The 204,189-nt window shown below is 39.6% G+C and overlaps 6 protein-coding genes across 17 annotated transcripts; 1 reads left to right on the forward strand and 5 right to left on the reverse strand.

Moving 5' to 3' along the window:
* Positions 1 to 13,035: 13,035 nt before the first annotated feature.
* TC2N (tandem C2 domains, nuclear) lies at positions 13,036 to 46,497 on the reverse strand. Of its 6 annotated transcripts, none has more exons than XM_038138948.1 (13): positions 46,120 to 46,497; positions 33,447 to 33,543; positions 31,987 to 32,113; positions 31,103 to 31,336; positions 27,702 to 27,866; positions 25,845 to 25,936; positions 25,168 to 25,243; positions 23,929 to 24,029; positions 23,119 to 23,235; positions 22,080 to 22,271; positions 20,137 to 20,251; positions 19,464 to 19,663; positions 13,037 to 17,180 (listed from the first exon to the last, which is right to left on the reverse strand). In XM_038138948.1, the coding sequence occupies exons 3-13, from the start codon at positions 32,051 to 32,053 to the stop codon at positions 17,070 to 17,072; spliced, it is 1,470 nt and encodes a 489-aa protein (XP_037994876.1). In that variant the 5' UTR covers positions 32,054 to 32,113; positions 33,447 to 33,543; positions 46,120 to 46,497; the 3' UTR covers positions 13,037 to 17,069. The 6 variants fall into 6 exon arrangements, with proteins under 6 accessions (XP_037994880.1, XP_037994876.1, XP_037994879.1 ...); XM_038138951.1 differs by lacking the exon at positions 33,447 to 33,543 and adding an exon at positions 37,061 to 37,287; XM_038138949.1 differs by lacking the exon at positions 46,120 to 46,497 and adding an exon at positions 45,879 to 46,097.
* An 11,398-nt stretch (positions 46,498 to 57,895) lies between these two features.
* Positions 57,896 to 119,790, reverse strand: FBLN5 (fibulin 5). 3 transcript variants are annotated; one of them, XM_038139887.1, is made up of 12 exons: positions 116,959 to 119,790; positions 107,877 to 108,068; positions 105,699 to 105,753; positions 103,211 to 103,259; positions 101,809 to 102,051; positions 76,691 to 76,813; positions 73,775 to 73,891; positions 72,712 to 72,831; positions 69,837 to 69,959; positions 69,175 to 69,301; positions 66,144 to 66,339; positions 57,896 to 64,265 (listed from the first exon to the last, which is right to left on the reverse strand). In XM_038139887.1, the coding sequence occupies exons 2-12, from the start codon at positions 107,966 to 107,968 to the stop codon at positions 64,104 to 64,106; spliced, it is 1,407 nt and encodes a 468-aa protein (XP_037995815.1). In that variant the 5' UTR covers positions 107,969 to 108,068; positions 116,959 to 119,790; the 3' UTR covers positions 57,896 to 64,103. The 3 variants fall into 3 exon arrangements, with proteins under 3 accessions (XP_037995815.1, XP_037995813.1, XP_037995816.1); XM_038139885.1 differs by having other exon boundaries at positions 103,211 to 103,262; XM_038139888.1 differs by lacking the exon at positions 116,959 to 119,790 and having other exon boundaries at positions 103,211 to 103,262; positions 107,877 to 108,680.
* A 154-nt stretch (positions 119,791 to 119,944) lies between these two features.
* TRIP11 (thyroid hormone receptor interactor 11) lies at positions 119,945 to 147,891 on the reverse strand. Of its 2 annotated transcripts, none has more exons than XM_038139884.1 (20): positions 147,468 to 147,891; positions 144,988 to 145,064; positions 143,915 to 144,025; positions 142,599 to 142,874; positions 141,717 to 141,785; positions 140,862 to 141,027; positions 138,604 to 138,966; positions 137,902 to 137,942; positions 136,821 to 137,012; positions 132,782 to 135,811; positions 132,432 to 132,572; positions 132,018 to 132,211; positions 130,911 to 131,074; positions 130,491 to 130,594; positions 130,153 to 130,252; positions 126,410 to 126,491; positions 125,503 to 125,617; positions 124,781 to 124,903; positions 123,377 to 123,524; positions 119,945 to 122,032 (listed from the first exon to the last, which is right to left on the reverse strand). In XM_038139884.1, the coding sequence occupies exons 1-20, from the start codon at positions 147,604 to 147,606 to the stop codon at positions 121,824 to 121,826; spliced, it is 5,844 nt and encodes a 1,947-aa protein (XP_037995812.1). In that variant the 5' UTR covers positions 147,607 to 147,891; the 3' UTR covers positions 119,945 to 121,823. The 2 variants fall into 2 exon arrangements, with proteins under 2 accessions (XP_037995812.1, XP_037995811.1); XM_038139883.1 differs by having other exon boundaries at positions 136,821 to 137,024.
* Positions 147,892 to 150,093: 2,202 nt separating this feature from the next.
* ATXN3 (ataxin 3) lies at positions 150,094 to 166,569 on the reverse strand. 3 transcript variants are annotated; one of them, XM_038139890.1, is made up of 11 exons: positions 165,026 to 166,498; positions 163,648 to 163,812; positions 163,078 to 163,122; positions 161,705 to 161,790; positions 161,245 to 161,311; positions 158,792 to 158,879; positions 158,414 to 158,546; positions 157,192 to 157,367; positions 156,669 to 156,792; positions 155,817 to 155,905; positions 150,094 to 155,265 (listed from the first exon to the last, which is right to left on the reverse strand). In XM_038139890.1, exons 2-11 carry the CDS (start codon positions 163,699 to 163,701, stop codon positions 155,171 to 155,173), a joined length of 957 nt encoding a protein of 318 aa, XP_037995818.1. In that variant the 5' UTR covers positions 163,702 to 163,812; positions 165,026 to 166,498; the 3' UTR covers positions 150,094 to 155,170. The 3 variants fall into 3 exon arrangements, with proteins under 3 accessions (XP_037995818.1, XP_037995819.1, XP_037995817.1); XM_038139889.1 differs by lacking the exon at positions 165,026 to 166,498 and adding an exon at positions 166,511 to 166,569 and having other exon boundaries at positions 154,979 to 155,265; XM_038139891.1 differs by lacking the exons at positions 156,669 to 156,792; positions 165,026 to 166,498 and adding an exon at positions 166,511 to 166,569.
* Positions 166,570 to 167,176: 607 nt separating this feature from the next.
* NDUFB1 (NADH:ubiquinone oxidoreductase subunit B1) lies at positions 167,177 to 170,145 on the reverse strand. Of its 2 annotated transcripts, none has more exons than XM_038138633.1 (3): positions 170,016 to 170,145; positions 168,645 to 168,789; positions 167,177 to 167,493 (listed from the first exon to the last, which is right to left on the reverse strand). In XM_038138633.1, the coding sequence occupies exons 2-3, from the start codon at positions 168,782 to 168,784 to the stop codon at positions 167,457 to 167,459; spliced, it is 177 nt and encodes a 58-aa protein (XP_037994561.1). In that variant the 5' UTR covers positions 168,785 to 168,789; positions 170,016 to 170,145; the 3' UTR covers positions 167,177 to 167,456. The 2 variants fall into 2 exon arrangements, with proteins under 2 accessions (XP_037994561.1, XP_037994562.1); XM_038138634.1 differs by having other exon boundaries at positions 168,645 to 168,786; positions 170,016 to 170,138.
* On the forward strand, positions 170,135 to 193,758 carry CPSF2 (cleavage and polyadenylation specific factor 2). Its single transcript, XM_038138632.1, has 15 exons — positions 170,135 to 170,240; positions 170,782 to 170,967; positions 172,435 to 172,594; positions 172,679 to 172,784; positions 174,253 to 174,382; positions 174,711 to 174,826; positions 175,395 to 175,582; positions 175,995 to 176,285; positions 177,367 to 177,467; positions 177,804 to 178,004; positions 178,602 to 178,754; positions 179,310 to 179,535; positions 181,234 to 181,533; positions 182,483 to 182,617; positions 182,766 to 193,758. The coding sequence occupies exons 2-15, from the start codon at positions 170,819 to 170,821 to the stop codon at positions 182,856 to 182,858; spliced, it is 2,349 nt and encodes a 782-aa protein (XP_037994560.1). The 5' UTR covers positions 170,135 to 170,240; positions 170,782 to 170,818; the 3' UTR covers positions 182,859 to 193,758.
* Positions 193,759 to 204,189: the final 10,431 nt, after the last annotated feature.

The raw sequence follows: 204,189 nt of genomic DNA on the forward strand, positions 1-204,189 counted from the left end.
ACAAAACTATAGTTGTGAAGCAACATTTCCATTTAAAAGTTGATTTTTCAGGTGATGCATAAAAAGAAATAAAAATAAACTCTTTTGTTTTGGGTTGACTAAGATGTTTTCCGTTCTACCCAAACCAGAACTATTTTCCATTTGTTTAGTTTGGCCACTGAAGTGAGAGCTAGTATGTCATTATCCCCACACAACAGCAGGAAAGACATCTGAAGGACAGACAGGGTTTTAATTAGCTGCACTTCAGCATTTAAGATTGACGCTGAAAGGTATTACAGTCACAATATATATGTTGTTAAGTGAAAAATACTTTTTTTCCCCATGTTAATTTTGAATTAGATACTAAAAGCTTCAGGAGTGAGTCAGTGCCTCTTTGAATTAATGACACACATATAGAGGAAAGATGGCACCTGCTCAGTGTGCTTGTAGACGACAGATGTAAACATTGAGTTGGGTAATACAAAATAAAAGAGAAATATGATTGTTTATGATGTAGTGTGTGTGTAATAAGCCACAGTCTCAGCCATTTGCTTAAGTATTGACATACTAAAAGACAAAACCATACCAAAACAACACAAACCTACATCACTTAAAAGAAGTCATTGTGCCAAAACACACTTGAGGCAATACCAGACTGTGTTTAGACAACGGTGTTGAACATTACCATGGGAACAATTGATGTTGAAATCCAAGACTACAAAAAAGCAAAAGCACAAAAACACCCATATGGATTTGCAAAAGTTTCAAGAAACATGATCCAAATTTTAAGCAATTGGTTTTTATATAAACCCATGGAAATAAAAAAGAAAAAAAAGAGAAGGGATTAAAATACAATTATTTGCTCCTTATTTGCTTGTGTGGGAAATGTTTAGAAATTCTGTAATGGATCTGTGCCTTGTACCTTGTTTGAGAGGAACTATGTCTTGCAAACCAGTGCACCATTTCAATAGCCAAAATGTTTGTCTCCCATTTCTCCTGGCAGAGAACTACCAGAACTATGATATTAGTTCTGAAAGGCAATATGCAGATAGCCTGGCTTTTATAAAACATGTAGAATGTACATCCATGAACGTGGGCATTAATCTCAGTGGAGCTGTTTCCTAAAAACTTTGAGCGGACCTGCGTAAGACTCTTAAGTCCCTCACTTCTACAAGCAACACCTTTGCACTTTGCACAGGCTAAACAGGTTTGCAACTAAACAGGAAAGAACTGTGAGAAAGTTTAATGTTGGTCAACTGAAGACACTGTTGCTGCAAGAAATTACTATGACAAGACTGATCCTACTTCTAGTACACCTGATTCTCTGGCTAAACTTGAAGTGTACTTGGAATGAGGAAGCAAAATCTGTGTCAGAAATGGCCAAATGGAACAAACAGAAGATCCTAGAATAAGGAAAGAAACCCAAAGTGATTCAAATTTACTGAATTCACAATGAGCTGTTCATTCACGTAATCTTTATACATAGGCCTCTTAAATTGGTAGTCTTTTGAGACTGGTTTTCATTGTGCATTGCAAAGTGAAAAGCAGAGAAGTGCTTAATAAACAGGCATTAGTCTGTATCCAATTTCCACTCATTTGTTCAGTTATAGGCTGATTTTGAAACAGTAGAATTTGAAGTGAATCTAGATTTTTCCAGGTGCCCTGCCTTCCCAAGCTTATGTGGCAGTTTGTCAGTCTAAAGCATGATACCAGCTTGGAATACTTTTGTCAAGAAGATGAAGAAGAAACTGGATGTCCAAATGTCTCTAGTATTAGCTGGTAAAGCTTTGATTTGGGGACATAGAAGAAAAAGCCTTTCAGTGCTCTTACGGTCCCATGCCAAAAAATGTGCAAGAATAAAAATTGCATGGGGAATTGTTTCTTTCCCAAGAGGCTGGAACACCCCCAGATGTAAATTCTTTGGCATGTCCCTTCAGAATCAGCATTGGTATTGTGACCTCATTCACCTGAGGGTGTTACAAAATGTATCTTAGCGTTATTATAGTCATTATGTATTTATTATATATCATATGTATCATATCATGTATCATATTATGCTATATTATCTTATAGTTATTATATTTACTGTATTTATTATAGTATACTTATTATATTTGGTGTATATTTATTTTTTATATTATCTTAGTGTTATTATATTTAATAAAGTGATATGATCGATGAAAAGCTTGGTTAGGGTTTGGCTCTTTCATTTGCCAAATGATCCAGGACTTGCTATCCTGAGACATATGTTTGCATCCAACAGCAGAGGTGCTCTGATGATTTCTGCTAGACTTGGAATCTTGTGCTACTTGCGGAAGGGATGCCTGCTTTTCTGGTCGCATCATGTCCTGCCTTGCCTCTGTTTCATGTTTAGAATCTGTCTTTGCCAGCTGCTCTGTGTGAGCAGAACCTGGAAATTTCTGGCTCCAGGCACTCCTGGTGGCTTCTTTGTATGTTTTTCTGATGAGCGCAAGTTTGCATTTTAAACAGGATGATTGACTTAGTCATAAACCTCCCACGTCAGCATGTTGATAGAACCTTAATCCTTTTCCATGTTTACAGGTCATGGCAGTACATCACCAGGCAGACTCCAAGCCCTACGATGTGCTCAGTCTTCAAACCACTCTATATATGACTTACCTGAGGACTTTTCTGGGAGCATTTCTTTGCAGACTCATGGCTATAAGAAAAAAAACAACAAACAACTGAGCATAGACCTTTACTAGCCTTGTTATTTTAAAGATATATGTGGTTTGTCGCTTTTGGGAGCTGTGTAGATACATCCATAATTACCACAGAAAAATAGTCTCACTGTAGTGACCTATTTCAGTGCCTAGACAAAAGGCATTGATGGTTCAAGGGGAAACTGCATGTATTCTGGTGATGTCACAAAAAGAGGAAAGTCACAAGGAACTTCAGAAACCTCAAGGATCTCTGTCACCTCTGCACCTCATCTGATCTCCAAGCAAAATGTTTCATACAGGCAGGCGCAAGTCTTCATCTGGGCCAGTAGGTTTTCAGGAACCTTGCAGCACCCAGTGTAGGACCTGGTGATTCCACTACATTTGCACTGTGAAATGTAAACTCCACTATTCACAACTTTTGATGTGCCACATTACAAGAGCAGCAAACCCAGGGCTGTTGAGGTAGCGTTAAGATTGCAGCTGTCTCTTAAGTGCAAAGGATCTTGAGGTTAGCATCTCTGTTAAGTATCAAACCAAACACCAGCATGTACATGTAAAATGAAAAACTGAAATTGTTGGAGAGATGGGCAAGAACCATAATTTCTTTTCCTATATACAGTACTCAGTGCCTAAACATATAGCAAAAGTGAATATTTTAGAAAGCAATTAAGCATTGACTAGGCATGGGAAATCTTCCTCAAACAGATGTCATGTTACGAATTACAGCATTTATCAGCCTACTGATGATACCATTTATTGTAAGTCTGCTCTTTCAAAGTGAAACCATATGTTGAATGGAAAAGAGTGGAAGCCTAAGGTAAGATAATACTGTTTATTAGGCTGTGCTGATGGATGAACTTTCTTCACAATATAGTTTAGAGTTATATAAATTCTAATTGGTATAAGCAAACAAATGTGCAGACACCAGGTATAACATGATTTAAGTTAGCTGTCAGATGACACTTCTGGAAGATAGTGAGACCAGTACTACTGGTGCCAAACTCCCACAATATCAGAACCTTGTGTAGTTCCCATGTTCCAGTGTGTGAATAATGCTAGTTTCAAAGGAGCAAGGAGAAAGACAAGTTGGTAGTAATTGTTATTCCATTGCTCTTGGAAATTTTATGTTGCAGGAAAAGGTGTAGAATCTTGGAATACAAGAGGAAGCCACATTTCCAGCTATTCCCTAAGAGTTCCAAAAGCTAGAGTCTAACAAACGTCACCCTGTTGGTTCTTTGGAGCTGTACCCAAGGTGTCAGGTTTGGCTTGTGACTGTCTGTCAGTCTCCTGTCATGTCCCTTCCCTGCAGTGCTTCCTTGGAGCTGCAGTCTCCCTACAGAGAGCAACTCCTAGCAGAGGACAATGAATCATTTGAGCTACAGCTCCCATAAGAAGATAGGGGAGTATTTCCAAAGTCTGGCTTTTCAGTTTTTGGCTAAGAGACTATTTCTGAGTATTTAATTAGTTAATTTAAAAGAAAACAAGATTTTCCCCAGAAATCAGTCTTTTTGTTTAAAAATGTGTATCTAATTTTCTGCAAAAGCTGTTTCAACCAATGCTTGGAATTAGTCACTGACAAAACTACTTGAAAATGGATTTCATAATGTAGAGTTAAAATCCAGACAATTTTTTCCAGATGACTTTAGAGTGATGTTGTTGTTACTCCTAAACTAAAAATGATAAACCAAGAAAACTTGTAATTAAGGTCAAGGAAAAAGTAGCACATTAAAGATACAAAAAATACATCATTTGAGCATGAAAATTACTTCAGTCTCTGCTTTCTCATGTTTTAACTTGATAGCTATGAAAAAGACTTACTTGGTTTGATTTACTCCTGAGCATTTTAAAGCAGCCAGTGCACACTGAATAATTAAATAGTCTTCAGAAATAGTTGGTATTGCCGAGTAGCAAAGTGTCTAGCCAAGCTCAGCTCTATTGCTCGTGTGTCAGCTGCCTGCTACCTTTTGGGCTTCTCTGTTCTTCTGGGGGGCTTTATCTGCACACAACTATCTTGTGGTCCTTCTGCCAGTTTCTTCTACAGCTCCTTCTGCAGGTTCCTCTGTATATACACACAAACCTGATGCATGAACTCACACAGAGAAGCCCACATCATTTTTCTACTACCCCATAGTCATTTGGGCATGGCTTGTTCTTAAGTCTTCTGCTTCTTTCTCATTCCGTCTTTGTGGAATATACCTGAGGCAATGAATAGTCTATCAAGAAAATAAAATTAATGATGATTCTGTCATTTCTTATTAACAGACCTATTCTCCTTAGGAAAAGAACAGCATTAGAAATTACTTTTCAAAAGTAACTCCACTGGTTTCTATGGGCCTAAGACCTTACCTTGAGACCTAAACTTTTTACAAAAAATTAGCAGTGGAGCTAAATAATAATAATATTTTATTTTGTCTGTCCCACAAGATAGCATCTTATGAAGAGAAATGACAATAAGTACTCAAGTCACCTAATTCTGTTCCATTTTTCATGCAGAGCTTTTCATATAAATCTTGGAACCACTTATGGCCATTGTTTTTTTAATTTAAATTAATACCCATTCCAAGGAAGAAGGTCTAAGTAATTGGAAAATAAGCTAGATATCTGCATATTCATTTTCATCTGTAAAAATATATATTAATGATTTCTGTTGTGATGTTTTTATTGCTGTCATACAACCTATGCATTTTGAAAGCTTTCTGTGCCCAGAGGAAAACTCACAAAATCAGCTGAGCAGAGGTTTTATCACAGGTGCTCTAAGAGCACCTAGCAACGCTGCATAACAAATGGAAATGGGAAATTGATAACCACATTAAACAGCTTTGGAAATTAATTTGACACTTATTAAGGGCAAGTATGGTTATCATAGTTGGCCTTTGTCCAGAGCATACATTTATAGTAGTTAGGTATTTGGTATGAGCTAAAATTTGTTTATGAACAAGAACAAAACTTTTACTTAAGCTAGAAACTAAAGACAGAAAGGATTTTATAGCAGAATTCTCGCTGAAATTGATTACAAAAAAATACATTCTGCTTTGTATCTCTGAGAGTATCTGGAGTTGTGCATGAGTCAGGTACTCAAATGATGTCACAGCTAATGCTTAGCATCATTTTCTCATAGACCAAATCCTTTCACACCCTTTTTAAACAAAAAGTTGGCATTAGACCACACGATACTACAAAAGGAGTCAATACTATATGCCATTCACACAGTGGCACATTGCCAACAGGAAGCTCTGTAGGAAAAAAAAAAGAAATGGTTTCAATGCATAAATGAAGTGTAATAAAATATCATAATCAGAAAATCAACATGAGACATGGTAGGCCCGGTCCTGTTATACCTGAACTTGTTCGGGAATCAGCAAAGCTGCTTGTGCGTCAAACTCTTAACAAATATGACTGGATACAGAAGGGCTTTGAAATTCAGGATGTGCTTATTCAATTTCATCTGCATTATGACACAGACTATACTGTAAATGTGGATAGGTTGGGACTGAAATGCAAATAAATTATTTTAAAAGTCTCTGGTGGTGCTGCTCGGGTTTCCAACTGTGCATTACAGATATGTAAGCAAAAGCTACCTTCTTAAACTTTTCCCTATGCATGTGTCCCATTAATACAGAATGTGGGAATTTTTAAATTACCTTTTACTTGTTACCAAGTCAAAACATATTCAAGTACAAAGCAGCCAACAGTTCACTAAGTTAAGGCAAATTCAGCTTAGAACCAAGAACAGACTATATTTTCTTGCTGCCTGTGTTCTGTTCCCAAATTATTAGCATAGCTGTTCTCTCTGACAAAATCCTTGCCATCCCCATAGACAGAAACATCAGATTCCAGATTCTAAGTGAGAAAGAAACTGATGGTACCATGAGATGACACTTAAAAAGAAAAAAAACCCTCAAATTTAAAGCATTTTTACTGATTTCAGTATGATCCCGTTTGTTTCATGAGAGGTAACTGGAACAAATTCCACGCTGGTCATATGCCACCATGATTTTATTGCAAACATCTTCATCTTGTTTCATTCAAAGTCACTATTAATAACTACACTGATGAAAGTGGGCTTGGGCAGTGAAAATCACTGGAAGAGCTTACAAAATGAGATCAGGAAACAGCACTTACTACACTTTTTCAACAGTACTTTATAAACTCATATTTCTGGCTGATGGCCCAACAAGGAACCCCGTGTGTACTTGACACACCCCTTGCAATGAAAGGTGCCCAAGGAAGGTGTGATGAGGCCCCTGGCTGAGGAAGTCAATGAACCTTTGTTTTAGCTTTTTGTTCATACCTGATGTAATGGAAAGCTTTTACAGAGCAATGTTTGTGGGACAGAACAGACAGTAGGGAATTACTGGATTAAACAAAAGGGGAGAAGCTGTGTTTGCTGAAAGTTGTGCTTTATGGTAATACTGCCATTATATTTACCATGTGGACCATTACTGTATCAGAAATAAATATCTACCCAATGGGTGAATTGCATAAGGCTATTTCCTCATCAATAGTGACATGAGTGCATCACACTCCCTTTGCAAAATTAACTTTTGGTCAGTCTTATTTCTGAATACTGCCATGGAAGGATTAAAAAGTCAGTCAAAAAGAGATATAATTTTGATGTCACTAAAACTTCCCATATATAATTTTTGAACTGCTGGGAAAAAACTGTTTTTTAAAGATTCTTCTGCAGGACAGCAGACCAAAGAAGTAAAGAAAACCACCTTCTCATTCATGTTCAGTAATAATCAAACTTTTCCGAGGTTGTATCTGAGAACATTCTTTTTGCTTCACTATTTTATAGAGATGGTAAAATATTGCTTGGCCATTTAAAAAATCAAAGCATATATTTTCTAGCTGAAACTTCCTTGTAATCTGTGATGACATGAGTATTCAGTTCATCCCTAGTAACATGGAGAACAGTCAATCTTTGTCTTCCTTTTCCACAAATATGTGCATATTAGAATATTAGTATTTTATCTCAATGCTTTTTCTTTTCCATGTTCAACCACCCAGTACCTTACTCCTTACTCAAAGGGTAGATTTTCTTGTTCTTGAAATCATAATTTCCCTTAAACTCCCTCTGTTTTGTTCTGTATCTGTCTTGAAAGATGATGACTACAGCTCAACACTGTTCTGCAGCTGGGGCTTTCCCAGTAGAAAGTGAAGCAATGCATAACTGTGTCATCTGTGCAAAACTCTTCACTATGGTCTCAGGATGGTACTTAGTTTTTTGGGTTTTTTTTTAACATTAAGATATTGCCATTTCAAGAATCTTCATTCTGAAGCACAAAGTACCAGTTTCACCCTCTGAAATGTGTGCTGTGCCCATTTGTGCTTTCAGTATCAACCTCCAGAAATAACTGTGCTGTCGTTTTGTCCTTACTGTCTCCTTCCTGTAAATTACAACAGCAGGCTAATTTATTACAGCTGTCAGATGTTTCAATATTTTAAGGTTGTATGTAATTTGGGAGGTCTGCAATCACCTTGGATAAACACAAATTAAGCAATTAAACCTCAGCACACTGGAATATTATCCCTGACATGATTGCATACTCAAAATTGAATGGACTACAAAGAATCAGTGCAATCATATGATACCGCATGGGCTGTGTGGTACCAAAATGGGCCTTTCTTTCTGTCTGGTAGTTGGCTGAATCTGTAGTGTCTCCATACAAGTGTAATACTGTACTCCCTCTGCACTTCAGATTGTTTTGCTCCTTCTGCCCACACTTTCCAAAAAGGCCTGCTGTCAAAGTGCTAAACAGCCTTTTCCTGTGGAAATACTCCACATAAGCTTGTGAGGACTACATATCTGGGAGTAAATGACTGCCTGGTTGATAGCTGTAGAAAAAGATGCTAACTTCACTGGGGCAAATCATAGAAATTCTCTCTCCCTAAGCAAAATGTGCTCTTCGGTGGTGTGGCATTTGAAGAAAGTTGGATTTTTTTTTTTTTTTTTGGGGGGGGGGGGGGTGGTTTACTTCTATTCACAGTAAAAAACTCACTCAACAGCAGGACCGTGTCCTGTGAGGCTGCTGCCTAAAGCATTTGTCCCCCAGTCTATGGGTGTGTGTGTGTGCTTGTGTGTGTGTGTGTGTGTGTGAATGATGCCAAGTAACTGACAGGTCCCAGAAGTCCAGAATATCAGGATTTTTTTCTTTGTCATCTCTGGCTCTAACCAAGGCAGTTGGATGCCAGTTTCCAACATAAACACAGTCCCATTAATTTCTTAGCTTGCACTCTGTGACCCTGTCTAATAGCAGTCAATAGCTTATGTGCTTTCATGAGAACTGTGTGCTTTACCAGTCACAGCATGGTCCCCTGACCCTTCCACCATGAAGAATTCCTTTGGTGTAGCAGTGTCACTGCTTCATCTCTGCCCAGGTTACTGGCATGAGCAATCTCCTAAGTGGTTGTCCAGTCTACTGCAGGTTTTGCATCTTTACCAAAATGCTGGACATTGTCTTAGGTTGTGCCATTTGCTGCTGCATGGAGAAGCAGTGTGGGCTTTTCTCCTATAACCTCTTCATTAGTGTTACCTGCCTTTGTTCTGCCTTTGTTCTTTAATCTTCTTCTAATATTTTGGTTCACCTATGTAATCATAGCCATAGTAAACCTATGGGAGCTGGATTCCAGTGCTTTGCGCAGTCCAGTGGTATTATCACAAATTTATTTTATGGTTTCCAGTGTCACAGTCTCTTATCTCAGTTTCCAGGTGTGTTCTGGTCTCCTCTTGGGGCCTCAATGAACTTCTCCAAATTCAAAGATTATAACACACTTCACTCTGTCTTTCTAAAAATGTGAATGTAGTAATTTTCCTGTTTTCATGTACTGCAGTCCATGTATTTCAGTAAGACAGTTTCACACATGGTATAAGTGAATCTCAATAACTAGAAAATAGATCTCTGTTCAGAAGTGATAAAAGCCACACCACCACATTGTCAGGTGTGCTCTCAGGAGACCAGACTCAAATGCCAACCCTTCCCCTTTCCTATTTCTCTAGGCATGCTTTGAAATTACTGAGATCTTTATGGGTTGCAGATTCAGAACATTTCAGATTCTTGTTAGTGAAATATTTTTAATGCCCCCAATTCTCTAATTTTATCCTTAGAACTAAGATTTGCTGCATAGCTCTACTTGGCTTTGGCCAGTAAGACATTAGTTACCTGTGAGACTGAGCACCACAGAACTCAGACCCTAGGGTGAGGATTGCTGGGCTAATGGTTTAGCAGATGGCATTCTCCAGGATGTGTGTTGGCTCCCCTGTAAAAAACTGAGTCACAGGAATGAGAAATCTGTGCACAAGCACTTCACTAGAACATTTCTGGTCTTTCCCGTTGTTTTGTAACAACTGCAGACACCTTCTGAGAGGAGATATCCTTGGTGTGAAAGCATTGCATTATTTTGCAGACTGTTGAACAGCCTTAAGCACTACTTCCAGGGATAATCAGCTAGAGTCTTATTTGCACTTGTTGGAATTATAAGTTAGTAGTCAGTTCTGCTTCCCTCATGACCTACCCTGCCTGTAGATGCTTTGCCATCCTTGCTTCCAACAGCCTTCATAATTTTTATTTCACATACTGCATACTAATAAACAGGTAATGTAATATAAAAATTAAACCAAAATTCAGATTTTAGATCCAATTCATTAAAATTAGTTATTAAATATTCTCTACAGACAGACAGTTATTGAATGAGTACTGCATGAGAGAAGTTCAGTCTTACTCAGAGGTAATATGGCCAATTTATTTGCATTGTTCAAAGTCAGAAATGCAGGAGTTCCAATTAAGAAAAAGCAAATGTCTGAAAAAATCATTGCTGGTTTAATTCTCTGAGTTATTTAGTAACATAGGTCTGAATATATAATACTATGTTTTAATGAATACGCAAAATATTTGATGTTACTATATTCTAATTAATAAGCACTACATTTTATGTAATTATTGATTTAGGTCTCTTCTGTAAGGCAAGAAAGAATTGTCTTTGTTGCATCACATGAAGAAACCGATTTGGTACTAGTGTCAAAGAATTAGTTTGTTGTTTTTGTGGGTGTTTTTTTGTTCAGTATCTTAATATTTTCTGTTAAAGTGGCTTCCCACTTTCAGCTTAGAAAACTAGTGCAGAGAAATATTCAAGCAGATTATAGGAGTTTCTCCACCTTCTTCTTCCTTACCATATCAAGAAATTCTGTTGAGTAAGACAGATACAAATGGACAATGTTGACCATGAAGCTGTATTTCAATCAGGAAGCACTAAAACTGACAACATAAATCATGGATCTCTAGAGTAACTCTGCATCAGTCCACAGTATAGGTGAGGGTTCTTTTTCCCATTTTCATGTGAGCTGCTGAAAATGTATTTCGAGCCCTGAACACTTACTTCTGAGACCTTGATACACCCCACTGAAGCTTTCCAAGAGATGAACAGAACAGTCACGATCTTCTTACTTTTTCAGTGGAAGATTGTAGTTTCTGTGGCTTGCATATCCAGATGCCCAGATAAGATGAGCTGGCTCAGATCTACCAATGCACAGTCCAGTTTACATTGCACCAGCTGAGGATCTACACCTGAATACTGGATTCATGGCTTGTACTGCCAGAATTCCTGCTGAAGTGTTGATGCAGTTGGCATGGCTCATGTACTCGTACTAGTGCTTTGCTCTGTTCATACAGAGGGACATGTTTCAAGAAGATGTCCATGCTTTGAGAAATGTATCTTTAGAGAGACTGCTCGAACTGCCTTGAGAAGTAGTATTGCTGGAATCATGATCAGCACTGATTGGAAAAGCTTCTCTGGCCTGTGGCAGAACAGAGGAAAACACAGCTAAGCCCCAGGGTCCTGAAGCAGCAGAGCTTGCTTTCACTCATTTCTCTTCCAAGGTCCACAATAATTTTTGAGCCCATTACTTATTACAGCCAAATTTGACTGATGGCAGGGATGTCACAGGTAATTCTGTCTTCAAAGGATTTAAGAAAAAAACAAGAACATTCACGTAGAGAAGGGAGAGCCACTTCCCAGTTTCCCAGGTGAAAGAATAACTGCCATAGGCTCATCTCTTATTAGAAATGAGAGAATCCATCAGAGACAGAAACTCTGTAATTTTGTGATGTGCTGCAAAAAGATGGCAGAAGTCTACCCCTTTTTGCACACCAAAATCAATCAGCCACGAGGGACGGATTCATAGGAAATCGGGCATAATTAGGTGTAGTGCTCAAAGGTCAGTGAACACAGCAGAATGAAGCCTTATATAAATAGAGAGGATGAATCCAGTCTCATGCCAGGAAGTATTGGTAGAGCCTGAGCAAATACCTAAATGCGTAAGCATCTACCTTTAGCAATGTCAAATAAAAGCTTTGTCAATAGTTACAGGCATGTTACATTGCTTTGAAAAGCAATGTTTTTCAAAACAAAAGCACTGCTTTTATTTTACCTCCTTCACTACCTCTCTTTCAACAATTCCCAACCCAACTTGCTCTTACTGCAGGAAAAGACAGCTAAGCATATGTAGTTCCACCTCTGTGTTGAAAGGACTAATGATACCAATGCAGAGGAAAGCCAGCCCTGTTTTGGGGTGTACGTGCCCTTTTCTTCTGCTGTGTTCCACAAAGTAAGAATCCACTCCTCTCCTACAACAAGTGACAAAGCTTGGCTATATTCAAACTAAGTACATTCCTACGACTGTTTTTTTCAAAGACCCCCAAGATCTTTTAGTCAGTTCTCTACTTCATAGAAATATGTAAACCACATCATTCCTCCTATGGAAAATGTCTCAATTTAGCTACTCCATAGCTCCAGAAAGTTTTGCAAGATAAGGATAAAAAATACAATGTGCATCTGACAAGGGATTCCAGTCTCCAGGCTAATGAGGGTTTCCCAGATCATGCATGAAGGGTGTACAGGCTTCCCTCCACCTGGAGGTGCAGGTTTTTATGACTCTTCCTTGAGCCTTCCTCTGTCTCAAAGCACTGCAGTGGCAATCAAACAACACTACTGTCCTCAAAGGTCAGAAGCACAGTTTGCTCCTTCTCATCACACAAAATTATTTCCTGAGGTAATTTTTGGAGGAGGAAAAAGGCAAATGAAGATACCCAGGTACACATGAAAAATTACAACTAATTTGTCCTGTTGTTGTATTCAACGGAGGTAGACAGCACAGAAATTTGGGGAGCACCAAAAGAGCCATAACATTGAAGCTGTGAACAAAGGTAGCTCAGACATGAAGAGCATCAGACAGAAGCCAAGCCCTAGGATGAAAGCCTTCTGCTTATAGCTAGTTCTTTAAACAGCAAATTACACATGTATAATGCTGGTCCCAGTACTAGGTAAAGAAGGGGGAAATATTACTAGAAATGCAGAAAGTTAATTGCAAAAAGCAGACTTGTTTACAGACTTGTTTATGCTGAGGGAGAAGAGCAGCCTACAGTCAAATCAAAAGAAGTAAAAAACTGCACACTCAAATATGGGGGAAGAATAAGCACAGAGGATTTATTTTAAAAACTCTGAAATCTATGGGAAGAATTGTTTTACATTAAGATATATAGATCTGCTTTTGTGAAATACATTTTCTACAGAAACATCAGTGTGAAGAGATTTTAATTGATTTTAAAAACAGATTTAAAAAAAAGCTGTGGGTAACCTTTTGTTAGATAAATCATACCATCACTAAACAGCTTTGAAGACTGGTTGCTTCTGCTGAACACAGTGGGAGTTCTGCCATGGACTGAGAGCCAACGGCCCGTTCCTCAGTGCAAGCTGCAGAAAAGAATGTACATGTGCTGGAGCAGTGCTTGTGAAACATGGTGCTGATTTTAGTGATGGCTTTTTCCATGCACCAAGCATGAGATCATTTTCGGGGCTGTATTTACATGGTGATGTAATTTTGCAGCAGAAGCTGGAAAAATAAGGAGGGTATATTCCACAACTATGCAGCCATGTCATATACATGTTGGCAAGATGAAAATAAGATGTGGGACAACCATGCCCCAAACTTCTAGACAAGCTTATGTTTTGGCTGCAAAATCAGCTCATAACTCTAAAGGGAACTTTCATCAGGCAAACAATTTTGGAGTCAAACAGCATATGTACTTAATTGAATACTTACAAAATCACCTTTTGTTTTATACAGATGTTCTGCCAACAAAAGGAAAAAGCAGAGATGCCTAATGGATTTAACAACATGGCTCTATTTATGTTGTGATCACATAAGATCAGATGCTCAAATACAATTATTTTCCACATAATGTTGTATGATAATGTGGTTTACAAACTGTTACACCCACTCATCTTCTGTGGTAGAACCTCACATTTTTTTCCTTAAAAAGGATGCCATGGTGTGTCGCTGAGACATAAAAACTTGAAAAATAAATTGGTTAACCTTATTTACATACAGAATGCTATTACTTATAAATAAATAAAACAGGATTGTTTGATTAACCAGTGAAATTATACACACAGTTTTTGGAAAATCTGATCAAGTTTAGTCTACGGTTGGTTTCTAACTATGCAGGCACAGATTTCTGTATGAATAATATTTAATATAAGATCATAATTCTTCTTCCAGTTCATCCACATCCATTTGGGAGCTGACCAAAGTAAAACTGGTGTATCTCTGAACCTCTGCTGCTTTAGTAAGAATTGCTTTAGGTTAGGAAACTGGGTGAGTCACTGACTAGAAGCAAGAGCAAATCCAACTATAAACCACGTGTGCCTTTTATCTACAAATAAAGTGAACTGACAAAATAGCTTTAACAGTATTTTCAATGACAGTAAACGTGGATGTAACAATCAAAATAGTGGCTGAGGATGCTTTAGAGGGACAACATACAGCTGTGACCAATAGAAGAGTGTCCCAAGACACCTCTTTTTTCCTTCTTCTTGCATGTCAGCTGTTAACTCATTGAATCCTTAGATGAACGCACACAAATGCAGAACGTGCCAAAGCCTGGGAATGAGCACAGGATGAGGCAGTGCCTCAGAGCAGCTCTTCAGGGTGCTGCAGTACCTGGGTGCATCGTGCATGCAGAAGCTTTATGGATCTCTGTGTGTCAGCAGTTAACTCCCCTACAGACAGCACTACACTGAACAGTGTTTGTTACCTGGCATGTTCTCCGAGAAAAAAGTAGGAATTGAACTCCACTTTGAGATGCTGCTAAACATTAGTATAAAAAATTGGGGGAAAAGGAATATTTGCTGTTCATAGATTTTATTATAAACATATACATTAAATATTAGCATAGAAAAAAAAAAAAAGAAAGAGACTAGTTAGGCCTTTAGAAGGATAAGTGTCCTAAAACAGTCCCAGAAATCCATTTTATACAGCATCCACTGAGTTGGCAAACTCTGTAGAACCACTGCTGTGGTAATTGAAGTCTACAAAACACTGGGATATTCCCTGTCCTCCCTTTTAAACACAACACCATTCTGCATCAGGAAACAGTTAGTCTGCACTTTTGTTTATTGCCACAATGAATAAAATGTTCAGCTACAATGAATAAAAAAGATCCTTGTATTCAAATAAAGATACTCCAAAAATATCAGTTCAGCCCACTTCCTTTTTTCATTTTTCCCAGCAGGCCAGGCTCCTCCCAACTGTTTTAACTGGCTGGAAATTATCAGTGTCAGTCAAGATCCTCTGGGCCTACTGGGAGCTTTGCAAAGAGAAAGAGCTAGAACCAATGTTTGTTCTCCAGAAGTAACATGCATAACCTTTTTTCAGTTCTTTTATAATGACTGGTTGAAAAGCAGAGTATGTATGAGTCTGTAAAAATCCTTCTGTTTTCAAAATATTAAATTTCAACTACAACAAACTGGATGGTTGAAGTTTCCAACATTGCAATTATCAACTGATGAAAAAAAAAATTTAAGTGAGTCCATTTTTTCCTGACACTCAAAGACAAAAAACTTGAAGTAAAGATGCTCTGAGCTGCGTGCTTGAAGAGGATGTGCTTTCTTGTTACAGCATTTTTTCTGCTCCCCATGTTCCTGTGCCTTCTAGCAGCAAGTGCTGTCACTGTCACTCTAGTTCCTGTCAGATGGTGGAATTAGATCCAAGGTATGAAGAAAGGTAGATTTATTCAGCATCTATAAAAACATACATATTTGTACAGTCCAGACAGCCAAAAGAACATATGTAAGCAGTGGAGTTAATGAAATATGTATGTATTTTTTAATCAGGTAGTTGAAGTAGTGCTAAGAGGTCTGTACTTTTAAATTTATACATTATCAATTATATACTTGGTATTTTCCCCCCTTAAAAATAACTGTGAATAAACACCTGAAAATATGGCAACTAACAGAAAATATAATCTTAGGATTTTGTTGGAAAAATACAATTTGCAATAAAAATGTTTATTTCCTCTTACTAGAAACATGTAATAAAAATATACTCCCACATATAATTTTTTAGCATCCTAGACATGTAAAAAATACTTCCACAGTAGCAGCCCATCCTTCAAAAAAATCCCTTACACTGCTGCATTTTAATTAATATCAAAAAGCACATAAGCCAGTAAATTTTTGCTCACTCCTTTGTACATGTTAGCCTGTGTTTTGGCAATGTAAGCAAATGCTAGAGCATGTTGACTAGATAGAAAGTGGTTTACATATAAGTATTCTATATAAGAAAGTAATCTACAAATCCTGGCTCTGATCCTAGGCAGGGTCATTGCCTCTTTGTACTATTCCATTGATTCCAGCCAGAATTTACCCAAACAGAGCAAGTCTGGAGGGCCCCTCTTGTAAAGATCACTAAGTCAAAGGAACTTTTATCTTTGCATCTCTCTGTTTTGAGAAAAGGATGGGGGCAAGCTCAAGCTACAGCCTTCTGAACAACCCTTCATCCAAAATGGATATTAGAAAAGCCTATGGGTACTGCCTTACTGTGTGGCACTACTTCCCTTTATGCCTTCTCCTGCTGCCATAGCTTCCCCACTTGCTCAGGCACATGTTATCCTGATCAAATGGTGTCAACAACCCCAGATGTTCACAGGTACCCAGAATCAAGCCACTGACACGACCCATTCATTCCCTGGACTTTGGAGTCTGCCAAAGACAACGATGCAGATGAGCGTGATGTCAGTGGCTAGTGAACCAGAGTTGGTTTAAGCTGCTTCTCTCCAAAAGTGAATTTCTGTGCTTTTATGAAATCCAGAAGGGGCAAATATCTTTTTTTTCAAGATAGATTTTGTGAAATCAAATGAGCACTTTTTCCAGTTCCCAAGTCTTCTTTATAGTAGTATTTAGCCAGTATTTCTCTTGCTGAAACTGAATTTTCCATTTCCACAGAGGCATGATGCAGTGGAGAACTCCCAAAGAACTTGCATAGACAATATCTTTATTTTTAATTTATAATATTTTAGATACCATATGAATTTCTGTAGAAAAATCAGTTCTGAATTCCATCTCCAGTCTTCAAGATGGGCCAATGCTGTACCATTTAACAACAACTTTTTCAGGGTTTGCAATGGTATCTTTCCACTGCTCTACTGCTTCACTGTTGCTGCTATCAGAACTTAACCAGATCTGCATTAAGAAAAAAAAAAAATTAGTTTACCTGGTATAAAAACCCTAGCATTTACTAGTTCCAAATAAATACCAGGGAAGTGTTGGACAAGATACAATGTATAGACTGTGACCAAAGGATAACAGCAACAAATATAGTTCTGCTAGTACTAACTATTTGGCTTTCAGCTGGAGTCTGTGTTTAAATTTAGCCTCTAAAATAGTTTAGAGAACTCACTACATAATAATGTTTCAGTACTTAAGAAGATGCTTTAAGTGAAGCATTCCTTGCTGTATTCAAATGCACATGCTGGGGTCAGGGGCTCCCCAGGCCAGTGGTGGCTCTGTGTGTTCGGACGCAGCTGGCTCCAAGCCACGCAGCATCCGGCACGAGCTGTCCAGCACTTTCATGAGCATTTAAAATTGCACACTCCCACAGCCAGGGCCAAACCTGCATTCCACAGGGGTTACTAACATGCCCATACCACACATAGTCACGTAGTAAGAGTCCGTTTCTTCTCAGTATTCAGTTAGTGGATAGTGGCCATTAAATGAGGAAATGAAGTACATGTAGGAAAATTTCCCCCTTAACATTATCACCAGCCTCCATTGCCAAAAGAATTCTGCTTATATAAGTAGGTAACGTTATTTACAGGACTCTATTTCCTCAAGTCTTCCAAGAATGAGTCCTTTTAAGACTTCTGAGAAACCTTGACCATGAAGTACATTTAGCCTATACTGCTGGGGCATGAGTCTTCAAGAAGTGAGAATAATATCTTCCAGAATACCATAGACAGCTGATGTTTCATCCACAGAGATTCAATGTACATCTTGCTCATGATTAAAGACATGCCTGTAAAAGCAGCCTAATCTAAGTATTGTCTGCTTAGAGCAGCATCCAATTAAACACTATTCTCTGAAGAACAAAGTTAATAGATCCAGCTATATTCATTTTTTTCCAGCTACCCAGCCAATTGCTCAAAGTACATTTTCCCCTGAGCCATATTTTATGTCTTCATGTGTTATGTGGCAATGTCTGCCTTCATGAGCTGAAACAACCTTTTCCAAAAAACCTCTGGAGGAGCACAAGTTTTCCTCCTCCTAAAAATACGATCCACAGTGAAATGTAACTCATCAGATTGAGATTACCTCACATATTGCTAGATGATTGCAAAGTCATACTCAGTTATTTCCCCCCCCCTCCAGGGCAGTACAGCTAAAAAACCAATTTTTTTCTTTACCTATTTCAAATCTAATTCCACCAACAGGAATATGGGACATGTGCAACATGAGGCTACAAAAAATGGAGGAAATTCACATAACTCTTGCTGGCACATCATTTCTGTTTTTTATAGCACATGAGCATCTCCTGTAGCTGCATGTCTTCAGCAGGCACAAAAAAACGTCACCAGAATGGGACAGTACCATTTTCTGTACCCAAGGACAGCACAGTCCTCCATCTGACATGGGACGTTACATTTGGGGTCTCACAATCAAGTCTACATTATTAATTTATGCATTTATTAAAATTCTGCTACTGCATCTAACTGGGTCAGAAAAGCACAGAGCATTAAGAACAGCTATGGCTCACTATATCAAGAAGAAGAGAGACAGAAAGGACAGGATGATGGTAAATTAGAACAAGCAGGGGAAGAGGACAGAAAGAATAATGAGACCGGACTACTAAGTTTTATGGTGGTTAAATAAGTATGATCACACAAGTGCTTTCAAAGAGATAATACTGAAATCATGTCTGCTAGCTAAAAAAGCAAGCTAAAAATATTTTGGGTTTGGACACTTATACTATTACTTGATCATACACAGACTATAGTACTGCTTTCAGCATTGTTTTATCCAGGAAAGGAATCTCATTGTAGCTGTTGACAGCTCCTTTTACACACCCCTGTTGTGAGAGTAATGGTACAGTAAGCCAACACCCCTTTGCTGTACAGGACCTTGTAGTTTATGGAGCTCCTGTGGATGCTTTGTTTTTCTTTAGTAAGGTAAAGGCAACCAGGAGATCCTATATCTCTTGGAAGGAATCTGTCACATAGTAATACTCCACACAAAACTGATTTTAGGACTTCTTTTTGAAAGAAAAATCAAGTGTCAACTCCCATTCTCATGCTAGAGCACATTTAAGAGCTCAGTACCATTTTTGCTTGGATTACATACAGAAGAGTTTAGTAGAATTTACTATTTTGTTGTATGTCACCTCATTTAAAGTATTTTAAAATTCATACCAAGAAACCTGTGGAACTGAATTTTAAGTAAAGGGTATTGGGCTGTTTAGCAGAAACCAACCTGTCCTAGGAAGTGTTTTCTTCTCACTGAGCTTTTGCTGTAGAGCTTGATGAGAAAGCTAATTCCTTGTTCTGCCTGGCTAACTGGAAAAACCATCATTTCTCCCCACTTCACTTGGCCGTTAGTGGACTTCAGAAGGCGAGTCTTCTTTTTATAGATGATCCCTTCTGTACTAAACATTCCAACTTTCACAAAGAAATCTAGCACAAAAGGGAAGGAAAAAGGCATAACACACAAAGGGTTACTCAAAACACATGCAAAAAGGAACCAACAAGATCCATATGTATGCTTCAAATTGCATCAATTTCTCAAAAGTCTGGCCAAAAGAACTCTACAATAGCTTTCCTGACCAGTTGCATAAACAGAATACGTTCGGTAATATTGGACTGATTAACACAGTATCCAAACAGCAAGTGCAAGCTAATGCTCTTGTTTGTCAGGATTAATACTGGGATAAAAATCTTCCAAAATACATAAACACACATCTTCAAACCAAACAAAATGTAATCAAGTAAGACATCTGGGGAAACGAGCCTCGGCAATGGAAATCTACCACACAATGTGTTAGTCTGAGGTTCATAAAGAATGTTATGAATTGCCAACCCATTTGAGCAGCAATTTACCTGTGACAAATGCTTTCAGAGAGGAGGCATGAACAGCTGATGTAACTTACTTGAAGACAGTGGTGTAGAAGAAACAGGAAGGTTTTGTGCTTCAAGAATCTGTAACTGTATCCTCCTGTTTATTGCCTGAAAACAAGTTCCTATTTGAAGTTCTGCACGGCACACCTACAAGCAGAAGAATGTTGCCATAACATCTGGATTAAGTTGCTTATAAACTCAGGAAACACAGGAATTTTGTCATATGTTGGGCTCCCACATTTCTATCTGGGATTTCCTGGACAGAAATATAAGCATGTGTTGTATACAGAACCTGCAGATGCACAGTAAGTGCATCTTGCACTTGTCATAGCTGTGGTACATGTGCTCCACTGATGAGCTGCTTATGTGTGGTGCACATATGGCCCTCGTGGGCTGCAGCCAGGGATACTGGCCAAATCACTAGTCCTCAGTTTTTACCTGGTACAGATTCTGCAGTGGTAAGAGCAGACACATACAGGGAAAATGCCTTTGCAACTTGACTAAATCTGGGTGTGGAAGTGAGAGAGCATGTAAGCTCCCCTGACACAAAAACCTTCAGAGCTGCCCTCCTACACTTTTGAATTTTGCAATATGGCGATATAAGCAATGGTTTCCATTGATATAAGGCCCTGTCACTTAATGTCATGAGTGCTTAGGGTGACTGTATACTGTGTAGTTTCCTGTGCTGTGAAAGTACTCGTGTTTTACATGCCTACACACAGACACCACTGCCACACACACAGTGTATGTGTCAAGATCTCCAGTCTGATTCTTGGGGTTTTTTTAGAATTTGTGCCAGTGGCAAAGTTGCACTGAGTCATCCTCTTTGATCTCCTGTCACACTGTAATGTCCTCAGAACACTGTAAGAGCAGCAGGAAAAGGCCAACGGAGACCCACCTCTCCTGACAGCCTTCATTTAAATGGACTCTGCTAGTCTTTGATGCCTTCAACTTATAATGCACTTCAATGAACCGAAATGCACTAAGCAAGAGAGCAACATGTTAGATAAAGAAAGTCAAGCCCTAGTTCATCAAAGACACACAAATTCTCTTTGTAGCTCAGCCACAAATTTTTGTGCAGCCCTGTGAGGAAGCCACTTTGTCAACTCTGAGCTTTGGCTTTCAGTTGGCAGAGAGGTTAGGGTTTGCTGCCTCTCAGGGTACTACAGGCATGAATCCCAGAGTGTCTGGAGAGCTCTTGGATACCAGCTTCCTCTGTCACTTTATCTTACTGCTTTTGAAGCAGTATGGTTATTCACATTAGAACAAAAAAATGTCAAGTGTAACTTATGTTAGAAATCAAGAGTATCATTCATATTACTCAGACATACTTAAATAAAATTTGCTTTTGAATTGCTAATTCAAGTTTAATTTGTTGAAAATACAAATGTCTAGACACAATCTATAAAAGAAACAAACAAAATGAGGGTAGGGGGAAAGGAAATCCCACTGCGAAAACCACCTGCTTCTTATTACACTAATGGAAATGAACTGTCTGAATTATTACTTCACAGCATGCAATCTGAACATTAAATATATGGCTGTCTCTGCAATTTCAGGCCACTGAAGATCTTAGCACTTTTCTTCCATAACAAAAGCAGATTCCATTTGCTCTGAGCTCTTGCTGTGAGTCCTAAGGATCTTCTGATGCTTTTTTGGTCAGAAAAGACAATTACCCGGTGTTCTTTGCTGAACATTTCCCCAGAATGTCCCTCCCTCAAGCTGTGAGCCATGGTGTGGAAGAGCTTGCTCTAGCTCTTTTCCTAGAAACATCTGCAGTTTATGACCAGAACAGCTATGTGCAGAGTTCAAAAGTCTGCATTTTTTCCCCATCAAAATGCCTTTCTCCAAGGAAGTAGGGTAAAGGGGAAAAAAAAGAACCCCTCTAGTTTTTACTACTGAATTATTTTACTTTCATATCCAGCAACCCCTTCTAGGAGAGATAAGAACATTCTTTCACAGTATTGGCACTTACAGGTGCTTTGGAAGGAGGAGATATATCCAGCCAATGATTTGACTCCTGTGAGCTCAGCTCCCGCAGTGCCAAGGAACATTCTCCAATTGTTTTTTTCCTGGGAGTCTGTGTCTGGATTTTAAATACCAATCTGACAGCCTGCAGGCTTTGCAGTTTAATGGCAAAAACAAAAGTTTCCATAAATTCAATGTCCTAGAAAGAAAAACAGATGAGTAGCATTATCATTTTAAGAGAATCCCACTGAGCCCAAAACCTAGAAACCAAGGCATCCGGGCTCTATAGCCACTGCTCCTGACTACCACTTTAGATTGCCATGGAAAAGCGTGCTTTTATAGTGCAATGTCCACAGACATTCACCCCTGCGTTGTCACACCCTGGCAGGGCTGAAGTTCTGGATTATTTTTCACTACCATAACAAGTTGTGGCCATCTCTTCTGGAGCTTTACAAGAGCACACACACCTTGTGATAACAGATTCTCTAACCTTTTGCTACAGTCTCTCCAGCTAATTTTATTTTCTTTCACCTTTGGCTCACATTATGGGAGATTTATACTGCTTTACTTTGCACGCCCTTAATATTCCTTTACTGCCACAATCAGGAATCTTGTCCCACGTGACCAATTTTTATTTCTGTAGAGATGAAGTGTGAAAATTGTCTCCTGCCAAATGAGAGGCAGTACCTCAGCAACCTTCCCTGGGATGAGTGTGCAGTGTGCACCTACAGGTATGCCCAGGCTTCCTCTGGTCCCCCACCACGGAGGTGCCACGGCCAGCAGCTCATCTGAGCATATCTGTCCTGCCAGCTTGTGAGAGAAGGATGGCAAGAGTACAATGCAAGGCAGGATATAGGGGGAGGAAGTGGAATAAGGCTTTTGATAGTATTTTGAGAAGCTGGGAGAAGTAAAACATATCTGGGTAGTTACCACAGCAAATATGGCACAGGAGTGGATGTTTGGTCTATTTAAAAAATCCATTTATCTGTCACATTTATTTTTTGTGGGGAAAAATATTTCTCAGTATTTTGCATGCCTCTACTTACATTGCAGCCCTCCTTGGCAGAAGATTTGAAATGCACTGGCTTGGGCAGTGTGAGAATTCCCTTGACACAGATACGAGGATTTTCCCCACAGCTAGAAGGCCAGCTCAGGTCTTTGCACTGCAACATTGAAAAAAGTCAGTTTAGACAATGCAAGACTTACCATTTGATGTCCTTACAAGGTTTCTTTCTATTTAAAGTTCCCTTGCCTGAAAATTATTCACAGTTCTGGAAGTACATACAACCACCATAACAGTATCACATTTACTGACAAAAAAGCCTCAAGAAGCTATGTGTCCTCAAAGTTCTGTTAGGGTTCTACCCTGAAGGAACTGCTAGATTTAAAGTCATAGAATCACAGAAGTCACTTAAATGGTGCCTCCACAGCTGCTCCCATTTACTGCCTTCATATTTTCACAGGCAAATGTCCATAGCAAGACCAGCCAATGACCAGCTCGGCTTTCGAATATGTGCCGAGTATTTCCTCACTTCACAGATTGAACATATGTTAACATATGTGTAGTAACATAAGGAGATATATACTATTTCTCCTTATTGACCGCAGCAGAACAGAGATTGCAACAGAAAAAAAAAATTAAAGGGGAGGAAGATGCTTTGAAGCGTAGTATTACATTTGACTGAACTTTGTTTATATTAACACTTACAAATAATTTAATTTTTTTCCTAAAAGTATTTATTGAAGTAACATAAAGACAAATTTTATGACAATTACCACTAAGCATAGTAGAATAATCATTGGTTATTGAATAGCCATTATTTGAATAAATAACCAACTTATTTGTATTTGCTTACATGTAAAACTGTGATCCAAATCTGTTCTACAGAAGAAACGTAACACAATTTCACATTCAGTCTTCCAAAGTCTCGTTCATCACCTGATAATGTAATAGTATCTACAGAAAAAAGCAAATTAATATTTTTAGAAGTAATGCAGTTACTTAAAAGTTCACTCCAGAAATAAGGGAACTCATTAGTAAGTGAACTGCTTATCTTCACAAACTTCTCTCAAAAAAGTTTGAAATATTTTAACACCTACATTTCAAGGACAAAATATCCACCAAGTCCAGTAACCTGATCTTCTGCATGGCTAAAGGCCTTCACATTTCATGGAAGAGAATAATGTAATCATAGAATATCCTGAGTTGGAAGGGACCTTTAAGGATCACATAAGTCCAGCTTCTGGCCCTGCACAGGAGACCCCGCCAAGAATCACACCATGTGCCTGGGTTATCTCTACTGAATTTAGTAACTTGTGTTATACTCAAACAACTTTAAGAAGGGAAAAAAAGCATGTTCCTGAGACACCCAGAACACATTTATATCCTGTCACTTCCCTTCTTTCACTGTTGAGTTTATAAATTGGTCTCTTCTTTCTCAAATTTCAATTCCAGTCTAGTAAACATTTTACTATTATGCTGTCTCCAAGTCAAAAGAGCCATTTAATATCCAGCATTTCTCTGTCATGACTGGAACCAGGTCATTGCCTCAGTCTTCTTTTAGAAGGAGACTGGGTCAAACTTTGCCTTATAGCAGGGTGACTTTTGTGGGGACTTGATTAGTTTCTGAAGGTTTATTTTGCTGTACCTCCACTTCTTAAGCTTTCTTCATAAATAAGGATACAGGGTTTGCATGCAATATTCTTGTCTAATTACCAGTGTAATATGGATATTGGATTTCAGGCACCTCACACAGAAAAATACTGATACATGAAAAAGGACTGGGTGCTGCATTCTGTCCTAACACGGTGTCTGTGATCTCACAGCTCACTTGGGTAGTAAATCCAAGTATGAATTTCTCAAAAGCATGAGAACTTCTCAAAGTCTCATCTGTTGAATCTCCAAACAACAGGACAGTGCAAGTTCAAAACTCTTAAATTCAAATTGCCAAGTCATCTCCAGCTGATCTGCTAGTCAGATTAATCTCAAAAAAACCCCAAGCCAAACAAAAACATCAACAGCAGAGTAGAAACAGCTTGATGTTTCATGTGCAAAGGGAAATATTTCATTACAAGGTAAACAAAGAAAACATTACCCAGACTCCTGTTACTGCCTTGTGAATCCTTCCTGGAAGAAGAACTGCTAGGTACACTGGAGACTGAATCATATCTCTGGGGACAGAAAAAAAGGAATCGATTCAGAGCAACAGATGCAAAACCCAGATATTATACCATCAGACAAGACATAATGAAAACTAATACTCCATTTCAAATAACTGCCTCATTCCTTACTAGTTTCTTGATCCAGCAGCATGTAATTACTATTTTGATGCAACAAGCTAATAGAGGACTCATTTGGCCAGCAGACTTTTTTTTTTTTGCTTATGAATATATACACAACTTCATTGCTATTTAAGACATGAATATTATACAAGAAATAAATAAACACAGTGTTTTGTGTCAATGGAAGTTTCCACTGTTCCCCTGATGGGAGAAGCCACAAGATGATGAACCATGACATGCCGTCTGTCCTGTCCTGCCTAACAGCTTACTTGGGTTTCTCAACAGCCCCGCTGGGCCAGAACAGCAAATGTCAGAGGAGACACCAGGAAAAAGCCTCTTGAAGTTGGTCAAGATGTTGAAATTTTCCCTCCAGTCCTCCCAGTGTACAGTGCAATGCCCTCCAGTGTTTGCTTTGGAAACAATGCAGCAGGGACAGATACACTGAGTAAGCTGAGTTTGCAGGGTAACCTTGGCTCCAAGGGGAACTCACCTTCATGAATCGGTGAGGTGGGCTCCTGAGATCAAACATCGACCGACTTACATCGAGGGACCCAGGCAAAGCACTGGGTCTTAAATCACTGACTAATAAGACAAAGAGAACAATAAAAATCACGTTAGCACCATTGCTAGGGAGAAAACCTAACTAAGAATAGCTTTCACAAACTGCTGGAAATTATCTGTTCAATCCTATAGATTACAAATGACCAAAATGGTTTAAAGACAGAATGATCTGCTGTTATCTAGTAATGTTTTTCAGGAACATGGGGATGGGGCAGGGGTGAAAAGATAGAGTCTTTTTCAAAAAATCAAATTTTTAATGAAAAAAATGTCAATTTTTATACAGAAAGCTGTCTGTAAAATATAAAAAAGCAGGAAGATTTTAATAATAAAAATATGTTGTTTACCAATAATAAGTAGAATTTTAGAAAATCATTAATCAGTTCACTTTTCAGTTTGTTTGTGTGGAGTTGTTTTTTTTAAGATGAAGAGAAGGGTCTTCACATTAAAATTCAAGATTTTTATTTTGTACCTTCCAAATAAATACATTCTGTAGTTCTAAACCCGCACACATGAAAAATATCACAGCACTCACTGCGACAAACTAGGTTTAGAGTTTTGTTTTAACAGAACTTCATACATCTATAAACTAAGTTCTGAAACAGCTGTCAAAAAACTCTGGAGAAAAAATTTAGAACTGTACTCTAGACACACTAGAAAAACCTTTACTGTGTTTAAACTTACTAAGACAAAACTAGTAAAGTGTTCTCTTTGCTTGAGGAAAAATGGAAAAAGAGATGATGGACTGAAGGGAAGATGTTCAAGACAGTTTAATAAAATCCATTTGGCTCCCACCACAGGTGCCTACAAAGCCTGGTAAAACCATATGTGTTAAAGGCTGCTAAAATTCTACATGCGTTCTGTTCTCTTAAAAAAATATATATGGAATAGTCTTTTTATGTAGTCTCTATGGTGAATCAGAATTCTTTTAAAACAGAACACAGACTGAGACATTTTCCCCCAGCTGAAAATAAGAATGCTATACCATTCTAAATAAAATATCTTTAAAAATGCCAGCTGTTGCCAGCTTCTGATTTCATGGAGAGCGTGTACCTTTCCTGGAGTGTTGGGAGTTTTCTGAATGCATTTGCCTTAGCAATCACAAGCAAGAGCTAGTCATTTATTTCAGTCTGAGCAGCATTCACTACAGGACACATACACCAATGAACAGCAGAAGACAATTTTTACCAAGGTAGCCAAACACTTTCTATCTAAACTTTTACTGTCTCGCAGCCCTCCCTCATTCGCACACACTGAGAAGTGGGGACACTGCTGTAGCTTCAAAAGCAAATGACAAAAAAAGTCAGCATATAGCATCATGCCCCATTTTGCACCTGTTCTTATCATCTGCTCCTGAATGCTTTTTGGTGCTTGCTCCTCTCCCCATGTATGTACTCCTCAGGCACTCCTCCTACTCAACATACTGCCTGGCTTCCTTTTTCCATCTCCCTCACTCCTCTTACTGGTAGCTGCAATCTCCGGTACTGCATCCTGGTCTGGATCAGAGGCAGCTACAGTATCTCACTTTGCCAATTTCTCTAGCTTTGTGTGATGCATACAAGCCTTGTTCAGCCCCTAAAAGACAAAAAAGTAACGGTGTGGCTGAAAATTAAGCAGAGCTGGCTCTGCAGATTGATTCACCAACCAAGGAGTGTCTGTAGCACAGCGACCAGCTTGAGAACTGCTATAACCAAACAAGTCTGCTGTAGACTAATGGCTTTTATTCCTCTTACCTATAAACCCTGAAAAGGGGAGGAAGACAGAGAAGCAAGGGTGTGGTCCTTCTCACCTGATCCATACAATTTCCTGCTATCTGCTTTTGCTTGGAAGCGCCTGATGAGATCTGGCGAGACCCGATGCTCCAGATAGAAGGGGTTGTACACGTCACAGGCGGGCCACTGGTACACGGCGTGCAGCTCTGCCTTCCGCTCACCAAACGAGGCTCTGGCCGACTCTGTGGAGCACGAGTAAACATCAAATGCAAGAGTTCCAGACATAACACATGCTGCCTGGCTTCATAAGGCAGGCAGAGTGCCTTCAGGGCAAAGGACAAAATATTTCAGCATTATCTACTCTGGGTAAAGGGGGAAAAAAAAAAGAAAAAGAAAACACACATTCACATTATGTCAGGTTTCCACAGTGTGTGAGAAAACACTGGAATTAAATTGGCCATAAAAAAACTATGCATATTCTCTCTTGGGGTTTTGCAGTAAATGCCTAAGTAGTTAAATACAGAAGGTTCCAAAGACAGACAGCAAGACAGAAGTTAACAGGAAAAGGAAGATCTTGGAGGGAAAGATAATGCAGCTTGTGACTGCAGTCTCCTTATCTACTTTCCATGGCAAGTCTGTCCATGGTAAAATCACTGGTTCAGAATTACTTAAATTGTGGGCTGAGGCATAAGTAGACATATATGAGACTGCATGAATCCCACCCCTTTACTCAGCTCACAATAATTTCAGAAAAAACATGTATGCCTCGGTCATTAAAACAGTGAAGTACACTGTTCTTTACTGTCTGGACTGAAAAGAAGCCATATGTAACAGCACATTAGAGAACGGGATGACCTGGATTCTGCCAAACTCTGATATTTGCTTCCTTCACTTCACCTCCCTGGACTTCAACCTATCTCTTAAAAAGTTCTTTACCCTGCAATAAAGTACCTTCAGTTCTGCAGGCATCTTGCACCATAAGAGGCAAACTACCACTGCTCAAGAGTCCTCTCCTGCATGTGTTAGTAAAGTGAAAAACTTGAACACTGAGATGGAACATGGGCAGTGATAAAGCAAGAGCTCAAGCAAAATGGGCTTGAGCATGATGTAAATCAGGAGGAACACTAAAAGAGAGGCCATGAAGAATTTCTACACAGCAGATGATGGAAAATCCAGTGTTCCAGACCAGGAGTACTTCTTCCTGCTAGCTTACTTCTGTGAGAGCATGAGACACACTGCAGTGAGCACTGAAGAGAAAGGCTGCCAGAACTTAATTGCTTTCAGAAGGGTTGCCAAGAGCTAACACTGAGCATGTCCTGTTTCACTAAAGGAAAATGGCCAGACATGCACAGAAAATGGGGAGGAACTGAGAGCAGGACTTGGACTTCTACAGATATTTAACAACAGTCTAAGAAAAATGTACTCTGAATACATTTTTTGAGTATGCCGGTGCTTTGGCTAATGTGAAAAAAGAACGACAGCACACTTCACTCTATTTAGTAAATCTCCCTAAAAAGTAAACACTGCATTTTTAAACACAACTTTATGTAGCTTAAAGCTGTACTTAAAAAAATTAGTATTTATATTTAGAAAGAGAAATGAAAGTTGCCTACTTGACATAAGAGTCACTTTTCAAATATTTGTTCAAAAATTTAAAATATTTGCTCAAGACTCAATTACGGAGAGTCAGGTCATCCTGCCAGGAGATCTAACAGCTTGCAGCCTAAAGGACCACTCTGTACTTCAGGTCCCTCAGAAATTATCAGGAAGCAGAATTCTCAATGTAGACAAGTCACTGACAGTTAAGATCGTGTAAGAACAGCATGAACAAGGAAAACATTCATCTAAAGGCTGTTAGACACATCTTCCTTCTCTCTGGAGAACATCCATGCCTCAGAGTCCTCGATGAACTTCTCTGTACTGTATCTTGAAGATGAGATTAGACTAAGCAAGGCAGAGCCTAAACCTAGACCCAGTAACAAAGGGGATAATCCAGGAGCATGTCCTGCTTTTCCATGGCATATCCAACTACAGACTTACAAGAACTAGCTACTGAAAAAGCAGGCAGGTGGGGAGATCAGGCTCAGAGATGAGGGGGCCTCACATGTTCTACCTCCAACTCTTCAGCTGCCTGTTAATGGCTGCTGACATGCCAAATGAAGCCCACTAGAAGCTGGGGCACAGAATGGTCAGTGTGCACTGAACAGCTCTGCTAGGCTGCTTAGCTTGGCTACGGTACCAGTGGTACCTGCAGCAGTGGGTGGGGAAGAATTTTGGTAATAGCCCTGCAGGAGCAGGAAAGAAGCAACAGCAGGGACCTAGGGAGAAGAAGAGGGAAGGGTGGGAATAGAACCCCACAAACACAAAGAAGTTAGGTAGTACTGCATTAGTTGTTATGTAACATATGATTGACTTCTTTCAGTTATTAGGCTTTTCACCTTCAGAAAGGAAATAAAGTCACATGGGACTAAGAACATACTACCAGCTTATCACGTCCTTGAGGCAAAGCAATCCTAGAGAAAACAACTGTTCAGGTATGTCTCTGTGCCAAAATTTTCCCTTACCTAATTCTCTGCGTCTCCTGGCAGGACTAAAAGCCTAACAGCAGCATATGCTCATGTTAGTGGGACAGAATCCTATTTTTTTTAAATGCCACTGTGTCTAAATTGCACGTACCTCATTTTGGTAGTTTGAGTATGGGAGTAACAAAGGATGAAGTACGAGATTGTTGTGATGCAGAAAAGAAATAGTATCATATGAAACCTCATAACAGGGGATCTGTGCCCCCTGGCCTCCCAAAAAAAAAAAAAAAACAGCAAAAGGAGCAGGAAATAACAGGGACAAAAGTTCTGTCAAATAGTAGCACCTGCCATCTGTTGGCAAAATTTGAAAAGGAAGATGTGTTAGTATGTTGAAACATACCAGAATATTAACCATGAAAGCCAGAATACCCTCCTCCTTTTACTTGAGGGTATGGATACTGGGGATGTGTTAGGTCTTTCCTTGTCTCCACTAAATAAAATAAATTCTGTCTAAAGATTCCATTTCCTTTAAGCATCTTCCATTACTTTTGAGATGAGCTCTGGTGTGCAATCATCCCATTCAGTTTTATTCATACAACATCACAGAGATTCATAGTTGGATGACATACTTCCCAAAACCTCTCTGGCTGTCCAGAGAGAAAAGAAAGAAGCTGCCCATTCTCCCCAGGGACATGGTCATAGCAGCAGCCTGACAGAGTTCAAGTGTTTGGACAATGCTCTCAGGCACCTAGTGTGACTCATGGGGTGTCTGTGCAAGGCCAGGAGTTGGACTTGATGGCCCTTGTGTGTCCCTTCCAATTCAGCATAATCTGATTCTTTGAAACAAGCCCAGGCTTCTAGCAAAGTTCTGCAAACATGTTTTCACTAGGAATACTTAACATTCAAGGATCAGCAGAAGCTAAACAACAATTTCAGCAATACTGTCTGTATTTTACCTTTAATCCCTCCAGCACGTGAGATACTAGGAAGGTTCTTTGGCTGTACATAAGCCAGTTTGAATGGAGGGACCACAAATGGTACCTCCTGACCATCCAGGGGCAGTTTAGAAAGCAAATAATCCTCAGAACAGCCAACTTGACGCTTCACTGACACAGAAGACAATGGAGGCTGCTCTACAATAGTTGGCTTGCTTGCAGCTACTGCTTCAGATTCCTGCACCATGGAAACTGCTAAAAATAAAGAGCAAGACAGACAGAACACATGTGCATTAATTTTTGAACAATACTATGAACAGATCTCTTTTATTTAATAGTATTTCTGCTTGATACTTTACTTAACAGCTGCTGGTATTCAGTTTTACACCATTCAGGACTAGCACCAGGAAAAGATATTCATCCTCCTCACACCTGCACTGATCCAAACTCTTTGTTCCCCAAACTTTTATATTTACAACTACCTTCTTCTTAAGTAAATTTGCACAAGAGCTACACTTGTATCATAGACGAGTTCTTCAAACAAACAAGACACCAAAGAAAATCCTAACAGAGTTAAAAATACCCACAGAGTTAAAAAAAAAAGCATTCAAATTCTGAGAGTTTGAAAGATACAAGACCTTTACACAACCTTGGGTAAAAAAGCTGGCTTTTTTGGACAGTATTCTAGACTGCAAAGAGCAGACTTCAGACAACTGTTATTTCTCAGTTCTAATTCATAATACTAACAAGCATGGGCTCAATCTCCAAGTGGAGGTATGGAAAGAATTTTGGATGTTGTAAGAGAAATCAAGTTTATCAGGGGTAACACAGTCATTCTATTAATGGGAAATCTCACCACTAAAGCAGCAAAACTTTTATTAAACCCTCATTATGTCAGAACTCACAATCATTTTTTTCCTTGTCCATGCAGAAACACAATTTACAGCAGGTTTTTATATATTCTGTTGCCATTGTTTTCAGTGTTCTAATTTAGAGGGGACCTCAATCAGTGATCCAGTGCAGCTATCAGACCTGAAAAACACAATAAAACAAACCATAGTAGATGGGAGTAAGTCAAATCAGAATGCAGTATTATCAGCTATTGTACAAAAAGCAACTGCATATTAAAAGTCCCAGGATCAATCAGAAAGTTTCTTCAGTCATAAAAGAATCAGAGCCATCACACACATTTCTCTCACTGAGGAAAAATCCCTTTTATATAAAAGCACAAGGATGGAGATAATTTTAACATATGGCATTCAAATACTTTCAGTGATCCACCCAGACAGGTCCCTGTGTTTTGGGAACACTTAAATTCTGCTCATATTTGTGTGTGCCACTGGGCTTTTGGAGTTTACTCAGCTTTACAACTGTTTTGACATGGTATTGTCAAGCCATTTGCAAGATGTGTTTTTAATTCTGTTTCTCTTGTTCATGTTTCTCCTGTCCTCTTTCACTCCCCTACTATTTTCACATACATCTATACATGTTTACATTTTCACTCGACATACTCCATACTTTTAACTTGAAAACAGGCTTTATGATGCCAAAATTGCCTTCTTTGAGAAGCTACTGCTTTCTCATAATTGTATACACATGAAACTGAAGACCTGGCTTATTATATAATTGTTTGCTGTGCACACAGAAATAAAGCACGCTGACTTTCAGCAAAATAAGAGGCATGTAATCTACAAAAGAATGAGAACAAGTCTCTAACAGCTGGTTAACATTATAAGAACTTTATGACAATGCTAACTGGCCTCATTTAAATGTCTTTATTCATATCCTTATGTTCTCTTTTCAGAGAGACACAGACAGCTGTGCTGCCTCCTGTCCAAAACTTTAGCTGCCTAAGCCTGGTCCTCTTACATCCACCTCAAGCACACAAGGTTCTTAGGAGAACATACCCAAGATACAATTCTAACTCAATGAAAATTAGAGGACATCAAACAGAACATGAACATAGGCTGAACGGATGAGGAAGACAGCAAGTAAGATAGAGGGGGGAAAGCACAGAGAAAATATGCAGTTTTACCAAAAAAAGAAAAATGGACATGTTTGCTTAGTTATTTCAATTGCAAGAAATTTTGAAAGCATCTGTGCACCAACACAGAAACTGTTCATTCCCACTTGTGGGATTGTTCAATGTTCAATGGCTTGAACAGTGCCATAATATTCTTTGTATCATCAAAGACAGCTAGAGAATCACACAAAGACTATGGAAACAACTGTAATATCCCCCAAATTTTTCTTGCATTAAAAGCCTCTCAAATTCTGTAGATGTCGAGTGGAGATGCTAAGGTATGGACACTTCCTCTGACTCAAACACCATTACTTTGCACAGAATCCCTCTCTCAGTACTTGCCTTCATCTTAAAATTGCCCATGAGTGTGAGTACAGCGAGAGATCTGCATCAAAAATCTTCAGAAGCAATGCCACCAGCTCCAGAATCTGCTCTGCATCTTTACAGAAGCATGAAAAGAGGCATGAGAATTTCTCATTAAATTTTCCATGGTTCTAATGATCAGACTTTCACTGCTGCTCCTCCCTTGGAGGCATACTCATGATAGCCAAGACTGCTAATTTACTTTGGGTTCCCTTGCAGGGATTTTCCTTCCCAGCTGTTATCAGTATACAGCTGGAGTTAATATGCTTCACTCTTGTTCACCATGTTTAAACTGGACTGAAACAGCTGCTCTGTTTGCTCTAAGCTTTGCAACAATGGTATCTAAGCCTCAGTGGCAGTTTGCACAGGCAAAACAGACTTTTATCTCAAAATGTCCAGATAGAATTTATTTGCAACTGCCGGTGAAGAAACCAAAATGTTAGTACTGCCCTACTTTCTAGCTACATAAAGTAGAAAAATTCATTTTTCTGCATCAGAGAAAATTCAATTCATGGTAGGGAATTGTTTAGCTGGAACGATTAATGTGAGCAAATAAACAAATGGAAATTATCTGTCACAAGCAGCTGCCTTTCCTTCACAGGGGTGAGTGCCTTACCTAGAAAGAAAGGGCTTCCTATGAGTATTGAGAATTTAACAGCCATAATGCACTCCCACGCCTCCTGTTCTTCTGTCATTAAAAAAGACCATGTCTTTCACAGTAATGCCAAGTCAGCTGTGATAGTCTTTAACCATTACATTTCCCCCCAATTATCAATATGCAAATGTTCACACATTTTTCTTCTATCTAAAAACAAATATAAAGCAACTCATTACTGCCTACTGTAAAGAAGAGTTAGGATTACAGATTGCTCTTTAGCAATAGGCAAGGCAATATCAATAGTGAATGCCAAAGTATATAGACACACATTCTTACAGCCTCCATTTCAGTTTTAGCTTAATTACAGGAGTTTGACAAGAAAGTTCCCTGACTAAGATACTAGAACACTGTTTACACTTCTTTAAGCTTACAAATGTAATGGTTTCAGTGACAAAGCTTGCACTTGGGTCCCCAGACTTACACCACAGCCACATTACAAAGAAAAGACTGCATTTGCTGAGGGACAGGCCATTTAGACACAGCTCTCCCTCGTTCTGCTTAGAGCACTTTACAGAATCAATAACATGGATGGTCTCAATTACTTTTAAAAGTTTTAATTCACTTAATTAAACTACCATGATAAATATTGTTGGTTTTTTTTTTGTTTGAGCAATCCTGGCAGTAAATTAGATGGCTTGGCTCCCACTTAATATATTTTCTTGTATCTATATTTTCCAAGCTGCCTACAATTATTTACACAACTTTCACTGCATGCAAAAGTTTTCTCTTGATCATGTGGGAGAGAAAGAAATTTAGCAGGTTCTGTTGCACATTTTATCAACAGAAAATAAAAAAAAAACATTGTAGAAGACTAAACAAGTATTTCATGATCTTGACAGAAGTTGACATTGCTATCAAAGGTTAAACTTATCCTACATGCCAGACCCTTTTGCTGGTGTTTGCTACCCAAAAATCCTCAATATATAATTTAACAGTTGTTAAAAGTTTGTACTAACATGAATTTATCTGGGAATATATTTATGAAATAAACCAGAACCGTACAGACATTCGTTAGGTGCACCACCAAATCCCAAAGAAGTACTGACTTCCCAGCAATGTCATCCATCTTAACAAGAAGACTCGTTGATACTATTTCTACTTTTTGGGGTCAATTTTTCTTAGGCAATATGCACATAACAAGCACATCCTCAATTTTTGAGATTCTAGACTGACAAAAGGCTGGGGAAAAAGAGAATTTGCCCTAATTTTCAGGCAAATAGAGAGAAATCAGTTTGCAGAAGAGGGAACTGAACCCACATATTGTCACTTGTGTGTCAAATTCTCTCTTTCTTGGTGTTTTTCACCAAATTCAGGAAGCCATTTCATTCTCTCTCCCCAGTATCAAGCCAAAGTCAGATAAGCAAATGAAACTCAGCAAGAGTACTTCCACACTAAGGCAAAAAGAGAGCCAACCTTATTAGAACATCCTGGAAACAGCAGTTTAAAACCTAACCACACACATACACTGAGCCTAGAGAATTATAATAACTATTATTTTAATGGGTTTAGATGGAAAACATAAATTATCTTAATGATTTCCAGATTCCTCTGATAGAAATTTTGACTGAGCTAAAATCAGATAAACAGAGTATCAAAGACTTTAGTTCCAAATGCCTCCAGAACGATTACAGGACAGAGATGTTTGGAGAAGAAAGTAAATATTTTCAACAACTCATTAAATAAAAAGAACATGATAGAAAACGGATGATCGCAATATTAAATATTAAAAGCCGAAAGCAGTCTGAAAAGAAATGTCAGGTCTTTACTGCCTTATGAGGAAAGGATGTTTTGCTACAAGACTGCAGCTTGCCAATGAATTTTACTGCGTTTAGTCACAGCTCTGCTCCATAGGAGTTGAACAGGTAACACGTTTATGACTACACAATAGAAACAAAGGTGAAATAGCTGTTCTCAAACAGGGAAAGCTGGCTAAGCCAGTGGTTTCAAACATTTTGAGATTTATTGCCAGTCATAAATGTATATAGTGCATTCTCAGATCTGCATTTTAGAAACACACCACAGCAAAATTCTAGTAGCAGTACGTTCTCACACTGCAGGATGTGTAAAACAAAATACCCGGGAAAAAGGGATTATCAGTTGTTATAAAGCATTTGGGACAGATCTTCAAATGATGCAAGCGTCTACAGCTCCAGGAGCCCCAGAGGAGCCAAGACACTTTGCAATATATGAGGATCTGCCCTCTGGAGAAAGTGAGCTCAAGCTTGCTAGTTCACACCTCAGCCAAACTCCTGTTTCTGACACCTCTTCTGCTACCTGTTTATGCTGCTCTACGACTTTCTGCCTTTTGGATCCAGAAGATGCAGGCAATCCCAGGCGTATAAATCCTTCAGAGAGCATAACAGCACCAGCTCAGGTTTCCAGATGTTTTACAGAAGCACAGCACGGCAAAAGCTGCTTCTGATGGAGGTCAGATGGATTATCTTTTGATGGTGCAGATGCTGCTCAAGGCTTAACTTCCACAGCCAGCTGTTTTGTGGTTTTGCTTTGGGGGGAGAGCGTCTGGGAGCTGTGCACCCTTCTCAGCACAGCTCTTCAGCTGAAGAGGGGTGGCTGATGGCCACCACATCTCAAAACCAGCCAACCCTGGTAAAAGAGCCTAAATGGTTTTGAGACATTTGCCTCCAGGTGCTTTGCTACTACAGCAGCAAGGACAGCACATGTACTCACACACTTACCAAAAACGTAACGCCCACAGTTAAAAAAAAAAAAAATACTGGTTCTATGGGGACTGTAGGCAGGTCTGACCTGTACTGTCCACAAAGGAGAGATAGGTGCTTCAAGTGGGCCTGAGCGTGTGCAAAGAGAGGACACAGCTTTCACTCCTATTCATTATAAACTTCAGCAGTAGCAGGATGTCTGCAGGAATTACAAAAAAAAAGGAAACAAAAAAAATGTCATGCCACAACACACCTACCAGGTGCATGATAAGAAGCTCCTTTCTATTTCTGGAAGAAGCCCACAACAGTGATATATGCAGTAACTAGTGGGTGGGTGTATGCATACATACACCCTCCCTCTCTGCTTGCAGCCACAACTCTTGGAAGAGCACGAAAGCTCTGGAAATTTGCATGCAGACATTATTCCTCTTCTTCTGCCTTCCAAGGAAATTAAGATAATGGGAGGCTTTCTCTTTTTTTGTGACTGGAAAAAAAAAAAAAGGGATTTAAAGGGATTTCGCCCGGAAAGCAGTGGATCACAAAGAAGATGCTGAAATCACACAACAGAAAAAGAGAAGTTACAAGGCTTTTGAAGGACACAACCAGAAAGACATTCTTGTGAGAGACATGTTACAAACAGTTCAACAGAAACATAATGAAGAGATGCAAAACTCTCCCAGGCCAGCAAATTAAAAAAAAGAGTATAATTGCATATTTTAAACTGAAGAGAAGACCATGCATCATTAACCTAGTTTAGCTGATGGAGATTTTATGACAGACATAAAAGGCACAGGCTGCCTTGGGCAAAGAGGCTCCCAGTGTTGTTTGAGCAGTTATGCAGTGGAATCAGGTAACAGAAATAGATGGTAAAGTCACACTCCATGATGCAAACAAACCACCAACTGCCCGGGCTCAGGAAGCATCTTCCCACACTGGTAAATGATGACACAGCGGCGCATCAGGGGAAGTTTTACATGTTCCTCTCACTGATCACAAAAACAGGAAACTGAGTGGAACAGATCACGGGTCTGAACGGTCATGGTCCTGTGCCACAACCTCCTCCCATTCACTTACAGTTTGCTAAAGCAGAATTTTTCTTTCTTGAAGACAAGAAGGCCCATTATGAGCCCATGTCCCACTCCCCTCAGCTTCTGACACCAGTGGATTTCAACGAATTATGCCTGCACTACACTCAGCAACTTCAGCAGAAAGACATGTTTTTGTATCAGAAAATATTACAATAACTAATTTCCTTCACTACTAATATTTTAACTATCTCCAGGAACTACCCACCCCAGCCTCAACAATATCAAAAGATAATCTAAGGTGAGAAAATATTTCATTTAATAACACTTGTAAAGACAAGCTTGCTCTCGCTCTCATTGCACTGTGTTGACATTCCAAACTACCAGTCCACTATTGGCTCTGCATCCTTCTGAATGTATTTTGAGCAAGTGAAAGAGATGAGGAAGGTGGGAGCCTGCAGAGAGCATCTCCACACTCCCTTTGGTGACTGCCACAGCATTCAGGTAAGATGTTCTTTGCTGGGTTCTCCTATAGGTAAGAGTCGCAGGCAAAGTTTAAAACTCTTGTAATCAGCAGGAGTGCTTAATATGTTACTGCTATCAGTCAGGATGTGACTGATATTTTTGTAAACAAAAATATTATTTCACTTCAGCAAGCTTCTTTCGAGGGAAAGAAAACCACCTCAGATATCAGTTCTTAGCTTAGGTGTTGTCATAGCAGTAAAAGCAGAGCTCACTGTGAGCCCACGAGCTGCTCTGCATCTCTTGCCAACGAGGTCTAGCTCTAATTGTGCCAGGGCAGAAACTTCTCCTGGAGCAGCCACATCTTCCCACACAAACTTTTTAGGGAACATACCATGTCCCACTCCAGCTTTGCCTTCTCTTTCCAGCTTCTCTGCCCAGACAAAGATGATCTAATGTACGTCTCTCTTCATGCAGGCCCTGAGCTGAACCCTAAAGATCACTTGTGCAATCTAGCTGTGGTCTCATTCAGCTCAGCAGCTGCTTCTTCCCAGGGCTCCAGCCTGGAGGAAGCCAAATGGCTTTCAGCACATCTGCACACGCAGCCCAGGCACAGAACACCAGAGTACATCACAAAGAAGGACTAATCGCTCCTGCCTACTTCCCCTAAGAAAAATAAAGCTGAGCAGGTGTGTGTGCTTGAGCTATTGTGCTACAGGAACAACTGCTTCTGCTTTTCAGGCACCCCTTGGAGAAGGCGAACAAACCCTGGCACGAGTACAGGGTCCAAAGCTGTCCTTCTGACAGGGGCCCAGGGACACCCTGCCTCTGGTTTAGCACTACAGCCTTGCACCTGCAGCCCTCAAATGTAGATCTAATCCAATCCTACCCCAGTATGCAAAACATTAATAACATAATTTACAAGTGCCAAAAGAAAATGTTCCGTAAATCTGAACCATTTTTTTTTTTTTTTGGTGTGAGATTTATATTTGAGTTGAGAAGGAAACATTATAAATCTATCCCATGACAAAGCTTAAAACTTGGGATTTTAATATGCTGAATCCCCTCTGCTCTGGGCTGTAAAAGTTGATATAATGTTTCTTCCTAATGTTGCATTAGGCAAGTAACCAATTCATCCAATTACTGACCTGACAACACTGTTCCTGTGAACTGAAGATAAATTCACTGACTTGGACAAGAATGTACAATATTGTATGTATTGGGGCAGTAAACAAAAGAATAAATCCATTATGTTGGACTGCAGACCCTTCTGGATTCAGATGGAAAACGGCAAAGCAAGAGTTGAAGTCAGGACACCAGAAAAGAAAGCTGAGGAGACTAAAATATCTGTAAAAAAAGAACTTGGCTTTTGATGAGAACATGGAAAGAATTCAACATAAGATAAGTCCTTTGCTCTAAGCAGATTAGGAACAAATCACAACAATCACCAATTGTTACTTTATAATCTAACTTAAAACATAAGACTTTCTTTATGTATTCTGTGTCAGGTTTTAATCCATTTTTTTCTCTTTCTGTCATTAATGCCAAGAAGCCATGAAAATAGAACTGTAGCAGTCCTTCTATAGCTCTGATACCAAACAAAACTGGAAACATCTGGATTCATTTTTCAACAAGACAGCCAAGAAGAAGGTATTTTGGGCAATAGCATCTGCCTGTGGAGTTCCCTAACATGGCTAAATGTGTCTAGTTTTGAAAAGATGGCCCTTGGAAACCAACTCAATACAACACTGAAAAAGAGCATGAAATGGCATTCAGGATTCCTCAGCTGCTGCCATGACCACAGAGCCATACAGAAAACACATGGATACACATATACCATCCAGACAGCTAATGCAAACAGCTCTTCTGTATATTTGGGAAAGAAAAGAAAAGAAAAGAAAAGAAAAGAAAAGAAAAGAAAAGAAAAGAAAAGAAAAGAAAAGAAAAGAAAAGAAAAGAAAAGAAAAGAAAAGAAAAGAAAAGAAAAGAAAAGAAAAGAAAAGAAAAGAAAAGAAAAGAAAAGAAAAGAAAAGAAAAGAAAAGAAAAGAAACCCAAGCAGTTTTGCATGGAAAAATAGTTTCATTACCTTTAAATAAGAATGAAGATGGACAATTTCTTTACATATACCTGGGCACACACTGGTTCGTTTTAGGTGAAGCAGTTTTTTAATAGTTATTTTACACATAATTGTTATGTCGTTTCATGATGAAGACAAAAAATCCGTTAATTATGGAGTTTCCAATAGGTGAGGATTCCCTGTTCAGCAGTTCTGCCCCACACTGTCATTGCAGAACCAGTGACACAGTGGGGAGAGGAAGCAAACATGTAGATTGTAGAGATGAAAGCTGAAAGACTGTGTCTGAGATTAAGAAAGGAAAGGTGACTCAAGTACATTTCATATATGAAAACAGGTTAAATGAATGAATCAAGAACAGGAAATGGGAGCTGATCTTAAATAATTCAAATCCAAACCAGATTGGGAGTATGGCTCTGCGGGGCATGTGTACTGAGCTCAGGAAGCTGCCTAAACACACACTGAAATAAAAGTCCAGAAGGATACTGTCCTTATAAAGTACAACTATTTATTACTTTTTTCATGAAATCTACCCAGACCAGGAACCCAGAGCCACTACAACAGCCCCAGCAGTGCCTCTCAGAGAGCTGTACTGGCTGGAGCTGTTGGCAGCTGCCCAGCAGATGAGTGGTAAGCAGGCATTGTGTAACAGAGGCGTTTTTCAAGGACTTTGCACAGACACGGGGAGAAACAGCAGAAATCAGAACTGGCTCAATTTAATGGCAGTATCTAAGATCCCAACCATTACTGGCCAAATGCTGCTACAACTCTGGGACATGGTGGTGGGGCTCTGCTCCCTTCTGAGGAGACAGAGGTCCTGAGAGCAGGAGTTGGCAGCATGAAGCTATCGTTCCCTGTTTTCCCTCAGGACAGAACTGTTTAACAACACAGTGAACAATAGCTGCACCATAAATGTATGGGTTTTGAAGAAAATCCTATTGAGTTTAAATCAACATTCTTCCTAAGAGACTTTAGATCCATGATTTCACACACTGGTGAAAAACTAGATCTGGAAGTACATACACCACTGAACGGAATGAAAGCCAGTGTAATTTAGGCAGATGTTCTATGTTTTATTAAGGCTTCATGGAAGAAAATTTTTTAAACTCTGGTCATGGCTGAGAAGATGGAGAACCTGAATGGGAAAGTCAGAGAAAGTTCCCAATCTAGAGGCCAACAACTCCCCTTTGCAAAAGTAAATCATGGAGAAAGAAAACCCAACAAAACCAACATAGAATTAAAAGTTCTAGAATTTCCCCTTACTGCAAAATTAAACTGGACTTGAGAATGTTTTGTTGTCACTTAGGAGTGGTAAACAACAGAATTTCTCTCAAAAACAGGATACAACTTGCTTTTGTATCAATTCATCACTAACCACAAAGGCAGTGCTCAAGTGACTTTTACACCTTCTCCTGACTAACCCTCCTCTCCGCATGGCAGGTGCTTTCCTTACTGGAAGATGTACAAACACAGTGGACTGACTGCAGGCCTGAACTTTTTATAACGAGAATTCTGCCACAGCCTCACATTTCTCTGCCCTCTCCAGCTCCTGTCAAGTCCTGGTCAAGGGCTGTGCCACCTCTGGCCACATGAACCACCGGACCCAGCTTCAACAAGCAGGGTGGGCAAAGCCACCTCCAGCCCCCTCTGCCCAGAGGCATGAGAACTCTGTGGAGAGGGGTTGCATTCCTTCAGGGAGAAGGGCCCCCCTCCAGCTCTGATGATGAGGCTGTGCCACCAAAGGCAGGCAGCCTTAGGCTCTCCATGCTTCAGCCAGAGCTGAGGCACTCCAGGAGTGCATTCATGCACCAGAGGCACTCCAGGAGTGCATTCATGCACCAGAGCTGAGGCACTCCAGGAGTGCATTCAGGCACCAGAGGCACTCCAGGAGTGCATTCAGGCACCAGAGGCACTCCAGGAGTGCATTCAGGCACCAGAGGCACTCCAGGAGTGCATTCAGGCACCAGAGGCACTCCAGGAGTGCATTCAGGCACCAGAGGCACTCCAGGAGTGCATTCAGGCACCAGAGGCACTCCAGGAGTGCATTCAGGCACCAGAGCTGAGGCACTCCAGGAGTGCATTCATGCACCAGAGGCACTCCAGGAGTGCATTCAGGCACCAGAGGCACTCCAGGAGTGCATTCAGGCACCAGAGGCACTCCAGGAGTGCATTCAGGCACCAGAGGCACTCCAGGAGTGCATTCAGGCACCAGAGGCACTCCAGGAGTGCACTCATGCAGCCCCAGCTGTGCCGATGAGGCTGCAGGGGCTCCGGGGCCCAGAGCCAGCCCAGCCACCCCTGCCCAGGTTGAAGCACCCTGCACCAGCTCAAATCCAGGTTCCAGGCTCCAAAGCATAGGTGCTAAATTAATGGAGTGCCATGGAGGTTTCAGTCATTGGGCCATGGCCCTTCTAGACTGCTTTTTTTCAAAGCTGGTTTAATTGCCAAAGGAGTATCTCCAAAACTCACTCTTCAGGCCACTGCAGTGACCACAAGGACCCCCGAAACATCAACACCCTTCATTTGGGACCTAATTATCTGTTCTCTCCAGTTTAAGTCTGGCTATTAGATCACTGAAAAACAAAGATTCAAAACAAAATCACCAGGGTACAATTTACAGGAAAGATAAGCACCAGATTGACGACATAATTTATTTTTGGCACTGAATTAATGCAAACTTCAGCTGCAATGACAGGAAAACAAATACTCATACTAAGCTTAAGACAAGCATCCTCAGCAATTCCACATAGTTTGATGTATTAAGATCATTAAAAATTAAAATGGAACACCAAGAAGCCCAAGCAAACCCATGTTCTGAACCTCTTCCCACAAGAGGCTTCTCAGTTAGGATGTGAAGATCCATCCTGGCTGCAAAAGGCTACCAGCCTAACTTCTCCCTGCACAAGCAATCCTCCTGATGGAGCCTGAGCAGCATTACTAACCAGAACGACGACATGGCTTAACTCAGAGACTGCTCTACTTCAAGTCAGAGCTTGCTCTGCCTTTCACTTTAAAGAGATGAGATCTCCAGTTCTCTGCTGACAGAGATTGGGTGTTGTCCTACTTAGATTAGAGAGAATATTTACCAGATTTAAGGTATCTGGGGAGATAGCAATTCAGAGTAAACAAAGCCATTCTTCTATAAAAAGAGTCAAAAAGAGGAGAAATACACCAGGTATGCATCACATAAAATTCACTAAATGAAGTAAATAGCACCTTAATCAAGCAAAAAAGTTCAATAAATGTTTCACCAAAGTCAAAGTGTACTTCTGGTATAAGCCACAGCAGATAGGAGAGACACGACAGGAGGCCTAAGCTAGCCAGAGTCTGGTTTCCTAGCAGAGGCTGTCCTGCTAAGGCAGGTCCTCTGGCTCTGCTCATCACACATGGGGGCTGCATCTGCCTGTCCCAAACTTGCTGAAAGGGCTGGCTGCTACTGGGGGGCTGTTCAGCTCTGCCTTGCCAACAGCCACTCCTGCAGGACCCAGTAAACATGCAGCTGCACAGGGAGCTGGCCCAGCTCACCGATTAGATACAAAATCAAATGACCAAAATAAACAACTTTTTTTTTTTTTTTCTTTAAAAAAATAAGTAGTTTTTCAACTCTCTCTGTGGTTGACAGCACAAGGTGGGGTCAGAATGCAGTGGGGAAAATGGGGGGCCAGAGCAGGACTGCCTGTTTCCCAGCCAAGCCACAGCCCTGGGGAGTGCATTTAGAGTAACCTGGAACTGAAATGAAACCACCTACCAGTAGGATGAACGGAGGCTGAGTGAAAAGCAAACTAGCAGATACCAAACAAGTGACTGAACAAACAAGGAGAACAACTAAGCCTGAGGTTTAGGACAAAGAAAAAGAGACCAGTGCCTAAACTTTTTCTCCAGCATTGTAAATTAATGGCCTACACACACATGACTGAACAATCCCGCCCACATTCATTCTTTCCACAGCACAAGAAGAAAGAGGAATTAATCACCTGGGGATCCATCATCTAAATTAAATGCAGGGGAGGCAGCAGAATTCATGTGACATCTGTGAAGTCCAACCTACCCTCTGGGTGCAAGGTTTTTAGTAGGTGTCATTTTTATAGGTATTGGCAAGAATCAAGGGACACTTCAGTAATAAATGTATTCTCCCGAATTTAAGTATTGCTTAACCACATGTATTCTGCAAATATATATTTTAATATTTAGCATACAGTTGGAAAAAGGATGAAAAATTAAACTTCCCACTCCTGGATTTATGCCCTAGCCACCGAGTTGTAAGATCACAGCTCACCTAATGAATATTTGTGTACTGAAAGCAAGGTGAAACAGTTTAATAAGTAAGAAGCCAGAGACCACCAGCCCAGAACAGCACAAAGGTTTATGGGTCTAGCACTCTCTTGAGAAATGAAAGATTCAAAATCAAAACTTGATTCTTCACATGTGTCTAACAGCTATAGAAACAACCTAGAAAGAATAGGAAAGGGGGGGAAAAGGCATGGCAATGTATTTCCTTGCATGGTTTTGAAGAGTCCTGATTCCCTGATATGGACTTGGACTCTCCAAGAAGAACTTATCAAGGCACACCTCGCTTCTGAACGCCTGGACAGCTTGGACACCCAGCTAAACACCACTGTAAAAACTAAAGGCACATAAAGCAGCAAACCTCAGTGCATTCAGCAGGTATCACTGGGAAAAACCTGAGCCTGCACAGATCAGAGACTGAGGGTTGGGACTGCAAGGGTCCAGCTCCAAGTTGTGAGTGCTCACAGGATCTTTTAGATGGGAAGGCACTGGACAGCTGTGGCCCCGTGACATCCCGAGATCCTGTTATTTTCCTGCACAATTACAGCAGGCTGACTGGAAGCGTGCATTGTAGGAACAGTCACCATACCAACCTTCTAGTTCTTATCTAAAGAAATCAAATCCACATCAAAGGAGAGTTACAAGACCAGCTTAATTAATGATGGTATTTATTTCAGATTGCTGTTTAACAACCAGAGTGATCCAAACCAGCCAGGAATCCAGCTTCATGGTATGGATTCAACAGCTGTGAACAGGACAACTTGAAACAGCTTATAATTATACCTGCTGCTTCAGGAGTGCTCTTGGATACAGCAGGACATAACTTCAGTAAATATGTGTTTTCTGATACTAATTTCATCCCAAGCAGAGGGAAAGTGTCCAGCTATATTCACAACTTCCTTTGGAGTTCTGGCTAAACCACATCTCTAATTACTTGAAGTGTAGATGAAGATGATCTAATTAGCTATTGCTGGCCTGTGACAACACTCAGCTGCTAATTCACACAGAATATTTGGATTTTAGAGGGCCATTTTCACACAGCAATACCACGTCGAAACTGTTCTAAGTACAACTGAACCTCGGACCTCATTTGTATGAAGATTCGATTCCCCAGTACTTCAATATAGTTGCAACTTTCCCACCTGCCTACATCTCCCAAAGTCTCTAGGGATCACAGGCACTCGGCCGCCTCCGCACCTGCCCTGCCCCGCTGCCCGGCCCGGTACCTGCTGGGATGGCGCTGCCGGGCCCTCTGCCCGCCGGGGCTGCCGCAGCACGGCGACGGGGACGAAGCCGAAGCCGAATGCGAGCGCGGAGCCGCCGCCGCCGTTCCCTGCGCGCCGCCCGGCCCCGCCTGCGCTGCGCAGCCGGGCCCCGCCGCCCGCCAGGTGCGCTGCCCCGCGCCGCCTCAGCGATCGCTATCGCGCACGGCGAGCTCCCCGGCCGCTCGGGACTCTCCCGCCTCACCTGCGCTACTCGCTGGGGCAAACTTGCCTCCAAATGGCTGCCAGGAACTCTTCTTTGGCTCTTGCAGGACGGTGACACCTGCGAAGTCGGTCCGGAGCTGCCCCCTCGCTTTGCTAGAAGCGCAACCAAACTTCTGTTTTAGAGAGAAAAAACATTTTTTCATGTTTTACAATATTCTTAGAAAACGGCATGTCCAGTCGGAATGTGGATCCGCGTTAGGCTTCACATGGACACGTGGGAAAGCCCCTGCCACTAGAGTGCATAGTCTGTAGGGTAATTTAGGGATCACACAACAGTTGATTGGTTTAGAATTTTCAGCCGGAAGTTCTGGTTTGCAAATTTCTTTGCAGGAAGGAAAAGTTCTATAAGTCTCAAGGTGGTTTCTCCTTGATTCCCGTTTTTGGTAACTGGAAGTGCTACAATACCCCAAGAGGCAAATATGAGGAAAAGGTGGGGCTGGATTAGTAGGGAAAAGTGTGTATTTCGCAAAAGAAATGTTGTTTACGCTCTGAGAGCATTTAACTTTCCAGTCATTGAAATTTTGCACAGTTGTACTAACAGATCTTGATTTGCAGTCTTTAGTCTCTCTCCCCATTCACCAAGATTGTATTTTTTCCTGTTACAATATTTTTCATTTTAAATTTAATAACACCACAGATCTGCTGCTAACTAAGAATTTCATGCCTGTCATCATGCAGTGTAACACAGCTACTTCAAGCTCCAGAGCCACTGTAAGGGGAGAGAGACCCTCTGCCAAAAGCACAGACTTATAAATTTTGAGCTAACAAAGCATCTCTGTTCATCTGTGCACAGAGCCCGTTGCAAGTGCTGGTATCACATAGCAGAGAGGCTCTGCCTCCTGTTAATGGAACTCATGAGATTATGCATGGTCACTGTTTTAAAGAATATACCAGTAACCTGGTATGCTTCCAGAATTATCTGAGTCCTCCTGAGGTGCACATTAGTCACACATTTCAAGGCATCTCACTGGATTAATTTACACGACCAAACAGCTTTATTTTCACTGTTCACAGAAGTGTGTTGTTTAACTACTGATAAGGCCCCTGTATGCAGCTTGCCGCTATCGAGTTACCTCGGCATTGTCATGCTCCAGGGTTTTTGGGGCTCTTAACGATTTCCAGTCTTGCCTGAACGGCTCTCCAGCTGCTGGAGTCGCAGGGCAGCAGCAGCCGTCCATTGGGACTGCAGGTTGCCTCTCTGATGAAAGAAAAGACATTAAAACCAGTATTTTTGACAAGGCAGTTAGAGGAAAAAAAACCCAGTTTGCAATATGACCTTCCTTCTTCATTCAGGCAAGACTGTGCCCTGTAATTTGAGAGGGCCTATTAACACATCTCCATGGCTCTCTTGATGGTTTGGGACACCTTTCAGTCTTTTCAGCTGTTTGAAAATTGGGAAGATTGTTTCAATAAGCACAGAATTCAGCTGTGCATGGTAAGGGATGTGGACAACCTGATCTTGTGTGCATAGGGAGAGCATTACTGTCCTGTGATGTTTTCAGCTGGGATGGTAGACAAACCTCCCTCCTTCCTTGAAAGATTTGTGTTCCAAACATCCTAGCCTGAAGATCAGCAGTGAAACCAATTTACCTCTTTTCTTGTCAGCTGCAAATATGATCTTCCTTCCCTGCCAGCCTCCTGGCAGCACCCAGAGTGCTCCACGCTCTGCTGGATCTTTCTGTAAATAAACCTTGCTTCACAATGCTGGTGATGTTCCCCTGCCTCACTGACTCCTGCTGTCGGCTCCCCTCTCCTCTGTGACCATTCCAGGCTGTCACTGCAGCCACTCATCCTCACTCATTCCTGGTTCTCTGCAGCTGCTCTTGTTCCTTGTGCTGCCTCCACTCCAGGCACCCCCGGTACTCAGAGCAAGCTAATAAACTGGGCTGCTTTTGGCTGCCTCTGCCAAACCACAGCACTCTCAGCTCCAGAAATGCTGGGCTGAAATACTTGAGCAGACCCATGCAGGGCCAATAGAAGAGAATTTATTAGTCTGGGCTATGCTTCACCTCTCATATTCCCCAGTGAGGCCTGTCTCATCTGTTTTGAACCTCTGCGCCGCAGACTTTTTCACTTGCTGCTGAGCCTGTTTATGCTATTGGATTACAACTTCCCATTGTTTTTCTTGTTGAAAGAGAAGTAGCCAGAAGACTATAGAAAGTAGATACAAGCAGGAGTCTATATTGTCATCTCTGGGCCTCAAACCTTTAGGAACTGAACCTGAAATAATAAAAAACCCCATGTATAAATACTGACGCAAATCTTGACTAATTATTTACATCTGCAAACATTTTCAAACAGATTAAGACCCTTTTTCTTCACTCTCTGCAAATGCTCCAGTGAACAAAGTTTTCAGCAGGAATGCTGATGGAGGTTGCAGCTTTAAATAAATTCGGACTGAATTCTCCCGTGTGATCCTTTGCATCAGAAACCTGATCCCACCACCTGTGCACACTTACTGACATGCCAACTTCCATGTTAGAAATCAAGAAGTTCAGAGGTTGGATCAATGTTTGCACAGAGCACACTGAAATCTTTTAAGCGCAAAAGTGGAAGACATAAGTGCTTAGAAGTTCTTGCCTAGTTTATGAAGAATGACACAAAATTAAGCAGCTGATGATTCCAAATAGCTTTCCCAGCTGAGAATCCTTCAGAGCAAGCAAGCATTTAACACTCCTACTTATGAAATATTTCATTTGTCGAAACTAACATCAAGCGATGTACTTATGATCAGAGTTGAATTCCAGTGTATATTGCAACAGCCAAGTGATGAGCTCAGCCATCAGGACCCAAAAGCAGGGCGTTATCGGGACAAGTCCAGCACACAGCCTACAACATCTCACAGCCAAACTCTTGTGTGTAACCACTAAATTGGGTTTTCTGAGGCAGAGACTTTTTGAGAGAAAGAAAGGATTTCGCAACTTAGATTTCAGTGAAATAGCAGAGTATTTTTCAGCTAAAGTCTCAAAGAAGTTAGCGCACCTTCATTACAAACAACTTCTGCAGCCAGAGGATTTTACTACCGTTAAAGTTTTTGCAGCAGTAATCTTTGTCCCCTGAGGGTTTTTTGGGAGCAACATGAAACTGTTTCCTCATCCTCCTTGTCCTGCTCTCAGCTGGAGCCTGTTTTTTTTCCATTCCCATCATAACCTTTGGGTTTAGCTGACACCTTCCTTCCTCTGCCACAGATGCTGGGTGTGGTCCACACACTTCATTAGAGAAAGCTGCTATAATTCAGTCCGTGACTATTATTTTTTATTTTCTCCTTTTATCAAATGCATGTTTAACATCACACTGTCTTGACATTACCTGTTGTAATTCTGTCCACCATCTGAGACTGCAGCCAGTTGCCTTCTCCCACAGAGCTGCAGAAGGCCAGCTTTATTGCACAATGCCCAGTACCATTTGAAAATGTTGCTACAATGCCTAGACAAGCAATTACATGGAGATACTCTGCTGTTCAAATTAGACACTCTCTTTATCTCATTCAGTTTTGCTGTACTGTGAATTTTAAAATGGATTTTCTGGCTTGTTATGTTTTGCCTTATGCTTTAAGGCAGATTTTCTTTGCACACACACATATCATTAATGCATTCTGATAATAAATCCAAGGAGGGCTCATCCTTTGTGCACCAGAACACTTTGGTCCTGTCTCTCCACAGCCATTCCCATCTCTGTGTGAGCTGCAGCAGTCGTTCAGTGGCCTTTAACATCTTCAGTGGCTGCCAGCCCCAAGCTGTCCAAAGGTGAGGAGAGGTTCCAGGGTGGATAATCACTGAGGCACAAGGGTGCTGCTCTGGACAGGCCATCAGCTTCAGCCCAGAGTGATGAGCAGGAGTAACTGAGGGTGCAGGAGCTAATGGCTGTTTCCTCCTCAGGAGACATTTGTTGCTGCTGCTACTGTCTGGGAATCCAAGATGATAAATCCAATAAACTCAGGAGGTGTTGTAAACCTTTATGTGTAGTTGAGAAAAGGATGTAACAGAGCCAAAGCATGCTCCTTGCAGTGTTTTCTAATCTTATCCTTTTCTTGCCTGACTACATTAAGAGCCTGATGCTCTTAATCTGGCACAGGTTTGGGAGGACATTGTCGCATCTACTGGAAAAAGTTAAGACTAAATGTTGTCAACATATTGACACCTTCAGGTATTTTTTATAGGTCTTATACCTGGAAGATTGTGGGCAGGTGGTTCTAGCCCAGCATTAAAAGGAGCTTGCTACATCAAAAATCAGTTGGCATATCAAATGTATCACTTAGATCCAAACAATTCCAGTAGTTTCCTCTTTGATTTGATGCTGTAAGACAATATACAGTCTGCAGTTTAAAAATTAAATTTTTCAGGGTTCAAGATAAAAAAGAAAGTTAGAACCTTATCTGCTGCTGATTTCAGGAAAGATATGAAAGATGAATTATCCTAAAAGTTCCTGTCTACCTTTCAGTGTAGTTGGACTTGGTTCAACAACAGGGTTTCAAACTGCTCCCAAACCTTCATTGTTAGTGGAAAAAAACCCCCTTCAACAAAACAGGAAAGACCTGTTTCAGGAAAGGCTGTTGTATCACTGAAAAAGGGCCCATGGAACACCTGACTCTGAAATATGCTTATTTATTATAAATAATTTCCATGGCGTCACATTAACAAACATAAAAGGTCACGAACTCCTGTATTTGAAGAAAATGTGTTTGACATCTGGGATCTGGCAGAAGTTCCTCCTGTGGGATAGATTGTTTGCGCAGAGCTTTATTGAAGAATAATATTAAGAATGAATTACGAAATATTAGTGTAACCTAGTAAGAAATGATTGTATTTTTCAAGCCAGAGACATAAGAGACCTTACAGAACTATTTCAGTTCATCTGATGTAAAAGCACATCAAGGAATGTGGCCAGTTAGCAGTGACAATCTGTGGGGCTTAAATGCTGCAGTTAGAAATGGACTGACGGGAGAAGCCCGAATGCAGGCAGTGGCTTAAGAGTTTGTCTGTTTTGCTACGCCCCTGCTCTGTGAAGGGAGCGAGGAGGGAATGGGCAGGGAGCCTCGGTAGCTGGGGAAGCTGAGGGCTGAGTGGGAAGCCAGGCCAGCCCTGTGCACCCCCAGGCAGTGAGCTGGGCAGCATCCCCAGCCCAAGGCATCAGACGCCTTCCTGGGGCTGGGCTGGGGGGACATCAGGGCTGTGGGGAGCTGGAGACTGTCACTCCTACACTTCATCCTCTCTCCCCTGTCTTACCCGTGCCAGTGAAAATCTCCCAGGCACAGCCCTTTCCCTGCCTGGGGAGTGCTCCCTGGGCTGTTTGTGAATCCCAAGAATAGGCTTTCCCACTGGGCTGGGATCATGCCGCCTCGTGGGGTACTTCTGGCATGTCTTCCCAAACACTGTCACAGTCCCACTTGCTTGTGGTACTGCCCAGAAATGCCTCTTTCAGTGTGGAAGAGGGGATAGGAGGCAGCTTGCCCTGTCCCAGCCTGCTCAGGGCCTGTGTCCCTGCCTGTCCAAGGAAAATGCAAACACCTGCCTGGGCCCTTTCCTCCCATCTCTCTTTTTGGGACCTTGGGGCCAGGTGCAGCTGCCCTGTCCTGTGTTTTCACACCACCATCTCTCTAGAGCCTGCTCCGAGCCTCAGGGTTGGCCTGTCTCCCAAAAGCAGACACAGGGCTGCCCCAGGAGGAGCAGATGTTCCCATCCCCAGGAAGAAGAGGCCAGCCAGGTGTCACCCGTGCACAGAGCAAGGGCAGCACACAAAAGATCCTTTCTGTAAGGGACCAAGTTAAGAAAAAGGCCCAAAAGAACAAAAATAATTTACTGTTTCCAGATCTAAAAAACTTTTTTTTTTTCTCTCCTATTTTCAGATGAAAGCAAACTTCATTTACCTTGCTGAGAGGGGGTGATGACAAAAAGCCATTACAGAAATCACTGCAGTTTAAAGCCTCCTGGCCCCATTGAAGTGAGAGAGCTCAGAAGAGGATCCATGGAGGCCAGTGACTGGTTGCTCACAGAAGCTGGAATGCTGTTCTTCCATCACAAATTGCTTGGTTCAAAAGGAGGACACACACTGACCTCTGAACTGGAGCTTTGGGCACATCCCCCTGGGAAAGGCAAGGTGCTTAAAGCCATTCAAGAAATGACATAACTAGAAACAGAAGTTACCAGCCCACTCTACCCTAATTTTAATGCTTTAACCTAGCTGCAGGTTGTTCTGCTCCTTTCCCAGGCAAACACTCCACAATGGAGCACTTTTAAGGTACAGAAAATAAGGGAAAACCAACCTGCTGCCCACATTCCCAGCCTTCCCTTCCCTGTGCTGCAGCACTGGCTGCTCCTCAGCCTTGCACCCAGAATCACTGGGAGGTAAATGTGCCACAGCCCTTGCTGATATCACTAGGGGCTGTAAGGCAGGAATAAGGATGGACTCTCACTCCAAAGGCAAGTATTTGCATGTTTAACCTCTGTTTGATTACATACAAAAATATTCAGAGAGGAGAGAACATACAGCCCTTGAGGGACTGCTCTGCCAAACAGACTGAAATGGGTTAGCCCTTGGTACAACTCAATGATACACCTGAGTGGAGGGGTGCAGCTGTCACAAATCAGTGTTTTACCAGGAAGTTTACCAGCTGAAAACTGCAGGTTATCTATTCTTGTCATTATTTTCTTCAGCGATTCTTTTCAAGAATCCTGAGTCAGCACCAGTAACTGTAGGTACAAATATTTGTTTGTGGGACACAGTATCTTTGCTATGCTATTTACCTGTACTCCCCAAGCCCAACAGTTTCTATATGTATGACTAAGGCTGGCTTTCCATGGTGACCAAATACCCACTTGCCTCAAGTATTTTCAGTTGTCACTATTGCTTTAACTCAGCTCTATAAAAACTAGATTGTGTGGTAGCAAGGAAGTCAAGGGTGAAGGGTTAATTATTTCACTGCAGCTCAAGGATTTAACTTCCCATTAAAACCATGTGCATTTGTATCCAAGTGACATAATGAAAAGCATGGTAGAAGATGGAAGTCATACAAGGATTTGTATGACAAGGAAGTCATAAGCAAGGATTTATTAAATTAGTTCCTTCAAGATCTTAGAAAACCTGACCAAACAGTTCTCAGCCAAAGCTGAGGCTGTTCCTTTGCTTAAACTGACATGGTGATCCCATGAGTGACAAGGATTTTCATTAGCAGGCAGGTGGAGGACTGCGGTGGTGGTGTTTCAGTACTGGATTTTAGGAGGCCTTGATGATGATTTTGGAATGGTATGGTGACTGAACTGTGCCAGAGCCCAAGAAAGGAGGAATAAAACAGGCTAGAAGGAGTAAAAATGGGAGTGCAGAAGTGCTGTTAAAGATCAGCAGCCAGCTGCCATTCAGAACAGCCCTTACAAACAGTGGCACAGACCATAAACATCATTGTGAAAGAGCTGAGATCACACTTGCTGTCCTAATGAGTAACTGGCGTGAGAAAGTGTTCACCTGTATGGGACATGGAACTGCTGTCTGACTTCCTGGAAAAAAACACGTAGGCTCATTTTTTCCATCACTGATTTGGTTATGTGCAGGCTGACACCCAGGACAGGTTAACAACATTCAGCAGTACTTGCAGGCCTGAGGAGGAACTGGTGCCACCAAAAACAGAGAGGGAGGAGAAAGCAGGAGTTCTGGTACACAGAATACAGCCCATGGGACTTCTCAAGGAAATACAATTCAGAGCTTGCCCTTAAGGAAGTGCAACAGGAGGTTAAAGCCCTGCAGGGTGTCAGTTTTATAGCCCAGCAAAACCCCATCTCTCCAGCAGTTCAGTGTCCTTCACCAGCTGGCTGGATAGCACTGACAGAAGATTAAGTACAACTTATTTCAGGTTTGTCCACATTTGTGAGTCAGCTTTGGAGAGACAATTTCCCTATCCACAGAGCTCTACTCCCTTGGCTGGGAGGACACTGTCAGAACAGATTGGTCTTGCGTAGTGAAAAGAGCAACAAAGGGGAGGGCATCACACTATTCAGTCCCTGTGCAACCCCATGTCAGACAGACATGGTAGCGTGTTTAATAACAACCTAAAATGCAAATTCTAAACAACTAGAGAAAGAAGGATAAAGTAACTCGGGTGTGGAAAACCTGTATTGGGCTACTTCAGCTGTATGTCAACAGCAAAGTCAGAGCAGCTGTGTTTTGTGAAGTGTCCATTCTCTACCACATTCAGTGGAAAACCAGCCCCTTGTTACCTTCACTCATCAGGCCACTTCAACCAGAGTGGACTGTAGAACCGTAAGTGTTTGATCAAGGGTCACACCTACTTTCTCATTTTCTTTGAGTAGTTCTAGAGAGTTGTTTTCTTCTCTTGAAGGAAATCTTGTAGCTTAGCATTCCTGCACTTGCCCTCTCCTCTTTGAGTTTGCATGTGTGCTCATTGCAGTGTAGTTTCTCTCGAGCATGTGATTCAGAGTTAATGTGCTTGCAGGGTAGCGAAGGGAAATGACGCTCTCGTGATGCTGGAAATGAGCGGCGGCGCTTCCTTTGAGTGCGTATCAGCTTCCAGAGCACCCTGTAAATCATCACAAGCCCAGTCGATGGCGTATTACCTACCTCACTTTGCACCGGGTTATTCGAGTGATAAGAATGTGAGAGAGCAACTGTGTGACATAAGTTCCTTCACTTTCCACAGTGCAAACCAGAGCCAGTTTTGGCTGTCCTTGCAAATTGCTGAAATAAGAACATTTCACCTGCAAAGCACAAACCCAAGCAACAAAGTCAAACCTCATTAGGCATGGGTCATTGAGTATCATGTGGGTGGAAAAGCCTTTGTTGTGCTGGAGTCATAAGAAATGTAGTGCAGGCGGGAGTGAGAGCTAGCCGCTGGTTAATGATTTATATACGAGGAAACCAGTTCAGTCTAAATTACATTAACACTACTTGTAAGCCAAATTCTGGCCGTAGCTTCACAGTCACTGTACAAACCCCTGCCTTCAATGGCTCCAAAGACCCAGGACAGCTGGGAGAGGGGTATGGCACCATGTCATACCCCTGGGTATGGAGGAGAGCTCATCTCCTGAGATTCTCTGGGAATACTTCCAAGGCATGCAGCCTGTACACCCTCCCATACACCCTCCAAATGAGGTGGATAAAGCATGGCTGGTGCTTGAGGGGGAACTGAGCACGGGAGCCATCCCTACCCTCAGAAGCAGTGACCTTCTCCATCCTTCAGTGAAATTGCAGGGGGAAGAAATGCCTCAGATACGTCAAGCTCCTAGTACAGATAAAGTAGTATTACACAAAATGTTAATTTGAGCCTTATCACGCATAAACCCACCAGGAAATGAAGGTAAAATAAACACAAGTACCTCCAGTTATGGACAAGTGTACAAAATAAATAGTGTGAAAAAAAATTAGCCCCTAGAAAATTCGTTGTATTTTGCTTTGGAGTTTTCTCTACTATTGCCTGTATGATACTAGTGTTTATGACCAGTAGGTGTACCAGTATCACTGGTCCTCATTCACCTTGCTTTCCAAACAGGCTACATAATTCTGCCATGCATACTTGCAGAGATCTTGTATGAACAGTACTAAACTAGTTAATGATCAAAATAAACTAGAATTCAATTATAATTTTTGTTAACAACATATTTATTTTAAAAAACCCTTTAAAATAGTCCCTACTGTTGTATTCGATGCAAATTGTTCATGAGCTGTAGAACAATACAAGCCTAAAAAACTCATTTTCTTCTAGAAATGAAGTAATGGTTATAGGCTAAAGGGACAGGGTGAGGGACATTGAAGCTATACTTTTAAAATTACAGTACAAAATTATTCTTAAAAAAAAAAGAAAGAAAAGAAGACTTCAAACTATAACAAGCTTATTGATCCAGACAGGCTGCAAGTAAGAGTTAGGGAAATGGCTGTTTCAGCAGCAAAATTAAGGAGCATCCTTTGAGCTGGGCAGTGAGTTCTCCTCCTTCCATCTCTACTGGCTGCAGGAGAAACTCTTGGGATAAGCTGATATGAAATGTGCTATACCTAGAATTGTACTTAGAGGTTTCTGGTATTCAGTGCATCTCATTAGGTGGCAGATTGGCCAGGGCATCATTTTTTTGTCAACTGATTCTGCATTCAAACACATGAATGCTACCATCCTCCCCCACGCCCTGCCACCCCTTTTTATTGAAGTGATTGTTCGTATTTCCCAAGCAGAGCTAAAATGCTTCATACAGCAAGAGAGATCTGTCTCAGAGATCCTGCACACCAGAGCATTCTGTAGGACTTTTACATTATCTTAGTGTGGCTCCCCCTTGCCTCTGCCGTGCCTGCCTCTTTCTTGGCTCCACCATCAAACAGCCATTGTGTCTGTATCCTGATATGGATCAACTATGCTTAATCCTGCTGTGGGAGACAAGGTCAAGGAGTGAATTCTTCCTTTTACAGATGTTGTCTGGGATGTCTTAATTTCAGAGCTATTTATAGGCTACATGGGTACTTATGTTTCTAAGGAGATAATCTCCCTTTTAATATTTTGTGTTTCTAGCTGAATATTTTTGTCCATGTCAATGACATCATAACCAAAGGACTAAAGGTTAACTAATCAGCAAGCTCTTTTTTATTAACTTTCTGGTTCAATTGAAATTTTATCCCTCTGTAATTCTCTTGCATCCATGGGTATGACTACACTGCTGTGAACCAAATGCTGTCACTCACACCACTTGCACCAAATCAGGCTTGGTAATTACAAGAGAGCACAACCCTGAGGAAAGGCACAGGGATACACTAAAGCTTCCTGCATGTATTATGTGTGTGGTAGGTAACAGCTCAGTCCTTTTAATTTTGGTAATTTTAAATTTTGCATTAATACAGATGTATAAATGCACTGAGAAATTGTGTAGACATTATGATGTAAATCTGCACTCGATATCATTCAGAAGTCAGTGAAATTACCTCTCTTCACCTCTGTGTCTCTATGAGCTTTGTTTGTGCCTCACTGACCTGGTGTGTAGACTTGGGCTAGCAGGTGTTTCTGGTCACTGTAGGAGCCCAGGGATCTCTGTTGAGCAGCTGCTGTTGTTTTGGAAGCAGTCAGTTTTTCTGTCCCCCTGCTCTACTTGAATGGCATCAGATGTCAGGGTCCAAAGGAATATTTTTAAATGATTAATTATATTCCTGTATACTTGGGGATACCGATTTTAATAACAAATCTGTGTCAGCTTGGCAGGCCTTCTTCCTTTTTGTTTGCATTTCACATAATCTACAAAGCAAGTTTACTGACCAAAATGTTTCTGGAAACCAGGAGTTTCTCATGAAGACTGGGCAACTCTGGTCCTGGATTTTTGAATTGTGTTTGCATTATGTGTAGGCAGCCAAGAAACACCATGCTTTGAAGATTTTTGTCAAAAGCTAACCTTTGCAGCTATGGTTTCACATGTTGGTTGGAGAACATGTGCAGAAAGTTGCTGATGAACAATCTCCAGACTAAGGTCCCAGTCTGGACAAACACATGCACAGAGCACTGCAGGATCTCAAGGAAGTCAACATAATCCCTCATAGGTTACAGAGAGGAACAATTCCTATCAATGGTGTGGCTATGCAGAGGCTTGGGTGTAGCTTCATGTTTGAACAAAACAGAATCTAATGCCTGGGCTGGCCTTTGAAGAGCAGGAGTGAGGAATCATTCATGGAAATGGATCAATGAATGTCTTGAAATACCAGAAGAAATTTTGAAGGTTAAAGGTTATCTCAGGAAATCGCAAAGAACCCAAAGATAGTGCCCACAAAGAAAGACATACTGCAATCATGCTATTATTTATTTACAGGAAAGAAGCTTTCAGCTCTAAAAATAATACATATCTACATTTATACCACTGACACTGAGATTTGAGACTTAAATTAAAACCGGGCTAAATCCAGACCTGAGGTGAGGTGTTTAGTGATCACTGACTTCAGCACAGTGATGATCACATTGAACTCTCTCTGACTTGGGCCACATGCTCTGTTTGCAAATTGCAAAAAAATCATCCAAGGTTTGCAAAGCCTAAGGGTGTATTGAATAAGCATGTCCTTATCAGACTTCTTAAAAAGCCTTGAGTCTATCAAGCCAATGCAATAACAGATGCTATTTCCAAAGAAAATCCATACTTAGAAGAGCATCTTTCACCTTCAAAACTGAGGAGTTGTGGGGTTTTTAAAATCCTCTTCATAAAGGCAGGCTCTACCAGCAGGCTGGGCAATCCCGTCAGCCATTCCCAGCTACTACTTTGCTGTAAGAGTATTGTAAATGCAAGCAACCGCCGACGAAGGGAGAAAAGATGCATCTGACTCCATTGATATCAGAAGGCTAATTAATTACTTTATTATACTATATTATTCTATACTATATTACACTACATCTAAACTCAATCTGCACAAGCACTCAACTCCACTCAGCTAACCAGAATCTCGTGACTGTTTACTGACCAACAGTCTGCACACGCGCTCGGCCCTGATGGGCCAAGGAAACAAACCACCATCACTTTTGGTAAACAATCTCCATCTTGCATTCTACTTTTGCCCAAACACAGGTGCAGCAAATGAGATAAGAATTGTTTCTTCTTTCTCTGAGGTTCCTCACTGCTATTCCCAGAAAATATCCTTGGGAAGTTGTGCCCTGCTTTTCTGTGTGAAGAGAAATGCGGCCACATAAGAATGCTTAGAGCACGGCAGTGCCTGCATCTCCAGTGAAACACATGAAAAGCTTGAACAGGTGGTGGCTGCAGAATAACATGGTGGGAAAATAATGGATCTTCCCTGGATATGAGAAGAGTAATTGAGGTCAGTCAGGCCCTAGAAAAGACAAATATCCTACAACTGATCTCCAAAAAGCAAGTGTTAAATGCCAGAGAAGAAGTGGAGTTCACTCAGCATGTGCTTGCAGTGCATGAGCATAATGAGATCATTTGTCCAGGACAAACCAGAAAGGGAAAAAGAGTGACCTCAGGAATATGGGAAAGGGAATTGGAAGAGATTAAATATTTCAGGAGTGATTAATTGCTGTAGTATTTTCTACAGATCCCTCCACTATTCAGATGCATTCCTTGATTCTTACAATGAGGTTACTGCATCGTTATTTACTTCCTGGTGTAAAAGCTGTACCCAAACTCTCCCTCGTGTGGCTTCACCAGTATTTGTTGAATTACCCAGGGGGATCAGTTTGCAAACCACTAGAGGGATCTCAGAAGTTTGAGCTAAGAATGGGAATAGGTGAGATTTCCACAGCTGATGTGCACAGTTAAAAACTTCAATTACACTCTGCACTGACACAGGAGAGGAAAGGGGCAGGTGCAGGGAGCAGTCAGCTGTCACTGACATCCCCATACAAATGCCTTTGGACCATTACACTCCCTGTGGCACTGACCCTTTGGCACGTGGTCATGTTTCTGAGGCAGACTTTCTGCAGAGTCTCCAAAAGTCTAGTTATGGCCATCATGCTCAGTCTTCATACATGGCACCTGCTTTGGGGTTGAGCTATTCAAAATTGGTTCAAAGCCTTACAACAACAAAATGTAATGGGTGTAAAACACTTGTCTGGACTTGTGTCGGATGAGGAAACAGAATTTGCTTGTGCCATGTTGCTTTACAGCTCTTTGACTTCCAAATGCAGAGCGACACCACCACTTCTGCAGCTGCTGTAAATGCTCCTGTATACAGATACATGTGCAGTGCTTTACACGAACACAGGGAAGAGTCTAAGGATGCTTGTTGTCTTTTCATTGAAAAGCATCAGTCATGCAGATTAACACCATCTGAGGGGTTTGTCCATAGAGGATAGAGATGTATTTTGACAATAATGCCTGTCAGGATTGAATAAAATTAGAGCATACTTTTATTCCTTTTTTTAAAACATCTTTACATTATGTTATTTCCCTTGTGCTATAATACAGCTACATGCTGTGAAGATTTCAGTAGCATATTCTGTGAATAAGCCAGACTGGAGAACTTGCATGACCACAAATTCTACTGATTGTACTGTTCTGCCAGCTCTAGACAGAGAAAAATTATTATAAAAGTTCTGCTGATGCTGATACCATGTTTGTGAGACAATAAATGTTGGCTCTTCTGAAGACTAAGTCAAAAAAAAAAAAAAGTAAATATGAATACAGGACTTCAGCTGAAGAGGAGAGAGCTTGTATGAATGGCCCTGGACACTATACTCAGTGATGGTGGGTGACCAGGTTCTCAAAAGAAGTTGAATTTTTTAAACAAGTTTATTGTAGTCAGTGAAAATCACCAGTTGAAAGGTGATTCTGTGGGATTCAGGAAACTCATGGGTGAAATAACATTTTGTTGTCTAAAAGTCAAAAAGGTCAATTCCCTAAAAACATCTCAAAGTCAAATAAGCAGATGATAGGATTCATTCTACTCCCTCTGGCACCTAACCCAACTAGCATGAACCAATTTTTTCATTTATCAATATAACTTCTCCTTCTCAATTATTGTGATCTATATCAAAGATTACTGCCATATCTGCTTTCTTTTACCTTTATTCCAGTTATTGCATTGGCAATAGGTGCTGTACAAACACACAGTGGAGGGCAGTTTTTCTGCTGAGAACCTATGTTCAAACAGACATGACAGCTGACAGGCAGGAGGGGCAAAGAGCTGTCCCTTCCCTGCTTGACAAGGGAACAGCTCTGCCAGCCTGAGCAAGCAGAGCCAGAGGGAAGCCCCACACACCCAGATCAGAGTCTGTGCTCTCCCTTGGTGCTGGTCACAATACTGGCCATTAACCATATGGCAAAACTCTTCATGTTAGAAAATCATCAGCAGTGGATTAAAGAATCATTTTCTGAGCAGACCTGGAATTCTGTCTGCTTTTGAGGAGTCCTGGCCTCAAAGAACAACATGAATATATGAAACAGTTGCATGTTTACATTTTTAGCTTTCATGCTGTAAAAACCTGACATGCGTAGTCTGCTTTTTTTATTTGGTGAGAATTGCTGTAATATTTGAGTCTGCAATGGTCTATTGAAAACAGACCCCTGACTAGGAAATGGAGAGTTTAGATGTTATAAACTGCTAGTAATTTATTATTTTGAGATTGGCATATATTTTGGCAAAGTTTAAGTTGGCTGGAGTGATAGTGAGTGATGAAAGATGTTATGGCGGTTGAGAAGTGGCTGAATTCCTTTGTTTCCAGACTTTTCACTTTTTTTTTAAGGCGCAGAATGTTTATATAGAAAGTGTAATATTGTTTTATGAGTATTTGCTGGACCCTGCTAAAACCAAGCACTCAAGCTTTACTCTTTTAACAAGGTGTTTTGTTATGGAATTCCTCTGGGTTTTGATGTTTCTAAATTAGGGTTAAATCAGGTTGGTATGTGGGGGCCATGGGAGAACAGGCCAGAAGTGACAAACTGTCTGATGTCCTACTGGGTGTGCTTCCACTCCAGGAGGTGATGTGGTGGCAGGAAAAGAGGACTTCTCAACTGGACATGAAGAAGCCATACAAGGTCCCAAAAAAGGGGGAAGAGGGGATTTTAAGCACTGGGAAAGCTGTCAGCATTTTAAGGGTTGGACATTTTCAGTGCAAGACCCTGCCTGCCCCACGGCTGCTATCCGGTCCACCAGAGCCTGCATGCTTCCCATGTTTTATTTCCATCATCTGGAGCAGGAGCACTTTTAGTCCCATAGTTATAAATTATCATTCTTCCTTCCCAATCATCTCTATTTTTCCCTCCAAGACTGTGGTACTTGATGAGCCATGATACACTCAGGAAACAAATTCTTGGTTTTGATATTTCTCTGCCCATTTCCTCTGCATTTATCTCCTCCAAGTCAGCTGCTCATAAAACTCATTGGCTTTCTGCCTTCAGCTTGGCTCACTAAACCCTGGAGTCAGTCTCCAGCCTTTTTGTTTTTACAATAAAGGACAGAGCTCTGAGCCACAGCATCCTGGGATGTTGTAGCAGCAGAGAGAAAACCTTTAAACCATTAAGCAACGGAAGCTGCTAAACTCAGTGTTTCATTGCTGAGAGCATCAGGGCTTCCTTCAAGCTGAGTACAAGGAAAAAGAGCAGAGTTTCTACTAATTCACAAATCTTACTAGGAACAAGAGGCAGGTTTCTGATTGTATCATGCAGTCTGTGTTGTAATAACTTTCCAAGTCTGTATTCTCCCATTTAATACTCCACTTTAATGAAGACCTCACATTGCTACTCTGCTCCTAGTTGCTCACATTATAATCTTTGTAAACCTCTCCCAAGTAGCACTGAGCACTTCCAGTTCTCAAAAGACAAGCAAAGGTTATCCTTCCTGTCCTAGTAATGCTAGAGAGCCAAAAAGCCAGTAAGGAAAAACAAAGTAAAAGAGCTTGTTTCAAACAGATTTAAGAACAAGGCATATAAACCCTCATCCCTATTAAAATAAAAGACCAAAGTGCCAGTGGCTTCAACAAGCATTATACCTTCCAACTATACAATTTTCAATTTTTTTTCAAACTATTAAACATATGTATAGATTTAGCTTAGCACTGAAAGGCCTTAGCTGGAATACTTTTCACAGTTTTGGGCGCTGTGCTTCAAAAAAGATGTGAACCAACTGGAGAGAATCCAGATGAGAGCAACAAGAATGATCAAAGGTCCAGAAAATGTGATGTATGAGGAAAGACCAAAAGAATTGGGTTTGTTTAGACTAGAGAAGAACAGTCTGAGGGGGGACATGACAACAGTCTTCAGACACGTTAGACTGCTGCAAAGGGGAAGATAAACTGTTCTCAATTTCTACTGGAAGTAGGCTAAAAAGCAACAGATTACAATGGAGATTCAGATTAGATTTTAGAAGAATCTTTTTTTTTGGTTACAGCAGTTATACCTGAGAAGACAATGCCCATGAAAACTGTGGGATCCCACTATTTGAGATTGGGGTACTGGTATAGGCTGGACTGCTTTGTGGTAGAAGCATAAGTAGGACTGCTCCTAGTCCTTTTCAGCTATTTCCCCCCATGTCAGAAGTGTAGGAGAGAGATTGCAAGTGGAAAAAAACCCAACCCAATTAATATTTTCTGAATATTTTCAGGTCTGACCTGAGTGGTCGTTGAACAGGAGATTAATTACATCCATACCTACAGAGTTAGTATTACTACCTTGTAGCCATTACACACTGTTTGCAACTATCACACTGAGGAAAACAGGGAAAAATAAAATTCTGGTTCTTATCTGCTCTAAAGTCCCTACTTATGCTGGACACTATTCTGGCAGTGGAAGCCTGTGTCAAAGATCTTGAGTGTAAATAAGCATAAAATCCTAAATGTTGTAAAACACACCATCCAGTGATAGGTTTCTATGAACTCTGTTATATAGAAAGATTTAATACAGAAAGGAACCCAAACATGTGACACTTTGTCAGAAAGCAAAAGATTACATAGTACAACACGTTTTTTTGGAATGAATTTACAATTAATTTTAACTATAAAATAGAATGAAAAAGACCAGGTGAAACTAAGACAAATGCAGGGTGAATTGAAACAAAGTGCCTGACTGATAATTCCAGAGATAATTGAGAATGCAAATTGGGACTCCTGAGGTCCCTTGTTTCAATAGGTGGGTTTTTTGTTTCTGTTTCTGCTTGTTTGCCTGCTTTTCATTTATAATGAAGAAAAATTTTAAAAAGGCAAGATTGCAAAAGCCAGCTTTTTCCTCAGTTTTTTGGTGCTTTCTGCTAAGCAGCCTTGGAGCTACAAAGGTTCACAGTCTTTCACATAGACTCATGCCCTAGACGTGTTTACAGTGAGAAGAAGAGTCCTTAAAATACATGACCACACAGATAATCATATGGGATCTTCAGATGTTTGCATCCTGGCTGGGACTGTGCATGAAGAGGCCTCTAGACAGGCATAGGTCAGCGGCTCTGTGGAAATGGTGATTTGGTCTGGAGCTGCTATAGGTACTGGCTTTTGAGGAGAGAGCTCTGCAGAGGAGGAACTGTCTCTTCTGGCTTAATGTTTCCAGGGCACAAACTGGCGGTTTAGAAGGAGTACTGTGATACAAATATCCTCAGCCGGATGACAGAGCTCCCTCTGAAGTTGATGACGGTGTTAACAGTGATCATTTCCAAGTCCAGCTCGATGGTGCGGGGCCCTTTCACGGGCCGGGTCATCACCAGAGTAGCACTGATTGGTCCCGTTTGCTGTGCATGAAACAAGAGAAAGCAGGTGAGATTGCCAAAACTAGTTCTTCAAAACTACTGTCTCACTAGTCTTCAAGCAGCCAAAAACAGGTGTTTTCTGTTTCATTGTTTGAAACCACTGCAACTGATGGGACAGAGTTTCATTTCAGCATTTGGCTTCTTTCCAGTGTGAACTATCACCTTCTACAGTTTGTAAAGCCTTTGGGAGCCCCGCACATTAAAGGAGCTATTGAACATAGACACTTGCTATTGCCCAAAGAAGAAAAAAGGTGAAAACATGGATTTAGGGTATAAACAAGTAATGGCACATTTTTGCTTGTTTGTTTGTTTGTTTGAAGTACTCTTTAGTTTGACGTAAAGTTATCATGAAGCAGCAGAGACCCAGAAGGGCTTGTGTTAAAGAACCTTGAGAACAGGTGTTCCCATGTGAATGGGGTCTGGGTTTGTGGTACATTGTGTATGTTAATGGTACAAACCTTGCGCTCTAAAGAGAGCTTTGAATATGCAATGGCACGTCAGAAAACAAGTCCTTTATTAAATGGAAGCAGACCTTTGCAATATCTGACCAGAACAGTGGATTATGTGCATTTAAAAATAAATCAGAGCTGCTGATACTAAAACCAACAGCAGTTTGTTTTCCATCAGGAGCTTACATAGGCACAGTGGGTCCTGCTTTACCTGTCCAGGTCTACCTCAAAACTAGGTGTTTGTTGCCTTTGATCAGAGAAGGCTGACACAGCCATGAGAAGGTGCTAAGCATGTTGCCTGGTCCATGCCAGACTGGGTCCTGGTGCCTCAGCAAGGGCACAGTGTCCCTCCCAGCTGGCCAGGCCCTCCCACTGCCCAGGGAATGGCTGCGTGGTGAATCACTGGAACAGCAGGCTTGGGCAATGGGGGTGGGTGCTGGGGCCTCAGCACCGGCTAGATTGGCCCAGATGGGGGGAAAAGGTCAGTGGGATCAGTGGTGACTTTGCAACAGGAAAGCTCTTGTGAGATGTTAATGATTGTAACGGGACTGCTTGTCAATTCAGGATTTTAAAACATTTTCATTTTCTTACGTGGCAATCTGAGGTTCTTTTGAGAAATATGTCCTGAAATCTATCCCGCTACCCATGTCCATGAGGGATGGGAACCTTCAGTAGGCACAGAACAGGACTTAATGTGATGTCAGAGCCAGTTTTTGCCTGGGGCTGAAAAATCAATCTCCCGAGAATCACTGTCCCTTGTGGATGTGCCCCATTCTCTGCAGACACCCCTGCAATCTCTGCATGTTGGTGGTGTGGCAAAGATGACTGGGGAACACAGACATCTTCTGAGAAAAACAAATGAAAAAACCTCAGGTAATTACATTTTCTCTAACAGTGTCTACAAAAAATGTGTGTTCTCAGTGGAAAAAAATCATAACAAATAAAAGCAAAGAACCCGTAAAGTAAATTGTTGGCATGAAGGGGTAGGTTTTTTGCTTACTTTTTTGGTTTTCACATTTTTCAATTTCCAATGAAAAGGTTTAATAAAACAGACAAGAAACATTGAGTCTTTTAGTGACAGTTATTCATTGCCCATCAAATAAAAAACAGTTTGGCACAATAGTTTCTCTTGAGCATGGGAAACCTGAGCTGTTCTTAGACATGGGTACAGCTCTGGGCTTTCCTAAACCTCCTGTCTTACAGGAGAGGCATGTTTGCTTTGGGTAGGTTACTCTCCTGAGAGATCCAGCAGTTCCTCAGATCAGCCCACTGCTCTGCACATCTGTGTGTAAAAAAAAATGCCTCATGCTGAAGGTTTAAGTGATAGTCACGAGAAGCTCAGTTGTGCCATCAGGACATTCAGCTAATGACAAGATGCTCCATGTTTTCCCCCAGGGAGCGCTGGACTTACCCGCATGTAGAATTCCCTGCCCTCGTTCCCTGATTTGATTTGGAAGATGTAATAGGCTCCAGGGTAGCGAGTTGTTGCTTGCATCTGAAAAATATCCGAAGGCACAGACCTCCCAGACACCATGTCCATCACTCTGTACAGGATGGTGAACGGCTGATCTCTGCACCCAGGGTTTTCAGCTGGACACATGCAGCGGCTGGTTGTCAGAGATAGGATTGTCAGAGATAGAATTGTCAGCAGGGGTTACAAATTGCTGTAATATTTGATTCTTTATAGAAATAAATAAACAAATAATGTTGTTGACCAGCTAAAAGAATCAATGAAACTTTAATGCATTTTCTCACTTTTAGCATTTCCTGTGTTGCTGTTCTGGCTTGTATCCTGCCTCCTTTTTCTTGTCTTCTTGGCCAAAATACCTTGGCATTCTGCTGAGATCACTCAAAAATATGAACTTTTTTTGAAGCAGCCCTGCAGGTGTAGAATACTCTGTACATGTTTGTTCTGATAGTAATTTAAACTGAACTGTCCCCAGAATAATTTCACTGATAGTACTACGTTAACAGTAGTGATTTTTGTTTCATTATATTTTGTACACTACATGAAAACATACAGTAGACATCCTGGATCAAACCAAAGCTCTAACATCAAATGCAGAGCCTTAAGGAAGAAGAGGATACAACAAGCATACGACACTTCCACCAACAGTCTCCAATTGCTTGTGACTCAGGGAATCCTTGAAACAGAAATATTTTCTTTCTGTTTGTCAGCTATTAATGCATTTCTTATCCATCAGCTTTTCCAGCTTCCCACATGAATGTTTGGCATCCACAGGCCCCACAGGAGCCCCACAGAAGCCTGGCCAGGAGCCCCATAGCCTCCTTCATCTCTCTTTGCATGGCCTCTTTCTGACTTTATCAAGTGCTCCCAGCTGTTCACCTGAAAGGAGAGCAGCCTGTCAATCCCTGCTCATCCTCCTCACCTATCTCAGGGCTTCATATTTGACCCTGTTCATGGATGAACTGCTCTAATTTGGCTGTTATTCCCAAGGAAGCTATTCCATACTTTTGATCATCCTCATTGCTTCTTATGAACCTTCATCCAGTTATATTTCTCCAGACAGGAGAGGAAGGAAGGAACTGCAGAGTCTAAAAGATGTGGTACACAGTAGCATGTGCTCCAAGGACATTCTCTATCTATTAACATTTGGAATTCAGATTGCTTTTCTGACCTCCAGTAAGTACTGCAGATCATGGAACAGGAACCCTCAAATCTCAGTTTGTATGGATTATGATCAGATCAGTGGTCCTTATTTAATTTGTGAATTTGGGATTTTCTTTTTACTTTAAAATCATCTACACTGAATTTCATCTGCCATTTTTATTGCACAGTCATTGAGGCTTATTCTGTAGTATTTTTCTGCCCACTCTTTTATCTGCTGTCTTCAGGCATTGTTGCAGACTTTGCCCATCTCACGGTTTATTCTTTTCCCCAGGTTGTTTATGATGGACCACGTACGTCCAGCTCAGGCCTCTGCAGAAATCCAGCATGAAAGTTGACAATTTAATACTCTCCTCTGTTTAATTTTTATCTTTCAGCTTCTTATTCTTCTGTTCCAGGGACTTTTCTCTTTACTTATGACTGCTTAATTTCCATAATAACTATGTGAGGGTCTTTTCAGAAGCCTTTGGAAATGCAAACAGACTGCATCAGTCCCTGTGCCCTAACCACCTGCTGCTGATTTCTTTAGAGAACTCTAAGGAGGTTGTAAAGCAGGATATTCCTTTATAAAAGCCATGTTGGGGGAATTCGTTGGGCAAGGGTCTTTTTGACTATTTTTTCTATAACCTCCACTGCTGACATAAATTTCATGTCCCCCATCAAGAGGCTCCTGGCATTATGAACACCCAGTTCCTTCCACAGAAAACACAGATGCAAGGAATTCACTTGGCTTTTATACTGACCACTTCTAGACATCTGTCACTAATTAAGTGCAGTCCCATCTAGACATGAGCCAAAGCCACCAAACACAAAGCTCAGAGACCGTGTTCTGATGCAAGTTGCTCTGCAAAGACTCTGTAGCTGGGCTCTGGGGAATTTAGATACAGAGGATTCAGTTATTTCAAATTCCAGTCTAGACTCTATCAACAAGGTAGGAAAACTCAGAACTAGACAGACACTATGTGTCCACTCTTCAGCTGCCTTAGTTCAGAAAACAATGCAAATACACTCATAAATTCTAAAGGAAAGAAGTGAATTACTAATCTCTTGACTTTCTATAAAATATATTAGGCTACTAGGCAAATCCAGGTTATTGGGTTTAATGCAAACACTGTGGATGAAATAATGTGGATGGCAGTATATTGAGATCTGTCTGGAACTGAAATATTTTGAGCCCCAGCAAATACATACAAATGTAGAAGAAACAGGCTATTTTAAGAAATGTAGGGTTTATTGTTTACTTGCTCAAATGATTCCCAGCTGAGACAGTAATAGTACTAACAGCCCCATCCAGACATACCCAATTTCAGGGCAAGGTGGATCAGTCTGTGAACTATTCAGAACTTTTAACCTTTAAGTAATAAGAAACTATTTGTATCCTGCTCTAACTAATATTTCAAAGTACTTTCCAGGTATAGTTACCATTTACAGGAAATATTCCTACTAATAAACAGGCTGCATTTGAGCATAGATGAAGTCAGTAATGTAAGTAAATGTGTCTTATTACATCACAAGCCTTGCTGTTTTGTCAACTGATAGCTTTTTTTCCCAGTCTAACTTCACATACATCTGTGTATGATATATCATATCATATCATATCATACCATATCATATCATGCCTGGTGACCTGGTAAGCAATTGCAATTTATTATTTTTATAAAGCTTATCAGTGGTAAATTTAGCAACAGTATGTATGTATAGCTGTTTAGACAGACTTCATGGCTGTAGTGTAAAATTGCAGCTTCTTTGGTTTATCTTAGATACAACTTTCACAGACAGAATTTGCTTTTGTGGCTGTGGGCATGTTACTCACTTCTCATTAATCTGGAGATAAGGCTCCTCGCATCGTACTGGGTCTAAACATTTATATTCTCCTGGGATATTGAAACATGTTTGCTGTGAAGTGCAGGTGAAGTTTCTGATTTCACATTCATTGATATCTAAAACACAAGGAATGAGAGAATGGCTGAAGTGGGGAAATATGTACAAGATACCACTCCTATAAACTGGTTTCCATCTTAAAGAATTACCCCAAAAATCATAAAACTCTTGCACTGTGAGAGGTAGCCTTTTTATAATTGTCTCCTCTTTTAAGATCAGTTTTAACTCCATTCACTTCTGCTAATTAGAGTGCTCCCACACACTAAATGCTGAAAAAAAAAAAAAGGAAAGGAATTGGCTGCTCAAACTATCCGACCTTAGAGAATGGGAAAAGTAGAGATGTACAGCAGAGGGGAGAGCATTTGAGGTCTTTCCTGTGTAGCTGTTTCGTAGCCAATAAAGTCTTACTTAAAACAACACACCAATTCACCTCAGCAGGAATATTCACGTGCTGACATCTTACCAGAATTACATAATTGGCCCCTTTGAATATTTCACCGCGCAATGCCAAGACCAAGCATCTCAATTCTTGAAAACCTCTTTCTAGACACAAGATCTACTTTCCATGGGTTTTAATCAGTGCAGAAATGTTACCTTGGCAGCTCCTACTGTCGTCAAGCAAATTATAGCCCGAAGGACAGGTACAGTAGTAAGAACCAGGCCCGTTCACACATTCGTGCTGGCAGAGGAACTCTGAGAAGCTGCATTCGTCCATGTCTGCAGTGGTAAAAGAAAAACCAAAGTTTAGTGTCTTTGGCTCTACTGCCAAAAGAGCAATCCTGCAGGCAGGTGGCCACCCAGACTACCTGCCCATTACCTCTGGCACTCTCCAGCTGGCACTCTCCAGCTCCCTAGAGCTCTCTAGCAACCTGACAAAATGCTATACAACAAGTTCTTCATTAAACACTTTCTTCCTAAGGAAACCAAAGCTGCTGCTGAACACAATGTATGGCTTTTAATTATTTATTTTTCTTTTCTAATACCTGTCACCAGTTGGCCATGTTTTCATTTCTGTTTTACGTCAGAGATATTCTGACAACAAAGCTGCAACTGTAATTTAAAAGGAAAGACTTGGCAGTAGTTTTATTTATTTTTTTTTTTCCTCTTTTGGAGAACAAGCTTCACGTTCCCAGGGCCACATGGGTTCCAGCAGAACTCCTGCAGCCAGCCCTGTCTGTTTCATGTTTTTTAGCCTCTAGTCAGTTACTTCCAAGTCATTCCAGCAAGACTACAAGAGCACATCCCAGCCTGGGTCAGACACACTGGAAGGCCCAGCCCTCTCCCAGATACACGGGAAGCCAGGCAGTCTGTCAAATACTGGTTGAAAGCAGAAATTGTGATTGTGTACTTTCCCCCTTGCTCTCGTGAATTGACCAGTCACTGTGTTCTGCAGAGCTGTGCTCAAGTGAGAAAGACGAACTTCAGAGCTGCACATGGAGGCATGGCTGACTGAGGGGAACACACATGCAAAGGCACTAGGCCGAGGGAGGCTGCCACTAATCATTTCCTTATTTCCCCAGTCAGGGGAAGAAAGAAACAAAGGCCAGAGCCCCAGCCAGGAACTCCCAAGTTCTCATTCCCAGCTCTGACATGTTGACTCTCCCAGGCAAATCACTTTTACTCTTCAGACTGAATTTCCCTTTCTTCTAAATTGGGCTCAGTCCATTTATTCACTTCTGGTGTTTTGTGCAAATGGATTGGAAAGTATTTGAAGTCCAAATATATCCAAGTGGCTTTAGGGCTGAAATCAGATTTTCAAAAGGGAGATGAAAGGAACTCTACACCTACATAGTCCTGTTACTGTGTGAGTTTCCCCCATGAGTTCACTGAAACAAACACCTTCCTGAAGCTACATGGACTGAGGGCTGACTCCATAAAGTGGCTGAGATATCAGCCACCCTCTGGCATCCTAGCCCAGACCTCCAGCATATTGGATTTGTATATCTGGTGCTTGGCTGCTGTCAGGTGCTGAGGGACTAAGAGCCCCGAGGGCCCTACATTCCTTCTGTTGGGCCCACAGTGTTCCCAAACACTCCTGGCATTCTCCTGGCTGACTGTGTGCAGACAACAGGGTGGTTGTCATTTCAGAGCACATCTAATGCACTTGGAAGACCTCTGTGATTAGAAAATAATGATGATGTTGGGAATGCCAGGTTGAAATCTCTGCCTCTCTCTTTGAATTGAGGCAAGAATGCCTTCCAGCGTCAAGGTAAGGTGGCTGCTAGGCCATGGACTAACCTGACTCCTGTTGAAGTAAATCTGAATCCCGGGTGTCTCTTAAGAGTGTCCTCCTAACCAGGCATTCCCTTAGTGAGCCTCAGATGTCTAGTGATTGCTGTGGAGTGGAAGAAGCTCATCCAGAGAAACTTGACCTGCTTTGTCAAACATCTCTTGAACAAGATTGTTCGGAAAAGATTTTCTGCTCTGTGTCTGGATGGTGGAAAGACCCTTTTGCTGGCTTAGCTCTCAGACATGGATAAGGCTCAAGCACTACCTTATTGGGCATTGCAATGAACTTCTCTGGTTCAGACCCCCAGGTAGCTCAGGAGGTGAACACATTCAGGAGTCTAACTTAAAAGAAGAAAATCCATCAGGACGCAGAACACTAAGTTAGGTGTTTAATTCTGAAGACCCTTTAGATATTTAATATTTGTTCTTCCTCTTATAACAAGGAGATTTGCAGGGAAAATATCTTGGGAAACACTAATCATATACACTGCATCTCACATGTTTTCTCTCTCAGAAACAGCACATTACATCTGTTTACTGTAAATTAAAACTCAAGTATTTTCCAGTGGGTTTTTCCAAGACATATTGGCTGAATTTTCTAATTTTATCAGGCTGATGGTACAATAAGCAAAGAAATAAGTTTTGCCTTCAATTAAAATAAAATAATAAAATAAAAACAAAATCCAGAAAGGAAAATTTACAGTGAAATAAGCACAATTTATTCTGCTGTGTGCTGAACAGGTCAGCAATAACAGTACTAAGAAATCATATATTGTTTTTAAAGTGAAGCCAGATCCACACAGGAGAAACTGGGGAAAGTTTCAGGCAGAAGTGAGCAGTCGTTAAGAGCAAGGGAAATACATGCATTCAACAGACAAATGGAAAAGTGCTTTCTATAAAATATTTCTTTAATCATAGAAGAATGTCCTTAGACTATCTCTACTTGCTCTAATAAAGCTTCCTGTTCAGCATTACAGAGTGCTTTCTTATGTTTTGCTGTTACCTTGGAGCTTTTGAATATTTAGCTTATTTCTTTACAACTATTTGTGGCCCTCCTCCACGGAGTTTTCCTGGGTATTTGCTGAGTGCTTTAGCTGGAAAGAAGATCATGAGCTGCAGCTATCCTGATGCTACCATGGACCAAGGCAAAAAACTTTTAAGAAAATTTGTAAAAACAATGCCTTTGAAAAAGTAAATGTAATAGAATTAAAGAAACCAAAACAGTAAATAAGACAGTTACCACTGCAGTTAACTCCGTCAGCTTCCAGTTCATAGCCAGGTTCACAGCGGCAGAGAAAAGAGCCATAGGTGTTGACACAGGTCTGAGTGCAAGGGTTTTCACTTGTACATTCATTCACATCTATGGGAAACCAATGCCAAATTCATCAGTGACTTCTCTCCAAACTCCATTTTCATTTTTTTTTTCTGCAGAGCATTTCAAAGAGATTAGCTGTACCGTCAGAACGTTTCGTTCTGAAAAAATACAACCAAGTCAATGTTGTTTATTCGGATTCAAGTTGATGCCTGGGAATAACATATTGGAAACACAACATGTGTGGAAGTGAAGCATTTGGGGAATGACTTCAATAAAAAAATAACATGGAAGATGGAGATGAAATTTTTATTATAAATGTTTCTGTCTTTATCCTGCAATTTATAAACCATTGAATCAATATTGTCCTAACAGATCTGAGAAAAATGCAGCAGGATTTTCCTGAGAAAGATAATGCAATGATGAGGGGTCCTCATGGAAACCTTGGGCTAAGGCAAAAGCAATATTTTTTTCCATGTAGGACATTAACAACTTCTGGTCATCATGAGCACAGACCTTCTCCTGCAGCATGTGGGAAGATGCTCTCTACTTTGCTAGGGATACTGTGAAGAGTGTTGACTTTGAGGTAGCACATCACAGCAAAAGGTGGTGTAAAGGTGGTGGCCTAGGACTCCAGTCTGGATCTTGGGAGACTCCAATTTACTGATCTGACAAAGATTTCCTGTCTCAGTTGGGTCACACAACCTCACATTTTAATAATAAATTCAGTGCCTGAGCACTTGGTAATTCCACTGAATTGAGTGAATTGAGGTTTGGGCCTCTGTGCATATTTCTCCTGATACACCAGTCATGTTGCACCTAAACCTCTTCGAGGTACTGTGAAACTCCAGAAAGATCTGCCTGAGAAACCTGTGAACATTTTCAAAAGCAAGGCTGGGAAGGTTACTTGTGCTCTAAAAACCAAGCAATTCTTAAGGGTGTGGCTAAGGGGGGGACCAAAAATTTCAGGCAGGGTTCACTATACTCATACCTTGGCACGATCTCCCATCGTCATTGAGGGTGAAGCCTGGGTTGCACGTGCAGGAGTAGGAACCGGGCACGTTGGCACACAGCTGCTGGCAGTAGCCGTAGCGACATTCATCTATGTCTGCAGTGGGAAGGATGAAAGTGGAGTGGTCTGCATTTTCTCATGAGATACGAAGCAGCCAGCACACTGAGCCAACAGTACTGATAGCACAGAAATACCCCAGCACACCGGTCACGGGTGTCACAGCCAAACTTCCAGGCATTCAGACATGGAGTTAGAGTTAAAAGACACCTCTCCCCAGTAGAATGTGGTAATATGGTTTTATCCACATCTGGCAACTATCAGTGTGTCTGATGAATTGATTGGCACTGCTGTAACCTTCAGTTTAAATCAGGCAGTCCAGTTTGTTCCTTTAAGCAGCTCTCTCAAAGGATACCTGACAGCTGACACAGGCTGCCAGCACAACCACAGCCAACTTTGCAGCAAAATTTTGGCAGAATCAAAATAGAAACCTTCTTTGCCTCCACATATACCAAAGCTGCTCACTGGAACAGCAGTGTTTGCTACTACAGGCTTCTTTTTTGAGTGAGGATATTTTTGAAATATTTTTTCCAAATAGTCACATTCTCTTTTTATAAGAATTTTTAACTGATAAATTACAGACTGTATAAACAGTTAGTTTAATGCCAAAATAGCTGTTTGGGCTGAATTGCAGCATTGGCAATGCATGCAACTGAGTGCTATGAGCACAAGAAAATGCTCTAAGATATGTAAGATGGTAGGTGCTAGAAGATTTTTGCCTCGGAACTAAAAACTAAAAATGAAACACCTGGAATAGCTGTCTTTTCAAAGCATTAACATTTCCTTTGGTATCAACCAGCTTTTGATTTATGGAGTTTTTTTTTAAATGGCTGTGTTAAAGCTTTGAAGCTAAATTTATGCAATTGAAAACCCAGTATATTATATGCAGTCAGCAAGATAACATGAAGACCAGGTCAGTGGTGACGTGTACACCAGCAGCAGGCTTCACCAAATCCTGCAAAAATAACACGGGTTTTAAGTAAATTAATACCTCTTTCACTGACACAATGCATTACATTAAGTACATGCTTTGTCTTTTCAGGGCTGTTATCTCAAGAGTGCTGTATTTTGAGGATAAGGACTTCTACAGGACTGCTTCTTGTGGGTGGGTCATGTGGATACTGCTCCACTGGCTTCTCTGTGTAAACTTTACAGGATAATTGCAACAGATAGAAGTGTAGGTTTTTGTAATGGTGATTTACTAACAGTAATTGGTAATTCCACTGAATTCCACTGAATTTTGGTGCACTGCTAACAGTGCACCAAAAATATTTGTCTCTAAACCCCAACTTGGCCCTCTGATTACAGTAAGTATTACTTTACTGCTTTATGGCAGCAAAAATCACTTCTCCAAAGCCAGTATAAAGTATGGAAAACTGAGACTTCTTTGAAATTTAGGGGGAAATATGGCAATTTTAAACACAATTTGCTTTTTCTTTTTCATATTGCCTCGCAATAATCCACCCCATGATTACTTAAATAGGGCAATGCTGGGATGTTATTCCCTATTTTAGATAGCATAAGCAGGTACTCAAATCAATTCATCAGTGCAGCCATTTCAGTTCTCTGCTATAGTCATCAAGCAGCAGAGTATTTTAGATCAGTGCTCAAATCCTGAATGCAGCACACAACCCTTTCATTTGGCCTGTGACTGGGAGAAGTAAATGGGCAACAGAATAGGTGATGCAGAGCAGAATCTGCCTTCCTTCCCTCCCTCATCCCCACCCTACCACATATGCGTTTACGTTCCCCAGCACAAACTTTGAGAAGTTGATTTATCATAGATTAAGGAGCAGGGGCCTTGGAGACTTCTTATCCCAGGGGAACTGTAAGACAGTGACTCCCTGAAGTGGCTATGACTGCACAGACGCCAGCTTGGCCAGGGCTCAGCCTGGTGCCTGCCAGGTGAATTACACAGCAGCTGTCAGCAGTAGTTAGGAAAGCAGCCATGAATTCATGGAATTGGTACTTGGGAGGAGAAAGCTGGAAAATAACTGGAGATGCTCCAGTGACAAATGGGCAGGAAAAGCCCATTCTCCTCCCAGTGGAGATGTGACAGGATGGTCCAGCTCTGCAGAGCTGGCACCAAACAGCCTACACTGCATGGAAAAAACTAATAATGGGTAAATTTTCTTAAAAAAAAAAGTTGTATGCTGATTTCTAGATCCTATCTATGTACCTAAAATTAACACCTACATCTTGTGTGTGTCAATTGAAGGGAGAGGGCTGGAGGAGAGGAGAGATAGAAGGTTTGTTTTCCTGTGCTGTTTGTTGAGCGATGTTTTTTCAACCGGACTGAACTGAAAGGATGAACAGAACATTGCTGCAAGGAAAATAATAAAATTGAAATAAATCTGCAGGGAAGATCGTGAAAAGGTACCCAGTTCAGAGGCAGTTTTTTTCTCACCCCCAAACAAAAGGATTGGTTGACTTAGGATTTACTGTCATTCCCATTTCTTGGTATCAAATACAGATCCCTTCAGGTCCACACTGTCACAGTAACGAAAGCACAAGTCTGTTTGGGCAAAAATCTTTATGCACACATGCTTGCAATTGATCTCACATGAAAGGGAATCCTTCAGACTGGGAGTATGAAAAGCCCAGTTATTACGCTATTATGATGCTAGTCATATGGCATTTACAGCTACAGTTTTGTTCCGTGAGGGAGTCTCTCTGCCAAACGCCTCATTGGCACTTACAGAGATAAAAGACAGTCTCCACATAGCTGAAGGTTTAACCGTGTCCTTGGCAAAAGTGCTTAGTGACTTTAACTCAGGGAGTCACAGGTACACATACACAGCACACATACTCAGATACTGTAGCAATTGAGGATTTTACCTAAACACTGGCCTTCTAACAGCCAGTAGCCTTCAGTGCATGAACAGGTATAGCCCCCTTCAGTATTTATGCAGATCTGGGTGGGGTTACACTGGTGAGAATCTGAAGCACATTCATCCACATCTGCAACACAAAAGTACAGAAGGAAAATGTTAGAAATAGCAACAACAAAAGATTTTTCATGTTGTACAGTGTGTACACTGCCTCTGTGCAAGAAATCAGAGTTTGGAGGAGTAGAGAGAATGACCATTACCTGGAGGAAAATCACAATAATAAATGTCTGAGGGCAGTGGGAACTGAGGATGCACACCAAATCTCTCAGTTTTGCAGGTGACCCAGTGTTTCAGTTTTTCTGCTCAAGGAAAGTGTCTCATTATCTTGAACTTTTTGTAACTTCCACATTTGCTGTGTCACTGAGCTGCTATAGAACAGTGTTCAGTCCTAGGGAGAGGTTGCTGAAAGGTGCAACCCCATGGAAAAGTAAGAGATGAAGAGGAGTTTGAGAGATGTAAAACACAGCTCACAGACATAAAAAGACATACTTCCTACCCCCCACCAATGCAGACCATCTCACTGTAATTTTTCAGACAGAAAGTTCAATCAAAAATCAACCTTTACCTGACCAAAAAATGTATACTTCCCTGGAATCAATTTCCTGACAATAATAGTATTTTCTTTTAATTTCCACCCCCCCACCTCACCATCTTTACTGGGTTTAATGTATTTGGGTTTTTATTGCAATCCCTTAGGGTGTTTTTGTTGTGGTCCCTTTTTTTTTTTTTTTTTTTTTTTTTTTTTTTTTTGCAAAGGAGGTGAATAACATTCTTACATTTATGTAAGCCAGGACCCTGGAACCTAACTGATTAAAAATGCCTTTCAGAGTCAGAAATTCATTTTGAATCACGCCTTGCTCAATATCTTTCCTGATGTTTCAGGCATCAGGTTTGCCTCTAGATGTCAGAAATGGAAATGCCAAAAGATAAATTGTGTCATTTTCCCAGCCAACCTAAATTTTTATGTTTTATTTATTGATACCTAAACTATTTTTCATTCCAGCATACTGTGCGCTGGCCTTTGCTGAAGCACTATGTCATCCTAGCAATGCTACTCCCTTGATCCTCCCCTGATTCTTATTAACCCAGACTTTGTTAGGTCGTGACTGAAAGTGTCTCACCAATGCCCTGGGCTGGAGCAGGCAGCAGAGGGCAGGAATTCCATCTCTGTACGTGCCCCCAAGGCAGCAAGCACAGCCAGTCAGCTGTACAATCCTAGCAGCTGGGAAACAACTGATCCAGTCTACCACAGCAGCATATCTAACATGTTCAGATATATAAATAAATACAGACATATTATACATATGGAGGGAGTCTAGGGTTCTTATCTTGCCAACATCTGTACCGGAGCAATTTATGGTGAGGCAAAGCTCGTAAGATAACAAGAGGGGCACAATTAGAGGTAAATAACTCTGTCAGAATTTGGTTCCCATGTATTTATTGGCCAGATGAAGATTGGCAAAATGGTGGGGGAAGTGGGAAAAGGGTAAGATAACAAGTCTAGACTATATAGGTCCATAAATATGTTGTTCAGTTCAGCTATTGCTTCTGTGATTGAGCTAAAAAATTTGGATCCTCCCTTCATAGCATATCACACATAATTGGTAGTATCTGAACAGAGATTTTATCTGACCATAAATTTAATAACAATAATGTTTTCTAAATGAAAAAGCTTTCTATTTGTCATGCTTGCTTATTGTTTTAGGAGTGGTACCTTGGGATCTGGCCAATTCTGTTTTTTCTAATCTGCACTAAGCTTAAAAAGGAGATTTTCATTTTCCATGTTCCCTGCGTCCAGTAATACTATTAGATGAAGCAAAGTGAAAACAAAATGAGGGTCGTGGTCTCACCACATATGGTAGCAAGACAGTTTGAAGACAACATATCCTCCACTCTTTTGTGGGACATTTTTCTTGCAGGGATACAATGTCTTTCACTTAAAGCAACAGGTGGTTATGGGATTGGTTTTGTTCCCAAATCATCCTTGTAGCAGCGGCTTGATCTCCACTCCAGAGAAGTAAAATGTTGATCCTCTTCCATTTGCTTTATAACAAGCAGATTTATTTGCTTACTCCCAGTCTTCACCTTTTGTGGTAGTATTTGGAAGCATATTTGCATTTGAATGCAACATTTTTTACAATGGAAGCCTCCTGTGGAGTTTCTGCCAGAAAGCTTGGTGATCCTGAAGTCATCTGAGCAGAACACCTTGACTCCTCGCATTTTGCACTGAATAGTACCTTAGTGACTTCACTAAAGAAGTTTTATGCAACCAACAGGTGTAAACAGCTTTACTGGTAGCAGCAAATCTTTTTGGTTGGCCTGAGTGAGCACACCCAATTCTGTATTTCATGTCTGGCATTCTCTAAGATTGCCCCTTACCATGAGGTGCCATTAAACTCTTACTGGCACAGCCAATACAATCAAATTTTGTCAATCATATTTTTGGCAAGCAGCCTTCACAGTTGAAACAGGTAGTATAATCCCAGGCTGTCTGCCTTGGATTAATCCACATTCTATGGGCTCACTGAGAGCAGATATTTGTGCACTGAAAACTATTGGTACAATAATTGGCCAGACATTAGGTATCTTTTTGAAGGATATCAGACCTGGGAGACACAGGGTGTCTTGCCCATTTGCACAGGGCAGCATACAGTAAGAGCAGATGTGGTTGGTAAAGTCAAAACTAGACATTTGGCAGGGAAAACAAAACAAAACAACACAAAAAAAACAAACCCCAGCAATCCCAGATTATTTCCACCAGGGAGAAAACTAACCATAGGACTTCAAGAGATTGCTTCTAATGGATAGACGTAGAAGTTACATCAAAACACTTCCAGGGCATTTTTGTTTGAATGGAAAATTGCAAGAGGTTGCCAGTGGAACATGACAATCCATCAATAAGGTGTGAATAATTTCTTTGTCTGGTTGCGCAGCTTATTTCTGTCCCATCCAAGCATAAATCTTGAGTATTTTCTGCTCTTCAAAATGGACTTCATTCCGTGATGGATCATACACAATACCTGAGCAAGCTAATTGCACATGATAGTAGATTTTCAATAGTTTTGTAGGTTCAAAGCAGATAAGACAAATTCAGAGAATAAAAAACTGTAAGGCCTACTCAATACAAAGATAGCACATGTGGCTAAGAAATCCCTGGGGTGCATTTTTCTGAAGCTTGGAATAGTGTGTCTGACACAGCACAACTTATGTCACAGTCTTCACTATTGACAGAAATACTGCAGTGAGTTGTCATCTGAGCCCCAAAGTAAAGTCTAATCAGATGGAGAGCAGAAGAGTTATTAAAGGGGAGCACGAAACCCTAGAAACCCCAAGGCCCTCCATTCAAGATGTTAACAAATTGTGATATTTGATGATCTCAGCATCAGTGCCATGAAAGCATCAGATGCTGTCACCCATCACTGATGATCCAAGGATGGTTTTCATTATACAAAACCTGCTTTTAGTATCTTTCATCACCAAGATCCTAAGAAAATCTTACCTGTGTCCAAACAACAAGTCTAGTCTTTAATAATAGCTACTGTTAAGGGATACCTCCTTTGATTTTGGCTAGATGACGCAGCATACATTAGTAATTAGCACACATAGAAAGAAGGGGCAGAGTGGCAACAAAGAAGAATTGCCGTGAGGTGGACAGGGAAAAAAATACAAATTAGATCTGTCCTTGGAGAAGATAGACTAAAGTACCCGGTGGTTACTGTGCAGGACAAGGAGCCAGCACAGATACACTGACCATACTTTTGGGAACTCTTCCTTGCTTTTCATCTTCCATCAGCCCACTTCCTATTTGAAAAGTGGGGATTACAAAATCCATAAAAATCCATTATCTCTGCTGTAGTCCAGTTTCCCTCACTGTTTAGCACCTAAAACTCTTCAGGACAGGACTTGCCCTCTTATGTACAAAACAAAACCTGTTCACAGTGAGTCTGTTTTTATTTGATGCCTTCCAATCCTAATACAAATCAAACTGGACTACAAAACCCTGCAATATCCCACTTGGTGATAAATACCAGTTCACCTGGATTTTAATGAGGAAATTCAAGATTAAGGAATTAAAGGACAAACCTGTGACCATTTAACAAAACAGAAACAGGAGCAGGTGACAGACCTTTCTGTCTTCTAGTCTCTCGTGTACAACCTGGCCCTATTACATGAACATTTCAAGATACCACTTTTTCAGAAATTTTGTGCAGACTCTACGTTGGCTAGTGAGATCTAAAATAAAAGATTAACCATCATTCTGAAAGCATTATGTTCTACTAGAGGACCTCAGAAGCATCAAAGTTTCTTTCAGCTAAATTCTATGGTACTCAGAATGTTGCTGTTCTACCCTTATGTTGCACGGAACCTCAAAGATTCCAGTAGTTACTGAAGCAGGAAGAGAATTATTGATGTAGTCTATGGCAAGTTAAAAGAGTAATCTGGCTTTCATACCTCTTCTTACCCTGACAGACAGGACTGTGAGTGTTGCTGTGAAATTACATATGAAAAAGTGAGGATGTTTGAACAAATTCAGATTTTTCCAAATGACTAGTGGCCCTGGGTGACTCCTTTGAGAGAGCAGTTGTTCAGCACTTCATAAGCACACTAGAGAACCAAGGCAGGATAGATGGATCACTGTTCAAAACTTCTCTTGCCAAGGAATGCTTGGCCAAAGCTGGTTCTAGTTGTTTCAGCTCTTGAGTATCCTGCTGTGTGGTATTAAATTAGTGGTCATCTATATTCTCTCACCCATCCTTCCAGTTGTTGTATTCACTTCTCTTATCCATCTTTCCAGTTGCTGGCTTCACGTTACTGCTCCCACAGCTAATTCCGAAGGCAGAAGTTTGGGCAGGACTCCAGACAAATTAAAATCTGACTTGAAGTGGGAACGATTTACTTGGTTACTTCCCAGATGAATACTGAAAGCAACCACATGGCCTGTCCAGACCACTGCTCTCTGCCTCCTAAGAAATACCACCTACAATGAACAGAGCCTCATGGCTCCAAGCCATGAGATTTAAAGATCTCTGGGTTATGACAGGAGGAGAGAATAGGTAGATGGCACCTCCATATCCCTTTGTAAGGAAACATGGGCTGAAAGAGCCGAAGCCTGAACACTCCACAATTAACCACATCCCTCTCTCTTAGATCAGTGTGTCTGCCTTAAAAAATTATGGCTGTGGTGGTTTGGTTTAGCAGCTCTGGGGTGTGATGTTGTCTTTACTTGACATTTTGACAAGAGGTGAGGTGGCTGGGGCAATGGGATTTCATTTGGGGATTGCAAGGGTGGAGAAAGTTTTTTTTTTTTAAATTTCTGGCTGGCTGCCTGCCTTTTGTAGGATGTGATGTGCTGATGCTTTGTTTTTATTGGTACAGATTGTATTTTTAATGGATGGCAGGATGCCTGGTGACTGGATAGATATCATTTACAATGTCAAAATAAATATGTGAACTAATGGTGTTTAGCATGCAAATTACTGGCTTAGTATTTTATTATCTGTAAAAGCTAATATTAATAGATATTAGTGGATTCTTTAGAATTTAGTCACATCATAGAACAATGAATGAATTTTTTAATTCAGGGCTCATAAACTAAAGAAAAAAGAAATAATCTAAAAGCCATCCATGCACAAAAATGGGGCAACATATTAATATAGAAAGGAAACCTAGATGTCAAACTGCAGCACAACACTATATCTCACCAGGGAGGCTAATTCTTATCAGGAGGTCTTTTTATGGTACTGACTCATGTTCACCAAGAATGCCGGACTGAGACCACTCTTATTTGTATTAACAATACTGCAAGAAATCATAGCATAAAAAGAAAACCAACACTAACCCTTTGAATTAAGACCAGATATATTCAGTACTTTTCAAACCAAAGACTAGGAGTTCAATAATCTCAAGAGAGAATCATAAATGTGGAATTCTGAGGATCTGGTTTTGGCCCACTGTTTTCCCCATTTGTGATAAAATGCAGAGGATCACAAGCTGGTGCAGTAAAGAGCTTAAATGTGAAATACTTTCTTATATGAAAGTATTTTGCTAGGTGTGGTGGGCACATTTGAAAGTGCTTTTCAAGACAGAAAAATGCAAGGTCAAGAGTAAAAATCAAGAGTAAAAAATGTAGGTCAAACAAATAACTCTGGGGTTGTTACAGGTAATCACTTGAACATGAACTTTTCCTGACATCATGTTGCTGAAAAGACAAGCATTACCATGAGAACACTGAGTAGACACAGGAAATTGTTCTTACCACTGTACATTGCATTACTGCAATAATTACTTTTTTGGCTTTGATTTGTAGTTTAATCAATAAAAATGATTTTTAGTGAGAGAAATTGTACCTATAATGCTTTTAGTAACTTCACAAATATGTGGAAAACATAGAAAATGTTAATAACATTTTTTGTGGTTGAAGATGTTAAGTCATCAGCCTAAATATGTTGGGCATGCCAACCACCTTCCTTTCAGTACACACAGAGTGATTACTTCTTTGTGAAGGATGAACCAATTAAAAGAGGAAGAATCCAAGTTATTACCACAGATAATTCATTGAATCAAAGAGCCTCAAGAGGACTAAACTGCAGGTTAGAGGACGTGGTCATGCAGGAAGTAGATTTTTCAGCAATCTAAATAACTTTACGAGGTGGACAGCCAGGGAAAGAAGCCAGCAGACAACAGGAGAAGGAGCAGAGGTATTTAGGAACTGGGAGCACCTGCCCTCTGGAAGGTGTGGTTCAAAAACTGTAAGCAAAGACACTGCCTTTCTTCTGCTCAGAAAAAAAGAGGATTGTGCATAAACAGGACTTCATGCACTAAAGAATACAGAAGGAAACAAAGTCCTTAAGATCAACTCATCAGTTCAGAGGCTTTTCAGAGCCCTTCAGGTAAGGAAAGATTTTCTTGACAAAAAGCTACTTTTAAATGATAAAAAAAAATCTTGGTACTTCTGGGCATGTGGTTAAATACCACATGAGAGAGTAAATGCACACAGTGGAAAGTTTACCACAGGAGTTCCATCCCAAGGAGATGATTTGCACCTGCCCCAACAGGAACACGGGAGACTATTGTCCTTCAGTGCATCCAGGAGTGTTGAGTGGTGGGATCTGTGACTGCACTCATCCCTCCACAGGCACGGTCTGTGCTCAGGGCACTGTGAGCATCCCACTCCCCATGACAGCTCCTTTCCCAGCTGGCTGACAGCGGAATAACAGCACTAGCAGAGAGCTGTCATGGAAGGATGTGGGCTTATCATCTCTGAGCTAGAACCACGCTCTTGGAGACCATGACAATTAGAAGTGAAACTTTGCTTGGACTCTGTGATGAAGGGGGAAGCCAACGTGGACAGCAGATTTCCAAGACAATATGCTTTTGGCAATGTGTGCTGTTTCGCAGATGGACTGTTACATTTTGTTCTCTTTGGAACATATTTAGCATGCATGACTTCCTTTCTTAAGTAATGAATTCTGATAATCATGCTATGAATTTCTGTGGGTCACAGTAGTAGCTGAGGCTGCTTTTCCTTCTTTTGGTCAGCCATTGATAAAAGTGGGTATGCTTTTGCCATCATGATTATTTGAGAGCCCCTAGCACCATGGGGTTCAACACAGTAATATTGGAGATTAATTTGACAGTTGTGAGAGCACAGGTCTTGCAGACTGGAAAACGTTTACCATGGAAAATCTTCTTTCCACTTTTACAAGGAGGTGTGGGGGGTTTTGGGGCCCTATATCTTTATTTTATTCTGTCTGTCTTCTAGTCCCACTGTTTTACTGTCACAACCCAAGGAGCTAACCCGGCTCTTAAGATGCAATGATCTGGAAGAGAGGCTCAAAGCTGACAGCTTGTTCCAGAATCTCTGTCTGCTCAAACACTAAATCTCATTCAGTCATTTATAACCCTCAGGGCTCCATTTTAAAATAATACAAGGATTGGATGTCTGTTTTTTATAGGCATAATTGCAGGCCAGGACTAAACATCCGAGCTCAGTAACATGGGTATCAGGTCCAAGATTACTTGGAACAGAGCACTTTCCCCAAACTTCTCCCCCACTCCTTATTTGGACACTAAAAAATAATTTCCTCAGTAGTAGATTTTTACTCAGTGAAATCACATGTTTTCTCAAAACTTTTTTTTTTCTCAAGATAATTACATTTGATAAGAAAAGGGAAGAAACAACAATGCTACATTCCTAAAGTGCAGACTGAAGCCAAATTCAAACTGCTGCTGTGTGGGGTCAGTGTTTTTTCCAAGGACAACTGACCCCCCTGAGCTTGGACACAATCCAAGATCAACTCCCTAAACACCTGTTTAATTGCATATTTCACTGTCTGAGGACTGGCCATTGATTGCTGAATTAATTTTCTATCTGCATCCCATATGCATTAAGTTATTGGCTGATGGCTAAAGAAGGATTAAAGTGAGTTTTTTCACACAGAGGGTCAGTCTGGAAATGGATACTAAATAAGTGTGAGACATGAATCTGTAATTCTGCTCCCTCTGCCTGGTATGAAAATTGCTCAACATGTGTCACAGGTTCTAGGTCTCCTGCCAGCCATCTGAGCCTTAGTGAGCACACTTTTCACATTACTCAAAGATGATAAACAACAGCTAAACTGTGAAGGACTTTGCTCTTTGGACACTGTTCGAGTCCTGCTTTTGTGGCTGAGATTTACAGGACAGCCATGCAAAGGAGTGCATAGCAAGGGGACTAAAGGGCCAGCACCCTCTCCCCTCTCTGCTCAGAACAGGCCTGTGCACGGTTCATACACTTGGCATCACCTGCATGTCCACAGATCCTCACTACCACCAATTCCCAGGACTCTCTGTTGGGACAAGGTCACAGCCAATTGTATGGACTGTTCCTGGTGTCCCATGAGAGCTTTTGCACAAATGCACAGTCAGTATGCTGACTCTGGGATCAAAAAAAGGACAAGCTACTAATTTCAACCAAGAGCTTTGCCTAAAGGTGGAAACTCCAGGGGCTGGAACATAACTGTATTCTCTTGATTCATGATTTCCTGCTGCAGATTCTGCACATGCATGATCAGTGCATGTGATTTGGGAATCTCAGCTATTTCCCTGCTACACTTATTCTATGTCAAATAGCTGCAGTAGAGCAGAACAAGAGTGACCCAGTACCCTGCACAAGTGAGGCAGACACATTACCATTCCACTGAGGACACTGAATCTGCTGAATTAGGAGATACAAAGAAGTTTTTGCTCAACATGATTTTATCTTCATCATCAGGAAATATATTTTTCAGCTGAATAAATGAAGTGTTATTGTGGTTTCTCAAAATTACCTATTTTGTATGACCATATGCTGCACTGTGATCTGCTGGTAGAGTGGTAACAGGAGCCAGTGAGCTCTTATTAAGAATGCTCCCAGCTGCTGGGAGGTTATCTAAGTACCACTTTCTATTGCAATGAAAACAAAAAATGTGCAGTCAGAGCCAGGAAATGCACACTCAGAAATAAGAGAAAAGATTCATACAATCATCAGTTTGCTGCAAGAAATGAAATAGTCTCATGCAAGAATCTCTATAAAAGGCTTATAAAACTTTACAGAAGAGGTATAGAACTATTAATAGTGAAGAAATAAGTTTTCTATGCCTGAATTGTATATTTTCTCTGCATTACTATGCGTTAGTTAAAAAAGACCTTGAAAGAAAGAATATATCAAAACTAGAGGTGTTTAAAGCATTATTTATAAAGCTTTTAAACATGCTGGTCAAATGCTATTGGCTTCTCCTCCAACAAATTTTTCAAAGACTTTTCTGTTAGGGTACAGAACATGAGAGAACTAAAAGCAGAGAACTGCTATTCCTACTTTTGTTCCCTGGGGAGCTTTGAGAAATCTCAAGCACAAATAGTCCAGCCAGCTGGTTTAGCCAATTGGTGGTCAGTTTACATTTCCTCTAATAAGTGAACTTCTTGACCGTACATTTTAACTGAGTCATTAAGAGCTCCTTTTCCAAGTGTTTTGGCAGGCTAGAGAGGTCTGGGACTGTGAATAAACCACAATAACTAGTAAAGAAGAGAACAGTCTGACTTTTAATATGGCAGAAGAAATTGATCCAAATGGATCCAGAAATTAAAACCACAGTGAAAACAATGGGATACAAATATCCACCTGCAGGTTACAACAGAAACTTTTATTGGAAGTGCTGCTTCTTCCACTAAAATGCAGCCACTTTGGATGTGCAACATCAAGTGTGTTGTGCAAACAACTGAAAAAACAACTGAGATTCTGGGTGAGCAATATGTACATACCCATAGAGAAAATTCAGTATGAATGCTGTAGTCACTCTGACAGGATAACTTGAAATCTTCAATATATATGAAACGAAGACAAGAAGGTATCTCTCATGGGATATCATGATACAGGTCCCTTGTATGGGATTTGTCACTAACTGATCTCTCACAAAAACTTCAGCAATAATCACCAGCATCTCATTCAGTAAAGGACTGGATTCAAAACCGCTGGGCTTGAGCACGCAAGGAGGCACCACCTGGAGGTGGCATGGCTGTAGATTGCCTCATGTCACTTGAAGCTACATGAGTCAAATACATATAATGGGCACTTTGACTTTCTCCAAGAGGCTAACACCTTACTCCTTTACCATAGCTATTAAACCAGGGAAAAGAGCCTGGCTTGCAGAATATGTGTCGCAAAGTTCCTACAGTGAAGTAGAAACAGTTACCAGAAATGTAGGGATTTTTCCCTCAGTTTTTCAGTGAAATGAATCTTCAATTTCATGGAGAGAAAATTCGGTCAAAACCATCCAGATCAAGGCTTCTGTTTTATGCCAGGATCAATACAGATGAAGAAGATCTGCCCTTATCTCAATTGATTTATTGATTGACAGGTGGGCGACAGGACTCTTGCAAATGTTGGGTAGCTTTTATTAGAAATTTTCTTTGTTGCAGTTTCAGCCTCACATCTTGTCCTGCTTGGAAGTTTTGCAACCATCTAGAACCTGGTCATGGTCCTGCTCAAAACTGGCAGTTCTTGGGGCAAAACAAAACACAACTTTCTGCCTCTAAAGGCCTAAAGGCTCAGCACATCTTCTGTGAGATCTTGCTATATCAGAATTTCCGAAATCTAGAAATGTTCTGTCTTAATTTAGGCCCTACAGGTAAGTTAAAGGGGCTACTGAGAGAGAGAGAGAGAGAGAGAGAGAGAGAGAGAGATTGAAAAAGCCCTCTGAGATGAAACACCTCTTTTTCCAGGGAGCCATGAACTGAGAGTAAGGAGAGCAGGAAAACTGCCAGTAGACATCCACATCACACACTAATTGGAACAAAGTAAACCTCCCATATCCACACAGTTTTCATTTATCCAGGACAGTTTGCAACTCAGTTGGCTGGCGGTAATTTTTGGAACATTGCAAGAAAATGTGGTTCAAGCATTATAAAGCAGTGAATGTCAAATCTGAGTTAAAGCCAGTTATTTGAGCAGGGCTTATAGGCATTTTCCAATGATCACCACCACTGAAATAAATAAATAGATGGCTTGCTATGTATACACTAAGGGGGGAATGTTGCCCAACATTCATAGCTCTCTGCTATTAGGAGTAATGAGGACACAGCTGCCTGAGTCTGGAAGCCAGTATTTGCAGAGATTTTTCTTCTCCATTGGCTTTGTTCCACTACCCATTCTTTGCTTATAAAAGAGCCTAAAAGGTCCTAACATTTATACAAGAATTACCTTAGCTTTGTGGCGCTTTTGAGATTGTTACAAAACATGCTGACACATGGACAGATTTGAAACTCAGATGAAATATGAAAAACAATCTTCTCCCCTGATAAGGCCCCCAATACCCTTAATGCCAAGCATAATACTCTCTTTAGTCAATCATGACAGCTTCTGGAGCAGTTGGCAGGAGTTGCTGCCATGGGCAGAGATCTGAAGGTCTCCCTTCTTAAAAAGGACCTTTAATTCTCACTGTAGACCCTGAGGTTGTGATCTAAATTTTGAGTCACACTTAGCTGGTCGGCTCTACAGAGCCTCCAAAGCAAGTATAAAAACAATCCCTCTCCATTCAAAGATCTGACACACTTTAAAATCAGTGCTAAAACTCATAGTCCATGTGACAAAGACAGTATCACTTTCATTTTATGGGAGCCTTCAATATATTAAAGGCTCAAATGAGTATCAAACACAGGCTGCTGCACTTCAGGCACTGCAGTTTTAGAGCCATGGCACAAGGTGTGTTGAAGTTGGCTTCTGTAAGTCATCTGGTCTCAGCCTCCACTCAAAGCAGGGACAATTCAGTCAGGCTGTTCAGGGCCTTTTCCAGTTGAGGTTTGAATTTCTCCAAGGGTACAACCTTTAGCTACAAGGTTTTCGAACCCCTGTTCCACTGTTTGACCACCATCACTGTGATAACATTTCTCCTGATAGCTAATAAGAATTTCCCACATTGCAACTTTTGCCCATTCCTGCTCACATGCTGCATCCCTGAGATGGATCTGGCTTCATCTTCTCTACACACCCACATTAGACAGTGAAGGCAGCAAGCAGTACAACTCCCTCATAAGCCTTATGTTCTTAAGGCAGGTTAAATCCAGTTCTCTCAGCCTCTCCTTGTATGACACGTGCTGCCACCCTCTAACCAGCAGAGTGGTCCTTTGATGCATATCTTCAGTGTGCCCAGGTCTTTTTTATGCTGGGAAATCAGAATGCTTGGGAGAATTGGGTGCCCGTGAAGGCAACAGAAATTGACTGCACTTTGAATTCTCCCCTGGAGGTAGTTAAGAGAAAATAACTAAAATGTGAATCTCTGCTTAATTTAATAGCAACTGTTGAGGTTGGTGAACCGTTTCATTGGATGCTGAACAAACACAGAACCAGACTGCACTACTCACACATTCAGACTGCACACATTTGTCCCCAGATCTCCAAGGTAAGCCTACCTTCCTTATACCACAACTCAGAAATTCCTGACTAGTGCTACAAGCTGATTGGACTGGCTACATGACCAGAGTCACAGGCAGTCCCACCAGCTCTCACATTATGCATGAAAGCTCAGAAAGACACATGTTCACACTGAGCATTCCCAAGGCAAACAGTTCATTTTCAAGTGGCCTGGCCTGAAAAAAAACCCTATGTTCTCTTTGGGTAATTTAAAAAATGAAAAGTAAATAAATAAACAAACAGAAGAGATGATGTTCCCAACCAGCAGGAACATTTAATCTCTGTGATTATTCCTGGAGCAAACTCCCGCTTTTACTCTCTAGAAGGTACATCCCAGTCAATTTTCCATCATGTGGGCCTGATGTAGTGGAAAGTTAATTTACATTTTTTTCTTTATCATAGTTCATTCTTTTATTAACCCTTATTGCCACAAGGTCTCAGGTCATACTGAGTCACGCAAGGGAGCAGTTCCATTTTAGAAGGCACAGTCTCCAGGACAGAAGAGGGCCTAGCAAATTCTTAGCATGATTAGCATTCTACAATTAATAGTTTTTCTAATCATCTCCAATTAGATACTGCAGATAAAGCTTAGTTTGGCATTTCATGTCCCTCCCCAGGTCAAAGGGAATGAACCATGGATGGACCATGTATTTCTGAAAGAGTTTCACGTCCCAAGCTTCTAGATGTCAGCTTGTGTTTTTTGTGGAGCAGAATATGATAGTATTTTGTATCTTTAGATGATGAACATCACTTACCAGCTCCAGAATGCATGTGACTTGCTGGGCCATTAATGGATATACTGCAAATTGTCAGCCACTCATTATCTTTAGAGGCATTCTCTAGTCTGTGTAGGACACACCTATGCCATAGTTCTCTGGACTCAAATCTATATGTGGGCTTATTGCTGGAGAAACATGGAGACAACCTTTTTATTTATTTTGATTAAATTCATGGGTAGTGTTTGAAGTCTTATGTGCAACCCTGTAAAGTTCTCTTATACCACTTTTCATCTATGACTAGTTAAAACTCTTGAAAATGTTAACGAGAAAAAAATGTTGTCCCAAAATGCAATGTATCCCCTGAAAAACACAATAAAGGTTTTACAGAACTGTATCTTCATACAGCACTGATTTAGTGGAGAAAAACACCTCCTTTCTAAAGTTGGCATGCTACAGTCTTTTGGGATGAGTGCATGAAATCAATTGATAGCTGTCAATGCACAGGTCTGGACTAATCCATCACAAAGTCAGTCCTGCTTTTAATTAAAATAATTTCAATCTGCTTCTGAAATAAAGCTCCACATGCAGTGCTTAGTGAATTGCTGGCAATGAGTGTTGTATATATTGCTGCAGTCTACCTCTGAAAAACAGGAGCATGATCCAAGGCTGCTCCAGCCTATGCTGGGTTTGGGATTCCCCACAGGGTTTGCAATAGCAGGAAATTAGCAGCATGCTATGGCTTTGGGATCACATCTCCTCTCCCTGGCCTGGTTCCTGCTCCAGGATTAAGGAGTGGCAGTCTGGCAAACAGACTCTGCACTGCTCCAAGATTCCTCCTTTGGAAAGGGGATGTCAGGCTGCCCATTCAAGCTATTGCAGCTTTGCATTGCTCAGCCACAGTGACAATAAATGTTTAATGGGTGGAGGCTCTAACCCATGCTATAAGCTTTTCTCTGCAGAGTTAGGTGCAGAGGATTTTTTTGTGCCTCCGTGCACACTGGAAGCTGGAAATATATCAAAGGACTCAAAAGTACAGCAAACCACACCTGACAATATCTCTTGCACCTCCAACTTGTGTGAGACTCTTTCTTGCTAAAAATTGTTCCAGACAGCTTTTAAATGATTCTAGTGTTATATTTTGTACTATTCCTCCACTACAACATACCTAGTGTGTTCTCGTATAACCTGATACACTGCAGTGACATTAAGGGCTTTATTATGTTCAGTCTAAAAGTAATTTTCCTTCCTTTCAGCAAATTTTACCCTATTCAGTAATAATCATTCTTTTGTACCACCCACCATACAAACTTCTACTTCTGTCATTTACAGTTCCAATTACTGTCATCTTACCCTAAGTTTTACAGTGCACTTTACTAGTTCAATCAAAGTCAGCCTCAGTAATGGCCCCAACTTGCTGCTGCTCTATACTGAGATTTCCATAAACTTGTCTACATTTATCTGGTAGTAAAGTACTTACGCCTAATGTCAGTAGATTGGAGCCATTCTCAACAGAACATTCTGAAGTACTATTTGCTCTCTGTTCTGGAATGAGAAGTCTTAGTAACACTGCCAGCAACTGCCTCGTGCTACACTGCTCTTGATATCGCGGCCTTCTGTTGATCATCTTCCACCAGATGATGCTGTGTTAGGCTATCTTTTCACCTACTGCTGGGTTTCAGTCCCTTAATTTCCTGATCACAACTGTAACTTTCCTGGAATTCTGTGTATTACTGTTTATACAATCTTCCCACTCAGTGTTACCTGCAGATATGTTGGTTGTACCACAAAGCCAAGTAATGCCTTTAATCCAACCAGCAATTTACTGACTCACAAGTTAATGCTTCATTTACTTAGGGAGCTGAATGGAAAACAAGAATTTTACTTTTAAAAAAATTAGAAAATAAAAGCAAGCTCAAAATATTATAAAAAAGCAGATGTTAAAATTATTTTGTGGAAAAAAACCAAAAGGAAACCCAAAACAAACAACACTGTCTCAGACCAAGCAGTAGATTGTGGATTCTTTCAGACCCTGCAAGTTTATGGTGCATTCCTCTCCCTCTCCTCCTAGACTCTCCCTGTTTAGCTGAAGCACTTCTTTTATTTTCAGTATCTGAATGCTTCATGAATACAAACAGATTTATTCTCACTGTAGTAGTATGTTACTGACATGGAGCTAATGCATAGAAAAAAACAAGAAAATTTTCCAGACAGACTTATGAGTTTGTATGTTCAAACTTGCAGATGCCCAAAAGAAGACACCATTCACACTCCAACTATCAGTAAATGCTATAGATCTCTTCCTGAAAACCCAGACCCCTCAAGGGTTTCCAGATGATTGCTTGGATATTGAGATTCCTCAGAGAAGTAGTGAGTTCTGAAATCAATATTGAGTGAGGAGATCTGAGGTTGCTCTGTCAGCCCATGACAAAGGCTGCAGACAAGACCAATGGGCATTCACACACTAAACTCCCATGGAAAATGTAGATCAGTGACAGCAGGGGACTTAACCAAGCTTCAGGGACCTGGGCCTGCATTTCAGCTGTCCTCACACCTATACTACTGCCTATCCTCTGCACCATCCTTCTCCTCACACTGCAGTGTGGTCTTATACCACAGAGCACCTGCAACCATGAGTTACAGTTGAAAGAAGAGAAGTTTTGCTAATGATAAAAAATGAAGATGGATTTCAGCACATCTTGTCTGCCCAAGGGGCAGAATATCCCAGAAAAGAGGCAGGATGCTTAAAAAACTGTTCTGAACCGGGCTGGTTGTAACTCACATTTATCTTCTAGCAGCTTTATTTTCTTTGAAAAATTCTCTCATGTCATTGAAGTAGTAAAATGGGAAGGCAGAGAACTGGTGGATTAAGGGGTCGGAGCACGTTAAACTCCATGCAACGTCTTACTTCAGGCAGCTCTTCTATTTCTGTGCGGCAGCTCTGTCATGGGTCTGGTGTTTTAAGGACAGGACAAAGGAACAGTGCCAGCACATTATCACTTTCTATAAGGTCTGGCAAAACATATGGTCCATTTGGCTGATTTATACTGGCAAAGAAGAGAATTCATATTTTCTATATATTTTGGCTTAACATCTATATTGTGACATATAACCATGGCCAATTTCAAGCTGGAACCAAATGAAAAGAAATAAGACTGACCCAAAACATATAAGGGAAAGGCCAAGAAAAACAGTGACTTTTAAGTCATTGAGAACACTGCCATCTCTAGGCATTGTGGGTGATGCAAATATATGCAAAAAATGACGTAGGCCTGAATAGAGTGCTGGTGATATGAAGGGCACTGAAAAAAATCAGCCTTCTAGGTGAAGAGAGACTATCACATACTGAACTCTGCACATTAGCCACAGGAAGGTAGAGAAAGTGTCACTCATAGGAAAATGAGAGAAAAACAAGCCAAAGAACTGACAGACTAGGGCAGGGTACTCATGACACCTGTCAGTTTCCCAGCACTATTAAGTGACTTGATTTCTTTTAAGCCCTAAATGGTCTAGTTGGTGGGACTCTCTTGCATGACAGCTATTCTATAAAGGAAAGCTCATGAAATCTACCCCAGAGCAGACAGAGCTAATCGGCACATAGTGGCCTTAACTGATTTGGCACTGCTGAAATCCCTGGAAGTAAGACATAATAAAGGCAAGGCAGCAACAAAGCCCCACGTATCAAAGCACTGCTGGCAGTGAGTCTAAGGAATCACTCCGAGATTAATGGCAGGGGTGAGAGCCCTGCCCTGGCCAGCACATGCCATAGGATATGGCAGGCTGGGCGTGATTACTGCTCCTCTGAATTGAGTCAGACGTAACCTCCTGCCAGCCCACTCTGGGTGACAGCTGAAGTCTGTGTATTGTTTGGCTCAGAGCCCAGTGACCAATAACCCTCATTTCAGAGACCAAGCATAACGGAGGCCATTAACCCAGAGTATCTGTTGAACTTCTTTTCCTCACATACCCTTTCCCTCTGTAGTCTACAGATCTCAAGGGAGATGAGATTCCTGGGTTCTTGCCGCTTTGTATACCAAAGTATCATACAGTTCCAAGAAAGAGAGAAAATTGAAACACATCATGAGATAGAGAGGTCACAGTCTAGAAAAATTTCAACCTTCCTGTGTCTGGACTGTAGCCTGCACATCTAACAAGACATGGACAGTGTTCCTTCTGTGCTTATGCCCCTTCTCTGCACACAAACGCATTATGTTATAACATGACCCGTTCTCATTGAGCTGTTCCCCTCAGTATGCCACTGTGCTTCCCTCCTGACTCACAGCTCAGTAAAAAAGAAACTAGAAAATTTTCATTCACTCCCAAATAGCAGATGCACACTTCCACAGATAGAATCAGTTTAGCTCAAGGTAAAGTTGAAACCAAATTCAAACTCTCCCTGTGGTCACAATTTTTAATCATAAGATAATGATCTGTCTATCCTGACCTTGAAATGTCAAGGAATGCCACAAAATCTAGGAAATCCTTATTGTGGTATCAGTATTTAGCAGGAGAAAAATATGGTACCTGACTGCCTGACCATAAGATACTTAAGGTTAGGTCCAAGACAGCTTAACTTAAACCTAATAAATTCACTACAAGAACTTCTGCTTTAAGAGCTTCACCAAAGTCAATAGGGACTGTAATCATGGGTCTCGGTGATTTTGTCCCCAGTTGTTTTCCAGCTACCTACCCAGTATGACTGTAGTTCATTCAAGTTCAGTTGTGGCTACACTGTAGTTGTATTTATTCTGTTTTCACTTTTCACATCATCACACATAAACACAGTCAGTGAGTGGTGCTTGAAAGGCACTGACATGCAGAATGATGGGCTTGCTCATACTGTTACCCTTTGGATACTCAGGAGCCTGCTAGTTTTCATTCCAGTGAAGAGTGCCCATTTGCTTAATAACCTGCCAGCATTTTTGGCTTGCATGTTATATTTCTTGGTTCAATTCTACTCATTCCTTTGTTAGTAGTAGAAGTTTCACGAATAAATGAAGCACTTGCCTGTGCTTTAACCACCAGACTGTGTTCCTCCCACACTGCACTTAGGGAGGAATGAAAGCAGGAGCAAGCCAAGCCACAGAAGGTTCAGTTTACCATGCTACAGATCAATATGTACAGCAGCTTTTTCTATCAAGCTGACTTCTCTACTACAAATGGATTAAATTCAGTGAAAAACAGCATTTCGACCCTCATTTCCCATGGTAAGCTGGACAGGATACCTTTACTGATGGTCATATTTCTGTAGGAATGACTCTACTGATGGACCCTTCTGTAGTGGCTGGATGAGTCTTGCCTTTCCTCAGCCCCTGCCCATTCTCTGTGCTGGTGCAATGGTTTCCTGAGGGAGGAAGGAGCTCTGACTGTTTTCAGATGTACCTTTTAACCCGTGATTATTTTATAGTTAACTCATGATAACCTTTATGAAGATTATTTGGATTGTGAATAGATCAGGCCATCAGATCAGAAGCATAGAAGCTGGATCTAAAAGATTTAGAGTTATGTTTGTCTGGAGCTGTATAATGTGGGTTTATCCAATGGGACAGGATTATGTTAAGTTTATCTGTACTCCAGGATGTGAATGATCCTTCTTTCATTACTCTCCTGGCATATAGTCTTGAACCTTAATGTACATATTTTACATTTTCCACATGTTTATTTTACCTGGCTTGTCTAGTCTAATTAGATTAAATAATTAAGGGGAAACCATCTTGAGTTGTGCTAAAACATGAAACAAATACAGCATAAGTAGAAGACGACTGAAAAACTCCAGGATCAAATGGCTGCTGAAAGCTTTTGGAACTCAGATATTCCTTGAAGCAAATAGGAGATACAGGTAAAGGGCTTGGACTTCCCCTCTTCTCTGATCTATGCAGAAACATAGACAAAAGTGGCCACTGAATTCCAGCCAGGTTAGTTCACTGGTGTTGTGGCTTAGAAATGGTACTTTCCAATTTAGTACTCCCACCACAAAAAACACAAACTGCTCTTCCTGCCCACTTCTACTGGAGGCACAAAAGGCATCATAGGTTGAGACAAGAACAGTATACTGGAAACAGCAATAAGATAAGAAAATTAACAATAACAGCAACAATATTAATGACAAAAGTGTACAGAAGAGAGTGATTCACATGGCAAAAATGCTCTTTGCAGCCTGGACAATAAACAACCCTGGATGAATTTTCTCAGCTGGAAGGAACCCCTTCTTCCTGGAAGACACAGTCCCTTTGCCTGCCTGCAGCAATGACATGAGGGGGTACAGAATAACCTCTGGGTCCTGACCATGCCCCCTCCAGCTGCTGCAAAAAATGAACCCTGTCCTGGCTGGAACCAGGACAACTGGGGAAGTAACTGAGTGCCACATGTCTCACATTGAGCTTCACTGCTGTAGAATTATTAAACTGGACCTTTTTCTCCTGTCTGTGTATCTTTACATGATACTTGCCTGGAAGTCACCTGCACACCTGTCATCCCCTTGTGAAATTAATCTTGGTATTATCCTGAAAATGAATTTTATTTCCCTTTAGCCCTAAAATATCCAGCACAGAATCACAGAATCATTCGGGCTGGAAGGGATCTCTGAGACCATCAAGTCCAACTTTTGACTATGTTGTCCCCTAGACCATGGTACTGAGTGTCACGTCCAGGTGTTTCTTGAACACTTCCAGGGGTGGTGACTCCAGGAATGGCATGCTTTATGGCAAAGCCGGGAGCTGAACACAAACTCCTCCAACCCAAGCCTTAGCCAGCAGCTATGAACACTTGAGATGCTTGAGAGTAAACTTTTCTGTTGCTATGGCAGCATGAGGTCTCAATTCACGTTTCCTCCTACAAAGCCCATCAGGAAAACCATACTACAAGTAAAAGCTACATATTATGGCCCTTAATTTAATCAGGAACTGTCAACATACTTTCAGAAGTCTGAGTTCAGCCTCTCACAGAATCTGTTCTCATGCAATTATTCCTTCTTTTTCTGGTTAATTTGGACATGATGGCAGTCATTCCCTAACAGGGATCATAGATAACCTGCAGGACCTGGCCCTCTGGAGCAGCAAAAGAGATTGTCTCACAGACCAAGAGGAAAAGGGAAAGACACAGAGCTGAACCAAATAGGGTTAAAAAAGGAAACACAGGAGTGGATTCTGTTGTTGTTTACTTTATACAAACCCTTGCAAGGCATAATCTCTTTGCTGCATTTCCCTGCTTTTATTCCTCCTGTTTCTATATGCCCAGAGAGGTCACTAGGAAAGTCATTAGGAGGAGGCAGCCTGGCTTGATGGATAAGCCACTGGATAAGGAACTCTGGGCTCTATCCCAGCACAGCCATGTGCCTGATGCAAGACCTGGGCACCTCCTTTCAGCTCTCTGTCTCTTAATTTCCTTCCCCTTTCCCCACACAGGAACATCTGGTTCCTTCATTTTGCTTGAAAACTCATCTAGACATAGGCTGCTTTTAATGAGGTTGGGCACAAGACAGGGCAGTACAATTGCAGGCTAGGATGTGGGGTTTAGGTATGCTTGCAATATAAATGATAATGATCTAAACCCCATCTGTGCAAAGGTAATCTTTTGAAGGAAGCAGTTTCACTCCACAAATGTAGGACTGGGGACCCATAGATGGGGAATGTAGGAGGTCCTGCCCATCTCTGAGAAACAAGAAAAGCTGAAGCAATGACTCCTGCACAAATGGGGCATGAAAAACAATTCCCTCTTGCACTTGGAGACAGCATCCTTCCATTTCCTTCTTCCTTTTACCTTTTGCTTTAAAATAATGATTATGTTTTGTTCTTTTTTTATTTTTTTTATTTTTTGATTACCTCCTCTGCCCACCTCCTTTCCCTCTGTATCTAGGTCATACTCATTTCACCTTACACTTGTAATTTTCCTAGCATTTACCTCTCTGTCTTTGAGGTCTGTTTTCTCTAAACTCTCTATTCAACCCTCTCTAACTCCATCATCTCCTCACATTGTGAGTTTTGTAGTAATTTGAGAGAAAGCAATAATAAGAGCCCACCCAGTTCAGTTCTTTCCACAATGCCCAGAAAGATCTGTGTTTGAGGCATGTTTTGAAGATCATTGTAAATCAGGAAACAGCAAGGTGGAGTGAAAGGAAACTGGAAAGAGCTCTCAGCTTACGAATGTATAAAGCAAGAACACAGGCCCTCACTCCAGTAATCTGGAGCCAACAGTTACTAGACCAAGTTCCTTGTGCAAAAAGTCATTATTATGACTAACCCATTCTGTATTTATAGAGAAGTAATGTTAGAAGACAAACAGTTCAAACAGTGCTCTTGCACTAGATGTTCTTTGCTTTTTTTCTGTATGTGGTCTTTTATTCCAACATTAATTGTGGTTATAAATCATTCCTAACCTGCTTTGGAATGATTTACAAAAACTCTGTGCTGTCGAAAACACAGACCACTTACATATACAAAATATAAAGCACTCAGCAACTCCAGGGGTAAAAAATACCACGTATTAGTAATCAAACCCACAGAAGACTTAAGTAATTAACATTAAAACATTTCTCTATCTGCTACCACAAATGGCTACAGGTACTTCTGCAGAACACAGAAGACACTGGACTGGGCAAAGCCATCACTGGCAGGTGTCTTTGAGACACATTTGAGCCAGGAAAAGTTTTGTTCTCATAAAGGACAAGATCTGGAGATGAAAGAATCTTGGCAAGACTGAGTGGTGACCAGGATAGGGAAGGATTGTGGACACTTAACCATTGTCTATGACCATCCAGGCCAGACAGGATGAGGCCAAAAAGCTTGAAAGGGAGAAGAATGGATAATATCTCTTCTTTTGCTGCATTGAAACATATCAGCCCCACGAGGGGGAATGTTATGTGAGCAACCAGGGGTGCACATTCCCTTGAAAGCCAAGGAATGTGGGGCCTTGGCAGGCAGGCCAGGTGCCAGACTGTGACAGAGCAACGTTCTTGCAGCCTCCCTACATTTTGTGGAGTGGTAGGAAAAAAAAATAGAAAGAGCTTGTTAAAACTCACACAACTTTCAGATCAAATTTTTTGTCCTGTTTCACTTTGGAAGTCTCTTGAACAACCTCAGTACTTCAAAGCTGAGGCTGCAAATCTCCCAGTTCCCAGAAAATGCTCCTGTATTTAATAAGCTGTTTTGACTGAAATTCAAAGTGAAAGTAAATATTTCTGTTGTCCTAGCAGTAGAAAATGTGACTCTGATCTGTAATTCCATATCTGACCAGACAAAAATTTGTACTCTGTTAAAATCTGCAGATTGCTCAAACACATTGGCACAAGAATAACTCTGGTTCCCCTGCAGTCAAAAGCAGAAAATCTCATTATCTCTAATGGAAATACCTTTGACTAATTTTATTGGAAAGAAGGTGCTAGAGGGTTGTGTCTGAACACCAACACAAAAAACCTGTTATATAGTGGCCCAGCTACTGGGTAAAATTACTTCTAGTTCATTCTTTTCCACCCTTCCACCACACAATTAGCCCTTGAAGCACTTTGTATCCTAAGAACACGCTGAATATGGACAAGGAGGTAAGCAAAGAGCAACTGAAATACCATTAACATGAGTGATGCTTATAATTGGCTTATGGATGCTGTGATCCTGTGAGTCAGACTTTATGGAATGACCTGGGTAAAATTTTGGTTGCTCTGGAGGATCCTGTCAAGGTTCCCTGATGTCTTGCCTCCAAGGACTTCAAGCATGGCACTACACATAACCTTGTTAACTGCTCCAGGAATCCTGGAAACAGGGGATCAGGCCTGTCCACCATCACCACAGTGAGACATGGACCAAATCACTCCCTTTGGTGACCACACTTTCCATCCTGGGGCACACAGATATAAAATGCACACAGATACAACAATAAATACTGCATCAACGTGGTGAATATTTCCAGAGAATTTCACTAAATAAAAAATGAAATCTAACCCAGCAGAGACCCCTGACAGGTCTTGTTTTCTTTTAGTTTTGTTTTTCTTCCATTGTCACATCATCTACCCAAATTCAAATCTGACGTAGACTTACAAAAACTGCCCCCAGCTTGCTGTGGTACTCAAAAGGCAGCCTGTCCTTTCCCATGCACTCACATTAATGTCTCTCATCACCAAATTTTCTTTACAATTAAATCCCAAATATTTGAAAGTTAGGATGACTGAAGTGAACAGCCCTGACTGAAAAAAGTGTAAGTTCTCCCATTTCTGCCAGCATAAATAGGAACATATGTGCCATTTGGAGGCTGGAAAGTTCACTGTAAAAGTTCCCTAAATCTTTCTGGTTTGATTATTCTGGTTTGTATGGAGCAGACCAGACAGTATAATTCAGAGGTTTCATTTCCACTTTCATTTCAGCACTTCTTTTCTACTAACTACCCCATTTCCTGAATCATCTAAAGCAAAGTGAGCAAAATGAAAACAAGGAAAGCACTCCTAGAAATCTACAAATCAGTAGATAAAAAACCTGATTGATCAATTTCCTGAGATGAAATGGACAAGAGGCCATTTTCAAAGACTCAGGTAGTAAAAACGCTTATTTTTCCATGATTCCAGGATTTAAGACCTCTTCAAAAAAACCCAGGGTTTATGATTTTCCTTTTCTTTTTTTTTTTTTTTTTAATTTTTAATTTTCCAGTCAATATTACTCTGAGTGCTGGTTAGAAAATATGTTTTTCCCACCTTGGAAAGGACAATGATTCAAATAAAAAAAATGTATCCCAATGTTAGCTGAATTTAACTTATAGACTATTTAATTATAGACTTTCAAAGCTCCTGTGAAGCTCTTGTGGTCTCCTCAGTAGGAAAACAAAGAAAATGCATCAGCTGCAACCAAGTCCCGCCAGAAATTTGAGACAATAGGGCAGAATAAGCCCAAAAGACAAGTCAGTTTTAGCTCTTGTGTTTTTCTGCAGGAGTTTTGAAGTAAGAGCTGTTCCTTAGTCTAAAGAGAGGCAAAATTCTCTGTTGAAAGCTCATGGCTTCTCTGGTTTAGGCTTTTTTTTCTTGTCAAAGACCAGCTCACATACAGCCAAGAGATGAATGAAGTTTCCCCAGGCTCCACCTAACACTTCAAATGAAGTGCCACCTTCTCTCTTATGGACAGAATCAAAAGCATAAAAGGCATGCTTTTGATGCACTGACAAATCAGCTGCCATCAGATGGCTGTTTATCTCATAAAAACATTTCTTCTTTCATGAAAATGCCTTTCCTGCTTAAATAACAGTACTGAGTCATATGTTAGCTTGCATTGAATAATGATGATATGAAACATACAGCTCGTATCCTTAAAAAAATTTTGACTATTGACTTCAAAATACTGGGCTTGACTGCTGCATTAACTGAAGGACAACTGCAGGACAATTGTTTCTGCAATGTCAGACAAGCTTTAATATAAATGGAAATCTAGAAGAACGATTTCTACTACTTACCAGCACACTGATTGTTTTCATCCAGCTGGAACCCAAACCGGCAGATCAGAGGCCGGGTGGCAGTGGGGTAGTTGGGAACAGGGCCTGGAGCTGGGGGCGGTGGGTACACGTTGGAGTAGGGGCTCAGGTACGGCGAGCGGTACACCGGGTTTGTTCGGGGCACGCACAAATAGCCACCGTTCTGGTTGACACACACCATGTCTCCTCTGCAGGCCTCAGGAATAGTCCGACACTCGTCAATATCTAGAATGAAATTGCAAAGGTTTAAAGAGAGATTGCTCCTTAATGGGACCTATCAAAAAATAGTTCACATGTTTTTTGCAAAACTTTGCAAAAAAAAAATTATATTCTCCATCAAATGGCTAATCCTTCCTTGTGGAGCCTCACTTTGAAGTTAGATTGTACTAAAACAGGAAACATCCCTTATATTCAACATATCCTGGGATCTACTTGTTTTACATCACTACAAGAGGATAGAGGGAAAGGACAAGGCCTGCTTTGCTGTTCCATAGAAGTTTAGTTCAAACACTGATTTACACATGGCTGCAGCGTGTTACTGCCTGATCCTGCTGGAGGGTCTGTCCAAACCACAACATGCAGATCAGGATTTCAGAAACTGATGGTTTGGTCTGCCCAGCTGTGAAATTTGGATCCTGCTCTGGAAGTCTCGAGTTCCATCCCTCCAAGTTAGGGATGCTCGAATCTGGGAACACAGTTCAGGCCTCTTTCTTGCTTTGACTAAGATTGTGGCTGAATTAAATTTAGAAAGATGTAACTGGTTTAGCCAAGTTGAGCATTTCTCTGGTTCTTGGGCCATAGAAACAGCAGGCTACGGCAGGATAAAAAATCTGCTGCAGGTTTTCCCCTTCTGTTTGGGTGATTTTATGGCATGTAGAAGATGCTGTCCTGGAGACTGAATGCCATTGACAAAAAGATGCTACTGGGCAAAGTACAGATTTCCTTACAATACCTCAGCTCAGTTTACTTGGAGTTTCAGTTTCTGAGAATGGAAGACTTTATTTGAGCCTGCAGGTGGAGACAGGCAACAAAGACATTAAAATCCTGAGTTTGAAGGAGAAAGAGAAGGAGGGTGAACAGCCCTCGTCCTTTGGCAGCTACACTGAGCTCCTATCAAAATGCATCATTGTTATTTGAGTAGCCCTGACAGCCTGTTAGTATCTCAACAATGTCAAAGATCAGTGCTATGTAAGGACACACACACATACACAGACATATTTATATATACACATATTTTTTGTATATACATGTCTACAAACACACATATTTGTCACACAGTAAGAACTTTTCATCTAAAACATAGTAAGAGCACGACAATATTAACTCAATAAATTCAGGATTTCTGAACCCAAATTTAAATATACTGATTTAATTAAAGTCCTACCTAAGCATTGCCCAGAGGCACGGTCCAGGTCAAACCCATTAGTGCATTGCTGCTAAAATGAGAGAAAAAAGGACACTCAGTGATGGTGAATGAGAGATTTGCAGAATCAAATGCTCATCTGGATTCTTATGATTAGTACAATTGTTCAGCATGATACATCAAAATAAAGCTCCTTTCCCAGAGGACAGTCAGCAAGCCATGAACCTGAGGCCTCAGCACATGTCCCTGCCCCTTAGCTCAGGAGCGGCACCCTCAGGTGATGGCAGTGTCAGGCTGTTCCTCTGCCCAGGGGTCACCAATGTGTTATGAGTACAGGGGTACAGTGTGTTATGAGTTGTTAGCACAGAATTACAGTCTTCTAGTTTGGGGTCTTGTTTTTGCCAGAACAGGGGGGTTCATCTCAAAGGTACTTGTTACATCTCCCACAGGCTCTGAAGCTCCCCAGACAGCCCATTCAGCACACAAAACGTCAGGCATTGACTGATCCGGAGCCACAGTTGAAACATAACAAGCTTAAAGAAATAAGGCTCTTCCTTTCCACCAAACCTGGTAATTTTTAGAGGATAGATCTTTACACAACACGTTATAGGCATTCAAGGTTACTGGAAGCCTTGTTCCTTCCTATTCTGCTGGTCATTATCAGGGCTGCAGTCCTGAGTCTTCAGTACCTCCTCAGTGACCTCAGCATCTCTAGAATGGTGAAGATCCTGGTGATAATGGTTTCAAAGCCTGTTAAAATGATTTTCTGCTCTTCCTGGTTTTTGACTGGGCCTCCAGCTATTTAGCAAGGGACCAAGCAATTGACACAAGCACAGGATCTTCCAGTAAATAGGTTGTACTAGGCAATGTAAGCAAGAGATATCCAGGAAACAGGAACCACTGAAGCCACCAGAGGGCAGAGGGATGGAGTGTGTTCAAGATTCTTCCTTTTTTTTTGTTGTTTCTTAATGATAAAGACACTTATTTTTGGACTTTATGGAAGAAAAGAGTGGAGGAGTAAAGTACTTAATTGATGTTTGGAAAAGTAGTAAGTTGTAGTTGGGAGACAAAGGGTTAGAGGGGTGAGTCAGTGGAAGTGGGTCATTGCAGAAACCCATATTGCAGAGACAGGACATGAAGTGAAACACATGGCATTGTTTGGACTGCACCTGCCACTTGCACATATGAATATACAAAACCACTGCTAGAAGTGTCAGACAAGTATGGAGGGATTCTGCCTTCATTTGTTTTAGCATTCCATGATGTTTTGGTATCATGTTGTGGAAAGCCAAGATATTCTAATGGGAGAATGTATAACCACCCTCATGTTTTAAGGAATGGATGTACCCTACCTTTTGTTCTCCTTTTTGTGTACATACACTACACCTAGGACAGCTGGAACAGCTCAAATAATTGTTAATTTTTTTTTTTGGTCAAAAAATGATGATTCAGAAACATTGAAACTACTGTAGGACTGGTTTTAACAACTTTCTAGCACTTTAGTCTAGAAAAGATTCCAATATTGTCAAAATTATCAGTTTCAGTATCTTCAGAAAGAACTCATTGCTGTCATTTCAGCTTAAAGTTGCTTTTTCAGAGCAACTTCAAAAATCAATTTATGTTACAAGATGTTTTTATAAAAATTCTAATGTAAGCAATATTTTTTAAATTATAAAAACAAACCCTTAAAGACATCTCAAAAATTCTCCAGGGGCATGAAAAGCATTTCCCATACAGATACAATAATCACAAAAATATCAATAAGCATGACCTGTGCAGGAAATTTTCAATGTAATAGAAGAAAAACAACTACATTTCAGAGGCTTTTGGCAAAGGTATTTAGAAACACAGCTCTGGACACAGAATATATGTGGACTATCAACTAGAAATCCAAAAAACATGCCTTTAGGAACAGTTTTTCCTGATTTACAATCACTTGGAGCCCGAGCATACAAAGAACTAGTGATTCTGCTATTTCAAGAACTGGACTGCTTTACTTCCATCCACCCTTTTGAACAGAAAGGGGTTTGGGCATAAGTGAAAATGAAAACTGGAATACAGTCATTCAGGATCACAGTCAAAAATTAAACAGTCTGAAGACTTGATCCTGCTATACACAGAAAAGATGTATTTCTATGAATGAATTCTCCAAATATGGATGTTTCTCACAATAGAACCAAGTGGTCTCTGGTTTCATGGGATAGTTTTTCTTATTTCCTGTTCCAGGAGTGCTCAGTTTAGAGGCAGAATCAGATTTTCAGTGAGGTCCAGGTTTCTACAGGGATATTTTGCTGAGCTGGCAAGGATGAGTCAATAAGCTCAATCCATGTTCAACTCCAGAATCCTGCTGGCTCCAAGTTCTCCCCTCTAAACCCTTAGACCACACAACTTCCTTTCCATGTAAACCCCAGACCACAGAGCTTCCTATCCACCTGCTAGCCAGTTAAGTTTCATGCCATATAGCACTTCAGTACAAACCAGTACACACATCTCTGCATGCACCTCTCACCTGTGCTTTTCCCGGGCTTGAAAGGCAGACAGCCAGTGTGAAAGCAGTCAGTATCCTGTAATGCGCATAGAAAATAGGCTGAAAACCTTCTTATATCCAGGCTTGTTACATAGAATTAAATATACATGGACAAATTAATTTCTAGTGACACTTCAGTGTATTCCACAGTTTTGCTAACATGAATTTGGCCTTTGGAGAAGGAGCGAAATAACTGTGGGCCAGATTCAGGTCTCAGACCATTGGCTCTGATGGTACTATGGTTTTATGCAACTGGGATTGAAACCAGACTGTACATGTCTATGGACTAATCTAATTTTTATGACGCCCCATGCAGCAGCTGTTAAATGAACAAGTGTGCAATATACAATAAAGCGGTTTTTCCCCACTCTGACACCTTTCTTTTGCAAAAATGAAAGCTTCTCTTGCACACCGTGCAGGTTTTACAGATGGGTAAACCCAAGCAAGGCCCTGCCTAAGCTCACAGCGTGAAGTGTTGGCAGGGCTGCAGACATGTCACGCAGGAGGTCCTGAATCCAAGCCAGCTGCTCCAACCGCTAAACCGCATTTCATCCCCAGGAGGCTCTATCTGAGATGAATCCATTTTCTTGGGGCCAGATCCTGTCCCTTTACTCAGTCTTGAAGGAGACACACTGTGCCAGGTCACCAGCTACCAGAAACTGTTATCTTCAATGGAGCCTTCCCCAGCTACATAATTTTCACATCTAGTGCTTCCTACTGGGTCTCTCTCCACTGCAACTGAAAGACGAGGCTCGCTCGCTAAAAGAGCCCTACGTCTATTTTTGGAACTCCTTACCTGGAGCATAAAAATTATGGTCAAGTAACCTCCCTCCTCCAAATATTTACTAACAGATAGAAAACCATGAAAGCACAGTCAGAAACTACTTTTTTTTTAAAGTCCTGTGGATTTCAGTGTTTTCTGCTGATTTATATAAAACTTCCTAGTACCATTAGACCCACACCTTGCTTATCTTGGATTCTAATTCTAAATGGCACTTGGATACAATACATTCCCACAAAACCAGTACAGGAAGCAGGGGATATTTTAGGTAGTCTTAGTTCTGCTACCCATGTGAGCTGCCAACTTTCTCTCTCAGAGCTGTCCCTGATTTCCAGAGTGCAGACGCGGATTCTTACACAAACTGAGCTGCTGAGCAAGACCTACAAATGCATCAGACAAAACCACACACAATGACCGACACATTACAACAAATTTGACAAGCTCTGAAAAGTAAACATAAAACCCTAAAATGGTTGTTCATAGTGCTGTGGAGACAGATTGTGCTCGTTGGCAACTTTTGAGTGACAAGAAAAGGCAAATTCTGCACAGAGTTTTCCTTAGAGTACATTACATTGGACTAGCATTCGAACTACAATTCTGTCCATTTAGGCTTGCACTTAATTTATTGATTCCTCACATCTTTTTGAAGAGATTTTAAAGTGTACATTTCTATAAAGACTGCAAACTCACTTTGCATAGAGTGAGAAAAGCATTGGGAGGGAATACAACAGGTTATAGCAGAATACTGACATATGCAGCAACTGGGCTGTGCTGCACATTGCTGCAGGACAGTGCACGATAACAAAATCCCCCATAAAACAGTCAGACAAAACTCAAACATTTTTAGACAGTCTTTAGTTTCCTTTGCTACAAGATGATATATTCTTTCCTCTTGGCGGGGAGTGACCTTACTGCCTCATACATGTTCTGTCTGCACCCATGATCTCAATTTGCTCGTTATTTAAGATCTAAAATCCCCTCAAGTACTATTAACAGACATGAAGCACAACCTATCAACACTACATGCAGCTGGTCACAGTAGCTTGCCCAGCAGGCAAAATATTTTAAACTAGTAATTAACTTCTGCAATAGTAACTAATTAACTTCAATCAATCACTGTAGCCAGTGGGATCGTTGCTGCTGCTGTTCAGCGCACCCACAGATGCGCAGAGTATAAGCACAGATCAAGAAGGAACTCGTCAGAGACAGCACAGCTTTAATAACAGGCAGATCGTCTTTCCCCACCTCTGACCATTGAGATCCCATCTCTTTGCAAATGGCTTTTGCAAGTGGATTGGCATAACATTTCCCTGCCACAGCTATTTTCCACAAGTAGGTTTCCCGTCAGTAAGCAAAGAAGTTTCATGCATACCACTTACCTTCTTAATCCTTGCATGTCCAAAACCGTTGGGGAAAGGTGGAAAAAACCCAGAGTCTGTGCTGATGAATAACTAGAAAGTTTTCCAAACATTACCCTCTGCTAGCACTTCAGTTCCTCTGTCATTTATAGTCCAAAGAATGAAATGGCAAGTAATGGAGAAGATCGGGAGCCGTCTGTACCTCCTCAGACACTGGAGAGAATACAGAGAAAGCACCTGGTTTTGCTTAGTTCTCTTCTGTAATTCAGCATTAAACCAATTGGAGGAGGAATGTTAAAAATGAACACTTCATTTTCTAAGTATGTTAAACAATGCAAATGGGGGCCTCAGCCTGGGACAGCTGGTTTAGATTACAAAGCTCACCAACTGGCTAGACTCCTCACAACAACCTCGAGGAGCCTGCCAGGATAAAACACTAACAGCTTGAAGGAAAGCCTCTCCCGCTGCAAACTTCACAGTTAAATGTGCCTCAGAGCAGAGAGCACCGTTATTGGACAGAAACCCTTATCAAGGGACTGGAGAAGGGAAGGGATTGTTTTCCTTGCTCTGAGAACAAAAAAAAGTCAGGCTTTTTTGGAGGCCCTCTAGCTGGTGTCCTGGACAATGAATATGCAACACTCGCTGCTCTGTGCCAATGGCATACTGATGAAAGGTCTGACCCTCTGGGAGGTGAATAACTTGAATTCATGATGATCACAGCTACAGGAACTATATTGCTTGGGGATTATTTGAAAACAGGAATAAACAAATTAAACATTCAAAGGAAAACAAATGGCTTGTCTGCAAACACTGGCTCTTTTTAAACTGACCCCATGCTTAAGGGAGCAGTTTATGATATGAAATATTTCTTCAGGAAAAGCATAACTTACAGATCTCCAGTTATGACTGAAGAGGAAGAAAATAAAGTACTTTTTCAGGTGTTTTGCAACTTAGCCACAGGCAGAGCTTTAGTAGGTCAAGAAGAACATTTATGGGATGTGAAAGGTAAGCAATCAGATGCAGCAAAGATTATAGTGGATCAAAGAAAGATGAACAATGAAATTAAAGACAGGCATGGACATTAAACAGCTACTTTGAATTTCTGTTGAGTGTCGCATTTGAGAAAACCCTTTATTTCTAAGGAACCTGAAATTATTATCATACATCTCTGTGTAACAGACTGAGAAACAGAAGTAGAGTTGATACAACAGATAATAATAAAATTTGCCTCTAAGCATCGATATACAGCTTGAGATACAAGGACTGAGCTGCTTTAGAGGTGCTGAGCCCCCACAAGTTGTATTGGAGCCAAAGGGAAGCTCAAGACCTCTGTGTATTGCTAACTGGCTGTAATTGTCCAAATTACCTTTCAAAAATGACAGCACCAGAGGCTCCAGGCCATTTCTGACAGTTTGTCTCTCAGTGAATTTCTTGCATCACTTGCACTGCATGGAAAATTAAGCACTCACCTGGAATCATTCAAACAGTGTCCATACATTTGCAGATAAACAAGATCAATTTTACTTACTTTTAATAAAGTTCCCAAAAGCCTAACAAAACCTTGCACAAGGGACTTCTTGTCAAGAAGCTGCTGGGCATGTTGTGAAGTTTTGTCATGGGTCAGAAAACAGGCAAGAGAGGATAGAAAACAAAGACCAGGAAAATTTTCAATGTGGCAAATGTTTAACAGTGAGTATTCTCACTGCTCCATACCACCAGAGTTTCTCAATACACTCAATAACCTGAAGAGCTAACAGATCTAAGAGTAGCAGTGCTTACTGTATGTTAGAAGTGTGAAAGATCTACTGAAACAATGAGAAACAGCTTTACAGGAAAGCAAATGCTCTGAGCATCCAGCTGTGTGGACGAAGAGCTTGCTTCATCTGATAATACTTCACTTGCTAATCCACTGAATTTTTCTACAATCACATGGTAAAATCATTGCACGCATGCCAGAATCACTGTATGAGTGCAGCACCAGTCTGCTCCCAAATAGTTGCCTCAGAGTTCTGATCCATCAGCCAACTGGCAGAGGTGCTCCAGCCCTGGAGACAGGAGGTGAATCCAGATCTCACCACCTAAGGGGCTCCCTTAAGAAGAAATACTGTACAAATGTTTTGATTTTTCCTGTCTCCATCTGACAGCTGGAGTGGATAAAAACCAGAGTATAAAAAGTGTACCAAACCACAACCTGGGCTAGTTTACAGCTTGGTGACTGTTTTTTTTCCAAAATAAAAGGATTTGATGTTGTGGCTAAGTGGAATTTCTGCAGTACCTTTCTGTAACTACCATCAGTCACAAAACAATGAGATGTAGCCACAGCCTTTTCACAGTTCTGTTTGGTATGAAGGGTTGTATAAGGGAAGGATTTTGTGGTTTATAAGCCCCCTTTTGTTCACCCTATAAAAATGAGCAATTTGATGCATCTTTCAACACCCTGTGCTGACACCTTCAGCATTTATGCTTAAGATGTTGGCTAAACTTCATATGTAGTGGTGCTCTCACTTCAATGGTCTCAAATATCCCTCTGAGTTATAAAATCCATTACTTTATTTAGATTAACTTGACATTGCCTTTGTCTTCATGAGGAGGTGCAGAACTGTCCCCAGTATAAAATGGGGCTCTGTTAAAGAACTATGTTTTCAAAGTTTGCTTTGTGCATAACTAGGGTTGAAACTATATCTCCAATTAAGACTTGGATTTTGAAAATTGTGTAATATATAATAAGGGGGACATAAAATGTGTTGTATAACTTTACTCTCTTTGGATGAGACAGCTGCACATGTGAATTGAGCTATGCTCCTGCAGATAAAGAACAGCATTGGATGAACAGGAGCCCTCAGCACTGGAGAAAATAATCTAACCGATTCTAAATGCTAAGACAAAAGCTGTAAATAGGTCAGGGAACTTAAGAATAGTTAATTACATTTAGCATCCTGAACAGAAAATCTTCCTTGCAGAAACAAGTCTTCTTCCTCCAAGTTTCACAACATTTCATCTCTTTTTTTAAATCAGATTTTGTTCTTACATTTCTCCAGAACCACATCTGTCAGACACCCTTCTTGGATGTTCTTGTCTTTTAAAAATTCCCCCACTCTGAATATTTTCAAGAAAATTTTCAAACAGTGAGAAGAGTCAAAGCATTCAAGTCTGTATGGTGGTAGATCTGTGAGCCTGAAGTCATTCTACATGCCAAGCCATAGACATTAACCCAGCCACACAGATCTAAATTCATTAAAGGATTTTCCAATAACTGATACTTTAGGCCCTACATGTCCAAGATTTCAATGCTAAAAATATTCATTTTGCTCCTACCAAATCTAATGGAACCAAATGTTTTTACCAGCAAAAATGGTAAAACAGCAAAACTGCTAGGCACTTGCAGAAACAACTGTGTTTTGATAGCATCTAAGCTTAAGGAGATTCAGAAGTCGAGCTTTTGCCTGATGTGGAGATTGATCTAAGTGTTCCTGGAGACTGCCAAGTAAGCAAGCTTTTGATATTGTTACATGTTGATGTTTCAACACAGGCAGTGATTTGACATACACACATTTCACCTTATTACCCCTTGAATACCACCACATGGGAAACATGGTCTCAAACCCTAATTCTGCCTGAGAAAGAGTAGGGCTCATTTCTTTCACCTCCCAGGAAAGAATCTCAGTTGCAAACTCCAGGTGTTTGGGGAGGGCTGCCTATAATTTTTCAAAGACTACCTTAGATTATCAGCTGAGGTCTGCTTTGCTCACTGTCTAAATTATAACTGCCATCTGATAACATGACTGATGAAATAACCTGTTCCAGATGGCTCAGGCCAGAAGCTCAAAAGCACATATTTTCCTTTTCTAGCCAAACATAACACAAGCTAGAATTAACAGTGAAAATTAACATAGTATGCAATTGTAAAGACATCAGTAGTACTAATTAAAATGTACTGGGAATGTAGGATCCCTGAGATGTTGTGGTGTGTTGATCTGCAGCTCACAGTACAATTTTTAGGAAGGAGAAAATGTAACAGTTCCTGTTGTGCTGCCATCTCTTGGGGCTCAGCTGCCTCAACAGTTCCCACCTGCACGAGGTATCCATGCAAAACACAGCCAATACAGCACCCCTTCTTTCTCCTGTGCAGGGATGTCACCTGTCTGTCTGAGGCACATGTTCCTTTGGGCAGAGCATATTTTTGGTATTATTGCTTCCAAAGAGCAGCGTGCTGAGCCCCACTGCAGTGTTGTACTGGGTGGTCTCACAGTGCCCAAGCACATGGAATAAACACTTAAAATCCTTGGTTTACTCTAACTCTGCATCTTTGTCCTGGTTTCAGCTGGTGCTAAACCACACCACTCCATAGCTGTACTCTCTTCACAGGTCTGTGATCACTCTGATACTCTGTTCATTTCTAATAGGCAACTTCTTTCAGGATAGAAATTACCAGTAGAAAGCCCAAGCATCACTGTACCCATTCTGAAATGCAACTACTCTAAACATGGACTAATATCTGACTCCACTTTACTGTTTGAAAACACTACTTGTCCCTTTGGATAAGGAGTATTAGGATCTAGCACATACATTCCAAAACCCAAACAGCCCAGTGAACTGCATCTACTGTAAGACAGAACCATTTCAGGAATATTCCCTCTAGCGAGATCAGGTTTGTTGTTCATGATAACCTGTTTAGCTGTAGTACTTTCTAGGACAGTCTAAGAAGATGCCTGAGGCAAAGAAGAGTAATATTATTGGAAGAATTCCTCAGTACTGTTCAGGGTTTTTTAACCCAATAAAAGTAAGGTAAACAAGCAAACTAAATTATTACTGTAACTTTCTCAGGAAAAAAAAAATCAGAGCCTTTCACAGCATTTTTGGTGTACGTGACAACTCTCAGCAGAGAGTAATAATTATTCATGGTAGTAGTTAGTTTGCAACAGCCTGCAACATATTTCTTGAGTTTTCAAACTTTAGATGACTGACATTTGTACTTTTAAAATATTTTCCTGTAAAAAGTGTATGGAACATCATCCTCTACCTAAAGACAAAAGATGTATTTGAGAACTCCCATCTCCCCCTTAGTTGCTCTGGGTATCCAAGAACAAGGTGCCCCAGCCCACTGTTCATATTTTACTTTTTTTTTCTGTTGAATCCCAGCATAGCTCTGGTAACTGCAGTTCACATTTTGCCTGAAACTAGACAGATATTTTAGTTTGTTTTTGTTTATTTTATAAGATTGACATGTACATAAACTGGGCTGTAGCCTTCTCTGCATTTTTGTCAAATGGTCTAGACAATGTGGTTGAAAACAATGCCCTTTAATCTTGTGACAAAATGTTTACCAGTGCCTTTTAACAGCAAGCATAAATTCTTTATGGCCCATTGCAGCTAATAATGACCTTCCATAAATAAAGACCTAAAACTCTTAATATTTCTGGACCAAGACTAAAGTCTGTTTCACTGTTGGAGCAAGCCAACATTCAGTCTTCACAAGTGCCTGGGATACATAAACCATTGGGCTCCAATTACGACCAGACAGTTAGAAGTATGTACTAAAACCCTCCTTAGAAATATTCAGGACTGATTTATTTTATGCTGAAATGCCTCAAGACTGCTGAGTCTTTTCAGTTTCCCAAGCCCTTTACTAACACAAGCACCACACTGGGCACATCTGGCAGGATCGGGTGGCACCTTAGAGCAGCTGACTGGAGACAGTGGTTCACCTTCACTGGTTAACCTGGCAGCTTTCCCTGGCTGCTGGGCATCAGTGCCAGTAAAACATCAGCTTCATCTGTGCTTCCTCAGCTTCCAGGTACTTTAATTCCACCACATGAACTTTTATATTTTAGGTGGGTTTTGTGTTTGGGTTTGGTTGTTTGTTTTTTTTTTTCATATTTAGTTGGTCATCCTTTCTCCTTTTTATTCTGCTTTGGCAATTCACTTTGTTTTTATCCAGAGCAAAAGATCAGCCACTGTAGCATTGAGCATATTCTGTGTTTTCCATTAAAACACTTCAGGTTCTGAATAAACCCAAACAAGTCTGTGGAAATGCCATCTCTCAACAGGAGTGTTTGAATGTTCACAAGTATGTGCACTATTTTTGTAAGAGCACCTGCCAGAACCCTGGTGATGAATCCAGAGTAGAAAATATTTGACATCAACCCTTTCTTCCAGAGCTTCTATTCTTCCAAGTGGTGGAAAACATTCCCTTTTTAAACATGCTTCACTCTCACAGGTGAATGAATACAATATAAGCAAAGACTCCTGGCTTCTTTTTCCAATAAGACACTTGGCACATTTTTGGGTCTTTTCCTTATCTTAAGATCTTTGGGGTTATATGTTAGTCAAATACAGGAGTAACAGAAAGTTTCCCTATAAGGAGAGAAATAATGTTGACTGTTTTATACTTTCTCAACTGCTTTCCTAACCCCAGAAGACATTTATAAACTTTTCTTCAATTTAAGAACTATTACACTTAATTTACTTACTCCTACAGCAGGGATGACATCATTCCACAAATTACCTGTTTACTTTTGTGACCTAACCATGCCGTTCATAAGAACTGGCTGGGAAACTGGATGGTAAACATGATGTGTGTTGTCTATTTTCAGACTTATTATTCACTGCTCTGCAGCAACAAGTGCTGCTGTAAGGTAGCAATTTAGCATGCTGAATGCAGAAATTCCACTGAACAGGGAGGTACTCCCATTTCCTAGTTGTGCTATATGTGCTGCAGAGCTTACCAAGTCCAAGTCTTGAGACGGGATGCAGTTTCTAAGAGAGTCTTTTTATTTTTTTTAATCTGCTGGCTTTTGCCTTGAGTTGCACTGGTTGCCACAGCAGAAGGAGATGAGCAGTAACATGCCTTCCCTGTTCAGAAGCAGCCTGGCCATGCCCAGGGCTCCCATCCATTCAGGAATTGTGGGGTACCAGAACTGCAAGCAGCCATGTGAAAAGTCAGTGGAACTAGACCCATCTTCCAACAGAGGCACTTGTACTGCAAACGGAGTCCATTGCCAGAGCCTGATAAATCAATCAGTCCCCTTTTTGTCCACAGTTCCATAACAAAATTCAAGAAGTTGAAGTTGTGCCAGGTAAAGAAAATAGAAAAGAACAAAAACTCTGACAGGTTAAATGTGAAAAACAGAAAGTCGGGCCAAGAAGGTTTGAGAAACAAATCATAAGAAGCATACAAGCTAATAATAAATTCTTTTTCAGACACACCAAGAGCAGGAAAACTGCCAAACAGTCTGCAAAGCCAACAGATGAACAAGGTATAAAAATAGTGCTTAGAGAAGATAAAATCACTGTAGAAAGTGAAATGTTTCTTCTTCACCTACTTTTGCTAGAGAAACTTCAAGAGATTACCATAGCAGGATGAAAGGAAAAAAAAAAAAAAAAAAGAAGTAAAAACAAACAAATAAATCCAGTTTGGGAGGATATGTCTGAATTGAAATGCCAGCAGGAGAGGTTGTAGAACAATCAAGAAAATGAAGAAAAACCATTCATCAGAACTCACTTGACATTTAGAAATTAAGTGTTGTTAACTGAATTAATTATGACCATTAGCAACAGCTGAATTGTTTATCTGAATTGCAATCTCTCACAAAAGTGCCTTGGTGGTAGAAGAAGTGAAAGTACAGAATAAAATCCTGTATTTCATTGGTTTATGTATAATGGTTAATAAAATACAGAAAAGTAAACCCAAAATATCTGGAAATCAGTAGCACAGCACAGGAGACAGTGAAATTCAGGAAGAATTTCACATGGAAAGGGTTATTAAGCATTGGAGTGGACTGCCCAGGGAGATGGTGCAGTCACCATCCGTGGAAGTGCTCAAGAAATTACTGGATCTGTCATTAGTGCTATGGTCTAGTCGATGTGGTGATGATCCATCAAAGGTTGGACTCCATGGTCTTAAACATCTTTTCCAACCTTAATGATCTGGTGATCTTTTAGGCATAGATTTTCTTGGAGATTATCCTTAAGAACTACATATCTCAGAAAAATAGCTCTGCTCCATATAGACATGTAGAGATTTATTTTTGCATTTAGTCTAGCTCTGTGCATTTGAAACTGGCTCTAGCCAACTCCATTTGAGTTTTAGTGAAAATCTTTCCATTTATGAACTAGATTGCCTAGTCCCATTTGGCCAGGGCAGTGAAGGCTTCAGGTTGCCAACAAAGCATTGGGCAATTTAGGTATCTGTACAAAGCAGTTGGAACCACTGATTCAGTTCAGGAGAAGAACATCAGAGTGCAGCAGGCTCCCGCAATCTCCAGCCCTGCCTACTTGTCAGGTTCTGGGAAGCACACTCTGTTCAGAGTCAGTAAGGACAGAGGTACCACCTGCATCCCTTCTGCCTGCCGTGGCACTCTGCAGGTCCTTCATCCAGAGCACTCTGCAGACAATGTGCTATTCAGTCTGCAATTGGGTCCAGACAGATCTGGTAATCCTAGTTATGACTCATTCATTTTCTTTAGAAGCCTGTACTCCTCAAATTTTTTGTAGTTTCATAATAAGCCTTCTCTAAGTTAGCTGAAAACTGTTACATCTGTTACTATTCCTATTGTCAAAAATAAGGCAGTGTTCTGTTTGCCTTCATTTTTATTGGCACCCACTGCTTAAGCGTAGAGCGAAGTGCAGTCTAAATATTTTCCAAATCTATTTCCAGAAAAAGTTTCAGTTTTAATTATTATTTTTTCAATGCTCCAGTCTACCATTCAAAACACTTTCCTTACTATAGTTTTACTCCGGCTACAATTTAGCATTGTATCCACGGTATGGCATGTGAACCAAAACACATAGGTCAACCAGAATCAACTCAGTAATTTACTTGTAGTTCTGAAAATACCCTTTTATTACAAACAAAAGTATCACTCAAATACTTTAATACCTTATAACAATAAGGAGAAGTACTGCAGGAGATAAGGAAACATTTTTACATAAAGGCTAATTTTACAGTCTGTGGTTGGCTTTCTCCATGACTAGCTGAAACCTGAATCCTGTATTTCCCTTTCTCTATGCAGCTTCTTGGACACCTGCCCCCAAACAGTGTCTGGAACCACTCTCATGGTCTTTATTCTCCTGAGAAAGTAACCTTATCACTCTCTACAATTACCTGAAAGGAGGATGTAGCCAGGTGGGAGTCAGCCTCTCTTCTTCCAGGCAACCAGATGAGAAGACAGCAGCCTCAAGCTGCCCCAGGGAAGGTTCAGGTTGGACATCAGGAGGAATTTCTTCACAGAAGGGGTTGTCAAGCAATGACACTGTGCCATGGTCTAGTTGACAAGGTATGTTCGGTCAAAGCTTGGACTCAATCATCTCAGAAGTCTTTTCCAACCTAATGGATTCTGTGAAATAATGTTTGCAGCTTGCATCTCTTATACTTGTTCCCATTTAGGAACTAATATTCTTATCCAATTTCTTATCCCTGGTTTACTCAAAACTGCTACCACCTCTAACTGTTACTCTATTTACATCCAGTTGCCACTTTGTGGCTTAGGCTAAATATATTTTTTTGGTCATTACTACACTAACTGTTCAGGAAACTCATGGATTCAGGCTACCTAAGTTGTACAAATGAGGGAAGCTTTATTTAGTTCTAAAAATCCAGCTGCTTCCACCAAACTTAATCTGGGCTTCTGTCTTTCTCTGCAGCCTTGAAAAGGTCAACATCAATTTCAAAACTTTAGAACAGCCTTAGCTCCCTACTCCCTAATTTACAAAAAGTTAGATTTGAAGTGTTATAACTCTTGGGCATTCTGTTCTCAGAGGGTTGTGTCTAACAGTGCTTCTCATTCTGGGGAGTCAGGAGATGCCACTGGTCAGTTTTTACTACCTCAAAATCAACCATCTGACTTTGCTCACCTTGTAGGAGAGCCTTAGCAGAAAGCCGCCAAATGACAAAATATGCACCACTTAGAGCATGGTTGTTTGTTTTTTTTTCCTAACCCCTTGGACTATTTTTTCCTTCTTTTTCCTAACCCCTTGGACATTATTCCATCAACAAAAATTAGATACTAAGTGGGTATACTATAGTGCTGGCTGATAGCTACTATTTCATAAGTGACATGAAATAAATAATTCCTAGCTGCCTCAAATCTATAAAACCTCCTTGGTCTGTACTTCTGTATCTGATCATGCTGCAATTCAATCCACCTTACAGGCAGCATCTGATGTCAAAAATGAAAACCTTGGGATTAACCACAGGGTACTGCCAAGATTCCCTTTACCTTTGTGATCCTGGCTGATATTACAACAGTATCCAGGCAGCTCTCTGAAGAGTTAGATGTCCTTCACACTAAGGGAGAAAGAACATTCCAGGTTGTTGGTACAAGGGTCAGCTCACTCATTTTGTTAACAAACGCAAAACATGGATATAAATAACTTATTTCCCTGATACCATTGGTCTGTGGCCTCTCAGTGCTTGCTGCAATGCCACATGTCACACAGCTTCTAAACTCTCTTCTATCAATAACTGGCAAAACCCTCAAATAATAGTTGACTGTAATTCAAGTATCATAGTATTTTTTCACTTTTCCCACAGACTATAGATTGAAAGAGGGTAGGGTTTGATTATAAATCATGATACTAAAAATAAATTCTTCCCTGTGAGGGTGGTGAGACATTGGAACAGGTTATTCAGAGAAGCTGTGGTTCCTTCCACTGAAGTGTTCAAGGCCAGGCTGGATAGGGCTTTGAAAAACCTGGTCTAGTGAAAGGTGTCCCTGCCTATGACAGCGGAGTTGAAAGGTGTCCCTGCCTATGACAGGGGAGTTGGATGAGCTTGAAGGTCCCTCCCAAACCAGACCATTTCATGATTCTATGAAAATACTAAAAACCCAGCAGTTTATCAACACAAGCAATAGGAAGACCTTAATTAACTGCTAAGTCTTCATGAGGTATGTAATAATGTGAAATACTTACAAGGCAAGCATCTTCCATTCTGTCTCTTCTCCTTCAGCCATCAGTCACTCTGACACATAGCCCAGATCACCTGCCTTATTGGTAACTACTTATGCAAAACAGTCAAGAATGACAAAAAGGAACAATAGTAAAATGCAGGGGACTGGCACTTGGTAAAAAAACCAGTTATTTCTACACTGGTCACTATAATGTGTGAAATTATATTGCTGTGACTAGCTGGTGTAATGCAGAAAAGTTTAAAAACTCCCAAGCCCCACACCGTACATTCCTTTACAGTGGCAACTAGAAAGATCAACCAGTTACTTCCTTCTCTGTGCATGGAATGCAGGATAAGCAAAGAACAGCAAAAAAAATTAGAAAGTCTAAAGACAAGAATGGAAAACCCTAACCTTCATTTCCCCCCCCTAAATCAATTCATTCAAAAATGAATCTGTCACTAGAATTCTGTTACCTTACAACTAAAGATAACTGACAGCTTGTTAGACCAAAACTAGGAGAATCAGACACCTTTTTCTCCTTGCAAAAGCCACAGAAAACAATTATGTTAAATGAAAGAATGAAAAATTTCAGCTGCTGCACCTTGTTAATAAATTCCAGAGATTTTTTTTTCCCTCATGCTGCTGTGTGGAAAACCCACACAATCAACAGGACAGACTACATGAGTCACGTATGTACATGTGGGAAACTGGTAAGGCAACTATATATGGAACAGTTATCAAGAACAAAGTAAACACAAAAGAAAAATTAGAGGAAAAAATATATCTACTAATCATTCAATGAAAACAAAGCTTGAATGTTTGTAATGGTCTGTGAAACATTCAAAGGAGGAAGAAAGAAACAAAGTAATGAAGTTGTTCTATACTTTTCTGTACAAAAGTACTGCCTGGAGCACAGAGCCCGGCAGATTTCCAACAAAATACCAATGTACCTGTGGAATGAGCTTTAGAACAGAAACCTCTAAGCCATGAGGATTTTCTCCATATTTCAACAGAGCTCACCTTCTAGGACTTAAGAAACGAAGCCTTTTGTATCTCTGCTGTAGAAGATTTTTGTCTCCATCAAGGAGCATAAGGAGGAACTCTGAAGTTCTTCAGTACCTCTGCTTGGTATTAGATTTCCCTCTTCAAACTCATAGCTTAGCGTATAAACAAAACTGATTCACAGCATGCAGAAATAAATGGTCTTACTATGTTTTCTTTATTGGAATTTAGAAAGCTGCCTGAAAGAGAAATGTGTACATATTAAGTTCTCTGCAGTTCAAGAAAAAAATGCATTAAAAAAGTTAACTGCTCAGTTAGTATCTTCAGAGAATTATGAGCAGCATGACTCCATTTGTAATTTACAACACATAAGTCACATAATTTTTAAAAACTAACCATTTCCTTCTGCTTTGGCTCACCAAAAGGCAATTTTATTGCAAAGCAGCTATGTATCATTAAACAGACATGACTACAAGACCAAGAGAGATTGCACAGAAGCCATCTGATTTCACTTTTCAATTGCTATATAGAAAAAAAAGTAGCTGTTCCAGTCCAGTTTAAATGAAGATGTACATTTGAAGTATCTAACTGCAATATTCTCAGCTGAGGTAATCTCAGATTCTTATTACATTTATTACATACCAGAAAATTTACTTTGGTAAATACGTGGCTGCTGTCTTTTCAGAAATCAAATTGCCAAATTGTCCATAATCGGGTAAAAAATTTAAAATCAAAATCCAATATGGCAGGTCAATCCAGTTACAAATTTGCTAAGTCTTCCATGAAACATTACTATACTGGAGAAAAGGGTTTCAAACAGCTCTTAAAGTAATACAGCAAATAAAAAAACCTTTGCTAGGTTTCAAGGCAATAAACAAAATTCACTATATGACCTCTATATAAATAAATGCAAAGATTTTTTGCATTATTTTGGTTGATTTTGTACAAGTTCACTAATTAGTTTTATTTAAATATAACTCTTACAACAATTTTATCCAGAACCTTAATGAAAATGAAGAAGGTTGACAGTTCTAATATAGAACTTGCACAACAGTTATCTTAACACTGACTTAACAAGGAGAGGCATATAAAAAGACACAGAAATTACACATTTTAAACTGAAGATGTTTTATCTCAGATTCACTATGAGGATGACTCTTATTCTTTAGTATGCAACTTCATTCTTTACCTGTTAAACAAAGTGTACAAGTTATCACAGCAAAATTTACAGAATAATTGACTTTGGCCTTGGTTGTACAAAGACCTATTTACACATTTGAGATAAGCAAGCACCTTCCTCCCTTTTAATTCTATACATGTGTTCAAGCTTTAAGTCTATATTTGGATCTACAAAATCTTGAAAGATAAAAAGTCTCTCATATATACACCTTGGACCATTAGAGCACAGTGTCTTTATATATGTGAATGTATCATCTGCTAAATTATACATTCTTCACATGGTTGTGAAGCCTCACTTCCATAGTTAACTCCTTGGTGCTGATGGGTTTGACTGCTGAAAACAGTTGTTAGTCTGGGGGGGTACAACAAATCATTGTGCAAAGAGATTAATGTGCCTCAAATTGTCCCCAAATGCAATCAAACTTGTAAATAAGAGATACATGTCCAAAAGTACATTAAATAAACACCGTTAATTGGGTGTTTAAATAATTTTTTTTAGTTCTGGTTCTTGAACATAGATGGCAGATCCTTTATATGGAAAAACAAATCTCAACACCAAAGAGTTAATTCTGTCTATGCATATCTGAAATAACCCAGTATACCTAAGGTTTAAAAATCCTTTAATTTGTCTTGTGACAATCCAGCAACAAGATAGATTTTTTTTCTCAGTTAAATATTTAACCCACACCCAAAATGAATGCCTGCTATACAGAAGGGAATTATTCATTCCACCATTAGAATTTCTGAAGCACTGATAAGTTTGTAAGTACAAGAAAAGCCAGATACAATTGCAATCAAATACGTCACTTTTTACAGAAGGCCTCATTGTGATAAATTATATACAACATAGTGTTCTCATTTTCCTTAAAGTGCTATCATCGTACTGATACAAGGTCATCTATTGTTTTAGGAGGTCTTTTAATACAGCACCAGCACTGGCATCAGGGGACACTGGCAGTGGTGTAAAAGTAGGCAATGCATCAGAAATAGGTTTCATAAGCAGATGTCCAGAACTACTAGCTGGTGTTATAAGAGGCACTGCTGCAGATCGAGGCGCTAAAAATGGATTTGCATCTGGTCTTCTACCCATTCCCGAGACTGGAGAATCTGGAATATAGAAAAACCCAAGTCAACAACGAAAACACTTTGTTAAAAAGCATTCCTAAATCTATCCAATTTCTCAGCATTTGTTCAGAGACGCATTCTAAAACTGCTTATTACTTCTGCAACATGTAAGTCCTTGAAAATCTCCTTGCCATGGACTGTAGACACCTTCAAAGACTTTGACTGTCTCTGACTACTCTCATAGAACCATAGAATCCTTTAGGTTGGAAAAGACTCTTAAAGTCAAGTCCAACTGTTAATCCAGCAATGCCAAGTCCACTACCAAACTTGAGTCTGTAACAGCTCAAGCTACCCAAGAAAACGTGCACATCTGACAGGCAGCATGAACACCCTTTGCAGTTCACTTCACCTTTGCAATGCCAGACGTGAAATATCTGTCACACTGACTCTGGCACTGTGCAGAGGTGTAAGGGCACATGCACTACAATGCAGAGCACAGGAAGGGTTCCCAACACATGGCACAGCTTCCCCAGGGTCAGCCCCAAGAAAACCCCCATGAATAAACAGCACTTTGTATCATCCAACTACTTTAGGTGAATTGAAAGAGGAGGGTTTTTTAGCATCTCTCTCTCTCTTTGTGCATGTAGGGGTGTGGTGTTCAGGGCTTTTAGTTTTAATTTTCTTTTGAGTTTACAGCTAAGTTTCAAACAAAACAAGCTTCTGCAAACCAGTAGGCCTATATTAAGGTGAAGTCTTAAACACATGAAAAAAAATTAAGAACAAATTGGACCAGATAAATTGAAGATTTGAATTTTAAATTATTTAAGACAAAAGTACATTAATTTAACATGCATAATATAAGCCAAACTGTTCACTGTCTTAGAAAACATCAACACTCCTGCACAGCTTACAGAGATTTCATACCAGGCCATACACTTAACTGATTTTATTTTGGTCCTCTCTGAGCAACCAGGTTCTACACACCAGAGAGACACTGCAAAGTTGTATTACTTGCATTCTTCACTCACTTCAACACAAGCTGATCAACAGGGATGCTGAAAATCAGGACTGGGTTCACTGCTACACCATATGATGTTGTTTACACAGCAACCGTTTGGCTCTAACAGGTGCTGTTAAATGCTTCCTATATCAAAGAGAATTTGGTCTCTCTAATCTTCTGTATTGAGAGTTTGGAAAGTGAGGTATAGATCAGTGGGAAGGCGAGATAGGAGAAGAATTAAAAAAAAAAAAAAGACAAAGTAGGACATGGTTAGGGAGAAGAAATCAAGTTCATAATTTACAAGTGAGGAAGCACAGAAGCATTAAAATCCTCTTGAAAATTCCACCTTTAGTTATTTATGTTCTGTGTAAAGATTAGAATGTTACCTTGCATTTGACTGTTGGGTGGAGTACTGCTAGTTTTACCAGTTCCTGCTGCTCCTAAAGGTTTCATGTGATGAACAGAGAGCTTGGGCGGGGGAAGGCTTGGGCAAGATTCAGTTTCAAGGAATTTCACAAACAGTTCTGAAAAAGACTATAAGAAGCTACTAGTTATTATATTTCACTGATGCTCTGGTGAAAAGCACTAAATAAAAAATGCATATATACATAAGACGCTGTCAACAACCTGCAATCAATTTTTTACTTGCACTTAGTACTAAGCAGTCCTCAGTGGGTAACAATGAAATTTATTTTCAAAATACACTCTTTGTTGTTGTCTCACTAAAGGCATTTATATAAAATTGATAAACTCTAAAGATAACACACATACTTCTACCATGGTTCCATTATTCATTTAAGCCAGTTATTTCAAGAATTCTATGCTATTACTGACATAACAGTATTTCCTTAGTCTTTGCTCAACCAATTTCTCTTCCAGAAACACATAAAATCCAATCTTTTCTCTTAAAGCCCCTGTATGTTTTATTTCATAAAGAATCCCAGATAAAGGAAGCATGGAATGATTAAGGTGTCGGTAGCAGGACAAGATAAAATTTGGCTTAGTGAAGTCTGTCCTATTCACACAAAAGCATTTATTTTTCTCTTTTACTTCTACAGTTAATCAGACCACAGTCCTTTAGTGGCCTGTGTGCCTGCACTATTTTAGGGAGAAAAAAACAATCCCTACACTTGAAGATGATTTACAGGGATCCATTCTCAACTGAGCAAAAAACCAGTCAATCCAAAAACCCTAATCCCTCAGTCCTTGGTCCTTGAGTACATTATTTACTGGCCTGCAAAATGGAAAGTTCCATAGATAAACTGCTCCCATGGATCATGCTATGAGATCTGTTGCTTTACACTACTTGAAAACTTAAAATATCAGTTTTATGCGCTGTACATAAGAGGCACTAGCTGCAGCAGCTGAAAAAGCTTTTCAATTGAAATTTAAAGGACATATGGGAACACAGTCATCAAAATACAATGTCACGGTATTCTATACTGTTGAAAATTGTGTAATTCCATACTCTCACATACATTCACCTTCCAGCATTCATAGTTTGCAAGATGAAGTCCATACTGTAAGAAGACTGATGCCAGGAACCCGTGGAATAGTAATTGTCTTCTGTATTAGAAGACAAGATTTATCACTGTGTAATTTTCAATGTCTAAATACTTCCTTAGTGCAGGAAAAAACCTTTTGCCAAAGCAGTTGCACAAAATAATTAAGGCAAGATACAGCAGCACCAGTAAATGCAGCTCAATATACTAATGAACCAAACATGGGCATTAATACGCAACTTCCCCCTTTTTCCACTCAAACCAAGAGAATGAATGATTATTTCTTACGCTATTAAAAATGTTCTGATGAGTTGGTCTCAAAGGTGTACTGGGAACACTCTTTGACCCAGGTCCTCCACCAAGCCAGCCAGTCACCCATCTTGTAACTCCTCTTTGCTCTTCAGATAGTAACTAGAGAAGTATTTAAGGAAAACAAAGTTAGGAAACAACAAAAATAAAGCAGCACATAAAAGACAGTGAATTAATATGAGCTGCAATGCCATATAATGTGTCACTGTTAGAGATAAATACAAATTTTTATTATTGTCAAAACCATATTCTCCACCTCCCAAAGAGATGGCAGTCTGAAAACTTGCCTCTTTATTTGAAACCATAAGCCTCAAATTTTTCAAAATAACTACTGGTACATATATAACAGGCTTACTTTTCTGAAACTGATACATTACAGCTACTCTACACAACAGCACAAAATCCTTTCCTTTCTGCATCAGCATTCCTCAGCAAAATGAAATCCACCATATTAAAACAATATTATAAAAAGATTAAGATCACAATATAGAAAACATTTACAAGCCCCACACCAAAAAAAAGGTGACACAAAAGAAGAAAAAACACACTTTCCCTGCAAAATGTGCAGGGACATTTAGTTCAGCAGCAAGTGATTCTATTTTCAGGTAAGGGTATGAGAGGGTAGGGGAGGGGAGGAGAGGGAGAGGGAAAAGAAAAAAAGGAAAGAAAAAAAAAGTGCCTTGTTTTCTGCAAAGTATTACCTGATCAAGTTCCTCCTTTTTCAGTCCCAAGATACTTCCCATTAACCTTAACACTTCAAGACGTTTATTTTTTGGAGTATGAAAATGTCCAATAAAGAGATTTCTCATCAACAGTCTGCAGAATAAATGAAGGTAGTTATACAAGCTGCTATTGTGTAACAGCTGACACCATAATATTGATGCATCTATTCCTCATAGTCTTGCCTAATTTACAGTAATATAAATAAACACATCAAATACAATAACTAATGGGTACCTCACCAATTTCCTCTAAGTTATTACATTTCTTAAGCAGTGTGGATTTGGACAGAATTAGCAATGTTGTATGCAGTGAGGTGAAACTGAATGGTAACATGAGCAAATTTGGATGTACATACTACAGTCAGGGAAAATGTTTGTTCTAAGATCTTGATTCAGCAGAGTATTTAAAAAGAATGCTCTGTGTAGTCCCAAACCAAGACATAATGAAGGGGGCAGGGGAGCTCATCTGCCTATCCCTGTTTCAGTTCTGCTAGGTAGAAAAGAAAAAAAAAAGGACCAAGGAAGAGATTTACATGACATCCAGGTGATGCACACACATGAAAAGGCTTATTGTTCACACCCTGAACATTACAAAATATGTTCATTAAGAACTCTTATCTCCATTTGCAGAGCTCATGCTTCAGAAGTGCACTTCTACTTAAGAAACACATCAGTGAGCCAAAGTCACTATCTATTGGTTTTACTAATCAAAATGACTATTTGCAACCACCAAGCAATTGAAAAATGTCAAAATAATAAAAGTGTAATTACAAGGCAACATACAGAAGTACAGTCCTCTACTACATCTTCAACTGTGAGTGACACATCTGTACATTGAGAGGAATAAACCCAAAACCTTAGACCAAATCTTTCATTGAAGACTTACTTGTCCACTTTCCCTTCTGTGCTGTTCATAAGGTTCATTAATTTATTTTGTACATCTTCTAACATTTCTCTTCTGATCTCACCTATAAATGTAATGTCACAGCAAAAGAAACAAAAACTTTGAAACATTGCAATAACTGATCGGTAATACAAACCTTAATAAATATTGCTATGGTGCTTTTAAATAAAAAACAAAGCCATAAAATCGATGTGATTTTTTAAAAAAGGCATCAACTTAGTAAGTCCTTGCTATTCGAAACCACAACTTGAAATTTCAGGAATGATACTCAAAGCTGAAATACAGGACCACACACTTTAAATAAATCCATTGCAGAAGGTCTGATGAACTGCTCTTTTCTATCTAAATAATACAGAACTAGAAAGAAACTCTTCAGCAAGGTCTGTAGGCCTGTGGTGGCAATCTTTTCCATAATGACTAAATTCCATGTTGGCATCAGGTCTTTTTGATCTCTGTCCATAACCTCCAATATTATCCAAGCCCAGGTATTCCTATTATCAAGCTGCTCCTTTGAAGCACCAAGGAGTTCTTAAGTTTCCAGATGAATTACTGGCTAGCAGAGCAACATCAGGAGCTTGTTGAGGGTCTGTTCTGTTTGGACCCTTCCCGTTCCTTTGACTGATGCAAGCCCTGGAAACAGCATGCTGGGACACACTAATGCATCATAGAAACAGTGTTGTGCTTCCAAATTCAGTATACTAGCAAGAGAGGCAGACACATACAAGATTACCCCTCCTTTTGGGAACAAAAACATGAATAGAAGAGATGAAATCACACAGCTACCATGAACCAAAAACAAGACTGAGAGAAAAACGGCAAACACTTCAGTCAGGCATCATGGCCTGCAAGCTGAATAAGCAGGCCAGAATTCTAAGTCAATGAATATGAGGTGGCCTAAGACCATAAAGATGGCAAAAGTGTCATTTCTCACCAAACTGGGCTTCTGCAACATACTACCTCTGAAGCCTAATAAAAGTACAATTAAGCTTTATTCACACACAAAAACTTGACAAATATACTGTAAAATGGACTGTCCACGTGAAGACCAAGTCTACCTTACAGATATAAGCAGAGGGGATAAACTTTTTCTCCTTTCTCCTCATGAGGTGTAATGCTTACCTCCAAATCCTTTGGAAAAACAGCTGATCAGCTTTAGTTTTTAACAGTTTTTGGGCTCATGTTAGATAAAACAAAAGTGCATCTTTTGTGGCTTTTTAATGAAGCATTTTTAACTATCTCACAGTTAATTTCTAATTTTCTTTCTAAAAGTAAGAAAAACGACTTCTATGAACTTTAACAACCTTCAAGTAATCTGTGGTGCATGAAAAGAATTCCACTCATTTCCACAACTTTCAACCTTTAATAAGTGCATGCCACAACTATGTTGATAAAACATGGATCTCAATTAATGCTAATTAATTAACTCCATGAGAACTCACACAGAGATTTCATATATATACACATCAAAGCGCCAGTCTGTGAAATGGATGCAACCTAATATGCCCTGTTCAAATACTCCACACCTTTATGCAAACATTTTACTTCACAAATATGAATTTTAAGGAGTGCAGAATAGAACAAACTAATGTCATGCTGGGGAAATTCTTATTCAAGGAACACACAGGGTAAGCTCCTCATTCAAAGCAAGTTAAAAACTAAAGGAAAACATGTATTATACAACAATGCATCTTGTAACAACTACATCCATATGCATCAAAACCCATTCCAATAACGTGACTGCTCTTCAGCACTTCTCTCTCAACACACCAGGGTGAGGCACAGGAGAATTAATCCATGGTTTCAAGGTTTACATTTACTTAAAATTATGCTACTTTGTAAAGATGGTTAAATAGGACACCAATACTTGAAGGAAAACCTAGGTAATAAAATTATAGAATGATACAGCTACAGGAGCATAAATAGTAAGTTGTTATTTGCATGTCCACAGAAGAGAAGGGAATAAAGAGTCTTATACTACCAATGCCACAAAAAGATAAACAAGCAGCATTTGAAAACAAATTTCAACTGAATTCTACACAGTTGCTATTTCTCTACAAAGCAAGACAACTGGGAGTTGCTTTTTCAATTTTTATTCATTTCATTTATTCCTTCATGATGGATCTTAAAACAAAAGTATTAATAATTTAAACAAAATGAAAAGCGTTAATAATTTAAATGAAAAGAAAATTTAGATCAAAGAGGATCAACTTTTCAGGACCACTAGACAGCTATATTCCATCCACAGTGATTATACAACTTTATCATTAAAAATATTTTTTAAATGGAACATTTCCCTCTAAAATAGAATCCTACAGCTGAAAAGGACTTAAACATGTACTTCGGGTGTATGAAAAGACTAAGTAATAAAAAGGTCCTGAGCCAAAATTCAGCATGGACTGCTGTAAACCAGACATTTACAGTCTCCAATAATTTGTTAACCATTTATGGCAATCCAGAAAACTGCATCTGGTACATCTTATACTCTTCCATTAAAATCACTTCTTCTGCCAAAAAATCCGTGAAGAAATCCTTCAAAAGATTTGGCTAACAAAACTGTGTCTGGGAATGTATTTCGCCAATGTGCAGTAAGACATTTTATGTTTTCTTGTATAAATAGAGAATATGAAGTATTATCTTTTTTCTATAAAAGTCATTATTTACTCTACAATAACATTAAAGTGCTGATTCCTTTATGCAGCAATTCCATTTCAGTTTTTTTTATCAAGTAAATTGCTTGCCAATACAACACTGCTTGATACTTAGTTTTCTCTGAGTTTAAACCCCTCCTGCTTTCTTAAGCAAGGGTTTAACAACAAAATAAACAGTAATGAAGAACTTCCCATTAAAGAGCAGTATTTGCCTATGCCAAAGTTAATTTCAATCCAGGGCTTGTGAGCTTTTGCTGTGAATGTCTGTAGTGAGACATAGATATACAGCTCAGTCAACTGAAAAACAGATCAGTAGTTGTACATTATGTAGCAGTTTGAACTTTAATTTAGCTTATAAAATTCATATGTGAACTCAGGGAGCAGTTCTATGATGCCCACCTGGATGCCAAATTACACTTGGAGAGAACTAAATTTAAGTAAGTACACATTCAAATATCTAGCAGAAAAGCAATAGACTGCTTTTTGTAGAGATCTTGCTGGAATCTTAATGATTTTCAAATGACATCTGACACCACCTATCATAAGCAAGAATGCTTCAAGAAAACATCACTTGTTACAAGAGTAAGACTTAGTATAATTTATGAAGGTGTAGCAATGATTAGTTGCATATGTTCAAAGCATGAGTTACCACTGCATCCAGCAGAGATGGCAGTGACATCTGTGCAAAAGCTGCTGCCTCTACATCTCCTACCAATTAAATACTTTTACCTCAGTGTATTTCTGTATCTATGTCAAATATGGTAGCTACTTTAGAAAATCTGACAACATTTGGCATTTCACCAACTTTTAAAAAAGACACTTACAGAGCTAAATCAAGTGTCTTGGTATTTACAGGGAAAAACTCCCAAAACATTTCTACGGGGCTCTTTTGAGAAAGATCTCTAGCAGAAGGTAAATATACTTTTTCATATTTGCTTTATAAACAAGGAAGTCCTCAGAATGTGGCACAGAATTAGTCTCTCATAGGATACGAATTTTGGTAAGTTTCTAGGAATACTACATTGTCTCCTCAGCTGCTTGAAATATTTTAAGCAGAAATGAAAAAAATGTAGTTACCTTCTTTCTTAAGTTCTTCAATCTGCTCCTCTTTGATGTCAAGCTGCTCAGTAAGCCTGGATGCTGCATCCAGAGCAGCATTTGCCTCTTCTAAACTCACCTATACAGAGGGTAGGAAAGGGAAAAAAAAGAGAAGCAGGGAGATCACTATCACAATTACCCTAATATCACACACATCAGACATAACAGATGAAGAGACTGCAATTACTTGTTCTTTCAAATAACTGGATTGCAAACACCCTCAGAAAATAGAGGGTCAGCAGAAAAATGCTACTTTGCTTGCTCAGTGAAGAACTACAATTTAGTTTCACAAGGTTCAACTTCATTATTCAGCCCACCTGCAGTGATACAACTTTTTCTTCTAGGTTTTCTGCTTTATTCTTCCATTCCGCACTCTGTTTTTGGTGTCTCTCCAGCTCTGCTGAATACATAGCTTTTTCTTCTAAAGAATTAAAAATAAGAGACAAAACAAAACTATCTTAATTTACAACATGTAACTCTTCTTGGGATATGCAATTGGAAAACGTCAGCATTATCATATCTGGTCTTCACAAGGTAGAGTTGGAATTCAAATTCCATAAATGTGATATTGATCAACAGTTTTCACATAATTGTTTTTTGAAGTTTTCTAATAGACAACAGATTCTGAACTTCAGGCTATCAAAAAGGAAATGAGGTAACTAATAATTCAAAAGCAGCAAAATATGGTAACTATTCCACAGTTGTTGCAATCTCTGTTATTTCTTGACAAACCTTACCCTGTTGGAACTGCTCTAGTACCATCTGCAGGTTGGCCAGAGACAGTGCATACTGCTTCACTTGGTCCTGGGAGATGGTCAGCTGCATCATGGTTTCATCTCTCTGCTTGGAAACTAGGTTTAACTGCTCTTGCAAAGATTCAACTTGCAGACTAGCCTGATGGCTTAATGGAAACAAGATACATTACTTAAATAACAGAAGTTATCACAGTGAAAATGAAATCCCACCAAAACACAGCTCAGCAAAATTTTTGGGCTCAATTTATAAAAATTATAGTATTTTCCCCCCTCAATTCCTCTTTAAAAACAAACAAACAAAACCAACCTAAAAAGAGATTTAAAAGAAGCCTGGCAACAAAATTTTGACTGTCAAAGAAAAAAATCCCAATTACCTTATTTTGTTTGAAATGCATTAGAAAAAATCCTAGTTTTTGTTAATTATTATAACAGCATCTTTAAAAAAAACAAATCTGTGTCTTCCTAGTTGTCTGCTTCAATTACTATGAATCGAAAGGTCTTTTACCAGTTTTTATTTTTAAATCCAGTCTCCAAGAACTCAGTGTATCTTGCTACTTACTAGCGACCGAATGCTCCACTTAATTTCCCATTGTGCAAAAATATTCTAGCCTCCCAGATTCTGCTACCCATGAGAAATTCAGTGCATCTTGCTCTATATGTTTACACTATGAAGAAGGAAGTTCTCAGCAGCGAATACTTTCCATGGTAGCGGGCACAAAGAACAAATGTGTATGTGTCTTTAAAGGAATTCACAAGGCATAGCAGTCACAGACAATGCAGATCTGTGCACTGAAGTGTATAAAATAAGACTCTTTCGAACTTCAACACAGAGCTAAATTGATGGGTTAAGGATTTTTTTTCTAGTTCTAAGCACCACTGATGATGTAAGGTTTCAACAGTTGCAACTGAAAGGAGAAATACATTAAATTCTTGACAGTAGCCAAGTATATTTCAAATCACCCTCATGATTCTGAGTAATAAAAGATTGTATCTATTTGTCTTTTCAGGTGCTTAGTATGTTACAGGACAGCAGCTCAGTATAACAGAGGCATCAGAACCAGTTTAGTTAACTGTGAATTTTAAGACTACCTGGCATTCTCCACTGCAGTAGATGAGGATGCAAGTTTTTCTTCCAAAATCAAAACCTTTTTTCTTAGCTTGACCTCTCTGTCTTCTGCAGCTAAAGCTTCTCTGGTGTATGAGTCTTCCATTTCTAAAAGGTGATTCCGCAACCTCTCCAGTTCCTGATTTAGGCGCTGCTCCTTCTCATGCAAATGCTGCACCTGTGTAAAACATACCTTAAGTTGCTTGGACTGCCACTTCATATAAAAAAAAAATTAAGTAAAAAAAGGTAACACATATCCACTGAAGAACACTGCAAGTGTATTAATTTTAAGTGCTTTTTACAAGTGATTGATACTAAAATAATAAAAAAATATTACAGATGCAATTTCTTATTATTTTTTCATTTATTTCTTGCAACTATAAATTATTTGGTGGTACCTCACTCTGCAGGGCACTGCTCTCCATTTGCTTCTGTTTGAGTGCTACCATGACTTGGTCTCTCTCTTGCTGAAAAGTAACAGCCTTTTCCTGCATTGATTTAACTTCATTTAACAGCTGATTCAATTCTCCTGTCTTGCCCTGTTGAAGACATAAACCAATACTTCAAACATGGCCAACAATTTTACCAGAGGCATAGTCTTTGCCAGGAAGAGTGTAAAGATACAACTGATCTAACAAGGAAAAGGGCAGGACATCTATGGCCTTGCAACACAGAAAAATATCCAGGAAGCATATTATTTTGAACTTGCCTAGTTTGAAGAGATAGTCATAAGTATGAACGTACATACCTGTTCTTTGTCTTTCAACAGCTTCTCAAAAGCAAGAGCTTTTTCCTTCATTGAGTGAGACTCAAACTCCTTCTCTTTCAGCATCATTGAAAATTGCATATTAGTCTCCTGAAGTGCACGGAATTCCGTTTCTTTTTCCCTGCACCTTGCAACTATTTTTTCATTTTCTTCTTTCAGTTTTCGAATATCCATTTCTAAAATTAAATTTCTTTCTTTTAGATTAGTTACAGCTTGCTTCAAAAGCTCATTTTCATTTTCTTTGTTACTAAGATTTTCACTCACAGAAAGTAACTGATCACTTTTAGATTTAATTAATATATCTTTTTCCCTTAGTGACTTCTGTAACACATCATGTTTCTCTTTGATCTGTCTCATCTCTGATTCAGTTCCTTCTTGACTCTTTCTTTCAATCTCTGATGCTGTAGCAACAGAATCAGATAATCGCTGATTGTTTTCCTGAAGAATCCTGATAGTTGAATCTTTTTCTTGTAACTTTTTTTTCAGCTGTTCTAACTCATTTTGAAGGAGTTTAGACTCCTCACTGACTGCTTCAGGAGGACTGCACTGAACACCTGAAAGCTGTGAAACGGTGGCAGCTGTTACCACAGAGGGTGTTACCAAATCCAGTTTGCTCAGGAGAAGATCCTTAGTGTTATAAAGCTGTCCTATGCTGTGTTGAACTTGTGCTAATTCCTGACTAAAACTTTTCAGCTTTTTCTCATTCTGTTCGTAACTCTGAATCAAGCCATTATAATCTACCTGCAGCCTTGAAGTACTATCGCTTTCAACTGAAATTTGTGCTTGCAGCCTGTGCAACTCTTCTTGGAGGTGAGCTGACTCATGCTGCATGTTCTGGACAGTGGTTATTACTTGTTGTTTCCACTCTTCCATTTTCTTTACTTGCTGTTTTAGTTTATCACGTTCTTGCAGAAGTTCCTCAAACTGGTTACTGTTCACACCCCCTGCCCCATTATCCTCACCTGTACTGGATGTCTGCAAGACAGTCAGTAAGGTTTGGCATTTTTGACTTAGGGCATCTATTTCAATATCTTTTTCTCGAATGATACGGGATAGATTCTGAATAGTTTCTCTAGACATGTCCTGACTGCTGTTTTCAGATCTATTGGATAACCTTCGGTTTTCCTCTTGCAACCTCACCAAAGCTGCTTCTTTAGCAGCGACCATGTCCATGATATTACGATACTCTGTTTTTAACTGACTGTTTTCCCTTGTCTTTTCACTTAGAACTGCTAGTACTTGTTCTCTTTCCAGAACATAAGCTTGCAGCTGCTGCTGAAGGGAAATAACATCCTGCCTGTAGGAAGCTGAGGAAACTCTAGCATTAAGAGCTTGTATTTCTAAATCTTTCTCTTGAATGATCCGAGTAAGTTTACCAACTTCATCCTTAGACAACTGATCAATTTGCTGACTTAGAGAAACATTCTTTTCATTTAACAGCTTAATCTCCATCTCCCTTTCCTTAATACCTTTGACCAGTCTTTCAATTTCAGCTTTAGATAAGTCATGTTTTTCATTTCCATTTTCTCCATTAAGAGTCTGAACCTTGGTTTCCCGAAAAAGATCAGAAGCATCAGTCTGAATAATCTGTCTCTCTTTGTGCAACTGAGTTTTAATTTGTTCAATTGTTTTCTGCAAATTTTTGATTTCCTCATCTTTTTCTAAAAAGAGTCTTTCATGTGTGACATTCATTTGCTGACACTGCAATTTGGACTCATCTATTTCCTTTCGCTGCTCCTGCAGTGACTGCTGAAGTTTCACTGTTGCTTGATTCTGATCTTCTATTGTTTTTTTGTGAACTTTTATTTCTTCTTCAAGATTATTCTTTATCACTTTTAACTGTGTTACCTCACTTTCAAGTTCAATAATAATATCTAAAGTTTTAGGCTCAACCACAGGTGTAGATCTACTTTGCTGATCCTTAAGCCGTTCAATTTCTTCTTTCAAATGATTATTTTCTTCCTTCATGACTGCAAGACTTCTGTCTTTTTCCTCCAAGTTCTGTTTTAAGACATCCTGCTTTTTTGAAACTTTCATATATTCCTCAAGTTCCTGCTTTGCCTGTAAGGCTTGATTTTTGTATTTTTCAATGAATACCTCTTTCTCTTTTATGAGATCTGTCAACTGCTTTTGTCCTCCTAAGCTAGTAGTCAACATTTCTTTTGTTTCTTGATGGTCAATTTCCATCTGCTCAACGGTTTTTTTAAGCTCAGCAAGCTTAAAGTCTTTCTCTTGATGAAGCTTCACCAGGCGCTCATGTTCAAGCTGCAGTGCAGTGGTGTCCATACTACGCGCCTTTGATAACTCCTCAATAGTTTGCTTATAGTTATGTGCTTGTTCCAGAAGCCTCTTCTCGGTCTCATTTAATTCACTCTCTAACTGCCTTTTTTCCATTTTCAAAGCCTCCACTAGAGTGTCTTTTTCCAGATAAACTTTTTTTTTCTCAGAAATTGCATCACTTAACTCCTGCTTTAGTTCTTCAATGGCTGCTATCAGCTTTCCATTTTCTGTTCTGAGATTAGACAGAGATGTCTGTAGATCTTCATTTATTTGTTTGTTTTCTGAAACATCATTCTGTAGTTTTGCAATTTCTACTTCTCTTTCTTTCAGAATCAGATCTTGACAAGTGTAGTTAGATTCCTCATTACTTTTTTCTGTTAACTTGCTCAAGGATACACGAAGTTCCTCCTCTTTTTCTTTTAGTCTCTGCTGCAACTCTCCAATTTCTTTTTTACTATGTGAATTACACTCCTGGGCTTTCCTTAATTGTTCCTGAAGATCTTTAATATTGTCTTGTAGCTGCTGCTTAGTTACATGCAAATCATTAAGTGCATATGAACAGTGGCTTAGTTTTTCTTTCTGACTATCTAACTCTTTAATAGCTTTCATCTTCTCAGTTTCTAATTCTGATACTTTTTTTCTTTCACAATCTATGTCAAGTTTCAGCTGTTTGATGATACTATCAGTTTCTGTGTGTTGCTTCGACAGCTGCTCTTTCAGTGTAATCATATGCTGGAAATGAACACAAAGCAGAATTCATTAGGGTAGCAAAACCAGCTGAACTATGCATTTCATTCATTTCTATCCTCTAAACAACAAAAAATTGAGAGGAAAAAAATGTTTCTTAGTTGCCAACATAAGTTGGCAAGTAGGATCAACTAGTCAATGCTAAATTAATTAAAACCAAATATCAAATAAGAACAGATTACATTTCACTACAAAAAAAAAAAAAAAAAAAAGAACACCACCCCTAAAACAACCTTAACTACTTAAATGAAGAAATAAAAAAAGACCTGGTTAAAAAAAAAAACTGTCAGAATTTGTCAAGACATTTGGAATTCAGCAAACATGCATTGCTTAAAAAAGAGCAGCATTACATTTAAGTTATCTGTATATTCTATTTTCAACTTTTTGTTTAAACTTTGGATTCATTTCATAGGTGATTCATTGGTAAATCAATAAAATTGAAAATACATGGCTTGCAACTCAAATTTACAGGTCAAATATACTGGAACTCTGACAAAAAGGTATAATTTAATTCTGATTACATAAAATTGGTGACTTTTTTACTCCACAAATGCTTGTATTATAAAGAACTTGCAATAAAGTAACTTAAATATTCAACATAATTAAAAATTATAGAAGAAAAAGTTTCAAAAATCATTGTAATGCATACTATCATAAGACAGATCAGAATATTACCAGGATAAATTTCATCAGAAATGTTGCAATGAAAAATCAGGGACTATTTAACTAGACTTCGTAAAGTAACATCTTATGGATAGCTGACACACTGTATTAGTTCTTTGTCTATAACAAGTGGGTTTTACTTGCACTTCTGAATTTCACATTGAGATTGTAGATACAGAGAAATACTGGCCCCAAGTATTTGTTTTTAGGCTTCAAAAGATAATTTATATTTCCCTGCTATGTTCAAAGATCAACTTAAAAGACAAACACACACACACAGAATTCAAAGCATTTATTCAGCAGTTCAGTAATTAGTTGTAGTATTTATTACCTGAGTAGCTTCTTGATTCTGCTTGTCCAGTTCTTCCAACTCTGCTATTAATGTTTCCCTTTCAGCAACACTTTCATCTAATTCATGTTCTTTCCTTTCCAAATCTTGTCTTAACTGATTTATTTCTGAATTCTGATCCTCTGTATTCGAAGAAAGAATATTCTCATGTTTATGTTGTGCACTTGTCAGTTCCTTCTCAAGTCCCTCAAAAAAAAAAAATTGTAAATATCAGACTTTATCTTGCGGAAATTACATTAGAATCTCTAACCCTGCATAAATACTACTCCAGTTAAAATTTCTTTGCTGGGAAGTATTTCTCTCTACCATTCATACATTTATATTTATTTCTTCATCACTTGGTTTAAGAGTGCATAAACTTCTGCACAAAAAGCCATGATATGGTAAGAAGCTATATCCACCTCTGAGGTATGGATTGACAGCTGCGATAAACTATTATACCTGCAGGAGCCACCCCAAACATGGCATGCTGCATGGTGAGACAGAGGTTTTAATCAAGGGCATCTAATTAACATCATTATCAACAATGCCATGGGAACTCTTGAATGCATGCAAAACACAGAAAAACTCAGTTGAAAAATACTACTGGATACAAAGTAAAATAAACTGAATCTCTCAAGTCTGAGAGTTCATAAAGGACCAAGACAACACCACCAAAAACTAAAGGTGTGATACGTTCCACTGCTTCCCTTCATCAGTAAGATGGAATGCAGTATCACGATGAGTACTACAAAGAAGAGAAATATTTCACAACTGGCAAGTGCCAAAACATGCTAAAGCAGAAGTGAAAATGACATATTTTACAGAATGTACTATTAGTACTTTGAAAACGTATGTTACAGCTTTCTAGGCAACAATGAGATGGGTGGAACTTGAATGGTCTTCTTAATAGAATACACTGTGGAGTTTCATGAGCAAAAACGTATTGTTTCTATAAATTCCACAGATAATTACAGAATTAAACTACAATTATTTCCTTTTACGTTACAGTGTTATTTATGTAGAAATGCAAATGTTAAAAAAAACCAAAAAACAACAACAAAAAATTTAGAAATTGCTTTACCTGATTTAAACTGGAAAGTCTTGCTATTTCATTTTCTGCTTCTATAAAGGAAAATGAAATCAAATAGATAATTTACTACTTTTCAAACAACAATAAAACAAATACATTTCCCCACCTTACCAAAACAGAACTCTGCTGCTCTGAAGAGAACAGTTTCACAGCATTTTGTGATGACAAGCATCAGTGCCACAAAAGACTCAAACATACCATAAGTCACCACCTCAAAGCAGAGTATTACTTTCACAACGCATCCCACATTAGGGGGACTTTGGCACTAGAGTTTATCAGTTATGAAATGTTAAAATATTTTCTACCTACAGATATGTTTCTTAAACAGGTATGTTAGTGTTTCCTTAAGGAGAACATATTAGCAACTGAGTACCTTTATACACACACACAAAAATGTAGTTGTTGAATTTAAACAAACAATTCTATTGGGGCTTACCTACTTTTAAAGAAAAAATCCCTACCAAACAGTTGGCAGACATGATCACTCCCCTAATCAGAAACCCCTATGACAACCACACTAGTCCCAACAGGATTCTTTTTTCTGCTTCATCTTACTTCAATGGACAATGCTTTTCTAAAACAGCAATACTTTAAAGGTACATATTGTCATATTCAGTTTTAAATTCATAAAATAAATTTTGAGTTTTAGAAGTGAAAACTTGTGAAAATATACTAAAAAAATATTCTTAGTACCTAACAATGCTTGCTGTAGGCTGACAACATCTTGTGGTAGTGATGTCTTTGACTGGAGCTGCTTCTGTTCTTTCAGGAGAGCATCTTGCTCTGCCACAGACCTTTGAAGTGCATTAAAGTCAGATTTAAGCTTTTCATAATCTTGTGCTATTTGGGTTTTTTCTAGCTTTGCAAATTCTTGCTCTTTCAGAAGATTTTTGTTTTCTGCTTTGGCAGAAGATAATTTGTGATTTAATTTTCTTATTTCATCCTCTAGGTCCTTTACAACCTGCAACTCTTCCACCTGTCCTCCATCTGGACTCTGAGCTTTTTTTCTCTGTTCAGTAATTTTAGGATCATCCACGGCATCAGTGCTCACACCATCTAAAAGACAAAAGAGATTATTTGCAATATCAACCAAAACCATCACTCTAGATCTTTTACTCCTCTTCTTTCACCTCTTCTCCTGACAGAGGGAGATAGACTAAAACTAAGACATGGTCATCATCAACAGAAAGCTTGGTAAAATAGGTTTAACATTTGAAGCTGTGCTATACATACTACTGGTAGGAAAGTAGCTTTTTGAATACTTTCACATGTGTGGCTCAAAATAATTTTAAATACAAGTGTTGCAAGACAGATATATTTTTTGTTTGCAATTTAATTAGAATATACTTGATCCCCACCTCTCTTGGTGAGGAGATGACAATCTAATTTATCAGGACTTGAAATCTCTCAATTTTCTAAGAATAATTTATCAAATCCCATCTAATTCAGATTGATGCAAAATCAATTTATAATTTAATTAATTACATTTCAAAGGTTTGCCAGATAGTTGTTACAGAGAAAAATTTGCTCCAAATAATTTGCTAAATGATGCACAAAGGTTTTCAACTGAAGAAAAACATTTTTCAGAATTAACCTTTTTACAGATCCATCATACTCTCATACTATACTGACATTCATATTTCTGTACAATCTTCTATAATTTCCAGAGAAGTTAGAGAGTACAAAAAGGCATCATCAGAAGAGTGCAGGAAAAAAAAGTTAAATGAAAGCACACTACTTGTGAATTCACTTCTGTGTCAGCTCAAACACTTGACCCTGCCCTAGTCCCTATTATGTTGTCAGATAGAATAAACAAAATAAAAATATAAAATACTCCAGTTCTTCAAAAGCCACTAGCAGTATTTATTTTGTAGATAAGTGGTAATATAAAAGATAAGGGACTTCTACCTTCAACTTTCTTAAATTAGTCCTGCTGGTGGATGTATGTGAAGTGAAAAAACATATTACATCTTAACAGGCATCTGATTTTAAGGAATAAATTCCCTATCAGTGCTACCTTTAAAGTTAGAGAAGCTGTAAAAAAAAACCAACTTCCCATCTTTCCAGGAAGGGAATAGATCTCTCCTTCCAAAAGGAGAGTATATACTCTCTAGAAGTCCAAGTTTTAGCAGGTAAATACAGAGGTTTACAGGCAAAGCTTATGTATTTGTGCAAAGAAGCCTCTCGAGAAAACCTAACTGGCATGACTATATTTAGGGGGAGGATGAAATACTTACAAGGCAACAAAAAGTTATTTGTGGGAACTACTGAGCCTCTACACTGTAGTTATGCCACGCACTAAGGTGTGGCCCTTATGGCACATAGAATCACAGCACAGTTTGGGTTGGAAGGGCCTTTAGAACACCTAGTTTCAACACCTGCATCATCATAGGCAGGGATGCCACCCACTAGATCAGGTTGCTCAAGGTCCTATCCAATCTGGCCACGAACATTTCCAGAAATGGGGCATCCAGAACTTCTCTAGGCAACTTGTTGCAGTGTCTTACCACTCAATCTTTGAGCTTTTGTCAAGTAACCCAATTGGCACTTTGTCAAGTAACCCAATTGTACTTCTCACAAAAGTTATTTTTTTGTCCTGTTACTTTGTTATCTTCAATTCAGTATGTCTTATCCCTACCCATATTCAGTTTAAGATAAAAAACCAACCCAGAAAGTACAAAATTCAGAGCACAACAATTGGTATGTATGCAAAATGACCCTCCAGATTGATACATGCCAGAGATGAAATGCTATCATTCCAGTGCTCAAGCCAACCAGAGTGAATAAAAGATATGGGACATGTGTCTTAAATATGAAGCTGAACTGAAATTGAAATTTAAATTCTAAACATCATGTATTTGATATATATTGTACTGCTACATGCATATTCAACACTTTAACCCAAATTAACTCTACATAAAATGAAACAGAAAGCATGTGGTAACAGAGACCTTGCTGTAACCGATTCTCAAGTTCTTCAATTCTCTCCTCATATTCACGCAGCTCTTCTCGGTGTCGACGACTTATCTCTACTAACTTCTGTCTGTGGGCATCCTGCAATACTGACAGCTCATGCTGATGTTCATCTATTTCTTGACTTAATTTCTGTTTGAGCTCCTAAAAATATCATCAGAGAAACAAAATGGCAAAATACAGCACAGTGTCTTCTTACGTAAGAAATAATACAATACAAAAGAAAGAAGTTTTCCCCAGTCTGATTAAAGGATTTATTGAAGGATTTCTCACAGAAGTCAGGTTTTTTGATCTTTGTTGATTGGGGTTTTTTAAACATGTGGAAAGAAATTCCTTTTAAAAACATGTTTACACAAATAGTATACTCTCCACAAGAGCAAATATTAAACCAATGTAAATCAATTACAAGTCTTACATACAAAGTGGATACACGAGAATGCATTTTTAGTAACTTTCTAAGATGACATGTAAAATCCAGATTTTGCACCTTCAACAAAAAAGGCAACATGTGTCTGAGAAGGGAGAAATTATTCTGTGTATCTAAAATACAGTCTCATAACTCATGAACAGCTTCACAAAGTGATTTGCCCTTGTAAGTACTAATGTCAATGTTTCAAGCAAACATACTGTAATTATCAAATCATACAAATACCCTTTCTCAGAGTAACTGTTTTAAAATACTGTACTGCTGACTGAAGGGTTGCTATGCTACTACATGCCCCCATGCATTTTTAATAATGTTATAATAGTGTTAGTTAAAATATTTACAAGTCATGTGCCCATATGCAAAACCATGAAGAGTAAAGCACAAGAAGACTAGTTTGTCATCTTACCTTAACAACATTTTGTAGTTTGCATATTTCACTTTGTTCAGCATCATTTGCGCCTTGTACTTTGGAAGACTAAAAAAACCCAAACAACATATCCATATGAAAAATGTGATAAATACACGTAATTTTTATCTAAGTGGTTCCTCTATTGATACTCAAAAGTAGAAAACAACAAAGCTAACACGCAGCAAAATAAAAATCCACTGTAATGCTGATTTTTAAAAAAATACATTTTAATTGAAACATTTTAATTTTTCATGGATTTTTATTATTACATTACTACACATAATGGAAAAAATTTGGAGTGGGGGTGTTATGGCTCATAGTAAGACAACAGGGCTGCTTGGTTTTGAGTATTTTCACATGGGAAAAGTATACCTCTGAAATCAGGCTATACCAGAAAAATGGTAACTCACATCAGCAGCAGCTTGAAGGGTTATATCCATTTTTGTCTCAACAGACCATGAATTATAACTGACATATCAAGGACTGGGAGAAGAGAAAGTATAAAAGCATGCAAGTATCCAGCTATTACTTTGAACAGTACTGTGCTGTCAATAAAAATCAGTAACATAACCAAGAGGAAGGAAGTACTTTTTTGAAAGGCTGAACAAAAACAAAACCCTGAAGTAGCATTCTAGGTGAATTTTCATGAAATCCCTTACCTAACTTGACAAATCATGCATACAAGCATCACAAAAAAGCATTTGGAAGGTAGTCACTGAATGTGTCCTTAGTGATGTGACAGCCCAATTCAGCTTTTCCACCATAACATGTTGCTTCTTGAAATTTTTCTTCATGAACTTTCAAAAAATCCACCAAATGCAATGAAAACAATAATTTGGAGGGGAGAGGGAAGGGCAGGGTAGAAGTGAAACCACTCACCACTGCAATCTGCTTCCAGTGGTCAACCTCCGATTCGAGCCTGGAAACTTCATTGGACAATCTGTTTATTTCCTGCTGTGACCAGATTATATCTCCAAAATCCATGTCATCTCCTTCAAAACCTGAGGAATGTCTGACCTCTGGAACATAGGAGGCTGATGCAGTGGCTGCTGGCAAAACACCAGCTCCCAACTGAGCAGTCTGAGCAGCTGTCTGTACTTTCTGCAGTTGTTCCTGTAGTGCATTCTGTCTGGCTTTTAGATGGCTGATTTCCACCTGGATATACAAAATAAAATGCATTATTTGAATAATATCAAAATACACTCTACTTTTACCCTTTGTGGCCTTATGAAATGTGAACTAAACAACACCCCCAGCACACATAACAGATCATTTTCACTAAAAAAGAAAAAAAACTCCAAACATTCTCATATGGAGAAAAAAACAACCCCTTTAGCTCAAGTGTTATAAAGTACCTCAGACAAAGACACAGAGGTTTTTTTAGCAGCAAAGGTACACAAGCAGTACAACAATATGCAGGCTAACCAGTTATACAAAAAAAATTAAATATATTAGAGGGTATTCAGATATGAAAGTTAAGCAATATATGATGATTTTCTAGTTATTTTTATTACATTTCTTTTATGCTTAACAATTCAGTGTAGTGAAAATTTACTTACTTACAATAAAGTGAAATTAGCTGCATGTAATTTTCTTGTAACAACTCTGATATTGTATTTAACAAGCAGAATTTCATACATCTCATAGTTCTGCTTCCTCTAGTTCCCACATGAATTTGTGAACAAACCAGAAATGAAATGCCTTTTCGTGTAAATCTCAGCATGCTGGCAACTTTCTTCATTGAGGTCTATGAAATCTCACACAATAGGCTATAAAGCTGATGCTTCCATCACAAAGGGACACTCTAGCTCTGTTCTCTTAAATTGTACATGTTAAGATAAATAATGATACCTAAAGACAAAATAATTGCTTCAAATGGGAATTTGTTCCTCTTGCCTTCTTTTAAAGTAACTGAATCAGAAATACAAAGCAGTAGAATGTCTGTTCTCACAGTGATCCCAGAAACAACAGAAATTCTGACAGCTGCACGACATTCCCAGAGTGTTTTCTCTTGCCTCAACTATGTCCTGGCAGCTTGGCTTGCATTACACGATTTGATGAAATATGTCTTAGTCTACATTAACAAACCAAAAAGCCATAGCTGTGACCAGTATTTCCACTGGAAGAGAACAGACACTAGAACAGCACAACAGGTAAGTTTATTGGACATAGTGACCAATTTTACTGAGTCTTACCTCTTTCTGTTGAAGCTGATTGCGGTACTCGATAGACAACTGCTTTATCTGCAGCTCTGCTGCTTCATGCTTTTCTTCTAAGTCACTACAGACTTTTTTCAGTCTATCATTCTAGCAAAAAGGAGAAATGGATGTTTGTAAACTTAGAACAGTCCTTAAAGAATGAGAAAAGCACAAAGCTACTGGACAGCAAAGAAATTAAATTGGACAGATTTCTCATGTTACTTCATTCAAAACAGACAGTAACAGCAACATGTGGGCCCAAAATCATGGACATGTCCCAGCTTTCCACTTTTATATGGCATGGACTCCAGCTCACTTCCAGAAAAAAGGGCTGAGATGACCAGAGAGAAATGCCAAGAATTAAAAAAGTCAGAGCTGAGTCACATCTTAGCAAGATCCACAGGTAGAATTTAAGAACAGCCACAAAGCACAAGTTCGAGCTAATATCCAGTGTTTTCTCTCTGACCTCAGCCAGGAGCAGATGGCAAGAAACCAGAAAGAGGACAAGCAGGAACAGTTACGTCCCCAAAATAGTATTTTAACTTCACAGTCCTCTTGAGGCCTGAAGGCATACATGAAAGTTGTTTATTTAGAGACACAAAGAAAGTCACAAGACCAACAAGTCCTATTCAAGAGCACAGAAAGTCGCTTTCCATGAGGGTACATGAGATTTTTAAGTGGTTTTGGAGAGGCACAAGCAGCCTATGTTAGAATGACCAAACAGCAGGACAACAGAGAGAGAACAGGATCAGGGAAAACGCCCACTCTTTTCAGAGCTAAGCCTACTGCTGCAGTCCAAGTCCACCTGACAGGAACAGTCACAGCTAGCAAAAGAAGAAAACTTGCAGCACATGCATACACCAATAAACATGTCTGGCCCTAAATAAAATGTGTGTTCCTAACTGTGATAGCAGTTCGGCACAAAACCAGAGACACCTTCAAACACCACTGTCACCCTTATTTCTGGATTTACCCAGGGACAAAGAACTTCAGTGCAATATTTCAACTTCATACAAAACAATTCCTATGCACTGCTTTTAATTACAAAATAGTGATCTAAAATTTCTTACTTCAAACTTTTGTGCTGCATTAATACTTTCTATTTCTCTGAGTCTAGAATTGGACACGTGGAGTTCTGTTGCTGCATCTGAAAGAAAATGAAAATTTTCATTTTAATTACAATCCTTTCAATCTGTTAAGACCAGTTATTAATAATTATCTCACTTCAGACTACTTTAATGTTCATTCCTAGGTAAATACCAAAAAATATCAAAAATCTGTTTTTATCAGAACACTGTAAGAATTATTTTTCAGACAGTCTTTCTGCATCTAATTTAGTTCACTCATATTTAGGCTTTAAATCAAATCAAATCAAAACCCTAACAGATTAGTATGGATTTACGCTTTAAAGTAAGAGAGATAAAAATGTTTTACTTGACTATTTTGTGTCCCTGAATGTGTTTCTCATTTCAGACTTGTTGCTGACCTAAGAGTTGAGTTTCTCTGCAATGCCACGCGAAGTTTCAAAACAAGTATTAATTCCATTAAATGCACATAACAGTGACTGAATTTTCAGAAAAAAAACCAAACCACCCACACCCAACAAAACATCAATCCCATAAGACTCACTGTCTCTAAAAACGTGATACATCTACCATCCCAGTTTATCCAACAGAAAAAGCACGTAATTCCAGATACATTTCAATGATCAATCCTCCTCAAATTGACTATGTTTACTTCTCCTATGTCCCACCTTTAATGGACAGAAATACCACGTTTCCTTTTAGCAACGAGAAATCATCCTTAATTGACTATAAAGAAACATTGACAATACTTCAAAATTTGAAATTAGTACAATTTCCAAGTAAATACTGGATTTCATAATTTCCCACGTGCTGTTTAAAACTGAGACAGCTCAAGCACTGCAGAAGAAACAATCTACACATGAAAACTGCAAAGTGGAAGACGTGCAAGTCCATAATCCACAAACAACTGATGGGAGTCAAAACACTCAATGTAAGGGATAATATTAAAACCTAGGAAACTTTTACCAATTAGGAAATTAAAAAAACCCAGACTGTAAGGAAGTACTTGAAAAGTGTTGTTAAGGCCACATACCATTTAAAGGTTTTTACAGGAGAGTACTTGGATGGCACTAGATTTTTTACACCCTGGAGTCTAGTCACCCATATAAATGTACTACCCTGAAATTTTTAGGAAACCGACATTGTTCACAGCAGTACCCAGCAGCGAAGCACACCTGGAAGTAACTACTAAACATCTGTACATCTCTTTTGCACAAACTCATGCACTAATGCGTGAGTTCAAAATTTATCTTCCAAAAAAGCAAAACAAAGACTCCAGAAGAATGTAAGCTCAGGAAAATAGAGTAACTTTCCAAACTAAACTACTACGGATTTTGAAATTTAAAACACTTCTAAGTAAGTCTTTCAGAAACGTGAAAAAAAAAAATTTCACAGTTGTCAGAATTTCTCTCTTCTGGGCATTTTACCTGTGCACCAAAAAGGCCATCCATATGAGAACCATTATATCAGCTTGCCAACAAGGTCTATACAACATATGTTTCTACAATATTCTTTCACAATGCTTCATAGATGAGAGACTGTACACAAAGTAGAATTGCTTAATTTCATATTTAAAATGACTATTCAGAAGTCTTAGCTGTTCTTTGTAGTTTCTATTCTTAACACTGTTTTGAGAAAGCTAACTTTCAAAATAATTTATAGTTACAAGATGGTAATACTAGGGATATTAATCTATTGATACTTATTACCATATTATACAACTGCTTCACTAAAGTAACCAAAAGTCATTACTAAAAATATGAAGAAAATACTACGCTTACTATTAACAGATTTTTTATCGGTTTATGTCTCTGGTGTTCAGTGGGGTTTTTTTTGTTTTTGTTGTTGTTTTTTTTCCTAACTTTCTGTTTTAAAGATAAATAGTTCTAGCCTCCAATCCTTATAAAGCAAGGGGCATGTTCTCCCACTTGGCTGTAGGGGAATTGTAGAACCCGACAGGTTTCTCTGGGCACAACTGAAATATAAACAAAACAATGACAAACATTGAACCTTTGCCTCTGTGACACGTCAGACTTAGATCACACCAGTGGCAAAACAACCTCTGTACTACAACTCTGCAGTTTTATGGAACCGATGTAAAAGCAGCTAATTAACTGAAAGTTTAGATAAACTAAGCAAACAGAAAGGAAAAAGAGTGTTGTTTGAGTGCTGTCATTCCGGAGCAACGTAACGCTTCACGGAATTCAGAAACCTCTTAATAATAAGCCTAAAACAGGTTCACATCTGCTATTAGAGCCTGGGATATATTTGTGTATTCAGATTCTGAAATCACAGAGCGGAATAAATCAGCAAATTCAGCTGCATTCGCGAAAGGCACCAAGCCGCGATCGGCTCCCTCCCGGCCGGCGCGGGCAGCGCAGGCCCCGCCGCTGCCGGTCCGGAGGGGACCGGCGGCCAGAGGAAGAGCTCCCTCACGGAACCAGGCCCATCCCGAGCCCCCTTACCGCCCACTTCCTCCGCGCCTTCCAGCAGGATGTCCTTGGTGAAGCTGGAGATCTGCCCGGTGAGCGAGGACAGGCTGTCGCCCACCTGTCCCAGGGACTGGCCCAGCCCCGAGCCCAGCCCGCCCAGCCACGACGCCATCGCGGCTCGGAGGGCTCCGGGCCTCGCTCGGCCCTGCCGGGAGGCCCCTGCAGCCGGTTCCCGCGGGCCAAGGGGCCGCCTCCGCCTCGCTTCTCCTCGCTACTGCGGGTCGCGGCTCCTGCTCCGAGCTCAGCACAGCGGGCTCGGCAACTCGTCCGTCAAAGCCGCGCGCATCCTCCCGGCTTGTCTTGTCCCGACCCGGCTCAGCGACTCCTCCCGGCGGCCCCGGCCGCTGCCACCTCAACGGCCGCCATGACACCCCTCCCGAACACCATCGAGAGCGGCGGCTCGGGCCAGAGCGCCGCCTCGGAGGCGGATATGGCGAGAGGGCGGAAGCGGAGGATGCCGGGATGGCGGCGGAGCGGCAGGCGAGGAGCGGCGGATGGCGGCGGGGAGCCGTGTGGTTATCGGGAACTCGCCCGCCCGGCTGGATCTGAGCCATTAGCAAAACAGTGTGCTGTGCACGAGATGAGACACGGTTTGTGTTTGAATATGTGTTCGCACAAAACACACAAGATCCTGAAGCCCCGGCTGCTTTGGATGCACACGGAGTGGAATGGGAAGGGAAGACTGAGGGGACCTGATCCATGTCTATCAGAATCTCAGGGAGAGGTGCCAAGGGGCTGCGTCCGGGCTCTTCCCCCTAGTGCCCAGCAATAGGACAAGGTTTCTGCAGCGGGCAGAAACTGATGCACAGGAAGATCCACCAGAATATCAGGAAAAGCTTGTTTACTGTGCAGTGACTGCTCACTGGAAGAGATTGCCCAGAAGCTCCCTCACTGGAGACATTCAGGAATCATCTGAATTTGGTGCCATGTGCTCTAGGATGACCCTGCTTGAGCAGGGGGGTTGGACCAGATGACCCACTGTGGAACTTTCCAACCTGACCCGTTTCGTGATTCTTGGTTGTATTTCCAGCCAGAACCTCAAAACTGCTCCAATTCAAAGTTCTTTTTGTTTTTTGATCAAGTGAGGTATTTAAACTTGGGACTACAAGGAGCACTGCACTGTTACAGAAAAAGCAGTTTAGTATCAGTCAAAATGATAGTTATAAAAAATGCTAATATAAATACAGGGAAATGTATTTATACATTTACATATGTATTTATACATACATATAATGTTGGAAATAGAACACAGGGCAGCTGGATCATTGCCCGTTTCAAATTGACAACTACATAAAAAGATGTGTAATTAATGCACCACATCAATGGCAAACTGAAGCTGAGAAGAGTATTTCACAGGTGAAGTCTTTTTTGGAAGTCTGAGAATGCAGCAGGCACAAAACACAGGCTCTAGAGTTACAAGCTGGCAAACATTACCAGACAGACATGGAACAACCTGCTTGTTGCTCCTCAAACAGGATCTTGCAGAGCTTGGTGAAGGGCTCACGGCTGGCCTGCTATTACCTTCTCCTGGCCTGTCACCCACAGGCAATGCTAAAGCTGGGCATGGTATGTGCTCCAGGAGTTTAGAAGTTAAAAGTTCTCTAATAAACATTGTTTTCCCTTTTGATTGAACAATTTTTTAATCAGGTTTATAACTGATTTCACCAGTATATTAATTTAATGGCATATTTGTCACCCTTATAATTATCCACATAAATAAAACCATCATACACCACTTCAAATCTGTTTCTGGCTTTAAAAAAAGGCATCAAAATTGTAGGAAGTACTAGTGCTGTGATATAGCATGGAATGTAGACATGTACCTTTATCAGTTTTATTAATTTGCATTTTGGGTTTAATGGAGATGAAAAGTTTACAATACTCAAAAGACCTCTTATAATTGGTTTAACAACACCCCTATGAGTCCTTATGACAGTAAAAATGTGTCATTTAGTGTTTGGCTAAATAGTTTTTATAGGAAATTCTCTGAGCATTTTTTCAACTAAGATCACAGATGTCCTGCAGACATTTAAAATATTTAGGAATGATAAAAATGTCTTCTGTGGTGGTAAATTTTATAATGCCAAGTAAGGCATGTAGTCAATAAAGTAGCACAGAAGGCTTTTTGTACCGCACTTTTTAATTACTACTCTTGCAAAACTAGAAACTATTTAGCATTGCAAGTAATTTTTTTAGCTGACTGACTTCATCCACTGTTAGTAAGGGCACACAGAAATCATCTAGTATACTCTGTTTTGACAAGAGCAACACATTGTATCACAAAAAGAATGAGTATTCTGGTAGTAAAGCAGGAAACTGTAGCTTTAAAAATTAGAAAGCATACAATTTTCAAAGATGTAACATAACTATAATTGGTACCAACTTCCTTCCTTAAGAGGAGTATCTTTACACAACTTTTGGAGCATCAACAGATGCAAAGACTCAGAGATGATGAAATGTCAGCAACAGAAAACTATCCCACTGCTCTGTCTAAACACCTCTGGTGCAAAGCCCACTGATACCAGAGATGAGATTTCAATGTTTGATGATTTTGTGCCCAATCCACATGTAAAGGAAAGTACATATACAAATACTTTAAAGAGAAACATTAGAAGCTATAATCATATTTATTTAAAAAAGTGATATCAAATACAACCATATATATTCATGCCTATTTGGAGAGCATTTTCAAAATATCGAACAGTGCTGCCATTTTCCAGTCAAAACAATGACAAAGCATTTCAACTTTCCCTTTTAAAATCTTTTCAGTATTCTATGCTTTATATACACAACATAGGCAAAATTATACAGGAATCCGGAACCAAAGATGTGATATGAGAACAGTCTTGACAAAAAAGTCTTACTGAAAATGATTTCTAAAATACTCAACTATTAGATAAGAGATGAAAAATTATTCCCTTACAAAATCCTAACTCTACAGTGATTTGTACACAGGGGGTTTCATGTAGCAAAAAGTAAAATGTTATCAAAGCTTACATGCTTTAAAGACAAGATCAAGGTTTTTATCTTTTTTTTTTTTTCATTTTGCTTTTGCACACTGGCATTTAAGTATTACATCCCTTTTTTCCCTCCTCAAGTTCCCTCCTAAATTCACACAGTGGCTGTACTGAGGATGGGGGGAGATTAAAAGAAAAGTGTAGTTATAATTATTTTTCTTAACAAAGAAAATAATATATAAGTATTTTGATTTGGTGAAAGCAGTTGAAAAGTCACATGTACTAACTGTCTGAAGAACTGTAACTGGGGAAGAAGGTGACTATGGCAGGTTAAATATTCCAGCATTTCCTCCATCTCTGAAATGCAAATAAGGCAAAATGTGTGTATGAGGATTAAAAAAATTTATTGCAGAACAGCTCATGCTTTTAAGATGAAAAAGACAAGACAAAGCTACCAATTCTAAACTGAAGAAGTAAGTATTTGGACCCAGCCAGTTTGAATGTATTGAGTACTGTTCTCACTTGACCAAGTGATTGTGTATATGGAATAGGTATGTATTTATTACATGTTGGACATATTTTTTTTCTTTTTTTTTTAATGATTTGTGAATAATTATCAAGATTTTACAGGACTTAACTTTGTTCTATGCAAGACAGTAATGGCTTACCAAGCAAACAACATAATTTTCTATCTAAGCCCTTAAAAGTTTCCACATCAGTTATTCTCTTCCTTGGAGTCTTATTTTTCAATTCCTTTAAAAGTGAAGTGCTGGTAACATGAATTGCAAAATAATACTTCTTTGTACAAAGGTCGGCATTTTATGTTTTCATTATTATTTGAACCAATAATTAATACTAGAAAATTTAACATAATAGAACTGTAACATGTTAATTTTTAAGCCAGTCAGTTTTGTAATAAGACAAACCAGCTTGCAAATGATAATATTTGTCTACTAGACACCTGCAGAAGCCATTTTAACCCCCCCCACCATTCATTGTAATAGAAGCAATAGTCCAACATAAAAACACATCATAGATTTAAATTTGTATTGGTTATTTTCAAGTAGTCTGCAAAGTAATAAAGTATGACAAGTCAGAAAAGTACCTTAGCTGAAAACTACACTTAAATTTGCTTCAGTTCTTTGAAGGGCACAGGAAGCCCAAATCCTAAAGAAAGCCAGTATCGTATCATATTAGTTTCAGGTCTAGAAAAATGTAAGCATTTAAACAGTTCATATTTGTACTTGCTGCCCCTAACAAGAATTGCATGCAAGCATGACTGCATTACAACTCTTGTTCCTCCTGCCTTCACTGTAAGACCATGAAAGCATTTTGCAGAATTATACTTAGAGAAGTAATTATGGAAGATATTTATTGTATCACTCACTCCCCCGCCCCTTTTATTTTCACTGGCACAAAACCATCATTTATGTCACATGGATCATTCACTAGAAAACAGTAAAATATGTTGAATGAATGAAGCCTGAAATTCCATCAAATATAATTCTATAATTAAAAATAATGAAAAAAACCGACACCAACAAAAACCAATGTCTGCTCCCTTACAGTGGACTTTGGCCTAAAGCTATAACATGGGAAAAAACCCAACCCTTCAGCTTGACAGGGTAGGTAACACCAGATGTATGCTCTAAATTAGTAAATTAGAAGCATAGTTGAGTCACACTGATAACTGTTTATCATTGAAATAATGAACACCAAAAAATGACAGCAGTGTTTTATTGACAGCTTCATGGCAGGTCCAGACATTTTGAACTTGAGATCTGGGTTAGAAAATATGTACTGTCAGCAGTTAGTAGGAGTTTTTTCCTTGGGTATGGTTCAAATAGAGACCCTGTCACTCCCTACAAGTCCTGAAAGGAGGTTGTAGCATGGTGGGGGTCAGCCTCATCTCCCTGGTAACAAGTGACAAGATGAAATGGCCTCAGTTTGTATCAGGAGAAGTTCAGTTTGGGTATCAGGAAGTATTTCTTCCCTAAAAAGGTGGTCCACCATTGGAACAGGCTGTCCAGGCAAGTGGTTGAGTCACCTCTCTGAAGCTATTTAAAAGAGGTGCAGCTGTGGTGCTTAGGAACATTACAGTTAGTGGTGGACTGGTTGGTTTAGGTCTTTTCCAGTGACAGAGTTACGCGAATTAACAGATGTAGCTTAAATTGCCTTCTCATAACTGCTTGTCTACATAGATATGCCTACATCATTCTACCTAACATTTCTCTAAAAATCAAACTGGTATTTGCTGAGTGACAGCATTTCTCATAGAAAGGAAAATAGTTGTCCCTGTGATCACTGACTCAGCTGTGCCTTTCAGGCACTGACATTTTATATTTCTTCCATATTAAAATACTGGGGTGATGAAGTGACTTATTATGTGACGTGAAAGTTCAAAGGCAAACCTCCATGTTTTAGTGATTATAAAATCATGTAGTTGGCCTGGGTTACAGTCAGTGAGATTTAAAGGGCTGAGTTTTTTGGTGTTTTTTTAATATAGGGCTGCTAGAGCTAGAAATAATATTTTTATTATGTTCTTGTAAGAGAGGATAAAAGGTCTGAGTTCCAAGTACTGGCATCAGCTTGCCAGTCTACACCTATTTATAAAAATGAGACTTATTTCAGAATTAGTTTATGGCACAACCAAGAAAGGAAAATTAAGCTGTGGTAAACTGACAGATGAGAAAAAAAATCAGTGCTTTAGACACCTTTCTTGCTTTCAGTTTCATAGAAATTTCAAACTGAAAGGAGAAAATCACACCCTGAAAAATACAGCATTTCAAAATGGCATATGCACACATGGACTTTTAAAGTAATTGTTTAGCTATACTAATTTGAGACATTACAAGTAATTATAATGTGGATGACAGGATTATTTTAAAAATACAAAAAATCAGTTTTTAAAAAGTAGTGCTGTCTCATGTCAAAATCCAAATTGTGTAACACATACCAGTGGTTCTGGTGACATTGGTGAAAATCCAGCACATAGATAAGAAAAACAGAATTTAGCCCAATTATTTATACTATAATAATATCCCAAGCTATCAGGAAACCATTGCTGTAAACAAATCTTTACTGAGAGGTAAGAGCCCTTTCATGTACAGTACTACTTGATGCTGAATGTGTATTTCCATCTAGCTACCATTCATTTCCTACTAATTTTAATTAAATGTTACTATTGTGCAAAGATGTAACTTTAGAATATTTTGATAAAGAAATTTGGGGTTATCTTTGAAAGATTCTTAGAATGCCTGTGCTAACTGTTAATGCTTTAACTGGACTACAGCTTCTATATTCTATCTACAACATATTTCCATATAATTTATATGTAAACAGAATTTGTATTTCAAGCACCATTTAGGAAAATGAAACATCTTTCTTTTGTTGCACTGAAGTTCAAGGTCAGGTTTGGTCACCCTGTTACACATTCATCCTGGATATCAAAGCAAATGTCTTACAACCAATAGCATAAGGTATCTCACATACTTTGCTTCCCAATTTTTCTCAGGATCAGAAACAATGTAATAAAAAATTGTAAGGTGCGTGAATAAAGGCCATTCCTGAAAAAACTGCAACATTCTGACAGACACTCATAGAAAGCATTTCAGAAAGAACATCCACACAGGCATAAATATTCATTCTTAAAAGAGCTACTTGCACAGGGATCATTTCAGATTGCAGGAGTGCATCTTATGTGTGCAGCACTGACTTTATGGCACCTAAATCCCCTCCTACTTTCTCCCAGACTCAGTTACAGCTCTTTGATCCTGAAAGACCAGAATAAAGGGTTGAGCTTGAAGAGGAAAATTCTCTGGAAGAGGTAGAAAAGAAAACCTGCTAAACCAAATTGAGTATATGCTGCTTTTGTAGTAAAAAGAAAGTGGCTTTAACAAGAAAGAACATAAGAAAACAATAATTAAAAACAAACAGGAAAAACAAAACCCCAAGCCAAATAAGGCAAGTTATCTGCTACAAGACAGTATGTTAAACACAGATCTAAAATTTTACAATTGGAATTGAAGGTAAAACCAAAAATTGTTTGAAAGTCGGTAATCACTGAAAGACTCAGGAGTAACATTATAGTCAATACAATTTTGTCTTGAATTGAAAAGTATGAAATTTGTGTTCTTGTTTCTCCTGCAGAATGATCATTTCAAAAGTGGACAGCAGGATCAAAAAATTGACGTTAAGTCTTCCATAATAAACAATCACAAAATAAATTATTTAGGATTAATGGAATTTAATTACTCTCCCCATTTTAGAGTGATCTATTAAAAATAATTTATGAGCATAACTTATTACTTGTATTTGTTTTTCCATTAGTACTGAAGAAAATAATTTGATGCTGTTTTCAGCACCATTTGTATCTTCTATAGAATTCTTGAAAACATTTTAAACTTGCTTTTTTAATGCAAGCTTTAAAAGCTTTACTTTTTAAAGTTACAGTGGCTACCCTTGTCTAACTTTGTGTGAATGGTTCCAGTAATTTTAACATCACTACTCTTGCAAGCAGACGTTTTGTAGGAGCGCCACAGTTCTCTAAATTAGTGCAATCTTTTTTGTATTTGCAGATCCTCTCTAAACTGACCTCCAGCAGCCCCCCTTTCATTCCTGCTTCCAGAACTCTGAAATGAACCCTGCTTGTGCAACATCCACACAGTAGAATTTTAATGGAGACTTAGCGTTTTGACAATAAGAGGGAAAAAAATGATGTTATTTCTCCTCTTCTGAATTCAAGTGGTTTCTGACAGACTCCAGAGACATATTCATGGCTGCTTGAAGCATGTCTTCTTCACTCATATCACCTCCTAAAGACAATACATGCATACAAGCTGTAACAAGTTCACAGTTCTTAATTACAGTTAAATGCTTTTGTTGTTCCTTTCGTCCACACCCACCCTTTTCCTACCCCACTGGCAAAACTAGTTTTGTTTTTAAAATCACTGAACATTTTGCAAATAGTTTTTCACCAACAACAGTCAGTTTGTAACAATATACACCAGTTTTGAATCACCAATATCTGACACTGGTAGGGTCTACACATGGTCTTCTGAAAACTGGTTCCAGTAATTTTGTCAGGTATTATTCCAAGTTGCCATACAACTTTAAAAGTAATTTAGAAAACAAACAGTTGGGGTAATAGCAATGCTCTTCACTTAGAAATAGGATATTGACATTCAAAGGGAAACAGGCTCTTCAGGAAAGTGATCCTTTCCTTCACTGCCAGTACATAATGGCTGTAATATACAATCGGAATGGCTGCTGAATTGACAAAGTAGGCAGACAAGGAAAATTAACAAGCAACACAAAGATGAAAAAGACACATTGCAGTGTTGAATATAAGGTTAAAAAACAATACCTGAGCCAGGTTCTGGAGTGCTTGAACTAAGAGTTGCTTTGTCCTGTAGGTGTGGAGTCTGATCTTGCTGCTGTAGCTGTTGCTGCTGTCTGAAAGTGTCATAAATTTGTAAGAGAATAAGATTAACATCAGTATGAGATGTGAATCAAGTTCATTTCATTGTAAGGAAGGCAAGGAGTCAGAAGTAGAAGCTGTTTGGTACAATAACACCCCTGTGCCCAAAATCTCTTTCATCATTTCACCCTGTTAACCTTCAGATACCTATCTTCCCAGTATTATATTCCAAGCCACAAGACTGTTTTCCCAGGATTTGGAAGCTCTGCATTCTTATCTACTACGTGAAGTCTAACTCCTCCCATCCACAGCATTTCTCCCTGGTCTTTATTACCTCTGTTACTGAAAGACAGAGATAAGGAAAAGCTACAATAGCTCAACTATCTCTTAAGAAGGTACACCAGAACAGTAACATAAAATGTGTACAATGCTTTTATGTGATGCACATGAGAAGCATCATTACCCAAAGCAAAGTCTTAGAGAAATAATACATTTTGTTGGGAAGGTAATTGCAGAAATTTACAGGATTTCATTTAAAATACTTCTATAATGTATGTTTTCTTTTCTTTCTTCACTAGATTTGCAGTAGTAGCAAGACTACTGCCTTATTAACAAACACCCTGTTACGAGAGGTTTCTCTAGTAAGAGCCACCTGAGAATAGTAAAATTCAGGTCCTGTTAGGAAATCATATTAAGACAGAAAAGTTGAGCTGGATGTCAGTAAGAAACCCATCCACACCCCACAAGCATTGAAAAATACATGTACTTCCACATGCAGTTTTCTACCAGCTACTTTACTTTTCAAAATATGCTTGTCTTCTCCTTCGCAGTTCTTCTGAAGAAAGGGAGTCTGTCTGACTGCTGTGAGATGACTGAGGCACATTCTGTGGTAATGAGACTGAGAGCTCACTTTGACGGCTACCTAAAAGCAGAACATACCATATCCTACTAATTATAGTAAAATGAAGTTAGTAAATAAAACTTAAAAAATGTCCTCAAACTTGGGAAGAAGAAAGACTTTTTGGAGAACTAAGCACCAAAAATAACTTCGGTTGATAATTTCTCTTCTCCTCGCCTTAGGACTGCTTCCCTTTCCTCCTGCTACCCTTTGCCAATTTGTTCTTCCTAATAGTCAATGACAACATTCAAGTTACAACTTTTCAAAAAGCAGGAGGGAGATAGTTACGTGCAATCCTGGACTGTCCATCCATGCCTCAAACCAGTCTTTCCAGAGATGTTGACACATGCTGGAAAAATTACCTGACAAACTGATTCCAGGAGCTGCTTAAAGGACTGTAAGGAATTTAAATGAGCACTGCACCTTGCATGCTGAGCTGAATGGCTCTGCGAAGATCAGCTTCTTCATCCTCCATATCAATTTCCTGCCTACTCAGAGCCAGGGCTCTCTGAAAATTCTCTTCATCTTCATCTAATATGCCTGTTCCATCAAAAGGATGGTTAACTTCTATTGCTTGGTCCACATCACTTCTGGGTAGCCTGTGAAATTCATACATTCATAGCAAAATTCAGACAGAAATCATATTAGATTTTATCATGAGGTTTAAATTAGTACGTTCTGCCAATTTAACTCTAGGTTTAACTTTGGGAAAAACATTTTTCTTGTGAAAGTCTGTTACATAAACAATTATTTTCCTGAAAAATTAAAAAGCACAAAAGGGCTGCAAGCAACTGCAGAGCAACCTTAACATATACTTGTCACACACTGACCTCTAAAGCAATGCACATGTTGACAAGAAGCTGTTAGACAGTAAATTGTCAAAAATGATAAACCCACAAAAAGCCATGATACATGTTATTCAAACCTACTGCTATTTAAACAGAAAAGAGTGCATACAGTCTCCTTCTCAGGAGGCCTTGAAGGCCACACTAAAGCAACAGAACCCATGTAAGCTGTACACACTTTCCATGTTATTGCTAATTATTCCATCAATTTACAACATCAGTTTAACTTTACAAAGAGGACAAAAGTAATTAATTCCTCTGAGAAGCCTAAAGCCTTTTTATCAGTATGCAATTTGTTCACTACGAAAACTCAGTGAAATCATTGCAGAAGTGCAGAAAGTACTAACTTTATATGCTTTCAAGGATGCTTCATATTAGCAGAATGCATAAAAAATGAGCAGCACCACAACGTTACAGCGAAATTATTCCAAAAGGGAATGCTGTATGATTTATATGATTTGGAATTCAAAGATCAGTTTCTCGTTCTTTTCTACTTATGACAGAATGCACAAACCAGTCTTAATTATTAAACAATTACTATTAACCATAGTTTATAAGATTTGCTAAACCATTTTCCTCCCTAAATCAAAAATCTGCACTATAATATGCTTATGCACATGGAAAGACTCAATCCTTATCAAGCCAGCTTTTTCCTCTCTTAAAAATACACCGTGGTCCATCAACTTGCTTTTACTGTGTGCAACAGCAGTAAACACTGAACTAAAGGTGGTACTTATTACTTCCAATTTACAAACCAATCATACTGAATGTTATTTTAATAAAATCTTTATTTACCTTACCTCTGATCTCTTGACTGTGCTGCCTCTTCTCCAATCAGTTTTGGTCGCTGCATCTGCTGCACCCGAATCATCTGCAGCAGCTGATCAGCCTCACAGTCTGGCAGGTCACCTTTTACTACAAATATGGAATAACCTGAGAAAAAGAAATTGTAAGTCTACAGCATTGAAGTGCAGATACACTCTAAAATGCACACTATATGGAATACAATCATGTGCAATTTAAGATGCAAGACTCTACCTTTTATTATTAGGACTTGGGTGATTTCACTATTTCAATCATAAAACTAAGGGTAGTTAACTGAATAAGTAAGTTCTAAGAAATAATGATTATTACCTACTTTTAATTAATGAGATTTAACATCTGCAAGTTGCTATTACCTTCCTGTTGTAATTGAGCCAAGAAAAGTGCAAGATATGTATCTGATATTAGTTCTGGACCCATCAAGAGAGAGTTCAAGTTAAACCACTGTAATTAAGAAAAAAAAAAGGTTGAGAGAACAAATTAGCATGAAGATTACTCGGTAATCCATTCCTGTACACTGTGGTAATTTTTTATTATGGAACATCCAAATAAATCTAGTAAAATAAACTATCAAATAAAAGTTTTTTGAAGCGTAATACCTATAGTGCTAAAGGTTATCCTTCAAATACTCTAACAGGACATCTGAAGAGTGGAAATTACTGCAGGTTCTCTTCCATTAATGAATACTGCTTCCAGGGAAACATGTCAAAACAGACAATCTCTAACCATTGTATTTTGATTTATTTTAAACATCATTGTAAAATTCTGCTTAATCCTAGTTTTAAACCTGAGACTAATGCAGTAAGAAACCCTTCATCAGTTAATGCTATGTGTTAAGAAATTAATAGATACAGAAAACCGACATTCAGTTATTTCCATTAAATACTTTCATGGAACATTTCACCTGTAATAGCTGGTGATGCTGAAAACTTGTGTTTACCCTTCTCTCAGATAATTTTCAAAGTAAAAAATTAAAAATAAAAATTACTCAAATTTAGTATGCTGAGAGTACAGCACTGCATTGCAACAGGGGGCATCTCATATAAACATACACAACTCATTTCTAGTTACCTAAAGACCATAACTAGTAATTTATAGTACTTCTAAACAGAAACTGTATTATACTTACATAAAACTTCTAGAGAGAATATATACTCAACGTGAAACAAAATATTCTACCTTTAAACCCTCATATATATTCCAATGAAGCTAAAGAACTTTTTTTTAGACCTACTCATTGAGTATTATACAGTTTTAACCAGAAAGCACCATTTGACTTAGCAGAAGGAGAAATTTATCTCTATTCTCACAGAAATGCACTGATCTACCCAAACTTCCATACTAGCACCCACACACTTGCAGCCAGGCCCATACAACAATGTAAGTGACTTTCTACCACCGTCATGCCATCACTTCATTTGCCAAAAACACTCCTTGCCACTAGGAAAGGGTAAAAAGACCAACAGTGTAAAAGAGTAGGGAAATGAAAAGTTCTGCAAAAACTTTGAGGGACAGACTACAGCAACTTTTAAAAGACATTATGGAGGAGAAAATTTTGTTAAACTAATTTTGCTTTAACTATAACAGAGGAGAAGCAACCTATTTTGTCACATGTTCTCATTACCCTCTTGATAACAGACACCTACTGTCTTCATGTGGTTACAAGCCACACATAAAAGAGGAAAAAGGCATCCTCCCTCCAGCTTAGGATGCCTTGGGTTAAAATGCTCTCTCATAAAATTCCACCCAACATGGCTGCATTGTATAATAAGCATAATTTTAAGACAACATCCAGCCTTTCTGATATCAAACAAATAAAAAATGCCTGTAAACATTAGCCATAATTTTAAACTAAAGCAGAACAGCAGAGTTTAGTTTTCTCACTCAGGCGATTTTTCTCTATTTTTTAATCTGGATAAAAACATAAGTAGCCAGAACTTGCAAAAAGGAACTAAATGGGCAAACAGACTCCTGTCCCACTATTACAGACTCTAAAAGTTGTTTTCCATGAAAAAAAGCCCTGAAAAAACCAAACACCAAATCAGCTCATGTTGTATAAAAGCTCATAAGCTTTTATACAACATGAGCTGCAAGCATACAAGAATGATCCAGAAAAATGATTGGCTGCTGAAATAAAACTCTGAATTGGTGTTGTAAGGGACATGGATATGAACTGAGTTGTGACATATGTACCATATACTAACATGACCATCCCTTACCTTTAATAACTATTTCCTGTTTAGAATACAATTGTTTTAAAGTTTTCTGTAATAGCAAAAACTTGAGATTCTACTTCCCCATTCTAATTGATACTCTTTTGAGTATCCATTATTATCCATCAAATACTTGAACTTTTTCTTATATCTACTGCCCATTTAAATAAACAAAATTATTTTACAATGCCACTATCTTACTGTATTAAAAAAAAAATTTGAATTCTGTAGGGATCCTAATCTTTGTTCAGGATTCCCTACTCCCCCTGACCCCCCAGTACAACTTTTCTTCGGTATTTCATGCAGAAAAAAAAAAGAAAATAGCTTAAGAAGTCGCATAAGACCCTATCAGAGCTGCAGCTCCCTAAAGGACAGATTCACTAGGGAATTGATCCTACAGTCTTTTCCCAGATTAACATTCACAATGACCTGCCTGGCATTTTTGTGATAAAACACACATTTACCTTTTTTTAAATATGGGATACTATTAAATCAAACTGCAGCAGAAGATGCAAAAGGGAAGCACAATCTACTTGCAACCACTTTTCCACACCCATTTCTGAAGTCAATTTTAAAATAAAAAAAGACAGTGTCACCTGTTTTCCTAACTTTCGAACTGTAAACCAGTGTTCCTTATAATTACAAATAAATGATTTTTCATTTCTGTAAAAAGAAAAACAAAAGATATAAATAAAATTAAATACTCTAAAATCAGAGTACATAATAATGTTTAAGATCTTTGCTATCACTAATTCGAACTTAATATAATAAAGTTTCAGTAATACAACCATTGAAGTTACATTACAGAACACTCATACTGCTTTTATAACACTCAGGGAGTTGGCAATATCACTGAAATCTCCATATATCTGTGATGCCACAGATACTAAAATATCATGAAGGCACAGAGGACAGATGTTCTCATGCACCCCTCCCAAAAAAAAAAAATAATCAAAGCCAGGGGGTAATACAAACATCAAAATTGAATAGAGCATAAAACAGCAATTTTAAAGAAAGATTTAAAACACAGATTAGGAGTTGCTAAAGGAGTCTTACATAGGGTCGATCCCAAGTCTCTGGTACTCTGGGCTGTTGAAGAGGATTAGTTCTAAACCCCACACTTTCAAGGCATTGCTTATAACCTGTCAAAAAAGAACACTTTTCATGAGTCCAACTAGCTCAAAACTAAATTCAAGCAATGCAACCATCTTAGCTATGCTAAACAATTATACTGTTTTCATAAAGCTTTGATTTCAAAACATTGCCAGGAAACCTAGGAATCACATTACTAAAAAAACAGCTGTCATGAATCCACATGCAAGCCTAACACTCATATCTAAGGAGAAGCTGAAACTAGGATTTAACTCAACTGTGCTAATGAGCGTACTCCTCCAAACAAAGCTGTCATTTCATCTTCTACAGACACTTCGTTAGCTGTCGTCTCTCTGCTTGCAATGCACTGCTCTGCCCTTACTTCCCCCTCCTCCCCTCAATATAATCTCAATCTTTCTTCACAGTAACTGTTGGAAATTTTGTACCACTGGATTATCACAGGATCAGTCAGTTTATTGAACTGAGCACCAACTCTTTTACAGTAACTCTTCAAAGCTACACGAAATAAGGCTGTAAGAACTTTTAAGTTAACAATTCAAAATTCCTTTCAGCAAGCCAACTGTGCCTCAAATGACAAAGCAATGACAAGACAAGAAAGTAGAACAAGGAACCATTTTTTTCAGCTACTGAAGCAGCCAAAGACAGCAAGAAAGCCCAACTGTTAATGGTTTCTTGCTAAAAAGAAAAACAGCCCATTTGGCCATAAGGAAGCAAGGCTCTTAAGGGAGTCTGGAGCATTGACAAGTACCACTGAAAGCCTGGGAGACAGCCAAAGATGCCTAGAGCTCTAATCTAGACAAAAGACCCAGTTTGGTGTTCAAAACTTTTTTTTGTTGGTCTGGTTAAAGTATTTATTATTGATTACTTTTCCTCTATGGCCTTAAAAAATCAAAAACACCCAAGAAAAATCTGCAGATCGCTGTGATAACCCTGTAGCCATTGCCAAGGGCTTTCCAGTCTATAATTTGAGAAAGCAATCTGAATTCTGCTTCTTCACCTGCAGTCTGTGGGAGCCAAGGTCTAGTCCTGAAGTGCCCACAAGAAACAGCTTAGTACTCAAGCTTATTGCCAGCAGGTGTCATTTCACAGTTCCTGAATGCATGTTTCTTTCTCCTATGTATTTGAAGGCCCTGAACTGAAGAACTGCAAGTCACTGTTCTTAAAGGAAAACACTCTGAACGTTTGTAAGTCCAGCACTTAATCCCATTAAGCCCATAAAGTGGTAACTAGGTGGAAAAGCTCAATGCCATTTAAATTACATAAAAGAACATATATTGCATAAATAGAAAATGGTGTCAGAAGAGAGCTGTGCTTACTTGAATTGAGAAGAATCCACTATCATCCATATTTACAGAAGGCTGCTGCTCGATATAAAGTTAGAAGGGAGAAAAGGGAAAAATGGTATAAGCATAAAAGGTCAAAAATAATTGAGTTGTGAAAATAAATGCAATTACAGATTCTTAAAGCAATGACTTATGTCCTTGTCTGTAAGGCTGATTACAATGCCCCAAATAGGCATTTTAATTTAAAACTCAAACCTTTAGAGATGTTCTGTGCTTAAAGGGCAGACAGACATGGAAATTTCTGTTCCTATCTGACACCAGCTTACAAAAAACAAAAGGCGAATTACTGATCCTCCTCATCATGCCTGATCTTCCTACTTGTAAGATGAAGGTAATGTAGCTTTTTGTAGAATTATTGTAAAGCTGTACCAGTAACATTTGAAAACGACACATCTAAGATGCATGAATGAAAAGGCCTATAAATTTAAAAAGCTTTATCACTAGAAAATTAACCTTGTCTAGCTATGCAAGAATAGCAGGTCTGTGCCAGACAATACTGCGTTTCAGGCAATATCAAGCAACCTCAAATGAACATAATTTTACCTGCAAAAATGTTCTGTATTCTTCACTAGATACTCCTCCCTCTGCCATTCTCATCCTTTCTTCCTCATCCAATTGCTGTGCAATAGAGGATAACTCAACAGGACTAAAGTATTCACCTTGCAGCAAATTATTCAGACAATGCTGAGCACATAAGGAGCCTTCTTGCTAATAATGGAAGAAGAAAAAAAAAAAAAAACAATGGAAAAAGAAAAAAAAATCACCCAGGTTAATGCCAATTCTGTAAAATGACTCAAGTGTTTCATTCTGGCAAACTTCCTGCCTCCCCACTCATGCAGAATACCATATTCTTTCAATGTATTACACTGCAAGCTATAGAATACAATCCTCCCATCAACTTGATGGGAGAAACCCCAACATGCATGCTACCTTATTTCCTTAAGGGAAATAAATTTTTGTTTTTGAAAACACCATTAATATTGCTAATGATCCAACAAATCACACAGAGGTTCTATAACCATCAGAACAATGGATTCTATCCTGTTCCAAAACATCAATACATGAAAATCAAACAGTTTAGATCTCTACTTCCTAGAACAAACATTTTCTATAACAGACACTCTCATTTTTAAACTATTCTTCTCTTCCAGGTGTGGCTATTGACAATCTGCTCTCCACGTGATTGCTGAGAAAGTGATTAGGAGGTGGATGAACAATAAAGCTCCTTTTCCACCTGAAATTTACATTTAGGAAGTAGATAAATTAAGGTCATAACAATAGTCTGAAAATCTTGAAAAGAATGATGAGGAAACAAAATATTAAATTCAGCATATTAAACAATGTTTGGTTTTTTTACTGATAGACCAATTGATATTGATTCAAATAAAAAACATTTCAGATACTTTGTTACAGGTCTAGTATATTACTGGTAAAAGAACTATAATGTATGATTTTTAAAACGTTGGCACAAATTTTAAAAGAGCTAATTAGCAATGTCAGCCATGATTTTGTAGTACAAATTTAAAAAATCTCTGATCTGAATGAAGTATGATAGGCTCCATCCTTTTCACATATGAGATAAAATTTGCCCCGTTTAAAAAAACAACACAATGTAAACCAACCAAAGCAGCTTCCCATGAAAAGCAACCTTTTTCTACAAGTAACTGTAACTCCATGTGCAAGACAAGTAACATCAGTTTTAAAATCCTGCTTTTCTCTTTTGTTTTAATCAGTCTTCGTTTAATTTACATTAAGAACTCTCCTCACATGCTCTTCATTAAAAACAAAACAGAACACCCCTCCCTCAAGCCAGACCCACAGAAACGAAGAATACAAGAATATGCCTTTGAGGAATATTCTTTAAAATTCCATAAAAGCATCATAAAAATCATATGTAGAACTCTGCCATGATCTCCCTTACAGCTGAAACCTCGAAAGTGCCCTTTACTCCAGAATCTTCCTATGGCTTCATCACCCAGTGAGCAATGAGTTACTGAAGCTGCACCGGCTGTACTGCCAGGCTTCAGCGGAATCCGGAAGCCTCCTCCAGCTCATGCCCTTCCTGCGGCAAGAAACCCGAGACTCAACAGCAGCTTCTGTCCCTGTGGGACCACAGCCCTGCTGCTGGCCACATGACAGAACTGTAACAGAAGAACCTGCAAAACAATCACAGGCTGCCCCACCAGAATAATAGGAAACTGGTTTAGAAACAGAGAGATAGTAAAATACCACTGGAAATTAGTTGTATTACATGCTTACATACTAATTACACTCCAAGGAAACTTTTTAGTAATAAAAAGTTAATTCATGCTGTGATAAGCTAGGCCATGTACGAAAAGAGTACATTTTGTTAAACTGTTTTCAAAGCCAGACTGAAGGTCACTGAAGCACAGGCCATCTCGGCTGAAATCCAACTCTCACCGTCTGAATACAGCTACTTAACACCACACTCGCCAAATTTTGAAACCCAAACCTACTCCCCAGTTCTTATGGATTTCAGAACAGCAATTTTTTAAAAGGAAGGTACACAGCTATTTTACTTGACTTCTTAAAGAAACCAATCCTACATAACAAAACACAGTAACAGAACTAGTATTAAGATTAACACAATAAAGTTGAAGAGACACTGGCAAAGCGCAAGAAAAAAATCCAATTACAACTTGAACAACATTAAAACAGAAATAGGTCATATTTGTGAAACTGGATAAATCACAGCATTTCACAGCAGCATTTGTCCTCCAAAGCAGGAAATACTGTTCGGCACACAGAAGCACACTATATGAACTGCGATTTCTCTAGCGGCTCCCGCACTCCCTGCTCGTTATACAAACACAGCCGAGCCAAGCTGGGCGACGAGACGGCTCTGAGAGCACAGGGACAGCCCCGCCTGCCGCTGCTTATCCTCGTATTCATTTCTCTGCCGCGCGAGCTCTCTCTCAAGAAACACGAGTAGCTGCAGCCTACACCTCCCCACACCTGGGGGCTGTCCCCAGAACACGGTCCCCGTGCTAAAGCGGACGCCGAGGCTCAGCCCTGGCTCTCCTTTCCCCGCAGGGCTGGCAGCGTCCAGCTGGGACGGGCCATAGGCACAGACACCATCGCGCGAGGGCCCCGATTTTCCCCTGAGGCAGAGGACAAGCCGCTGCCAAAGGCCGCAGAGATGCCGGGGGGGACAGCGCGGCCCGGCCCGACACAGGCCGAGCGCACGGCGGGGGCTCCGGGGGCTGCCCCGGGCTCAGCGCGGGGACGGGAGGCCCAGGCACCGCCCCAGCAGCTCCTCAGAGAGAGCTCGCGCACCAGCCCCGTCTCGGCGGCCCGGACGGCCACAACCGACAGCGCCGTACCCAAGGCAGGCGGACGGGCAGCGGAACCCGCTCATTCCTCGCTCGCTCGCTGCCCCACTCACCCGCTCGTGGAAGATCGACTCCATGTTTACTGTGGCGGCCGCGGCCCCCGCCCCACGTGACCCGCCCGGCCAATCGCAGCGCCCGCCGCCCCCCGGCCGCGCAGGGCGGGCCCCGCTGCCTGAGCCCGGCCCGGCCGGTGCGCTGGCGCTCCCTACCGGGCAGGAGGCCGGCGGGCTGAGCCGCCGCTGGCCGCGAGCGCCCCCGCGCGGCAGCCGTGCCCGCAGGGAGCGACACGCGCCGCCGGCCCGCTCCTGCGCCGGAGCGCCCCGCCGCGGCACCGGGCCGCCCCTCACGGCACCGGCCCCGTGCCGCCCCTACCAGCCCCGTGCCGCCTCTCCCGAAACCGGCCCCGGCCCCGTGCCGCCCCTCCCGGAACCTGCCCCGTGCCGCCCCTCCCGGCACCGAGCGGAGCAGCGTCCGGCACCGCCCGCTCCCGCCTTGTGCTCACCAGCCCCTTAGACCCTCCTGGTCCGCTCACAAAGCCGCAGTTACTGCTTGACCACTACTCCAAACAAGGCTACAGAGGAAATCCAGAGAGAAACTTAACCAGGTTCAGTGGCTGTCAAGCACATTCTGGGTTTATGGAAGTATTTCTGTAAAGGCTAGTCCATGAAATAGCTATAAACACATGGGTTCCACACCATACACAACACTAACAACATAAATGATTTTTGCATAGTTTATTCTATAGTTCTTCCTCTCCTTTCCAGAGTAGGGAAGAAAATTATCTCAATGCTTACAGACTAATGGAATTCCTGAACACATATTAGTCATGTAATTAAATCAACTTCAAAAAGTAACACCAGAAATTAAACTAGCACTGATGAATTGCAGATGTCCTTTACTGTAGTATCCTCTCAGGGTAAAAACCATATTCCTGTTCTTTCAATATGTGAGGTAAGATGATGAATCAAACAAAAATGTCTTCCTTTTCATCATCAGCTTTTATCTCCATGTCACTTCTTCACCAGGCTTCAACTCCCTGTGTGGAAAAAAAAACAAGAGGGAAGAGACTAAAATTAGTATCTTTCTTTTTAGAATAATTATTAATAAATGTAAGTACTTATTTGTGTTAGTTTATATTCAACAATACCTTCATTTTGAGATTTATGTAAAAATTTAACTTTCCTTGCAATTGCTGTCAGTTAAAAATCTTTCCATACTGAGAGACTTCCTCCTTTCTTTCAAAAGCTTCAATGGATTGAGCCCTCTGAATTTCCATTCATTTAAATGGAAGCACAGAACAGCTGACTTCTAAGGAGTTAGCAGACTTTTAATTTGATCCAAAATGAAAAATTCTACTTCTTTTAAATATAATAATTCATTACTTTAGTGGAAAGAGAGGTGTGAAAGAAGAAGAGATTTTTTACAAGATGCTGACACAGCAGCCCAACTTTACTAACAAATAAATTAAGAAAAGTGCTAATGTACCAGTGGGGTAGATTATGTCAAAAACTTTCTTTCTTACTCAAAATTAATTTAGGTGATGCCAGAGTTGGAAAAAAAAAATCCACTGGCACACAGACTGATAGCACTCCTACTATCAGTTTACGCAACATGACTTTTTTCCCTCTTCCTTTGTTAACCTGATGATCAAATACAGAATTAGAACTGACACAGATGAGTCAATGTCTGAAGTCCTCTGATGTAAATACTCCCTAAGGAGTCACAGCCAGAAAACCCAAACTGATCAGTGCATAACATCACATCATCCAGTGAAGATATAGCGGCATGTACATTAATTTTCAAGAACTTGGTAATTATTTTGAAGTAACACACATTTATAAAAAGTATTTGGTTGAAAAGAGCTGTGATTATTTTAAATTTAAGAGAGAAAATTAAGACTCAAGCACTGTGTTTCTTACTGAAGTTATAGGGTCAAGATAATGGTTTCCATATTTCATGACCAAGAACTTTACAGTCATTAACAGTAGTTAGTGATCCTTTCTTTCATGAAGATAGCTCCTAAAGATTCCATTTTCAGAGGGTACTACTGACCTAAAACACTTCAGGAATGCTTGATATTTTTAGGCCTTTCTTCCTTTTATTTGGTTATGCTCATAACTCAAAAAGAACTGAGAAGCACTTTGAAAAATAACTATATATGTATATAAAAAGCATCATAAAGCAGACCTTTTATATAACAAGCTCTTGTTTCTGAAGGCAGACAATCTTTCATCATTCCATCTGTCCAAATAGCATCCAATCACAAATCCTAAGGGGACAAGGATGTGAACCCAGTGTTCACGCACAGCTTGGGCGAAATTCACCATGACTGCTAGAAAGAAAAGTGTAACAGGTAAGAGGCACTAATAAATCTGCACTTGGGAACTGTTGCATGCTTGGCACATTTACTCTCACTTATCAGGATTCTACAATGACATAATACACATGAGGGCTATCAAACGCTTCCGAGGAGACGCATACTATTCTCAAACCCATAGCTGGGTTTCTTAGAAATAATCCTAACTGTTGACCCTGGGAAAAAGGATTTCGTCCTAAAACAGGAGAGAAATAGAACATCTCTTTAATTTACTCACTAAAGCAACTCTACAGAAGTTTGCTTCTCTGTAAAACATCAGAAACACTTTCATAACCTAAACTCCCATAAAAGGACTTTATTATCTGCGTCAAGTCTCAAAGACAAGTTGTATATTTAGTGGGGAGCTGACAGGTAAGGAAGGACATTTCTGAAATAAGGAAGAACATTTCTAAAATCACAGAATGACAGAATTATTACAGCTGGAATGGACCTCTGGAGATCATCCAGTCAAAAATCTCTGCCAAGGCAGGATCACCTGCAGCAGATGACACAGGAACACATCCAGGTTGTTTTTTAATGGCTCCAGAGAGGGAGACTCCACGACCTCTCTGGGCAGCTGTTCCAGCGCTCTGTCACCCTCAACCTATAGAAGTTCTTCCTCGTCTTGAGGCAGAACTTCTTGTGTTTTAGTTTATGGTCACTGCTGGTCCCGTTGCCGGGCATCAATTAAGAGTCTGGCACCCGCATTTGAGATATTTACACGCATTAATGAGATCCCCTCGCAGTCTTCTCTTCTTCCGACTAAAGAGGACCAGCAAACCTTTCCAACCCAACCAGAGCCCTCCAGGCTAAGGAATTACACGCGATACCAGCGAGGTCTGTCACACAGCCGCGGGCTCGGAGCCCCGGCCGGGTGCCGAAGGGCAACGCCGCCGCCGTTCCCGCCGCGGCCGCTGTGGGGCGGCCAGGCAGGCAGCCCCTGCGGGACCCCCGCCCCGGGCCCGGCCGCCGACTCGCGACACGGCCCCACCGCGTCCCGGCCGAGCCTCCCCCGGCCTGCCCGGGACCCCGACCGCCCCTCCAGCAGCAATAGCGCCATAAAGCCCCACGGCTGAAGGGCGCTCCGCCCGCCGCCGCGCCCCGGCCGAAGGCGCTGGGGACAGGGCGAGGCGCTGCCAGGGAGCTCCGGCAGCGCTTCGGCCCCGGCGCCGCTCCCGCCCCGCGCGCGACCCCGCCATTACCGCCGCTCGCGCCGCCAGCGGGACCCGCAGCGGCCGCGCCAAGGACACCGGGAACGGCCGGGCCGGGCGAGACCACGGGCCGCGCAGGGGCGGGGGAGGAGCGCCCTCCCCCCGGCGGGCTCGCGGTGGTGCCGCCCGCTACCCTTCCGCCGGCTGCCCCTCCTCCCCGCCTGCCGCAAGATGGCGGCGAGCGCGGCGCGGGCTGGGGGTGGTTGAGGGCGGCAGGTATCGGCTCTTTCGCATCATCCTCCTCTTCCCCTCGTTCTCCTCGTCTCGGACCGGAGTGGGCGCAGGGCTCGCCCCCGTGACCCCGTCCCCGCCCGGCGAGAGGCCAGGCCCGGGCGCAGGCCCGGGCGCCGGGGCCCGGTGGGGCGCTGGAGCCCCGGAGCCCCCGCGCGGAGCCCCCGGCCCGCCCCGCGCCCTGTCCCTGGTCAGGCAGGCCCTGGGTGTGAGGGGTCGCGTCTCTGGATGTGCCATCTCTGGGTGCCCCCATCCAGCTCCGCGGAGCTGCGGTTAACCGCGCTGTTCCTAGGGATTCTTTTAAAAATTATTCTTAATGTGTATTGTAGAAAATTAACCCCACCTCTCTCTAATAAGACGTGCAAGAGTAGAATGTTAATATCGGAGACTTAATTGGTATCGAGCAGCTGTATTGATCAGTATTAACACCATTAGCCTTCATATTTTTAGGAATATGTGAAGCTAGATCTAAGTAAATGGAATTTTTCTTCGTGTCAGCCAACGAAACATTTTGTCCCCCATTCAGATTAGTTCTTTTGGAGATTAAACACTTGGAGAGGAAAATGACATCGATTATCAAGTTGACTACGCTCTCAGGGGTGCAGGAGGAATCTGCCCTCTGCTATCTTTTGCAAGTAGATGAGTTTCGTTTTCTTTTGGACTGTGGCTGGGACGAAAACTTTTCTATGGATATTATTGATTCTCTGAGGAAGTAAGTAGTTCAGTTCATACACCTGTTTTTAAAATAGAGCTTGGTCTCTTGAAAGTTTTCAAAATTCCATGCAGTGATATAATGTACGGTGTTGCTAAATGCAGAATTGTTCTTTTTTTTGGTTTTGTTTTGTGTATATTTTACATGAAGGGAATCACACTGCTGAAACATTTCCTGCAAAAACTTGGGATTTTTTTCCTGTCAGTCCAGTGAGGTGTGTCTGTAATTCTCAAACTGTTCAGTTTTTGTTTGGCTTGGATGATTTGTTTGTTTTATATTGTCAGAAATGTGACACAGTTTAGGGGAGACTGACCTTGACTCGCAACTGATTTAGAATTTAGTTAATTAAGTTTTAAATGGGAGAGGAAGCCTTCCTGCATGTAGGCTGAATACAAAGCAGTTCAACTCTTGGGTCTTGTTTCAAGTTGAACAGACTGTCCAGAAAACACCTTCTGTCAGGACACCAGCCCTGCAAAGGGAAAAAATCCCTCCAAACCAAAATCTATCTAGACTTAAATATTGAACTTCTTCAGGTGTACAGCAAGGAGCTGTGCTGATTGCCAAGTTATGACTGAAACACAGAAATTTGCGAAAGAAACTGAGCTTTTTGATACTAGTTTTGTAGCATTGACACACTTGCAGTGTTTAAAATCTTTTAAGTGAGGATTGTTAGGTACTGAGGATAATTTATGAAATTTTTCAAGTTCCTTATCTAAGAACTGATTAGATCAAATTCCCTTTATCATAACAGCCATCAAGAAGAATGTGTGTGTCCCACTTATTATGCAAGGGAACAAAAAGCTCTCAGTCCAGCTTGTATTTTCATTTGTTACATGTGTTTTATGCCCTCAAATTTTTCGGTTATGATATATAGAAAGATTTTAGTCTGAGTTCTAATTTTATGTAAAACTTTGCAAGGAAAAACAAATGCTTTTAAGAGTAATAAAATCCCCCAAACTGATGTGCTACTTTTCTTAAATGATGTGTTTGATCTTAGCTATATTTAAAGAAATATATTTTGATTTGATCTTTATCAGTTTAAGGATTGTGTCTTTGATCCTGTTATTTGGTCACTCTCACCAGAAGAAAAGTTGCACTTTGTTTTGGAGTGTATAAGCAATTTCTAGCAAATCTGTACTGATAATATTCTTGGTCCCTCAGTTAATTTACTTTCTGGTGTCCAGTTATATACTGAAGTCTTTCTCATCAGGGGTTTGATTTAAAACTTACTTCTTCAGATCTTAAAGTTATGCTTTCTGAAGTCACTTGTGTTTTTAAGTACTTGAACATTAGGAAACACCTGTAAGTTTTAATTATGGTTTTTAAAACTGTCCCAATTCTTGAAGGGTTTAAGTGTCATTGTTTGGCATTCAGACTGTGTATGTATTGTCAAAATAGCCCTAGCAGGAGATACACAAAACCATACAGAGCTCCTTTCAATGGCTTCTGTTGGCCCTCTTTTTATAGGCATGTACACCAGGTTGATGCTGTTCTTCTTTCCCACCCTGACCCTCTACATCTTGGTGCACTTCCATATGCAGTTGGAAAAATGGGATTGAATTGTGCCATTTATGCAACTATTCCTGTGTATAAAATGGGACAGATGTTTATGTATGATCTCTACCAGGTATGTTTAAGTTGATACTTCGATACACAACATCTTTGATCCGGTGGAGTGTTTGAATGCTCTGTCCCTCTCTGTTTGTTTTAGTCCCGCCATAATACTGAAGATTTCACACTCTTTACATTGGATGATGTAGATGCAGCCTTTGATAAGATACAACAGCTGAAGTTTTCTCAGATTGTGAACTTAAAAGGTAAAGTTGTCACCAAAACCCCAAGAAATTACTTTTAGTGAAAGGCAACAGAGCAGTTAAGAGTTAAAGTAACTTTTTTGAAGGGACTGAGTTCTAAAACGCTGTGTGTTTTGCAGTGCTGAATTCATCAGCCTCATGTCAGTCTGTATCAATTGCAATTGTATCTAGAAATGGATAGAACTTTCACTTAATGAGGAGGAGGTCATGCCAAACAATGTTTAGATGTTTGTTTCTCTTTTGTGTTCTGTAACTTCTCTTGGAATTTACTGATGTCTATTAAAAGTGTTTACTTACCTCTCGTGGCAGATACCTCAGAACTCTCCATAAACAGTAGCACGAGGGAAAGCTTTGTAGAGCAGGTTGCAGAGATGAAGTTACAGCATGTGCAGGATTTAATGGGGAGATCTTCAGTGACTCAGATCATACTCAGTGTAGCATATTGCTGGGACCTGTGACAATCAGCAGCTTTCCACTTGTGTTGAATGTAAAGATCAGAATAAAATAAAAACTCTCCTCTTGAACAGAGACAGGTACAGGCTGACCACCAGCAGTTTGTCTCTGAAGTACAGTATTTTACAGGTTCATGAATAGTGTTGCCAAAAGATTGACTTCTTATTTGGAAAATAAAGGATGTTGTCCTTGAAAGACTGTTGGCCCCTTTTCGAGATAGTTGTAGCAAGGCTATGTCTACCCCGGCGATTTTTACATCTAAAGAGCAATTTTGGTATACAACCTTTTTTAAAACAACCAACTTCTTTTATATTTAATGGAGGTGATTTGAAAAGACTCAATGGAGGCTTTTAAGAAGATAATATATGTGTAATTATTAATTATTACTGTGCATTTAATGCAGCAGAGTCAGTGAGTAATATTGTGGGTAGTCTCATTTTAATCTGATGTACACACCGGCTGGTATCAATGACAAGGGAGCAACAGTGCATTTGAAAAATACATCAGGTGCTGAAAAGTTCTGTCATCCCTGGCTGCAGCACATGAAAACCTTTCTGCTATGGTTTAACTTGTGTGTTTGTCATTGTGGAAAGCTTCCAGACTGTGTAATTTGTATAGGTTTTCCTAAGTACCTCAAAAGTGAATGATGCCATAAACATTTAGTGTTGCCCCAGAGAGGATCCTGGCTTTCATCATTGTGCTTGCTTTCTTGTGATATGTTTTTTATATCATTTACTGTTGTTTATGTCCATAGTTACAGCAGCTCTGAGTGTCAATGGGAGGTGGAGGGAAGAAGTGATCTTTGCTTTAATTTCTTTATTCGGGAGGAAATGTAAAAGTGAATTGCAAAATATTTTGACGTTACTGCTTGGACAGGAAGGACAGCTATTACTGCTTTTTCATATCTCATTTGATTTTTTTTCTCAGTAGTAATTTAGATGTTTAAAGAACTATGTCTTGTTTAGAGTAATGGATTTTACTATGTGTAATCTACTTAAAATACTGAAAACCTTTGTAGGCAAAGGACATGGTTTGTCAATCACACCATTGCCAGCTGGTCACATGATAGGAGGCACAATTTGGAAGATTGTCAAGGATGGGGAGGAAGAAATTGTTTATGCCGTTGATTTCAACCACAAGAGGGAGATGTAAGTTCAACATAGTAATGTACAGTACTTGGCTGTGTTAGATGTGTATCATTTAGTGGGTGATAAAGAGGTGTGGAAGCAGAAGTGCATTTCCAGTTCTAATAAGATCACTAATTTCATTTGCATCCAGATTAATCAGTTTGAAGCAAGCAGTAGCTCTGCGTTCCTTTATTCCATTTGTTTTTATTTATTTGTAAATTTGAAGCAGGAAGCATTCAGCAGCTGAGGAGTTTAATTTCTGTACGTGCAGATATCTGGAATCTAGCTGTCTTATTTTTTCTCATAAAATAGAAATGCAGAAAAATGAGATTTTTCCTTTTTTCCACAGCCATCTGAATGGATGTTCCTTGGAAATGTTGAGCAGGCCTTCATTGCTTATTACAGATTCATTTAATGCTACTTATGTACAACCCAGGAGGAAGCAAAGGGATGAACAGCTGCTGAGTATGTATTGTTAGGGCTTCAAAAATATCAGTAATGTGATTTATTAGCCACTATAAATTATTTTTCTATGAGAAATTCGTTAGCATTTAAACTTAAGAACCCTTATTAAAATGTAACAAGTTTTGAATTACTCTTTTCTGATGATACTGATCTTGTGAGTTGAATGTTTTCTTAACAGCAATGAACTGTATTTGAAAGCAGTGTATTTTTCCCAGCATCCTTAAATCTCTTCAGGGATTTTTAAATTACTTTCCTCAGCACTTTCTTTTTTTAAACTCCACTTTCTCTTGGTTTTTAATTAAAAAAAACCAAAACCAAACAAACAGAAGAAAGAAATACCAAAGCAGAAAGATCTTCAGAGCAACTGAGAAAACTCCAGCTCCCTTTAATTTTGGTGGAAGTGTGGATTTGGATCTCTTTTGAAGTTTCATCTGTTTCTGTTCAGTATACTTTTGAATATGATTGCTAGTGTGATATAACAAAAAAAAAAAATCCAAGCCACAGCACAAACCTTTTAACTTTGGTTCAAAGTGTAATAGGTTTTTGTTTTGTTTTTAATTCTTCCTAGCTAATGTTTTGGAGACATTACGAGGTGATGGAAATGTATTAATAGCTGTGGATACAGCAGGCAGAGTTCTGGAACTTGCTCAGCTTCTTGATCAGATCTGGAGAACAAAAGATGCAGGATTAGGAGTCTACTCTCTTGCACTTTTGAATAATGTCAGCTACAATGTAGTGGAGTTCTCTAAATCACAGGTTTGTTTTGATTTTAAAATCCAATTATGAAGAGTAAAGGAGCATTTATGCAAAAGCTTTTCTTTTTAATGGTAAAAAATGGCAGAATACTGGGGGATGTCCTTATTCTGTAATGCATGTTTGTGTCTCAGCTCTTTTGATCAAGTAACAGAGTGTCCAGTTGTGACAGTGGGCATGCTTCTTGATACTGATTTCTGTCTTTATGATCAGACTTGTTAGCATAGTTTATAGTTGTTAAAAAAAGAGAACTTAAAGTACTTGTTTCAGTGTTAATTATGCTCAACATTATTTCTACACCCGCTGAAAAATACTGAAGTAATCATGGGCATATTGCATCCTGTACTTCTTATGAAGCTTGTCCTGTTGAACAACTTGTATTTGTGTAGATAACTTCCTCTAATATGTGTTTTAGGTTGAATGGATGAGTGACAAGTTGATGAGGTGCTTTGAAGACAAGAGAAACAACCCTTTTCAGTTCCGCCATCTCTCCTTATGTCACAGTCTGTCTGATCTGGCTCGAGTGCCTAGTCCAAAAGTTGTTCTTGCCAGTCAGCCTGACTTGGAGTGTGGGTTTTCTAGAGATCTTTTCATTCAGTGGTGCCAGGATTCCAAAAACTCCATAATTTTAACTTACCGCACTACGCCTGGAACATTAGCACGATTCCTGATTGATAATCCTTCTGAAAAAGTTATAGATATTGAGGTAAGGTTGTCTCTATAGCTCCAGGTTTTTATTGTGGGCCATCTGGGGTCGTGTGGGCAAAACTGAACATAGTTTCCCTTTTGATCTTCTGGAAATGCTTCTAGTGGTGGAGAGAAACCTGAAATCCTGAAAAACCTGAAACCTGAAAAGTATGTTGCATATTTATCAGGTTGTGGATAAATTTACATAAATATAGGTCTCCTACTGACAACTGCAAAATGCTTTTTCATGGCATGGCAAAATTAATAGAGCTGAGCATGAAGTTCCTTTTAAATATTTATTCTTAGACAACTTGTTCCTTTGTGTTTCAATTATAATAGAAAAAGGTCTCCTTGCAGCTGAGGTACAGATCACTACATATGATGGGTTAGTCTTGCTGGAAAATTCTCCTGGTTTGGATGAGAGGAGAATCAAGTCAAATTAGTATAATATATCACTACAGGATTAGAAGGATAAGCAAATGCTGAAAATTAGAAGATAATTAATTGCTATTCACGCTTTCAAATTGTTTTCAATAATCTGTACACCTGTGTCTACTTCTTTTTGGTGCACATTGTTAATTTATGGAAGGGAAGTCCCCTGTGATTGCAGTGAAAATTTCAACACTGATGATGCAGCTTTATTTTGGTTTTAGATTGGATTGAAGTAATTGAATTGTAATATTAGATTATTACTAGAATTCAGTTTATTCAAAGTGAGCTGTACTCAGAAAACAAGAAACAAAATCTACCATTGTTTCGCCAGCTAGTATGACTTTGCTAGCTTCTTCTGGTTTGATGTTATTGATAGAAAAACTAAAAACCACAGCTCATCTAAGAGTATTTGCCTTCACTTATTTTTGGAAAGCTTAATTGATTTTAATATTTTTAGAAATGCTTTCATTTAAAGTAGACTGTACAAATTGACACTATCATGATGTCAAGGTACCACATTTTTTATCATAGTCTTGTCTTGTATGTGACATACGATTTATAGTTGCCCTTGGTGCCCAAGGACAAATATTCTTGTCAGCAGCATATAGGAAAATTATTTAAGTTATGTCAGCTACTCACAATAACATTAATTTTAATTCCATCTGCAGTTGAGAAAACGTGTCAAGTTGGAAGGAAAGGAGCTTGAAGAATACCTAGAAAAGGAAAAACTAAAGAAAGAGGCAGCTAAGAAGTTAGAGCAGTCTAAAGAGTAAGTATGTTGCTCATTCTGCTGTTATGGTCAGATTTGAGATTTCTGTGTGATTGTTCTGCTCCTTCAACTCTTTTCAGGCCTAAATGAGAATTAGAGTTTCAGTAGCCTTGTCTGAGGGCCCTGAGGAATCAGGAGTGGTTGTCTTTAATCTGTTGTCCTGATAGACCCAGTTTCATCTGCCATTTAACTGTGAGCTCTTTCTCAGATACATAAACTGCCCTTGGCCTTGGCTAGTGTTATATCAACTGTCATTTCCTAGTCAGTGTGTTTATGTAATATGAAACCTGAAGAAAAAAAAAAGAAGTACTAGGATTTTTTGGAATATCATTTCAGGGCAGATATTGATTCCAGTGATGAGAGTGATGCTGAAGAGGATATTGATCAGCCAACTTTACATAAGACCAAACATGATTTGATGATGAAAGGTGAAGGTAGCCGGAAAGGAAGCTTCTTCAAACAGGCAAAAAAATCTTATCCAATGTTTCCAGCTCCTGAAGAAAGAATTAAATGGGATGAATATGGTGAAATTATCAAGTATGTGGTGGTAATGTATACTAACGTAGTAGCTATGAAATAATCAGAACTAGAAGGAATTAAATTCACCATTCTGTCTCTTTTGCAGCATTGCTATATGCTCTTCAAACTAAGTCTTAGAGAAAGCTTATGATAAGGATTGAAGCTGCAGAGTGCTGACCCTTGACCTGTGTTCACACCTCTTAGGATGTATTTTTACTCCAGGCTTTTTTTAAAATATTTTGAGATAGAAGATTTTAAATTCTTTTAACCTGACTTTTTTCTGCTTTAAATTTCACTTGATGTTAAATTTGTGAGGTGAGAAAACGCTGTTCATCCTAACAAAATTCAGTGATACTTGTCAGCTTTGCATAAGGAATACTTGATAGAAATCCTCAATTTGCTAGTATTTCCTAAGTTATTCAAGTTCTTTTTTAAGATAGTAAGGTCATATTTTCCAAATCAGCTCTGTTCAAGTATGGAAATATTTGGCAGGTGTAGTAAAATTGCTGGCAATAACTGTTACAAAAAATCTTAGTAGTAATCAACACTGTTTGTTTTTATATTGGGTCGTGCTTTGGTTTTACTCTAAAAAGCAAAATACCTTTCATTCTTTAGACCTGAGGATTTTCTAGTTCCAGAGCTTCAAGCAACAGAAGAAGAAAAAAGCAAATTAGAGTCTGGTTTGACAAATGGAGAGGAGCCTATGGATCAGGATTTATCAGATGTTCCTACCAAATGTATTTCTGCAACAGAATCCATGGAAATTAAGTGAGTGACTTTGTTCTTTTCAGTTCTACTAGAATACTGGCATGGGTACAGTGCAAACTGGGTAAAAGGCTAGCTTGGATTTAAGAAAGTGGGAAAGGACTTGATTTTTGTTTATTTTTTTTCCCAGCCTAAGTTGTATTTTACTAGTCTTTCTGGAAGCACAGAAAAGTCTTACGGTTCCACACTCTTAAAAAATTTGGTTTGTTTCCTGTCTTATGGAGACAACTGGAAGAGATAGAAGAAATGATACAACAGTATGTTATCATAGATACTCAAGTATGTTTTGTTGAAAGGATAACTTATTCAAATATACTTATTTAATGGATAACTTATTTTTTTGATAGCTATGTAAGTGAATTCTGTGAATGTATAGGGTTAAATACTCACATGCTTATATTTGACAGCTGTATTTTACAGATCCATAATATACCTTGTGCTGACAGCTTTTGTTGATGTACAATATTTAAAAAATATCTTAATTAAGTATTTGGAGCACTCAAGCGTTTAATCTTTGAAACTAAACCATATTTTTCTCGGGTTTTTAATTCAAACTAGAGCCAGAGTTACATACATTGACTATGAAGGACGTTCAGATGGGGACTCAATTAAAAAAATTATTAACCAAATGAAACCAAGACAACTGGTGATTGTCCACGGACCACCTGAGGCCAGTCAGGACCTTGCAGAATGTTGTAGAGCTTTTGGTGGAAAAGACATTAAAGTTTACATGCCCAAACTTCATGAAACTGTAGATGCTACAAGTGAAACTCACATTTACCAGGTAAGGTACTGGATTTTTTTAGATGTGTAACTACTGTGGACTGTAGTAGAGCTGTATGAGCAGAATGTAATTTGCCCTCTGTTCTTTGGGAGAGGAGAGGTGGTGCCACCTGTGAGTTCAATTAGTTTTGTGTGATCAAGGCATTAGTTGTGTTTTTCTGTGTTTGGGTAAGCATTCTCCTGAGCCTTATTATTCATAAGCTTTTGAAAGCTTGAATGTGATATCAATGTGTTATTTACCTGAAGTGCAAAAGGCAATTTTGCACATTCGTGTCCATGGGGGCATCAGTTTGCTTTATTGAAGTATTTACAAATTTATAATGCCTATATTTAGAATACTGTTGTATACTAGCTGCAATTCAGGATTCTCTTTGGAATCTCAAATGGAGCCTTAAAGAGGTAGAATAAAAAAATGCTTCATATTTAACTAGTACCTAAGAGTGAACATGTAAAATTAGAAGCAAGTTAATGATAAAAACAAATAAGATACCCATACCCCCAAAAAAACTTAATGGGATGATTCTTGGAAAGTAAGGTTATGAACATGTGTTGCTGTGTTTAGCCATGAAAATTAAATGCAATATATTAAGTTCTAAATAAGAAAGCTGGAATAGCTTGTGTGAATTATTTGAAAATTGTGTATGCTCCCAATTTAATTTTTGAAATTGTTTAGAGGGAAGTGTCTCACAAACATTTTTTGCAGTAGTCCTTTATTCCTTTGTTCTTTTAAAGTTAGTAGAAAAAACATTGGTAGAATTGTTGAAAGAGGTACTTCTGTTTCTTTCCAGAGAAAAATCTGTTACCCTCTAGAAAGTAGAAAATTCCAGTTATTAAAAATCATCTAGTTATGGCAGCCTTAAAACAGCACGTTTTCTGCATGCGGTTTGTTGGCTGTTGGGATTTTCTTGTTTGTTTTTTAAGGCTATGAGAGTTGCTAGTGTGCAAGAAATGACCCAGGAGAAATTTAGTGGCGATGTTCAATTTGAAAATAATAGGTGTGAGTGAAGTGTCAGTGTCACAGTGTCATTTGAGTGGGCTGTGCTGCACATGGGTGGGTAGCTGGTGGTTCTTTCACATGGTTGCAGCCTTGATTGCACTGTGGGAATCATGGACCTTCTAATGTGGATAACAATCTCTAAGAGTAGAGCTTTATTTAAAGGATTGAAGTCCCAGAGTCCACCAGTGGAATCAGGGTAAGGCAACTTAAAATTCTCATATTTACAGTGTTTTTTCTTACAATAAAATAGTAATTATAATTTTTGGAGGGTTGAAATGATGAACTATTATTCAGTAACCTAAATGTAGCTATAGAAACTTCCTCTGAATTTGCTAAGACCAACTGAGGAACAACTTGGCTGCAAAAAAGTTTTCTGGTTTTTAAAAAGAAATTATTGCTCTTGATGTAAATATAAGTCAAGTTTGCAGTTCAATAGGTTTTTGGGTTTTTTTTAAATTTTGGCCAAGATGAGAAAGGTGTTGATGTCTGCTGTTTTTTAAGTTGTGATATGGGTGTTACATATATTAAATTTTTAAGTATCTTGCCTTGGTGATACCAGTTCCATCCTTTCTTTCCATAAAAATGCATGAATCAAACCAACTGGAAAGATGGTGAAGAGAAACTTGCTGATCTTTAAAGCTTGAACTAAGACGTCTGTATTATCCATGAAACTAATAGTACTTTTATTTTTGTGCAACCCAGGTCAGATTGAAAGATTCTCTTGTCAGCTCTCTTCAGTTCTGTAAAGCCAAGGATGCCGAGTTGGCTTGGATAGATGGTGTTCTGGACATGAGGGTTTCAAAAGTGGATACTGGAGTTATTTTGGAAGAGGGAGAGTTGAGGGAAGATGAAGACTTAGAAATGCAAGTGGATGTGCCTTCTTCAGACTCAAGTGTGATTGCACAACAGAAGGCCATGAAAAGCCTCTTTGGTGACGATGACAAGGAGATGTGTGAGGAGAGCGAGATCATTCCTACTTTGGAACCTCTGCCACCTCATGAGGTACAGAAATGATGCTGCTCTGGATTGCTTTTATGAAGACCTCTGTATTTATTTGTCTTTCTCTAGTGCTTAGAGGTTGATACTGTGATCTTACTCAAATGAAAGCCTAACTGAAACTGGGTTTTCATGTTTGGGTTTCTCTTTGTTAAACCTGGTGCTGCTCTTTTTTCAGCTTTTATGCTTTTCATTGAGAATGATCTTTTGCATCCATTAACAGTGCCAAATATTTATGAAATATTATTTTAATTAGTATGTGTCATATCTGTAATTAGTACATGCAGATAGAGAAATCAGTTGGTGTTAGTCACTTCAGGATTTTATTACGTTTTGTTGATGCCATGGAAGATACTTCATATACTTGAGATACAGATCTTTGACGTTCATACATATGCTTCTGTAGTAGTGATTTGAGAGTTTATTAAATTTATCTTTTCTGTAAATTTACTGAAGCTCTTAAAATACTTTGCATTTTAGGAGATAACTATTTTATCTTTCTGTTGAATTATTCCAGTACCTTTTAATCCCAGAGATGCTTTTTTAGATTCTCTGTTTCACAGTCCTAAATGTAGTCTGTTGTGGGAGCTGGAGAATTGTGGAGACAACTCTAAAGTCTGTTCAGATTCATGGCAAGCATCATAGCACCCTGTACTGATCAGCAGTACAGTGCACCGCACCTTGGTCCCTGGCATAGCATGGCTTGGAAGAGGGATCTTCATTGTAGCTTTGTATTTGTCTTCAATATGGGAGCAAAGAAAAACCTTTTGCTTTTTGTGATGGGTAACTTCTGAGGCTTTTCTGTCCTGAAGATGTATTGCTGCAGGTGAACAGAAATAGAACCAATTTAGAGTCCTGTAGTCTTGGCTGCACTGCTGCCAACGCAGTAATGAGATCTTTGGAAAAATGGAAGGTGTTAAATAGAAGCAGTAAAATTGTGTGTGTTGTTTTGAAGGTTCTTGGACATCAGTCTGTGTTTATGAATGAGCCAAGACTGTCTGACTTCAAGCAGGTTCTCTTGCGAGAAGGTATACAAGCTGAATTTGTTGGAGGAGTGCTTGTGTGCAACAACCTGGTGGCTGTCCGCAGGGTAGGTGTTCTGTGTCTTAATCTCTTTGGAAAATAAGATTATAAAATAATATATATTATTTTAGTAATAAATAAAATATTATTTTTGTAATAAAATAAGTTTCTTATTAATGTAAATATAATAAATTGAAACATGTCTTTTGTTTCAGACTGAAACAGGCCGTATTGGATTGGAAGGCTGCCTCTGCCAGGACTTCTATAGGATAAGAGACCTTTTATATGAGCAATATGCTATTGTCTAAGAAAAGTGCTGCAAAAGTGTTTTCACTTGAACTTTTACAGACAATGGAGGTTTCTCCCAGTTCTGACTTTTTGTAGTTTTCTAATTTATACAGGGAAACCTAATTCATAAAGAACAGTTAGCTGCCATGAACATGTGAGTAACTGCTACTGTTGTTCATAAATCTGTTGGTACATTCCATGTAGTTGACTCTTAAACTGTTACAACTTGGCATCTCCCACATAACACATTATAAATGAGTTTATGACTATGAATGCTTCTCAGGAGAGGTTCAATTTGTCAGGGCATGTTTTGGTTTCACAGATTTCCTGTCAAAGAGTATGAAACATGTAAAAGTCATTCTTTTGCTCAAAAATAAGATTGGATAAAGAGCTTTAGTTTCTTTGGTTTTGTTCATTTTGGTTTCTGTGTGGTTGTTTTTGGTTTTGGTTACTTGGGGTTTTTTTTAGTAAGTTTTATTTGGGGAGCAGTCTCAAGTATTTCCCTCTTTTGTTTTTAAATTGAGGTTAGTTGAAGTACATTATTAACAGCCCACTTAAAACTAGACTGCTTAAAGTTTCCCCAGTGTTAATCTGGCTGCATCTTATTGCTGTATCTGCTCCATCTTACTGATTTGTTCTGAAACAGCATTTCATATTCTAATCTGCAGGATAAAAAAATTACTTGGGCAATCACTCTTAAGAAGATTGTGTTATATTTTCAGGTAGTTTAAAATGCAGTAATTATGCCTCAGAGTAACTTCTGTGCAAATTTAGAGAATTCTTAACTCCTAGCTCTTGCAAAATTATGCCAATTATAAAACCTTTTCTAAGTTCTGATTTTAAGACTTTTCAAAGTCTAAAGCCTTTATCCATGCACTGCTGTTTGTTCAGAGTGCCATGAGCCAAGTTCAGGAAGATCTTTTTTCTTGAAATCTGAGTTCATGTAATGTATTTAATGATTTTGTACCATGTTCTGTTCTAGACAACAGTAAGACTTATCGTAGCTGCTGATGCTAGTAATTTACTTTACCTTTTAGGTAAGGATAAACACAGTTTTGAGTTCATTAATTTCGCAGAAATTAACTTATGAAAACAAATGGCCTCTCAAGTTTATTTAATCCTTTTCTCCCCTATCCATGTGTGAAACACCAGCTTTGGCAGTGGAGGATTGTTTGCTTTTTACATAAAACAATGTAATATATGCTGTTTGTGTGTATGCTTAAATAAAACCTTTTGAAAAAGTGGCAAAAAATAGCCCTGTGGGCTATCAATGGAAAGATAATTTACTTTGCAATTCATTCTCAACAAAATTTTTCTGTCTGATCTACAGACTATTCTGTTTAAAATAGTAGCTTAAAAGTGAAGACTGTGTTAAACATTTGATAGAACTGTGTACTAGAAATGTAAAAAACTTGAAAATACAATACTGAGTGAGAATGTATTTTCTTACACAAAATCTAGGGATAACTAGATAGCTCAGTGTTGTGGGTTTTTTCTTAACAGTCTAGAAAAATGTGTGTTTCCTTATATTGACATCCAGAACTTCATAGAAATGCTCAGGTTTTGTAGTAATGCTATGTAAATCTATATAATGCTGCATACTTGTTGCTGAATACTATTGTATTACAATTGTTGTTTATACTAGTGAAGTTTTATAAAGTGAGTTACTTTGTACATAATCATATTGGCCGTAGGACTTTAACCTTGCGGGCTTGGGATGGGAAAGGATCACATACGCCTGCATGGAATATACTAATAAAGAAGTTAACTTAGAAGTTAAGTTAGAAGTTGACTTAGGAAGTCAAAACAGTGCTGTTTTTAAAAAAAGGATAAAGACAGCACAGTGTGATCATAAACCTTTCTATTAGTTTTGTTTGTTTTTCTGACCTATTGATTCAAATTCAGCTAAGATCACAACATTTTCGTGTTATCAGTCCATAAATTCTAGTGTGTGCTGACAGAGAATCCCAAATTAGTGCTATCACTGAGGAAAAGGCTCAAGTATAAGCAAAACAGCTTCTTATTTTAGTCTGTTCAGCATGAGTGTGGCTGAAGTGTGAAATCAGACCTAGAAAGCTGACATGCAAGGTGCAAGTAGTCAGCTGAGTGCTGGGACCGGAGTTCTGGACGTCTGTAGAGAATGTGTCCCAGGCTGCACTGGTGCTGTGGGGCAGGTGTGCTCCTCAGCTGGGCATTCAGTGCTTGTGAAGCCGTGTGCACCTGAAGCCAATGCTCATTCATTTTGCCTATTCTGCTGTCAGTTCTTAACTATGATTTGCTTTAGACAGTAATTGAACTTCTATGTGTGATTTTCAGTTACTAGTCTGGTTCTGGTTTTTATCTGAACAAAAAGATTGATTTCTCCTTACCTTCACAAATGTCAGTACTGCTGTGATCCGTAAGTTGTGTTTTCAGGCTTCTACATTTTCTTCATTAGCAGTAAAAATGTGACAAGGAGTACATTTCTTATTCTGTTCTCTGTTGTTCCTGAGGGTAAGAACATTAACTTCAAACCTGGTTTCTGTGTTCACCAGTTAAAAGTATTTCCTTCCTGTGCTCCTGGGTAGTTCAGATTCCTCGCATAAGAAGTTAAGAAGTGCCAAGGGTATGTGGAGACAGAGGAAAGGTCTCTACTAATAAAAATATAATTCTAGCATTAGTTATTTTGCTATTCCTATTATCAAAACATAACTTTATCCTGAGTTAAATAACATTGTTTGTGACAGTTTAATTTTTAATAATTTTACTTTGACAGTATGGGCTGGAGGTGAAGTGAAGGTGACAGTCTTCTCCATTCTTCAACAATATTTAGATGTAACCAGATCCACTTCTCAAAATACACTGTTAATGGAAAGGTAGAAGGCTCAGCATTCTGTCAGAGTAACAGTCTTGTGAGAGCATTTGAGATCTACTTGCTGCTACAACTTGCTTGGAAATGTAGGGATTTTCCCCTATCTCTACTAGTTTTTAATGGCAGTCAAATGCTCTTCATTAGGAATTAACAAGCAGAGACATGCTCCCTCCTCACCCTCCAATCTAAATAATTACTATAGATGGTTGTACCCTAAAACACTTACTTCGTACAGAATCAAGATTTTTTTTTATAAGGCATGATACGCATTACTATTTCAGTTAGCAAAGGGGAGTGTATTGCCTGGGGAAAACACTTAAACTTGGTTCTGGCCATGACAGGGTTGATTTTTGCAGCAGCCAGGAGGGGCATGGCCAGGACCCAGAGGTTATTCCATGCCACCTCAGGTCATTTTCCAAGAATGGGTAAGGGGTCCCTTCTTGGCAGTGGTAAGGTATTGTTGGGCTCCCTTTGGGGCAGGGGTGAGCATTCACATGGGAATTGCTCACTTCCCTTGTACACTTCTGTTATTAATGTTGCTGCTGTTACTGTTCATTTTCTTATTTCATTGCTGTTTCTGGTAAATTGGTCTTGTCTCAACCCACAGTCTTCACTTTTTGTGACTTCAGTTTTTCTCTTCAGCCCTGAGAGGGGAAGGGAGGAGTAAACAAGTGCCACATGGTTTGGAGTGTTTTGGAGGGAACACTAAATGGGAGAATACCATTCTTAAACCATGAAAACTACTAAAACTTTTTGAGTCTTTGTCAAAAGTAGTCTTACTGTAAGGATCTGAATGTTGCATAGTATTCTTTTCAAGGCTTTTAGAGATGTTTTCATAGTTTTGAAAAGGAAGTGCTGGGGAAGATGATCTCACAGTCAAATCTGATAAAGAAATGTATCTAGTAACTAGAATTACAGTTCTTGGTCTGAAAACTATGTAAGTCATCAATGGTAGTTCAAAATGGGATAAAGAAACTAGATCAAAAGAATCTATAAAATTGTCTATTGGCATTTATTTTTAAAAATACTTTAAACAGTATTAAGTCTTCTCTTGAGACTCATTTTGATTGGCTAAGAGATATAATACAAAGATCAAAATCTCACAGAATCATAGAATGGTTTGGTTTGGAACGGGCCTTAAAGATCATCTGGTTTCAGTGCTCTGCCATGGGCAGGGACACCTTTCACTAGACCAGGTTGCTCAAAGCCCTGTCCAACCTGGTCTTGAATACTTCCAGAGATGAGCCATCCACAGCTTCTCTAGGCAACTTGTGCCGGTATGTCACCCCCACTCATAGTGAAGAATTTGTTCCTAGTACCTAATCTAAACCTACTCTCATTCAGTGTAAAGCCATTTCCCCTTGTCCTATCACTACATGGCCTTATAAAAAGTCTCTCTTCAGCTCTCCTGTTGGACCTCTTTAAGTACTGGAAGGTGCTCTAAGGCTTCCCCAGAGCTTTCCCTTTTCCAGGCTAGACCACTCCAACTTTCTCAGCCTGCCTTCATGGGAGAGGTGCTCCAGCCCCCTGATCATCTTTGTGGCCATCCTCTGCAGCTGCTCCAACAGGTCCAGGTCCTTCCTGTGCTCAGGACCCCAGAGCTGGATGCAGCACTGCAGATGGGATCTCGCCAGACTTTACTCTGCTGCCCGCACTGTTTTGCATGCAGTCCAGGATGCAATTGGCTCCCTGGACTGCAGGAGCACATTGCCAGATCATGTCCATCCTGCACCACCAACATTTGTTTTGGGAGTCTTGTTGCGTGGCTTGTTTCCTGCAAGTACAGAACAGTTGCAGTTCAGTGGTAAGTGAACTGAGTCTTCCTTTCAGCTCTAACACTTCCTCACAGTGGTAGAAGAGGAATATAGTTAGAAGTATTTGGGAGATCAAGATTGTTTCATACAGTGAACTTCAAGTTTTACTGTCTTTGATAGGTTATGTATTACCACTGTGATAAGAAGTGAAAAATCAAAAAAAACAACCCCACTCCTGCATTTTTTAGTAGAACTTCTAGTAAGCTCTGTAACTGTTTTCCTGGAAGAGAAGGATCCATACAAACTCTTAAGGTCAGAAGAAACAAGTCTGCTCTATGAGCTTTAAGCACTAAAAACCTGCCTGTTGTTTTATAATCCTCTTAGGTGATGCAAGCTGGATCTGTGATTCAACAGCTGAATGATAACGAGCTAAGCATCTCCCAAAAAGTCGAGTTTGTAACTGCAATCTGGCAGTCACCAATTTTGGTAATGAACAAATACATTACTTCAGTTCTGCAGACTTTTCTTAAATATTTTTAATTTTCAGTGCAGCTTTTTGGAAGTGATAAAAACTTCTCTAAAAGCTACTTTTGACAAATGCTTCTAAAGAAATTTGCAATGGTGGTCATTTCAATTAAAAAATAATACAACCCAAACCACAGGCTTTCTGTTGACCTTGGCCCAAGGTTGATACCAGTTTTTGTAAAACCAACTCTCGAAAATTACATGGAAGGCCAATGGAGGGTGTTCATCATGTTGTGTAATATTAGCTACCAATGCCCTTGCTGGTATTTGAGATGTAGAAAATAGAGCATAACATTTAATGTCAATAACAATGTCAGAACTTTTGCAAGTAAATAAAAATTCCATCTTCAAAATGTGGAAGGTTTTTATTTTTACATGCAACCAAAATTGTTTTTTCCTTTGTTTTTGGCTAATTAGTTTGTGGGAATATATAGGTGTGAAGAATGAACTCTTAGCAACACAGTTGTTAAGCAACAGCTCTTGAAGTGATTGATTTCTCAAGTGGTGGTTTTACTGATGCCTTCCTAAAGTTGTCACTTAACTCAGTTGGCTTGTCTGCAAGAAGTCTCGTTTAGTTTTCTCACCAGTTCTGAACCATGTTGTGATACACAGCACAGTCATTTACTCAAGTGCTTTACGGCTCTGTAAATAAGAACAAGAACTCTAATTTGGAGTGAGGCAGTTTAAATTGCTGAGTTCTAGCAAAGAAAGGAGACCATTAATAACTTAGAGGTTTGAAGATTACCTTTTATTGATGTTTAAGGTTATAGTTTTATGTTAAAACCATTGCAGTTAATTTAGTCCAGAGAACTGCTTCCTCTCCAGCAGTTTATATTTTGTAGAAAGAGCAAAAATGTGACTCACAGGTATTATGCCTTATTTTCCAGTATACTTCATTTTATAATATTTTTTTTCCATTGTAGTTGCTTCAAACTGTGGGGGTTTTAGTCTTTTAAGTCCATCTGTATAAATTTTATAGTGTGCTTATCTCAGCTGTTTCCTAGAAATAATCCTGAGGCAGGTAGGTAATATGTCTTTATCAGCGGTAACACTCAAATTATGTAGTAAGGTTGTACAAGAGGATTTTGAAAGATCCTTGAAAGGAAAAAATGGGATACAGTTAGAACTTAATCATCACTGAAACTTAATAGGACAGTCAGCTATTAATTTTTATATCTGCCTAGGACACAATGATGAGAACAGGCATCTCAGGAATGGCTTTCTGATGCCACTGCAGTGAACTGTCAAATAAAAAAAAAAAAGGTCAGCAAATAAAAAAAGGTTACCCACATTTACCTAACTAACCTGTTGCATATGCTTCAATATATGAACCTGAAAATGGTTTCATGGTGTGGATTACATACCAAAAATTGTGATATTGGACATGATAACATTGCTACTCATTTTGTAATTTTACTACATATCTGGGGTAACAGGTACAGCATACCTAAGTAATTATTTCTGTTAGGGCAATATTGTATCTTTGGTTGTTTTCAGAAAACTTGTTTAACTTTCATGGAGGAAAAAACCCTGAGCATGATCTAATCAATACTTCCTAAATTATTGGCAGGTGCTCTGCAAGACATAGTAATGAACTTCTGTGGAAAATCATCAGGGAATTACTTTTTCTGCCGTGTTGCAGCTCCTGAAGGAGATGCACAGCTGGTGGAGCATATTGCCCGTCACCGTGCCAGACTTGGCATTTGAAAGGCTGCCAGATTGCTTTGTGCTGTTGTGCGAGTCATGGATCAGCAGTTTGCAACAGTATGAGGATAGTAAGCATTTTATTCTTTGCCCTTTGTAGGATCACACACGTTGATACTTCATTTATAAAGAGTCCAGCCTATTTTCTGAACCTATCAGGTACTTGGGTTGCATTACCTGATTAGGTTGACCTCCATGCTGCAGGAATCTATAGATATGTTGTGTTTTTGACATACTCTAGTAAAATTTCTCTTAATATCAATGTTTGGAGTCACTCTGCATAGCCTGCTTTTTGTGTTTTATGTAATTTTATTATGCTTTAGTATTTCTTTCATAATCTCTCTGATTTTACTAATGCACAATATTGCAAAAGCAGTATAAAACTAGTCAACAGACTTTAAATCATTCGTGTATCTTTAAACCTCTTATGCTGATTAAAAGTGTTAAGGCTATTAGTATTTTTTATGTAACTGGGTCTAAATTTAGTTTCTGTTGCAGTCAAAAAACACTCTGATATTGCAAGCCATGATCCTAATCTGCTTCCTTTTGGAGTCGATGGTAACAGTTTTTCAGCACAGCTTTTGTGTTTCTGTGCACTAATGACTAGAATAGTTAACACTGTGTTTATTGTAGAAATTCAGTGTGACTTTTCATTTTCTGATTTCTTTTCCAGGAGTGTCAAAATACTACTGTTGTTGTGTGGAACATGATTTTATTTACTTCTGGGCTTTTTTTTTTTTTAATTCTTGAATTTTTAAAAAGTTATTTGAGTAATGCATAGGTTACTGCTCCATTGGTTGGAAGGAGAGAACTTAATTAAGAAGTTCATATTTTTGTTAATATAAAATTCTTCTGGTTCTGGTATGGAGAGGCAAAAAGAAAAATAAATGTTGAACTGGACAAAGTTGGATAGCATTTATATAGTCCATACCTTCCAAGCTGAACAGCTGTAAAATGCCTGCATGACAGTCTCATCCTATAAAACTGCACCTAATGTCCATTCTGTGTACCCTGGTCTAACTCTTTGAATAACTTAATTATTATGAAAAAGTAACGAAGTCATGCTGTCATATATTACTGATTTTATTTCCTGCAGTACTGTGCACTGCCTTTGGCCAGCTACAATGTGTGGTCTTAATTTCACATGCACATGAGTTTTATGTCATAGCTGACAATTTGATGCAAAAAGCCATCTTAAAAAAAAAAAAAAAAAAAAGACTACTACTGGTGTGGAGGTATTAGAACATCCAGGGAAGGAAATCAGAGCTCTGTGTTCTAGGAGCCCCATACAAAGACTGAACATTTTGAACATTTGAGTAGTAGCCTTGCTGCTATTTACATATAAAAATGAGTGCCTTTATGCTTGTGTATGGAAATGGGTAATTTACATTATTTGAACACAAAACTGAAGATTGTATTTCTAATGCCTGTGTGCATGATCTCAAAATCAGCTAGAGGCTGCATTGTGTGAGCTGTACATACAAGTCAATAGTTACATACCTAAGAGTACAGCATTTGAGTGCTTCTGGTAATTTTACTCCCACATTGGCAGGACTGTTCTGCTGATTGTTTTCTAAGAAACAACTAGCTTCCAAATTATACAGTTATGTTTTGATCTGTGAATGGAATTTTCCTTTGCTTGTCAGAATATAGGCTCTAACAGTGCTGAAGTGCTTCTAAAATAACTCATCTAGTCGGGGGCAGTATGTTTTCGCAAAGTTGAAGACTTCTTTGATACTGGGAAAGGATGTATCTGCCTTGGTATTCTTGGTTTGGAAATGCAGTATGGATGGAGTGAAGAAAAAACTTTAGGCAGCATGGAAGGATGGAGAAATAACAAAAACTGTGATGACTTTTCTAGGGAAATGGTGTTCTGCTTTGCTGGAGAGAGTTACAGATGTCTTGTCAATTACTCCCCATAGAATTAAGCATGAGTTTAAGATTTGGAAAGTTTTAGTGGCTAATTTTTCAGCTTCTGCAAGCCTGTCACATCAGAAGAAGATAATGGTGTATGTTTTTTTCCAGGATGAGATTATGTTAGGATTATGAACAGCATCATAAAGAATTAAATTCATTGACCACACAGCAGAGTCTGCAGGTCTAGGTTTGATGGCTGCAAGTTGCTTATGAAGCAAATTCAAGTTCTCTGCTGGGTGATTTATTTGATTCATACTTCAGGTTATGGCTGAGGGCAGGATTAGAGGCACCAGGTTATAAATGGAATTTTTGTGCCATCTCATGGAGAGAAAAGCAGAAATGAGGCTTAGTATAGCTGCATAAGAGCACTAAAGGCAAATCATGGGTATTCTTGGAAACTTCCACCTTATCAACTGCTACTGGATTGACACCAACAACAAGAAGTTACAAGACTCTTTATTTCTTGTTTATTCATAAAGTTTTAATAAATGCAGTGCTCCACTGGTCAAAGTGTTGGTCTGTGTGGTTTTGAATACACAGCTTTGTATAACTTGTTGGATTAACTGATGCTTTTTATTTCATTATATTGATTATACCATTCTGCCACTTAATTATTCATTAGATAGTTCAATCATATGCAATGTAATTGGATGAAATCAGACCTAGAGGGAATTTTTATAGTTGGGCTGCTCAATACTGAAAAATCTTTGTGTTAAATGACTTTTCATTATGACGTTGCTTTTTTAAAATTCCATAAGCTTTCTGAAATAGTGTTTAAACCAGTGCAATTTCCTAAGCATGTACTTCTGTAAGCCTTGATTTCTGATTGCAAGTGCTCTGCCATGTCTCCTGTGTATCGTGGCTCTAGATGCAGGGAAGATGCAGGGAAATCTCTGAATAGGGTATTACACTTTGAAAGTCTGCTGCCTACTGATGTATGTACAACTGTAAAATCTCCCTCCTAGCAGTGCCACACACTGCTTATTGTACAGAACTTTGGCTTCTTTTGTGTGATTGATGAACACTGCTGAAATATAGCATTATTTACATTATTTTGAAAATTGCCAAGTCAGCTGTTTTGTTTTGACTCCAAGGTTTCTTTTTCCGATTGTCTAGCAAATTTGTAGCCCTGGAGTTGGTAAGTAGCTTGTGTCTCTATGCAAGCAGCTGAAATTTAGCAGCAAGGCACCTCTAATACCTAGTCTGATTGGGCATCTATCTATGCTGATAAAATTGTATCCTTTAGGGAAGACACGGGGGACAAATGGAAGTGAGGAAGACAGGCAGATTCCTACTTGGCTGTCTAATTGTATTCCCATGGCAAATACTTAAGAATTACTTTCTGGATTGTCAGCTTCAGCCTATCTGTGATGTATGTTTTAATACTCTGCTTTAGCATAACTACCTCCTCTGGACTTTTTTTCTCTTAGTTGGATGGGTAGGAATGTTCTACTCCATGATCTGCTGTGGTGTGTGGATAGAAGAGCACACTCTTAAACTAACACCAGGTGTATCATGTAGGTGAATAGAAGCTAGAGCTCCCTTGCTGCTTATGGAAAGTGGAGGATGTGATCCAGAACACGAGAAGCGAAGACCTTCCCTTGTTATCATCTGGGTTTTTGCACCATGGCTCCAGGGGTCTCTGTGCATGTCTTCGCCTTAGGAGTCTCTGTTTATCCATGGATACAGTGAATGGATGGTTGTCTGAAATGCCCTTTGTTTGTGTGTTTTGTTTTTTTTTAATTAGGGAGCTAAGCTCAAGAGAAGAGTACATTAAAACAGCATCTTTGAATGTCTTACTCCACTTTACAGTTTCATACATTCTGGCTCTTTCAGACACCTCATTTATTCACTTGGGACACTCAGCAGCTCTGCTTTTTTGGTTTTTTTCCGTGAAGTCTTTTAAGAAACAAACTCAATGCTTTGTTGTTTCTGCTTTTCTAGTCTTTTCAGCTTGTGCCAGTGGCAGTCCTGAAATCAAGCCAAAATTAGGATGTAGAGTCTCAGTAGCTCAGAAAGCTTGGGGGTTATCTTGTAACACTTGTGGAGTATTGACTGTTAATTGAGAGAGGAGTTGCTGTTCTTTGGGGGTGCATGGATGCCTGTATGAGGCAAGTCTGTCCTTGGTTTGAATGCTTCAGTCAATAAATGGGATATTAGAATAGAATAGAAATTGTCTGGCCCTGCATTGCTGTTTGTTCTTTACTGTCCGATTAAACTAATGCAATTCATGGAATAACTATCTCAATAATACAGTCACAAAATGTGTAGAAGTTACACAGACTGTCAGGCACTGTTTGAAGCATGAAGTTTTTTCCTTGGTTCTATTATTCTGGGAATAAAAAACATGTCTAATTTTCCATGACTTTTAGTGACATTTGATGGGCAGAACTGTCTCTTCAGAATATTGTATTCCTGAAGATAATAATGCTGTCTTGAATGGTAAAATATGAAGGAGGTTCTAGATATTTTTGAATGCTTTTCATCATATCCAGAAGCTGTAGAAATAACTTATTTTAGAATCCTCTTGGCTGGTTACTGCTAGCTACATCATTAAAAGAACATAGTAGAACACATTGCAGTTCAGAGGTGAAAAATACATTCTCCTGCAATGGTCACATGAAAGTAAGCAAAGAATTTCAATGCAAACACTTTCTTTGTGCCTGTCATGTGTTTGAAAAGAATTCCCAATATAAATGCAACTGCAAGTCATTTTGATGGTTGAAAAACCACACCAAAAAAGAAGAAAAGACAGTTTGTGACAATGCTGGCCAGAAATCAAAACTGGTATGGCTGGTATTAGTGAAGACCAATCCTTTGTCTAGAAAACCATGTCTAGAAGCTCATGTGTCTAGGCCCTGTGTTTGTGTGATGTCTTGCTCCCACCTGTTCACCTGCCCGGTTCCAGGTTCTGTGCTCTAGAACCTGCAGCACCATCACGATGCAAAGTCTGCATTTGTGGCAGCAGGGCACATCTTGTGTCTCGATGGTCTGAAGCTGGAGCTTTGAAGGCCAAAGGACATTGATGATGCAGTTCACTGTGGGCATTAAGGAAGCTTCTTTGGAAAAGCAGGATGTTTGTGTGTGTCTGGTCCAAATAAACTCCCTTTTCAGGAAAGTGCATGATTAGAAACAAGGAAACTTCCTTCTGAAATGGCATTGTGTTTGAAATTGCATGCTGTGTCTGAACAAACTCATCCATTATAACCTTGAAGTCATATAAAAAGTCTCACTTCTGATATCGCACTTAAAAGGATAATTGATTTTTTTCCTTTTTAGCTCCCCTTTGTACAGTTATTTGAAACCTCCTGCAGAAAATGTTAATTTATTTTCAGTACGTATATTTCTAAAATGCAAGTTCCTTATCAAGTTATGCAAGCCTTCGAAACAAAAGCTACTATGGAAAGAAATCTAAATGGAAGAATTTGCATAGCAATAGCAGCCCGGTGTTGATATATATGCTGAAACAAATGGAAATCTGCAGAGGGAAAAATACCCCAAATCTAGAACAGATAAACAAATCCGAAGTAAATCATGAGAGGATTTTCCACAATTTCATGTCAAAGACTGCTGAAGTATTAGTGCTGTTCTACTTTAATATTATTTCAATATTTTGAATTATCCAGTGCTGTAAGAGCAAGGGTAGACTTAGATTGCTTTTTTCTTTTGCTTTTTTTTTTTTCCCAAATGGTTTGTCTCTACACTTTTAAGCTGTGTGATGCAGAGCAGCTGGGTGCTGCACAGCCGTGTGCAGCTGTGGGCAGTGGGGCTGCCCTGCCTGGCACGGGTCCATCGCCTGCCCCGTGGTGCTGCCATCCAGAATGGGCAGCACATGGCCAGCAGTACTGATGCCTTTGAGCAGGAATGGCAGCTGAAAGGGGCCACAGGCACCACACTGTGAGAGTCCTGCTCTTGGAAGGTCACCCACACCAAAGGAGGGATCCTTTGAGGGATGGGGGCCATGGGCGCCTCACCCCATCTAAGTGTGCACACTGAGCTGGAAACATAAAGGCACGGAGTGGCAAGGGAAAAACAGTAAGAAGGAAAGAGCAGCAGGTGGGACTGTTACCACACAGCCCCAGCCACCTGCCCCAGCCACTGCCTCAGCAGGGCAGTGGGACAGGCTGACTGGAACTGGGCTGTGACCCATGAGAAGCTGAGATTAGAGAGGGACAGGAGGGCTGTTCATGGGGTGTTTATGCTTTCCCACCCAACCCCCAGCACTCAGATGGGCAATCAGAAGTTGCTGTTAACTGGCAATAAATTACAATAGGACAAAAATACCCAAGGTCCCAGGGTGTTCTGCCTGTGGGAAGCCTGTGACTGCCCACTCTGACAGTGTCCCTTTGGGCCCACTGATCCAATGAGTGGATCCAGGCTGTGTAAACATCCAGTGCTGTCAGCCACTAGTGCTTGATTGGCAATGTTACAGACTTCATGAGCCATCCTATTTGCTATGTCTGCCTTTGACAGGGCTTTGCCAGTGTATGATTTTTCACCAGATAAGTAAATTACATGGAATTTCTTGGAACCAAAGTGCTGTTGGGTTTGTCGTGTTGCCTGCAATATGGTTAGGCAGGCGTGAGCCAGCTAACGTCAAAGCAGCAGATAAACTTGTCATTTAGGAACAGGCACTAATGAAGTGTGAGCTGCAACCATATGTGGAACAAACATCTTTATGGTGTCAGTCGTGACTTTCTTGATGCTCTTGTTGAGGTGAGCACTGTGAGGCACTGTCTGGTCTGGAGGAGGCACATGGGGAGGGCCTGGCTGCATCAGCTGTTACAGCACAGCACTAAAAGTCACGGGTTAGTGCTGAAGTTTTGGGCAACATGGGATTTCTGCTAGCATTGCAAGAGAACGGGTTTTTTTGTTTGTTTCAGCTGGTACTTACAGCATCACACATAAGGAGTCCAATTGCATTTCTGTGTCCCTAAATTTTTATTACAGTGTGTCTTAACTGACTATTTACAGTTGTACTGCCTACCATGTTGTTAAATTTTGTAATACGTTTATCTACAATCACTTGTATCTTTCATGATACTGATGTTTCTCTTTGGTATTATTGTACCCCTTAGAGCTGTACCACTTTTAAATGTGTTGGACAAGAGCCTAATAGTTTTCTGGAGTAGTGGATGAAGGAATGTGTAGGTTAATGTGGGTTAGGAGATATTAATCTGGCTGCTGGAAAGACAGAGCCTGCCTCAGGGAAACTGCAAGGTGAGATGGTGCTGGCTCTTAGTGTCCCTTTCACACCTGTGGTCTGAACAGAATTTCTTCTTTGCGTTTCTCAGATCAGAGCAGTCACATCAGTTCTAGCTGCTTGCTGAAGAAAGGGAATACTCCCATCTGGTCAGGGAGAGAAAAGAGGGGCAAAACTCACTGCCAGCCTGTTGGCTTCTGCCCATGTTAGCACTTGGTTAGGGGTAATGGAACCAGCCTTTGTGGGCAAGGTAGTACAGAAATTTAGATCATGTGATATGGTCACAACTCATTGTTTGGAATCGTGTGCTTAGGCTTGAGGTACAGTGAGTCTAGCAGAGTGTTGCTTATTATTTGTGAGCTGCATGCTCTGATGAATTGCTTCATGAGAATCTGCAAATAATTTTTCTCTTGCTGCAGCTGATGTTCTAAACTAGCCAGCCTGGGGGGCTGGATCTTCTGGCCAAATATTTACCGAGCTTTTTGGATGCATTTTTCCAGCATCTGCTGGGATTTTTGTTCTGTATTAAAATCCTGACTTGGGTATGAGGTAATTACTTTTAAAACTAGTTGTCTGCAGTCATAAAGGGAAAACCACACTCAGTGAATACTAAAGTGGTCAGCTCTCAGTTACTGAGTGTGTCCCACTGTGATGTTAAAGCTGAGTATGGTCAAGGTCTGAGTGAATGTCAGCCCTTGTGTAAGCATCCTGGACAGGGGCTGCAGGTGTGTGGCGTGTTGAATAAAAAGAATAAATAGAATTGGGTTGTATTGGCAGAAAGGGCCTGCTTGCTGCTGCATTTTATGTCAGCAGGACAGGGATGAAATACATGTCAAATGGTTTAGTCTAGCTCTCACAGCCTGGAGATGTGTGTTTTTATCTTGGGATGTAGTCTTTTTCATATGGCCTTGGGTTCATGGAAGCCTAAAGGTGGCTTTGAGTGCCAGATGGGCCAAGAAACATAGCTTGAACTGAGAAAAGAGCAGCATTTACTCTTTGGTAGGTTTTATCTACTTTGGTTCATTTCCATTTTAATAAATGTACACAGACATGCTGGCAGCTCCAGAATGGGAGGAAGGAAGAGTTAGTAGTAGATTTGCATGTGCACTTCATTGACTGACTTTCACTTAAACAAAACATGAAAAAGAAATACTGTTATACAAGATATGATTTTTAGGTACTCTCTATCTTCCCAGCATGTCAGGAGTTCAGGAATCTTCTGACTTAGACCATTCTTATATTCACCTGACCTTGACTCAAGTGGTAAGTGAGGTAGAGGCACTCAGGCGTTAGTAGTAGGGGCATATGAAAAAACTGGAAACATGAGCCTTTTGTCCAATAAATGGTTCTGTTAGCACTCACATGGTAATAGTGATATCACTTCAGTTATGTGTTGATGTGTGGTATGTGAACCTTTTTTTCAGATGATCCTGAATTTTATCCTCAAGTGTAGGAGGTACTTGCAGAGAGCAGAAGAAATCAGCTGGCCAAATTTTGCTCAGCTTTGCAATCAGAAGCTTTAGAAACAGGGTGGCAATAGAGGGGCATTGATATCAGAGTATTTCCTCAGTTGAAAGCAAACACTTCTCCTTTCACCCCTAATGGGATAAGGAGAATTGCTAAGGAAAAAGAAATCATGAAAAACTGAAAAACAAGGCCACATGGTGTGCAGGGAGTGGACTTAATTGGTTGCACTGGGAAATCATCAAGAAAAGTCCCTTCTTTTGATTTGACTCACTCCAGACTGTCTTTCTCAAGTTGTCACTTGCATGTGTGTGGCAGATTAAATGGTATCTGTTTCATGTTGCTGTAGAGGTATGTCTGAACATAGGAAGTTAAGGTTTTGGTTGATCACATTCTTTTCTTAGTACAAGGTTTCTAGGGGATGATCCAATAAAGACTGGAAAATACTACTATTAGAAATAAATGCAGAGCCCTTGAAATCAAATAAAGCTCACATGTAATTATAAAGCCCACACAGATGGAAAACCAAAGCCAATTAGCAAATGGTTTCATTTTGCTTACTGTCTCTACTTTTATTAGTACCAACGATGACAGTAGATTTGGTTGTCAGTAATGCTACGCTATTTTGCCTTAAGGAATAAGATGCTGCGTGTTCCCATGTGCCTGTTGTGGAGACAAATCCTGTTGTGTGTTGACCCAGCAGTTAAGCACCCACACAGCTGCTTGTTCACACCTCCTGCAGAGGGGTGGAGGACACAACAGGAAGAATAAAAGCAAAAAAAAATGCCTAGGTCAAGGTAAAGACATTTCGAAAGTGGAGGAAGGGGAGAGTAGAGGGAAAGTGCTGCTCTGGCCATATTTCATGATCAGACCGATGTCCAGCCAGACTCTGAGCAAGGGCTGTGCTGGAAGATGTTCCATCCCCTACCCCGAGATTTTTATCTCTGAGCATGAAGGTGCACAGTAAGGAATATCCCTTCAGCTGGTTTGTGTCAGCTGTACCGCCTCTGTTCCCTCCCAAATCCTTGCCCACCCCCAGAGTGACAAACAAGAAAGCACTTTGTGCAAGTGCTGCTCAGTGGTAGCCAAAACCACTGGGGTGTTAAGTAACACTGTTCCAGTCACAGACTCAGAACACAGCAGGGCATGGTCCCCTGTGAAGAAAGTGAACTCCATTTCAGCCACTGGCTGTATACCACATTTGGATACAGCCTTTCAAAATGAAGAAGTCCTTTCTTAGTGAGATGAATGAGGTGCTGCAGGTCTGATGACTGATGAGGATATTTCTGGCTATCTGAAGCAAGGTAAAATAAGGACAAGTCTGGAAATGTGTGAAGTACCAAAATAAGAATCTAAGTTACGTAAACCTTTACCTAAACTTAGGTTAAAAGTTTCACTGATTTTTTTTTTTTTTTGGTCTCCCTCAAATGCTTAACAATTTTGTGGAAATATCTTACAAATGGGCTTTAATCATGACAATTAATAGACCTTCTGATACATTTCCAAGAATAAACTCAAAAGAGTTTGAGCACTGGTAAGAGGGAAGAACTCTTTATTGCTTAAAAATTAGAGTTGAGTGGGAGAAGAAAGGAAAAAAAGGAGGTGAGAGAAGGGAAAAACAACTTTCTGATTAAATCTTACTTAACTTTCTGAAAGCATGACAAAGTATCTAAGCAAATAGCAGAACAGAAAATCAGATTGAATGAGCGATCTAATACGAGTTTTCATCCAAAGGTGGCACTAGGCTTTTGCTATTGGAATTTTTGTTGTGAGCTGGGAAATGCAAATACCAAGAAGCCCTCAACTAATCCAACGCTTACCATTAATCCCAAACAAACCATCATTAGTATCTGGATTTATCCTTCTTAGTCCTTGCTGGATAGTGAATTATGTAACCTTTGTTTTATTAACATTTAATGGAAGCTTATTATCAGGTAGGTTACCTCTGGAATAAAAGGAAGGCAAAGAAATGTATATTTTCTGCCTTTTTTTTTTTTTGAGGGATTTTTAAGGATTTCTTTAAGTAGTGAGTAGATACTTCGTGATAGTTCCATAAATAAACTGACTCAAAACTCACCGAGTACATTGCTTGGCAAAAAAAACAGCTGTTAAAAAATTACGTAGCCCTCTCCTACTTAACTAGCAGATGATGTTGATAACATAATTTAGAAGAGGACTACAAAAACTAGTCTTGGTATGAAAGAATTTGAGGTGACTTTCAGGTGCAAAAATAGATACTTAAAAGTCGTTTCAGCAAATGCCTATTCTTGTATCCTCATACATTGTTGCAGACTAGTTTTAGTAGGTGTGGTATGAATAAGATGACAGAATTTCCACAGTCATGAAGCTCATAAGGCTCAAGATCTTGGCCTACTTAGGGGGAGGAGTTGGTGCTGGAGCTGTAAACAAAAGTTGCTAGGTGAGCATTGCAGGGACAGGGAAGGATTTTGAGGTTAAAAAATATGAAGGCATCCAGTGCCACAGGATGTTAGGATTTTTACATGCTCATGATGCAGTATCGCAGTGGCTGGTAAGCAAGTGATTTTGGAGTGGTTATCTGAGTTGCATCAGACTAAATACTGATATCAAAGGAGAGACAAGTTTTGTAATCCTTCATGTAAATGTGTATGCTGAGCAGCAGACCTGTAGCAGATACTCTGTGATTTGAGCATGTCTAGTGTGTGATGAGAGGATATGTTTAATTGTATTTACCAGATGTTTGCTTTCAATTTCTCTCTCATTTTCCCAAATGATAATGGTTCATTATCAAATTGTCAACATTTTCTCAGTATTGATAAGACTCCAGAGATGGGAGTAGTCCTAGCAGCCAGTCTGAAGCATTATTTCATGCCCAGTCTGAGACAGAAGCAGTAATAGAGGCTCTGTGTTGGTACAGTGCTCTCACCAAAACCATAGGCTGGACAGGCCTGACTTGATGTGAAACCTGAGGAAGCTCACTGAAGATCTCGAGTGCATTTTCAGCTGAGTGTTTGTGTCCTTCTGAGCTTACACAGCAGTTCAGCTCCTGCAAAAGTCTGAAGGTTTTAATTGTTGGGACAAACTCCAGAAAGATGTTTTGCTGTGCATGTGAGGTGTTGCATCAAAAGTTGTGCCTGCACTTGATTGCCACATCTGAGATTATCACTTGACACCCTTTGATAATGATTAAATGCCTTTCCAGAAGTGAGAGACAAATCAAAAGGAAATTTTATTTATAAAAACTCTTCTGGAGAAGATTTCTGATTGGGTTTTTTTGATTGGGTTTTTTTGTGTGTGTGTGTGTGGGGGGGGGTTTGTGGTTTTGTTTTGTTTGTCTGTGTGGGTTTTGTTGTTCTTGTCGTTTTTTTTTTTAATAAAAAAGCTAGCCTTTCCACTCACATAGTAAATAGATGACATTTTTACTGTTGATGAAAGAACACTACAACAGTAGATAATCATTCCTAGTATTGAGTCAAGTTTACAGCCTCTGTAAAAATGCCAACAATCTCATGAACTCACTAACACAACATTACATGAACTTTCCTGTGACTGTTGATAGGTGCGCATATCTGAGCATATCTAGGTGTTCATTTAGATTATTTTGAAAAGTTCTGAACAAAAAAATAAACTTAGGTATTTGCCAGATTCAAGAATCCAATGTGTTTGATTTCAGCAAACATGTAGGAAACCTAGAAAATTGTGGATTTAGCACACAAGGTGATTTTTTAAAACCCTGATATTACTGCTGATTCCCAGATTAAATGAATCAAAATTTTTTGCAAATAATAAATTTTGACTTGACCATAATATTTAGTAAAACTCATAATGACAATTTCCTATCCCTTGAATCACAGTATTTGTATTAGTTCATTTGAGTGAAAAGATCTTTAGCTCTTTAAAATAGTGTGTTAATTATGCATGTATTCTACTACCTTGCAATCTGTATGCTTGGATTTCCCAGCACATGCTGGTTTGTATTGCTACTAAATGATATTAGGAGAGAAGCAGAAATGTCAGTTAGAGGAAAGCATCAGGGACAGAGGTTTGACTATCAAGATCCTTGACTTTGTTGCCTTGTGTAGAGATACCAGCTATATTCCTCTTTCCTCTTTATCTATTGGAAAATAGGAATGCAAGAGTAATAAAAATATGGCTGGCTTAAAGGAAAGGTTAAGCAATAATTTATTCAGCTGATAAACATCCACATTGTGACACTTATACTAATAGAGTGTGCTTTGCTTGGCAGCTGAAGGGATGATAAAAAGCCCATCATCTCTTGGAAATGAAATGCCACAGGAGTTACGAAGCAAAGCATTAACAGTGAAGGTAATTAACACTCAGTGCAACAGCAGCTGACAGGGTAGTTTCCCCACTGGGTAGAATTCCAGTTTGAAGGTGGAAGTGTAATGAAGCCTTTCTTTAACTCAAAGTTGTGAACCTTATAAAAAGTGAATTCAGAACTGGTCCAGCCATGTGAAAGCCTCTGATCTGAACAGGTGGGCATAAGATGTTGGTGGGTATCTGAGAATATGAAGTCTGATGCCTAATGTTTGTAACGTGTTCTAGGAGCCCTGGCTAAGAGACGCAAATAATCTCTCATTGTGATTATATCATCTTCTTTATATTATACTAGATAAACTAAATCAGCTTGAATTGATTGCATGTAAATTTTCTATAAAATGAAAGCACATGTTAAACTTTGCTTTTTTCTTCTTTCTGATATACATGGATAAAGAGGTGAATTCTAAAGAACAAGTTAAACCCTTGCATTAGAATGAGGATGGACTTCTGATCAGTTAAGTCAGAAAGATGTGAAAGCACCAAGCACTTGTTGATTCTGGAGGTTTTAATCCTGAGAAATCACTAAGGATGTTAGCAGAGTCAAGTTCCCAAATATAACAATTGCATTCAGAGAACTTGAATCCAGCTGGGACGTGAGGCTGTTTCCAGCAGGTGGAGTTGGTGCCAGCAGCATGTTGAGATGGGAGTGTGTTTGGAGTGGCTGGCAGCACGAGCTACTTGTGGATAAAAACAGTGTTGTCTCATGCCAAACCTTAAAAAGGTCTCCGTGTGCCAATGTTCTGATGTCCCAAAAAAATGTGGGGATTCCTTTGATTTTAAACAATCCACCAAGTTGCCAGCAGAAGTGCTAACATATGTGGTTTATTCCTGCTCTCCCCACTTCCCTTCTTTACTATAGGAATTAGTGTAATGGAGAGAGATCAACTTTATAATTCAGAATCCTGCTTCAGTGGTTTTGACCCCCAAATGAAACTTTAGTGGCAAAAAAGCTCCCATATGGTCTTCCAGTCACAGGTTCAGCAAAGAAACACATTGTCTTGTAAATCATATAGATAGGGAACTTTTCAGAGACGTTGATAAGTTTCCATAAGTGTCATCTCTATTATGGTTTTAGGGAGTTGCGCTATATTCTGTTACTTTCTTTCCTAAACATCAGGTATTCTCTGCTTCAGATTTGACAAGGTGGCAAAATGCTGCAGGAGAAGAAAATCCCAAGTAAAATATTTGGGCGGAGCAGAGACCAGTGGCTTCCTCCGTAGCACCAGTTATGCTGAGACTGTGCCAGGTAGTGGGGAAAAGGTGAGTGTGCAGCCCAGTGCAGCTGGCAGCAGCAGGGGGGACTCTGTTAGAGATCTGGACTGAGCAACAAATGCACGTGAAGCAGCAGGTGGTTATCTGAGCTAAGTTAAGAAAGATGTGCCTAGGCACATTAAATCCAGCTCGAATAATCTTCATCAGTGAGGACAGCAGATTTATGTTCCTATGAACAGGCTGTGTCTGAAATAGCGGACACGGCTCCCAGAAGGGATTTTCACAGGCTTTGGCAGGCAGTCTCCAGAGGGATTTTCACTGGGTGGGTGTTCCCAGAACAGATAGTGTGCATTATTTTAAGGGAAAGTTAAGAAATGAAAGCATTTCCCCTCCACTCGAAC

This window comes from Motacilla alba, chromosome 5 (genome assembly GCF_015832195.1).
Source record: "Motacilla alba alba isolate MOTALB_02 chromosome 5, Motacilla_alba_V1.0_pri, whole genome shotgun sequence".
In the NCBI taxonomy this organism is placed as follows: Eukaryota; Metazoa; Chordata; class Aves; order Passeriformes; family Motacillidae; genus Motacilla; species Motacilla alba.

Coding starts and splice junctions, on each gene's coding strand:
- FBLN5 (XM_038139885.1), bottom strand. CDS start 107,968: ATGTTTGGAAAACTTTCTAGTTATTCATCAGCACAGACTCTGGGTTTT. Junction 73,892..76,690: donor GTTAGAAGGCCAGTGTTTAG/GTAAAATCCTCA, acceptor TTCCCACTGCAG/ACATAGATGAATGTCGCTAC. Junction 69,302..69,836: donor CGACAGTAGGAGCTGCCAAG/GTAACATTTCTG, acceptor CTTGTGTTTTAG/ATATCAATGAATGTGAAATC.
- NDUFB1 (XM_038138633.1), bottom strand. CDS start 168,784: ATGGTGAATTTCGCCCAAGCTGTGCGTGAACACTGGGTTCACATCCTT. Junction 167,494..168,644: donor AAGAGCTTGTTATATAAAAG/GTCTGCTTTATG, acceptor TTTTCCACACAG/GGAGTTGAAGCCTGGTGAAG.
- ATXN3 (XM_038139889.1), bottom strand. CDS start 166,534: ATGGAGTCGATCTTCCACGAGCGG. Junction 163,123..163,647: donor AATACAGAACATTTTTGCAG/GTAAAATTATGT, acceptor TATATCGAGCAG/CAGCCTTCTGTAAATATGGA. Junction 161,312..161,704: donor AGACTTGGGATCGACCCTAT/GTAAGACTCCTT, acceptor TTCTTTTTACAG/AAATGAAAAATCATTTATTT.
- CPSF2 (XM_038138632.1), top strand. CDS start 170,819: ATGACATCGATTATCAAGTTGACTACGCTCTCAGGGGTGCAGGAGGAA. Junction 172,595..172,678: donor TTATGTATGATCTCTACCAG/GTATGTTTAAGT, acceptor TGTTTGTTTTAG/TCCCGCCATAATACTGAAGA. Junction 174,827..175,394: donor AAGGGATGAACAGCTGCTGA/GTATGTATTGTT, acceptor AATTCTTCCTAG/CTAATGTTTTGGAGACATTA.
- TRIP11 (XM_038139883.1), bottom strand. CDS start 147,606: ATGGCGTCGTGGCTGGGCGGGCTGGGCTCGGGGCTGGGCCAGTCCCTG. Junction 132,573..132,781: donor TGTTGAAAGACAAAGAACAG/GTATGTACGTTC, acceptor TGTCTTCAACAG/GGCAAGACAGGAGAATTGAA. Junction 125,618..126,409: donor ACAGAAGGGAAAGTGGACAA/GTAAGTCTTCAA, acceptor TTTATTCTGCAG/ACTGTTGATGAGAAATCTCT.
- TC2N (XM_038138947.1), bottom strand. CDS start 32,053: ATGGCAACAGAATATATAAAAACCTGCTGTAAATTGTGTTTCTGCATG. Junction 31,337..31,986: donor GGACAAGGAAAAAAATGATT/GTGAGTTCTGAC, acceptor CTTTATTTTTAG/CAGTTTCCATGGTGCAGGAA. Junction 24,030..25,167: donor AGGCAGTAACAGGAGTCTGG/GTAATGTTTTCT, acceptor TTTTTTCTGTAG/ATACTATTACATTATCAGGT.